Source organism: Bos taurus, chromosome 8 (assembly GCF_002263795.3).
Source record: "Bos taurus isolate L1 Dominette 01449 registration number 42190680 breed Hereford chromosome 8, ARS-UCD2.0, whole genome shotgun sequence".
Lineage (NCBI taxonomy): Eukaryota > Metazoa > Chordata > Mammalia > Artiodactyla > Bovidae > Bos > Bos taurus.
In genome coordinates, this window is record NC_037335.1 from 101,407,519 (window position 1) to 101,626,341 (window position 218,823).

The window sequence follows — 218,823 nt, forward strand, 5'->3', positions numbered from 1 at the left end:
GGTGTCATACCTCATGGCTTGTAGGATCTTAATTCCCCGACCAGGGATTGAACCTGGGGTGGGCAGTGAAGCCTGGAGTCCTAACCACTGGACCACCAGGGAATTCCCTAGTGTTTCTTATATGTAGCTCTGAACAAACCTCTAAAGGGAAGCATAGAGTGGCTGGTGAGGATGATTTATGCATTTTTGCAATTTCAGATGTAGATCATATTGGCAATTATCATTAACCCTCCATCTTGATTTTTAACATCCACCATTTAGAAACTAGAAAAGACTTCTGCACTCCCCAATATCAGCTTACTATTGCAAGCTATTTATAAAATAGAACTTGTTTAATAAATGGGATGCTTCCATTTAATAATGCTTTTATTACCAAATGAAGAATAATGACAACGGGTTAACATTTAAGGACAGGGATTTAAATAAAATCCACTTCAAAGACATCAAGAAGATCAAAATAATAAAGATGAAGGTGGAAACTAATTAGTCAGGAAACGGAACTGGACAGAACAGATAAGCAAATCCAAGAGTTGTTTCTTTGGGAAAAGAAGAAAGAGATGAATCTCTGGTAAATCCAGCTATTAAAAAACACAAGTAAGCAACACAAATAATTACATTTACCAGAGTCCACAAAGGATTTAATTGCTGATATGAAGATTTAGAAATCTTTAATGAACACCGTAAAGTGTTGTGTCCTAGTGAGCATGAAGACCCCATTGAAATATACAGTTCTCTCGTCTACAAAACTGCCTATCAACCACTGCACCCCCTGACCCCAGAACTTTACTCCTCAGTTCAGCAGTCCTGAGGCAGGAGAATTCCCTTAGACCAGGGCCTCTGGTTGACAATTCAGGCTGGGAAAGCTGACCCTTTGTCTATCTAAAAATGCAAGAAGTTTAGTTTCCACTGCAAACCCCGGGGCAGAATGCCAGTTCCTTTCAAGTAGCCTTGACCTTGTCTCTTTTTAAGCTAAACTGCAGCCCCACTTTTAGCCCCATCAGAAAGCCTAACTGAAAAATAAGCTTGGCTTGGAAAACATGGAGACCGGGGGGCATAGTGTTCAGAGTTTGACCTGGGAAATGCTGAACTAAATAAAGACTTTGTTACAGGAGAAAGCAAATTGACCGGGAGGGGCGGTGGGGAGGGGCGCGTAGAATGAGTGGGCAAGGATAATACACATTCCATGGGGGAAAGTTAAACAATCTTGTACCAGGCTAATCAGTTAAGTTTCTGATCTAGTTCCACCTTTTCTACATTTTAGTTGTATCACTTCTGAGGTTATCATTTCTATAAACTGGAGACAATCACCAGTTATCTCACAGAAGAATTGTTAGGAGTAAATAAGGCCACAGATGAGGAAGTATTTACAAAGAGCAAAACTTGATACAATGGTGGTGCAGGAAGAGGGCATTTCTCTGCTCCTTTGGCGATGAGCTAAGACAGCCTGGAATCTGTTCTACAGCAGTCATGACATTCACCTTTCAAATGCAATAGTCTTTCATCTGCAACAGTCTTTCTTGGTCTCTCCAGACTGGCCTGGAGCTGCCAGTGGACTGCTGTGAGGCTGAGTGAATGTTAGTCACTCAGTTGTGTCCAACTCTGTGACCCCCTGGACTCTGCCTACCTGGTTCCTCTGTCCCTGGAATTCTCCAGGCAAGAATACTGGAGTGGGTTGCCATTTCCTCCTCCAGGGGATCTTCACTATGCAGGGATCAAACCCAGGTGTCCTGCATTGCGGGCAGATTTTTTACCATCTGAGCCACCAGGGAAGACCTGTCATTGTTAAAATGTCCAGTTGTCCCAACCAAGGAAGGGAGCATACCTCTAGAGCCCAGTAATCCCACAAGGATGTAAATAAGGGCAACACAATGCCCTGATTCCTCCCCTCGAGCACCCAGATTCCTTGATCACCAAGGCCTTTGGGTAAGAGGGCTTGCAACGCTGGAGAACTGACCTTACCTACGAAACAAGTATTTGAAAACCCCATCAGGACTCAGACTCATGTGGGGAAGCATAGAGCAGCTCAGCAGGGGCTCATTGATTAGTTTGTGTGTTGGTACTTAATGGAAACCCATTTCTCTGTCTCTCCCAGTAAATATTTAATCAAATCCAATCCACTGATCATTAATGGGCTGGATTTTTAAGGACACGTGCAAAGAAGACTTGAGACTGGTGTCATGAGAGCAAAATCAGAGGGTGCACTCAGAGATGGAAATTCCTGAAACAGATCATAGTACGACGTGGCTCACGTTCATGATAAAGGTGTATTTTATATCACTGAAAGGATTCCAGAAGTAATATGGTTAACCACTTGGGGAAAATGATAAACTAGCCGACTATTTGGGGGGAAATAATTGAACCTTACTTTATGTTAAAATGCATTCAGATAAAATACAGAATTAAGTGTAAAAATAATTGGACTTCCCCGGAAGCCCAGTGGTTAAGACTCCATGCTTCCACTGCGGGGGGAACGGGTTCAAACCCTAACTGGGGAATTAAAATCCCACATGCTGCTCAGTGCAGCCAAAAAATAAGAAAAGATAAAAATAAATATAAAAAATCGTAGTAGCTTATATAGGTGAACATTCATATAATCTTGGCATATGCAAAGCCTTTAGAAGCTTAACACAAGAATTAGAAACCAGAAAGGAAAAGCATAATAAAGCTAACAGTTGCATAACAGTAAACAACGCTATAAGCAGCTAAAATTAAAAAAAAATAACAAAGCATAAACAAAAGACAAACTGGGAAAATATTTGCAACATAAATATGTTTTTAAACACCAAATGTAGTTCGGTGTGTTGTATATGTGTGTGTGTTATATTACATATAAAGATTTCTTACAAATTAAACCAAAAAATGAAAATTCCAACAGAAAAATGGAAAAAGGGTTCCACCTCCTGGGTTTTTAAGTACAAGCAAGGGAAGACATTCTCTACCTGGAGGGATATATAAGTCTGAAAGCAGAAACTTTTCTTTAAATCTTTTTAAAAACACATTTACTTATTTATTTGGCAGCATTGGGTCTTAGTTGTGGCACACAAGCTTCTCTATAGCTGATTCTCAGCAGCCCCAGGACATGCAGGATCCTATTTCCCTTGCCAGGGATCGAACCTGTGTCCCTTACATTCGAAGACAGATTCTTAATCACTGGACTACCAGGGAAGTCCCTAAAAGCAGAAACTTTTTATGTAGCCTTTTAGATATCTCTGTATATAGAGACTATGGCTTTGGGGCCACCTCCATCCACTAGATAGGGAATGCTTTGAACGTGTAAGTGAAACCCAGAGAAAGAAGGAAATTAGGTTGCTGCATTTTACTTTATAGTAGAACAAGCTGTAATATATTATATAAAGGTCCTGATTTTTACAACATTCTCAAAGTTGTAGGGGCAAATTTTCCAAAGATGGCTGCACCAATGTATATGTCAACCCACATGCTCTGATTATAATAGAAATATGCAAATAACAAGGTTCAGTCAAAAGATACTGATTGCATCCCAGTAAGTACTGACCTTTAAGTCATGACCCAAAATTCAGACCTTAACATTTAAAGCCATGTTACACCTTATTCTGCAATAGCATGATGGTAAAAGCCCAGGATGTAAGAGTTAAATTTCCAGGGTTTAACACTTGGTTTACCATTAATTGTATGACCTTGGAAGAGTGACTTAACCTTTCTGTGCTTTCCATTTCTTTATTGGTATAAGGGGAATAATAATGGTTCTGATTCAGAGTTGTTGCTAGTGCATGCATGCATATATACTGAGTCCCTTTCAGTTCAGTTCAGTTCAGTTCAGTCACTCAGTCGTGTCCGACTCTCTGCGACCCCATGAATCACAGCACTCCAGGCCTCCCTGTCCATCACCAACTCCCAGAGTCCACTCAAACTCACGTCCATCGAGTCAGTGATGCCATCCAGCCATCTCATCCTCTGTCTTCCCCTTTTCCTCCTGCCCCCAATCCCTCCCAGCATCAGAGTCTTTTCCAATGAGTCAACTCTTTGCATGAGGTGGCCAGAGTACTGTAGTTTCAGCTTTAGCATCATTCCTTCCAAAGAACACCCAGGGCTGATCTCCTTCAGAATGGACTGGTTGGATCTCCTTGCAGTCCAAGGGACTCTCAAGAGTCTTCTCCAACACCCTTTAGTTGTGTCCAGTTCTTTGCAACCCTGTGGACTGCAGCCCTTCAGGCTCCTCTGTTCATGGGATTCTCCAGGCAAGAATACTAGAGTGGGTTGCCATGGCCTCCTCTAGGGGATCTTCCCAACCCAAGAATCAAACCTGCATCTCTTACATCTCCTGCACTGATAGGTTGGTTCTTGACCACTATTGCCACCAGGGAAGCCCTGCTGGTGCATAAATACACATAAATAAAGAACTTAGACTTGTTCTGAAAACATATCATATGCTTAATATATGGTACCTGATATTATTCTGGGTGTTCTTATTTACCTGACTGATACATTAATAGAAAGAAGGAAAGAAATAAATAGAGAAACATTGTGGGCATCCTTGGTGGCTCATACTGTAAAGACCCTGCCTGCAGTGTGGGAGACCTGTGTTCGATCCTTGGGTCAGAAAGATTCCCTGGAGGAGGGAATGGTTACCTACTCCAGTATTCTTGCCTGGAGAATTCTGTGGATAGAGGAACATGGAGGGCTACAATCCATGGGGTCACAAAGAGTCAGACACGGCCGAGAGACTAACACACAGACACACACACACAGAGAAATATTGTACCAAGCTGACGTTCTTTATTTAGATTCATAAGTGGAGGCAAGGAATTGCCTATTAATTCACTCTGCTGCCTAGTCTGATGGGCATTTCTTGGGCAACCATGTCCTAATATGTCATGGCAGGACCAAGGCTGCCCTGGAGGGGTGTGGCCTGATCCACATGCATTCTTTATATATATATATATTTATTAATTCAGCTGCATCAGGTCTTAGTTGCAGCATGCAGGATTTTTCATTCCAGCTTGAGGACTCCCTAGTAATGGCACACGGCCTCCGCGGTTCGTGAGCTTCAGTGGTTGCAGCATGTGGGCTTAGCAGCTCCTTGGTGCATGGGATCTTGTTTCCCCAACCAGGGACTGAACCTGCATCCCCTGCATTGCAAGGCAGATTCTTAACCACTGGACCACCAGGGAAGTCCTCCACATACCTTCTGGAAGTTGACATGTGGGCATAGATACTTGTGGGTGGAGGGGAAGATGGAAAGGAGAGATCAGGACACTGCACGGAAAGCTAACTCTAAGGAAAGAAAGGACTGAATTCAGAATGTTAGTGCACAGAGACAGATCACATATTTTGTCATTTCTCCCAAGCTTGGGCACCACCACTTTCCATCATGGTCTCAGAGAAGCCAAGCCTGTAGAGTAACTTGTGCCAGTGGGGACCCAGGCTGAGGGTACTGGGCTGGGAGGGAGCTTTGGAAGAGAAGAGGGAAAAGGCAGAATGTCCTCCAGAATCCTGCAGCCTTTCGGGCTTCACTCACGGAGAGTGCAGCAAGGGCGGCCTCCTCACTATTTCCAAGGGCTTATCCCATCCCCACTCACTCCAAGCACCATGACATATAGAGTCTGTGTCACGGTCAAATGCTTAGTCTAGTTGGTGTTCAGTTGCTAAGGACTGCAGCAAGCCAGGCTTCCCTGTCCTTCACCATCTCCCAGAGTTTGCTCAAACTCATGTCCATTGAGTTGGTGATGCCATCCAATCATCTTATCCTCTGTCGTCCCCTTCTCCTGCCTTCAATCTTTCCCAGTATCAGGGTCTTAGTCTGGATTTCGTGCTAAAACTGAAACATTTGAGAGGGGGCTTAGGGAAGGATGAGAAATAGAATTTCTTGAGTGCCTACTGAAAGTCTAGAAAAGAGCTAGATCCTTTCCCATCATTTCATGCAGGCTTCAGAAAGATTCTGAAAAGATACACATACCCCCATGCAGTAGCCAAGACATGGAAATGTCCATTGACAGATGAATGGATAAAGATGTGGTATATATATATACACACACACATATATAATGGAATACTATTCAGCCATAAATAAGAATGAAATAATGTCATTTCCAGCAACATGGATGCAGCTAGAGATTATCATACTAAGTGAAGTAAGCCAGAAAGAGAAAGACAAATACCATATGATATCACTTCCATATGGAATCTAAAATATGACACAAACTTATCTACAAAACAGAAACAGTCTCACAGACACAGAGAACAGACTTGCGGTTGCCAAGAGGCAGAGGGAGTGGAGGAGGGGAAGACTGGGAATTTGGGATTAGCAGAGGTAACTATAATATACAGAATAAATAAGGTATAACACTGGGAACTAGATTCAACATCCCATGATAAACCACACACACACACACGTATCTGAATCACTTTGCTGTACAGAAGAAATTAATTCAACATTGTAAATCAACTATATGTCAATAAAAGAAATTTTAAAATAAAAAGAATTTTGAGCTCAATATTTTTATTTATTTCCAGGTAAAATGGGAAACTGAGGTTTAGTATTAGAACTAGGGTTTGAATCCAACACCAGTCCCAAGGCTCACAGTCTTCCGAGTACACCAGTGAAAAATATAAATGTGGATATAAAAATATCCGTACATCCACTCACTCCCCTAACCGCAGGCTAGAAAAAGGAGGGAAAATAGGGCTGGTAGACGCCAAAGCAGGACTTGAGGTTCACAATAACAGGATGTGCTGAGCACAGCAGAGTTTTCTGGTAGCACAGCCGGCAGTCACCTGCCCTCCTCCTGCTTGTTTACAAGTCAGGAAATGAAGAGGGGATGGCAGACACAAGGGGGAAATTGACAAGCAAGCGAACTCTAGAAGTTTCACTGAGCAGCGATGGTTCGCTCACATTTTGTTATCAGCAGGGTAGAGAGAATGTCAAGATCACAGACAAGATGACTGCGTAGGCAACGTCTCCCAGTCTACACAGCCTGCAGGCACAGTAAGAGAGATGTCATGAAGGATGCTGGCTCAGCAATCTTAGGCAGAGCCCAGGGTATCAGCAGTTCCCTCCCCCAGCCAATCCTTCTTTTTCTGACTCAAGGACTCACAGGCTCAGAAGGATTTCATAGATTCTGGAGGTATATTTGGTTCAAATCTTGGGTCTTCTGTGTTTCTTGGTCATTGTGAAAAATGCAATAGAACACTATCAGTAAAGGACCAGCGCAAGGCTGCGTTCACTCACGTCACTCGTCAAGGGTGTAATTCTAGACTTCTCCAAACGGTTAGAGTCCTACCAGCTCTTAAGGCCTTAAATAGTTCTAACCAGTTTCCTTCCCCAGCCTCAGATCAGGCTACCAAAATGCTCCACTGAACCATCAGATTTCACTTCGTCATAGTCACAGAAATATAGACTTGAAAAAAAAAATTTGTCATTCAACTTTAGTCTATATTCTACTGTCACACCACACACCTGCAGTTCACTGTGATTTAGTATAGTTAGAAATCCCCTAGTAGTCTTATAAAATAGCACACTCTGTATCTTAGGGTAAGGTGTAGCTTTCAAGAGTCATTTCCAGGGTGCGGTTCCTTATTTACTGGTCACAGCCGCCCTTGCGTGGGTGTCTGCTCTAGGGGGTTTGGTTCAGCTGCAGTGGCTCTCTTGCTGAGGTCAATCTGAGGAGATATGTGTTTTCTATCACTGGTCACATTTAGTACATTCACTCTGTTGTGCAACCATCACCATTATCTAGTGCAAAACATATTTATCTCCCTAAAAGGAAACCTTGTACCCATTATGCAGTCAATCCCTGTCTCCTCTCCCCCTAGTCCCTGGCAGCCACTAATTTGCCTTCTGTCTCCATGGATTTGCCTATTCTGGATATTTCATAGGAATGGAGTCACACAGGTAAGAGCTAAGGTTAACCGCATCTGACTGAGAGGCCCCCAACCAATCAAGGGTCCCCAGGCTCACTGGCCCCATCACAGTCTGACTGCCTCCAATGACTGATTTCTTCAGATGAGGAAAGATATCTCCCCGGGTTGCTTATTCAGTGATTCTATGGGTTGAAACCCCAGTTTCTCTCTTCTCTGGGCTTCTCCCGACCCAACCTGACCTTCCATATTGAAGCCAGCAGCTCCAATATTGCAGTGGGGTCATTCTGCTATAAGACCTGAGCTCTCTCGTGGTATTTAAGGTCAAAGAAGTAGATGTAATTTTTTGAGAAATGAGTATAGGATAAGAAGAATGTCTAGGACAGAACTCTGAGTAGTTCCAACCAAAGAAATTAGATAGAGGAGTTGTTGATAAAAGAAACCAGGACAAAAATGATCAGAGAAGTAAGAGAAAAATCCATAACTGTGACATGTCACAGAAGCCAAAGGAAAGCATGTTTTCAGAAGAGAAGTGTCAATGGAAATCAAATCAGCTGAGGACTAAATGACCAACTTCACAAGGGCGGTTCTGATAGATGCCTCAGCTGGAAACCAGGTCAACTGTGGGCTGCAGGTGGAACAGGGGTTGTGGGGGTGGAGACAGTGAGGGGATTCAATACTCTCGAGAAGTCTGGCTGTAAAGAAGAAAAGAAACAGTGAGTTGCAGCTTGAGAGGAGCATGGGGTCTAAGGAGGGTTGTTTCAGGGGCTTTCTTTTTGTCTGAGGCATGAAACAAAAGAACATGGTTTCAGGTTGATGAGAGTCTCCCAGAGAAGAGAGATTTAAGATGCAAGACCTCACATTGTGGCCCTCAGAAGTTAGAGGATGGAGCCAGGACCCAGAGCCACTGAGAGTGGATCTGCTCCAGCCACGAGAGCCTGAGGACAAGACCCAGACCCAGGGCGAGCCCTGGCAGTGACGATGGGAAGTAGCAAATGGCAGGTGGAATGCCACGACTGGCCAGTCCTGGCATCAGAAGGACTTCTGATTGTGGTCTCAGACAAGTAATTGGTACAGAGCCAGTCAGGCTGTGTCAACGGCACCCTCAGGGACTCTCTCACAGCTGTCCCAGCAGACAGACAAAGCCCCTCTGTGAGAGGCTCGAATCATGTAAGAGACAGTAATGAGTGGAAAAGATGGATTAGAGAAAGAGACAGAAAACAGGATTCCTGTTTCCCAAGCTTGGATTCCCACCCCATCTGACAGAGGGGACATCTCTCAGATGGAGTAGGCTCACAGAGGTGGACCAGACAAAGAGGGTGATCAAAGTAAGTGTGTGGTCACATTCGAGTTCATGTGCCTGACATACAGTGAGGCCAAACAAACCTAACTTCAGAATTCGGACCAGAGAAGGATTTATTGCAGGTGCTGAGCAAGGAGAACCAGTGGTTTATGCTTTAAAAAGGCCTGAATTCTCCAGTGGTTTTCGGGGAAACATTTTTAAAGGCAAAATTTGGGAGGACTTCCCTGTCAGTCCAGTGGTTAAGATTCAGTGCTTCCGATACAAGAGGCACAGGTTCAGTCTCTGGTCAGGGAATGAAGATCCCACATGCCGCGTGGTGTGGTCAAGAAAATTTTTAAAAATAAAAAAAAAGGCAAAATTTGGGGGGCAGGCTCCTGGGTGTGTGACCTTCCTCTGATTAGTTTGTGGGGAGGGAACAGCGTAGTGTTCCAAGAATCTCAATCATCAGTCTTCTGGTTCCAACCAGTCTCGGGTCGACATGCTTGTGCTCAGCCTGAAGTTACCATCCTCCACCTGAGTAGAAGCCCTAATGCATAAAGAAGAATTCAGAGGTTTGCATCAGATTGAAAGGGAAAGGGAAGTCGCTCAGTCGTGTCCGACTCTTTGCGACCCCATGGACTGCAGCCTACCAGGCTCCTCCGTCCATGGGATTTTCCAGGCAAGAGTACTGGAGTGGGGTGCCATCGCCTTCTCCGATGAATGAGTCTACCTATTTGTAAAAATGTGACTGATGAAAACATTGCAATCACTAGGTTATCACACTGTGCGATTTCAGTTGTCAAGAGGGAGCAACTCAAAGGACATCACACAATCTATAAACCAGCTGGAAGGAGCCATGCAGACTTTGCCCTGCCAAACCCTTTCAGGGTGATGATTAGACAAGTCCTCATAGATGATATACAGTGTGCAGAAGCGCTGATCAGAATCAGGTTTGCCATTTGCATCAGATTGTTAGGCATATATATCCCTTGAGGATGAACCCCAGGACCCTCTCCCATGCTCAGCTATTGTTTTCTGACTATCCTTTTTGTTTCTGCATTCTCTCACTCCTCTAGTTATTAGTAACTATTTGAATCTACCCTTTGGAACTCAGGGATGGTCAAGAAGACTGAAAGCCTTTTTTCTACAAACAAGATATGGGGGACACAGAAAGCCTTTTGGATTCAGGAGAGCCCCATGGGGTTCCGCTAAATTTCAATCACCCTCTTTTTTGACACTCCTCAATTTTGAGAGGAATGGGTATTGGACAAGAAAGGGAATGTGGTTTGGATAGAGAGATCTCATAAATTTGACAGAGAAACTCGATTTTTGGTTGGGGGGCTTGGTTTCAAATGCACAGAGCATGATTCACAGGAGGAAGTACAAACAATATCTCAGTTATTTAATGTAAATAAATATGGAGGATTTTGAATCATGAATTATCCTGTCTCTGCAGGATGTACATCCTGAGATTTGTTTGGCCTCTTCAGGAGAGTTGGCTCCATTCCTAATGAGATTACATGAAAGCCAGGGACAAGCCAGAGCAGAGAGGGAATTGTCACATCACCTCTGATAAAGTCACCTTATCCATTGTGGCTCTGGTGACTGGGCACCCAACCCTGAAGCATTCAGAAAATGTTGAGGGGTAGCTGCACATCCCTGATGGCCAGTAGTGGAGACAGAATTTGAAGCTGGTTGAGTTGATTCTTGAGCGATAGTTTGAGCATTCTTTGGTATTGCCTTTCTTTGGGATTGGAATGAAAACTGACCTTTTCCAGTCCTGTGGCCAGTGCTGAGTTTTCCAAATTTGCTGACATATTGAATGCAGCACTTTCACAATATCATCTTTTAGGATTTTAAATAGCTCAACTGGTATTCCATCACCTCCACTAACTTTGTTTATAGTGAAGCTTCCTAAGGCCCACTTGACTTCACATTCCAGAATGTCTGGAAACAGTGACTGACTTTATTTTTGGGGGCCCCAAAATCACTGCAGATGGTGATTGCAGCCATGAAATTAAAAGACGCTTACTCCTTGGAAGGAAAGTTATGACCAACCTAGACAGCATATTAAAAAGCAGAGACATTACTTTGTCAACAAAGGTCCATCTAGTCAAGGCTATAGTTTTTCCAGTAGTCATGTATGGATGTGAGAGTTGGACTGTGAAGAAAGCTGAGTGCCGAAGAATTGATGCTTTTGAATTGTGGTGTCAGAGAAGACTCTTGAGAGTCCCTTGGACTGCAAGGAGATCCAACCAGTCCATCCTAAAAGAGATCAGTCCTGGGTGTTCATTGGAAAGACTGATGTTGAAGCTGAAACTCCAATACTTTAGCCACCTGATGCAAAGAGCTGACTCATTGGAAAAGACCCTGATGCTGGGAAAGATTGAGGGCAGGAGGAGAAGGGGATGACAGAGGATAAGATGGTTGGATGGCATCACCAACTTAATGGACATGAATTTGGGTAAACTCCAGAAGTTGATGATGGACAGGGAGGCCTGGCATGCTGCGGTTCATGGGGTCACAAAGAGTAGGACACGACTGAACTGAACTGAATTGAGTTGATTCTTATTCAGGATGGCTTATTGACCTTAGACTCAGCTCCTGTACTCAGGAAATTTATAAGAAATGCACGCAAATTACCATAATGGAATCAGTCCCGAATATTCATTGGAAGGACTGATGCTCAAGCTGAAACTCCAATACTTTGGCCACCTGATGTGAAGAACTTACTCCTTGGAAAAGACCCTGATGCTGGGAGGGATTGAGGGCAGGAGGAGAAGGAGATGACAGAGGATGAGATGGTTAGATGGCATCACCGACTCGATGGACATGAGTTTGAGTAAGCTCTGGGAGTTGGTGATGGACAGGGAGGCCTGGCGTGCTGCAGTCCATGGGGTCACAAAGAGTCAGACACGACTAAGCAACTGAGCTGAACTGACCATGTGTCTTAGAGTCCAGTGGGGATTTACAGAATGGAGAAATCACATCAAAACTTTAATTTGGGAGAAATGGTCCTGCTGCCCAAAGAAAAACAATCAGGATATTTGAAAGCATGTTTCTTCTGAAAAAAAAAAAAAAAAAATCTCATTAGGTGGACCTGCAAGCAGAAAAAACAAAGTTAGACTTCTAGGGATAGAGAGGAAGGTAAATGTTTGAGTTGAGATCTAATGGTAGGATTTGGATATTCAGAGATGGAAGAGACCTATGGGCATTATTTCCAAAGCAGGATCTGTGAAACAAAAGCCAGGAAGGCCTCTGAGATAAGAATGAATTTGTAACACAAACCTGAACGTGCTACAAAGAACGTACTGTCTATCTACTTTTCATAAAATTACGGTAGGTATGACATCAATGTCATCATCCCACTATATTCAGCTTTGAGGAAATTAAAGGTCAGTGATTAAGAGGGTTCTTTTCCCTCCCCACCTTCCAGTCCCATCCCCACCCCCAGAGCTAATGATCTGGACTCATGATGTAAAGCAAAACATTGAGGAGCATCTCTGGTCATTGATGTGTCTCAGGGACCAGCGAATGGTTTCTGCAAGGGACCAGAGAATAAATTTTTCAGGCTTTGCAGGCCAGATGAGACTGTGTCACAACCACTCAACTCTGCCATTGCTGACTGAAAAGAGCCATAGACAATAGGTAAATGAATGAACTTGGTTGTGTTCCAAAAAGACTATTTATAAACACTGAAATTTGAGTTTCATACTATTTTTATATGATAAAATATTCTTCTTCTTCTGATAGTTTTCAAATATTTAAAAATAAAAAAATGTTCTTAATTCATAGGTCATACAAAAGCATATGGCATGACAGGTTTGACCTCTGATGTAATCCCTTCTCTAAATGGTTTCCACCAAGATGCTTACACAGATTCTTAAAGTTGGGTGGCCCAGTTGCTCCATGAAAATCTTCCAGGGCTGCGAGCCTCGATACCCAGAGTCCAGGAAGACCTTCCTATACTTAATATGGAATTGTCATCTTCCTGAGGTTCTGTGGAGGATATGCCACAGAGTGCCATTGCTTACAAAAATTACAGATATCTCCTCCTTCCCTTGGAGAAAAATCTTTGCTGTTCCATTGCTAATGTTGTAGCCACGCGTTCCGGGAAACAAACTCACTCAGAAGGACAATGCAGATAGTGGAGTGCAGTTTATTACACCGTGGGCCCAAGGCAGAGTCTCCTCTTAACCAAGGACCCCGACCAGTTTTTGTGAAAACTTTATACACCCTAAGTGTACTTGCTCAAACCCACCTCCCCAGATTCCTTGAAACTAGTCTGGACAAGGTAAAAGAGAGATATGATCAAAGTTAACCCATGATTCATGTATCACAAGACTAGATAAACAGTGGGTATTTATCAATAGGTCTGTGGTCATATCCTGATAAACATAGTGGAATTTACCACTTTGTTCTGTTACAGAGATAATTAGCATATTCTTTTAGGCAACGGACAGTGCAAGTACAAGTCCTGAGGCTCTTTTATCTGGGGGTCTGGTTTCCCATTGGTGTGCCATTTCTATAGACACCAGGCACAAAGTTCAGAGTCCATTGGGAGGGTGACCACGCGTGTAGCCTAATGTTCACAGCCTGGCCTAAGATGGAGCCCAGCTCTGTCTGTTTCCTCCTTCATCCCCCACTCTTGATGCTCTTAACTCATATTATGAGCATCACTCATAGGGATATATTGCACCCTGGCTCTCCAACCGCCAATTTGGGAGAATGACATCAACCTTCAGGTTACAAAGTTCATAATACATTGTAAAATTCAGGGTCCACAAAGCAGAACTATCAAGGCAACTATAACAATGGTAAATACAGTTTTCCACCAATCGCCCTTCACCCAAGATAGGAGCGAAGTCCAGAAAGGAATGTTTTCATTTGACGTTGCTTTTACCTGGTTTTTCATGCCATCTAAAGCAGTGGATACGTTGCCAGAAAAGTCAGGAATGCAAACACAACATTCAACCTTAATTACAGCACAGGTCCCTCCTTGAGCAGCTGTGAGTATGTCCAAAGCCTTTCTATTTTGAATTACTGCTTTGCTCATTTGGATTTGCTCTTCATTTAAGGCTTGGATGGCTTTTGTTCTATCTAGGAGGGCCTGTTTTGTGAAATTAGTCAAGGCCTCTACTTTAATCATAATATCTGTTGTCCCTATAGAGGGTACGAATAAGGCAGCAATATACTCATACCGTTGAAACACAGATCTTGTCCACCTAGCATGTAAATAAGGTAGATTTACCAGGGCTTGTTGTAGGTTAGGCTTTTGTTACTCTGGCATTTATATCAAATGTAACCCTATGACTCGAGTCTATTGACTATAGGTCTGGCTTACGCCCAGAGAGCAGGAAGAGGTTATGATTGTGTCCCAGAAAAGAGCAGAGTGGTTTAAAATCTCCTTGGCAGAGCAGTGACAGCCACCAGGGAAGTCCATCCATCACAGACAGAGGCATAGCCCCACATACCCAAAAGTTGGAGGTATTGTGAAGTCTGCGTAGGAATGTGCACGTTGATGATACCAAGCATCAGGAGTTGATTATGCGGCTTCATCCTCAAGAAGCTCGGCCAGGATCTTCTTTTCCTTCTTCTTAAGGATGGTCTTAGTCTCTCGAGGGTTGGCGGGGTCCCTCTGTGCAGTCCACTCAGTGTTTTCTGGGTCTGTGTGGTATGCTTTCTTCACCGTCACATGATGGATCCAAGGGGCAACACCTGCAACTTTAACTGCAGTAGGGGTAGTTAGAATAACAGTGTAAGGGCCCTTCCACTGAGGGGCTAGTAAATCAAGTTTCTAATCTTTGACCCATACTTGGTCACCAAGCATAAACTCATGAATCTGTTCCCCAAGGGGGAACGGCACCCTTTCTTGTACAAACTTAGTTACCTGATTTATTACCTTACACAGTTCCATCTGCTGCGAAATCCTATTCCCCCCTTACCTGAGGCAAATTTGTTGACACCTATTTTATTATGGAAGGGGGCCTCCCATTCACAATTTCGTATGGAGAATAGCCTTGGGACTGTGGGGTCATCCTGAGTCTGAGCAGAGCCGTCAGAAGCAAGTCCACCCAGGAGCAGTCAGTCTCTATGATCCACTTGGAGAGTCTCTTGAAGTGTCCTGTTGGTTCATTCCACCATCTCAGAACTCTGGGCCTATATGCAGTGTGCAGTTTCCATTTGATGTTTAAAGTTTTGCTTACTTGTTGTACTAAATCAGCTACGAGAGCCGGGCCATTGTCTGAACCAACACTGGTAGGAAGTCCAAATCTGGGAACTATTTCCCTAAGCAGGCACCGGGCTACTTCTGATGCTCTTTCAGTCCAAGTAGGAAAACTTCTACCCATCCCGAGAACGTACATACCATGACCAGCAGGTAACGGTAGTGTCAGTGAGATTTCATTTCAGTGAAGTCCACTCCCAGGTGTTCAAAGGGCAGCGTGCCTTTCAGCTGAATACCTGAAGGTTTTTGTCTGAACACCGAGAGGCAGCATTGACCTGTGAGCAGGCAGCATGCCTAGGTGGGTCGCTTGGTGTGTTTGGCTTACCAGACTGTGTGCCAGCTCCTCCAGTACCGATAATTTACCACTTGGCAATTCCCACCATCCCTTTTCAGTCTTGATGGCCCCTTCCGCTTTGGCTAACCTGACAGCCGTTGTCCTTGTTTTATCAGGCTAGTGCCATCAGTATATAGGACCCAACTAGGGTGTGGAACCTTGTGTCCTTCTTTAAAACAAACCCCAGATACCTTACCTCCTCCTTGCAGATCTGTGCCTTCTCCTTCGACACCCAGTAACCTGCTTCCATCAGCAGCTGGGGCAGTGCTTTTGTCCCTTCCCAGCATTTTTCTTTGGTCTTGGCAGCCAGCAGCAGGTCATCCACATATTGTAGGAGCCAACATCCATACTCCTCCGGATGGAATGAGTTCAGGTCAGAAGCCAAGGCTTCCCCAAAGATGGCTGGGGAATTCTTAAACCCTTGTCGGGGAGTCCAGGTGAGCTATTGTTTGGTGCCCCTGACTGGATCTTCCCATTCAAAGCCAAAGATGGGCTGTGACACTGGGGGGAGGTGTATGCAGAAGAAGGCATCCTTGAGATCTAGGCAAGTATAAACTTTAGTCCTCAGTGGGAGGAGGCTAAGTAAGGTATAGGGGTTTGGAATAATGGGGTGTAAAGTCACAGTAGCCTGGTTGACTAGCCTGAGATCTTGTACAGGCCTGTAGTCCTGTCCTTCTTCCTTTTTGATGGGCAGGATTGGCGTATTCCAGGCCGACTGGCACTCTACTAGAATGCCCGCTTGTTTCAATCTATCGATGTGGGGCAGTATGCCGGCCCAGGCCTCTATCGGTAGCGAGTACTGGTGCTTTCTAACCAGGATGGTGCCTGGTTTGAGTTCTATTATCACTGGGGCTTGATGTTTAGCCAGCCTGGGGCGAGGGGCGGGGGGGCGGGGGGTGTTGTCTTCTGCCCAGACCTCAGGGAATAATTGAGTTAGCTCTCTCTCATGCTCTTCCAGCCCACCAGGTTCTTCCTTCGGAGGCTCATGCAACCTCCACTCATCTTGTAGCGGGGGGTGGGGTGGGGGGGGTGGCGTTATTGAGAGAGAGAGCAAATAAGTCATTGTGCCCATCCAGAAGGTGGGCCTCTCCTCAGGGGAGAAAGTCACTTGTGCTCCTAGTTTGGAGAGCAAATCTCTTCCCAATAGGGGTACTGGGCACTCAGGAATGTAGAGGAATTCATGAATCACTTGGTGCTCCCTCATCTCACATTTTCTGGGCGGGCAAAGACGATTTAATCATCTCTTCTCCTGATACCCCAGTTACAGCAGTAGTCTTTTTGGACAGTGGTGCCACAGGTTTTGTTACTACCGACAGTTCTGCTCCTGTATCCACCATGAAGTCAAGTCTTGGTCCCCTACTTTCAAGGTTATCATGGGCTCTCGGGGACCTGATATCTCTGAGCCCCGGCAGCCCTATTTAATTTCCAAGTCAGCAAGCCCCACCACTGCGGGAGCGTCCTCTTCCTTCCTTGCCTTGGGGCATTCATTCTTCCAGTGACCAAAACCTCAGTAGTGGGCACACTGGTTTGGCTGTAATGGGGCCCGGGGCCTCCGTTGGGACCGGTTGAAGGACTGTCCTGTCCCTGGGGGCAGATGAGATTTTCCGGAGGGCCCGAGATAGATTTTCCCAGAGCAGCAGCTAGCATTGCAAATCTCCTGTCTGTTCTCTTTCGTTCCCTCCGGCTCTCTGACAGAGCGCAGTCTCTGCTTAATTCCAACATCTCCCTCCCCTTCCTGTCAGTACTCACCAGGAGAGGTGGGTATAGCTTGGGCGGTTCAGCTGGAGCCAGATCCTGGAAGTGTTGGCCAGAGGCTTCTGCCACCGGGATCGGAGCCCGCCGAGCTGGGAGCTCTATGACCTCCAGGAGAGCTGGCGGAGGAGCAGCGGCTGCTGCAGGAACTTCACCTGGCCTTGGATCGGGCATTAAGGCGGCCTCCGGCCCTGGTGGAGCACTGGGCCGGCAGGCACGTCGTCATCTTGTATGGGGGAGGGGCAGGTCATCCTCGTCCAAATCCTCTCAGATCCCAGAGGGAGAAGGAGGATCCGCGTGTCTTCACCTGCCAGTCAGCAAGTCCAAACTAGAACACCACGTGGTCCAAGACTGTTTCTCCCTTAAAGTCTGTTCTGCCTTGGTGGGCTTGATCAGGTGCGGATGAAAACATAGATAGATTAAATATCCCATGTCCCAGGCCGTCTCCGGGAAAAGCCAATTCATACTCACTTATGTCATAAGGGATTTGATTTAGCTCATACCTGAATGGTCTAGTGGTTTTCCCTACTTTCTTCAATTTAAGAATGAATTTGGCAATAAGGAGTTCATGATCTGAGCCACAGTCAGCTTCTGGTCTTGTTTTTGCTGACTGTATAGAGCTTCTCCATCTTTGGCTGCAAAGAATGTAATCGATCTGATTTCGGTGTTGACCATCTGGTGATGTCCATATGTAGAGTCTTCTCTTGTGTTGTTGGAAGAGGGTGTTTGCTATGACCAATGTGTTCTCTTGGCAAAACTCTATTAGCCTTTACCTTACTTCATTCCGTACTTCAAGGCCAAATTTGCCTGTTACTCTAGGTGTTTCTTGACTTCCTACTTTTGCATTCCAGTCCCCTATAATGAAAAGGACATCTTTTTTGTGTGTTAGTTTTAAAAGGTCTTGTAGGTCTTCATAGAACCGTTCAACTTCAGCTTCTTCAGCATTACTGGTTGGGGCATAGGCTTGGATTACCATGATATTGAATGATTTGCCTTGGAAATGAACAGGGATCATTCTGTCATTTTTGAGATTGCATCCAAATACTGTATTTCAGACTCTTTTGTTGACCATGATGGCTACTCCATTTCTTCTAAGGGATTCTTGCCCACAGTAGTAGATATAATGGTCATCCGAGTTAAATTCACCCATTCCAGTCGATTTTAGTTCACTGATTCCTAGAATGTCGACGTTCACTCTTGCCATCTCCTGTTTGACCACTTCCAATTTGCCTTGATTCATGGACCTGACATTCCAGGTTCCTATGCAATATTGCTCTTTACAGCATTGAACCTTGCTTCTATCACCAGTCACATCCACAGCTGGGTATTGTTTTTGCTTTGGCTCCATCCCTTCATTCTTTCTGGAGTTATTTCTCCACTGATCTCCAGTAGCATATTGGGCACCTACTGACCTGGGGAGTTCCTCTTTCGGTATCCTATCATTTTGCCTTTTCATACTGTTCATGGGGTTCTCAAGACAAGAATACTGAAGTGGTTTGCCATTCCCTTTTCCAGTGGACCACATTCTGTCAGAAATAGATTTAAGTGAGAAATTTAAGATTTAAGTGGAAGTGAGAAATAGATTTAAGGGCCTAGATCTGATAGATAGAGTGCCTGATGAACTATGGACGGAGGTTCATGACATTGTACAGGAGACAGGGATCAAGATCATCCCCATGGAAAAGAAATACAAAAAAGCAAAATGGCTGTCTGGGGAGGCCTTACAAATAGCTGTGAAAAGAAGAGAAGTGAAAAGCAAAGGAGAAAAGGAAAGATATAAGCATCTGAATGCAGAGTTCCAAAGAATAGCAAGGAGAGATAAGAAAGCCTTCCTCGGTGATCAATGCAAAGAAAAAGAGGAAAACAACAGAATGGGAAAGACTAGAGATCTCTTCAAGAAAATTAGAGATACCAAGGGAACATTTCATGCAAAGATGGACACAATAAAGGACAGAAATGGTATGGACCTAACAGAAGCAGAAGATATTAAGGAGAGGTGGCAAGAATACACAGAAGAACTGTACAAAAAAGAGCTTCACAACCCAGATAATCACTAGGGTGTGATCACTCACCTAGAGTCAGACATCCTGAAATGTGAAGTCAAGTGGGCCTTAGGAAGCATCACTACTAACAAAGCTAGTGGAGGTGATGGAATTCCCATGGAGCTATTTCAAATCCTGAAAGACGATGCTGTGAAAGTGCTGCACTCAATATAACAGCAAATTTGGAAAACTCAGCAGTGGCCATAGGACTGGAAAAGGTCAGTTTTCTTTCCAATCCCAAAGAAAGGCAATGCCGAAGAATGCTCAATCTACCACACAATTGCACTCTTCTCACACACTAGTAAAATAATGCTCAAAATTCTCTAAGCCAGGCTTCAGCAATACGTGAACCGTGAACTTCCAGATGTTCAAGCTGGTTTTAGAAAAGGCAGAGGAACCAGAGATCAAATTGCCAACATCCTCTGGATCATCGAGAAAGCAGGAGAGTTCCAGAAAAACATCTATTTCTGCTTTATTGACTACGCCAAAGCCTTTGACTGTGTGGATCACAATAAACTGTGGAAAATTCTGAAAGAGATGGGAATACCAGACCACCTGACCCGCCTCTTGAGAAACCTATATGCAGGTCAGGAAGCAACAGTTAGAACTGGACATGGAACAACAGACTGGTTCCAAATAGGAAAAGGAGTATGTCAAGGCTGTATATTGTCACCCTGATTATTTAACTTATATGCAGAGTACATCATGAGAAACGCTGGGCTGGAAGAAGCAGAAGCTGGAATCAAGATTGCCGGGAGAAATACCAATAACCTCAGATATGCAGATGACACCACCCTTATGGCAGAAAGTGAAGAGGAACTAAAAAGCCTCTTGATGAAAGTGAAAGTGGAGAGTGAAAAAGTTGGCTTAAAGCTCAACATTCAGAAAATGAAGATCATGGCATCTGGTCCCATCACTTCATGGGAAATAGATGGGGAAACAGTGGAAACAGTGTCAGACTTTATTCCTTTGGGCTCCAAAATCACTGCAGATGGTGACTGCAGCCACGAAATTAAAAGATGCTTACTCCTTGGAAGGAAAGTTATGACCAACCTAGATAGCATATTCAAAAGCAGAGACATTACTTTGCCAACAAAGGTCCGTCTAGTCAAGGCTATGGTTTTTCCTGTGGTCACGTATGGATGTGAGAGTTGGACTGTGAAGAAAGCTGAGCGCCAAAGAATTGATGCTTTTGAACTGTGGTGTTGGAGAAGACTCTTGAGAGTCTCTTGGACTGCAAGGAGATCCAACCAGTCCATTCTAAAGGAGATCAGCCCTGGGATTTCTTTGGAAGGAATGATGCTAAAGCTGAAACTCCAGTACTTTGGCCACCTCGTGCGAAGAGTTGAGTCACTGGAAAAGACCCTGATGCTGGGAGGGATTGGGGGCAGGAGGAGAAGGGGAAGACAGAGGATGAGATGGCTGGATGGCATCACTGACTCGATGGACGTGAGTTTGAGTGGACTCGGAGTTGGTGATGGACTGGGAGGCCTGGCGTACTGCAATTCATGGGGTCGAAAAGAGTTGGACACGACTGAGTGACTGAACTGAACTGAACTGGACTCACTTATGTATCCCCCTCCTTCTAGCCTGAAATTCAGAGGGGATCAAGAATTTCACAGCAGATGGGACACCTCCTGCAGGAGGGCAGAATATGAGCATACAAGGACCAGTTTCCTATCCTAAAAATCCCCTGGCGATCGCTGGTAATAATTTTCCCTGAGACGGTGTGGACACACCTAAATGACCTTCGCAAATTCCCTCCCTAAGCCCTAGCATGCTCTTCGACCTGTGTACCAAACAATCGCCGCCTGCCTATTCCAGGGTCCTGTAGGTCCCGGCTCTTTCTAGCCCCTCCCAAGGGGGTGATCAGGCCCCCTCTTCCACCCTGCCAGGAGGGTTCCTCCTCACTTGAGCGCTCAGTTTCCCTGCTGCTGTCCACTACCTGCTAACATGAAAGGTCCGGGCGTTGAGAAGCAGAATCCTTCCAGAAGGGCGAGGCACCTTCCCCCCTCTAGAAGATCCAAGTCACAAGGCTCAGAGTAGTCCCAAATGGGACTTGTCCCCTCAAAGTGAGGCGTTTCCTGGCCAATGCACCAAATGTTGTAGCCACGCGTTCCAGGAAACAGACTCACTCAGAAGGACAATGCAGACAATGGAGTGCAGTTTATTACACTGGTGGGCCCAAGGCAGAATCTCCTCTTAGCCAAGGACCCCAACCAGTTTTTGTGAACACCTTATATACCGTAAGTGTACTTGCTCAAACCCGCCTCCCCAGATTCCTTGAAACTAGTCTGGACAAGGTAAAAGAGAGATACTATCAAAGTTAACCTATGATTCATGCGTCACAAGACTAGATAAACAGTGGATATTTATCAATAGGCCTGTGGCCATATCCCTATAAACATAATGGAATTTACCACTTTGTTCTGAGATAATTAACATATTCTTTTAGGCAAGGGAGAGTCCAAGTACAAGTCCTGAGGCTCTTTTATCTGGGGGTCTGTTTCCCATTGGTGTGCCATTTCTATAGACACCAGGCACAAAGTTCAGAGTCCATTGGGAGGGTGACCAAACGTGTAGCCTAATGTTCACAGCCTGGTCTAAGATGGAGTCCAGCTCTGTCTGTTCCCTCCTTCACTAAGAACTCTATTCCTCAAGCCACTCTACAGATCCTTTCCGTAGCATAATGTGCTCAGTTCTTCAGGGTAAATGGAGAAAGCCAGGAAGGGAGGTGACCTGTAGACTACTTTTTCTTTAGGCCCTACAGCAAGGGAGCACAAAGCTACCTGTTGGAATGCCAAGTAATGTACCAAGAAAATAAAGATGGATATCTTAATAAATTATCCTGCCTAGGACCAGAGTTTACTAGCCCAGGAGCAAGTTCAGGCCTCTACATTACAAACTTAAAAGACCAGACTGTGCCTTCACAGCTCCGTGGTTACTGGTCTTGGATACCTTCAGAAAACTTCTGAAAGGAGGTCAGGTGACAAACAGGAGAGGTATGTGGTTTCGCCTTCCCTGGGTCACAAAGCTCCACTGAAGATGATTCAAGGTCTAGCTTGGCAGTAGTTTACAATCACTTTGACTAACCACTGATCCTATCAGCCGCCCACCTCAGGAAGTCCTAGCATATCTGTGGTACAAAGAACAAACACCAGCTAATTTTTACTTTCCCCACAAAAGTTTTTGTTTCCACTTTGGGTGAATTGTTTAAGGTCTGTAAGACTTTAGCCATAATTCCAAAATCGAGAGGTCAATTTTTTGGTTCTGAAATCGTCTCCAATCCCCCAGTCTAAAATGGCCTCTTCTCTTCTGATCTCCAAGTGTTGCAGGGAGAAGCCAGTTCTGACTACATGTTGGAACTGTTTCTTTGACTTGCTTCTCATTGCTTTTATAATTATAGTCATACATAATGGCTTGCCTCAGAGGACCCTGCCCCTCTGCCTGACTGTTAAACTAAAGTGTCTTTGGTTAGCTCACAGGGAGATCATCTGACTCTGCCCTGTGAAAAGAAGAGAATAACATGTCCTTTCCTTGCGGCTGATCATTCCTGGAGATCTTTTGCAAGCTTGAAGTTCCTCTCACTTCCCCACTGCCTCTCCCTCTCTATTCTGTCTTTTGACTTTAGTTCCTCAATGCTTCTCCCTGGCTCTATGAAAGAATCTGACATCCAGACCCTGGCAAAGGTGGTTATTTTGAGACATTAGTCTGCCATCCTCTGGGCCAGCCAGCTTTCCGAATAAAGTTGTATTCCTTGCCTCAACACCTCATCTCTCAGATTCACTGGCCTATTGTATGGCAAGCAGAGGGAGCTTGGACTCTGTAACAAAAGCACACGTGATGTCCACATCATCATCATCCCCTTGGTGAATCTCAGGCCCCTATAGTAGCAGAACTGGCTTCAAGAATGGTTCCTACAGCCACTTGCTCCTTAGTAAAATGACTGGGCTTACTCAAAAAGAATGTTCTCCACACAAGGCAATTTGAGATAAGAAAAATCATCCTTGGAGGGTAGGGAGTGGGTGGACATCAAAACCAGAAAATGCAAGAAGTTTGCTGGGAAATCACTCTTGTAAAGAGTCCACAGAAGATAGGAGTCTACTGCCCAGACCTTAACAATCATTCTCTCAAGTGTAAACCATCAACTGGGTTGATTTCTCGTTCCTTATCCATACACCCATCAACCTTTGGGGATGAGCTCATTTTTTTATGTACACACACATCAAACAGGAAAGACTCAACCAAGACTTATTAAATGGGTGAATTAATGGAAATCACTTTCAGTAACTGAGCCAATATTTGCCTAATTTCTCCCCATAGATCTAGAGAAAGGACATTTTATAATATATCCCTATCATTCCACAGAGTTGTATAAATTCCCCTGGCTTTATTATTTTTTTGAACTTGAGAAAGTGATTCTTAAGTTCAAGATGACTGATACATATATGCTTTCAAAACAGGAAGAAAGAGAAAGGAGAGGTGACAGCCTTCACTGAACCCTTTATCAGTAAAATAAAAGGCTTCCCAGAAACTCCCCTCTTAGACCCTGCTCCAGCTTAATTGGCTAGAACTGTGTCCTCTGTCCACCCAGCGTAACAAAGGAGGTTGGGGCCTTGCATCTTCACTTCTCCTGCCTCTAATGAAAAGGAGATGGAGGAGTAGGAGGAGTCAACCTGAAATTCTGCCACAAATAACTGAACAATTTTGAAAATTTAAAGCACTGAAAGGGAAATTAGCTCTGTTCTCTACTAAAATACGTTATAAAGCCACAGGAAGGCAATCAGACTGGTACATATAAGATTTAACAGAAATGCATAGGGAAGAAGGAATTAGCCCAGATCCTAGTATATGTAACAACTCAGTATATGATTTATTAAAAATTTTGCCCTTCCGTCAGCTGGATGATGAAGTATGCTGGCTGCTGAGCAAATTTGCAAGACTAAATTGGTCACAACTATTGTTGGAGGGAAAAATAACCCAGAAGAGGAGAACTCACCATTTACTACATGGAGAGACCAGATCCCCTCCTCCCTTTTAATTGACAAAGTATGAGCAGAGGCTGCTCATGCTAGCTTCCAAGTGATGGTTGAAGACCCCAGAGTCTTCAGCTTCTACCTCCCATGCAACACGGTTGAGTTTTTCAAGAAAATTGAAGTGGGACCTAGAACAGTGGGGACCTCAGAGAGGACTGCAAGAGGAAGTGAGAAGAATAAGCTCCAGAGAATTTAAGGAAAAGAGGACTCTGTGTGAAACAGTTTCTGGAGGTGGTAAGGACTTGCCTCTTAAGTTATGTTAGAGAAACAAGTCAACTGAAGAAAGTCTCAGTTACTGCTTTGTGATAGTAAATTTACTATTCACTGATAGATGTGTAAGTATCCCATGACACGCCAGCATGTGTTTGGTCCATGGGAACTGTGAGCAGAAAATTCTAGGACAGGGAAAAGCAATCGTTATTATGCCACTTTATTGAACTCTGGTAGAAATGGTCTCTAACGGTCATCAACCCCATTTTGGGGATGATGATGGTAAAAATAATAACCCACAGCTAACATTTCATCAGCATTTAGTATGTGCCAGCATTGTGGATTATGTAATTTAATCCTCAAAACCACTCTATGGAATTCAGAATTCTGCTGTTGCCCAAGCTTTATTTATTTATTTTTCCAGATACTGAAGCTGAATATGTTAAGTTAATCACTCAAGACCACCCAACAAGTAAGTGGTGAACTCAGGGTGCAAACATTGGTGGAGACGACTTCCCCGGTGGCCCAGTGTTTAAGATTGTGTACTGTCAATGCAGGGAGTACAGATTCAATCCCTGATCAGGGAACTAGGATCCCATGTGCCATGCAGTGAGGCCAAAAAAAAAAAACAAACCTTGGGCTTACCAAGTGGCTCAATGGTAAATAATCTGCCTGCCAATGCAGGAGATGTGGGTTCAATCCCCACATCATGAATATTCCCTAGTGAAGGAAATGACAACCCACTCCAGTATGCTTGCCTGGAAAATCCCATGGACAGAGGAGACTGGCAGACTGCAGTCCATGGGGTCACAAAGAGTCAGACACGACTTAGTGATTAAACAACAGCATACAAAAAAGAGTCTCTAAAATTACTGATTCAGTATTAATTAAAAAAAAAAAAAAAAAACCTTGCTGGAGAGACTTCATGCTCCTAACCCTTGTCCTGCTTCATTCAGCAGAATCACAGCTGGCAGTGAGATGTGAAACTGATAGCAGCAGAAACAGTTCTCCCTGGAACAAAAGATTATGAGGCTAAATATCCTAATTTCATTCTTCCTTCCCCTTCACAGGTTAATAAGAAACGCCTGCTTGTGTTAAAACAAGGACCACTGCTACATTCAGAATCCACCCAGAATTACACTGTTTGAAGCACTCTGCCAAGTTCAGGGTGGGGCAAATGTTTTCTAAGTTCCTCATATTCAGTATGGAAAGCAAACTTCCCTATCGTTGACAGAGAATTATAGCTTAAAGAATGCTTCCAGAAATCTCAGAGAATTTAAAATGTGATTTATGACACCCTAAACCTTGAAAACCACGAAAGTAGCACAGAATAGTAAAATGATGGACAAATTAATCTGAAGCAAATGCAAACTAAATACAAGTGGAGAATATAGTCATTATTTTAGATAAAGTAGGATTCAAAAAATGGGAAAAGGCATATAATTTATCATTGATATTTAGTAGTAGTGTTAATCACTCAATCGTGTCTGACTCTGTGATCCCTGGACTATAGCCTGCCAGGCTCTTCTGTCCATGGAATTCTCCAGGCAAGAATACTGGAGTGAGTAGCCATTCCCTTCTCCAGGGGACCTTTCCAACCTACAGATCAAACCCTGGTCTCCCGCATTACGGGTAGATTCTTTACCATCTGAGCTACCAGGAAATTTGTCATTATATTTAGTAGCTATTATCTTTTATATGGGGCCTTCCAGCTGCTGCTAGTGGTACAGAATCCACCTGCCAATGCAGGAGACGCAAGAGATGCTGGTTCCATCCCTGGGTTAGGAAGATTCCCTGGAGGAAGAAATAGTGAAAGTCTCTCAGTGGTGTCTGACTCGATGGACACGAGTTTGAGCAAGCCCCGGGAGTTGGTGATGGACAGGGAAGTCTGGCGTGCTGCAATCCATGGGGTACAAAGAGTGAGTCATAACATCTGAGCGACTGAACTGAACTGAAATGACTGGCCTATACAGTCCATGGAATTCTCCAGGCCAGAATACTGAGGTGGGTAGCCATTCCCTTCTCCAGGGGATCTTCCCAAACCAGGGTCTCCTGTTAACCCATTCTAGTATTCTTGCCTGGGAAATCCCATAGGTATAGGAGGCTGGCGGGCTACAGCCCATGCTGTTGCAAAGAGTCAGACACAACCGAGCTTCTGAGCACTCATCTTTTGTATATCAAATAATATGACATCAACACATGTAAAGTAAAAATCGCTGGAAACTAAGAAAAGCATGACAAAATAGAATAAAAATGAGAAAATTTTAAGCATTTCTACCATGTGACAAATCAAACCTGCCACAATAGAAAAAGAAGCAAGGAAAAGAGGAACTGAATAATAAACAATAAGATAAAGATCAGTTCAGAAGGGTATGTTGTCTGCGAGATTTGTTTCAGGACTCAGCCCTGCAAGTCTAACTTCAGACCCCATACGTCTCTCGTTGACACTGAACACAAGCAAAGCTACACCAGAAGCACTTTCACATGTATGTCTACATACCAGTGTCTATTTCTCAGAGATAGATGATCATATGCGAGATTTGAAGCTTCCCTCGTGGCTCAGACGGTAAAGCGTCTGCCTGCAATGCGGGAGACCCGGGTTCGATTCCTGGGTCGGGAAGATCCCCTGGAGAAGGAAATGGCAATCCACTCCAGCACTCTTGCCTGGAAAATCCCATGGATGGAGGAGCCTGATAGGCTACAGTCCATGGGGTCGCAAAGAAGCGGACACGACTGAGTGACTTCACTTCAAATATGTTTTTAGTTGTAATGGATAGAGCTGGATTGCATTCCTAAAAATTGCAGCAACTCATATGCCTGCCATATCACTGGTGTTTTTATGTTTTGCCAATCAAAGTGAAAAATGGTTCTCATAATAGCTTTAATTTGTATTACTCTGCCTTCCACATTTACTGGTCATTTGCATTCGTTTCTCTATAAATTGCCTATTCAAATCCTTTACCCACTTAAAATCTAGTTTCTTGAGGGTTTTTGCTATCAATTTGTAGGAGCTGCTTGTATATTAGGATATTAAATCTTTATTATATGTTTTATAATATAAAAATATTATAATATTTATAATATTTTTTTCCAACTTGTCATTTGCAACTTTGATTATGACTTTGGTTTTGGTGTTTTTCTGTGTACAAAAGATTTTATTTCTTTATTTTATTTTATTTATTTTCTAATTGGAGGATGACTGCTTTACCACATTGTGCTAGTTTCTACTGTACAACAATGTGAAAAAAACAAAATCTTTAATGTAGCCATCCACATCTGTGTTTTCTTTTATAAATTCTGGGCTTTCTGATTTACTTAAGAATTCTCTTTTCAAAGTTCATGAATAAAGTCTTCTAAATTTCTTCTTTTTTTCACATTGAAAGGTTATATCCATCAGAGATATATTAACTGTATGTATTGTGTGAGGAAGAGGTCCAACCTCATTTTCGTCATTATGCACAGCCAGCAACAGGTGAATGCTTTCCCCACTTAATTTAAAAGCCACCTTTGTCCTGTGTTAATTACTCACATGCTCTCAAGTTTATTTCTGGACTCAGCTACCTTTCTCCCATCTATGTATAGATTCTTATGTCAAGTACACATTGGGGTTTTGGTTTTTTTTTTTTTTTTTTTTAATATCTCTGAGTGTTCCATTCTTCTCTCTTTCTGTTTTTTAAATTGGCTGCAAAGGGTCCTTCCTAGTTGTAGCACTCGGGATCTTTGCTGTATCATAGGGGATCTTTTGTTGCAGTGCTCAGGATAAGTAGTCGCGTCACACCAGGCTTAGTTGTTCCGATGACTGTGGGATTTTAGTTCCCCAACCAGGGATCAAATCCCAGTCCCTGGTATTGCAAAGCAGATTCTTAACCATTGGACCACCAGGGAAGTTCGAGTTTATCATCACTGCTTCAGAGAATTTTAAATGGTATTAACAGATTAGGCAACATGAAGAGAATCTATTGAATTTGGATTTTGACCCCCAAAACCATTGATCGCTCTTGTGAGTGCAGTTGCCATGGAGATACGGAGATGGAAATTAGGTATGATAACATTTAGGAAAGAGTGGAAAGTACAGATTGCGCTCTTGAAGAATGCAGCAGTGACAGGATGGGAGAAGGTGGTATGATGGGTTGAGTGGGAAGTGGGGAAGAAGAAAATGTTTTAAAGCCCAGGGGAGATTTGAGTGTTTGTGGCCGAGAATAAAGGAATCAGTTAGAAAGAGACTAACTGATGACTACGGATATATATCTACCAAAGAGTTATAAACATCCTTAAACTTCTTCCCCAGAGAAGGCAATGGCACCCAACTCCAGTACTCTTGCCTGGAAAATCCCATGGACAGAGGAGCCTGGTAGGCTGCAGTCCATGGGGTTGCAAAGAGTTGGACACGACTAATCAACTTCATTCACTTTTCACTTTCATGCATTGGAGACGGAAATGGCAACCCACTCCAGTGTTCTTGCCTGGAGAATCCCAGGGACGGGGGAGCCTGGTGGGCTGCCGTCTATGGGGTCGCACAGTTGGACACGACTGAAGCGACTTAGCAGCAGCAGCAGCAGCAAACTTCTAAAATATTGTGATTATCAGAAAATAGTGTTAGTTAGTTTCATGCTCTGTATAATGTATACTGCCATTAAGGTTTGCTACAGTCTTAATTCAACGTTAAGCCCTAAAGTAAAAGAATGAATGAATGAATGTATACATAAAATAAATCAGCTGTATCCTCCCTACTGGTGAAAACAATAATGAAGTTAATTTTTTTCTCTATCAAGTATGATTCTGAGGACCAACCCTGGGAGAGGAATTTGATGGAAGGAGGTATCACAGGAAGTCTGTTTCCTGATAACCAAGGTTCCAACAATGGTTTTACCTAACATTTGCCTGTTTCTTTTTATTCTATTCTAAGCAGTGCGTGCTTGCTCAGTTGTGTCCAACTCTTTGTGACCCCATGGACTGTAGCCTGCCAGGCTCTTCTGTCCATGGGATTTCCCAGACAAGAATACTGGAGTGGGTTGCCATTTCCTTCTCCAGGGGATCTTCCCAACCCAGGGACCAAACCCACATCTCTTGCATCTCCTGCATCAGCAGGCAGGTTCTTTACCACTGAGCCACCTGGGAAGCCTGTTACAAGCAGGATGGGGGCTAAACCTGCACCCTGGGCTCTAGGCAGCAGTTTCCAAACTTGTCTGCACATGAGAATTACCTATGGAAATTAAAAAAAAAAAAAAAAAACTCATCCAGGTGGCACTCCAGGCCACTTAAATCAGAGTCTCTTGAGACTTCCCTGTATTTTTTTTTTTTTTTTTAAGCTTCTCAGATGATTCTAATATGCAATGAAGCTTGTGAACCACTGATCTGGGGCTTGGAATCAGCTGACCATGTAATGCTGTTTTCCAAAACTGGGACATGTGAGTTTTGGCAAGGTCTAATGTGAACAAATATCAGAGACATATGACCAAGATTGTGTCATGGGGCAGGATATATTCTCTGTAAGCCAGTTCACTTAGAGTGTCCTTCAAAGAAAATGCTATTGATACCTTGAATGGGGGTGCTTTCCAAATGGGTTTTAACATGAGCAGGAATCAGAGTGTTTGCATAAAGAGGTGTTTTCATCACTGTGCAGAAAAAAAAAAAAGGCTTAAATATCACAGGAAATGAAAAAGAAGCTACTTCTGATAAGGAGTTGAATGTGAGAATTTAATTCTCAAGAGCAAGAAAAGAGTCATTTGTTTTATAGTTTCTCAGGAAGCAAACATTTATTTTTCAACTCCCCCTGCAGTTGAAATGATTTTAAAACAGTTGCCAAGAGGCATTTAAAAATTAACTATACTACAAATTGTTTTGACATACAAGCACCTAGAACAAACATATATTCACAGCCACCTTAAAAATCAAAGCTTCCAAAACTAAAATTACATTTAATGGGAAACAAAATGAGTTTTACAGAAATTTGAAGAAATAGAAAGCTAAGGTGTCATGCTGACAGCTGAGAAGCAAAAAGAAATATTTGCTAGTGTTTTTTATTTCCTGGGGTCAGTCTTTTTGCAGTCTCTTAACTAGAGAACAGGAAATTGAGTGCTGAGTTTATCACCCAGAGAATCCTCTGAAAATGAGAGAGATTTCCACTTTTATGTAATTGAGTGTACACAAATAATTTCCGAGCTTAAGATTTTTTTTTTCTTCTTCTTTTGCCACACTGAGTTTCAACCCCTGGACCACCAAGGAAGTCCCCAAGCCTAAGATTTAGAGTACAAAGACCTAGGTTAGAACTCCAGCTCTGCTAGGTACTTGTAGGTGACCTTGGATAATGATTAAACTGATTCTAAACATCAGTTTTATCATGTTTAAAATGGGCTTCCCCAATAACTCCACAGATAAAGATTCTGCCTGTGATTCAGGAGACACAGGAAACTCGAGTTTGATCCCTGGGTTGGGAAGGTGCCCTGGAGAAGGAAATGGCAACCCACTCCAGTATTGTTGCCTGAAATAGTCCTTGGTCAGCGGAGCCTGGTGGGCTACAGTCCATGGGGTTGCAGAGTCAGACACAGCTGAGTACGAGCAAGAGAAGTAATAATTATCGTGATAACGATCCTTAGATGCCTGCAATGGGCCTTGTTACAAAGTGCGTAATTCCACGCCTAGTACAAGGTAAGTGTTCAATAGCTGGTGCTCATCCGCTGCTGCTGCTGCTGCTGCTAAGTCACTTCAGCCGTGTCCAATTCTGTGTGACCCCATAAACAGCAGCCCACCAGGCTCCCCTGTCCCTGGGATTCTCCAGGCAAGAACACTGGAGTGGGTTGCCATTTCCTTTTCCAACGCATGAAAGTGAAAAATGAGAGTGAAGTCGTTCAGTTGTGTCCAACTCTTAGTGACCCCATGGACTGCAGCCTACCAGGCTTCTCCGTGCATGGGATTTTCCAGGTAAGAGTACTGGAGTGGGGTGCCAGTGCCTTCTCTGCTCATCCCACTAGCCATATCTTATTTATAGACTAAGAGAACCAGAGAAATGCCCCTCTCTGTCACTATCTGATACATAAAGTTCATATGGAAACAGCTAAAATGTTTTGACTTTAATAAAAAGAAATGGAGTGGGGCCCACTGTGGAAGACTGGGGTTGCCAGCTGCCTGTCTTTTTAATGGAAATTTTAAGAGATATTTATAAGAAGTGTTTACTAAACTAATCCCAAAACTCCAATCCCTTGGGCATTCTGGGATTTTTTTGGGGGGGGAAAGTGCAGTCAGGTTGAGATCACGTGAGCAGACAGAGCTGGGAACTGGGCTCTGCCCTGGGGCTCATGGTCTGGCATGAGGAATGACTCATGTAAATTAATAAATTGAGTGATATTTTGATATTAATTTCTCATTTAAATACTTTCTTCTTTGCCATCAACCTCTATTTTTTCAATCTTGTAACTTGATTGAGGCTTCCAATGGCTAAGTCAGAGATCTCTCTTGGTAAATGTTAATATATTTTGATATTGATTTCTAATGTAATTCCACAATGATAAGAGAACAGATTCTGTATGATTTCAATGCCATTAGACCATGAAATTTTTAAACCTTATGTCCCTGGATATGTTTCAGTATCATCTAGGTAATAGTCTATGGGAACTTGAATAGAATTTGTATCCTACTGCGGTGTGAAAAACTGTATAAATCTTAATTATGCTGAATTGGTTCATAGTGCTTTTCAGGCCTACTATATCCTTCTGCTTTTCTGTATATGTGCTGTATGCTCAGTCTCTCAGTTGTGTCTGACTCTTTGCGACCCCCACGGACTGTAGCCCACCAGGCTCTTCTGTCCATGGGATTCTCCAATCAAGAGTATTGGAGTTGGTTGCCATTTCCTCCTCCAGGGGATCTTCCCAACCCAGGGATCGAATCTGCCTCTCTTATGTCCCCTGCATATGCAGGCAAATCCTTTACCACTACTGCCATCTATTCATTCTAATAATTTTTGAGAGTTTGATATTGAAACTCCAACTAAAAATCTTACTTTATCTACTTTGAAAAAAATTTTTAGTATACAGTGAAACTATATGTAACTTGGTTCTGCATTTTCCAGGTCTCCTGTAAATGTTATTATGCTTTCATAATTTAGAAAATAAAAGAAAAAAAAGAAATCGAGTGATTTCAGGGGGGGAAAAAAGACACATGGTTTCATTTAGAGAGGTACTATTCTGCACCTTCACTCTGACCGCTCAGCTGGGACTACTCTCCTCCTGAAGTACTGTCCCCGTCTCTCTTGGTTACCCTAGTGCACTATCTCCACTAAAAACTAAAAATACACTGAGTATAAGCTATTAGTTTACTGTTACATTTTCCAGATTCCCTTGAAGACATAAGCATCTCCCATCAGCATATCAGCTCATGCTGGCTTTCTCCTTGATCTCTGCTGCCACCACCACTTCCATAATGCAAACTCCTTTATGTCTCATATGCCCCATCTTCAGGGCCACTGGGTACTGCCCTCCGGGACATGCATTATTTCAATACCATTTTCCCAGTCTTTCCTTCTGCCCTAGACTCCTCCATCAGTCCATGGCCTTTCTAATAATTTTTCACACTCCAAATATGGGAGGAATATCATCATTACTTCATTTTCTTATGTTTTAATTTAATTTTCATTTTATATTGGAGTGTAGTTGATTGACAATGTTGTGTTAGTTTCGGGTGTACAGCAAAGTGACTCACTTATACCTGGGATTTTATAAGCACCTAAATCTCAAACTTTTCAAATATTGCTTCTTCTCCATTCTCCTTATTCTTCCGGTAACTGAAAGTGAGGTTCAGCTGCTCACCACCCAAAGCCCATAAAGATTGCTGGAAAGGAAAGTTTGCTTTATTTTGGATGCTGGCAACCAAGCAGTGGGGGGAGTGTGGGTGGATGCGTGTCCAAAGACCAGCTCCTCCCCTGCAGCAGTCAAGGGGCAAGAGACTTTATAGAATGAGGGAAGGGGCTTATGTGTTGAAACAGCAGAGTCAGTTCTGATGGTCATCTTGAAATTGGTGGTCTGACCAGCGTCATCTTGATTGTTTTAAGAACAGTTAATCTTCAGTTCCGTGTTCAGTTTGTTCCCGTTTCTTTAAGGCCAATTTTTGGGATTGTCGCAGCATATGGTTTTCCTTGGTGGCTCTGTGGTAAAGAATCCACCTGCAATGCAGGAGACACAGATTTGATCTCTGGGTGGGGAAGATCCCATGGAGAAGAAAATAGCAACTCACTGCAGTATCATTGCCTAGGAAATCCCATGGACAGAGGAGCCTGGCAGGCTACAGTTCATGGGACTATAAGAGTTGGACACAACTTCAGCTACAAAACCACCATCACCATGTCACGGCTCTAGTGTGGTCATCATGTAGTCAACTTCTTCCACCTGCTGGGGATTTCACTATCTATAAAGACAACTCACAGGATATGGCTCAGAACATTATCTTTAGCCCTTGAGAAGGAACTAAAGTCCTTGACTAGGCTTAATAACTACATAATTATTATTGATCTCCTTTGACTGTTTTCCTTTGTTTCTGCATTTTCTCACTTCTTTGATTAAATTTATTCTTTGGCTAAACTTTTTCACAGACAGAAGGCAGGCTGAGGATATGGGGGACAAGGACTATAGAATCCTGCTCCATTTCATTTCTTCTGAAATCCTGATTATATGTACTTCAGACCCTCACATTCCATCCCCTGTATCTCAAGCTCTCTTTACATTTTACACATCCTTTTCTGTCTGCTTTATTCTGACTACTTTTTTTGTATTTGTCTTCCTGTTTTGCTAATTTTCTCTTTGTGCTCGCTCAGTCATGCCTGACTCACGCAACCCCATGGACTGTAGCCTGCTAGGCTCCTCTGTCCATGGGATTTTCCAGGCAAGAATACTGGAATGGGTTGCCATTTCCTTCACTATCTATAATTTTCTCTTTAGCTGTATTTGATATTCTGTTTAACCCACCTACTAAGAAAGGTTTTTCTAAAATATTTATGTGTTTCATTGATAAGATTTCTATTTGATTAAAATATTTTTGAGCAGATAAGAAAAGCCATATGATTAAAAAATATAAATGATATTGAAATGTATGAATTAAATATATTTCTATTCTATCCCAGTCTGCCCCTAAGGGTAATCATTTCTGTTAGGTTTTTGTGTATGTTTCCCATGTTTCTTTATGCAGATAAAGCATATATGCATTCTTATCATTCTCTTTTTTACATTAAATTTAGCAAGACCAAATATGCAATTAAGAATTTAATTTTTTCACTTAAAAGTATACCTGAGAGATGTTGCAATTTGATTATTTTTAAATCTTCCCAGTCCTAATAAATAATCTCCAATTATTTATTTCCAAAATTCCTTCTTTATTTCTATAAATATTCCATACACAATTATTTTACATTTTGTGTCTAATAATTCCAGTCTCTGCTGTCTTCACATAGAAGGTACAGATTGAGCTAACTTTCAGTCATAGTGACTCGTTTCCTTGAATGTTCAGTGATCTTTGAACTATAGTTCATAGTAATTAACGGGGATCCTGAGGATCTAAATTGAAGATGAGTTCTTTCAGGATGAATTTGCATTGGTTTCTGCCAGGAACTGAGCAAAGAGTGTTATGACCTGCAGAAACTTCAGTACCATTCCAGAATTTTCCATGTAATCCACGCTTTTCATTTAGTCTCCCCTACCTCACATGTCGGGGCCAAAATTTAGGTCTCCATAGAAACACTGACAGACTTCCCTGGCAGCTCAGCAGTAAAGAATCTACCTGCAATGCAGGAGACACAGGAGATTTGGGTTTGATCCCTGGGCCGGGAAGATCTCATAGAGGAGGGCATGGCAACCCACTCCAATATTCTTGCCTGGAGAATCTCTTGGACAGAGGAGCCTGGTGGGTTACAGTCCATATGGTCACAGAGAGTTGGACACGACTGAAATGACTGAGCACACTCACAGAAACACTGACAACAGGTTTTGCCCTGGATATGTTTCTGGGCTTTCATTTGATTGATCTCTCTCTTTAATTGCCAGTACAACTTTACTTAGCACAGTTTTACGGTACAGTTACTATCTGGAGGCCCTCCCTGGTGGCTCTGTGGTAAAGAATCTGCCTCCCAGTGCCAGAGACGCAAGAGACATGAGTTCCATCCTTGGGTCAGGAAGATTCCCTGGAGTGGGAAATGGCAACCCATTCCAGTATTCTTGCCTGGAAAATTCCACGCACAGAGGCGCCTGGTGGGCTGTCGTCCATGGGGTTTTAAAAAGTCAGAAACGACTGAGCAACTGAGCACGATGAGCACATACTATCTGGTAGAGAAAACCTTTTCAAAATTGTCTAGGCTTTCTATAATCATTTATTTTCCCAAATGATCTTTCCTTTATTTATTTTTTTAAGTATGATTTCTCTGGGGTTTTTTTGTCATTGTTGTTTGGGGGACAGGGCTTTGGTTTTGGTTTTTTGCTTGTTTTCTGGCTGCTTTTTGCAGCCCCTTAGTTCCCTGACCAGGGTTGGAACTCAAACCCACTGTAGCAGAAGTTGGAATTCTTAACCACTGGATGACCAGAAAAATTCTCCAAATAATCTTTCTTTCTTCTTCTTTTTTTTTCAACCAATTTTATTAGTAGTATTTTTTTTAATATTTATGTGACTACACCAGGTCTTAGCTGTGGCATGCAGGCTCTTAGTTGCAGCACGCAGGATCTAGTTCCCTGGCCAGGGCTTGAACCTGAGACACCGGCATTGGGAGTGTGGAGTCTTAACCCCTGGACCCCCAGGGACGTCACCCACAAATGATCTTTTAAACTGTTCACCCATGGACTTTTGTGAAGTGAAACAAGCTATGAGGACTCATCAAGAAAATGATGGCAGAAGTATGTTAACTGCAAACCCTACACCAACACAAGTAGGAACGAAAACGAAGCAAAAGCAAGAATAAGTACTTGCAGCAGGCCATAGCTGGGAAAGGCCTCAACACTATATGCTACACTCTGAAGATTGCAGCCTTTATAACGCCCTTTGGAACAAACTGAGAGTCCCATGACCTGACACCAGTTTCCAGCTCGTGACCACAATGCAGTGTCATAGATTGTAAGTGGAGGCAATTCTGAAGGTTCCCACAGTCTAAGTCCTGGGGGCATGGGAAAGCTGCTGGAAGAATAAGAAACACTCCCGTTGGGGCCCACTGGCTCATGATTGATTGCCAAGGGACCTGGTGTTGCAAGAGATTCTGGTCTACCAAGCACATGATCTTCTTTCTCTGTTATCATTTCCTATCAGATTGGGACAGTATCTAGAGACAAGACTACTTCACAATTCCAGAGAACATGGAATAATCCTATGCTGACACATTTGAAAAGGCAGATGGAAAGAGGTGGATAATTACTATCTACCAGAGTCTCTTGTGTCTCCAGCATTTCAGGCAAATTCTTCATCTGCTGAGCCATCAGGGAAGCTCCAAAAATAACTAAATAACATACTTTAAATGTACTACGTGAGAGAAAGAAGGAGTTCTTTCCAATTTACAAATACCAATGTACTGATGCTTTGAATAGATAACGCACAAGAGAAAATTAGAGATATCAAAGTTGATTTATAAAAAGTTCTAGAATGAAGTATTAAGTAGAACCTGGGAGCAGACTTAATTAGCAATATACTGTGACTATGACTGTGTATTACAAGAATGCAAAGGTGGCTAAATGTTAGAAAATTTATATTAATGTTGACCAAAGTGGGAAAAGCATATAGTCCCATGGTAGATTTCGATAAAATATTCATAAAATTTAACATCCATTCTTAATAAAAGATCTTTGTAAAATGAGATTAGGTGAATAATTTATTTACTGTCAAAACATATCTCATACCAAAAACCAATATCATGCTTAGCAATCAAACATTTATAATCTCTATAATATGACATTGCTTTTATGTGATAGACATTGTAATTAGACAAAAGAGCAAAATAAGAAGTTTAAATATTGGAATGAAAAAGACAAAAATTATCATTATTTGCAGATAATAGGAAGTCTAAAATTCAGCAGAAAGTTTTTGAAAAGTAAAAAGTTGATAAGGTTTTCATGATATAATATTAATATTCAGTACTCAAAGTCTTACAATGTATTATAAATATAACCCAAATTTAGTCCATCTTAAAAGTACATTACTTTATATAAATAAATTTTAATTACATGAAAAAAAAAACAGAAAATTACGAAGAAATAGAACATAATATATGAGTAAATGAAAAGGCATCCCTTATGGAATACAGAATGTTCTAGAATACAGAAATATTCTAGTATAAATTCTTACAAAATATTTAATCTACAAAACCATCCTATTTCTGGTCAAAATCCCAACATGATATTTACAGAAAGAAGCATTTTTTAAAAGTATTCCAACTGTATGGAATATATGGTATCTCAAATCAGTGGTGACTGGCAAAAGCTCATCACATAAATAATTAGGCTATTGTAACTATGATGAATACTGTGAAAGAAAATACAGGTTGGTGTGGAATGTTTTAAATAAAATGCAGGCTCTTGTTTCATTCATTACACAAAATAAACTCCAAGTACAACAAAATGTTTTAAAGTAAAAACCAAAATTAAAACATAAACACTAGGACAGAAACTGGACAATTATTTTTATAATAGTGTGTGGAAAGTCTGAGCATGTCATGACAGCCAGTGATCACAAAACAAAAGATTAAGAACCTCAACTATGTAACAGTGAAAACTTTCCAGTGCCAAAACAAATAAGAGCCCTATAAAGAAAAAAAAGTTAAGGACAAAGGACAAATGGGAAATACGAGCAACGAAAATGGAGGACAACCTGCTGCTACTCGGATTCATTGAGTAGTCATTGAGGAAACATCATTCTTCCTCCCAAGGGAAACAGTGTTGGTGCTTCAGCTCACAGAATTTGTCTCCTGTCTGTACGGACCCGTTCCCATAGGCTTTGAAGGTGGAGGGAGAGGGATGACCACTGGCAGATCCTATCACTCACTCCTGCCAGAATTGTCAAGCACCCTTCACACACACACACACACAGAGCATGTGAACATACCATACACACATATACCACACACGTGTGTGCACACATGACAACATATATGTGCACCCATGTACCACACACACCCCCCACACGAACAGACCACATGCACACAATGACACATGTGTACAGACACAGCAGGCAACATAAGTATGCACACATGCATTAATACACACTATACACACTCACTCCATGTGAGCATACCATATACACGTGCACCACACAGTACACACACGTGTGTGTACACACAACCAACAGCACGCGCATGCACACATGTGCCATATACACAGTACACACACACACACACGTTCACGCCCTTTGGGCACTTTATTGAGGAATCAGAACTGCTAGTCTGTGGTGTGCATCTTCCAGGAGTACTGTTCAGCTGTTTCCAAGCTCTGCATTCTTTCTGGATCCAGAACCTTGCCCTGGAATGTGGTCCTGGAGAGGGTATGACCCGTCTGCCCCCAGAATGGAATCAGAGGAACTCCGCAGCCTGCTTCCTGATTCCGGGCACAGGACAGGCCTTTCCTCCCTCTGCTAAAGGGCTCTGCTTTCATGAAACAAAGCCAGAGCGTGCAGTGAGCTGAAGTCCCAGGCCTCCTCAGATTCTGCTGTTAGGTTGTCTGTCTTAGTCCCTAATGCTTTTAGGAAACCCCCTTCCCTCCCCAGTTTTGGCAGCATCTTCTGGGGGGACTCAGGGCAAGGGGAGCCTCTAATCATGAGTGACTGCATAGGAGGCCACTGTGAACCATAAGCTGTCATATGACAACTTGTCCAGCCACGGTCATAGAAATTCCCCAGAATGTGCATAATCGAGGGACAGAGTCCCTGTGGCAAAGTCACCTGTGGAGGCCACCTGTGGAGGTCACATGACTCCAATGTTTGGTGGCTCAAACTACTGCTGAGTCCCTCTTTGAAGATGGCCATCACAGCCCGCAGCACATTTTGGGGGCAGTATTCTGAGTCCATAAGTGAAATCTTTTCCAGACTGTATTCAATTTCTGGCAATAGGTAAAACCATTTGCCATATGTTCTAGCGCTTTTGTTTTTGTGTTTTGGGCCGAACCTCGTGGCCTATGGGATCTTAGTTCCCTGACCAGGGATCAAACCCGCACCCCTTGCAGGGGAAGCATGAAATCTTAATCACTGGGCCACCTGGGAAGTTCTCAGCATGTTCTAGTTTATAAAAGAAATGTCCATAGAGAATAGAATTGTGGTTGCCAAGGGGGTGGAGGGGGAATGGAGTGGGTGGTGGGGTTAGCAGATGCAAGCTATTATATGTCGAATGGATAAACAATGAGGTCCTACTTAGCACAGGGAACTCTATTCAGGATCCTGTAATGACCCTTAGTAGAAAAGAATATGAAAAAAGAATGTATATATAACTGAATCACTTCACTGTACAGTAGAAATGAACACAGCATTATAGATCAACAATACCTCAATAAAAAATTAAATTAAAAATGCCTAACAGGCTAAGTTTTAGTGATACATATTTGTATGCGTGTATAACGTTTTCACCATATGTAGAGAAACAGAGACAGAAACCCATGAGGTAATAAACCTTCGCAGTATTCTTTGGTAACTCATAAACACATTTTGAAGGCAATTCCCAAAGGGGATTTCTCAAGACTTTTTAAAAAACAGTAATAGCATCAGTAGAATAAGTATTTAGTTTTTCAAAGTATCTACTTGGAAGAAGTACAATTTAGATGAAAATCTAGTATGTTTTGGGGGAAAAAGTCTCATTAGAATCACAAACTGTCTAGCAGATGTCCTCTTCTTTCGAAATGTTCTTTTCAAACGCTTAATCAGCATATTTTCCCTTCCTATATGAAGCTCACTACCTCCCTCCAGCAACCAGCCAATCTGATGAACCATCAGCTCTTCCATTTTCACTCTGGAAATGTCTCCCTCTATTGTGATTTTTAATGTCTCTTCATGAAATGTCCTGCCTTTGTTCATATTCTTATACCCCTCCCCACTTTTATTACTGGAATTTCCCTCTTAGATTTCTCCATCTGACAAAACCCTCCTAATCCTTCAAGGTCCAGTTCAAACTCCACCTGAGTAGCCGTTGCTGCCCCCTTCCTTCTTTTTCGCACCCCTTCTCTCTTGTCATTCAAGCTTTCCTAGTGGCTCAGATGATATAGAATCTGCCTGCAATGCAGGAGACTGGGGCTCAATTCCTGGGTCAGGAAGATCCCCTGAGGAAGGGAATGGCTAACCACTCTAGTATTCTTGCCTGGAGCATTCCGTGGACAGAGGAGCCTGGCCAGCTATAGTTCATGGGGTCACAGAATGGACACGACTCAACAACTCACACTTGCCTCTTGTCATTCTGCTTGTAGGGTAGAAACTCCATCACTGAAGGCACTCAGCAACGTTTGCTGGGTGTTGTGAAATGAAACCTGGACTTATGTCTCAATCACAGGGGACATTCAGGGTCAAATGAAAGCAGATGACATCAGTTTGTTTCAGTCAGGCAAGAGTCCAGTCTGCTCACGATGAATGCTAAACCAACAGATGGGACTGTATTTCACACTTCCCTTCTCATTCCTTTGAAAGTATACTGGGAAGTTGCCTGGCTACACTCCAGACAGAGGACACACGACAAGTCTTCCTTAGAGTTTAAGAAACATGCCTCAGACAGATATAATCCACTGGAAGCCATCGGTTAGAGAAGAGTAGTGTTAGGCAAAAAAAAAGAAAACAGTATTGTCTGGGAATAGAAAGGTCGAAGACACAGGCTGTGCAAGTGAGGTTGGAAATCACACCTAGCCTTTGGACAGGGAACATTTTGGTCAGTTGTCTGATGTTCACCTGGCTTCCTACTTCCAAGTTCATTTCTTGCTTCATTTTTGCTGGTGCCAGAGAAAGTATGTTTGGGTGTAACTTCTGGAAAAAAAATGTATCAGCAGAACTAGCTTTGAATTATCTAATCATTTTTTGACCTTGCAGAAGGATTTTATGGTTTTTGTTATTGGTGTTAAGATTTTATGTAGGGAATGATAGATTATTAGGGAAGTGTGGGAATCAACAATGCCCAACCATTTGGGGAACACTTTATTTGCGGCAAATATGTTTAACAAAGGGTTAAGTCTTACTATTAACCACTAATTTGACATGGCTGCTGCTGCTGCTGCTGCTAAGTCGCTTCAGTTGTGTCCAACTCTGTGTGACCCCAGAGACGGCAGACCACCAAGCTCCCCCATCCCTGGGATTCTCCGGGCAAGAACACTGGAGTGGGTTGCCATTTCCTTCTCCAATGCATGAAAGTGAAAAGTGAAAGTGAAGTCGCTCAGTCGTGTCCAACTCTTAGCGACCCCATGGACTAGCAAGGCTCTATACTTAGCAGGAAGGACCACCAGTAATGCATTTCTCCAAATGACAGACAGGCTCAAAGAGTGGGCTCAAAGGTGGACTCAGAGCAACTCCAAGCCAACTAGACAATGATATTCAGCAAACCAGTAATTAAAAACAAACCCGTGGTGATTCAGCAAGCTTATTCCTGAGGCAGGGAGGGACGGGGAGGGATAGCTCTACATACTTTGGTCTTAGCATAAGTGTTGAGTTCAGAACATTTCCAAATCACAGTATAACTCGGACTATGTTAAGCTTTGATTTCTTTCACAGGGAGTCAAATTCCATCCCTGTGTACTATGAATGTTGGTTTTTGTTTTTCTTTTTCTGTTTGTTTTTTAAGAAAAGCTTTCCTTTCACTGCGAGTATTCTTTATAAATCTTACCAATATATATGACTTTAATGGCTTATTACCACCCTCAGAGTGGGGCTCTGAATTAGAATTAGATTAGATAGGCATTCACTCAGATCAGAGAATTTAGAAGCTTCTCAATGGAAATGCTGACGAGTTCAGTACAGCTGAGCATCCTCTCCAACAGGATCAAGTCTCAGACTCTCATTCCACTCAGAAAGCATCTACTCAGAATAGGTTGTTTTTCTTGCTGCTCAGTTACAACACTTTCTTTCAGTTTACCGGAGCACAGCATGGTGGTTGACCAAGCAAATAATTATGCAAAGCAGAAATCATAAGGCATTAAAAGATAAGTCAGTTTGGAAACTCGCATTTCCAAAAGTGCAGGCTAATGCACTAGAATTATCCAAAAACTAGAAGCAGTCCAAAACATTTGTTCTCAGGAAACTGGTGAAGTTCCAGGGATTTAGGGCAATGACCTGGGTGACAAAGCTGACGAAAGTGGGTGGGTGATAAAGGGCCAGTTGGCAACTCACTTGCAGGCAGAGGTTGAGGACGGTGACATGTCTCGTCACCCTTAGAAAGCTAAGTGTGTAATACGATCAATACAGACCACAGTCCCAGGCCACATAGGCAGCTGTCCAAGGCACACCGGCAACTCCCCAAGTCTGTTCAGCACCGTGTGTCCCTCCTGATGTAGGTCTCTGCCTCTGCTGTCTTATCCAGTGACAAGCCTTGGCCTTTCCATGCCTGGCTCTCAGTCAGATTCACGTGCTCCCCCAGCTGTATCTCCAGTGGGGATTCCAGCTCTGTTCTAGATCCACCCCCATCTGAGTGGTCTCTTTACAGAGGTCTACAGGGGTCTGGGCCAGTCTACAAGGTCTATCAGGGTTTCCCTTATAGGTCAGTTGATAAAGAATCTGCCTGCAAGCAGGAGACCCCAGTTCTAATCCTGGGTCAGAAAGATCTGCTGGAGAAGGGATAGGCTACCCACTCCAGTATTCTTGGGCTTCCCTTGTGGCTCAGCTGGTAAAGAATCCACCTGCAATGCAAAAGACCTGGATTCGATCCCTGGGTTGGGAAGATCCCCTGAAGAAGGGAAAGGCTACCCACTCCAGTATTCTGGCCTGGAGAATTCCATGGACTGTATAGTCCATGGAGTCACAAAGAGTCAGATACGACTGAGCAACTTTCACTCCTTACAGGGGTCTACGGGCTTCCCTGGTGATTCAGCACTAAAGAATCCACCTGCCAATGCAGGAGACATGAGTTCAATCCCTGGATTGGAAAAATCCCCCTGGAGAAGGAAATGGCAACCCACTCCAGTATTCTTGCCTGGGAAATCCCATGGACCAAAGACCCTGGTGTGCTGCAGTCCATGGAGTCACAAAGAGCTGGACACTACTTAGCAACAAAACAACAATAACAGGGCTCTGCAGCAGCAGCCTGCGCTTGTTGAGGGAGATGGGAAGAATGACTGCAGAGATGAAGGGAAGTGGAGGAAAGGGCTGACACCAGAGGTGTGTTACAGATGGAGACTGAGAGATGCAGTCTCACGAGGTCAGTCACCTTGGTGGAGTTTCTTCAGCCTCCATCTAATCCTGCAAGCTCTTCCAGATTCACCAAACTCAGACTGGTATTCAAACCAGATAGTTATGTGTTAATTTTCTCCAAGAAACCTGGTAAGAACGCTCATGAATGCTGGTCGTAGGCAACCAAGTCAGAGGCAGCTGTTTCATGCCTTTGGCAGCAAGCTGCAGACTGGCTGGAGTCTTCAAGTCTGGCAGCCTTGTGCAACATCTCCTTGACAGGGACTCATGCAATGTGAACACTTAGACTCTCTGACTCAGACCAAGACACTGTCTTCCTTGTTTGGTGCAAGAGATGCTCTGCCCAGCTGCTGCCCCTTTAAAGGCCCTGCGACAGCAATTCCCCTTTCCTGGGCTCTGCCCCATTTTGACCAGAAGGCAGCTTTGATGGAGAGCCTCACGGCTGTCCCTGACCATCCCAGCATAGCACGAGTGTCCACATCATCTGGTGTTCATCTCTGTGAGATCGCAATGAACAGAAACCATCCCAAGACAAAAATAGGTCCCTCTGGTTCTTGGAGTTGAGCACTCTTTCAGGTTCTAAGGTTCACTCTTCACTGGAAGGCATCTTGGACAGAAGGAATCACGGCTTGTGGTAAGAGCTATTCATGCTTTGCCCTGTCTCATCCATTCTTGGCTGTACTCAGTTCAGCTCATTTCAGTTCAGTCGCTCAGTCATGTCCGACTCTTTGCAACCCCATGGACCACAGTACTCCAGGCTTCCCTGTCCGTCACCAACACTTGGAGCTTGCTCAAACTCATGTCCATTGAGTCAGTGATGCCATCCAGCCATCTCATTCTCTGTTGCCCCCTTCTCTTCCTGCCCTCAATCTTTCCCAGCACCAAGGTCTTTTTCAATGAGTTGGCTCTTCGTATCAGGTGGCCAAAGCATTGGAGCTTCAGCTTAACCCTCAGTCCTTTCAATGAATATTCAGGACTGAATTCCTTTAGGATTGACTGGTTGGAGCTCCTTGCAGTCCAAGGGATTCTCAAGAGTCTTCTCCAGCATTACAATTCAAGCATCAATTCTTCAGCACTCAGCCATCTTTATAGCCCAACTCTCACATCCATACATGCCTACTGAAAAACCATAGCCCTGACTGTATGGACCTTTGTCAGCAAAGTGATGTCTGTGCTTTTTAATATATATGCCTATGGACCCTGATAAATTATGTCCTTTCCCTTCCCCAAAATCTCTGTGCATCACTCAAAGGAATGTGTCTTTTTCAAGGGGAGAAGGCAGACTTCCAGACCCAGTTACTTTCCTAAAACCTCTGGCCATTGGTCACTTCCACCACTGGCAGCCTTGGCGTGTTTCTAAGAGAAAATAGAAGTAGTCCTCGGCTTTTGCTATAGCCCCTTATAAGAACCTAGGAAATACTGTGGTAGAATTTAAATCTATAATTGATTATTTTTAGTAACTTATGGTAGGTAAAATTCTAAGATAGCCCTCATAATCTCTGCCACTTGGTGTCCACAGCCTGAATAATCTTTTCCCCTTGATTGTGACTTATTTTTAACCAACAGAATATGGGGGGGAAAGTGATGGGCTTTTGCAGGTATAAATAAGGCTTCAAATTAGTTGATTTTTAGTTAGTTAAAAGTAGATTATCCTAGTGGGCATGACTTAGATGAAAGCCCTTTAAAAGAGGAACTGGGCTCTCCCTGTATTCAGAGATTATCCTTGCTGACTTGATGAATTGGGCAGTCTGTTTAGGAATCCCAGATGGCAAACAACTCAAAATGGCCCTCTAGGAACTATGATTGACATCTAAAACTTGAGGACAGCTTCCAGCTGACAACCAGCAAAAAGTTTGGACCTTCAACCATACCACCACAAGGAAATGAATTCTGCCAACAACATGAATAAGTATAGAAGAGGGATCTTCCCCAGTTGAGCCTCTTGATGAAGATGCAACCCAATCAACACTTTGAGTGCAAACTTGTGATACCCTGAGCAGAGAAACCAAATAAACCAAACCTGGATTCCTGATCCATAAAAGATTGGAGATAATAAATATGTACTGTTTTAAGCCATTCAGTTCAGTTTAGTTCAGTCGCTCAGTCGTGTCCAACTCTGCGACCCCATGAATTGCAGCACGCCAGGCCTCCCTGTCCATCACCAACTCCTGGAGTTCACTCAAATTCACATCCATTGAGTCAGTGATACCATCCAGCCATCTCATCCTCTACTGCCCCCTTTTCATCCTGCCTCGGAGCAGTATGAAATCCCTCCCAGCATCAGAGTCTTCTCCAATGAGTCAACTCTTTGCATGACGTGGCCAAAGTACTGGAGTTTCAGCTTTAGCATCATTCCTTCGAAAAAAATCCCAGGGCTGATCTCCTTCAGAATGGACTGGCTGGATCTCCTTGCAGTCCAAGGGACTCTCAAGAGTCTTCTCCAACACCACAGTTCAAAAGCATCAATTCTTTGGTGCTCAGCCTTCTTCACAGTCCAACTCTCACATCCATACATGACCACTGGAAAAAACCATAGCCTTGACTAGATGGACCTTTGTTGGCAAAGGAATGTCTCTGCTTTTGAAAATGCTATCTAGGTTGGTCATAACTTTCCTTCCAAGGAGTAAGCGTCTTTTAATTTCATGGCTGCAGTCACCATCTGCAGTGATTTTGGAGCCCAGAAAAATAAAGTCTGACACTGTTTCCACTGTTTCCCCATCTATTTCCCATGAAGTGGTGGGACTGGATGCCATGATCTTAGTTTTCTGAATGTTGAGCTTTAAGCCCACTTTTTCACTCTCCACTTTCACTTTCATCAAGAGGCTTTTGAGTTCCTCTTCACTTTCTGCCATAAGGGTGGTGTCATCTGCATATTTGAGCCATTACATCTGTAGTAATTTGCTACACCACAGTAAAAAACTAAAAGGCATACACAGTCTTTGCTATAATTCCCTCTCAAATATTTCATCTTCTTGTTTTTAGTTGTCCTCTCAAAATCACATTTACCAAAGATTCAGAAAAAAAATGTTTAAGAAATCTGAATCAGCACTGTGCAGCAAAGAAGGATACATTCAACAATCAGAAACTCTGGGAAATTTTCAGAAGGTCAAAAATGTAAAGTTTAAGTTAACACCTAGAAACAGAGTTCTTAAGGAGGAAGCTATTATTGTTTTCAAATTTATTTTGGTAAATTATTTGGATTAAGGTTGATGCTTAGGTCATAGATTGGTGGTAGTGGTTTAGTTGCTAAATCATGTCCAACTCTTGTGATCCCATGGACTGTAGCCTGCCAGGCTCCTCTGTCCATGGGATTCTCCAGGTGAGAATACTGGAATGGGCTGCCATTTCCTTCTCCAGAGGATCTTCCTGATCCAGGAATCAAACTAGGGTCTCCTGCATTGCAGGCAGATTCTATACTGACTGAGCTATGAGGGAAACCCTTAGGTCATAGATTAGTGGGGGAAAAAAGAAGGAAAGGAAGACAGCTAAATGGTTCTGCATTTCAGGAATTTAGGGGATTTGATAAAGAATGAAGATGAGAAGGATTGGGAAGGGAAGAGAACATTGAAGAACAGAGATGACTAATATCTGCTTTTAATTATTTGCATATATAAAATATAATATACTCTTGTTATAGGGAGAATAATGGCCACCAAAGATGCCTGCATATTAATGCCAGAGTCAGTGGGTAAGTTATCTTCCATGGCAAAAGGAACTTTGTAGATGTGATTAAATTAAGAATATTGAGATTACTCTGAATCATCCAGGGAGACCCCTTGAAATCACAGGGATCTTTATAAGTGAAGTGGGACTGGGAAAGCGAACAGGAGGGTCAGAAACAAAGATTTGAAAATGTTGGCTTTGAAGATGGAGAAAAGGACACAGTCAAGGAACATAGGCAACCTCTAAAATCTAGAAAAAGCAGACAAATGGAATCCCCCTCGAGCTTCCAGAAGGAACACAGCTCAGCCAATACTTTGACCTTGGCCCAGTGAGGCTCAAGGCAGACTTCTGACTTTCAGAACTGTAAAATAATAAGTCTGTGTGATTGAAAGTGTGGCAATCTGTTTACTGCATCAGTAGGAAACTAACACACTCTCCATTCACATTACCTAAAATGCCCTAAGTCCTTAGTGAGACTTTGGGTGGAAATCATGAAAAGGAGCTGAGTTCTACAGGTGGGTCAGTGCCAGGGGAACCGGGGCCCCACACAGAAGGGTGAGATAACCTATTAACTAACCTAATTCATAGGAAGCAGAAACTTGGCTGTAGAGTTGACATAACACATCCACATTTACTACCTCATGGAATTTTCAGAAATCTTAAAAGACAGTACTGGATGCCCCACCAATTTTGTGATGGGGAATTAAACCAATCTGATCTAAATCTAAGTGCCTTGGGTTTACATTGAGAAGGAAACCAAGCAGTACCCATCAGATTTTTATTTGATGTGTGTAATAGGATATTCAATGGAACACTTTCTCTTATACAATTTTATTTTTATGTTTTTGAATAGTAATATTACTATTAGTAATAATAGTAATACATGTTTAAGCTCCTTGGAAGAAAAGCTATGACAAACCAAGACAGCATATTAAAAAGCAGAGACAGTACTTTGCCGACAAAGGTCCGTCTAGTCTAGGCTATGGTTTTTCCAGTGGTCATGTATGGATGTGAGAGTTGGACTATAAAGAATGCTGAGCACCAAAGAATTGATGTTTTTGAACTGTGGTGTTGGAGAAGACTCTTGAGAGTCCCTTGGACTGCAAGGAGATCCAACTAGTCAATCCTAAAGGAAAACAGTCCTGAATATTCAGTGGAAGGATTGATGCTGAAACTCCAATATTTTGGCCACCTGATGGGAAGAACTGACTCATTGGAAAAGACCCTGATGCTGGGAAAGATTGAGAGCATGAGGAGAAGGAGATGACAGAGGATGAGATGGTTGTATGGCATCACCAACTCGATGGACATGAGTTTGAGTGAGCTCCAGGAGTTGGTGATGGACAGGGGAGCCTCACGTGCTGCAGTCCATGGGGTCGCAAAGAGTCGGACACGACTGAGTGATTGAACTGACTACATGTTTAAAGTCAAAACAAAATAAGAAAATAAACACTTAAAAGACTCACTGTTGTCCTGTGGAGGGGTCCACCCCATTCTCCCCTGCACCATTTGTATCCATTTACAAAAATTCATTGCTATCATTCCAGTGTTTCTTTATGTAAAATTGAACAGATGGTCTCATCCCTCCTTTCTTACATAAAAGGTAGCATATGATATACATTATTCTCCATCATTTTTCCTCATTAAAAGAGTGCAGCTAAAGATCTCTTCATACAAGTGCATAGAGTCCTTCCTCATTCCTTTGTTGTAACTCAGCGTATTTTATTGTGTACCAAGAAGTATCGTAATTCATGCAACTAGTTTCCTCTTGGGAGGCACTTGGGTAGTTTCTAAGTGTTTATTATTATAAGCCACGTCATGATAAATAATCCTGTTCATGCATCATTTGGAACATGTGCAAGTGAAACCATAGGATAGGTCCCAGAGGTGGGACTGCTGAGTTAAGGACAACAGAAGCTGGACAAAAGTAAATATTGCCAGATTCTCTTCCATAAAGGTTGAACTGTGCTGTACATCCATTACAATGTTTGAGTACCTATTTCTCCACTGCCTCAGAAGACAGTGTGCTGTTAAATCTCTGAATTTTCCCCAAACTGACAGGTGAGAAATGATACCTCACTAACTTGCACTTTTCTTTTTCTTTAAGGTTTTTTTTTAATGTGGACCATTTATTTCCCCAGTCTATTCATTTATAACCATTTTAATCATTTTCATCAATTCATTGCTATCATTCCAGTGTTTATATAAAATTGAATACATATTCTCACTCCCCCTCTTTCTTACCTAAAAGATAGCATATGATATAAATTACCTAACACAACAAAAATCTATTTGCATTCTAGTCCTGCCACAAACCTTATTTCCCAAACACCAAATCAATCATCCACTCAGTCCTCAACAATTCTAACCAGAACTGCACCACAGTGGTACCTTGAGGAATTTTGCTTCCCTTCCTTCACTTTGTCTTCTCATTATGTAGGAAAACATCACATTAGCCATTAAGTGATGTGGACCACTTTTAAAGTCCCTACTGAATCTGTTACAATATTGCTTCTGTTTTATGTTTTGGTTTTTTGCCCATGAAACATTCGGGGTCCTAGCTTCCCAACCAGGGATCGAACTCTCATGCCCTGAATTAGAAGATGAAGTCTTAACCACAGGACTTCCAGGAAAGTCTCCATTTCTCTTAAAAGTAAGATTGAGCATTTTTTTCTTGTGTTTAGGAGCTATTTTGATTTTTTTGTGAACAGTATTTTTCTACCATTTGGCCTCAACTTGGACTCTTTTCACTGTGATCAAATTTCAGAAAAATTGAAAAGAATAGGTTGCATGCACTCCCATATTCTAAAATAAGGATTTTCAAGTGGTCTTGTGACCGTTAGCCCAATACCCAGGTTGTAAAGTTGTTTAAAGTTGAAAAGGCCAAAAGAAAGTTCTTTGGGGAAAGCTGTTGGCATGCTGTGCATTGTCTATCTCCCACCATGATGGCAGGAGGTAAGCGGACTTTCCTTAAGGCAAGTCGGGAAAGAGGAGCTTCAAGGGGACCTCCACTCAGAGACTTTGTGTCAGAGGACACAGTGCCTGGTGTCTGATTCCAGGGATAAGAAACCCGAGGGTCGAGAAGCTGAGCCTGTCAGGCCAAGAGCAGGACAGAAAAGTGGAAACTACGCTGGGAAGGCAGTTGAAGCTGCATCCACTAATAGAGGCCAAAGGCTCAAATAGGTAAAAAACTGAAGTCTGTGGTTGAAGTGATCTGTGATGGTGGGGCAATCCCTTGTTTGGCCTGACAAGGGTCTGTGAGTTTTTGTGGGTCAAGTAGATAGCCGAGCTGGGGTGCCATCTTGATGTGACTTCTTCAGAAAACAGCAGAATTCCAGGGGAAGAGAATTCCAACAATGCCTGCAGTAAGAGGCTGTGGGATGCTGCACTTTCAAGGGCAGGATCAGAGGTAGTGACTCAAGAGTTCAGGATAATAAGATATAAAATATCTAGATACACACAACCAAAAATAAGCATTAGCTAGCTTGTAAGTTCGGAGAAGGTGATGGCACCCCATTCCAGTACTCTTGCTTGGAAAATCCCATGGACAGAGGAGCCTGGTAAGCTGCAGTCCATGGGGTCCCTAAGAGTCGGACATGACTGAGCAACTTCACTTTCACTTTTCACTTTCATGCATTGGAGAAGGAAATGACAACCCACTCCAGGGTTCTTGTCTGGAGAATCCCAGGGACGGAGGAGCCTGGTGGGCTGCCATCTATGGGGTCACACAGAGTTGGACACGACTGAAGCAACTTAGCAGCAGCAGCTTGTAAGTTGAAAACTGTGCTGTGCTGTGCTCAATTGCTCAGTCGTGTCCAACTCTTTGTGACCCCAAGGGCTGCAGCCTGTCAGGTTCCTCTGTCCATGGGATTTCCCAGGCAGAATATGAGTGGGTTTCCATTTCCTTCTCCAACAGATCTTCTAGACTCAGGGATCGAACCCATGTCTCCTGCATTGGCAGATGGACTCTTTACCAGTGAACCACCCAGGAAGCCCAAGTCAAAAATTAGAATATGCTAGACAGGAACACACACAAACACCAAATGGAGACACATATCATGTTCTGGGATAGAAGTACTCTTTATTTAATACATCCCCAAGAAAAATATGAAGATTTGAGGGGGGGAGGAATTTAACCAAATAATTCTTTAGTTTACATATAATAAATATGTATACATGAATAAATATATAATAAAACCTGAGGATACTTTGAGAATTAACAGAAAAAGGGTGGTAACTCATTTTTACTTGATATTAAAAAAAAAACCTGTTTTAAACTCAAAGCAGGTGGTATTGGCATAGAGATAAATTAGTACAACAAAAGATAAAGTTCAGAAATAGACTCTAGTATTTGATTCAGTATATGAGTCAAATCGCCAGAGAAAAAAATAGCAGTCAAGGAATACACATAGAACAACTGGCTAAACCATTTAGCAACAATAAAAATTAAAAAAAGACCCCTCCCAACCTCACTCCTTATACTAAAATAAGTTTCAGAACATGTAAAGACTTAAATTTTTTTAAAACTGCTGAATTACAGTTATTATCTTGAGATTGGAAGGTCCAAGGGCAAAATACATAAGAAAAAAGACTGATACACTTGACTACACAGATTTAAAGTTTTTGTGTGGCAATGTATGACACAAACAAGTCAAAAGGGAAATGATCAAGTAGAAAATGTGTTTACAACATAGGTGACAGTTAACAGTGAAAATTACCATAATATAAAGAGCTTTTTCAAATCAATATAAGATTCAGGCCAACTACTGAGGGAAAAAAAAGGCACCCCAGCAGAATTACAAAGGACCATCAACATGCAAACCAGAGAAATGTGAACAAAGCATTGGACGGTCATTTTCCACCTACCAGATTAATCAAGATTAAGGATATCAATGATGCCACTGTGTTGAGGCTTCCTGCCGGTGAGAGCATAAACTGGCATAAACTTTCTTTGAGATTCCTCTGATAATACAAAGTAAATCTAAAATGTATATAGTTTTCATTCCAACAACTTCACATCTGGGAATTTAGCCTAACTGATAATTGCATACAACTATATAGAGGCATATAAAGATAGTAAACATCTGAAAACACTCTAAACGCACAACACACAGCAGAGTATTGGTTAAATAAATTATGGTACCAACTTTTAATGCTGTTACTATTGACATGAAAAAAATGTGTCCAGGATATGTTGATGGAAAAGAAGCATGTTAGAAACCACATGCCTCGCTTGATGCCGTTTTGGTAACCCCTAGCTGTGCCCACAAAGTATGGATATGGAAACATATCCATATCCACACACACACATATATCACCAAAATGACTCATTTATTCTCTCTCTGAGACAATGGGCATACACTCTTCTTAAAACTGATTCGCCTCACTGAATCACTTGGCCACAGACACACAAAAAGTCACACCCTCTTCCCTCTCCCAAACTGAGCACTTGAGTTTAACCAACAAAGGCTGTAGGAGGCAAACAGTCCTTAAAAATACCATTGGATTGACTTCTACTACTACTGGCTTTCTCTTTGGTGAATCAAATGAAAAAATTAAAGGTTTAGGAAATCAAAATATGAGTTAGCAATATGAAGGGAGCCTTGAGAATTCTTTTTTTACTTCCTTTAAAATCAATTTAAACATTAACTTTTTTCCAAGCTACTGCAGAATGTCAAAGATAATCAGTTCTGCTCTGGTCTTCATCTTAAAGGGCCCAGCTGCAATTATAGGTCTGGAGTTATGGATGGACCTATTTCCCCTAATTAACCTCCATCTATTTTGTTTTTTTTATGGCTCCTTCTAGAAGTGGTGAGGGAAGGTATCTATTTTGGTTTTTTATGGCTCCTTCTAGAAGTGGTGAGGAAAGGTGAAAAGATAAGTATAAAAAGGCACAGGTGCTACAATAAAGGCAGTAACAGTGTGTATATATATATATATATATATATATACACATATATATATATATATACATATATATATATATACATACATGGTTTGGAAATATAAAAACTTGACTCTCCCAAGAATCAAATGGTCCTGTCAAATCCCAAATGAGCATTGGACTTCCTGCCAGAATATTTGGCCCCACAACTGAAGTTATGTATTTGTAAGAACCTCTCTCTCCATTTTGAAATGGGGAAATGATAACCCCTAAGCTTCCCACCACACAAAACTGCTGTGAGGACTGAATGAAAGAATATGTATAAACAAAAACTATGGTGGAGATAAACAAAAACCATGGGCACCAAAAACAAAAACAAAAAGTCAGCCAGGAAACAAACTGTCCAATATCTGGGTAACCCTCCAATTTTTATTTTTAATTTAGCAGGGCACTCAAGACTAAATCTTAGCACTCACCTCTATACACTGTCACCAAGACAGTTAATTAAGAAAAGAGCCTTTCTCCATCTCTACTCGAGGACCAAGCTTTATTTAGTGGCCCTCAACTCTGACTGCTACCTAATCAGTCCTTCAACAGAAGGATGCTGAATGCTTACAGGAAGACTCACCATTGGTCTCCGGTGATGCTCTCCTGCCTTAGCCAGGAATCCACTTGGGGAAAAAAAGGATGGTGCTGTGATAAAGCTAACCAGGTAAATTCAGAGAACTTAAAGCTGCCTTCATGTGTATGAGAAAGTGATCAGGAAAGAACTGCAGGAAAATGGTGCATCTTTTTTGCAAATGTTCAGCACCTGCTTCTGTTAAGTATTAACACCAAGCAACTCTGTGTTATAATCTGGAACATTCAGAAGGAGGAGCGAAGTCTATGTTTTTGCTATTTCAGTACTCTTTCATGAACTGCTTTTACGTTTCTGCACGTACCCAGAAGTACATTTTACTTCGTATTTCATTAGTTGTTTTAGGCAGACACTTTTGACACCAAGCAAATGGGATTTCTTCCTTTCAACGACAGTTATGCTAAGTTCCCATATGGACAACTGTAGCTTCCTTGGCAGTTAATTTGAGAACTGGAAATTAGGGGGAACTACAGAAACATACGGTATTCACAGAACTGGCAATAGAGAATAATGAGGGGAGGAGGCTCAGATTCTTTGAACAGAGGGGGCTTTTGAGGGAAATCCTTACTCATCAGAGACCTTACTCAATACTAACTGCAAGAATTTGTAATGATTCCCAAAATTAACCCAAGAGCTGTGAAAACAGTCTAAATGTGAATTGCTGCACATAAAAATTAAAAGTAGCATGCTGTTTGTATTTGTCTGTTGAGAGTTCTGCTCTACAGTTCACCTGAGATGAGGACGGGCGTGGTTCTCATGTTGATCCTAAGTCGAAGTCTGAGCTGGTACCTCAGGACAAAGGACAACTATTTCTAATACTGTCCAGTACTGGTCAGGGGCAGGGCCGACAGCTGACCTTGAAAGCCCAAGCATCTCGGTACCACTTCACTCTCTGACTCTTCGCAGTTGAGAAGAGATGCCTTGGGCTGGGAACAGCTTCATAGACAGCTTTCACCTGTTCTATCCCTGCCCTTGTCTCCTCATCAGCCCACAAGCCCAGGCTGCTCACATGTGTCCCTCACTGATGCCCAGGGAGCCAGTGGGGCATACGCCAGCCCACCATGTCGGAAAGGCTGTCCCTTTTCTTTAGGACCCAGTGTTGCCCAATTCTAGGACCACGTTCATCTATGTTGCACCCCGAGTTGGGCAATAAGCTGCCCCCCACCTCCTTCCCAAGTTCTCTATTTTCCTGCCTTGCTGAGCCTTGGAGTTACCCTGTAGTTTAGGAAGGAAAGTTCAGGAACACTGAATCGGGCTTCAAAAGTCAAATCGAATCCACTCCATCTGTCAAATCAGCATATTGACAGCGGGCCCAAGATTGCTTAACGCCTAATGTGTCATGGTTAGTGATAAAGTAACACTCGTAGTCACTGATGTTGTAGATAAAACGCAGGATCATGTCAACCACATTGTTCCCCTCCCCTGTAAACACACAGGCTCTGGCCACGGGCTTCATCTTATTGCGACCTATTGTTATCACACGAACCCTCAATCTAAAGCACATTTTTAGGAAGCAGTGATAAAAAAATTTAATCAAGGCTGCTATAAACGTTCATGTGGAAGAGAACTAAGTTAACAGAATATTTTTTTACTGGAAGAAGACTCATGGCTTTTGAATACATATAAGACAAAGGGAACTGTAGCAAAGTAATGGCTGCCTACCAGACACTGCAAGGAACTTACTGGAGTGGCCAGGATAGTATACTTTCTTTTTCTTTCTTCCCTTTTTTCAGTATTTTAAAACACTTTATTTATTCATTTTGGCCACACCACACAACATCTTAGTTCCCCCACCAGGAATGAACCCATGCCCCTTGCAGTGGAAGCATGGAGTCTTAACCAGTGGACCACCAGGGAAGTCCCAGGCTGGCATGCTTTCTAATTAGTGTGTCACTAACTGCAGGAAAAGGGGTGCTTCTAAAGTGTCTGACACGTTTGCCTCAGTCAATGATCTCTATCCTTTGCAATGACGTCCCTCCTACAGTCAGACTCTAGCCCACATCTCAATGTATCTCATTGGTGGTGGTGTAGTTGCTAAGTCATGTCCTATTCTTGTGACCCCATGGACTGTAGCCTGCCAGGCTTCTCTGACCATGGGATTCTCCAGGCAAGAATACTGGAGTAGGTTGCCATTTCCTTCTCCAGGGGGTCTTCCCAACCTAGGAATCAAACTTGGGTCTCTTGCGTTGTAGGCAGATTCTTTACCAATTGAGCTATAAAGGAAGCCTGCGTACATCATTACTTATTGTAAAAGAACAGATTCTGAATTCATAACAGAGATGCTCTGAAGGAAGAGGCAGAGACTCTCAGGCATCACTTGGAGGAGAACACAGGCCCAGCCCACATGACCTGCAGCCTGTGGTCAACATCACACAGTACATCAAGGTTCTCAGGTTCAGAGATACAGGGGAGACAGCAGCAATTCCTGAGTGTCCTCCTTGGGGGGATGCCAAAGAGATAGTGACCGTCTTGAATCTAGGAATGGGACTGCAGGCCTCTGCGCAGGCCCCTGAGAAGCTGTCACAGCATCTGCTCCAGCAGCAGTGCGTCCTCTTCACATAGTGCCCACCGGCGATCTAGACACAGAGGAGCAAAAGAGAGTTCACTGACACACGCTGGTTTTCCCATGGCGATCCCCATGTGCACAGGAAGCAGCCCGGGAGATGTGCCACTGGTGTGGGCGGCCAAGGAGCCATCACTGATCTTGCTCTTTTCCAGGGCCTGGAGGGCATTCCCCGCCCACCCCTGCCCCCACCCACGGTGCAGAGTCACCCATGCCTTTCACCTGCTGAGTATCTGTGGAGCGCAGGACATCTTCCCCCCACACCCCCTTTGACCCGCCTCGATCCCAGCTGTTCCTCATGGTTCCAACCCCCTCCTCCCTCCATTCCACTCATTTCTCAAAAATGACGGTCGCACATACCAAACTGCTGAGAAGGAGAGGAATGCGAGGACGATCACGACAGCCATGGAGCCCAGCCCAACGCCCACCATCTGCGGCAGCAAGAATGTGAGTGATGAACCTGTGAGACGAAAACCACACGCTGAGCCCACAGCGTCCGGAATCACGGCCCTCCCAGGAGCTGCACGCCCACCTGTGCTCTCTCTGCATTAACCAGAGCTTGACCCTGTTTAATAAACCATCCCATGAAGGCCCAGAGTGCCTCTGGGCCCCTTGAGCTAGCCCTGAGGACAGGGCATCTGGGAAACACGGTCCCACGGCACTTTTGAAAAGGGAGCATAAAAACTAGATCACGTTCTAACTTGAATGTAACTTCAAGGGATAAAAGCTGATCTTTTGGGGGCATACAAATGCATACTTCGTGTGTCCATCCTCCTTCAAGCCAATTACACTTGATCAGTTTTTATGGGCAGATTTCCTTTGCCTTGAGGAGGACGTCATTCTGACATCATTTGGAGTTTTGATCCAAAAATGATAGTTTAGCTCAGTGGTCAAATACAGCAAACAAATCGTCTCTGTTGAGTAGAGTCATCTGTCGCTTTCCCCACACATCAATAAGGGTGCTACCTCCCTGCTCTTTTCAGCAGGTTGCCATGAGGATAAAATAAGAAAATTGACATAAAAGCTCTTTGAAAGGTATTCATATGTTCTATTTGGAGGTGCCAACTCCAGGGAGATCCCTGGTTGTTAATGGGAAAACACCCACATTTGAGTCACACATTTGGGTCAAATGACTAAATCAGAGGATCATGTTCCAAACTGAAGGCCTCATTTTAATTTGCAAGCACTTACTTACCACTTATTATGTGCCAAACACTGATCTAAAAACCTCTCCTAACCACCCACTGGGTACCATAATAATAGCACCAAGTATTATTAGACTGGGCACTATTATTATTCCCATTTTATAGAAGAAGAACCTAGACGTGGAATGGTTAAGAAACTCCCCCAAGGTCACCCAGCTACTCAATGATAGAGCTAGGATTCAAACCCAAGCTGCCTGACCCCGGGGTCATTGCTTCTGACCACAGGACCACGCTCTCCCAGTGCAGATCTGAATCCAGCTTTATCTGCAGCTAAGCTAAGCTAAGTCACTCCAGTCATATCCGACTCTGTGCGACCCCGTAGACGGCAGCCCACCAGGCTCCCCCGTCCCTGGGATTCTCCAGGCAAGAACACTAGAGTGGGTTGCCATTTCCCTCTCCAATGCATGAAAGTGAAAAGTGAAAGTGAAGTTGCTCAGTTGTGTCCGACTCTTAGCGACGCCATGGACTGCAGCCTACCAGGTTCCTCTGCCCATGGGATTTTCCAGGCAAGAGTACTGGAGTGGGGTGCGAGTGGGCCATATTCTCTCCCCAAAGTCAGGCGGGTCAGACCAGATCTTTCCTGCACAGGCTGACGATGCTGGGACCTCGGGCTGTGGTAGTTCAAATTCCTCTTTGGAAGAACATAAATCTGTACAATGGAGCCATCAGACTTTAAGATCTCAGGCGGCTGACTCTGCATACATAGAATTAAAAAAATAATGCCAGCAAGCCATGGAATAAGTTTAAGGATGTGCATCCATTTCCAAAAATTTCCAGATGATTTGTTACAGCTGTCATTGTTGGAGTATGAAATTACAGTCATCCCTTAGTATCCATGGGGGATCTTCTGGGGCCCCACCTCAGATACCAAAATCTTTAGATATTCAAGTCCCGTATATAAAGTGGTACAGCATTTGCTTATAACCTACTGTACATTTTAATTCATCTCTAGATTATGGGCTTCCTTGGTAGCTCAAACTGTAAAGAATCTGCCTGCCATGCAGGAGACCCAGGTTTGATCCCTGGGTCAGGAAGATCCCTTGAAGAAGGGAATGGCTACCCACTCCAGTATTCTTGCCTGGAAAATTCCATGGACAGAGAAGCTTGGCAGCCTACAGTCCATGGAATCGTAAAGAACTGGACACGACTGAGTGACTAACTATAATACCTAACACAATATAAATGCCATGTAAATAGTTGTAAATACAGAGTAAATGCTAGGTAAACAGTTGCCAGTGTGCAGCATATTCAATTTTTGCTTTTTGGAACTTTCTGGAATTATTTTTCCTGACTATTTTCAATCCACAGCTCATTGAATCCATGGACGTGGAGCCTGCAGACATGGAGGGCCAACAGTATTTCATTTTTCTGTACCCTCCTTTTATGATGCCCCAGGCATATGCTTAGTCCACCCCCTATGTAACCCAGCACTGCCTTGGAAGAGCTGAAAACAGTAAAAGCAAATATCTGCTACTGTAAGGGGGAGAGAAGCTTAAGAGGAAAAATAGCCCTTGAGCTTGAGACCCTCAAAACATAGATGACTTAATTCCCTGGCAGTGAATGTGGTGTATTTGAGAACAGTTCAAGCCTCTTAACCATTTCAACATCAATTCTGTGCTGTCTAACACAGTAGCCACTAGCCCAATGTGGCTATCTAAATATAAATTAATTTAAATTAAATTAGATTTGAAATTCAGTTTCTATAATGAGGTACCACCTCACACCAGTCAGAATGGCCATCATTAAAAAATCTACAAATAGCCAGTTTTTTTCTAAATGTGCTATGGACATCTAATAACAGCATATGAGCTACAAAATATATTTAAAATTCTGTGGGATATAAGATTGGGTCTTCCCTGGTAGCTCAGCTGTTAAACCCCAGTTCACTTTCTGGGTTGAGGAGTTTCCCTGGAGAAGGGATAGGCTACCCACTCCAATATTCTCGGCCTTCTCTGGTGGCTCAGATGGTAAAGAAACTGCCTGCAATGTGGGAGACCTGGGTTCAATCCCTGGGTTGGGAAGAGCCCCTGGAGAAGGGTATGGCTACTCACTCCGGTATTCTTGCCTGGAGAATCCCCATGGACAGAGGAGCCTGGCGGGCTACAGTCCATGGGGTCGCAAAGAGTCAGACATGACTGGGCAACTAAGCACAGCAACTAAGCACAATTAGGCACAGGATATAAGATTAATAGAAATCTATTATATTTAAATTATTAATGACATCATTCAAGACGTTCCTATTCTTATTTTTTCTGCACTTGATAAAATATTCTCAGATCAATGTTAATATGTCTCACTATGATTATATATTTTTTTCTTTTCTCTTATATTTCTTCTGATTTTTGCTTTATGTATCTTTGTTTCTTTGTTGTCAGGGGTATAATGGTTTATGATGTTTATCTTCTTTGTGAATTGTACCTTTTATCATTAAAAATATTCATCTTTGTTTCATTTAAAAATAAATAAACCAATTTAAATTAAAAAATAAAGAGGAAATTCTACCAATGTATTGTACTGTAAAAAAAGAAAAAAAAGTCTACAAATAACAAATGTTGGAGAGGGTATGGAAAAAAGGTGCCCTTCTATACTGTTGGTGGGAACTGGTATAGTTCTATGGAGAAGCTCTATACAGTCAGCAAAAACAAGACCAGGAGCTGACTGTGGCTCAGATCATGAACTCCTTATTGCCAAATTCAGACTGAAATTGAAGAAAGTAGGGAAAACCACTAGACCATTCAGGTATGACCTAAATCAAATTCCTTATGACTATACAGTGGAAGTGAGAAATAGATTTAAGGGACTAGATCTGATAGACAGAGTGCCTGATGAACTATGGAATGAGGTTCGTGACATTGTACATGTGACAGGGATCAAGACCATCCTCATGGAAAAGAAATGCAAAAAAGCAAAATGGCTGTCTGGGGAGGCCTTACAAATAGCTGTGAAAAGAAGAGAAGTGAAAAGCAAAGGAGAAAAGGAAAGATATAAGCATCTGAATGCAGAGTTCCAAAGAGTAGCAAGGAGAGATAAGACTTCCTCAGTGATCAATGCAAAGAAATAGAGGAAAACAACAGAATGGGAAAGACTAGAGATCTCTTCAAGAAAATTAGAGATACCAAGGGAACATTTCATGCAAAGATGGACACAATAAAGGACAGAAATGGTATGGACCTAACAGAAGCAGAAGATATTAAGAAGAGGTGGCAAGAATACACAGAAGAACTGTACAAAAAAGATCTTCATGACCAAGACAATCACGATGGTGTGATCACTCACCTAGAGCCAGACATCCTGGAATGAGAAGTCAAGTGGGCCTTAGGAAGCATCACTACTAACAAAGCTAGTGGAGGTGATGGAATTCCAGTTGAGCTATTTCAAATTCTGAAAGATGATGCTGTGAAAGTGCTGCACTCAATATGCCAGCAAATTTGGAAAACTCAGCAGTGGCCACAGGACTGGAAAAGGTCAGTTTTCATTCCAATCCCAAAGAAAGGCAATGCCAAAGAATGCTCAGACTACCGCATAATTGCACTCTTCTCACACGCTAGTAAAGTAATGCTGAACATTCTCCAAGCCAGGCTTCAACAGTATGTGAACTGTGAACTTCCAGATGTTCAAGCTGGTTTTAGAAAAGGCAGAGGAACCAGAGATCAAATTGCCAACATCCGCTGGATCACGGAAAAAGCAAGAGAGTTCCAGAAAAACATCTATTTCTGCTCTATTGACTATGCTAAAGCCTTTGACTGTGTGGATCACAAGAAACTGTGGAAAATTCAGAAAAATATGGGAATACCAGACCACCTGACCTGCTTCTTGAGAAACCTATATGCAGGTCAGGAAGCAACAGTTAGAACTGGACATGGAATAACAGACTGGTTCCAAACAGGAAAAGGAGTACATCAAGGCTGTATATTGTCACCCTGCTTATTTAACTTCTATGCAGAGTACATCATGAGAAACACTGGGCTGGAAGAAGCACAGGCTGGAATCAAGATTGCAGGGAGAAATATCAATAACCTCAGATATGCAGATGACACCACTCTTATGGGAGAAAGTGAAAAAGAACGAAAAAGCCTCTTGATGAAAGTGAAAGTGGAGAGTGAAAAAGCTGGCTAAAAGCTCAACATTCAGAAAACGAAGATCATGGCATCCGGTCCCATCACTTCATGGGAAATAGATGGGGAAACAGTGGAAACAGTGTCAGACTTTACTTTGGGGGGCTCCAAAATAACTGCAGATGGTGATTGCAGCCATGAAATTAAAAGACACTTACTCCTTAGAAGGAAAGTTATGACCAACCTAGATAGCATATTGAAAAGCAGAGACATTATTTTGCCAACAAAGGTCCATTTAGTCAAGGCTATGGTTTTTCCAGTGGTCTTGTATGGATGTGAGAGTTGGACTGTGAAGAAAGCTGAGTGCCAAAGAATTGATGCTTTTGATCTGTGGTGTTAGAGAAGACTCTTGAGAGTCCCTTGAACTGCAAGGAGATCCAATCAGTCCATTCTAAAGGAGATCAGTCCTGAGTATTCTTTGGAAGGACTGATGCTAAAGCTGAAACTCCAGTACTTTGGCTACCTCATGCGAAGAGCTGACTCATTGGAAAAAACTCTGATGCTGGGAGGGATTGGGGGCAGGAGGAGAAGGGGATGACAGAAGATGAGATGGCTGGATGGCATCAGTGACTCCATGGACATGAGTTTGGGTGAACTCTGGGAGTTGGTGATGGACAGGGAGGCCTGGTGTGCTGCGATTCATGGGGTCTCAAAGAGTCGGACACAACTGAGCAACTGAACTGAACTGAACTGAATACTATAAGTTGGTATAGCCACTGTAGAAAACAATATGGAGGCTTCTCAGAAAACTAAAATTAGAATTACCACATGATCCAGCAATCCCACTCCTGGGAATATACCCACATAAAACTATAATTCAAAAAATACATGCACCCCTGTGTTCAGAGCAGCACCATTCACAATAGCCCAAACATGGAGACAACCGAAGTGTCCACGGAGAGATGAACAGATAAAGATGTGGTCCATACATACAATGGAATACTACTCAGCCATAAAATAGAGCGAAACAATGCCATGTGCAGCAACACAGATACAACTAGAGATTATCACACTAAGTGAAGTGAGTCAGAAAGAGAAAGACAAACATCACATGATATCCCTTACATGCAGAATCTAACATACAGCACAAATGAACTCATCTACAAAACAGAAACAGTTTCAGAGACATGGAGAATAGACCTATGGCTGCCAAGGGGAGGGACTGGGATGCACTGGGAGTCTGGGGTTGGGAGATGCAAACCACCCATTCAGAATGGACAAACAACAAGGTCCTATTGTACAGCACAGGGAACTTCACTCACTATCCTGTGATAAACCAGAATGGAGAAGAATATAAAAAAGAATGTCTATATGCGCATAACAAAGTCACTTTGTTGTACAGCAGACTGGCACAACACTGAAAATCAACTATACTTCAATTTTAAAAATTTGAAACAAAAATTCAGTTTCTCAGTCATACTCTTTTAAGTGCACATTTCAAGTGCCCAGCAGTCACAAGTGGTGCGTGGCGACCACGCTGGACAACACACTTTTAAAACCTTTCCGTCGCTGCAGAAATCTACAGACTGGCGTGGCTCAGATCTCCACAACCAGGCTGAGAGCAGTGTGATTCTACTGGAAACTATACAGAGGAGCCGGTACAGCAAAAGCAGAGTAGAACACACCTTTTTGCTAAAGAGCCAGGCACACGCTTCCCTCAGAAAGTGTTGTCAAGAGACTTTCTAGAAAAGCGTGATGCATATTGTTTGGCTACTTTTGGTATTCAGAAGAAAAAGACCTTCACATTTTTAAGAAGCCATGTTATAAAATGGGAGGAGGCTCTCTGATTAAATTAGAAATTAAGAAAGAAAAAAGCAGGAGTGACTTGAATGACTAGATATTAAAACAGTGCAGTATCAGTACAGGAAAGAATACATCGGAACAAAACAGAAAGCCCAGGGTCTTTCGTGGTGCTCCAGTGGTTTGGAGAAGGTGATGGCACCCCACTCCAGTGTTCTTGCCTGAAGAATCCCAAGGACAGGGGAGTGGTGGGCTGCCGTCTATGGGGTCGCACAGAGTTGGACACGACTGAAGCGACTTAGCAGTAGCAGCAGTGGTTAGGAATCCGCCTGCCAATGCAGAGGTCACAGGTTTGATCCTTGGTCTGGGAAGATTCCACATGCCTTGGGGCAACTAAGCCTGTTGGCCACAACTCCTGATCCTGAGCTCTAGAGCCCGTGCTCTGCGACAAGAGAAGCCACCACAATGACAAGCCCATGTACCACGGCAAAGACACAGTGCAGTCAAAAATAAATAAATTAAAAATAATTTTTTAAAGTAAAAACCCCAGAAACAGACCCAAATATATAAACAAAGCTTGAGTATTGGAGTCGGGCTGACCAAGTCTGTATAGGACACTACCACTTCCCAACTGTGTGACTTTGGGCAAGTTATTCAGCCATTCTGGGCCTCAGTTTCCCCACTGAAGGATGCTCCAATAACATGGGAATCATAGCCACAGTGCCCACCTTATGAGATTATTGTGAGAAATAAATGAGTTCAGACAGGTTAGAATTGTGCCCGGCATGCCATAAGCAATCGGCAAATGTTAGCTATTGCTAATATTGGCACGATTCTTGCTGGTAGAACAGCTCCTGGTTCTATGTCGTTTTTTCTACATTGTATATGTGCTCTGTGAACATGAGTCAATCCAATCATGGTATAGCCACATGCTTCTTTAGGGACTTCCCACATTAATTTCTTACTGAGAAAATTTACAACCAGCCAATGGGTATTTCATTTTTCAAAGCTCTGCCATCTGGCTAACCCTCCCTTCCATGATCTCATGCCATTTTTCTTCTCAATCACTTGTAGAATATTCTTTTAGAAACCCAAGTGAGTGAATCATGTGTATATCCTAGATTCTCAGTGACTCATTCTTTAACCAGTTAATCCATTAGGCTTAAACCAGTCTCTGTAGGGTGGCTCCCTGAAGAGGTACAGGGCTCAGGAGGAGAGACAGGCCTTCCCTGGCCTTATCTTTAACCTCTTCACTAATGGAAGTATCACAGGTGCTGAAGAATCACTTTAAAAGGCCCCATTCCTACTCTTAGATGTTGTGACAGCTTGAGGACTTCCTATGGTTGTGGACTTTTTTCATGAATTTACACCAGCAGGGTCATTTTCTGAAAGCAACAATTCTGTTCTCCAAAAGGTATAAATAATGGCACTGTGACTTCTGTCTAGTGTGTTAAATTTCTCTCTGCTATACTAGGGTCCCCTTGCTTGAATCCCCTGAGGAGTGCCTGTGTGCATGCTAAGTCACTTCAGTCGTGTCCGACTCTGTGCGACCCTATGGTCTGTAGCCCACCAGACTCCTCAGTCCGTGGGATTCTCCAGGCAAGAATACAGGAGTGGACTGCCATGCCCTGCTCCAGGGGATTTTCCTGACCCAGGGATTGAACCCGCATGTCCTGTCTCCTGCATTGGCAGGCAGGTTCTTTACCACTAGTGCTATCTGGGAAGTCACTCCTGAGAAGTAGAAGATGGCAAAGGAGATCAAAGTAGAAAACTAATTTAGAGATAAAACCTGATGAATCAGTAAAATTATTGAATTCGTCCTCTCTTGCAGCTCAACAAATTACCATAGACTTAGCAGTAGTACCCATTTATCAGCTCACAGCTCCGTGGGTCAGAAGTTCAGACACACACTGGGTTCTCAGCTCAGGATCTTACAGGGCTGAAATAAGGATGTCAGGAGGTCTTCATTTCCCTCTGAAGTCTCTGGAGAAGAATCTACTTCCAAGGTCATGCAGCTTGTGGGCTAAATTCAGTTCCCTACAGTTGTAGGACTGAGGTCCCCATATTATTACTGGTTGTCAGCCAAGGGTCGCTCAGCTCCTATAGGCTGCCAGCATCCTTGCCATGTGGTCCTCCCCATCTTCAAAGCCAGTAGGAGAAATCATTATATCAAATGCATCTTTCCCTTGGAACCTCCAAATTCCCCTGTCTCTGACTTCTAGACACAGATTTAAAGGGCTCACATGATAACATCAGGTCCACCTGGATAATCTCCCTGTGTGGGACTTCAGTTACATCTTTAAATACTTTCACAGCAACAACTAGAATAGTCTACGAATAAGTAAGAGCAGGTGGGTGTACCCAGGGACCAGGAATTTGTGAGGCTGTATTATTAAGAGAATACTACCTACTACAATTATGAAGGTTCAAAATGAGTGTGTGTGTATGTATATATACACATGCACAGCATATTCATACATATACATACCCACTAGGCTTCTATCTGGATGTCAATCTTCTCTGGCTTATTTGATAGTATTGCACCTGCTATGCTTCATTTTTCATCAGACTATATTACTAGTTCCCCAGTAATCTTTCAACCCAATCCAATCAAGTTTGGTTAAATACCTACTGCTTACCAGGCACGGCTCTAGCTCTTCAAATGCTGTCCCTCAAGGGTATGAAATCTAGCAAGAAAAGACAAGTGCACCAGTGGCTTGCAAGTACTATAGACGGGCTAAAGAGAGGGAGGGAGAGAGATCCTGTCCTGTTGAGGAAATCCTTAAAGTGTCAAGGAGAAAATGGCATTTGATTTTAATCTCGAAGAACAGGAGGGACTGTAATAAACAGAAATTGCAGGGAGATTATAGGGTGATCCAGGTGAAAGTAAGCACAGAATCATATGAGCAAAGACATTAAGGAGAGAAAAGAAGGGACATAGGCAGAGAAGTATGGGCACATTGTTTAAATGGAGAAGAATGCAGATGCAATCAGAACGGTACATTGCTGTCCAACTGAGGCCTTGGAAACCAGACTAAGAAGTACTGGCAGGACTTCCCTGGAGGACCCGTGGTTAAGAATTTGCCTGCCAATGCAGGAGACTCGGGTTCGATCCCTGGTCCAGGAAGATCCCCCATACCGTGGAGCAGCTAAACTATGCACCACAGCTACTGAGCTGGCACTCCACAAGACAAATCACTGCAATGAGAAGCCTGTGCACTGTAAGAAAGGGTAGCCCCTACTCACTGCAACTATAGAAAGGCTGTGTGCAGCAACAAAGACTCAGCACAGCCAAAAGACACATAAATAAATCCCCCCAAAATAATTTTTTAAAAAATAAGTGGTGGAGAACTCTGGAGAGACCATCAGGGGAAATCAGAAAATCAGAACTGCGCATTATTAACATGTCAGGCGGTAGGGTAGGCTGGAGGGAAGAGGGAACCCCTGAACACTCTGATGGGAGATAAGAAATAGGCTTGGCCAGTCGTCCAAAGGCCTCTGCTCAGGGAGTGAACACAGAAATGACAGAGAGGCCTGCCCAAGTGCAAAATGTGGGCTAAAAGAGAAAGAGGAGGAGCCATAAATGACTCAGAGGTTTCATGCCTGTGACTAAAGAATATTCCCTGATGAGAAAGTACACTTTCTCATCATCTCACGTATCAGATGATCTTGTGCTACGATTCAAGAAAACACAGGCTGAAGTCCTTTGTGGCTGGAAAGGATCGCAGAGATCTTGGAGGAAGGCAATGTAGAACCAGCCAAGTTAAATACAATTTACAAGACACTCGACTGATTATGAGCAGGACTCAGGCAAGGGAGCTCAGGCCTCAGCTCCCTTGATGGGTTTCCCATCAAACCCACTGCTGGCTCCCTGGTCGTCATCACAAAGCCCTCTTAGGGGAATGTATGAAAGGTGAAATAGTATAATTCACCGGAGGGCAAAAGCAAGAATGGGGCTGTGGGTTGGCACGAGCGAACCGAAACAATCTCAGGACTAATTTGGATCCTAGTTCTCTCCAGATTACTTTCTGAAAAGGCAGTCTCCAAAACTTCTGCAAAAGGAGATTGCCAGGTGAGTGACCACTCAAGTAAACCCTGTACATAGATGTATCTGTGTGAGGGTTCCCTTCAGAATTTCAACACCACAGTGGGTTTTCTATTATCTCAGAGCTTTCTAGTAGCTTGTATTTAAAGGTTCAAACTCTCTTTCAATATGAGGGGGAAAGGGTACTGCCAAAAACCACTTAGATATTTCCAAAGCAAAATCTTTCCTGTTAATCTCGGTAAAATGACCGTGGCCAGCTCTTTGGATCTCTTTGGCCATATCTTCTATCTAGTTTGAGTTTGTTACTTACACCAAACAGCTGTGGAAAGTAGTAGATTCTGGAAGCTATTGTTTCTGAAGGGCCTATCCACAATGCTTGTATGCCTCCATTTTTCAGATAGAAGCACCTCTTTTCTTTGTACAAACTCCTTTCCACCCTTGAAGCTTTTGGGAATGGATTGGTAGAAAAATTTCCAAATGTTGGAATATGCAATTGTTTCTTGTGGCCATCATTCAACTCCAAGAAAAGGGGCTTAGCTAACTGGAAAACAGAAATGTACTGGCGCACATCTTTGTTAAGAGAGGCCCTCACTTGTGATGCTAAGTGAAGTCAAATCAGACAGAAAGACAAATGCGGTATGATCTCAATTACACATGGAATCTTAGAAAGCTGAAGTCACAGAAGCAGAGTAGCAAGGTGGTTGTCAGGGGCTGGGGGGTAGGGGAAATGAAATATTGATCAAAGGGTATAAACTTCCAGATGTAACATAGGTTAAGGTCTGGGGATCTAGTGTATAGCATGGTGACTATAGTTAACAGTACTGTATTGTACACTTGGAAGCTGCTAGCAGAGTAGATCTTAAATATTCATATATACACAGATTTTATATATATATATATAAATTACATATTATAAGGTGATTATGCGAGGTGATGGAGATATTAACTAACCTCATGGCGGTAATCATTTTGCAGTATATACATCAATCAAATCACACTAAACACCTTAAATTCACACAACATTATATGTAAATTATTTTCACAAGAAAATTGAAGAAAGAGAGAGAGGCCCTCACTACCTGGCAATATACAATCCAAGACAGATGACAGTCAGGTAACGCTCAATGCCCAGATGAAAAGCCATGTGCGCTACCCTTGTTGAAGTTGGTGTGATGAGAGATTAAAAAATGGGAAATGAGTTTAGGGGATAAGCAGATTTCCCTGATAGCTCAGTCAGTGAAGAATCCACCTGCAATGAGGGAGAACTGGGTTTGATCCCTGGGTTGGGAAGATCCCCTGGAGAAGGTAAAGGCTACCCACTCCAGTAGTCTGGCCTGGAGAATTCCATGGACTATATAGGCCATGGGGTTGCAAAGAGTCGGACACAACTGAGCAACTTTCACTTTCAGACAAATGAAGGAAGCTTAGTTCTCCAGGTTCCTCCCAATCATTTCCTGCTAGGTACCCTTCACCTTGGAGAAGGCGATGGCACCCCACTCCAGTACTCTTGCCTGGAAAATCCCATGGACGGAGGAGCCTGGTAGGCTGCAGTCCATGGGGTCGCTGAGGGTTGGACACGACTGAGCGACTTCACTTTGACTTTTCACTTTCAAACATTGGAGAAGGAAATGGCAACCCACTCCAGTGTTCTTGCCTGGAGAATCCCAGGGACATGGGAGCCTGGTGGGCTGCCGTCTATGCGGTCGCACAGAGTCGGACACAACTGAAGCGACTTAGGTGTAGCAGCAGCAGCACCCTCCACCGACAGGGTAACACATCCCCCAGCTGTAAAGCACCATCTAGTGGATCCCTCCTGGAAGCAGGGTGATATAGGCTTTTCCTAACCAACCCAGCCTATTGTTTTATGCTGCTCTGAGGTGAGCGACAGATGTAAAGAGTTAAACTGATACTCCAGGCTACAGCAGAATTCCTCAGGCAGTTGCTAGGATGCATGAACCACAAGGAAAAGGTCCAGACTCAAAAAGGTCATAAACTTGACAAGATTTCTGGTATTAGCTACAAATTAATGGAATTCCTATGAGTCAAATCCAGTGGCTGGCTGCCCTCTGGTTTATAGAAATGTCCTGCCAGGGAAATCCCAGCCTGGCGAACAAGACCTGTGGTAGCTCAATCCCTAAGGCAACTCCTCCACCCGGATCACTGCCCCCCAGAAACAGAAGGTTTGAGCTGTAGGGTCCTTGGCAGGCTCCTCCCCGCTGCATCTCTAGGGAGAGCTCTGGAGCAAAGGGACAAGGTGCTCCCCCATCAATCAGGCAGAGCCTGAGGCAGCCAGACTGACTGAGCAGGTGACCCACTCTGCTGCCAGCCCAGGAGAGGCTTGCTTTTCCTGTCCAGCAGGATGGGGTCATTGGTACTGGTCCCCTGGCAACCGCATGGTTCTTCTGCATGAGAAGGCCAGGGCAGGGGGCGGGGGCGGGGAGCAGGCTGTGCTGGGTCTGAGTTGCAGTGTGCAGGCTTCTTTAGTTGTTGCATTTTTGGCTTCTCTAGTTGCAATGCATGAGCTCTAGAGTGTGGCCGGCTCAGTAGCTGCAGAGCACGGGCATGCCCTGCAGCATGTGGGATCTTAGTTTCCCAACCAGAGATCGAACCTGTGTCCCCTGCACCAGAAGGCAGATCCTTGACCACTGGACCACCAAGGAAGTCTTGCACAGCACGGTTCTTTATTTTTTCTTCCCATTTTTTAATGATTTTGTTTATTTAGTTAGTTATTTTTGGCTGTGCTGAGTCTTCACTGCATCACGAGGGCTTTCTCTAGTTGCAGCAAGTAGGGGCTACTCTCCAGTCACAGTGTACAGGCTTCTCGTTGCAGTGGTCTCTCTTGTTGCTGAGCACGGGCTCCAGTGAGCACGGGCTTCAGTAGTTGTGGCTCACAGGCTTAGCTGCCCCACAGCATGTGGGATCCTCCAGGACCAGGTATTGAACCAGTGTCCCCTGTATTGCAAGGCAGACTCCTAACCACTAGACCACCAGGGAAGCCCTTTTCCTCCTCTCTAAATAAATGTATTTATTGTGATTATCCACCTTTCCCTTGCGTATTATATATTGTGATTTGAGAACAGTTTAATCTGCCATTTAATCACAGATTGCTAAGCAGATCATGAGAAGCACATCTAGATTAAGTAAGTCAATAGGAATGGATCATCCCTTGGTCTTGGACCTGGATTTAGTGCAGATCCACCTTTGGACTGTCTTCCTCCTAGGTTCCATTTTTGGTTATATGGAGGATAATTCCACTTTCTTAATGGAGGATGTTTTTCCAAATAGTGTGTGTGTCTGTGTGTGTGTGCGTGTGCATGTGTGTGTGTGCGCATGTGTGTGTGCGTGTGCATGTGTGTGTATGTGTGCATGCGTGTGTGCATGTGTGTGTGCATGTGCATGTGTGTGTGCATGCGTGTGTGCGTGCATGTGTGTGTGCATGCGTGTGTGCGTGCATGTGTGTGTGCATGCATGTGTGTGTGCATGTGTGTGTGTGCGTGTGTGTGTGTGTGCGTGTGTGTGTGTGTGTGTGTGTGTGCGTGTGCATGAGAAGTAGCCAAATGGTGGAAAGCAGTGGACTGTTTGTAGCTCTTTGCTTTGGTCTGTCAACATGGTTTGCTGTTCCTCTTTTCCTGATGGGGATCCTATGCCCCTCTCAATGCAGCTCTTCTGGGATTGCCCATCACACTGATCTGCACCCCCAGCAAGCCATGCCAGTAAGCCCCAAACCCCAGGTAGGCTGATCACACTACCCCAGCTCCTCTTAACAGTGATTCATCCAGTGGATAGTCACCTGCCTAGGAGAGGAGACTCCTGGAACTGAAAAACTGTCTGTCCCCACTGACGTGGCTAACATGGGGCAGCTGCTGCCCATCCCACCCCACCATGTAGTTCACAGTAGAAGAAAGTGAAGCCAGCTCACACTTAGAAACAGAGGAGGCAAGAGACAGAGAGAAAGGGAGAGTCCTACTCGTGGTGTTAAGTGCCCAGTCCCAGTTCCTGATGATGCCACTCGGGTTCTGATTCCATGCGCTCCCACCACCCCTGTCCTTTTCAGCTATGGCTAGTCTGAGATGTGCTTCCATCGCCTGTGACAGTTTAAAAAGAAATCTCATTAACAGACACTTGATGCTGCCGAGTGAACAGAGGAGAAATGAGGACAGAAAATGGTTTTACCTTTTACATGAGCCCAGACTGCACAGGCACTTCTTCTCACCTGTAAAGGAAAGTACAGCAACAGATATAACTGGGCGGTATGTGATGTCTGTTTAAATAACACACCTTTGCCCTCCAAGTTGCAGGGTTTTATCTCTTATTTTGGACAACATGATGTTTAATGTCTCATCCTGGGGACCTACCTGGTGGTTCAGTGGTTAAGATAGCATCACCAGCTCAATGGACATGAATTGGAGCAAACTCTGGGAGACAGTGGAGGACAGAGGAGCTTGGCATGCTGCAGTCTATGGGGTCATAAAGAGTCAGACATGACTTAGTGACTGAACAGCAAAAACAATCAGTGGTTAAGACTCTGTGCTTCTGCTGCAGGGGTTGCTGGTTCAAACCCTGGTCAGGGAGCTAAGATCCTGCATGCTGTGCAGTGTGGCCAAAAAAGAAAAGTCTCATTCAGCTGTAATGTCTTACAATTTAGCCTTATGATCACCAAGCATTCAAAGGGTCTGGCAGGGCAACAGAGACAGAAGTGACCCTAGGAATGATGACCCTAAAGCTTTCCAATGGATCTCAGGAAGTACACACTCCAGGGAAAGAGCAGGGATGGCAGTGAATTCCATTCCCCTTGCCAGCTCTCAGCAACTGGCACTGACTGCCTGGAGACTGACGTTGAAGAGGATTCCAAGGTCACATCCAGGTTCAGCAAGACAGTGATGCATCTTATGGGCAAGGCTATAAGAAGGCTTGGGACATACAAATGCTTCTCTAGATGACCACTATTGAGCTCAGTTGTTCAGTCGTGTCTGACTGACTCCTTGTGGCCCTGCAGACTGTAGCCCGCCAGGCTCCTCTATCAATGGAATTCTCCAGGCAAGAAACACTGGAATGGGTTGCCATTTCCTCTTCCAGGGGATCTTCCCGACCCAGGGATCAAACCCTCTTGTGTCTTCTGCGTTGGCAGACAGATTCTTTACCACAGCGCCACCTGGGAAGCCTTGCGTCAAGTGCATTTAATAAAAGATAATATGCAGGAATAAAGTGAAGGGTATCACTGACTCAATGGACGTGAGTCTGAGTGAACTCCAGGAGTTGGTGAGGGACAGGGAGGCCTGGCGTGCTGCGATTCATGGGGTCACAAAGAGTCGGACACGACTGAGCGACTGATCTGATCTGATCTGATCTGATATTTCAAGATACTGGGAAAGAAAAAGGACCTCAAACAGCAAGACTGTTACTAGGGAACTGAGTGTATTAAAGGAGAGACATAGACAGGGCCAGATAAAGAAGGGAGCTCATTAAAATATGGTGGCTTGATCAGATGTACATTTTATAAAACTCACTCTGGCAGTAGTATGGAGCAAGGGTACAGGTAGAAGAGGCCAGGCGATGAGTTAGAAAATTGCTGTTCAGACAGGGAGGTCAAAGGCTAAACAGTGCTAATGAAAGAGAGAAAAGGATGGTTTTAAATGGCGTTAAGGTGACATAACTGACAGAATTTGATAATGGACTGCACAAGAAGATAAGAAAAAGAAAGACAAGAATTATTCCTAGATTTCTGTACTGACTTCCCTGGTAGCTCAGATGGTAAGGCATCTGCCTACAATGCGGGAGACCTGGGCTCAATCCCTGGGTCAGGAAGATCTCCTGGAGAAGGAAATGGCAACCCACTCCAGTATTCTTGCCTGGAAAATCCCACGGACGGAAGAGTCTGGTGGGCTACAGTCCATGGGGTGGCAAAGAGTCGGACACGACTGAGCGACTTCACTTTCCCTTTCTGTATTGGCAACTAGGAACACGGTAATGTTACTTAGTGGGGCAGATACATAAAAGGAAACACAAAAACAGGGGACTGGAAAACTCATTCTTACCAATTTACAAAGCTCTAGTAAGGGCAATACTGGCAGGTTTGAAATGGCAGCCCAAGCTGACTAATACACCCTCCCAGACCAAAGTCCCAGCCTGAGACAGCAGCTCTGAGCAATCTCTAAATTGCACACATACTCTACCGCCAGCGTTGTCTATGGCTAGAGATACCAAGTCAGGATCTCCTGGTGATATTCTAGCAAGGAGGCCTTGTCTCAGTCATAACGACCTCTGCAATAAGTTAAGGGCAATATATTCTGGACTTTAGTCTTTCAATTCTTAATCCCTACATAATTGTCACAAAACACCACCAGACCTTTCTGCTACTTGGACATAGTCTTAGTTTTATATCAAGCATGATAATGGCACATTTGACTTGTGTCCTATACAAAATTTAATAGCATGTTTCAGTTTTAAATACGTGATGAACCTTACACGCAAGATGCCTCAAATTCATCAGCCAAGAGATGTTTCTATTAATAGAATTTTTCTAGTCTTCATTGCCAACCAATATGAATTGATATCAAACTTTGAGTTCTCCGAAGGCAATGGCACCCCACTCCAGTACTCCTGCCTGGAAAATCCCATGGACGGAGGAGCCTGGAAGGCTGCAGTCCATGGGGTTGATGAGGGTCGGACAGGACTGAGCGACTTCACTTTCACTTTTCACTTTCATGCATTGGAGAAGGAAATGGCAACCCACTCCAGTGTTCTTGTCTGGAGAATCCCAGGGATGGGGGAGCCTGGTGGGCTGCCGTCTATGGGGTTGCACAGAGCCAGACAGGACTGAAGTGACTTAGCAGTAGCAGCAGCAGGGCAACCATGACAATGTTCCTTCCAGAAGCTCTTCCACCTCTGACTGATCAATCCAGCTCTGGCTATTCTGCTTGTCTGCTGCTGCTAAGTCGCTTTAGTTGTGTCCGACTCTGTGCGACCCCACAGACAGCAACCCACCAGGCTCCCTCGTCCCTGGGATTCTCCAGGCAAGAGTACTGGAGTGGTTTGCCATTTCCTTCTCCAATGCATGAAAGTGAAAAGTGAAAGTGAAGTTGCTCAGTCCTGTCCGACTCACAGCGACCCTATGGACTGCAGCCCACCAGGCTCCTCCATCCATGGGATTTTCCAGGCAAGAGTACTGGAGTGGGGTGCCATTAGCTCATTATAGTTATTCATTCTGTAAAGAGTATACATGTCCATATTTTTCATGTTTTTCATGAGTTTCCATGTCTTAAGAAAGAACCCTGCTAGAAACACAGATTCTCTAAGGATTGAGAGATGAGAGTGGGGTTTATGCAATAGCCAAGGAAGTAACGGAAGCAGAAAATAGAGCCAGAAAATAGTGCTGAGCATAATCTGCCCCTCCCTCTTGCTTCCCAGAGAATGAGGGAAGGCAGCAGCCTGGCAGGAGTACAGGGAAGTGCCAGAAAGATCTAGATGTTCCACTCCAGCTCAGGCTTCCGCAATGCAATGGGATGAGGGCATTCCATAAAGCTTAGGAAAAAACAAAACAAATTCAGTCCAAACACAGATTCAAACAGGTTCCCCCAGCAAGTTCAGACTATCCACCTCCAGAGAGGTTTCACCTGCCCTCCTTTATAAAGTGAAAGGGTTCAACACATGTTTATGGTTCTTCTATGCAGTGTTCATCTCAGATATGGGGAAAACAAATGTTCAAATATTTAAAATTCACATGAAGAGGAAAATATCAAATTCAAAAGAGTTTTTAAAGAAATATACCTCATTCCATTCACTTGTGATTCGTAATATAATGCAGTAATCATGCCCTGTTTTCAAGGGTGCATTATAATATTTCCCATAGTACAGCCTGTCTCCAATAGGTATCTCCATGGCATCATCGGGAATATCCTTGGCCAGCAATTCTGCAGTCACGTATCCACTGGCCTCAGAAGCTTCGCTAAAGAATGAAGCAACCTCTTCAGAATCACAAGCAAATGTGCTTTGGAGGGCCGAGGGAAGCACTAACACCTGATATGAACTGTAAGAGAAAAGAAAACGTCTATCAGACCCTTGCTTGGGTTGCGGCCGGGGGTGGAGGGGTCATTCATTCATTTATTCACACTTACTGAGCACCGGCTATGAGGTCAACACTTTGCTAGATGCTGGAGATACAACACTGGATAAAAGTCCCTGCCCATGTGGGCTTCACGATCTGACAGCTCCAACAGTCCTGGAACTCCAGTTGAAACCAACCGTATTCATGTTTCATGACACTGGGGGAGTGATCTCTCTAAGCTCTGGCTGCAGATGGCTACCTGGGAAACTGCCTGGAGCATACGTGTCATAAAGTTGATCTAATCAGTGATTTTTCTCGTGGGCAAACAAAGTCCGGCTGGGGAAAGGCTTTAGCAGTCACATGGAGCCCTATTGCCTACAAGAGTTAGGGCACTAAGTCTGCCAAAAGGCTCCACATAATCACATGAGGAGCCTAAAACAGAACTCATGTGACGGACACTCCCTCCAGTTCATGGACTGATACCGAAGTTCCTATGAAATGAATGAGAAGCACGGAGTGCAAAGTCACGGTGAACTCATCTAGTCTGACAATATCCTTCAACAGCTGGAAAGGGAAAATCTTGTATGTTCCCTACATGTGGACAAAGAAACACACTAGCAATCTGATGCCATTTTATCATGTTTCAGTATTATTTATCCCACCATATAGAAAATCTGTCAGCAAAAGAAAGTGTAAGAACAAAAACACTCTGAGAATAAATCACATCTTCCTTTCTATTTCCATCTGCTTGGGCTCATCTCCTAGTAAGTTTTGGGATGTCTGCTTTCTCTATCAGGCTTGATAGTAAGGACTTGAATGATTTGCATTTTGCAAATCTTTGCACAGTTCTTTGGCTATGACTGACTCCCCACTGATGTTTCTTGAGTTGAAATTTCAGTAAAGAAGAAAAACATGCATCAGCACCAAATATGATTCGGATAATTTCCCAAACTCTAATAATTTCCCAAACTCATATGTAATTCTATTTTGCCAATAAGTATACACTTCTTGCTCCACATTCCTAATGCCCCATCTCCTGCTTGCTAAGAGTCCATGAGTTACTAGGTTAATAGCGGGTGTTGGACTTAGAAAGTATCCATCCACCAGGCTCCCCAAATTCCTAGGTGTCCTCAGGGCCCTGATTTCCACAAAGTTTCTGGATTCACTTTCAGCAATGAGCTCTGTACAAAAATAACAAAGTAAAGCCCGCAGGGCAATGCTTTGTCACTGCCACCACCAGTAAACATTTACTAAGTCTCACAGCCTACAAAGGAACACCTATAACAACAAACTTTCCTGGGGACTTGAAGATGAAGACACCCCTATGAATCACAGACACAGGTTAAAAAGTAAATGGGCAGCAGGCTCCATGCTGTCTGTAAGTACATCTTCAAGTCCCTCTCATCTTACCATGTAGGTAGTGATGTTCAAGTGCAAGTTCAAGGCTCACTTGAACTCATCTGGTTCTGAACATTTCCCAGTAGAGGTACCATTCAAGAGGCATAAAGCAGTCTCCCCAGTTAGTATGATCATAACCACCCGAGTCGCTTGATAATTGTACAAATTTCCAGCCCCCATCCCAGACCTACTCAATCAAAATCTCCAGTAGAGTCTGAGAATTCATGTTGCTGATAAAACATCCTAGGTGATTCCTGGAATCTGGCAAGTGTGGGAGACATGAGCATAAGGAGAGCCTGGCTACAGGTGCATCATCCCTCAAGATCACCCGGGCCTGGAGGGGAGGCGTGGGGCCGGAGCCCCCACTCCACCAAGTGCCCAAGCCACTGCCCCACACCCCGATCCTGGACAATGCACATAGCAGACTCTGGGCTGCCACCCACTGGCAGTGCTGCTTCCCCCAGCTCAAACCAGGTATTCGAGCCAAGGAAACCACCTCAACATCCTGCTGGTAATCAGTGCCGATGACACTGGGGAAGCAGTCATGGCTGTTGAGAGCATGACTGTTCAGAAGGACTCTTCCCCCTCTCTCCCAACACTACCCTCCCTGATGACTCACAAATCTCCACTTCCTGTTTTGGAGGCACTGGCCGGCACAGAGCCACAAGGGTAGACTGTCACTTGGCTTTTCTTTCTGCCTTACATAACTACCTGGCCTAAACATCACGTACGTATTGCACATTCTCTCAGGCCCTGAGGTCACGACTTCCATTCTCCTTCCAGCAACAGAATTACAGTGCCTTCCAGTAACTTGTCAGGAACTAAGACACAGAACAACTTAGGCCATACACATGCCTGGAAAGACTTTTGAGCATTTACTGGGCTCAAACGAACAGACACGAAGAGCCCAAGTTTCATTATAAATGGACACACAGATAATTTTGCTGGACTTTCTTTTGACAGTTTTGTGATATCTCATGAATTTTACCCTGATTGTACTGTAGGGTCATTAGACTGAAGGGTCAGGAGAGCCACAGGCAGTGTGGGTTAGGTCAAGGAAGCAGGATATTGCCATCTCCTCTTTTTTAAAGTTAATTTTTATTGGAGTATAATGACAGTGTTGGAAGAGTTTCTATGGTACAGCAAAGAGAATCATCTACACGTATATATACATACCCCCTCGTTTTTGGGTTTCCTTCCCATTTAGCTCACCACAGAGCACTGAGTAGAGTTACCTATGCTATGCAGTAGGTTCTCGTAAGTTACCAATGTTATATACAGTAGTGTATATGAACCAGCTGCAATCTCCCAGTTCATCCCACCCTTCTCTTTCCCTCCTTGGTGTCCACACACGTTTTTCTCTCTGTCTGTGTCTCTATTTCTGTATTGCAGATAAGATCATCTATCCCATTTTTCTAGACTCCTGTCAGTAAGTTGCTCATCTCCCCAGGTGAACATCAATCTTCCTCTCTAAAAATGGAATATGTCTGCTTTCCTAATCCTGCCATGACCTGTGTAAATAAAAAGCTTAATTGAACACAACACAGTCCACCACCTGATGTAAATTACTTCCACCCTAATACTATCTGGAGTCCAAGAAGCAGTTATTAGCAATGCAATGCCTTACCCACATCTCAGTACTTGAATGAATTAAAGGAATTATCCAAATGACTGTCCCAGAAACCACTACACACACCCCAAGGTCACCCTTAAATAAAGGAAAATACATTCTGTCTTTGGCAAGTGAAATGATGCTCCTGATCCACCATCACTAATGGATATACCTGGAGGCATGAGTGCAAAAGATACTGCCTGACATGTCACAGGCACCCAAACAATGCTTATTCAATAACCAAAGGAGCAGATTCAGTTTCTCGAGCTTAGCTGCCCAAATGCTCATCTCTGGTCCCTTAAAAGTCTCTATATTCACTAAGGAGGCTGCTAGTTGGAATTAAAGGCTCAGTTTGTGCCCAGTCAGTGAAAGTCACTTAGTCATGTCCAACTCTTGGCGACCCCATGGACTATGTAGTCCATGGAATGCTCCAGGCCAGAATACTGGAGTGGGTAGCCTTTCCCTTCTCCAGCAGATCTTCCCTACCCAGGGATTGAATCCAGGTCTCCCTCATTGCAGGCAGATTCTTTACCAGCTGAGCCACAAGGGAAGCCCAAGAATACTGGAGTGGGTAGCCTATCCCTTCTCTGGCAGATCTTCCTGACCCAGGGATCGAACCAAGGTCTCCTGAATTGCAGGCGGATTCTTTACCAACTGAGCTATCAGGGAAGCCCAGTCTGTGCCCAAGGAAACAAAAAAAGAGGCCCATTGCCTTAACTACCACAGTGTAGCCACCTAGAGAGAAGTCTCATTCTCACTCGAATCAGTGTTTCCAAAACACTCCATGGGACCACTGGGCAGCCATGGGAAAGAGGCCTCTACTCACCTGATGGGTCCATTTTTCTCTGTGGCTTTCCTCAGTCGCAAGCGTGGCAGAGGCCCTCCATGCACAGTGAAAAAGTCTACTTCCGGAAGGGGAGGCTCTGAAAACATGTTGCAAAGAAGAAAACGGGTGTGATCAGAACAAGCAGAAACATGAAGAAAGTGGTCCTCATGGGACATCAAGAGGAAAGTTTTCATGAAAGAAGTGACGAGCAAATTCGGACACACGCCCCAACACGGGCGAATCCTGAACACATGAGGCTAAGAGAAATATGCCAGACACAGAAGGACAAACACCGCATGATTCCACTTGCGTGAAATCTCTGGAACAGGTAAATCCATAGAGACAGAAATACATGGGAGGTTGCCAAGGGCTGAGGGTGTGGGTAGGGAATGGGGAGTTACTGCTTAATGGTGAACAGGGTTTCTGTTTGAGGTGATGAAAACATTTTTGAAATAGATAATGGTAATGGTTTACACCACTGTGAACGTACTTAATGCCAATAACTTGTGCCCTGAAAAATGATTAAAATAGTACATTTTATGTTGTACATATTTTATTATAATTCTTTTAAAAAGCGATGCCCCAGCACTAAACAGAGGGTGGAGGCTGTGGTCATTTCAAATATCTTGGAAGATAGGTTCCTGTTTGGTGAGGAGACCAGCATATCCGACTTCTAGATCCTTTGGGAAAGTTTATTATTATTATTAATTATTATTATTTTGGCTGCTCTGTGGAGCCTGTGGGATCTTAGTTCCTTGACCAGGGGTGGTGTGTGTGTGTGTGTGTGTGTGTGCGCGCGCGCATGATTATCCTTTTATTTTTATTTTAATTAATCAATTTAATTGGAGGATAATTACTTTACAGTATTGTGATGGTTTTTGCCACACATCAACATGAATCAGCCACCTGACCAAGGAATGAACCTGCAACTCAGCAGTGAAAGCGTGGAGTCCTAACCTCTGGACTGTGAGGGAATTCCCTAGACTTCTAGAGCCTTTATAATCACACAGCTGTCTGCTCTTATCTTGCTTTCCCCAGCAACCAGATTTTCCAAACAGTTACTCATGGGGAGGAGAATGCACTGACTGGTTGACACTGGGGTTCCATCATCTAACTGGGAGTTACATTCACAGTATGAACATACCAGCCACCACTGTGCCGTGGGGGTCACACAGCTCACATGTGTTGGGCACACAACACATATATAGACGTGCCCTATATATGCCTCGCCTCATTTAATCTTCTCAACAGTGCTATCGAGTGGATGAGAGTTACAGAGAGAGATAGAAAGAGAAAAAATAAAATATGAAGCCCCCCTGAAATTCCCCAGAATGTTGCCACAGTGAAATTAAGAACTAGAAGGTCAAAACAGACACTCAAGATTCTTTTACCCAATTAGAAAATAGATTTAGAGTAGAAATTTTCAATTCAAATTATAATTAAAAAAAAGTTTAGACCTTCCAAGATAGGTCTTAAAGCTCTACTAAATATGCTATTTACACACTGCCTTTCAACAAATATTTACTAGCCACCTCTATGTGAGGCTGGGAGAAACAGCCATGGAAGACATGGTTTCTGCTTTCCAGGAGCTCAGAGTTTGATAGCAGAGTCTTGTAAACAGGTGGTGCTTGGAGTTATGATAATAAGAGTTGTAGGAATGCAGGGGAAGAATGCCTGACCCAGGGCAGTGGGGTGAGCCTATCAAATACAGAAACTGATATACTCAGAGGCGGGAGATGAGAGAGAGTGCGTGCAGAGAGAGAACAGCAGGAGTTCAGTGTTGGCCAAAAGGTTGAGTTCCAGCTCAGCAGAGGCAGAAAATAAAGTGAGAAATGTAGGACTTCCCTGGTGGCACAGTGGATAAGAATCTGCCTGCCAATGCAGGGGACACGGGTTCGATCCCTGGTCCGGGAAGATCCCCCATGCGGAGGAGCAGCTAAGCCCACAGGCCACAACTACTGAAGCACATGTGCCTAAAGCCTGTGCTCCGCAGTAAGAGAAGCCGCCGCACTGAGAAGCCCAAGCAACACAAAAAGGGCAGTCTCCACTCTGCAACTAAGGAAAGCCCGCACGCAGTAAGGAAGACCTACTGCAGCCAAAATTAAATAAATAAGTAAATAAAAATTAAGCGGTGTGTGTCTAGGTCAGATCTGAGGTCCTGTAAATAAGGAGAAGTCATCTAAAGATTCTTAGCAGATGTATATTTTAGAAAGACAATTTAGACCGCCAGCTGGAGGGTGAATTGGAAAAGAGCAAAAGCATAGATTGTCCAAAATCTGGGTAAGAAGTGTCTGAGGCCTGAAGCAAGTGATGATGCTCACAATGGAAAAGAGAGGGCAGATGGAGGAGATACGTGGGGCAGAGACGGAACGGAAAGTGGCGCAAGATAAGGAAGGGGAAGGAACCTGGGCTTTGGTTTTGGTCGCTGAGTCAGTGGTTACATACATCATTCATCAAGGTCTGGGGGAAGGTTCAGCCGCACCTCACTTCTAGACCTGTTAGGTTTGAATTCCTTGTGAAACCATCCAGCAGGCAGTTAGAAATGTGGTCCAGAGCTTACGAGCAAACTGTGAAGGTGACACGGAGTCAGTCATCAACAGAAGGGGCTTCCCAGGTGGCACCAGTGGTAAACAACCCACCTGCCAGTGCCGGAGACATGAGAGACATGGGTTCAATCCCTGGGTCTGGAAAATGCCCTGGAGGAGGACATGGCAACCCGCTCCAGGATTCCTGCCTGGGAAATCCCTTGGACAGAGAAGCCTGGTGGGCTACAGTCCATAGAGTTGCCAAGAGTCAAACACTACTGAACCAACTTCGCACACACGGCGGCCCAGAGAGATGGTATAAAGGCATCTGAGAAAAGATGAGGGCCCAGAGTGGATCACCGGGACACCCAGGAATCTAAGACCAGGTGGATGAGTGAGAATTTCCTATAGTGTTTATTAAACACTAAGTCTAGAATTCCTTCCAACACCACACAGATACAGTGGCCATACAAATCATGTTTTCTGTAAATCTGTGGCATTGTTAAAGGCCCTTGGGATGACTTGGAACAGTCTCTACTTACAGTTAAGACAGCATCCTACAGTATTGAAAAGTCCACCATCTTTCCAAGAGGCGGCCAGAAAGAAATTCTATAACACCCCTGAGGCAGACAGTGGCTAGCCTCCTGCAGCAATGGGGAGAAGGGAAATGCAGACTGAAAAGCCCCACCAGGTTCCCCACCAGGGAACAGGAACATTCCAAGCAGCTCTACACTGGGCCCTCAGGCTATCACTGAAAGGCGCTTTCCTTGGTGACATTTCGTCCTCACAAGGAAAGTAAGTGGTTTTCATCACACATTTCCTGTTTTCAGCCCAGAGGGAGATTAACTGTTTACTCTTTCCTGTGTGAGAACCCTCCTCGGGCTCTTTTAAGTTATTCCTCTGTTTGCTTTTCTCTGAGATGAATAATTCTAGGTCCTCTAATCTCTTGGCGAACCTTTTAAAACCACCCAGTTTCTCACCTACTCCAGGAACAGCAGAACAAAGCACTTGCCCAGTTTAGGGAAGGTGGGCCCGCAGCAGGGCAGGGAGGCCCCCCCAGTTTAGGGAAGGCGGGCCCGCAGCAGGGCAGGGAGGCCCCCCCAGTTTAGGGAAGGCGGCCCACAGCAGGGCAGGGAGGCCCCCCCAGTTTAGGGAAGGCGGCCCGCAGCAGGGCAGGGAGGCCCCCCCAGTTTAGGGAAGGCGGCCCGCAGCAGGGCAGGGAGGCCCCCCCAGTTTAGGGAAGGCGGCCCGCAGCAGGGCAGGGAGGCCCCCCCCCGCCGGTTGTTCTGGGCCACATTGCCCCTCTCAGCCCCACAACCATCCAGTGATTCAGTCAACACATGACTTCCAGACTGCTTTCTGTTCTGCCTGCTCACCACCTTCCCCACCTTATAAATAGTCTGTTTTTCTCTCGAATACAAAAGCCTGAACTTGAGTAGACTGTTTCTTTGCTGCATTTTTGAGGTTAAATACCTTAGTGAAAATTGCTCAGTCGTGTCCGACTCTTTGCTACCCCACGGACTATACAATCCATGGAATTCTCGAGGCCAGAATACTGGAGTGGGTAGCCTTTCCCTTCTCCAGGGGATCTTCCCAACCCAGGGATTGAACCCAGGTCTCCCGCATTGCAGGTGGATAACTTTACTTCTAGCCATATTTTCCAAGATGCTGTTTCCCCTCCCCAAACTGCTGTCTTTGGCTGGTCTGCTCTCCTTTCCATTGGCCTATTACTGATTTAAACCAAATCAGACCCAAGGCAAGAAATGGGTTGTGTCTGGGCTGGAGTTTTTCACCCTGAGTATGTGCTCTGGGGGCAGACCCAGAAGGAAGACATTCACTGCCGCTCCTAGACGCCAACAACGTCCATTCTCTCCTAGAAGTAAGTGACAAAGGGATTACGGAGGCTGAGAAAACTTTGACAATTCAGGAGAAAAGCAATGAGGCAGAACCTGTCCCCCAAAATATTAAATATACTATAAATTTACAATAACTAAAATATGAAGGTAAAAGCACAGGGTAGGCAAAGCAATGGAAGAAGCTAGATAATCAAGAAAGAGACCCAAATAAATAAATGAGAATATAGTGTGTGGCATGGACAGTCTTTCCAAAGGTGATGGGGAACCTGGCTGATCATTTAGGGGGAAAAAAGTTACCATGTAAATTTAGCCTTATACCACACATCTAAACAAATTCCAGATGGGTGCAAGCTAAAATGTGAAAAGCAAAATTGTTAAGAAGCATTAGAAAACAGTAGAGAATAAGAACTGATCTGATTGCAGAGTAGGAAAGGCTTTTCTTGGCATGACCCGAGGCAGAAACTATAAAAGAATCAATAGAATTGATTACATGAAAACTTAAAATGTCTGAATGTCAAAAAGAATACTGAAAAGAAAATTCAAGAGTAGATAACCCGGGGTGCAATAGGTATAACAAAAGATTAATATCATTAATGTAGGCAAACCATTAAAATCAAAGAGAGAAAGGAAGTAACAGAAGTGCAAATGTGTTATTCCTCTAAGACCCACTGAAATGAACAAAAAGTAAAGGAAAATTTTGTCTGCACCAAACTTAAGCAAAGGTCCCAACCTTATGCTATAAACGTCAAGTAAGTGCAAGGAACTAACACGTGAATATATAAAAGTAAAGATACCCCAGAGGTTCTTTTCTAATCTTCAGCATCTCCTAATTGGACCACGACCCTCAGGCAGTGTGAGTGTGTTAGTGGCACAGTCGTGTCTGACTCTCTGATCCCATGGACTGTAGCCCACCAGGCTGGCATGATAAATTGAAATTGACAGCAGTGGAGAAAATAGAGCTTATGCCGTAAGTCATCAGGTATCACAAGGTGAGCTGCAAGCCCCTTGTCAGTAAGATTATCAGACTTGGCTTCCCAAGGAGAAGGAATCATCTTCTTTTTATCGTTATCTCCTTCAGCACTTAGCACTGGTCTTTGTACATAACCAATCAATAGGTATTTGCTGCATTAATTGTTATGTTTCAGTATACCTTTCAACCACCCAACACACAGAAAGCCTGCCTTTTAGGCTTTTAATATAAAGAAGCTTTCCCATTCATATTTTATAAACAGCTAATATTAATATAGGATGGGCTTCCCAGGTGGCACTGGTAGTAAAGAATCCACACGCCAGTGCAGGAGATATAAGAGATGTGGGTTCGATCCCTGGGTTGGGAAGATTCCCTGGAGAAGGGAATGGCAACCCACTCCAGTATTCTTCCCTGGAGAATCCCATGAACGGGGGAGCCTGGCAGGCTCTGGTCCACAGGGTCACAAAGAGTCGGACACAACTGAAGTGACTTAACACTCACACAGCGTTAACATAACATTGTGAAAATAACACATCCAGCCCACTTTCCTCTGTGGTGTACCATCTTGTCTCTGTGGGGCCTCGGAGGGGGTGCAGATGCTTTCAGTGAGAAGAGTGGGGAGACATCCATCCCCAAACAGTCATTTCCTTAAGGGGCTGGGGGTTGATCTGAAGTTAGAAAGTAGCTGGGAGATTTCTGGGGATAGAGGAACAGTTGACCCTTGGAGGTATGGAAGGACATATGTGCCTTCATCCTGGGCTGACCTAACATGAGGACCTCAGACATCAACGAATCTGTGTCCATGAAAGACTCTGAGAGAGCCTGGACAAAGAGGGAAACAGCTGGGATGAAGGCCAGCAGGAGCCAGGGTGGTGCCCTGCATCCAGCCTGTGGAGGTGAAGCCCTCCCTGCGGACACAGGAGTTCACAGCCCTTAGATGGTCTGTGGAAGAGAAGCCCACGTCAGGAGAACTCAAGACACCTGGTCCCGCATGGTCCTTTCCTGAGGACACAACAGTGAGAGACGAGGGGTCAGAGGTGCGGGCAGTGGTCTCTAGTCCTGTAGCAGGAATCAGAGCTATCCTGGCTGGACCTTTCTGCGAAAGGGATAGTCCAATAAAACTCGGGACACACCTGTGTTTTCAGTGGCTCTCCTGAACATCTGAAAAGGTGCATTCTCTTTTCCTTATTACGAATACAGAGATGGGGAAGTTCTCATGTACGTTGCCAGTCTTGGCACTGAGGATAGACTCAAGAAGAAATGATTTCTTGTACATATTTGTTTCCTTTTTCTCTTCCAGCACTCTTGGTTCCATTATGACTATTCAACCACAGATGATCACCGCATTGTGTCGAATAAATGGTTTATCTACCTGCAGGTACCGGCTTTCTCTCTCTCTTTCCTCCTCTCTTCCCTCCTCCCTCCACCTCTCCCACTCTGGTTCTCTCCTCTCTCTAAGAAGAAAATTTTGCCTATAAGTTTTTTGACTTGGCAAACCTAGATGCATATTAAAAAGCAGAGATATCACTTTGCCAATAAAGGTCCATATAGTCAAAGCTATGGTCTTTCCAATAGTCATGTACAGATATGAGAGTTGGACCATAAAGAAAGCTGAGCACTGAAGAATGGATGCTTTTGAACTGTGGTGTTGGAGAAGACTCTTGAGAGTCCCTTGGATTGCAAGGAGATCAAACCAGTCAATACTAAAGGAAATCAACCCTGAATATTCATTGGAAGGACTGAAGCTGAAGCTCCAATACTTTGGCCACCTAATGTGAAGAGCCAACTCATTGGAAAAGACCCTGATGCTGGGAAAGATTGGAGGCAGAAGAAGCGGGTGGCAGAGGATGAAATGGTTAAATAGTATCACTGACTCAATGGACATGAATCTGAGCAAAGTTTGGGACATAGCAGAGGACACAGGAGCCTGGCATGTGACCTCTATGAGGTCTCAAAGAGTTGAACATGACTGAGTGAGCAACAACAGAAAACAGCATGTCCTGTGTATGACAGCTCTTCTGACCCTTTGGGTCTACATCAAGGATGAACGTTCATTCTTCCCCTTGACCTAAAGGGTGTATGAATGAATGGTGGGGCTATTCTGAGGAATTCCCATCAACAGGCTGCCTGCGGAAGCGTGTGGGCCATGAGTCAGAAGCACTGCGCTCTCCTCTCATCTCACCACCCTTCTCACCAGCACCCTCTTGTTTTCACTGCAACACTTGCCTCTGTCCTTCAACATTCCGAAAACTTTCATTCTCCTCTGAGGTCAGCAATATATTTAAAGCGCATGCTTTCATCTTGTTCCCATCAGCGAGATTTAACTTAACATAAGACACTCAGAATGGAAATTCCATGCACTTTTCTTCTGGGAAACCAGCTGCTGCGTATTCCAGGTCCAAACCCCTTGCCTCACATTTCTGGTAAAATTCAAATTTTACGATTTTACTAAAAGAGTCACATCTTAGGCAACGAAGCATATCTGTTCTTCATTAAAGAGAGGGCTTGGAGTCTGTTTTTCTCTTGTTTGTTTGCTTAGAACTTTCACACTTTTTAAAAATTGCAAATTCTTTAAAGTGGGATAGAGACGGAAAACAGGCAGGCAGGGTCTCAATGAATTCAAACAGCTCAACAGTGTCCCCTGGTGGCCATGAGCACAGATACAGGGTGCGTGAGCTACCAGGCTGTGTTTCAGGTACAAAACAAGGTATAAATGAGGCTCATCAAGATGAAACTCTCTCTCCCAAATCAAAACATATGAAATGCTAATGTGAATCAGCAATGCAAAAACATCCAAACAGGAGAAGGACCAACGAGTGGGAGACTGAATAGCTATTCATCTTGATAAATCACCATGGGAAGAAATGCCCAAATTGAACATTTCCTTCCAACTCACCAGCTGGTGAATTCTTTTTTGGTCTAAAGCTTTCATTAACTAACCAGGCATTTTCTCAATGCCAATACCACCCGCTGGCCATTTGGAGATTGGTCTTCATATGCGTTCATTACAAAAATATTTCTTTGCTGTGTTATCACTGTCCTTACGTGGGCTAGCACGATCCTTATGTGTTGGGGATTCAAGGCAGAACACACAGACAAAAATCCCTGCCATCAGAGTGCTCCTATTTTAGTAGGGGAAAAGAAAACAAACAAGTAAAATTCAAAATACAAGTTCTGAAATGAGTTCTGTGAAGAAATTCAAACAGAGGAAATGGATGGAGCGTGATGGGGTGGTGATGGGGAGGTGATTTTTGAAAGGATGAATCTGAGCAGAAATCTGAGTGATAGGGCTTCCCTGGTGGCTCAGATGTAAAGAATCTGCCTGCAATACAGGAGATGCAGCTTTGATCCCTGGGCCAGGAAGATCCCCTGGAGAAGGAAATGGCCACCAGCTCCGGTGTTCTAGCCTGGGACATCCCATGTCAGGAGCCTGGCAGGCTGCAGTCCACGGGGTCGAAAAAGAATCAGACACGACTTAGTGACTACACAACAATGACAACCTGTGGAGAGAGTGTCTCAGGATGAGTAAGCCCAGATGGAAAGACCTGGATGCAAAAACAAGTCTGACCCGTTTGAGAAATAGCAAGGAAGGTAGGGAGGCAGCTGATGCTTAGAGAGAAAGAGAGAGGGCAGAGGAAGATGAGGTCAGTGAGGCAGGCAAGGGCCAGACTACACGTTCCATGGTCAGGCACATGGATTCTATTCCAACACTAACGCAAACTCATCAGACAGTTTTAAGCTGGGGATGACATGTTCTTATGTGAATGTTTTTCTTATTAATTTTTTTACTGGAATATAGTCGATTTACAATGTTGTGTTAGTTTCAGGCGTACAGCAAAGTGAATAAGTTTTACATATACATATATCCACTCTTTTTTAAGACTCTTTTTCCATACAGGTCATTACAGAGTATTGAGTAGAGTTCTTTGTGCTATACATAGGTCCTTATTTGTTATCTATTTTATATATTGTTGTGAAAGTGAAAGTCTCTCACTGCTAAGTCACTTCAGTCGTGTTCGACTCTGTGGGACCCCATAGATGGAAGCCCACCAGGATCCCCCGTCCCTGGGATTCTCCAGGCAAGAACACTGGAGTAGGTTGCCATTTCCTTCTCCAATGCGTGAAAGTGAAAAGTGAAAGGGAAGTCGCTCAGTCATGTCCGACTGTTAGCGACCCCATGGACATCAGCCTACCAGGCTCCTCCGTCCATGGGATTTTCCAGGCAAGAGTACTGGAATGGGGTGCCATTGCCTTCTCCGGAAAGTCTCTCAGTCGTGTCTAACTCTTTGCCACCCCAAGGACTATACAGTCCATGGAATTCTCCAGGCCAGAATACTGGAGTGGGTAGCTTTTTCCTTCTCCAAGGGATCTTCCCAACCCAGAGATCAAGCTGAGGTCTCCTGCATTGCAGGCAGATTCTTTACCAACTGAGCTACCAGGGAAGCCCTATACATGGTTGTGTGTATATGTCAATCCCACCTTCCCAATTTATCCTGCCCGTCCTTCCCTCCAGTAACTATGTTTGTTTTTTATATCTGTGACTCCATTTCTGTTTTGTAAATAAGTTCATTTGTACCATTTTTTAGATTCTACATATAAGCAACATTACATAATTGTTTTTCTCTGTCTGATTTACTTCACTTAGTATGACACTTTGAGTGATCTTCTTAAATATTTTTTATTTCAATTTAAAAAAAAAATTTTTTTAAAATCTTTTGGCTGCTCTGTGCAACGCATGGGATTTTAGCTCCCAGGGATCAAACTCACATCCCCTACATTGGAAGCATAAAGTCTTAACCACTGGACTGCCCAGGAAATCCCTTGAGTGATCTTTTTAAAGCTCTGGTGAAGATGAAGACCGCAGCAGGTGACAGGCAACTGTGGAAGCAGGGAGAAGATTTAGAAGCTATTGCAGGAGTCCAAGCAAGAAGTTGCTAGCTTGGATTAAGCTGCTAGTTGTAAAGGCAAAGGGGGTAGAAGTGGTTGGATTCATGTTTATTTCAGGAACAAGCCAGCTTGTTAAGGGCTAGAAACTGGTGGGAGAAGCAGAATCAATTACAATTACTTTATGGCTTGAGCAATGCCAATAACTGAGATAGAGAAGCCTGGGTGGAAAATGGATTTGTGGGGTAAAGACAAAGATCAGAAATCAAAAGTTCTATTGGTCTTGCTTATTAAATGTTCAAATAGGATATTGGAGACAGGTAGATATATGGAGCTCAGAGGAGAGAATGTGACTAGGACAGATACTCGGGAATTGTCGAAATACAGGTATTGTTTGTAGCCATGAGACTGGTAGAGATCACCGAGGCAGAAAGGGTAGATAATGAGGTAAAGGGATGAGAAGGCAGAGGGCGGGGCAACATTAAAGTAGATGGAACTGGTGGAACAGACTGGGAAAGAGCAGCCAGCGAGGCAGCAGGATCCAAAAGCCAAGAGAAAAGGTGTTTCAAGGAGGGGATGCCAAATGCTGTAGAGAAAATCAGATAAGAATAAAATTGGCCGGCGGATTTTGCAAGATAGAGACACTCCCAGTAAAGCATTGAGAACAAATGCCTCTGGACTGCAAACAAAGACAGAAGAGGAGGTAAGGATGTGGCGCCTCCACAACATTCTTGCAGGGAGGTTCACTGTAAAGACGGGAAAGACAGAGCAGCTGCAGGGAATATGGCACCCAAGGAAGTACGTCTGTCCTTGTTTGCATTTAAAAAGGAGACATGACAGCCTGCCAAGGCAGTGGTGGGACCCATTCTTTACTGGGGGAACAGACGCGGCAAGAAGGGATGGCAGGATTAAGGGAAGATGGGGGCAAGAGAGTTGGGACCAAGAGAGAAGATAAAATATAGGTTCTGCCTGCAGGCAGCCCCGGGAGACTTCGGGAGTAGGAAGTCCTCACCTGATTACTTCTAATTTATCAGGGAAATAAGACACAAGAGGCTGGAGGACACCATCACAGAATTGAGGCGAGATGAGAAAATGAGTGGAAAGTGATTTTCTAGGGTACTAGAGCAGGACTGCCAGTCACTCTCCCCCGGAGAGTAACCCACTCTTAAGGTACTTGTAACAGAATCACAAATAGGTTATTGAGAAAGAAACAGAGGACAAATTCTTCTTAAGGATGAAATAGTTCAAATATCCAGAAGAAATGTAACCAACACTCATGGATACACTCCCCAGATTTATTCAGTGCTGCTATTTTGTTTTAGATATCTTTTAAGAAATAAAACATTACAGTTTCAGGGAAGTCCCTTGAGAACCTCTCTCCAATCTTCATATCCTTCTTCCTCTTTCTCTTAAAGTTCATCATATAATGATAAAAAGTAATAGTGTGCCTCTTTGTTGGAGCCTATACAGCTCTGCGGCGATTTCATTCGGCCAAATGCTGTTATTCAAGATTTACCTGTTATCTGGGTTGTCAGGGAGATGACCACAGGAAGTTCAGAAGACAAAGCCTGGATGCTGACACTGTAGTTGGTACCTGGACTCAGGTCCAAACACGTCTCAGGAGTCTGACTGCTGGCAGTGATATTAAAGATCATTTCCTGGGCAAATCCTTTTTGATACCATCTCTGGCCCCAAATGTGGACCTGAAACATAGAAAAGTTCACCAGGTAAATTACTAGCTTGAAAGGCTGAATGCCTGGACACTTACTTTTTCTCATGGGCACTCTTGCTCTCCATTCTAAAGTTCCTCTAAAACGTGAAATACATTATGTGGTATCCTGGATGGGAGGAGGGTTTGGGAGAGGCTGGATATATGTATATGAATGGCTGAGTCCCTTTGCTGTTCCCCTGAAACTACCAGAACATTGTCAATAGGCTATGCCCCAACACAAAATAAAAAGTTTAAAGTTTGAGAAAACAAATATGAAATACAAGTAGAGCTGTAATACTATAAATATTTGGGAAGTCCATAATTACAATATCATCAGTAAAATAAATATATTTTTAAATCAAAATGCACATCAGGCCCTGAAACTGACGAGTTTCTCCTTTTTTGTTCCCACACACATAATGGCACATGCCCAGTGAGAAAGCCTGTTGGCAAACCTGAAGAAGGAAGGCCAGAGAACAATTTCCTAGGGAAAAAAAAAGAATCTGAACTAAGGCTTTTCCAGAGCAGGGTGTGCGTTAGGATACTCCTAGCCGGTTTCTGGTAAGACCTGGGAGGGTTTTTCTCCTGTCTCACCACCTTCTGACATTCCCAGCATCCGGACCAACAGATCCACTTTTCTTCCCACTTACTTTCTTCTAGCAGCGGCTCATCCCATGGTCTGTACCTTTGCTACAAACATATTTAGCTTTAAAAGTTCCCCCTTGACTCTCTAGGCAACACATTCAGACCCTTATCAGAGGCACCGGTGCAGAGAGACACACACCCATGAAAAGTCGCTGGCTTCCTTCCATGGATTCCGCCTGAACCTCAGCTCTGTGTCAGACTATGTTACACAGAGAAACTCTCATGTCTTTCTCATCAATCCCCAAAGTCTCTGACTTCAAACATGTGGCAGAAATGCCCACTTTCTTGCTTCTTCTTCTTCTTTTTTAAGAATTGCATTCAGTTTTTATTTTACGTTTTTAATTTTTATTGGAGTATAGTTAATTTACCATGTTGTGTTAATTTCAGGTGCACAGCAAAGGGAATCAGGTACACGCACACATGTATCCACTTTTTTAAGAGTCTTTTTCATATGGCTCATTAGAGAGTATTGAGTAGAGTTCCCTGTGCTACACCTCAGGCTCTTACCAGTTATCTGTTTTATATATGGTGGTATGTAGATGCCAGTCCCTGGGCCTCCCTGGTGGCACTAAGACTAAGAGATGTGGGTTCAGTCCCTGGGTTGGGAAGACCCCCTGGAGGAGGGCATGGCAACCCAGTCCAGTATTCGTGCTTGGAGAATACTGGAATGAATGACTTGCTTCTCTGTTACAAGTACCTCCCATGGACAGATGAGCTATGTGGGTCCATAGGGTCCCACAGAGTCAGACATGATTGCAGTGATTTAGCACGCACGCACGCATGTCAGTCCCAATCTCCCAATTTATCCCTCCCTCTCTTATCCCCTACCTCTAGTTCATTTGTACCCTTTTTTCACACTGGAGGATAATTGCTTTACAATGTCGTGTTGGTTTCTGCCATACAACAACGTGAATCAGCCGTAAGTATACACATGTCTCCTCCTTCTTGATGCTCGCTCCCACCACTCCACGCCATCCTACCCATCTAGGTTGTCACAGAGTACTGGGTTGAGCCTTCTTTATTATACAGCAACTTCCCACTAGCTATCTGTTTTATATATGCTAATGTGTATATTTCAATGCTGCTCTCTCAGTTCAGTCCACCCTCCCCTTCCCCTGCTAAATCCACAAGTCTGTTCTCCATGTCTGACAGGCATTAGTACCTGCAAATAGGCATTAGTAACTTTTTTTTTTTAGATTCCACATATAAATTATATCATATGATATTTGTCTTTCTTTGTCTGACTTATTCACTCAGTATGACAATCTTTGGATCCATCCGTGTTGCTGTAAATAGCATTATTTTGCTTTTTTAATGGCTGAGTAACAGTCCTTTGTATATATGTTACACATCTTTATCCATTCCTCTGTTGATGGGCATTTAGGTTGCTTCCATGCCCTGGCTACTGTAAATAGTGCTACAATGAACATTGGGGTGCATGTATCTTTTTGAATGATGTTTTCTCAGGGTATTTGCTCAGCAGTGGGATTCCTGGCTTATATGGTTCTTGCTTCTTATTGCAATTGTAACTATAAATCTTTCATTGATTATGGAAGCTATATAAGTGGGGTTTTTTGGGGGGGGGGTTGTTGATATTTTTTGAACCTCTCACACAAGACAAACACCTAAAAAAAAATAAGTTTCAGTAACTTACTAAATACATCTCCTCTATATCAGCTGTCTTCATACTTCTCCATCTCAAGCAGGTTTCATTAAATACTGAAATGTTACTGATGGTTTGTTTTACTGCAAGAGGAAAAGAATGAGAAATCAACTTATACCTTATACCAAAATACTACTTTCTAATTGAACAATCTTCCAAAGATAAGCATTTACAAGAGGATGCCTTCTGCACTATTTCAGTTTAGAAACTAGTGGTAGCAGTCCAAGAAACCCCACTTTTATATGCCTGTAAACTCAGTCCTGATGAAAGATTCACGACCAAAAGATACCCAATCAGAGGATCCTTCTTAAAAATTATGTGTCTATTCACTGCAAATTCCCTTGGTTTCCTAAGCTAAAACTCATTGTCTTTGCCTTGGACAAACCTCATTTAGACAAAAAAGCACCAGTTTGAAATTCTGAGCTGAGAGCAACACTTCAGCAGAGAACTGAGAATTGCTCCCTGAGGAAATAAAGAAGGCCACCTCAAACAGTCAGGCTTTTCATGATGGAAAGCGGGGAATGGTCCCTCTTGGTTTGGGCTTCCTCATCTTTTATTACTAAAGAACCATTCATTGGTCTCTGCTCAATGTCATGGTAATCAATCCAAAAGATACTTCAGATCTGGTACTGTGTAATATAGAGGCACATTCGTCAAGCTTTTAAAATAAAGACTGTGAAAGTGTTAATCGATCAGTCGTGTCCAATTCTCTGTGATTCTGTGGACTGTAGCCCACCAGACTCCTCTGTTCATGGGATTCTCCAGGAAGGAATACTGGAGTGGGTAGCCATTCCCTTCTCCAGGGGATCTTCCAGACCCATGGATCAGACCTGGGTCTCCTGCATTGCAGGCAGACTCTACTGCCTGCACCACCAGGGAAGCCCCAAATAAAGACTAGTTATTCAAAACTCTGGTATCAGAGGTTACTTCCTTCAAAGATGATCCCTGTCCCTAAACTGAAAATAATATATCAAACTTGCTAAGAAGTTTCATAGGAACACTATGATGATTAATATGTGATAAAGACAACTCCCAAAGCACCTGAAAAAAAGAAAATCTCATGAGAGCCAACCCTATTGTGTAACCCCCTCAATTAACAGGTTCCTTTGAAAGAAGCCAAGCCGAATGGACGTGACCCCTTTTTATGGATTGGGCAGCTTTGCCCGAAGAAAACCTGTTCCACAGGTCACAAGCTTTACTTCAAATGTTGTAAGACAAAGTAGGGAAGAAAGTATAGGTGATTCAGGTTAAGGCAATCTTGCTACTAGGTATAGAAGATGGTTTTAGAGATAAATAGCAGTGGTTAAAGGAAACTCACACTTCTTAAATTTTCAAAACATATATAATTTTAATAGTATTTAAACAGTTCCAGATCATACAAAAAGGTAGCAAGTTTCCAATTCATTCAGTATGACCGGATAATCGACAATGCCCAAGCTATACAAAATGGCACAACCAATAACTAAACACACTATGCCAAACTCAGTTATAAATATAAATACAAAAATACAAAATCAAATAATAGCAAATAGAAGTCAGCAATACATTCCAAGAGCAGTATACTAGAAACAAGGGAGATTTACTCCAGGAATACAGAGATGATCATTACTGCTGCTGCTGCTAAGTCACTTCAGTCGTGTCCGACTCTGTGCGACCCCATAGACGGCAGCCCACCAGGCTCCCCCGTCCCTGGGATTCTCCAGGCAAGAACACTGGAGTGGGTTGCCATTTCCTGCTCCAATGCATGAAAGGGAAAAGTGAAAGTGAAGTCGCTCAGTCGTGTCCGATTCTGTGTGACCCCATGGACTGCAGCCCACCAGGCTCCTCCATCCATGGGATTTTCCAGGCAAGAGTACTGGAGTGGGGTGCCATTGCCTTCTCCGTGATCATTATTAGGAAAGACATTAATAGATCAAAAGAGAAAAACCATACGGTCACTTTTATATTCATAATGGTTAACACATTTAATGGACATTCCTTTCTAGAAATCTTCATAAACTAGGATTTAATTTGATAGAAACTCACTGATTTAAAAGAGTGTTTATTAGAAAACACCATACTTAGTGGTAAAACAATGAAGCGATTTCTAGAAAAGTTAAGAACAATCCAAGGATGCATGGCGTGACAGCTGCTATTTAGCCCTTTTGTTGTTGTTTAGCCCCTGAGTCATGTCCGACTCTTGCAACCTTGTCAGGCTCCTCTATACTCAGGAGATTCTAGACAATGCAGACCTAGGCAATGAAAAGATGAGCTATAAATGCCAGAAAGAAAGGGATCAAATTATGCAACTGCTAGTGAATCGAAAAGAATCAACCAAAAAACAAATATACAATAGAAAAACAAATAATAGGAATTTGGCAAAGTGTACCCAAAGGTAAGAACATAGAAAAACTAACAGTTTTCTATATATCTGCAAGAACAAGTATGGTGGGCCGAATTACGGTCCTTCCAAAGACATCCACATCCTAGTTCCTAGAATCTGTATCATGTTACCTTAATGGCATACAGACTTTGCAAATGTAATTACAGTGTGGAAGATTATCCTGGATTATTCAGATGGGCTCAATGCAGTGACAAGGGTTCTTAAAAGAAGGAGACAAGATCAGAGCCAGAGAGAAATTTAAGGTTAAACTGAGGAGCTTTAAAGACTGAGGATGGGGCCACAAGCCAAGGAATATAGGCAGGCTCTAGAAACCAGAAAGGGCAAGGAAAGGGATTCTCCCTTTGAGCCCCCAGGATGAACACAGGCCTGCTCACACAAGTAAATTGAAACTACAAATAAAACAGAAAATTTAAAAGACCTCTATTCACAAGAGAAGAAAACATGAACAAACTTCAAATACCTAGAAATAAATCAGAGTAGAAATGTCCAAGACTTACATTGTGGCAGGAAAATTGAAATAATACTTTTCTTAAACAGACATGAGACTTTTCTTTTCTGATAAACAAGGAAAATAAGGAAGCAATGAACAAGCTGGGGAAACAGCATAAATAACCCTAAAAGAGGTAAGCAATCTTGATTATTCTTTAGCTGTTACTACAAACACTTGTAGCTCGATTTGTCCTTCACAAAGCTAAACAAAACTAATTACTCTCTGATTCCATATAAACTATACTCTGCACCTGGCATTCTTCTCTTGTAGCATTCTACATTTCAAAAAGGTCACAGGTCAATAACTTCAGAGACACCAGACCCAGTTGCTGTAGCCATTTTGAAATTTTACCAAAAAAAAAGCAAAACATTCATTAGGATATAAAACTTTTTCCCTGTCTCCCAGAGAGCAGGGCACAGCTCCTGAAGCACTAGCCTGCTGTGTTTCCCCTTTGCCTGGCAAAGAATAATTCTACTTTTTTATTTTCTCCAAACTCTATCTCCATATTTCTATTTGGCATCAGTTGAACAGGTGGGTCAAGATTTTGGCAACAACATGAAGGTTTTTTTTTCTCTGAAGGACATGAAAGAAAACAATAAAGAGAAAAATGCCACATCCTTGAATGAAAAGATAGGAAAGTGCAGATACCAATTCTCCACCACGTAACCTACAAGCGGAATGTACTTCCAAAGGTGATTCCATGGTCCTTCTTGGAATAAGTTTACTCATTCATTCAGTGAATATTTAGAAAGCTCTCACCATGTGCCAGGCACGCTTTGGAGCAGGATAAAGTGGTGAGAAAACGAAGTCCCTGCACCTAATGGGATTCATTCTAGTGAAAAAGGCAGAAAATAAGTGAAAAAATAAATCTTAAAATATAATCTTGGGACTTCCATGGTGGTCCAGTGGCTAAGACTCCGTGTTCCCAAGGCAGGGGGCCTGGGTTCAGTCCCTGGGAAGGGAACTAGATCCTGCATGCCACAGATAACTGTAATGTTAAGTAATGGTAGGTCCACAATTCCTTCTGTTCACAGGAAACATCTCACTGGTTAAGTTTAGGTTCATGTTGGTCAGAGAGTGACTCTCTCTAGATTCCCTTCTTTCCATCCAAAGAGCTCACGGTTTGAACTAAAGGTAGGTTGAATCCCTGCTGAGCTCACTTGGAGTGGAAAAAGGATCCCCAGTAGAAGGCAGCTCATGATGAATCTTGCCCTGCCCCACTCTCTGATCCTTTGCTCTATTAAATACTATACATGCCCGGTCTCTCATTCAAATGGCCATTCTCTGCTGCACTTTCAGTGGTCACTCTGCCTTCTCTCTCTCCTTTCCCCACCCACAGGGCCAATCTAAGCTAGAAGCCTGAAGCTGAAAAACCAGACCTGCAAGAATGACTCAGAGAAGAAAAATTTTGGCTCTTAGTTCATCAGATTCTTAGAAATTATGTTTCAGCCTTGTTAATGCAAGCAAGCAACTCTGGGCAAAATCAGTCATTACTTTCTCAGGGCTCCCAGAGTCCCCTGCAACTTCAAACTACACTTTATGCATTATATTACTATGTATGTATAATTATGCATGTGTGTATTATGAAACACCATGTCTCACTCATCTTTGTACACCTAGTGCCCGGGACAGTGGCGACCATGGCATTCCCTACTGTTAAAATGTAAGCAGTCAGAAGTATGAGGAAATCTAAGTACCTGATATACTGGGAGTGTGCAAGTTGCTCAATCATGTCCAGCCCATGCACTATAGCCTGCCAGGCTCCTCTATCCATGGGCTTCTCCTGACAAATACTGGAGTGGGTTGCCATGCCCTTCTCCAGGGAATCTTCCCAACCCAGAGATGGAACCCAGGTCTCCTGCACTGCAAGTGGATTCTTTACCAGCTGAGCTACGAGGGAAGCCCCTACCTGATATATTAACCAAATGGAATACAAGTACTCTGAATAAGACATGGTTCCTGCCCTTAATATGTATTTAATTGAGAAAAGTTACACACTATATCAATGTAACAAAAATATAAAAGGGTATATAATAAATGTCATAAGATAAATTTAAGTCACAGTTGACATTTGATAGATGCTTATTGCATTTCACATATTATGCTGGTTTTCCATGTGCATTAACACATTTAGTCTCACAACAAATCCATAACCTTATTCCCATTTTTAAAGTTAAGGCAGTTTAGCTACATGAGGTTAAATAACTTGCTTAAAGGCACAGAGATTGAAAACAGATCTGAGATTTGAATTTAGATAACCTGACTCCAGAGTAACTGTGCCAAACTCCTCCCAATATTTCCTCCTGGAAAAGATTCAGAAAGAAGAACATGTACTTTCAGTTGAGGGGATCATGAAAGAAGGGAATATAGGAACTGAAGAAGAGGGGTGAGGTTTCCAGGTAGAAGAAAGGGCAGGAGAGCAGAGATATGGAGGCGGAAAGTTAGCACTTAGAGAGTTTATTACAGGGCTTCCCTGGTGGCTCAGTGGGGAAGAATCTACCAGCCAATGCAGGAGACACTGGTAGGATCCCTGATCCGGGAAGATCCCACTTGCCACAGAGCAACTGAGCCCGTGCACCAGAACTACTGAGCCTGTGCTCTGAAGCCCACAAACTCTAGAGCCCACACTCCACAACAAGAGAAGCCTCTGCAATGAGAGGCCCGTGCCCTGCAAGGAAGAGTAGCCCCCGCTCGCCGCAACTAGAGAAAAGCCTGTGCAGCAGCAAATACCCAGCACAACCAGAAATAAATTTTCAAAAAAGAGTTCATTAAGATTAGCGTTCCAATTACTTCACTGATAGTGGTGGCCCCTTAAATGCAAATCTCTCCATACATTCTCCAAAATATACTTCCGATCAACTGGAAAAGCAAACAGAACAACATAAAACCAATACTGTCATCACCACTGGAAGAAAAGAGAAAACTGCAAACTTTAAATCACCTTTTATAAAAAAACGAATAGCAAATCCCAGCAAAGCTATCTCTCAATTGCCCACACAACATTCTAGAGAGTGAGGGGGTTCTAGAAGAGCCCTGTGAAAGAGAAGAAGGAAGCAAAGGGCCCAGTCATGAGTCAGAGTCACTCCCAGAAAGAGGAATTTCACCTTAAGGGTGAAAATACTGAAAAGGAGACCTGGCATATCAGAGTACTAACTACAAGCAAAAGAAGAAAAATCTATGAGACTTCAGGTCAAACCAGTCAATCCTAAGGGAAATCAACCCTGAGTATTCACTGGAAGGACTGATGCTGAAGCTAAAGCTCCAATAATTTGGCCACCTGATACAAAGAGCCAACTCACTGGAAAAGACCCTGATGATGGGAAAGATTGAGGGCAGGAGGAGAAGGGAGCAACAGAGGATGGGATGGTTGGATGGCATCAGTGACTCAGTGGAGATGAATTTGAGCAAACTCTGGGAGATGGTGAAGGACAGGGAAACTTAGTGTGCTGAGTTCATGGGGTTGCAAGGAGTCAGACACAACTTGGCAACTGAACGAGAAAGGTATTGCTTCTGGGAAAACAGAGGATAGAAAGGAAGGAATAGGTATCCTTTGGAAACTATGCGGTGACAGGAAAAAATAGTGCAGGGAGAAGGTACGATCCGATTAAGTCAAAGTGAAAGTCGCTCAGGCAGGCCCGACTCTTTGCAAGCCCATGGACCATACAGTCCATGGAATTCTCCAGGCCAGTACACTAGAGTGGTTAGCCGTTCCTTTCTCCAGGAGATCTTCCCAACCCAGGGATTAAACCCAGGTCTCCCACATTGCAGGCGGATTATTTACCAGCTGAGCCACAAGGGAAGCCCCATAAGTCAAAAGAGAACCCAAAATAGAAGAATACAGATAAACTACAACCACCTTTATAAAGCAAAAGGAAGCATAAGAAAGGATACAGGAAATATGAGAGCAGAAATGAATGATGTAGAGCAAGAGTCAGGAAATGTTTCTGTAGAGGGTCCAATAGTAAATATTTTGGGTTTTCTGGACCAGACGCTTCTGTTACAACTACTCAATCTTGGCTTTGTAGCACAAAAGCAACCAGACGATATGTAAATAAATGACTTGACTGTGTTCCAATAAAACTTTATTATGAAATCAGATGACAGGCCAGATTTGGCCCACAGTCCGTACTTTGCTAATCCCTGATGTGGAGTAGATCTAATTGTAGAAACAAATAGTAGATCTAATTAATAAAAAAAAAAAAACTTGACTTTTTTAAAATACTTATCAAAATAGACAAACTGCTAACTAATCAGCTAGAAAATAAAAAGGAAAAAATCAAGTAAAAGGAGAAATAATCTTTGAAATAAAAGAAAATTCAAAAAGTTACTTTTGCAGACCACCAGGCAAATAAATTTTGAAAACAGATAAAATGGGTAATTCCTAACACAGTTTACCAAAATGGCCTCCATTAGACATTAAAAGCTGAAACATACAATGTCCATAAAAAAAAAAAAAATTGAGATCATCAAGGAACTAACACAGAAAATCCCTAGGCCTAGACTGTTACCCAAAGGAATTCTACCTAACCGTCCAAGAACAGGTAGTCCAAATGCTTCATAAATTGTGATGATGAAGGAAATTTTCCAAATTCTTTTTATGAAACAAGGAAAATACTAATGTCTAAACCTGATAAGGATAGTCCAGAAGAAGAAAGAAAACTATAAATTCACATCACATGAATATTGGTGCAAAAATACTCAAAGAAAAGTAAGAAACAGAATCTAATGCCATATAAAAAAATAATGTACTAATGACCAAGTGGGATTTATTTCAGGAAAAGGGGCGAGAAAGAGAGAACAAGAGAGAGAAATGTGAAATTATATCTAATTAAAAAGTCACAAGGAAATGAAAAGAAAAAAGAACACCAAGTAGTGAGGTTTCCTTTGTACTGTATTAATGGATAGGGTAAACTAAGAAGTAAGTGGTCTTTTGTCTGATTTCAGCCAAGGAGAGAGCCTTGGAGCCTCTTTGTCTGTACACACGATTAGAATATGGTGGCCCTGAAACAGAAGAATGAGATGAACCCATTGCATTTAGAGCCATTTAAAGTCCATTTAATGATAAGCTCCAATTCCAAAGAACTTATTCATCTTTATTTATCCTCTGAGTATGGTTCTACCTAGCTGGATCTACAATGTCATTATCTTATAAAGAACAACCATTTTCTCTCTCCATTTTTGGCATATTACAGATGACTGGCTATTCCATGCAAAATATATGCTGATTTTTGGCTTGGCCAATGGCAAGTATGAGTTCCTCAAGCTGATGGCTTATAAGGAAGCAGGCTGACTTCAGACATACCTTTTCCACCCAGAAATGTTATTACAATATTTATCATTTTGTGGAAAAATATCAGAAACCAGGTTAAATTATTTGAGGTCTTTACTATCTTTTGTTTGGACTTCAATTCTGTGAACAGCAATCAGTTACAGGGGAAGTTTTATAAGGTCCCAAGAGATCCCAAATTATGCATGCTGTTAGAAAACCTGCTATCGTAAGCCACTTCATCAGTCAGACATTCTACCAGGGAATAGAGGAATAGTGGCCTGTTCCTCTTTTTTAGATACTTTTTAAAATTTACCAGCACTATTTTAGAAGTAACTAAATGCAAGCAACCCTCTTCTAAAGAGAACAGAAAAACCAGCATTCTCTTAGTCATAAATGATTCTGTTTTAAACCTCTAATTAGAAGCAGCCTAAATAGACAGTTGGTTTTTCAAGGTAAATATTGTCAAGAAAAAAAAATGGCTACAAATCAACTATCTGGAAAGCACAGTTACTATTTTTATTGCCCTTCTGTAACTCTATAAATAGGGTATCATTTTAGTTGTCCTTGATGTACATTTCAGTTTGTCCTAGAAGGATATAACCATTGTTCAAAGTTGAGAGTTCATTATTTTGCTGAAATTTTTCTTAAGACAAATTTGGTATCTAGTTACAACTACCATGATATTTTCAGGCTAAAAGTATGTGATCACATTGTAAGGACAGGAATTGAGATTCAACCATGGAGGGCAGATCTGTACATTTCCCTTAGCTTAGCTCCCTGGACTCGGCTTAGCCCTATAATGGAGGCAGGTGGCCTTCTTTTCGGGCACAGATCCTTGTAATTCAACTGGCAACACAGATCAACTGTTTCCTAGGGATGGATGAGACAGAATCATCTGAACACATGGGCCCCATCATTTATCGAGCAGCAATATTTAGGAAATATTTCCTGAAAAACATGGACTCCAGTTCATTCCTCCAAATAATCTGAACTAACCTGATCATACCCCTGAATCAAGTCAGATCAGCAGAGCACAGGCATTTCTAAGGCACCTTTCCTTGCCCACTGCACAATGAATCGTGCTTTTCTAAAATACAATGCAAAGAGTTGACTCATTGGAAAGGACCCTGATGCTGGGAGGGATTGGGGGCAGGAGGAGAAGGGGACGACAGAGGATGAGATGGCTGATGGCATCACTGACTCGATGGACGTGAATCTGGGTGAACTCCGAGAGTTGGTGATGGACAGGGAGGCCTGGTGTGCAGCGATTCATGGGGTCGCAAAGAGTCGGACACGACTGAGCAACTGAACTGAACTGAACTGAACTGAAAATACAATGAGCCATGTTGAGGGGCAATATAAGAAACAGCATCATAAAATCATAAAATGCTGCTCAAACACTGAATTACTTATGAACCACCCCCCTGAATCAGAAATTTCTATATGTTGAAAATAACTTTACTTCTTTCCAAAAACACCATTTGTTGTAATCTTATAAGTCATGTAATGCCTTCCTTCCTGACTGGATGGGTTGAAAACTTAAACCTAAATGTGCGAGCCACTGATGAAAAAGTAAATAGATTATAAGGATATGAATTATTCTTAGCCTTATTCTGACATCTTTTTTAGGTCCTGAGTTTGTTTTACATTCTTCTTTAGGTTACCTACTTATTTTACACACCCATGTAGGTCACTTAGCTTTCCTGGTGGCTCAGATGGTAAAGAATCTGTGTGCAATGTGGGAGACCCAGGTGCGATCCCTGGGTTGGGAAGATCTGCTGGAGGAGGAAATGGCAACCCACTCCAGTATTCTTGCCAGGTTAATCCCACCATCAGAGGAGCCTGGCGGGCTACAATCCATAGGGTCGCAAAGAGTCGGACACAACTGAGCAACTAACACTTTCCCTATGGTACAGGTTACTTAAAGTCCTAGAAAGAAAAGATGGACTATAAATAAAAACTTTTGTTTGAAAAAAAATCTATATTTAACATTAATACAATAAATCACAAAGGAAAGATCAATTGATTGGACTGCATAGAAACCTAAAACCTTTATACATCAGACATCATAAACAAATTTAAAAAAATAAAACAGGATAAGTATTTGACACAAATAATTTGGCACCAATAATAAACTCTTACTCGATGAATAAGTTGTACATATCAATGAAAACACAGAATTGAACAGATAAATGTAATAACAATGGTAAAGAAATCAGTCAAGAAATTTGGATGTTGAAATACATGAATTTGGAGGAACTTAGAGTTACTTTCCTAACTTACACTCCTAGAACTAGAATGGATCTTTCCCAATCAACTCTCTAACGTTATAGAGGTCATGTGTGTTAAAGCTTGCTAGTTACCTGTCTCCTGATTTTTACAAAAGAAAGAACAATTATGGCCTCTCTCCACTCCCTACTCACTAATCCTCAAGGAATGAACAGTAATATGTAATCTGACAGGTAAGAAGAGGGCTACTATTCCTTCGGTCACATTTCCTAGTGGGTGGAGTTCATATGTCATAGGTCACTGCCCAAAGAAGCAGATCCTTGCTGTCTGGGACCTGCCTATACTCAGGTGCAAGGGACATGTGTAACTCGTTTCCGAGAAGTGAGTAACTGGTCTCTGCCCACTCCTTCTCCTCGGATCATCAGCCTGAGACTGGATGGGTAAGGCAGGCGGGTCCCTGTGCAGACCCAACTACCCAAACTTCCAGGGGGAAAGACAATAGGAAACCCCATTTTGCCACACACATCTAAGCCTCATTCTCCAGTATTACTAGAACTATGTTGGGGTAATTCCTGGGAACTTGCTCAGGCAAATAAAGTCGATACTTTACTTTTCATGTGTCAGGCTGCAGAAGTGGGGTAGGTAAGATTCACGCTCTTCTACCTGCAACATGTGAATACACTGAGGTTATATCAAGACAAGAGCCACGACCGGGGAGCAAAGCACCACCGGGAGAGATGGAGGCTCTTGGTCTCTATACTAGAATTGCAAGAATAGATCAAGCACTGAGACCTGCCTGGTGGTCCAGGGGATAAGACTCCGTGCTCCCAGTGCAGCAGGCCTGGGCTCCATCCCTGACCAGGGAGCTACAGCCCATGCACCACAACGAAGACTTGGTGTAGCCACGTTAAAAAATAATTAGATGGGGTATTGATAGATATTCAATTACCAGGAAAACTTCACATATCAGGCAAAATGTGTGAGTTTCTTAAGCATAAGCACTTTGAATTATTTTGTCCACCACTTTTTTGGGGGGAGGTCTTTCTCTTTATCGTGTCTTTTCTTCTAAGTAAAGGTTTTAATTTGCCCAGAAGTAGCTAAGTAGCTTGTGTGGTTAGAGCAGTGCTGTTCAAAACATGGACTGGCAGCATCAACAAGGCCTGGAAACTTACTAGAAATGAAATTTTGAGGTCTGTGCTCCAGGCCTGCTGAGTCAGAACCTCTAGGTTGGAGTTCAGGAACCTATGCTTTAATAAGCTCTCCAGGTAATTCTTGTGTTAGCTAAAGTTCGTGAAACACAAAAAGATCATTAGTGGCAGATTTTGATAGATTTTAGAGAGCATCTGGGAGAGCCAGACATTAGCGGACAACAGGAGATTAGCTGCCCCAAATTCTGTCTCTCTTTATCTTGTTCAGAATGAAGAGATCTGAGAAAAGACTGAACCCATGGTTTGTCTACAGGCTCAGGAGTCACCCCAACATCACAGGCTCTCAAATTGCTCTGGATTGTTTTACAGAGCCCCAGACTGAGAAGCTCAAACCAGTTAATCCTAAAGCATCAGTCCTTCCAATCCTACTTGTTGGAAGGACTGATGCTGAAGCTGAAGCTCCAATGTTTTGGCCACATGATGCAAAGAGCCAACTCACTGGAAAAGACCCTGAGCTGGGAAAGACTGAAGGCAGAAGAGTAGGGCAACAGAGGATGAGATGGTTGGATGGCATCACCAATTCAATGGACATGAACTTGGGCAAACTCTGGGAGGCAGTAAGGGACAGGGAGGCCTCCAGACATGCAGCCTGGAGGACTGCATTGGACCCCTGCAGTCCAGGGGTCACAAGGAGTCAGACATGACTTAGCAACTGAACAACAACAACAGCCTGGGGATTCTAGAGCAGGGATTCTTCCTGGTTGAAAAGGGGATAAAATCCAGTGGGATTATTACAAACTCAAGTGCTGAGGAAAAGTCATAAATGGTATTGGCTAGAATCCTTTCTTTCTAAAGATGAGATTTGCTCAAGCTCTGAAAAAGGAATGAAATCAGTTTACAGAAGAGGTTTACATCTTGCAAATGGGACAATATTGGGAGAAAATGGAATAAAGTGAAGGAGGAGAAGAAAATTTGAAATCATATTCGGTTCAGTTCAGTCGCTCAGTTGCGTCCAGCTGTGACTGTGACCCCATGGACTGCATGCAGCACGCCCAGCTTCCCTGTCCATCACCAACTCCCGGAGCTTGCTCAAACTCATGTCACTGAGTCAGTGATGCCATCCAACCATCTCATCCTCTGTCGTCCCCTTCTCCTCCCGCCTTTAATCTTTCCCAGCATCAGGGTCTTTCCCAATGAATCAGTTCTTCCCATCAGGTGGCCAAAGTATTGGAGTTTCAGCTTCAGTATCAGTTCGTACAATGAATATTCAAGAGATTTCCTTTAGGATGGACTGGTTGGATCTCCTTGCAGTCCAAGGGTCTTCTCCAACACCACAGTTCAAAAGCATCAATTCTTCGGCGCTCAGCTTTCTTTATCGTCCAACTCTTACATGACTACTGGAAAAACCATAGCTTTGACTAAACGGACCTTTGTCGGCAAAGTAATGTCTCTGCTTTTCAATATGCTGTCTAGGTTGGTCATAGCTTTTCTTCCAAGGAGCAAGTGTCTTTTAATTTCATGGCTGCAGTCACCATCTGCAGTGATTTTGGAGCCCCCCAAAATAAAATCTGTCACTGTTTCCATTGTTCTCCCATCTATTTGCCTTGAAGTGATGGGACCAGATGCCATGATCTTCATTTTCTGAATGTTGAGTTTCGAGCCAACTTTTTCACTCTCCTCTTTCACTTTCATCAAGAGGCTCTTTAGCCTTTAGCCTCTTAGTTTAGTTCTTCTTCACTTTCTGTCATAAGAGTGGTGTCATCTGCATATCTGAGGTGACTGATATTTCTCCCAGTAATCTTGATTCCAGCTTGTGCTTCATCCAACCCAGCATTTCATATGATGTACTCTGCATATAAGTTAAATAAGCAGGGTGACAATATACAGCCTTGATGTACTCCTTTCCTGATTTGGAACCAGTCTGTTGATCCATGTCCAGTTCTAACTGTTGCCTCTTGACCTGAATACAGATTTCTCAGCAGACAGGTAAGATGGTCTGGTATTCCCATCTCTTTCAGAATTGTCCACAGTTTCTTGTGATCCACACAGTCAAAGGCTTTGGCATAGTCAATACAGCAGAAGTAGGTGTTTTTCTGGAACTCTCTTGCTTTTTCAATGATCCAGTGGGTGTTGGCAATTTGATACCTGGTTCCTCTCCCTTTTCTAAATCCAGCTTGAACATCTAGAAGTTCATGGTTCACGTACTGTTGAAGCCAGGCTTGGAGAATTTTGAGCATTACTTTACTAGCGTGTGAGATGAGTGCAATTGTGTGGTACTCTGAGCATTCTTTGGCATTGCCTTTCTTTGAGATGGAAATGAAAACTGACCTTTTCCAGTCCTGCGGCCACTGCTGAGTTTTCCAAATTTGCTGGCATATTGAGTGTAGCACTTTCACAGCATCATCTTTCAGGATTTGAAATAGCTCAACTGGAATTTCATCACCTCCACTAGCTTTGTTCATAGTGATGCTTCCTAAAGCCCACTTGACTTCACATTTCAGGATGTTTGGCTCTAGTCCAGTGATCACACCATCATGGTTATCTGGGTCATGAAGATCTTTTTTGTACAGTTCTTCTGTGTATTCTTGCCACCTCTTCTTAATATCTTCTGCTTCTGTTAGGTCCATACCATTTCTGTCCTTTATTGTGCCCATCTTTGCATGAAATGTTCCCTTGGTATCTCTAATTTTCTTGAAGAGATCTCTAGTCTTTCCCATTCTATTACTTTCCTCTATTTCTGTGCATTGATCACTGAGGAAGGCTTTCTTATCTCTCCTTGCTATTCTTTGGAACTCTGCACTCAGATGCCTATATCTTTCCTTTTCTCCTTTGCTTTTCACTTTTCTTCTTTTCTCAGCTATTTGTAATACCTCCTCAGACAACCATTTTGCCTTTTTGAATTTCTTCTTCTTGGGGATGGTTTTGATTACTATCTCCTGTACAATGTTGTTATCCCAGATAGAAAACCACAATAAGGAAAAGGAGATATATCCAAATGTAACTGCTCTAAAGAGACTAGAAAAGGTAGAAATACTCACTAGGTCAGGGTAATGGCTGAAAATCATCAAAGAGAAGAATAAAGGGACTATTCTGGAGAAAAAACAAAATGATCCCCCAAAAGGTGGGATCAGAGTTAAGTATTATTCTATCAAGAAGGGTCCTCTGACAGTTTTAAATAGGTAACCCAGTGTAAGCACTAATAGAGAACTTTTCAGTAACTGGAGTTGTGGTACTATGTAGCTACAGAAAATGTGACATATTTAATAAGAGAAAGACTAGAAAGATCAGTGTAGGATTCTTCAGGCATCATTAAGTGAGTTTCCAGGTGACATTGTTCTTACAGCTGAAACACCAGGTATGGCACAGACTACAAGAAGTCTGCCCGGGAAATACACGGATTTAAAACTTGAAAAGAAGGAGCAGAAAGCAGAGATGTAAGGAGGATTCAGGGTGCCTGACCCTTGATCAGGCTCAGGCTGAGGTCACAGACTGAACTGAACAGAAATAAATACCTCCTAACAAGAGGGAAGGTGGGAAGAATTTATTTGAATACTGACTGAGGCAAGGCATCACTCTTGCTCTATGAAGACCTCACAGGTAGAATCCAAAGTTATATGTTAGGAGAACAAACATCGAAGTACGAAAACAAAAAGCAAATATAGAGAAGGTAAGTACTAATCTATAGCAAAAGGTATTAGCCAGGCCTGGGGAAGAAGAAGGAATAGAAACAGCTGGCATGGAGGGTTGAACGCTTAACACTCAGCTAGCCTGACGGAGCAGAAGGGAACACTTAGGAGGCCCTGGAACATTGGAGGATTATCCCTCCCAACGCAGTAAAGGAAAGGGTGGTAGGAAGGAGTGCTTCGGTTCCCATCAAAGAAACACGGGCAGTTCAAGTCTTAGAAATTCAGTTCTAAGGAAAGGTGGGGTTTGGGTGAAAAACCACTAACCTAGGAGACTTCCTGACCACATCAGACCAATGAAAGCACAAGTTCCAGAAACTCAACAGCAGCCCAAGGATCAGAGGAGGGTAATTTTCCAGGAAAGACAAAGGAAACTTCTTAACCAGGAAGCAGGACTCAGAAGCAAGTCATTCAATAATAGGAAGTCATTTGGATTAGAACAATTATTGGGAGCTTTCTGGGTACAGAGAAATTCAGAGAAAAGAGCAGGAAGTTGGGACTGTGTTGCAAGACATTACATTTCTTTCTTTCTTTCTTTTTTAACGACTATGAGTTTATTGCAGTACTTTTCTCCCCATTTGGCATGTACCCTCCTTTCTGTATATAGAAGTATAGTTAATTTACAATTTTGTGTTAGTATCAAGTGTACAGCAAGGTGATTCAAATATACAATTTATATATATATATATATGTATATATATACATATCAGTTCAGTTCAGTCCCTCAGTCGTGTCCGACTCTGCGTACACACACACACATATATATACTTTTCAGATTCTTTTCCATTAAACGTTATTACAAGATATTGAATACAGTTCTCTGTGCTATACAGTAGGTCCTCGTTGTTTCCCTACCTTATATATGTTGTTGCTGCTGCTGTTGAGTGGCTAAGTTGGGTCTGACTTTAGCGACCCTATGGACTGTAGCCTGCCAGGTTCCTCTGTCCATGAGATACTGCAGGGCCATTTCCTTCTCCAGGGGATCTTCCCAACCCAGAGACTGAATCCCAGTCTCCTGCATCTCCTGATTGGCAGGAAGATTCTTTACCTAGAATCAGGTAAAGATTCTAGATTTATCTGAGCCAACAGGGAAGCCCTACCTTATATATAGCAGCGTGTATATGTTAATCCCAAGTTCTTCATTTATCTGTGCCCCTTGCCCCCACTGGAGCTTCCCAGATGGCTCAGTGGTAAAGAATCCACCTGCCAATGCAGGAGACATGGGTTCAATCCCTGGGTCAGGAAGATCCCCTGGGGAAGGAAATGGCAACCCTCTCCAGTATCCAATGGACAGAGAAGCCTGGCAGGCTACGGTCACTGAGGTTTCAAAAGACTCATTATGGTTGCAAAAGAGTCAGGCACGACTTAGCAACTAAACACCACCGCCTGCTGCCTGCCATCCCTCTCTGGCAACCATTAGTTTGTTTTCCACGTCAGAGAGTCCATTTCTGTTTAAGACAATGCGTTTCACTTGAAGAGTTTCCTACTATAGATATGGATGCCCTGCTTACAGAGAAAGGAGGCTCTTTCACTACACAGATCAAGGTCTTTAGCAACGGTAGAGGGTGGGAGAAACAGGGCCTGAAGGAGAAATGAAAATACAAGGTTCTAAATACATGGGATAGATAACAAGAAAGACCTGGAGCCCCCATGGGCAAAGTTCCAAAATGTTCAGAGAGAGCAGATTTCCTCCTCCTATATAACAGATGAGCAGCCTAAGGTCAGACGGAATCCAAGGAACTTTATGAAAAGAGATTTCCCAAATTAAGTTGAAACTCATGGGGGGTGGACTTCTGATTGCTTAGTGACCCATAGAGGCTGACACATCCCACGGTCGATTATACTCACTGTGGATAATCTGGGGTCCACCTTGCAAAGGAGGAGATAACAATAGCCTCACTTTCTCAACTTGGCAACAAGACCCCCTCATTAAACTCAAGCTAGAGACTGCATCTCCTGCCACTTTCTCCAACCCACTCTGCTCCAGCCATGCTGGCTTCCCTGATGTTCCCAGAACATGCCAAGGACATGCCTGTCACACGGTGTTCCCCTCACTTCCTTCAAACCTGTACTTAAACGTCTCTTTACAATAGAGGCCCTCCCTGACCATCAACTGCCACTCCCTTTGCCAAATTTTATTCATCTTACCACTTAGCCCCACCTAACATATGATATATTTCCTTACTTGTTTATCTGTCTCCTCTCCAACCTCCTGACTCCAACCCCATGACAGCTGAGACTGTTTTATTGCTGCTGCATTGTCAGCGACCAGAACCTGCCTGACACACAATAGATAAGAAATGAACATTTATTCAATGAATGCATTTACACACCCATGGCGCTTGAAGCCTCTGCTCACAGTCCAAGGCTGACAAAAGCAAGGTGGGTCTGGACGAACACGCGCTGGTTCTGGGAACTAAATTTTTCTTTTTTTCGAGCACTAATATTTAGTTAAAAGCAGTAGATGCACCGATTAAAAATGAGGGCCCTGGAGCCAGGCTGGGTTCAAATCCCACTTGTACCACTCACGAGTTTTGTGATCTTGGGCTTGCAGCTTAACTTTCTCTGTGCCTCATGGTCCTTATCTGTAAAAGGGGAATAATAGCAATGCCTTCCTCAGAAGGTTGGGTGGGCTCGGGTTGACTCAAGGAAAGCACTTTGAACAACGGCTGCGCATCTTCAGTGCTCAGAAAGCAAAGTTAGAGCTGATGCTGTGTATAAAATAGACAACTGATGAGAACCGACTGCGCAGCTCAGGGGACTCTGCTCAGCGCTCTGTGGTGACCCAAATGCGAAGGAAATCCAAGAAACAGGGGATCTCTGTATACGTATAGCTGATTCACCTCACTATACAGTAAAAACTAACACAGCATTGTAAAGCAACTACATTCAAATAAAAATTAATTTAAACAAATGAGTAAATAAAGCTAGCACTGTCATCATCACTACTACATCATTACATCATTATTATGTAATATAATAATGTATATAATATTATATTATGTAATATAATATGTAACATAATTACATTATGTAATATAATAATGTATATAATATTATATTACATTATGTAATATAATATGTAACATAATTACATTATGTAATATAATCATGTATATAATATTATATTACATTATGTAATATAATATGTAACATAATTACATTGTGTAATATAATAATGTATATATTATTATATTACATAAAATATTATGTATTATATTACATAATATTATATTACATAAATATTATGTAATATAATAACATATTACATCATCATGTAATATAATGTACATATTATGTACATTATTATGTACTAGGAACTCTGTTAAACATTTTGCTTGAATTATGTCACATAACGAATCACGCAGAAGGTAACTGAGGCCCAGGAGCAAGACAAACATATCTAATCCACGGGGTTTTTCTCACTGACATTCACACAACATAAAATTAACCACTTTAATGTATACAATTCAATGATACTTAGTACACTCACAGTGTTGTACAGCTGTCACCTAATTTTCCTTTTCAAAGTTCTGTAACTCTGGGCCTCACGTTGAGACATTGAAAGATGAAACTTGGGATAATTCAAGATTACTTCAACTTTGGAGGTACCTTAGTAATATAGGCTTTCCAGGTGGCTCAGTGATAAAGAATCCACCTGCCAAGGCAGGAGATCAACAGACGCAGTTTCAGTCCCTGGGTTGGGAAGATCCCTTGGAGGAGGAAATGGCAACCCGCTCCAGTATTCTTGCCTGGAGAATCCCATGGACAGAGAAGCCTGGTAGAGTACTACTGTTAATGGGGTCGAAAAGAGTTGGGCCCAACTGAGTGACTGAGCAGCACCTCCACCAAGAAGTCACGTCTATTACAAAAAACAAGATTTCTAGGATGTAACAGCTAGAACACACTCTCCATCACAAGCAGGCCACTCTGACAGAGACTTTGCAGAGAAAACACTGGGGAGGAAAGAACCTGGGACTCGAGTGCCTTTACATATTAATTTACAAGGAGAAGTAGGTGTTAATTTCAGACTTTCATTCCTCTGAGGATTGAACAGTTGGAGGAAATGTATATTCAAATTCTGGAAATGGATGTGGGGGCTAGGTTTATGCTGTGAGGAGGAATTCATCTTGCAATGTGTGTTGATACCAAGCATAATCTGAGATGGAAAATAAAATAGTGAATTTTCATTCTCCTGTACTGCATGGCCCTCACTTGTGTCTATTATATTTCAGAGCCTTCCAAGTACAAAGACCGAAGTGTTCACTCTCGACCCGCAAAGATAAGTGGGTGAACAGGATAAAGGCCTCAGGAAGGTAGGAGCAAGACCTATCTTACTCTACTGCTTTCCTTCAAAGGGGGCAGCATCTCTGCCCGGCTGTCCATAGATTTGTCCCTTAAACCCTACTGATAAAAGAACAAAAGAAATTAATTGTAGAAGGACTTCCCTGGCAGTCCAGTGGTTAAGACTCAGCACTTCCAATGCAGTGGGTGCGAGTTTGAATCCCAGGGACAGAGGAGCCTAGTGGGCTGCCGTCTATGGGGTCGCACAGAGTTGGACACGACTGAAGCGACTTAGCAGGAGCAGCAACAGCAGCAGGGAACTAAAGATGCTGAATGCCCTGCTGCTGCTGCTGCTGCTACAGCACGTCAAAAAAAAAAAAAAAATCAATTAATTGTAGCGACATCAGCATTTCTTGCCACTAGGGGGAGCTGTGGAGTTGACACAGCCGCTTCTACTGGGAAAGGAAATCAACCCTGAGTATTCATTGGAAGGACAGATGCTGAAACTGAAGCTCCAATACTTTGGCCACCTGATGTGAAGAGTCGACTCATTGGAAAAGATTCTGATTCTGGGAAAGACTGAAGGCAGGAAGAGAAGGGGGCAACAGAGGATGAGATGGTTGGATGGCATCACTGACTCAATGGACACAAGTTTGAGCAAGCTCCAGGAGAGAGTGAAGGACAGGGCAGCCTGCTGTGCTGCAGTCTATGGGGTCGCAAAGAGTGACACAACTGAGCGGCTAAACAGCAACAACACAAGCCACAGGGGAAGGAGCCTAATCTGCTTTAGGCCACTGTTCTCTGTGTTGCGTTAATGTGCTTGTATGAGACCCAGTCACCTGGCCTCCTTGTCCCTCCAATGCCCGACACAGTGGAGCTCACACTTCCGAACTCCTGGAAGCTGGTTCTAGTTGCCCAAATGTCTACCTTTAGGTTTCAGCTGTCTTAAATTTGAGGCGAAAGATAGAAAACCTTACACAATGCTCGATCCATTACTCCTAGAGATTCCTGAGTAAATCATTCAGTTCCTGGTCTGTATCCTCTCTGAGCCTGCACCCCTGTGGGGGAGGGAAGATTCAGAGACCTTGTACCCCAGACAAAACTGGCAGTTTGTTAGACCGAGAACCCAGGTCTCTTGCCTCCAAGACTAGCATTCTTTATGCTCCCCCATGTTGTGTAGTTCAATACACATTTAACTTGTTGTCTTAAGACCCCAAACAGAAAGACACCCCACCTACCTGCTGGTGCGGTGGTTACTGTTGTTTGCACTGATGGCCGCTCCGGAGATCCCAGGAGGGTGACATTCACCGAGTAGTCAGTTGCTGGATACAGATCTAAACACACCACTGCCGTCTGTTCCCTCGTAGTAAAGTTAAACGATGTTGCGTGATAAAAAGTATTCAGATACCACCTTCTACCTAGAACTTTAAACTGTCATGAGATTAAAAGAAAGGGATCCATTAAATTTGTTTGGCTTGCAGATACCTATACTACAAGCAAAATGGAAAGAAAGCAAGGAGCTTCCTTCTACTTATCCTCACCCCCAGAGAATTATTTTTAATACAATAGCAAGCTAAACTGGGTGACAGCTTTACAAAGTTACCCTACCTAGCCTATGCAACCTCCCCCTCAACCAGCTATAAGACTAAGCTTAAAATGCATAACTACATCTCAGATGAACCAAATGTCAAGCTGCTGCTACTGCTGCTGCTAAGTCGCTTCAGTCGTGTCTGACTCTGTGCGACCCCATAGACGGCAGCCTACCAGGCTTCCCGTCCCTGGGATTCTCCAGGCAAGAACACTGGAGTGGGTTGCCATTTCCTTCTCCAATGCATGAAAGTGCAAAGTGAAAGTGAAATCGCTCAGTCGTGTCCGACTCTAGCGACCCCATGAACTGCAGCCTACCAGGCTCCTCCGTCCATGGGATTTTCCAGGCAAAAGTACTGGAGTGGGGCCACCACCAACTCAAGATGTACATATAATATAGGGGCTTATAAAGGAAAAAAAAATGTAAAAGTCCCAGATCATATGATCATCTGGTGCTTTAGCTGGACGTACATATTTTTAGAGTTTCCTTTGATGCTGGTGTCACTGACTCTTCCATCCTCTACCCTTCTTCATCACAGCCATTCTTCACCTGGCTCATTGAGAGATTCCTCTCTCCCCGACAGAGGCAAGCATTCCTAGCATTCTCTTGGGTAACATGAAAGTCCTTATATAGATAAGCCATCAAAACTTGGTCTCAGAGTGCCTTGAGTTCACTGCTGTGAAGTTCCTCCACTCCACCTGAGCTACCCATATCCACAGCCTAGACTGTGTCCTCCTCTGAGCTGCTCCACCAGGATCTCCTAATCCCCTATTCTTCTGAACCACTTGCTCCCACTCTGATTGCTCTCACGAAATCCCCTAAGACTTCCTCACTCAAAACTGTCTACTAATATTCTAACACCCCCACTCTCAGCTTCCCTACCTATCTCAAAAAAAACCAAACCATTGTTATATCACTTCTACTGCTCTCCTTGCCTGATACCCTCAATGCCCTTACCCTTTTCTTCTCAATATCACCCACTCTTGACAATTGAAAGCACTCAGAACAGCCAGACGTTTGACCTCACCCACGTCTACATTTAGACTGCTGCCATCTGCTGGAGAAAAACCTCACAACTATGGAGGCTGCATTTAGTCTGTCTCATTCTAAACTACCTGTATTTCAGTCTATAAACAAAAATTACTTCCTAGTTAACAAACTTGAAATCACACGGTTTGAATAATTTTATAGTCCTTTTACTTAACAACATATTATAAAATTTTCTCTATCATTAAATAATCCTACAAATGGATAGAGTGCCTGTTACTTGCCAGCCAGAGTATACAGTGTTGGGTATACAGCAGTAAATAAGATACAGGTCCCAACCTCAAGGAACTCACAGGTAAGTATCCAGGCAAATAAAATACACAGGAATAAGTGTTACAACACATGAGGCTGGAGGAGTACCCAGGAGGGCCACCTGACCTTCCTCCTTAGGGATCAGGGAAGGCTTCCTCATCTTAATTGTGGACTGAAGGGGAAATTGGCATTACCCATGTGAGTTGCAGATGTGAAAAGTCAGGATAGGAAAAACAATTCAAAGAAGGGATGGCATTTTGGGGAAGAAGTCAGAGAAGGCCTCCCACCAGGGATATGACCAAGCTGATCACTGCAGGACAAGCAGGAGTTAGCCAGGTACAATGAGGGAAAGAAGGGTTTTGCAGGTAGAGAGTCACATATGTGAAGACACAGTGCTAAAGGGAGCACAGGAAGCTGGTAGGGGGTGGGGTACGGGACCCAGAGCTTAGAGAATAGATTAGCCCTAACTAAGTCGACTCAGGAGTCTTGGGAGACGGAGACGGTCACGGAAGTCAAGACAATGGGTAAGACACCCAAAGACAGGTACGTTAGGACAAGAGAACAGGGAAGGCACAGCCTTGGGGTAATCAAATTTAAGGCACAGACAGAAGAGAGATCTTGTAAAGGAGACTGAGAGGGCTCAGACCAGAAGAGATAAAGAGACTATTTCAGTGCGAATATTGGTCCACAGCAGCAAATGCTGTCCAGCGGGAAGCAGAAGCTATTTCGAGTCTGATAGTGTTTGATCCGATGAATGTACGATTATTTATTGGAACAAATCCCTATTAATGGACATTTAAGTTGTTTTCAATTTCCCCTAATATAAATAAAGCTTCAGAGGATAGTTTAACCTTTCTGTGTATGTCTGCATAATAAATTATAGTATATGTCTGAAAATTTACTGATAGACCCTAACAAGTAACCATTCTGGAAAGTCATGCCAATTTAAGTGCCCACAGCTGTGTGTAACAGGATTCACTCCAAGTTTATAGAAAGACTATGGTAACTCATGGTTTATATTTTTTTTGAGGCATAACACATGCTCATGTGTGTTTTGGCAGTAAGCATATTCTCTTTTGCAAACTCCCTTTGAATGTTCACTTCTTTCCAATGGATTCGTTAAGAGTGTTACACATGTTACTTAATCTTTGTCTGACATATTAAAAAAATAGCGATTTTTAAATTGAACTCTTTAATCATTTTAGTGTAGGCCATGAAGTAAGAATCATTTATCCTCTTAACCAAGGTGTTAACCAATTGTCTCCAAACCATTTATTTCTGTATTCATTTGAAAAACCATCTTTATTTTATATTAAATTACTTAGGTACCTGAATATATTTCTAGATCCAGTGTTCTTTCCAGTATAAAAATTTGAATATTTCACTCACCTGTTTATCCTTCAGTGCTTCCACACAGACATCAAAATAAGATTCAAGTTCAAAAGTACAGGAATCAAGGATGACCAGGCCACTACTCAGATTTTTGTCTCATTTCTTCCCATCTCCCGTGTTTTCTCTGTTCCTCCAAAAAGCCACATTCTCGATCATCCAATAAGCTACTCTACGTGCCCACGGTGCCCTTCTTCCACCTCACGCAACATCTTTCATCTGGTGAATTCCACTTACTGTCTATGACTCGGCATCATTTCTGATTCTTGTTAAAAGAAAACTGTACCTGAACATCATCTCCTATTCCATTTATTTACTTTTTATCAAAACTCTTATGATACCAAATTATAGTTGTCTGTTTACATGTATGCTTATATTAATTCAGACCGAATTTCCAGGTCCTAACACATGATATTCTTCTGGCAAACGGTTGATGAATTAATTCTAATTTAATACTTAGTCTACACTCTGCCAGATGATTTGCTAGGCACTAAACTGTATGAATGTGAGAGCTGGACTTTAAAGAAAGCTGAGTGCCAAAGAATTGATGCTTTTGAACTGTGGTGTTGGAGAAGACCCTTGGACTGCAAAGAGATCCAACCAGTCCATCCTAAAGGAAATCAGTCTTGAATATTCATTGGAAGGACTGATGCTGAGGCTGAAACTCCAATACTTTGGCCACCTGATGTGAAGAACTGAATCATTGGAAAAGACCCTGATGCTGGGAAGGATTGAGGGCGGGAGAAGGGGACGACAGAGGATGAGATGGCTGGATGGCATCACCGACTCAATGGACATAAGCTTACTCAAGTAAGCTCCGAGAGTTGGTGATAGACAAGGAGGCCTGGTGTGCTGCAGTCCATGGGGTCTCAAAGAGTCGGACACGACTGAGCAACTGAACTGAACTGAACTGAACAAAATTAGAAAGTTCCAAGCAGCTACCTGGAGAATTTCTCTGAATATAAAGCCATCTAAGTGTAGATACTCTTTCTCCCCAGTAAATAGAAAAGGTAAATGAGATATGAATGTCACTTTTTTAAAAAATATTAATTTTTCAAGTACTAGGAACTCTGTTATGCTGTATGAGAATTTGGATTGGGTGACTGCAACCGGACAGAATGAATGCAGTGGGGTAGAATGAAGATCAGTCTGAGGCAAATTTGCAAAATTTGCCTGAACTGAACTGAAACTGACACAAAAATAACAAATCTCAGTTCCTACCTGATTACACTCACAATTTTACTTGAGATTTGTGATATTTATAAATTCAAGTTAAATGAGAACCAACAGCCCTGCAAGAAGTTTCTTAAAAACCCACCTCCATGTATGAATTTGATGACAAAATCAGCTGCAACTAATATACCAAAATATTAATAACATACAATATATATGAAATATCAGAGAAAATGATAGCAAATCATTAAAATTAAATATATATATATATATATAGTATCTTCCTTCAATTTAGTTCCTCACTTGCAGCTGTCTTGCATCCATCTCTAGAAATAAGAATTAAACAATCTAGAAGTTCATTCCATTCGTGTGTTTAAATACTCTGGATCCCCACTTGGAGAGCACCCAAATATTTAAGTGACACAATTTATTAAGAATAGCATAAGAGATCTTCTTACTTGATACACTCGTTCTGATCCAACTTTCCTAGAATGCCTGTTCAATTTCAAGCAAACTTCATTAAATATTGAAATATTGAAAATCCCATCATCTTCTAAGAGATCATCACCTAAATGATAAGAAAGAACACAGGGAAATGTTGCTAGTAAAACATACCATGATAAAGGACAACTGCAACTCCGAGAGCCAACAGAATGTTTAACAGCAGAAGCATCAAACCTGGCTCCAAGTTCTGGCTCCACAGCTTCTTAACTGCATGACCTTAGCTAAGTCACTTAACCCCTCTGGCCCTCAATTTCCTATTTGTGCAATCAAGCAATCCATGTTACTTTTTTTATATCACAAGCATAAATAATGTATATATATTTTTAAACGGTTGTAGGACTTTCCTTGGGGCTCAGTGGTCAAGAATACACCTGCCAATGTAGGGGATGTGGGTTCGATCCCTGGTCCGGGAAGATTCTGCATGCTGGAGCGACTAAGCCTAGGTGCCACAACTGCTGAGCCAGGGTACCTAGAGTCTGTGCTCTGCAACAAGAGAACTCAAGGCAACGAGAAGCCTGAACACTGAAACTAGAAAGGAGTCCTCACTCATCGCAACTAGAGAGAGCCCCGTGTGCAGCAACAAAGACCCAGAGCAGTCAAAAATCAATAAATAATAATAAAATAAATGAAACTATTGTTAACCAATAAAGGTGTGAGATTTTAGAAAGTTAATCCTATCATTTGGATTGTCCCATAAGTAAAATGTCATGAAGGTAAGTATCTCAATAGGCAGAAAGTCTGAGAATAAGGAGAAAGCTGAATAAAAGTAAAGGTCAGGGATTAGAACTCTTAGAGCAAATGTTTCCAACCTAGAAGATGACCAGAAAGTAGATGACCAAGCAAGATGTTTGTTCTCAGCAGACAGTATTTCCAGGGCTCCTTAGATGAGGGCTAAGGCAGTAAAATAATCAAGAAGCAGATGTATTTCCATCCCTGTATAGAAGAAAAGTAATTTCATTCCTCCTGCAGTCTAATTCATTCCTTCGATGTTCTATTTTCTTAAGGCAGTTAAAACAACAAAAAAAAGAAGTTTGTTAAGACCCCACAGAGAGTCTAGTAATACCAAGGCTAATTTTCAAGAAAAAAGCAGATTTCCTAACAAACAAGTCTGGACATTTTCTACAAATGTGAAAAAGCTTCAATGTTTAGCAGAGAGAAGCTTTTTATAACAACCTTTCATGTGTATTTCTCCCACTGGAGTCTTTGCTACCTAAGAAGAAATAATGATAGCAATAAACTTTTGTCTTCAAAATCAGAATTGTCCATTTCAAATTTTAAATATCACTGACAGAGGCAGCACCAGGCAATCAGCTTGGAGAAAATAGTCTTGGCTGGATGGAGGAGCTTGGTGGGCTGCAGTCCATGGGGTTGCGAAGAGTCAGACACGACTGAGCGACTTCACTTTGACTTTTCACTATCATGCATTGGAGAAGGAAATGGCAACCCACTCCAGTGTTCTTGCCTGGAGAATCCCAGGGACGGGGGAGCCTGGTGGGCTGCCGTCTATGGGGTCGCACAGAGTCAGACATGACTGAAATGACTTGGCAGCAGCAGCAGCTCTTATTGGAAGATGTAAAAATATGGTTATGAGAAAGAATTTGAAGACCTATCACAAGTGCTCTCTGATACCTTCACAACTTTCATTTTTAAGACTGCATAAGGATACCAGAAACAAAAATTGCCCCATGTATGCATGTGGTTTTGAGGCATACCAAGTAAACCTGTGTGAGCAATACCACATACAGTATATGTCTGTACACAAACAGAACATAAAGCAGAAGTATTGTCTGCAGAGTTCCTGTCTCAATATGATTTTCCCACTTATATCCCTTATGGTCTGAGAACAAAGGCATCTGGTTCCCACTTCCCACCCCCAACCCTGAGAATTGACGGAGAGTAGTAAAAATGGGTCAATTTGCATCTGGGTTGGAAAGAAGGGTTGACTGCCATCTATAAGGCAGAAACATGAAGATATTTCTACATAGCTCAGCGTGGAAGAATCTGGGCAAAGAAAAAGGCTGAGAGCTCTGTGCAATATGCTTTCCAAGCAAAGGAACAGGGTCCCAAAATCTCAACGGAAGGAACAGGGTGGACTGGTGCCCATAGAGTTGGGGCTGGAAGCAAGGACTTCTCCAGCTGGAGCCCCTTAACCTGGTGGCTCCCAATCCTAAATGCCCATCAGCAGATCTACAGGAAAGCTTGGACACTGGTGGGTTTTTTTTTCTTCTTTTCTTTTTCTAACTCAGCAGGCAATTCTGATAAGCACCCAGGCTACATACACTGTTTGTTCTCACTACTTTTACTTCTAATAATAATAGTCTCTCGTTAGCACAATGGAGATCATTAACAGAGAAGGACTTCTAAGTGGAGGCCTGGGGCTCTGGAGGTTCCATTTGACAGAGAGCTGTGGTCGGCAAAAGGGGAGACTTGTTCCTTCCAGCCTTTGTAGGCGAAGGTCCATATGAAGCCAGGTGATGCTGAGCTGACGCAAGAGCTACAGTTTTATTGATCCAAGATAGCCAAGTGTTCAATCAGGGCAGGAGGCTTTCTTGCAGCTGCTCCTCAAAGGACACTGGATCATCCAACCATCAGTAAATCCTTCAAGATGAGATCTGAGATAAGCATATCAATATTATCCAATAAGAAGGAAGACCAAAGGGAATGCCATCCATTTTATTATGAAGGGAATATCGATCCTAAATAAAACTTTAAAAAACATATTTATTTACTTATTTATTTATTTGACTGCCTCGGATCTAAGTTGCAGCATGCAAGATCTTTGTTCTCAGGGGAGATCTTTTCATTGGGATGCACGAACTGTCCAGTTGTGGCTCATGGGTTTCAGCATTTGTGGCTCACGGGCTTAGTTACCCCATGGCTTGTGGGATCTTAGTTCCCCTGTCAGGGATCGAACTTGTATCCTCCGTGTGGCAAGGTGAACTCTTTACCACTGGACCACCAGGGAAGTCCCTAAATAAAACTTTTACTTCCAAGGGTAAGTAATCATAATCAAGAAAGGGGGGAGCCTAAGAAATGATTCTACAAAGAAGAAGAGGGAGATCAAGCCTTGAAAGCAAAGAATGAAGACTGTTGAAAAAATATTGAGCAAAATAATGGCAAAACTCAGCAACATCTGTTTTGTACACTCAGTAAAAAATTTTAAAGATGTATTCAAACAGATAAAGGATGAGATGGTAGAAGAATGTGATAGCAGAGAGGAAACTGGTTGAGAGAGGCAGAAATAAAAGAGGAACTGGAAGAGACAAAAACCAAAAGGAAATGAAAGTGCAGCAGCAGAATTTAAAGTGCATCAGAAATGTCAACTCATAGACGCACAAATGCATCCAGAGAACAAACTTACTACATACTCACAGAGGGCAGAGGGAGAAGGCATGGATGTAAAAAAGAGAGAGAAAATGGAAGACCAATGCAGATAGACAAGGAATTCCACATAGGAGTATTTGAAGTGCAAAAACAAATGTCAACCACAAATCGGCACTTGCCACGGTTGCTCGTCACCTACCTCTACAAAGATTAAAGTATGTGCTGCTGCAGCAGCTGAACTGCAGCACCCGCTGAAGGAGTTCAGAGTGGAGAGCAGAAATGAGGCACTCTGTGCTCCCGGGAGACTGGCAGGGCAGGTCTTCAGATAGCTAGATATCCTCAGGAGCTGATTTTATGAGCCCAATTCTTATATCTCTTCATATCGAGAAAAGACCTAAAGTCCTTCTTGGTGAAGATTGTTTCTTGTGACTAGCAGAAGCTTCACGAGACAAGCAGAAACTTTCTACCAAAAAATCTGTACTTGATTCCATGTACTCCCCCTTTATCAAAATCACATATATAGTGTCTTTGGAACAGTTTGGAAGTTTCTCAGAGCTATCTGAGGTGCTGCCTCCCAAGCAGCAGTCCTCATACTGCCCCAAATAAAACTTAACTCTCAATTCTCACACTGTGCATATTTTTTTAAGTTGACACAAACAAACAAAAACAATACTCAGAGATTTAATGAAAGAAAATATTCTTAATGTGTAGATAGACTGAAATGTGAGGATCCAAAAACTTACAGGGCTGTAGGAAAACTCTGTGAAAAACATTAACATGTATATAACCCATGACTGAAACTTCATGAAAGAAAAGATTTCTGTCTCACTCACTATTGAATTCCCAATGCCCAAAACTGTCAAACACATAGTAAGTGGTCAATAAGCATTTACCACATGCACGAGTAAATGATTAAAGTCTGGAACTTCACATATAAAGAAAACTATGATATCCAGGCTGAAAAAGATCAGATTGTCTACATGGGATTGAAAAAAAAAAAAAATCACACCTTCAAATTCCTCTTTCAAAATTTTAAATTCCCAAAGCCAATGTGAAACCTCCAGGATTCTGACAACAAAGGTTTTGTCCAATAATTTTATCTTCAATCAAGCTCCCATTCACTTGTGAAGACAACAAAATGAGGTTCTCAGATAATCCTGGGCTCAGAAAGTATCCCATTCCTCAGTAAGAAAATAGAAATCATGATGCAGAAAGAGAAATAAAAATAGAGGAAAACAGGAAAACTTTGGTATGAAAGAACCGCTAGTAAACACTAAAACCATGAAAACATACAGCTGTTTATATAATTGTTATAAATATTGCTATAAGTTTATATAAAAATGAATTCTTAAAAGATGTAGTGCATGTTAAAAATTATTAAAAATAAGAGGCTGGCAATAAAAAGCTGTATTAAGCCAGTAGCAAAAGGAAAGCAAAAGGGGAAGGAATAAAAGGAAGTAAAAAATGCTAACTTCCTTGTCTTTTGGGGGGAGAAGTCAACATAATTCCAGTCTCGACACTGGTAATAAGAGAAATACACATTCAAATAGGATTTTTTTGTTTTTGTTTTTCAATGTGTAGTACCGAATAAAAGCAAGATCTCTACCGTCTGAATCACTGAGAAAAGAACATTTGTGCAGCAAAGAGAGAATGCAATAGACATAGCAACAAAGCATTAAAAAGAGAAAAAATTAAGATGACAGAAGAAAGGAAAACCATATCACAAACACTACTGTGTAAATGGATTAACTCTATTTTTCTTACAAACGTTTGCAACATATGCTATCTCCTCAAGTACATCCATAGCAGTATTATCCAGACAGATTTTAAGAAGAAAAGTGGGCAAAGGCATATCATGCAAGCAGAGCACAAAGAAGTCAAGAAAATCAGGGCAAAAAAATTATTAAATAGGCTAAAGTGAGCCACTTGTTAATAGTGCAAGTTAGAATCTACAATTAGGACATCAATCATGAACATAAATATCATAACATCAAAATGTGTGAGACAAACTATCAGAATGTACAAGACAAACTGAGAAGAATGGCAATCTAAATAAGCAAAAAATAATAACAACAACAAAAACAGAAGTTCTGAAAAGCCTTACCACTAAAGTTGATTGAAGACTAAGTCTTACCTCATTTAAAAGCAAACACTACACCCAGTATTGCAAAACTTTGCCAAATAGTAAACCCCAAGAAAATGTCAGCAAATCCCCCCCAAAGAATACTAAAATTGAAAAAAAAACAAACCTAAAAATCAACAGCAAAGTGTAAATGTTGAGAATATTTTAAACCTACCACTTGATACATACATAATTAATCTTTCAATCAATGGGGAAACCAAAATACCAAGTATATAATGCTTTGAAAGTAAAAATAAAGGGAACATATATTAACACCCTCATAAATAATTCTTCCATCAAGGGAAAATCAGAATAGCAATTACACCGTGTCTTGAAAGTAAAAATAAAGAGAATATGTATAAATGCCTAAGGAATTCCACCAAAGTTCAAATCCAGAAGGGAGAAAGAAGAACTGAAGACTTTTATCATCAAACAGAAAATAATGGAAATAAGTTGAACTATGCAATTAACTCAAGAATTTAGTAATAGAACAATATAATCAACTTAAGAGAATCCGGGAGAAGGAAATTTAAAAATGAGAGAAATTAATGAGATAAAAAATAATTTTAAAAACCCAGAAGATTATTCTTCAGGGAAAAGAATAGTAATGAAACAGACAACCCAAGCTAAGCAAAGCAAGTGTTAAAAAGAAAGAAACACAAAACTAGGAATCAAAATAACCTGGGAATATATAATCTATAACTCCAGAGGAGCTGTCAACAAACATTCCATTTGACATTCTGCCAATATATCATGTGAACGTACGGCAAAAACCACCACAATATTGTAAAGTAATTAGCCGCCAATTAAAATTTTTTTTTAATTTTAAAAAATTAAAAATAAATAGATAAAAAATAAAATCACAACTCAATGGGCATTTTCTAAGAAAGTATAAATTATAAAAATTGACTCAAGAATATGTAAGAAACACAAATCCCCAAAACCACAGAAGAAATTGACAGTCATCAAAGAATTATCTCCCAAAGGGATGAAACTTAAATGACATTATGAGCAAGTGTGTCCAGCTTTAAAGAAAGGGGATAATCCCGAAGTGATATAAACTCTTCCAGGGTATAAAAATATGGAAAACTTCCCAATTTATTTAACGAGAACTGGCATAACGCTAATCATGAAATCAGATGGCTAAATGTGCAGGATCTAAATGAACAGAATGACAAATCTTCGCATGAAGGCATAAATAAACAGGAAAGACAAAACTCGAGTAGATATGGAGAAAATGTAGAAATGTACCTTGTACCCAGTTGGGATAATTCAATATAAAGCCCAATCCTCACTAGATTAACTTGCAAATTTAATCTAGTTCCACTTAAAATTTCAGACAGAAGGAGGTCTGGAGACATTAACAGACTCAGCCAGGGTCACTCAACTCTTAAGCAGCAGAGTTAAGATGTAAATCCAGGTCTGTCTGAACCCAAAGACCATGCTTGCCCCAACTGAAATTAACTTGGAAAGGCTGAAGAGGATGTTAGTAAAAACAGCGGACAATGAACAGCAATCTGTCATTGACTGAACAGGGACAGATGAGTTTAGAGTCCTAGGATGATCTTTTTATTCCTAATAAATCTACAGTAGTTTATTGTTAACTTTGAATAATTTTCTCTAATTAGTTACCATATTAAATTGACAATATCTTTCCCTAACATAGTCTTTACTTAGAAATAAATCATTTTATTTCTATACAAGTACCCTGAGACCTATTTTGTATAATTTCATAGTCTGAATGATATTGTAAAGACTAACACACTTTTCATTTATTTCTGCCACATCCATGTTACTTCCCAGTTCCTAGCAGCAGCAATACCTAAAGGTTGAGTTTTCTTAAATTCAATTCAGTCACTCAGTCATGTCCGACTCTGAGCCCGGCTTCCCTGTCCATCACCAACTCCCGGAGCTTGCTCAGACTCATGTCCATTGAGTCGGTGATGCCATCCAACCATCTCATCCTCTGTCATCCCCTTCTCCTCCTGCCTTCAATCTTTCCCAACATCAGGGTCTTTTCTAATGAGTCAGTTCTTCACATCAGGTGGCCAAAGTATTGGAGCTTCAGCTTCAGCATCAGTCATTCTAATGAATATTCAGGACTGATTTCCTTTATGATTGACTGGTTGGATCTCCTTGCAGTCCAAGGGACTCTCAAGAGTCTTCTACAACACCACAGTTCAAAAGCATCAATTCTTCAGCACTCAGCTTCCTTTATGGTCCAACTTAAGTAGGTTTTCTTAAATAGGATATCAAATACCTAGCTGAAAACTACCTCAACTCATACAAGACAATAAATGACACCAATGGCTTCTCAAGGTTTGCTTTTAAAGAATTTAATTAATTTTGACATCCCACAACCAGAGTGCTGAAAAAAACTTATTGTAATTGTCATGATGATATAAAAATCCAGATGATATCTATGTGCCTTAGTGTTTATTACAACTTCCTGAGGCTCCTTCCCTCCAATCTGCTTTCCAACCAACTTCTACCCTCCTGCATCCTAAGGCTGCCTCCTCCTCTCCACCTGCTCACCCTCACTTTGAATCCCCACCCCTAATCAGTCCTGGGGTCACTTCTTATCCTAGATGTACAGCTCCTGGGTCAGCCTCCCTGGCTCCTCCTTTGTCATAGGCAAGAGTAAGAAATGACTTTTGAGTTTCCCACCAAAGATAAGCCAGATGGCTACCCTCTATTGCCGTGGACAACTGAAACAGAGGGCATCACTGCCTACTGCTGTCTTTTAAATGCCTTCTTGTTAACTTCCACGTCAACTAGAGGACCCAGCTGAGAATCCATACATCAGTGCCCATTCAGTCTGGCATCCTTAGGACAGGAATCTCTCCTACTAGCTCTGCTCTGGTTCTGACCCCTGGAGTAATTAACCCCTTGGCTGCAAACCTTAGAAAGTAACTGTGAACTCTCCTGACCTGTGGATTCTGAAGCACATTTCCCCACATCCTGCGCTTAGCATTCTCTAGGAGGAAATGAGACTTCACCTCCACCTACCAGCTGTCTGGAACTCAGTGACGGCTGGCACGGAGCGTCGGGGAGGGGCTGTAGAAATGTTCACGGTGTAGTTGGTGCCCGGGTACAGGTCTAGGCACACTTCTGGGGTCCTGCTCTCTGTGGTCAAATTAACTGTCTCCTCATGACCTGATTCCAGGGGGTCCAACCGCTGTCCTTTTATGTATATCTTTGTGAGGGGAAAAGACAAGAGAACCCACTGTGACTCCACTGCAAACAACCAAGAGAGATTTTGTAGTGGGGGAGACTACTCTCCTACTACTCCCTTTTATATTGCACTGCTCACCCCGGGGCAGGCAAACAGGGCGAACCTCTGCTATCTGGTCTCTGATGATGAAATCTGATCAGCCTGATAGTCCAGAAACCCTGAGAAGTGACATAAAATGGGGAGTTTCTCTAAGGAGTGCTATCCTGCACTCAAATGACCAGCGATCAATGGAGGCAGTCACAACCCGAGACTCGCTCACTGCATTCTGTCACCCAGGCAGCAGATGCTTCCAGGCTCTGGGGGAGTGACACACGAGAGCTTGGAAACAAGCAATCGTGATGATGCCAAATATAAATACACCCCCCACGCGTACACCCTGGAGGATGACAAGCACGTTAAACACCACATGTAAAATAAAATAATCCAGATATCTGAAAAACTCTACTCACTTTAAAAAGGACTATGGGATTGGAGAGCTATTTGATTGAGAAGCACTTCCGGAAGCAAGTTCCTCTGACTCTCATTCCCATGGTAACCATCTCTGCCCTGGCAGAAAAAAAAGGAGTTCACTTCACTTACCACATATTCGATCTTGGAGTTTATTCTTCCTGGGTTTATTTGCCACCTCACACAGGTGTTATTAAACACTGACACCTCATTAATTTCTATAATTATTTCTAAAAGAAAAAAAGAAAGAATCCACTCAACAAAATGCATCAAAAGACTTTGGAAAAATCCTAATGGCCAGCCCTTTAGAGGGCATGACTTTGTTTACCTGCCCAGCTGGTCTCTCTGCTGGTCACCATTCACACTAGGATTCAGAAACCAAATCAGCAGTTCAAGCTATCCCAGGCCAATCACCCAATTTAACTTTATCATGAGTGAGCTCGGCCCATGACTTGATGTGGAAGAAAAGGCTGAGAATTCCCTTAAGTACGGTGAGAATTCCAGCCTGTGATTGGTCTGACAGGCCACTGGATGCCACTGGCATTCCATTCCTGGGGGAAGGAAAGGGACCCAGAGCCGAGCCCTGAACCTTCCCTGCAGCTGCGCAGGTTAGACCAGCTTCCGGTTCCCTCATCCCACCGACTGATGGAGCGTTTTGATCGCCAGGTCACTGCTGTTCCCAGGAGGGAAATGACACAGATCACCACCCATGACCATTCCTCAGGAGCAGCCCGTTGCGGGTAAGCTAAATAAATTCTCCACGAGGTCCCTGGAACCATTTAAACCTGATTTATCAGGAAGCCACTAATTTCTTTAAGTTGTTCTGTTTCTTTTAAATATTCTGCATGTGGCGGCGGTGGGGGGGGTGACCCATTGAAAGGGTAGCATTGAAACATACACATTACATATGTAAAATAGATTGCTAATGGGAAGTTGCTGTATGTCACAGGGAGCTCAGCGCAGTACTCTGACAACCTAGAGGGGTGGGATGGGGTGGGAGGGAGGCTCAAGAGGGAGGGTACGTATGTATACTTATGGCTGATTCACATTGTTATACGGCAGAAGCCAACACAATATTGTAAAGCAATTATTCTCCAATTAAAATTTTTCAAATAAATAAATATTCTGTACATATTTCATGTAATGAATTTAGCAATGTGGGAAACTATATTATGGCCTTGGGTCCTGAGATAACAGTTTCCAATGAACCTATTAAATGACTTAGGAAGTTGTTCAGATGCGAATGGGGAAAGGACTTAGCTTTTTCTCTATTTAACAAATTTCCTGCAGATAAGTAAAACTATTTTTACTTGCAGCTGACATGCTCTTGTCAAAAAAAAGTCTTAAGGAATTCACACACACACACACACACACACACACACACACACAATTAAAGCTAAGAAACAACTTCAACCAGGTAGCAGGATACAAGGTCAAAGTACAAAAAGCAATTGCATTCCTGTCCACTATTAAGGAACAAGCCAAAGATGAAATTAAAAAAAAACTCACTTACAACAGCATCAAAAGGAATAAAATTCCCTGCAGGTGAAACTGAAAGTCGCTCGGTCATGTCTGACCCCATGGACTGTACAGTCCGTGAGATTTTCCAGGCCAGAACACTGGAGTGGGTAGCCTTTCCCTTCTCCAGGGGATCTTCCCAACCCAGGGACCGAATCCAGGTCTCCCACATTATAGGCAGATTCTTTATTAGCTGAGGCACCAGGGAAACCCAAGAATACTGGAGTGGGTACCTATCCCTTCTCCAGCAGATTTTCCCAACCCAGAAGTTGAACCAGGGTCTCCTACATTGCAGGCGGATTCTTTACCAACTGAGCTATCAGGGAAGCCCTATTTCCTGCAGGTAGAAGTTACCAAACTATCACCTCTAGAGGAGAGAATCAACATCTCACCAAAGGGGAATATTCCCCAGCCTACATTCAAGCTTCCCCACTGAAGCAGATGCCCCTTATGTATGTTTTAGACCCTCTCAGCTCACATGCCCCTTGCTCCTGCCCTGTCTGAGCTTTGACAACATGACCATGTCTTGTCTCCCAGGCTGGGGTTTCCCTGCTGCATGTGCAACCTGGAAGTGGGGGGGAATGGACACTTTCTGAAAGACAGGAAGTACTGGAAAAATCTGCCCCTTACTTTTCTTCCCCTTGTGGCGAAGCTCCCCCAGGGCACTGCTACACTGATGGAGTGATCACGTGTACTCAGTAAGGACCAGGGCAACAAGGAATCCTCATGCTGGCTTGGCTTCCTTCCCTGCTCTGCCCATCTCAGCCTTCACTCCTGCTTCCTGGGGTGTGTGTGTGTGTGTGTGTGTGTGTGTGTGTGTTAGTTGCTCAGTCATGTCAGATTCTTTGAGACCTCATGGACTGTAGCCTGTCCAGGCTCCTCTGTCCATGGGATTTCCTAGGCAAGAATACTGGAGTGGGATGCCACTGCCTTCTCCAGGGGATCTTTCCAGCCCAGGGATCAAACCCATGTCTCCTGCATTAGCAGGCAGATTCTTTACCCCTGAGCCACCTGGGAAGCCCCATTTCTTCATACTCAGAACCAATGCTACCTTTAGATAGACCCTAATCTACTGACCCCCTTGCCCATGGAAGATTTTATATCTTTACTAAATCACCCAATCAGCAGCACTGCCGAGATTTGATGTCACACTTGACCTGGTCATGGGTAAGCCCAGTCAGCTGACAGTAAGTGGGAATAAATGCAAGCAGGAAGAGGAAAAGAGGCAAATTTCTGGAGAGACCCCAGAGGATCAAGTGTGCCCATCTACTGCACTCCTGGGTCACTACATCAGTGCGTCTTCCTGGAGCACAAATAATTTGAAATCAAAGAAATATTCCAGGTGTGGATATGGGTACTCTGATGGATGCAAAGATCCAATCCATTCACTTCCTTGGGTATCATGATGATGACACTGGCAACAGTCTTTTGTCAGCTTGAAAAAGTCCCAAATATTCCCAGCCCCTTCCCTCTCCAGCCCGTCAAAGCACAGAGTTCTAGACTCTTCTGTTCACTCCCACAGCCCCCGACACTCACCCCCTGGTCCAGAAGGAAAAGGAAACACCCCACTCCTCACCTTGTCGCTGAGTTGCCATTAAAGCATACTTCCTTCCCACTCGGGACCCTTTGCCACCCAAGCAGAGATTAGAAAGGGAACATGAGGCAAAACCAATACAATATTGTAAAGTAATTAGCCTCCAATTAAAATAAATAAGTCTAAATTTTTTAAAAAGTTCTAACCCTGTTATCCTAAATGTAAAAAAAAAAAAAAAAGAAAGGAGACATGAAAGTTTCCTTTCTTGTTCTTCCTTTTTGCTCATTCACTATGACAACCACAAATGACATCTCAGAAATGCCATCTGCCTCCAGCCTGTGCCCTGCGCTCTGCACAGATGGGACCCAGATCTTTTTGTAGGGAGGTCAGCTATTTCATCCCAAGGAGTAGTTGAACAAAATTCAGTTGCTCTTCCCTCCAGGTGTCTACATACCAGCTGGAAAGACTTCTTTGTAAATGTTACAAAGATATTAAACATCTACATTCATGCTGCCCTTTTAAAAGAGATGACTTGGGAGGCTACACCTTCATTCTAATAGTACTGAAAACTTAAAACACTTTTGGAAGTTCTCTTTGGATCTGAGTCCAGGGCACTTTATTCACCATTGACCCTTAACTGAACCATCATTGAACACCAAACATCCTCCCCTGCCAGGCACTGGGCTCATGATCAGAAGGTAAATCTTCCCTGAGGAACACTGTATCTAATGGAGGAAGCTAACACACAGCAGATAAATCATGATTCCATCAATATCAGAACAAAGTTACATACAAGTACCACAGGGTATCGAGAAAGAAGCCACCACTCTCACTGGAAGAACCGGGGAAGCCAGCTTCATGGAGGCCATGCAACCCTTCCCGGCTTCAGGGCTTAAGAGTGGGGAAGACATCTAAGCAGGTCCGAAGTCCTAGGTGTAACCTGTATGGACAGTTTCAGAGTGGTAATATGTAACATGCTGGAGAGGAGGAGGAGGGGCAGCAAGGTTTCATAAAGAGAACAGGGTCAGACTTGGGAAGACCTGTGCACCAGACTAAACACACTTACTCCTACCAGCCATGGAGAGCTAAAAGCAGGAAGATGGTGGGGACTTTTTTTTTTTTTAAGAAAGATACCTCTGGAGGAGGAATTCCCTGGTGGTCCAGTGGCTAAGACTCTGAGCTTCCGATGCAGGGACACAAGCTCAATCCTTGGTTGGGAAACTGAGATCCCATGCTGCATGGTGTGGCCAAAATAAAAATTTTTTTAATTAAAAGAAAAAAAAATAATTCCGGTGTGTTTTGAAGGAAAAACTGGAGGTCACAAGGAAAGAATTTGACCCCCTTTAATCAGTGATTCCAATACATCAAACACTGACATATGGGTCTTTATAGACTTGATCACATCTTCACAGTAGTCATGGGAAGCAATCATAAAGTCAATTATAGGTGAACATTTACTGAGTTGTTACTATGGACCAGATGTTATCCCTGGTGGCTCAGACAGTAAAGCGTCTGCCTACAATGCGGGAGACCTGGGTTCAATCCCTGGGTCAGGAAGATCTCCTGGAGAAGGAAATGGTAACCCACTCCAGTATTCTTGCCTAGAAAATCCCATGGTCGGAGAAGCCTGGTAGGCTACAGTCCATGGGTCGCAAAGAGTCGGAGATGACTGAGCGAGTTAAAAGGTAAAAGGTACTATGGACCAGATAGTGTGGACAGAAGCAGTAAGCAGTCAAGTCCGAATTCAGAACTAGACCCACCAGACTCCAAAACCCAGAGCCTCTGCACTGAAGAAGTTACTCAGCAAAAAGGTGAAAATATGGAATCAGGCATTGCCTTGAAAACCATAAGCAATAGTTTCTCCTGAAGGAGAAGCAATAGGAGATGAGTGATAAGGCGTCTAGGCTGACTGCCAGTCTCAAAGCCTGAGAGTCTGAATGGATTGCCTTCTACTGCTCTCATGAGAAACATGGGAGGAAGAAGAAGGCATTTGTGAGCAAGGAACTAATGAATTATGCCCAGAACATGCTAAGTCTGAGTTAATCTATCTAGGTGAAAAACTTTCTTGAAGGTCATCAATGTGTGGCTGGCAACTGAAGCTCTGGGTGCAGGTGACCTACCCCCGTCCAACGTGGAGAGTGGGCAGCACAACAGCAGGGGACTAAGACACATGGAAACCCAAGGGGAAATCAGAAGACAGAGCGACACGGAAGGAGGTCAGTGGTTGGCGAGGACAGTCCGATGCCTTGGGAGTCAAGGACACAGAAGATCTGCAGTCATGTCTGTTTCCTCAAAAGTTATCTCGCTTCCTTCCCACCGAACACCCCAACCTTCTCAACCCCACCCAAGAAGAGTGCGGAGCAAAACATGAGGCACCAAGGGCTTGATCTCTCACCCTTCTCGCATGTGGCTCTTTCTCTCCCAAAGGAGGGCACACGGTTCCATGATCAGACTTGAGGTCTGACTGGAGAGAGGCAGGCAGAGCAGATCTCTGGCTTGTCCAGTTGTAGGACACTTAGGCCTCCCCAGCTTTAAACAAAGGAGGCCCCCACACCATCCAAATGAACTCTACATTGAACCTTGAGAACAAAAGCCTTCACTGGTGATAAAGTACCTTTGCTTTGCTTTAGATTCTGCATGTGGCCCATGGTTGCTTGTGCGTATAAATGTACATATATATAAAGACATGTATTTTAGCATTCTATTAGCATTTAGTATTTCTCTGTGGTACTCGTCACATTTGTAACGACTAATTTTGTAATTAGTTGTTTAACATCTAAGTCTATCTCTCCTGAGGGCTTGGACCATGAACAGAATTGATGCTTTGGAACTGTGGTGTTGGAGAAGACTCTTGAGAGTCCTTTGGACTGCAAGGAGATCAAGATTCAGGAAATCAACCCTGAATATTGGAAGGACTGATGCTGAAGCTGAAGCTCTAAAACTTTGGTCACCTGATGCAAAGAACTGACTCATTGGGAAAGACCCTGACGCTGGGAAAAATTGAAAGCAGGAGAAGGGGACGACAGAGAATGAGATGGTTGGATGGCATCACCGACTTAATGGGCATGAATTTGAGTAAGCTCCAGGAGATGATAAAGGACAGGGAAGCCTGGCATGCTGCAGTCTATGGGGTCACAAAGAGATGGACACAACTGAGCGACTGAACAACAACAAATCTCTCCTGAATGTGAGCTCTATAACAGCAAAGACAAACAAGGTCTATCTCTCTATCCCCAGAAACTAACACAGTTGGTTGGACGCAGATATTTTTAAACTATTTATCATTTGGTTGATTGATTAAATAGATGGATGAATATATGGATAAATGGTGGGCAATGCTAAGTGTTATAAAAAGGTTAAAAGGAACAAGGATTGATGCTACAAGATGAATTTGACGGTTAGGTGATCATTAAGAAACCCTGGTGAGAGAACCACAGTGTACTGGGGTGTTGGACACCTGATTCTCCTGCAGGAGAGACTGAGACAAGAATGGGGTGGGAGGGACAGAGTCAGTGAGCACACCCCGCTCTCTCAGAAGCCCCATTGTGGGCAGGGCCTGGTCTAACGTACTCAATTTTGGTTTCCAATTTTATATCCATGTTCTTTATTTTTGAAAACAGTAAAAGATCCTACCAAATAAATTCAGGAGACCCTAGCAGATGGTCAAGCTGGAGGTCATTTCTAGATGAAAACAGTACCTGATTTCAAAACTAACATGACCAATCTTCCAGTGTGCTGCATTAAACTACCTTCAAAGGCCATCCCAGTTGGATTACAAAACAGAAACATTTTGATAATAGCATCATTGAAATGAGAGTACGGCTCCCTCCCCAAGGTGGCAATGTTAAACAAAGCGTGTTTGCTTATAAGAGTTCTGCTGTGCTTCCTGTTTGATTTTAGTCTTTGCGTGCTAAGCTACTTCAGTCGTGTACGACTCTTTGCAACCCTATGGCCGGTGGCACTCCAGGCTGCTCTATCCGTGGGATTCTCCAGGCAAGAATACTGGAATGGGTTGCCATTTCCTCCTCACGGGAATCTTCCTGACCCAGGGATAGAACCCACGTCTCTACATCTCCTGCACTGGCAGGCCAGTTCTTTGCCACCAGTGCCAGCTGGGAGGCGCTTTCAGTCTTTAGGGTCGCATAAAAGAGGCAGAGCAGCATGACTTAGAGTATGCTTTTCTAAAATGCTTCATACACTTTAGGATGCGTTTTGCTGACACCTGAATACATTCCTATAGGCTCGCCTGGTATTGACTTTTGAAAAAAACGAGGTGTTAACATCAAATTCATGCTATCACATATATTACAAAGTGTCCTTGGTCAATAAATTTAAACTACAAATTTAAGTTTTAAATCTAAGTCGTTTAAAGAAACATTAAATAACCAATACTTTTCCTCTGACAAACTCTGTCAGGGTGATCTACAAATAGTTCAACCTCGGGAAACTGGTAGGAGACAGATCTCGGGCCTCAAGACCTAAGTTCAAATCCTGTCTCTGCCATTTACTAGTCACTGAATGACCCTGTGAAAGTTGTTTCACTTTTACGAGTCTCAGATTACTCATCTATGAAATGAAAATATCAATACTTATTTCACCAGGTTTTTCTGAGGCCACAATGAAACCAAGCATCAAGGCTCCTGGCAGAGCCGTGGGTGTCTAAGCTGGTGTGTGATCGATGGCAGCTGTAATGCCTGATGGTCTAACATTATGTATGTAAACAAATTCCAGGCATGTGGCTATTTGCATGTGCGCCCATTTATTCCGGCTGACCTTTCTCTCCTATCTGAAATATGTCAAGCTGCAAGTGAGCACTCACTGGGCTGAAGAGCAGCATCAACAACAACAAAAGTAGGAGGAGCAGAAGCTAACAGGAGGCCTGGAAGCATTTGAACTCCAGTGCCTGAGTCGGGTGAGGGACTCAGAGAGGCTCCCAGCAGTCAAACGGTCTGCGTTTCAATAGAGACGCTGCTCTTCTAAGAGCCTGGAGTGAGTGAGCATCAACTTCATAATTATTAACTCAGATTCTAAACATAAAAAGCCAAATGACCTGTGCAGAATGAAAGGCAGGGACAGTCTTATCAAGAATGAATCAGTCTCTTTGATCTTGAGGTAAGCCGACTCACTGAACATCAAGCTTCCACCTGGGGTTTTTCCAGACACCAACATAATTGCCTAATTCTCGGCTGTCTGGAGTTTCCAGTCTAAACTGGCCTTAAAAAAAAAAGGTCCCACCACCTTGCCAGAGTTCATACTCCATTCAAAACGTATACAGTTCTAACTGAATCACTGTGCTAGACAGCAGAAATCAACGCAACATTGTAAATCAACTATACTTCAATACATTTTTTAAATATATGTGTTTCTAAGCTACTAGTCCAAATAAGCAGGGACTTCAAAACTATTTTTAACTAAGAACAACCCAAGTAAAATGAGAAATTATTCCACCCAATTTGGAATTAAATGTTCAAGTATAAAACAGAATGGAAACAGAGGACCAGGGCGGGTTAGGCAGAAAAGTAGAAAAAAATTGGATAAAAAGTGAACATTGAGGAGGGTAAATACAAAATACACAGAAAGAGGTAAGGCAGAAGCGGGTGGTAGGAAGAAACGGGTGAAAAATAGGAAAAAGAAGGAGGGAGGGGCAGCTGAGCAAGAGCCGTGGTAATCAGCCTCTCTCACTACAGTTCCAGAACCGTCTCCTACCTACCCACCCAGCGATCCTGCGCATTGTGCCATGAATTAATCAGCATGTAAATCGCCCCCTTTATCTGTGGAAATTGAATTTAGCTGCCAATCTTGATTGAGGGCATAGAGGCCTCCTCAGAGAAAGATCACAGCTCTCAGGGAGAATGCCTTTTCTCTTCTTAAATCAAAGCTTGCATAAGCCCATGGAAACAGCTGCAGCTGGAGCCACAGACATTGTGAAAGGTGGCAGGCTGAGGTCGGTAATTATAATTAGCAGTTACATAACATGTTTGTTCTTCAAAGTGCTCTACAAGCATCAGCTAATTAATAGCTTACTATGCCCCATGCAGATCCACTGGTTTTTCAGGGAGTGACTAATCCTAGTGCTCCCACTGAATTCTGAATGGTGGGGGCACAAGCAGCTTGAGCCTTGCAGAAAATGGCTAAGGGTCCTGAAGCTACGCCCAGCTCTCAGACCCAGTGACTCCACAGGTAGCCCTGGCCCAAGACCACCTCCCCGATGTTGAATTCAGCCATCCACGAGGCAGCTGCCTCATTTCCTCCAAATAACTTAGAGGTGCTGTTGGAGAGGCAGTCATTGTTTGGGAAGACTATCAGTCTGGTTTGAAACGGCATTAGCTCTTCTCAATGTTTCCAATGATGAAGACGGGAACTCTGGAGTCCTTGATGTTAGTTACAGGTTTGCCCTCGCTTCTCTGTGAAGTTGGACAAGTCAGTGGGACCTAAGAGAAGGCTGATCGACATCTCTGGGTTCCCATCCAAGTCTACCCCTCCTTGTTGCTATGGCTGCAATCTCTAACCTACATCCTGCTGCAGTAGTGGTATAGATAACTAAATGTGGAAAATGCATGGCGCAGACATGGTTTCAGCAACAGGACTGAGTTCTTCATCTTCTCCAGGGTTCTTTACCCAAGGGTTTCAATATTAAATGTATATTTGTATGTGCATTTCTTTGGAGAAAAATCTGTTTACTCCATTGCCCCATAAATTCCAAAAAGATAGTGTCCAGCAAAGTACCCCTCACACAATGTATGCTAAATAAATATCTATTGAATGAATTGATAGATTTCTTCAAATCCCAGTCCCACAAATGGCCATAAACCCTTCCTCTATGGACAAATAATAACCTGCAGTCCATGTGTTATATTTGCTCATGCTAGACTTCCCTTTAGAAAACTTTCATTGACAAGACTCAAGCAGAGACATTACTTTGCCAACAAAGGTCCATCTAGTCAAGGCTATGGTTTTTCCAGGAGTCATGTATGGATGTAAGAGTTGGAGTATAAAGAAAGCTGAGCACCAAAGAACTGATCCTTTTGAACTGCGGTGTTGGAGAAGACTCTTGAGAGTCCCTTGGACTTCAAGGAGATCTAACCAGCCCATCCTAAAGGAGATCAGTCTTGAGTGTTCATTGGAAGGACTGATGTTGAAGCTGAAACTCCAATTCTTTGGCCACCTGATGCGAAGAGCTGACTCATTTGAAAAGACCCTGATGCTGGGAAAGATTGAAGGCAGAAGGAGAAGGGGATAACAGAGGATGAGATGGTTGGATGGCATCACCAACTCAATGGACATAAGTTTGGGTAAACTCTGGGAGTTGGTGATGGACAGGGAGGCCTGGCGTGCTGAGGTTTATGGGGTCACAAAGAGTCAGACACAACTGAGCGATTGAACTGAACTGAACTGAAGACACTCTGCCATAATTCAACTGCAAGTCAATCCAGAGACCCAAACCAAAGCTACCTTGGGATTTCACTCTTCAGAGATCTGTCTTCAGAGCCAAGCAAGTCAACATCTAGAAACAAATTACCAGAGTCATTCAAGACTTCTGCTGCTGCTGCTAAGTTGCTTCAGTCATGTCCGACTCTGTGTGACCCCATAGACGGCAGCCCACCAGGCTCCCCCATTCCTGGGATTCTCCAGGCAAGAACACTGGAGTGGGTTGCCATTTCCTTCTCCAATGCATGAAAGTGAAAAGTGAAAGTGAAGTCGCTCAGTCATGTCTGACTCTTCGAGACCCCATGGACTGCAGCCTACTAGGTTCCTCCGACCATGGGATTTTCTAGGCAAGAGTACTGGAGTGGGGTGCCATTGCCTTCTCCCATTCAAGACTAGGTGACAACAATTTGTCACACCCTGGGCCAACTATCACAAGCCTAAGAATCACTGCCTTTCCCCACCTTGTTTCTTGGAGGCCAAGGTGAAATAAAGCATGTGGAAGTCTATACTTCTGACTCATGAGAGGATCTGCTTCAAGACATGCTAATAATTTCAGTAAAAGACCTAACAGGTGCACAGTGGTTTAAACTTTGAAATGTTCCCTGTAGATTATCTCATTTGATTCCCTTTCAACAACTATTTGAAGTAGGAAAAACAGGCTATATTTCCCCCCTCTTACAGACTAGGAAACTGAGGCTCTAAGAGAATAATGCCTTATGTGATGACACACAGCTGGCACAGGGGACGGCTAGAATTTGAACTGAAGTCTCAAAACCCCTTTTCACAGGTAATCCCATTTGAGGGAATATATCAAAAGAATTGTGAACTTCCCAGATGGCGCTAATGGTAAAGAACCCGCCTCCCAAAGCAGGAGACGTAAGAGATGCAGGTTTGATTCCAGGGTTGGGAAGATCCCCTGGAGGAGGGCATGGCAACGCACTTCAATATTCTTACCTGGAGAATCCCATGGACAGAGTAGCTGGTGGGCTACAGTCCATGGGGTCGTAAAGAGTCAGACACAACGGAAGCAGCTTAGCACAGCAGGCACATCCAAAAGAATTCAAATCAAGGTTTCAAAGAGATATTTGTAAGCCCGTGCTCAGAGAGGCATTAGTCTCAATAACCAAAAGGTGGAAGCAACAGAACTGTCCATCAACAGATGAACGGATAAGCATAATGCGTATATAGACACAGCAGAATATTATCATTCAGCCAGAAAAAAGAAGGAAATACCACCATTGGCAATAGCATGGATAAACCTGGAGTACATTATGTTAAGGATCATAAGCCAGCCACGGAAGCATAAATACTAATGGTTTTGCTTACTTGAGGCCAATTAGCCAAACTCATACAAACAGAAAGCAGAATGGTGGTACCAGAAGCTGTGGGGAGTGGGAAAATAGGGAGTTACTCTTTAATGGATACAGACTTTCAGTTTTACAAGATGAAACAGTTCTGGAGACTGGTTGCACAATGTGAAAATAGTTAACACCGAAAAATAGTTAAGATGGTAGATTTTATGTTGTGCATATTTTACCACAATTAAAAATAAACATTAAAAACCTCGCTATACATGACACCACCTTTTCTCTGAAAAGCTGTCAACATGTGCTTAATTAGGACTTTCAAGTAAGCCCCCCTGTGAAAATAGTTCATAGAGAAAAGTCTCTCAGCCAACCAAGCAGAAGAGATAGGAGTCACTGTGATTTAAGGTGAGTTTCAAAAGACAAATGCATAATGTTTTCTATCCAAATTATTTTCCCAATCCACCCTTTAAATCTTCAGGGTTCGGCTGACAAATCTAAAGCCAAGTGCCCGCTGGGGTAAAGGCATGGCTAGGTGCAGTGCACAGAGCAAGCAAGCAAAGGCTGTAGGTTCCATACTCCTGCTAGCTAGTTACCTCCAGGAGACAGGAGCCCTACAGGATGGGGGTTATACCTGAGCATGTCGAAGCACTGGTTCTCCAGGTGCCCTTCTCTGTGCAAACGGAAGTGATCTTTCCTCCAGGGCTCTCAAAGCCCTCTAGACAGACATAGTGAGCCACGCTGCCCAGTCTGGAGCTGTGATTCCCCTCTAGGATCGCGTGCTGCACTTCTGGAGGGCGGCCACAGTCAATCTCTGCAATAAGAAGTAGGACGGCATTTGTTATGATCCATGACTTCCATCCCATAATTCACCTTTTAGAAATAAACATTCAGCAATGATAGAGTTCAGTCATATGGGATAAGGAAAGATATTAACCCCATCAAATAATTCAACAGCAGATACATAACATAAGATTGTTCAGAAGTAAAGAAAATGGAGTTCTCTGAGCTTAATGAAATTTACAAACATGTATATATAGAAAACATTCTAATTATGAGATTATTTATACTATAGAGAACTCCTTGGTCAATGAAAGAATCCATCTCAGGGTTCTTTTAAACACTAAGATTTTTCTGCTATCTTTATCTTCAGGTCATTAACTCCTGAGTAAATAATAATATAATTGTAGGTTTTTTTGGCCAACTGAAGAGTAAACAAAATACATACAAAATCTCTGAACTTTTTAAAGGAAATTAACGGGGAAAGTTAATTAACATTCAATGTAGATGCACCTTTCAAAGGGAAAAAATCAGCTACATAGAGGGAGACAAGCCTGGATTTATAAAATGAATATGAAATTTCTTCTCTGCAACTCTGACTACTGGAAGACACTGGAATACTTACAGAGAACAATCTGAAGGACAAGGATTACAAAAAAATCAGCTACATAGAGGGAGACAAGCCTGGATTTATAAAATGAATATGAATTTCTTCTCTGCAACTCTGACTACTGGAAGACACTGGAATACTTACAGAGAACAATCTGAAGGACAAGGATTACGACATTGCCATTTTAGACCCAGCCAAACTCTGCCTCATAGAAGAATAAAAGAGTCACTTTCGGGTATTTTACGATTCTTAAAAAATCTACGTGTGTACCTTCTCTGGGAAAAAATTCAAAAATAACTTCAACCCAATAACAAAAGTGAATCAGAATAAATACCCTAAGCAAAGAGAAGGATGGCCTTTAGAAGAAACACAAGAATGAAACAAGCAGGATGTACAGATAAGTCTCCACAATCATTTAAGTGTGATGTAGAGCTTGACAGACCCAGCAGTAAAGAGTTAGTCTCTGGTCAGTGCAGATACAAATCCTGAGCAGTTATGGAACCAGAATGAAGTGGTCATTAAATAAAGCCTCCAATCCTGTCCACCTCTCAATTCCCATGTCTGCCCACAGAGATTTGTTCCCTTCTCGTACATGTTGGCCCAACACAAAACCTCTCGGCCCTCAGCATATCTTCCCAAAGTCAGATCTTTCAGCCTGTATACTGGCCCCAAACATTCCAAGATGTGAGTATATTTGTGTGTACATGAGCAACCAGCTGAACAGGTGGTTAATGTTTCCTAAGACTGCCCAGCCACTGTAGACATCTAAAACAGCCAGTTCAAGACAGGGTTCAGTTACAGCAGGAAATTAGAGGGATCATCAGTGAATAAACTGAGGGTATAGATTTATGTAGGTCTATGGGCTTCCCTGGTGGCATAAACAGTCAAGAATCTGCTGCAATGCAGGAGACTCAGGTTCAATCCCTGGGTCAGGAAGATACCCTGGAGAAGGAATTGGCAACCCACTCCACTACTCTTGCCTGGAGAATTTCATAGACAGAGAAGCCTAGCAGGCTGCAGTTCATGGGACTGCAAAGAGTCGGACATGATTGAGCGACTAACTTTGACTTTCTTTCATCGAAATTGAAGCTGGAATTCTAAACTGTACATTGGAGAGGTTTGAAAGGGAATCTGATAACCAGACCTCTGGATTAGGGGTGAGGCATAGATACTAAGGACTTTCCAGGGGGCACAGTGATAAAAAAAAATCCGTTTGCCAGTGCAGGAGATACAGGCGATGTGGTTTGATCCCTGGGTCTGGAAGATCCCTGGAGGAGGCCATGGCAACCCACTCCAGTGTTCTTGACTGGAAAATCTCATGGACAGGACTTAGCAACTGAGCACAGCATATAGATACTAAAGGTATAAAGGTATAGAAAAAAATTAAATTGACTTTCATCTTGGACATGACCAAGAATAATGGAAGGCACAGTGGCTTTAGTTGGGACTACAAGATTCTTTTTTAACTGATATTAATAGATAAGAAATCAATAGCTTGGTCTCTAGGGACTCAGATAGATGCCCAGGGATAGGCAACTTGGACCCAACTCTGTGCCTTCCCATCTCAGAGCTATTCAAGTCGGACAGTCCCTTGGCAAGAGATATTTAGAGAGGATTAAACACATGGTTCTAAACAACAGCTATACAGTCTAAATCACCTAGGGAGCTTTTGAAAAAAATCACACAATGGAGTGTCTCTCTCTTTTGCACACACACACACACACATACACCACCATCACCCAGAGACAACTCTTCTGAATGAGTAGTAGTTTGTTGGGTTCTTGGTATCCACATTTCTACAAAGTTGCAAATCTGATCTGTATGCACACTCACAGGTGAGAACCTAAATTAAACAGTGGTATGAATGGCTACCCCTTGATATCACACGCATCCCAAATGGGCCTCAAGTATCTAACATTACTACTTCACAGTAACCCTCCATAGTAGAGACTATTTCCCCCATCTTACAGGTAAAGTGACTTAACATGGTTAAATAAAACATCCAAAGTCACACGGGTAATCGTATGACGGTTAGAAGCCAAATCCACATCCATCAGATTCCTACAACCACTGCCTCTCAGGAGCAGCTCCATCTTTGAAAATCTATAGCATATGCCCCTTTCTATCACCTTCCACCTTGCTCACTTTCTCTCTCCTCAGATTACATGCTTCCTCCCTCAAACCTAGCAAAATCCTTCCCAATGAAGAAACTGCTCTATGACTAATAGAGGGATCCCTTCTTCCTCTGAGCTTCCGTGGCCTGTGTTCATTCATTCACTTACTCATTTATTTATTGAGCACCTAGTATATGTGAGACAGTATGCTATACACTACAGCAGTGGACAAAACGGATAAGATCACTCCCCTCAGAGAACTTAGGGAGAGAATAATTGGACAAAAAAAAAAAACCAACAAGGTAATTGCAGATGGTGGAAAATGTTAAGTAGGAGGAGGGATAATGTGATAGGATGGGGAAGACTTTTTACACAGAGTGGTCAGGAATAGTTTGAGCTCTCGGAGGAGGTAGCATCTGAGTTAGGACCTGCAGGATGAGAATGAGCCTGTCATGTTCAGGATCAGAGGAAGAACATTTCAATCAAGTGAAAGAGCCAATGCAAAGACCCTGTGGTGAGAAGGTTCTTGATGTGTTCCAGAAGGGGAAATGCGGCCTGTTGGCTGGAGCACAGTCAGCAAGGAGAAGTGGCATGAGATGACGGTGCAGAGAAGAGCAGAGACGGTCACAGAGGGCCTTGTAAGCCTTAGGAAAGAGCTTGGAGCTTATGAAAAAGCAGCTGAGTGCCATGCGAGGGCTTTGAGCAAGGGAATGAGATAATCTGACTTAGACTTCTAAAAGACCATTTTGAATGTTGGGTAGAGAACAGGAATAAAAGGAGAGGTGAGTCAGGGTCTAGAGCAGAAGTCCAACAGAGAGAGATGAGGTCTTAGATGCACTTGAAAGGTCATGATGGAGATGGAGAGAATGGGACGGATTCTAGGTGTATACAGGAAGCAAAATAAGATTCCTGGTGACAGATTAGATGTGAGAATGAGAGAAGAAGTAGAAACAAGGATAATTATTTATCTGGGTCTTCCTTGGTGGCCCAGTGATTTTTTAAGAATTCTCCTGCCAATGCAGGGGACATGGGTTCAATCCCTGGTCCAGGAACTAAGATCCCACATGTCATGGGGCAACTAAGCCTGTGTGCCACAGTTCCTGAGCCTGTGCTCGAGAGCCTGTGTGTCGCAACTACTGAGTTCTGCAAGAGCAACTTCTGAAGGCCAAGGGCCCTAGAGCCCGTGCTCTACAACAAGAGAAGCCACAGCCGTGAGAAGCCAGGGCACCACAACAGGAGAGTAGCCGCTGCTTGCTGCAACTGCAGAAAGCCCACAGGCCCACAACAGAGACCCAGCGCAGCCAAAAATATACTAAATAAATAATTTGTTAAAAGAATGTTTATACGGTTCATTTGACCTTTATTTCCTGCTTGAGGATTTAGTGGGGTTCTTTTATGACTATGTCTTCCCAAATACATGAACAGTTCCTAAAGGAAAGAAGCTTTGTCTTATAATCTCTTGCATCCTCACAATGCCTACTTACATTTGCACGTTTTCAGATCAGATCAGTCGCTCAGTCCTGTCCGACTCTTTGCGACCCCATGAATCGCAGCACGCCAGGCCTCCCTATCCATCACCAACTCCCGGAGTTCACTCAGACTCATGTCCATCGAGTCAGTGATACCATCCAGCCATCTCATCCTCTGTCGTCCCCTTCTCCTCCTGCCCCCAATCCCTCCCAACATCAGAGTCTTTTCCAATGAGTCAACTCTTCACATGAGGTGGCCAAAGTACTGGAGTTTCAGTAAATAATAAACAGTTGCTCATTGGTAGCTTGCTACTACTTCATCATTGTTCAAGATGCAATAAATATTATTTTGGGGCTTACTTTGTAGTCAGTGGTTAAGAATCCACCTGTCAATGCAGGAGACATGGGTTGAATACCTGATCCAGGAACTAAGATTCCACATGCCTTGGGGCACCTACGTGCCAAGCTCATGTGCCACGACTCCCGAAACCCGCACACCCTAGAGTCCATGCTCCGCAGCAAGAGAAGGCCACGCACTGCAACTGAGAGAAGCCCCCGCTCTCCGCAGCTAGAGAAAGCCCGAGCACAGAACCAAGGTCCAGCGCAGCCAAAAATAAAAAAAAGAAATCTTTTTCTAAATGTTACTTTGATATGATCACAGCCCCAGAGGAAGGAAAAACACATTAGTAAATTGTAAGGACCGATAACAAGACAGGAGCACATCACCTCTATATTTTTTACCTAACAGAGGTAACTCACACCTACCAAACACCAAATAGATGAAAGCTGAGAGAAAGGCCCACAAAAACTATCATTCTTTTAACGAATTCTGGGAATGTTTTTTAAACCACAATAATTTTAATCAAAAATTTTAATAATTTTAAAATAGCATGCACCAATATCCAACTAAACATAAGGTAGTCTCTTCCATATATACAATCTTATTTATTTCTCATGGAAAACCCTACTGCAAGGTGAAGGTCTTATTCTCACGTAGGTTACAGATACAGAAATGGAGGTCCGAAGAGTTTAAGTCACATTCAAAAGTTACTTCACTATTAAAAGATAGAACACATGTATACCTGTGGCGGATTCATTTTGATATTTGGCAAAACTAATACAATTATGTAAAGTTTAAAAATAAAATAAAATTAGAAAAAAAAAATAAACAATGAAACCTAGTAACAATAAAAAAAAAAAAAAAAAGATAGAGCCAGTATTCAAAGCATGGTTTTTGTGATCCTGAAGTCCAGGTTCATTCAATCCAGGCAGCCTCACACTGAAGGGGTTCACTCTAGGCTCTGACTTTATAGGTTAACCAAAACCTCAGAAGAAAAGGTTGCATGAAAAAGCATTTCAATCAGTCCACAATGGTTCTATGACAATTCCCTCTACTTAACCATAGCAAGGGGCTTCCCCGGTGGCTCAGGCGGTAAAGCGTCTGCCTGCAATGCGGGAGACCTGGGTTCGATTCCTGGGTCAGGAAGATCCCCTGGAGAAGGAAATGACAATCCACTCCAGCACTCTTGCCTGGAAAATCTGATGGACGGCGGAGGCTGATAGGCTACAGTCCATGGGGTTGCAAAGAGTCGGACACGACTGAGCGACTTCACTTTCACTTTCAACCATAGCAAGAGAGTGGCTGGAAATGGATTTCCCCTGCCACTGTACTTGCCCTGAAGCTTTCTTGGTACTGATATTTAACCCTGGGTCTGGCCAGGTCTTACCTGGAACATAAGCCCATCATAGATGTTGGCATCATGCTGAGATGGTGGCCACTGCCACTTCTACTCAGGCAAATGGGACCCAAGAAAGCCAGTGGCCCTGATTAAGACATATTCAAACTCAACCCAACAGAGATTACAATTGATAATAAAACTAGCATTGTCACAAGGAAAGAAGCCATTTAAAAACAGTTAACATCCAAAGGAAAGAAAAAAACTAAGCGGCACAGATTTTGTGTCCCATATGCACAGGGGTGTTCATTAAAGCACGCATATCTCTGGGTAATTATATTGAATCTGCAGCAGGAATACAGTCATCTAATTATGAATGTGGCTGGGAATTTTTCCTTAGTATCTTATTATCTGTGATTTTATTCAAATAATCAACTTCAAAATAGGTCTCCCTGGGGGAAAACCTGTTATGCCAGTTTCAAAGATCACACTGATATTGTAACTCTGTTTCATATCTTAAAGGTAAAAATGCTTATCCACCCTTTAATATTCTACCCAAGAAAATGTTCCAGAAGGAAATTTGTTTGATGAAAGGTATAGGCAATTTATGGCATCTAATCAACAACTTACTGTATCAGCAATAACTGTTGTTTATTATACACATCAGCAAATAATGTGATTGATGATAGAAATAACAGTGTAATATAAGGCTTAATTTAAGACTGTTTTAGAGACCAATAAGTACCAAGCTGAGAAAGAAAAAAAATGACCAATAATGTCCACAAATTGAGGCAGACATCTTGCCAAATGCTGAGGGAATGAATGATTGACCTATTCTACTTATTAATATTGACTCCCCCCCCAAAAAAAAGAAAAACCTGTTTTACTTTTTTCTTCCCAGAAAAATAATTATTTCTTATTCCCAGAAAAATAAACTACTAAATGAAAAACTCTAGCAAAAGGGCAGCTACACGGATGAAAATGAAAGAAAATCACATTAAAGTCAATTTTCACGTTTACCCAACAATAAGTCCCTTACTGTGCCGAGTACCAAATCAGGGACTTTCCAGGTGGTGCTAGTGGTAAAGAATCTGCCTACTATTGCAGGAAACTAAGAGACAGGGATTCAGTCCCTGGGTTGGGAAGATCCCTTGGAGGAGAGCGTGGCAACCCACTCCAGTATTCTTGCCTAGAGAATCCATGGACGGAGAAGGTTTGTGGGCTACAGTCCATAGCAAAGAGTCAGACATGACTGAGCAACTAAGCACGAAGCATGCAGTATCAAATCAGAAGCTTTGTAACACGTGGAAATTAGTGTAACATGATAGGTTGTAAGGGCCCGAGCAGTCCAGGTAGGTGAATGCGAGTCTACACTACATTCATGCTCTAGATCTGATAATTCAGCACTTATACCTATACTCTTCATTTGTAAAACTGTTCTCTTCTCCTCTTAACAGTAAGCTCTTTGTGAGCTATATCTATATCCTATATATTTAGAATATCCCCTATAGTCATGTGAGCTATTAATATTATTATGAGCATTAATTTTGGTGAAGTTTAGTGGGTTCCAGCATCTTCCTGTTAACAGTTTTCAGCAGTTAGCTCTGATTTTACTGCTCTCTCAGAAGAAGATGAAGCACACTCCACCATCTTGAACCAGAATTCTGGTGAAGTTTATATGTAAGAAATATAAATGTAGCCTTATGACAAAGTTTCACCCACTTTATGACATGTTCTGAATCTGGCCAAATATAGTTAATTCACGATCACTTGGGCATTAAACTACATACATATTTGATGCTGGGGTTGAAATCTTAACATTGCAATATGAGAACTTGAATTCAGAAAATCATATCACAATCATCCAAGGGAAATGGGAGGGTTACATAATCCCATGAAGCACATTCTTATAAGCAGCTTATGAACTGCTGTCACTGAACTCATTAGTACCAAAAAGTCTACTTGCCGTTAAGATGGTAGAAAGAAAAAAATTACTTTTTAGTGGATTTTGTATTCTGAAGTCTCCCATGAACTTTAACCTCAATACTTATCCTTCAGATCGTATCCACAGATCATTTGGAGGGAAAAAAATTTTTTTCCATTTCACATAAAAACACTTACTGTCAACAAATAGTGTCTAATATGGAAACAGGTAGAATCTGAAAACTTCAGAAACATCAGAGGAGGTGATAGGGTAGGTAAAAGCGTGAGTGCTGGAAGGAAAATGAAAAAGTTTATCAGTATATTTCTTATAGAGATCTTCCACTTGAAGAGGTGAAATGGTTTTTGATGCTTTGAGCTAGCTGCATAACAATCTTTTTTCAAAAAATAACACTAAAACTGTTCTAGCTGTAAATAGAACACATGGATCAAAAACCAATAAATCAGGTAAAGTGAAAGCTAAAAAATTTTAGACCTTCCCATTTTATAGTAGGATGTTTCAGAAAGACCTAGAATTTTTGTTAGAAAAATTACCAGCCAAACCTGTCTAGATTATGACTCTCATATTCTGATGGCAAACACTTACCCAGCAGCTATTCTGCATCAAGCACAATGCCAAACACTTTTAATCATTATCTCCTTAAAACGTAATAATAACTCTAGGGTGACAATAATTTCTCCCCCTTCGACAGAAGGCAGCTGGAGTTTGGAGAAGTCTAGAGGTGGTGATGGAACCACTGAGCAGCTTAGCCAAAACTCACACAAGACTTTCTGATTCTAGAGTTCATGTTTCATCACCCTGAGTCTTACAATCAATGTCATTATTCATTTTGTATACTCACATGACTCCAAACATTTGTACGTGATATGTTTAATGGCATTTACTTGGCAAAAGGATCACACAAGAGATTTGTTGCACGCAGCCAGTATAAGTCAAGACAGTTTTTAAAGATCAATAGGGAGACTTCTTTGGTGCTCCAGTGGTTGAGAGTCTGCCTGCCAATGCAGGGGACATGGGTTCGATCTCTGGTCCAGAAAGATTCCACGTGCTGTGGGGCAGCCAAGCCTGTATGCCACAACTATTGAACCTGTGCTCTAGAGCCCTCAGGCTGCAACAACTGAGCCCATACGCCAAAGTGCTGAAGCCTGTGCACCCTAGAGCCTGTGCTCTGCAACAAGAGAAGCCACCTCAATGAGAAGCCTGTGCACCGCAATGAAGAGTAACTCCTGCTCACTGCAACTAGAGAAAGCCTGCAGGCAGCAACGAAGATCCAGTCATAAATAAATAAATACATTTTTTAAATTTAAATAATTTTTTTAAAAATTGGCTTCCCTGGTGGATCAGACAGTCAAGAATCTGCCTGCAATGTGGGAGACCTGGGTTCGATCCCGGGGTTGGGAAGATCCCTTGGAGGAGGGGATGGCTACCCACTCCATATTCTTGTCTGGAGAATTCCATGGAGAGAGGAGCCTGGCGGGCTATAGTCCATGAGGTCGCAAAGAGTCGAACACGACTGAGTGACTAACACTACTTTAAAAAAAAGTAAATTAAAAAAAAAGATCAGTATGCAGTGAGGACCCAGAAAATCAGTTTCAAAGGAGCAAAAAGTCCCATCACCCGGAACACAGATGCTAAACACAAAGTGTGTGACCACGCCCTCCTCTCTCACCCAGGTAGAGGCATCAGGAGCTGATCTCAGCGCTCTTCCCTGCTAAGTCTGGGTGTGGTCGGTCCCAGAATCCTCACACACTACTAAAAATTCAGAGACAGCAGTGCGGTGAAACTTGTCCGCCACTCCTCCCCTGAAGGCAGTCATTTGTATTCCAACTTATGCCAAAGCTTTTTCAAACACTCCCCAACTGTGTAGAGATGAGATTGGGCTCCACAAAGAAAATCTTAAAAGATGAAGCGTTGACTCAGCAACAACATACATCCCTCTGGGTGGGTTCAAGACCACACTGGGCAGGAAGGTAAGTTTGCCCCAGCGTCTCTCTCCTTCTAGAGCCCTCCAGCCTTTCACCATTGCCTCCCACCTCCAGGGCTCACTAAGGCTTGCTTGTATATGGAATTTGCCTTCTGGAAAGGTGCTTCGGGTTTTCAACTTGATGTCTAAGCTGGTGACATAAGGTAAGTCATTTCCTTGCTCTAACTCTTAATGGGAAATGATACCCATTATTAGTTGTAAATGGAATATTTATGAAATGGGAAATAAAGCCAAACTAGTTCCCTTATGGTTCAGGTGGTAAAGAATCTGCCTACAATGTGGGAAACCTGGGTTCAATCCCTGGGTTAGGAAGATCCCCTGGAGCAGAGAAACTCTACCCACTCCAGTATTCTGGCCTGGAGAATTCAACGGACCATGGGGTTACAGTCCATGGGGTTGCAAAGAGTTGGACATGACTGAGCGACTTTCACTAAAAAAAAAACAGTAACCACCTCAGAAGGCATTTCTAAAAAGCAAGCGAAACAGTGTTTAAGCAAAACCTTGTAAACCTTCAAGCTCTGGTTCAGCTGTGAGTAGACTTGCGAAACCATGTCCCACCTTTGTTAACCAACTCAAAGAAGAAACCCTGCCTCTGCAATCAGCCCACAGGATTGTGCCATCCATCCTGGAGGCCACATGTGTGGAGATGGGGAAACCAAGAGTCAGCCCCAGAGCCTTGTTTGTGGGTTAGCAAAGCACAGAAATGTCATGCCAGGTGAGAAGCAGGCATGAAGGTGCAGAAGACAGAGTAAGAAGATGTGGAATCAGGAAAAGAGGAGACCAGGGTTTCGGCAAGGCTCAGCCACAGGATAAGCCAGGATGTGGTTCAGAAGCCAATTCCACTATGTCTGCCATCATCTCTGCCACCTTTTGGGGGAGGTCTGGGGTGCTTCCACAGGCCTTAGGTATGCCAGTCACTGTGCCAGGAGGCAGAGAGATGATACTGAAGAAGATGCATGCTTGATGTCCTCCCAGACTGATTTTTTATCAGTCTGTCCCATAAAAATAATAATAAACAACACACTTACATCCTAAGCAACAGGATGTCAGAAATGACATCAAAGCTGAAACTTGAAAGATGAAAAGGAGCTTGCTGTGCAAAAAGTACCTAGCCTCCCTCAACAGATGAATGAAGAAATAAAATGTGGAGTGTACGTACAATAGAAAATTACTCAGCCTGAAAAAGGAATGACGTTCTTCAAAAGGTACAAACTCCCAGTTATAAAATAAATAAGTACCTGGGATGAAATGTACAAAGTGATAAATTGACACCGCTATACATTATATATGAAAATTGTTGAGAGTAAATCCTAAAAGTTCTCATCACAAGGAAAAAAAAAACTCATTTTTCTACTTCTTTTTTTTTAATGGAAACATCCAGTGTGTAGCTTCTATGTATTTATTTAGCTGACCTGTGAGATCTTAGTTTTCTGACGAGAGATCAAACCTGGGCTGCCTGTAGTGGAAGTGCAGAGTCCTAACCATTGGACCACCAGGGAATTCCCCTCATTTTCTATTTTTTTAATGTTGTATCTGTGTGTGACAATGAATCGGCACTAAATTCACAGTGACAACCATTTCATGATATGGTGTATGTAAGTCAAATCATTATGCTGCACACCTTAAATTTATACAGTGATGTGTGTTAATTACATCTCAATGAAACTAAAAGGGAAAAAAATGAATGAAGTTTTATACATGCTGTAACATGGATGAACCTTGAAAATATCATGTTAAGTCAAATAAGCCAGACATAAAAAGACAAGTATTGTATGAGTCCACACATATGAGGTAACTATAACACAAACTCACAGGGACAGAAAGTAGAAGCGAGAGAAGGAATGGGGGATTCTTTTTTAATGGGTACAGAGTTTCTGTTTTGGATGATGCAAATGGACAGCAGCGATGGTTACACACACTGTGAATGCACTTTATGCCACTGAACTGTACGTTTATAAATGGTTTATAAACGGCTAAAATGGTGAACTTTATATTATGTGTGGTCTACCACAATAACAATTTTTTAAAGCAGATTGGCAATTCTTTCAAGTAGAGAGAAAAGGCCTTGAAACTGGTAAGAGACATACTGGTTGGGAGAGAATATTGGGAGACGTAACCCGTACAGAAACACAAAAGGACCAGACCCATGTTGGCTTTAAAATCCATGGTTATGGAACTTCCTTGGTGGTCTAGCGGCTAAGACTCTGCGCTCCCAGTACAAGGAGCCTGGGTTTGATCCCCAGTCAGGGAACTGGATCCTGCATGCCACAACTAAGAACACATACAGCCAACTAGATAAATTAAACAAATATTTTTTTTAAAAACCCATCGTTAGGCGTAAGGATCTTACTCTAGGAGTAGTGGCCATTTCACTGTTTTTAGAAGAGTTTTAAGCAAGGAGAAGCAAGCATAGAAGTGGATTCTTAAGGGACTATTCAGTACCAGAAACACTCTGGTGAGAACTACCAGCCCGAAAGGAAGATAAGGCCCCAAAAAGGATGGGAACAAACCTAGATGGTCCCAGAACCCTCAACTGGTCTACCTACACTGCTAACCACTGTCTCTAGACACTTGCACAGGAAGCAGACTACCCAAACGGAAGAATGCAAATGCCACCTCATCCTTGACCCGCCCCGTCTCTCCATCTGAACTCTCTAAGTTTCTACCCATTTTTCTTACATGATACTTAAGAATTCACTCTTATAGAATAGTTCCTGGTGTACCTGGTTTTTTCTCCTTCCAGATTCCAGACTTGCCTAGGCACAGGATCTATCAAGTATAGCGTCAGATCTGGACTCTGGATTTGTTGCTAATGATAATGTGGTTAAAGTGACTCCCTCACCTTGCTCCTGGCTTGGCTGAATTTTTAAAAACTCAAATTCTTTAAGCTGTCCCTTACAACTGGCACCTTTTCTGAAAATTAAAAATAATAATAGCAAAATAAAAGCTATGACAAACCTAGACAGCCTATTAAAAAGCAGAGATATCACTTTGCCAACGAAGGTCTATCCAGTCAAAGCTATGGTTTTACCAGTAGTTGTATACAGGTGTCAGAGTTGGACCAGAAAGAAGGCTGAGCACCGAAGCACTGTGGTGCTGAGAAGACTCTTGAAAATCCCTAGGACAGCAAGGAGATCAAATCAGTCAATCCTAAGGAAATCAACCCCAAATATTTGTTGGAAGGACTGATGCTGAAGCTGAAGCTTCAATACCTTGGCCACCTGATGTGAAGAGCTGACTCACTGGAAAAGACCCTGATGCTGGGAAAGATGGAGGGCAGGAGAAGGGGGCAATAAAGGATGAAGTGGTTGGATGGCATCACCAACTCAATGGACACAAATTTAGCAAACTCTGGGAGACAGTGAAGGACAGGGAAGCCTGGCGTGCTGCAGTCCATGGGGTGAGAGTCAGACATGACTTAGAAATTGAACAACAAAGGAAATGCAAGCTAGAGATTGTCTTTTCCAGAGAGATGCTGGAAATGTGTGATGGACGTCTCCACAAATTCTTACCTATTTTGGAAGATGTCATCTTCCCTTCCATCATCCACTTCTGAGGACTGCTTGAACAGGGAACTTATGTCACAGCCCCCCTCCATCCCCCCTCACCAAAGCAGCAGCAGAGCCTCCAGTAATTGGGAGAAGGCAAACAGCAGGACCCACCAACTGTACCTTCTCTGGTGGGGAAGTCCATCATCAGACATACACGCTGCCATCTGGACCACACAGCTGCTCCTTTCATAAGTACCTGCTCTTCAGCATCCAAGTTCACAGTTTGCTAGTGTTTTCAGTGGAATTCCCAATTCCTGTGGCTTCATAACACTCAACTAAAAATACAGTGCCGGCTGGCACAGGGCCCAGATTCTGGAGCCCCATAGAAGACTGAAGAAGGATAAATATGAAGGCATGAGCTTAGAGAGAAAGCACAGCAGGGCGAAGCCAGTGGCCATGTGGTGCCGCGGGGGAGGGTGTCAGCAAGCACAGGGAACAGCTATTACCGGAGGGAAGGAAGAAATGAAGGCCCGCTAAGTGACAGTTCTTTGGGGAATGGAACAAGCACTCTTCTCTAAATTAACTTTCTACATTCTCAGTTCAATAATCTGGATGACGACTGATTTTCAAAGTAATACGAACTGTCTTATATGAAGTTTCTTACGTAAATCTCTAGGGAGTTCTTTGACATGCATTATGGCACATTTTAATCTCAGTTCTGTATTTTAATTGATCCACAGAAAGACAATGTGAGAACTAAAATGTACTTTTAGAATTTCTTAACCCTCAGGATGACAATTATCAGAGTTCGTTAGAGCCTGAATCGCAAATCAGAATATCAAAAGGATTAATTTAGCCAAGTCCATCACTGAGGTTTCTCAGCTACACAATAAATTCCATGAAAATTGCTTTATTTTCTTTTTTCCAAAATGGAAACAACTTTGTTACTTTGTCTAATACGTAAAAAAAAAATCCCTTCAATAACATTTTCGGGGTTTGTTTTGCTTTGTTTTGGCTGCACCATAAGGCATGCAGGGGGCGTCCCTGGTGACTCAGACAGTAAAAAATTCGCCTGCAGTGTGGGAGACCTGGGTTTGATCCCTGGGTTGGAAAGATCCCCTGGAGACGGCATGGCAACCCACTCCAGTATTCTTGCCTGGAGAATCCCCATTGACAGAGGAGACTGGAGGGCTACAGTCCATGGGGTCACAAAGAGTTGGACATGACTGAGCGACTAAGCACAGCAGCATGGAATACAGGAGCTTGGTTCGCCCACCAGGGATGGAACCCATGCCCCCTGCAGTGGAAGTGCAGAGTCCTAACCACTGGATCACCAGGGAATTCCTCTGCACAGTTAATGTTTTAATGTTTAGCTTTCTGAACTTTTTCATAAACATACGTATATATGAAAATTTTCAAAATTAAGGGCATATTATTCATATAGTTTGTAATTCAGTAATATACTATTAATATACCTATGTCAGTAAACATTCTTTTCAACAGATTAGCTATAGAATATTCCATCTCATGTATATGCTATGATTTATTTGACTAATTTCTTTCTTTATCAATAGACATTTGAAATTGTCTCCAATATTTCAGTATTATAACACATATAACTACAGGAAATAAAAAAGTAACTGAGTGTAAAGTAAGTGAGTGCTTTACCCTTCTCTCTGCAAATAAATTTGAAATTGATGATTTTTCTAAGAACATGTAAATTACCAAAATGAATATCAAAAAGAATAGGAAACTTAAACAGGACCAGTAAGTATTCTTTTTTTTTTTTTTTAATATCCCAAGGACTACCTCTCCCCAAGTGCCACATCCAGATGGTTTTCCAGATGAAGTCTTCAAAAATCCTGTTTATTGTATTCCAGAGAATATAGAAAGAAGGAAATGCTTTCACTTTCTTTTCTCAAAATCTAGAATAACATTAATAACTATACCACCAAAGATAGCATAGAAAAGAAAATAGACCAATCTTACTTATGAATATCAATGCAAGAATTTTAGATACAATTTAGCAAATATAATCCAGACTGAAAGAATAAAACACCAAAGACCCAGAAGAATCCATTCCAGCAAGTAGCATTGATCATTATTAGGAAACTTAATAATATAGACCAACATATAACTGGTTAAAAGGAGAAAAGTATACATGATCACCTTAATACATGCTTAAAAGACATGATAAAAATAATACAAACCCCAGTAAAATGGAAATAGATAAATACTTCCTTAATATCATGTATATATAGCCAAAAACTGGTAACATGATGAAAAGACAAAAGTAGAAAACAAACCAGAAACCAACACCATCACAAAAGCAGGAGGAGTATACCAGACTGATTAAGCATACAACCCCAGGAACTAGAATTTTGAGTTCAAACTTCAGCTCTATCACTAGTTCGATAACCTCAAAGTACTTAACTTTTCCATGCCTCAGTTTTTCCATCTGTACAGTGCGATAATAATAGTACACACTCATAGGGATATTGTAAGGACTGAATGAGTGCTTAGAACAGAATTTAGCACATAGCACTCTATCAGGGTACATAAAAGCATAACTAGATGTCGGTAACATCAGAAAGCCAAAATCATGAATGATAATGAAATACTCAAACCACTCCCATGAAAGTCAGGAATAAGGAAAGAAAATTCAAAGTCAATACTACTACTTAAACTTTTGCTCTGAAAACACTAGCTAAGTGGTCAGTTAAGAGAAAAACATGACTATTGTAAACCTGGGAAAATGAAAGATGGAATTATCATCATTAGCAGATGATATTATTCCTTTAAATACCAAGAGAACCAACTGAAACCTAGTAGAATCAATAGGAAATTATTGGATTTATTTAATTCATTCATTATCCCAAGAAGAGATTTAGACAGAAATAAGAAAACAGCCTCCAGATGCTATAAGCTGGGAAGCTGGACCTCTGCAAAAACTCACCTTGGCAATTTAATTTGGGGGACTCCCACGTGCCCATGGCTGTGCAGCTTGAAGCTGTATCTTCTGAGTCACTGAAGAATCCTTCTTTGCAAGCGTAATGAACCTGACTGCCAAGTCTAGAGGTATAATTTCCTATGATATAGCCACCTGGAATCTCAGGAGGGGTCCCACAGTCTATTTCTGAAAATAAATTAATGTCAAACTTGTTACTACATAAACATGTATTTTCAAAATACATAATCTTTTTCCATCTTCACTTTATCCTCTCTTCCCTCACACATACACACTCGAGTCATATTTTAAAATAGACTGACTCATTTCTACAAGACTTTGGGCACGTTTCCACTGAGTGTCTCTATTCAGTCATCTGGTCTTCCACAAGTAACAGCACAAAACTGAAAGGATCTGGCAATCAACTCTCGCTAATTTACACTAACTAAAGACAAGCCTATGGGCTTTCCTGGTGACTCAGGGGTAAAGAACCCACCGGCCAATGCAGGAGATGTGAGTTCGATCCCTGAGTCAGGAAGATCCCCTGAAGAAGGAAATGGTAACCCACTCCAGTATCCTTGTCCGGGAAATGCCACGGACAGGAGACTGGTGGGCTACAGTCAACAGGGCTGCAAAAAAGTCAGACATGACTTAGGGACTAAACAACAATGGAGAGACGCCTAGCCCAACAAAGTATAAATTTCGTTTTGCACAATATCCTAAAATATATAAGCCTTTCAACTTCCTTGGTAACTTTTGAGATGCTGGTCCTTACCAGATTAGCTGTGTTTACTATCTAATATAATGGTTAATATCTGAATATCTATTAACTACAAAAACCCCTAAAGTTTTTTTTAACTTTAATATAGCCCCCTCTATCATGACTATTACTTAATTTTATAGGTTATAAATATGCAAAACACAAATTCCCACCAACATCCTCCACATAGACTCCTAGACTTAGGCTCAGAGCAGGAGAGTCATCAACAGACTCTCACCTTCGGATGCTGCATTCTTTGGCAGGAACCCACCTGTGCATGACGTGGCATCTCTGGTCGGATGGAAAGGCTCAGGTCCACCTTTTGGCAAGTACCCATCCATACAGTAGCATTCGTAGCTCCCACGAGTGTTCACACACCGTCCTCCACGTCTGCACCGGCTGGAAACCTCACACTCATCTATGTCTTGAGACCCATACAAGAAGGGAGAGAAAAACAAAAAGGGAAAAGGGTTGGACATTGTGACAGCCATTTCTTCTTTGTGGTGGGGGATTTAACTTTTTATTTTGTATTGAGGTAAAGCCAAGTATCAATATTGCGATAGTTTCAAGTGAATAGAGAAGGGACTCGCCCATACATATACTTGTATCCATTCTCCCCCAACTCCCCTCCCATCCAGGCTGCCACATAACACTGAGCAGAGTTCCCTAAACTAGATAGTAGGTCCTTGTAGGTTATCCGTTTTAAAAATAGCAGTGTGTACATGTCCATCCCAAACTCCCAAACTATCCCTTTCCCTACCCCCCAGCAACCATAAGATTATTCTCAAAGTTTGTGAGTCTCTGTTTCGTAAGTTCATTTACATCATTTTTTTTAGATTCCACATATACAGGATGTTGTATGCTATTTCTCCTTTTCTGTCTGACTTACTTCACTCATTGTGACAATCTCTAGATCCACCCATGTTGCTGCAAATGGCATTATTTTGTTCTTTTTAACGGCTGAGTAATATTCCATTGTGTATATGTGGCACATCTTCTTTATCCATTCTTCCTGATAGCCACTTCTCACACTCTCAATCTACACTTTTAAGCAGATGCATTTGTTTGTAACTGTATCACAAATTTGTTGTACTCCTTAAGAGTTCTTCTGCTGTGTCCTTCATATCATAGGCACCAAGAGGTGCTCAATAAATATTTGTCAATGTGTTCTGAAAACACTATTACCAACTCTCTTGACAAACCAACAAAATGAACCCAAAGAAGTATGCTAAAAAATTAAATTACTATAAAATAAGGCTGGCATCAACTTCATGTTAAAATATCTGAAGAACTCCTAATACAAAACAGCTTAGACCAGAGTGAAAAATGTTTCATGAGCATAAAGCAAGAAGAAAAGAAGGCACTTAGAAGGGTCTCACTAATTTTACCAAGACCAGAAGTGCTTAAAACAGCCTTCAAGAAGGATAAGACATGCTTCTTAGCAGACTTTTCCCTTTGATTGAAGATTGCCAGTGGTAGCAGGTACAGGAGTAAAAACCACACAATCATTCAGAGGCTGAAAAAAAGAAATCTTTCTGCAAGTTAGCAGTTTTTACCCTCAGATTTGGCTTAGTGAACAAAATTTAAAGCTTTAGAAACTCCATCAGAGCCACAGACACACCAATTTCACTTAGAGAAAGAAAAGTACCTTAAGTAAAAGGGGACTTTTTCCAGGACATTTGCCAGAACTATCAGGGGGACAGAGGACAGGAGGGGCAGTGTGACTGAAGAAAATCTGGTTATTCCCAGACTCTGGGATTTCAAAGACGTGTAGTTTTGGAAGAACTGATATTGTTGATGATGTTGTTGTTGTTATTCAATTGCTAAGTCCTATCCAACTCTTCGGAGAAGGCAATGGCACCCCACTCCAGTACTTTTGCCTGGAAAATCCCATGGACGGAGGAGCCTGGTGGGCTGCAGTCCATGGGGTCGCTAGAGTCGGAAACGACTGAGCGACTTCAGTTTCACTTTTCACTTTCATGGATTGGAGAAGGAAATGGCAATCCACTCCAGTGTTCTTGCCTGGAGAATCCCAGGGACGGGGAAGCCTGATGGGCTGCCGTCTATGGGGTCGCACAGAGTCGGACACGACTGAAGCGACTTAGCAGCAGCAGCAGCAGTCCAACTCTTTGCAACCCCGTGGACTGCCAGGCTCCTCTGTCTTCCACTATCTCTCAGAGTTTGCTCAAGTTCATGTCCATTGAGGCAATGATGCTATCTAATCATCTCATCCTCTGTCGCCCCCTTCTCTTCTTCCCTTTAGTCTTTCCCATCATCAGGGTCTTTTCCAATGAGTCAGCTCTTTGCATCTGGTGGCCAAAGTACTAGAGCATCAGCTTCAGCATCAGTCCTTCCAATGAATATTCAGGACTGATTTCCTTTAGAATTGACAGGCTTGATCTCCTTGTAGTCCAAGGAACTCTCAAGAATCTTCTCCAGCACCACAATTCAAAAGCATCAATTCTTTAGCACTCAGCCTTTTTTATGGTCCAACTCCCACACCCATACATGAACTACTGGAAAAACCATAGCTTTGACTAGACGGACCTCTGTCGGCAAAGTGACATCTCTGCTTTTTAATATATTGTCTAGGTTTGTAATAGCTTTTCTTCCCAGGAGTAAAATTCTTTTAATTTCATGATTGCAGTCACTGTATCCAATAATTTGGGAGCCCAAGAAAATAAAATCTGTCACTGCTTCCACTTTTTCCCCTTCTATTTACCATGAAGTGATGGGACCAGCTACCAAGATCTTAGTTTTGGAATACTGAGTTTTAAGCCAGCTTTTTTACTTTCCTCTTTCACCTTCATCAAGTGGCTCTTTAATTCCTCTTCACTTTGTGCCATTAGAGTTGGTGTCATCTGCATATCTGATGTTGTTGATATTTCTCCCGGCAATCTTGATTCCAGCTTGTGCTTCATCCAGCCCGGCATTTTGAATGATGTGCTCTGCATAGTAGTTAAACAGCAGAGTGACAATACACAGCCTTATCATACTCCTTTCCCAATTTTGAAGCACTCAGTTGTTCCATGTAAGGTTCTAACTGTTGCTTCTTGACCCACATACAAGTTTCTCAGAAGACAGGTCAGGTGGTCTGGTATTCCCATCTCTTTAAGAATTTTCCACAGTTTGTTGTGTTCCACACAGTTAAAGGCTTTAGTGTAGTCAATGAAGAAGAAGTAGATATTCTTCTGGAATCCCCTTGCTTTCTTCATGATCCAACAAATGTTGGCAATCTGGTCTCTGGTTTCTCTGCCTTTTCTAAACTCAGCTTGTACATCTGGAAATTCTCAGTTCACTGCTGAAGCCTCACTTGAAGGATTTTGAGCATATCCTTGCTAACATATGAAATAAGTGCAACTGTAGTTTGAGCATTCTTTGGCATTGCCCTTCTTTGGGACTGGAATGAAAACTGACCTTTTGCAGTCCTGTGGACACTGCTGAATTTTCCAAATTTGCTGGCATATTGAATGCAGCACTTTCACAGCATCATCTTTTAGGATTTGAAATAGCTCATCTGGAGTTCTGTCACCTCCACTAGCTTTGTTCATAGTGATGCTTCCTAAGGCCCACTTGACTTGACACTCCAGGATGTCTGGCTCTAGGTGAGTGACCACACCATCATGGTTATCCAGGTCACTGAGACTTTTTTGTATAGTTCTTCTGTGTTCTTACCACCTCTTCTTAATCTTACCATTTTTGTCCTTTATCATGCCCATCCTTGCATGAAATGTTCTCTTGATATCTCCAATTTTCTTGAAGAGATCTCTAGTCTTTCCCATTCTATTGTTTTCCTCTATTTCTTTGCATGGTTCACTTAAGAAGGCCTTTTCATCTCTCTTTGCTGTTCTCTGGAACTCTGTATTCAGTTGGGTATTATGTTCCCCTTTCTCCTTTACCTTTTGCTTCTCTTCTTTCCTCAGCTATTTGTAAAATCTCCTCAGACAACCACTTTGCCTTCTTGCATTTCTTTTCTTTGACAAATATTCTAATTTTCCAGTAAAGTCTTTTTTTCCCCCAAAAAACTAACACTATCATTTCATTTAAAAAATAAAATATAACATTTTAACAATGCCCCCACCCAAAAGGAAGACTATAATCTCAGAATCCTTTCATATTTCTGTTTAGTGATTTTATTAAAATTCACTATAGTCTTTATTGGAGAAGGCAATGGCACCCAACTCCAGCACTCTTGCCTGGAAAATACCATGGACGGAGGAGCCTGGTAGGCTGCAGTCCATGGGGTCGCTAGGAGTCGGACAGGACTGAGCGGCTTCACTTTCACTTTTCACTTTCATGCATTGGAGAAGGAAATCGCAACCCACTCCAGTGTTCTTGCCTGGAGAATCTCAGGGACGGGGGAGCCTGGTGGGCTGTCGTCTATGGGGTCACACAGAGTCGGACACAACTGAAGCAACTTAGCAACAAATAGTCTATATACTAGTCTGTTTGGTTTTGGGTTTTGGACCAAGGAATACCTACCTCATTGCTAGCTGGTTGTTGTCTGGGAAACAGTAATTCATTCAGTTGCTGGAGGAGACCCAAGGGACCAATTCTGATCAACCTACATCTTTGGGAAACTGTGTGGGAAATGGGCTCCAGTGATGGCTGTCAACATCTCTTCCCTTCCTTTCTTGCCTCTCCACCCATCAAGAATGGAATCCATTTCCCCTCCTCTTGAGCTGGTCTTGAGACTGGCTTTGTCCAACGGAACTTGGCAGAAGCAACATGGCGCCTGCTCTGGACATCGCCTTAGACGATGCCTGGCAGCTTCCTCTCTCCCTCAGCTGGAATCCAGCGTCCACGCTACAGAAAACCCAGGCTGCGGTGCTTGAGAGACAGGCCAGTCAGAGAGGCCCTAAAGATGAGATACCGCATGAAGGAGAACTAAGGTGGCCTGCTTGACAGCTAGAATCAAGGTCCAGGTGACGCTAATGGTAAAGAATCCACCTGTCAACACAGGAGACGCAAGAGACATGGATAGAGCTCCTGGAGTAGGAAATGGCAACCCACTTCAGTATTGTCTGGAAAATTCCATGCCATGGTCAGAGGAGCCTGGAGAGCTACAGTCCATAGGGTCGCAAAGAGTCGGACACAGCTGAACACACACACACACACACACACCCCCCAACCGGGCCGTATGTGAGACAGGCCTTCTTTCATCAGCCACCTAATCCAGCCACCTCTTGAATACGTGCATACAAGTGACAAAACCGCCTAGCCACAGAATTGCAACAAATAATCAATTGTTGTTTTAAACCACTAAATCTGGGGGCAGCTGTGGGCTGGGAGGAGTAGAGTTACTGAGTAAGAAATAACCAAGACACTCCTGACATAGGAAGAGATGCTGAAATCCAAATTAGGTGAAGAAGATACTGTATTAATGAAAAAGGGAATTTCTGAGGGGAAAAAAAATGAAGTCTTGGAAATTAAAACAAAATACAAATGCCAAAAATAAAAGCTCAATAGAGGCACTGAAAATAAATTCACAAATTTCAACTCAAGGAATTCTCTAAAACACATAGAAAAATTAATTATTTAAGACAGAAACTATGGGACAAAAAAATTATATGAGGACAGACCCAAAACATTCAATATCTATTTAAAAGGAATTATGGAAGAAAATGGAGTATATATATAAAAATTTAATATCAAAAGAAAAACTGCACCAGTTTTGTATTCAAATAAAAATAGCCTTTTAAGGTGACAGGTATGAATGTTGAAAAATGAGTCATTCTGGGTTTCAGGGAAGAAGAGAAAAATCTATAAACCTCCTGAGAGAAGGGAATAGTAATTTATGAGGAAAAGAGAAGCAATCTGACCCAGGACTTCTTGTCTGAAACACTAAATGCCAGATAGTACAGGAGTAATATGTACAGAGTTCTAAGGAAAAGAGAGCAAAACATTGTGCTATATTTAAGGAAAGGAATGACATTTTAGAACATGAATGATCTCAAGAACCACACTACTGACAAAAAAAATCAGAATAAATATTGTCAAGAAAGGAGAAGACGTCATAAAACACAACAAAGGGTGGTGAGAAGTGAAACCAGTCAAACAAACATTGTTTTTTGCTCTTTTTTCTATAATTGTATTGACTTATCTACTTTCGGCTGTGCCGGGTCTTTGTTGCTCTGTGGGCTTTTCCTCTAGTTGCCCTGAACAGGGGCTACTCTCTAGTTGAGGTGTCCAGGTTTCTCATCACCGTGGCCTTTGCTGTTTCGGAGCAGGGAGCACAGGCTCTAGGGAGCACGGGCTCTAGGGAGCACAGACTTCAGCAGTTGCAGCTCCCGGGCTCTAGAGCACAGGCTCAATAGCTGTGGCACATGGGCTTATTTGCATGCGGGATCTTCCCAGACCAGGGATCAAACCCGTGTCTCCTGAACTGGCAGGCAGATTCAACTGAGCCACCAGGCAAACTCAACAGACATTGTTGATAACAAAATCATGGAAGTTTGGGTAACTGTTAAGAAAGGATTCTTAAAATCAATCTCAATCTAGTACGAAGTTTAGAAACGATTTCAGCACTGTGTTCCTAGACTGGATCCATCATCTTAGCTTAGTAAGATTTTTTTTTTCCCCACTGAGGAATTTGTAAAATGTGTTTATGTATACATTTTTAACACAGAAACCATTTTCCAGCCTGTCCACCTGCCCCAGATTCCTACAAAGGTAGTGAGTAGGAATAAATTAATTTTTCAGGAGCTACTAAAAATAAAAGGTCCAAGTATTATAAGGCAAAAATGCAGTGGTATGGAAAACACTTGGAGTTTCTAGCTACTGATTAGCTCTGTATGAGTCACTGCAGGCATTAATCCGTTTTCTTTGTGTACAGTCATTCAACAGCCTAATAACAATAATTGTTATAATGACTGTTAATAACGATAACTCCTGCATGGCATCTTGTGCATGTCAAGCACTGTTCTAAACACTTCGTCATTTATTCATGATTATTTTCCATCTTATTTATTCTTCACAAAACCCCTGAGAAGTTGATGCTATTATTATCCCCATTTTACAGATGAAGTAACTGAAGCATTGAATGGTTAACCTGAAGCCACACAGGTTAAACAGTGGAAAGGCTAGAATCAGAAGCCATGTGTCTGGCTTCTGAGACCATATCCGTAAACACTACGCCACACTGTTTCTTCCTTTACAATCTAATTTTAACATCATCCAATCAATAATTCTCTGTCTCATCCACAGAGATTGTCAGGAACATCAGTTGCCTTAAGGAAGTCTAGATGTATTTACCATATATCACTGAGATGAGTACGACATGATTTTCACATTTAATCCTCTGCTACTTCCTAATGCTCCCAAAGAATACCTTTACTAAACTGTTCTAGGTCTTGACTGGATAGACATGTTAAGCTCAACAGGACAAACTCTCCATGTAGTGGTAGATTCCATTGGGTCTCCAAGGTTATAACATGTTTGCTTGTCAAGAAAAAAATGTTCTGAGCAACCATATTAACATAGTTAACTAATCAAGGGAGAAATTCCCTATGCCTCATTCTATATATAATATTATTTAACTTTATCCACAGCCAGAACCATTCTTTGGTAGAAAATAAAGCAAAACCGAGCAAGACACTCTGACCTCATCCCAGAGCCCTGGATGTTCTATATTTAAAATTCTTTCATGGATTTGAAAGTCAAACAGACCCAGGTTGGAGAATTGATTCTGCTACCTACTAGTTCTACTAATGTCTGTTCTTTAAACTTTCTAAACCACTTCTATAAAATGAAGTTCATTATAGTAGGGTTTTTTGGCACAAATTAAATAAAACACGTGGAAAGCACTTAACACAGTGCCTGCTTGATCTTTGGTCCTCAATACTTGTTAGCCAATATGTGAATGGGCCTCACCTCTCTACTGACTCAGCTCTCCCTAGAGCACAAGCCACTCCTAACCCACACCTGACCCTGACCATGAACAATGAGCATGCTGGCAGGGGAGTGGCCACACGGCTTGTTGATTTAAATGCTAGATTTCAGTTCAGTTCAGTTCAGTGGCTCAGCCGTGTCTGACTTTTTGCGACCCCATGGACTGCAGCACGCCAGGCCTCCCTGTCCATCACCAACTCCCGGAGTCCACTCAAACCCATGTCCATCGAGTCGATGATGTCATCCAACCATCTCATCCTCTGTCTTCCCCCTTCTCCTCCTGCCCTCAATCTTTCCCAGCATCAGGGTCTTTTCCAATGAGTTAGCTCTTTGCATCAGGTAGCCAAAGTATTGGAGTTTCAACCTCAACATCAGTCCTTCCAATGAACACCCAGGACTGATCTCTTTTAGGATGGACTGGTTGGATTTCCTTGCAGTCCAAGGGACTCTCAAGAGTCTTCTCCAACACCACTGTTCAAAAGCATCAATTCTTTGGTGCTCAGCTTTTTTTATACTCCAACTCTCACATCCATACATGACTACTGGAAAAACCATAGCCTTGACTAGACAGACCCTTGTTGGCAAAGTAATGTCTCTGCTTTTTAATATGCTGTCTAGGTTAGTCATAGCTTTCCTTCCAAGGAGCAAGCGTCTTTTAATTTCATTGCTGCAATCGCCATCTGCAGTGATTTTGGAGCCCAAAAAAACAAAGTCAGCTGCTGTTTCCACTGTTTCCCCATCTATCTGCCATGAAGTGATGGGACCAGATGCCATAATCTTAGTTTTCTGAATGTTGAGCTTTAAGCCAACTTTTTCACTCTCCTCTTTCATTTAAATGCTCTAAAACAGAGGCCACAGTCCCTCCTCAAACACCAAATTCAGCTCAGAAACCTATATCTTAGGAAGCCACATTAGAGGAACACAAACACCCATTTAAGATGGGGACTGTTATTGATATTATCCAGTGTTGGCAAGGATGTGAAGAAATGAAGACCATCATGAGGGACAATAACGCCTTTCTTTGTCCAGGCCTCCGGCATTTTGGAATGCCCTCACGCTGCAAGTGCCATAGAGCTTCTTCCCCTGGGTTGTGGCTCATTGCAAAGTTTCCATGATCTCCAGGAGTCGTTCCAGGGGCAGCCTGGGGACCAGAACGTCTGTGGGTTCTCCAGCGCTAGAACCGCTGCAGCTCAGCCCTCATCTATACTCAGTGACATCCAAGGAGGCCTACCTGCAACAGCTCCTGAACTTGACTTGAACCCTGCAGAGTACAATGAACAGCAAGTCACAGGAATTTCTCAGAATTCAAGAACTGGGATTTATAATCTTCCGGTTCCAGGCAAGCACTAGATAACTGCTGATACCCCCAAACTTGCTAAAGCTTCTGCCCTACCTAAAGTCCACTAGTGTTTCTGTGAAACTGTGATTCTGGAAGAAACTCAGTGTCATCAAGAAAAGTCATCCATCAGGTTTTACAAAGTAATAAATAAAGGCCTCAAAAAAAAAAAAAAAAAGTAATTGGAATAACTGCCATTGGATATGGGGTTTCTTTTGAGGGTTAAAAGGAGGTTCTAAAATCGGATAGTGGAGATTGTTGCACAACTTTTTTGAATTATACTGAAAACCACTGAATTGTACCCTTGAAAAGAGGGCATTTTGTGGTTTAATGAATTATACCTCATTTTTTTTTAAAGGGGAAGGTCACCAAATAATTATAAGAAGTAGAATAAATAGAAGCAGAGCCTAGATAAGGATTTTGTTCCAGGAAGGTCTGTTCTTCCTAAGCTGACATCTATTTGGCCCTTGCATATAATATTTCTTTCTTTCTTTTTCTTCTTCGTATCCTTTAAAAAACATAATGCATCCTTGGAAACTATACTGAAATATACTGTTACAAAATTTTTCCTGTCAAACTCCCACAGACTTGAAAACACAATTTCAGGTGTTAAGTCCTCCGGAAAGCACCACATCTCTCACCCACTTCCAAGGTAAGTGCCTCCAAGGATTCCAGACTCTGGAAAGCGCCCTCTGCTTACTCATGACTAATACATTATACTGAAATTAGCTGTCTGCCATCACCTCCTACTAGCACAGCCTTGGCACGTAGGAAGCGCATGAAAAATGTATATTGAATGAACCATCATCTTCCAAGTTTTTTTTTTTTAAGGCACCTAATTTAATTCTGCAACACTGCACTTCTGCAATCATGTAGGAAGTAATCTGCTACCTAAAACAACAAGATATTATAAAATGTTTTCTCTGAGGGAACGTGCTCATTCATGCCAAGAATAAATCAAATGTACCCTTTGAGGGAATTTTACCTTGGTACAGGTCAAGAGGAAGAATGAATCAGAGCATCAGAACCTGAGGTTCCTGGGAAAAAGATAAAAAATGCTTTCCTCTCTCTTTGTGTCTCCCCCAAACCTTTAAATATCACAAAGCTTTTTAAGAAGAATCACTGTGCCTGCTAAGTTGCTCTTGTCCTGTCCAACTCTTTGTTATGCTATGGACTGTAGCCTGCCAGGCTCCTCTGTTCATGGGATTCTCCCAGCAAGAATACTGGAGTGGGTTGCCATGACCTCCTCAAGAAGAATCATTAAGTCTACACAAAACCATCTTAGAACCAGGAGTCTTTTCTTGCCTTTCCTCCTCATTACTGTTCAAAGATTTCCTTAGAAAATCCAAGAGCTATATTATCATGACATACAATCATGAAAATAATAACAGGAGCTACTGAAAATTAGAAGGCCTTTGCCCATCCCTTTTATTTGACCAACATATATCCAAAACCTGACCTTCAAAGCTACTGAGATCCTAAGAGTTGTGCTCCTCACTCAGCTTATTCCTCCAGGAGACAAGCCCACAACTCTAATAGGTGCATCATAGAGCTCATCCCTGGGGCTGTATGCACAGAGCTGGCGAGTACCACAGTCACTCCAAAGGCTACTGCAGATGGCACGCCATCTCAAAGAATCTCTCCTTGCTGTTTGTTATGAAACATTTCAGACACACAGAACAAGCGAAAAAATATTACAGTCTCCTCTAGTTCTACCTCCACCCCCAAGATTCAACAATCATTCACATTTTGCCATTTAAAGTATCTTATAGATAAACACTACATCAGATGCTTCATAATAACACTCCTAGATACTTTAGCACGCAGCTCCCAAAATAAGAATATTATCCTAAAATACTACAATACAGCTATTCTTTCTAACAAAATGAACAATAATTCCCTGATACTAATACTCAGTCCATGTCCAAATATCCCCCATCAATAAAGGAGAGTCCCTTCCTTAAATCACACCCCATCCTGGCCCTGCCCTCTCCCTCCTCCACATCCCAGGTACCAGGTACCCTCGGCCATCACCACGATGCCATCTGCAACCCCCTTCCTGAGTACCTGTGCAAAAGGTGCCGTCATTGGGGATGAACGTCTTGTTGTTGTTTGTGGCTCGATATCCTTCCAGGCAAATGCAATAAAAGCCTCCGGGTATGTTGTGGCAAGATGTGTGGTTCCCACAGACCACACTGGCTCCATACTGGCACTCATCTTTATCTGTGGGTACATTGAGACAAAGCACAGAAAGGGCTGTCACTCCATACCACGATCAACTACCCAGACTGTTCTCCTGTGCTATGGACTTGGGAATCAATATTCTATGACAACAGCAGAAAGATCTATTTCCCCAGCCTCTCCTCTGCTCACTGTACTTCTCAGACTCCGGGACATGGGCCACTCGTCATCGCATGCCAAGTATGTACGAAACCACAAGAGAAACTCAACATCTCTTTCTGATAGCCCATCCTACTTGAAGACTGGGAGATAGAGATGCTTTCTGAACTTCTCCACACTTAAAAAGATCTTGTCATAGGCCTGGGAGGGGAAAATCCAGCAGAATCCCACTTTTCCAGCTCAGCCATTCTCTTGCCTTTTTTTACAAAAATCAAAGTAGGATGATTTTGCATCCAATGATTAACTGGAAAATCTGTTACTTCTGAGTCACCAGGACACACAATGGAATTAGTGCTCAAGCCTCATCTGGGGGCAGGGCTAATACTGTGGCAGAAGCAGCTCCTGCTGATCCTTAGTGATCCATATAAACAATGTTAAGCACCCAGTGAGGAGGGGCTGGAACCTGGGATGAGACCACAGGACCTGCCCTGACTATTTCTAATTCAATCGTTTGACATCAATGTCAAATGAACATAAACCTCCCTCCTGTCCTCCAGCTCAGGGGTCAGCAAACTTTTTCTGTCACAGGCCAGTCATGGGTCTCCGGTTGCAACTGCTCATCCATACTTTGGATCATAAAAGCACAGAGAGTCAGTAAACAAATTAAGACCCTATTACAAAAACAGGCAGCAATGAAGTCTGGCCCCCAGGTTAGAATTCACTCACTCTGCCTTAGACTATACCATCAGAGGAAACTCCTGTGGCCAATTTCTCTTACATCCTTTGAGAGGTGATCTATCCAGCTAGTTTTTTGCGGGGAGGATATCATCTGCTGAGAAACTGGAGTTTTTTGTCACTTAGTGTTTTATTACACTACTGGTCCACTCACAACAGTTCAATTGCCTCTCACAATTGCACACAATTCCTGCTAACCCAAGAGCACCCCACACTCCGTTCAAAATCTGGTAGGTTTTTTCTTTCATTTCCCTTATATTATCTTTTTAAATTTTACTTAAATCTATTCATCATTAAAACTATCTGTGGTTAAAAGATCTGACTAAGAACACAGAGAGGCAAAATGGACCCTCAAGCCATAGCCGGGTCAAGTGTCCTGGCTTACTAAGCAGGGCACGGGGGTTTCAGACGCAAGTCCACCTGCCCATAAGATGGAACATCCCTTTGCTATTGTTCCTGCGGCATAGCTCCCCTGCAGACTTCATCAGAAGGGACATATGGGTTTGCAGGAGATTCTAGAGTTCTTAGGTCCCATGACTTAGCATTGGCACATCTGTGATCTAACCTGCAACGTATGGTGTGGTCTCAGCACACCAGTTATTGGAATATGTAGTATGTAGTGTTTTTATCCTAAACAGAGAGGGTCAGGAAGGCCCAACTCCAGCCTGCAGGAACAAGCAAAGTTGTGTGATTGTGAAAACATGTACCTGTGAAGTAGAATATGAGTTTTTGAACTCAGGATTTAATTGTTATTTTTCTTTAGGAAGCAAAAAAAAAAAAAAAAAAGATACCACAGTGAGGTTGTATACACTGTCAATTCACAGCTACAAGGCAAAACTATCCATATGTTCACTGCAGGTAACATGGATGCTGGGAGAAAACCATGATTATCCTAACATCCATTACCGTAAAGTTGCTATGGAACTCTCTCTCTCTGAATTGGGCTTGAAGCTGGATATTATCTGACTCTTATGGCATGGTGGATTCTCTGAGACAAAAAATAATTTCAGATACTTCTAGTCTAAAGGTATGTGTATTTCTGTAAGTCATCCAAGAGCTTAAAGGGTCACAACTATAAAAAATTTGAAGGATGGATTTTGGTAGACATAAGACTCAAAGAAACAGTATTTCACCTATCAGCCAGAAAAGTTCAATAGGCAATTGTGCTTTGTTTTTCCTCATGGTACTAATAAAAATAGTTTTCTGTCAAAACAACTAGAGAAATTTAAAAAGACAATACTCACTCAAATTGCTAAGTTAAACCCAAGACTTAAAAACAGATTTCATATCTGTGTTAGGTCAGAGAGTTCCCAGAGTTTCAAGTTCAGTGATCTCTAACACGAGGGATAATTCCTTGTAAATGCTAAAGAAATGATATATCCAAACACTAAAACAGAGACTTACTGTAATTGATAAAACTTCTTATAATAAAAGCACATGAACAATAACAATGTTTTCCCCCCAAGGACACCAACTCTTTAATACTGGAGAATCTTGTTTCTTGATGAAGTTTTCAACTTAGCCAAGAGTCAGAACTTACCAATACAATGAGTCCTCCCATTGCCCACAAATCCATATTTGCAGATACAGATGCTTGTTGTTTCTCTTTTCAAGCAAGTAGCATGTTCATGGCAAGTGGCACAGATATCCGAATGGAAATCTGAATCATAAATTGCATATATCAGGAAAAGAACATTTCAATAATGTACTCTAGATGAGTCACATTTTTGGTAGCAGACATTTACAATGGAGAACCAACATTTGAATACCAAAATTATAAAGGGTTGATTTTATTCCATACTGTTCATACTGTTCATGGGGGGTTCTCACAGCAAGAATACTGGAGTGGTATACCATTTCCTCCTCCAGGGGACCAGTTTTGTCATTGACTACGCTAAAGCCTTTGACTGTGTGGTTCACAACAAACTGTGGAAAATTCTTAAAGAGATAGGAATACCAGACCACCTTACCTGCCTCCTGAGAAACCTGTATGCAGGTGAAGAAACAACAGAACTTGATATGGAATAATGGACTGGTTCCAAATTGGGAAAGGAGTACGTCAAGGCTATATATTGTCACCCTGCTTGTTTAACTTCTATGCAGAATATATCACGCAAAATGCTGGGCTGGATGAAGCACAAGCCAGAATCAAGATGCAAGGAGAAAAATCAATAACATCAAAAATGCAGATGATACCACTCTAGTGGCAGAAAGTGAAAAGGAATTAAAGAGCCTCTTGATGAGGATAAAAGAGGAGAATGAAAAGGTTGGCTTAAAACTCAACATTCAAAAAACCAAGATCATGGCATCAGATCCCATCACTTCATGGTAAATAGGAGAAAAGTGGAAGCAGTGACAGATTTTATTTTCTTGGCTTCAAAAACCACTGCAGATGGTGACTGCAATCGTGAAATTAAAAGACACTTGCTCCTGAGAAGAAAAGTGATGACAAATCTAGACAGTATATTAAAAAGCAGAGACATCACTTCCTAACAAAGGTCTGTCTAGTCAAAGCTATGGTTTTTCCAGTAGTTATATATGAGTGTGAGAGTTGGACCATAAAAAAGGCTGAGCACCCAAGAATTAATGCTTTTGAATTGTGGTGCTGGAGAAGACTCCTGAGAATCCCCTGTACTGCAAGGAGATCAAACCAGTCAATTCTAAAGGAAATCAACCCTGAATATTCATTGGAAGGACTGATGCTGAAGTTGAAGCTCTAATACTTTGGCCACGTGACGCCAAGAACTGACTCAATGAAAAGACTCTGATGCTGGGAAAGACTGAAGGTAAAAGGAGAAAAGGACAGCAGAGGGTGAGATGGTTGGATAGCCTCGTGGACATGAATTTGAGCAAACTCTGGGAGACAGTGAAGGACAGGGAAGCCTGGTGTGCTGCAGTCCATGGAGGGGCAAAGAGTTGGACGTGACTTAGTGACTGAACAACAACAAAAGACCTTATTTCATCCTTAGAAATCTGCAGTGGTTGCCCACTCCCCACAAGTAGAGTGCAAATTCTTCTACCTGGTATTCAGTGCTTCCATAAGTGTAACCCCAGACTAACTTCTGTAAGCCTCAATGCTTCCAAACTCAAATATACAGTGTTCTCCAGGAAAGAGGCCAACTGCTCTTTCCCACACAAACATGCTACCCACTGTCTTAGTTCATGCCCTAGTCATGATGTTCCTTCAGCTAGAATGTCTATCCTTCCCTCTCTGGCCAACTAGCACCTATTCTCATTTCAAGACCCCACTCTCCCTAGGGTGGTCCACATTCCTTCATTCTTTAGGAAAATTAAATGTATCTTCCTCTGTGCTCTCCTAATGCTTATACATTCCCATATCAAACATGTTAATTTGTCAATATATTCTATTCCATCTCTGTCTTCTCAGCTTGTTATTATGAATGAGCTTCTCAAGGACAGGAATTATGTCATTTGCCCACATATCATTATGGCGGGGTAAAAACATTCAGTATATTTTTATTGGCCAACTGGATAAAGGCACCTACAGTCCTACTGCCTACAACTTAAAAAGCAAATGGGGAAATTCCCTGGGCATTAAGACTCCATGCTTCTACTGCAGGGGGCATAGGTTCAACCCCTGGTGGGGGAATTAAGATCCTGCAAGCTGTGCAGCATGACCAAAAAATAAAATAAACTACAATCAGATCGGATCAGATCAGTCGCTCAGTCGTGTCCAACTCTTTGCGACCCCATGAATCGCAGCACGTTATTTTTAAAAAGCAAATGGAGGGGAGAGGTACTCATCTACTGCCCTATCCATTTTGCTTTTAGGGAAAAAGTGGCAAATGTGTTTTAAATATCAGTGAGACAATAACCAGTCCCAGGAGGATCACCAGATCCCAATTATTTAGATAAGGAGCAAAAATGTTTGGGGCTTAAATTCCTGAAACATCCAGATCTACCAGATGGCGATACATGGCCCAAGATCAAACAAGAATTTCTAGCCGAGGCTTTGTGGGAATATTATATTGCACTCCCAGTGTCTGTAATATCAGGAGTTGACCTAGGAAGGAGAACATTTCAGCATGGAATTTCACCTTAGTCTTGGCTCCATTACTACCCAGGTAATAAAGAGCCCACAGACTGCTCTAGGCATGAAACCAACCAAGAAAGGGCGACATACAAATATTCTTAATCAGGCTTGCTTTTTATTTTTTTAAACAAAATACAACACAAAAATGAGACAAGCCATGCTTATCACTAAGAAGTACTAAATTAACCAAAGGATATTTACAAATTTTATTATATCCCAAACTTTAAAGAAAAATGCAACAAACTTTAAAAAGTTAGAAATTATATAGGTCATACTGACTACCATGTAATAATATAATAAAGTTACAAGATAAAACATAAGACTTGCATCCCCAAAAGTAAGCCTTCTTGTAAACTACAGAATAGTCTCCTAAATAATTATTGGAGCAAAAAGAGGATATCAACATTGAAATGTTTAATACCAGACATAAAAGCTTATCTACTTCAGAAAAGCTGAGTTTGACATGTTTTTATATACTTTAAAAGAAAAAAGAAAAGCAGGCAGCCAAGGAGGGGATGGGGGAAAATATAATTTTAATGCAAGAAGCTTGAAGAAAGAAAAAACAAATAGAGGCTGTGGGATAGGGGAGTTAGGACTTAGTAAAACGATGTTAAAAAATTAGAAAATATATTCAAATTCCTTGAAAAAACTTTTGCCAAAGTCAGCCCATCATAAAGACTAGTAGTCAAATTCAAGATTGGTAAAGAAAAAAAAAGAGTATATATACAAACATACAACTAAAATACATAAATAATTTCTTTTAAATTACAAATGAAAGACTTTCAATTAAACACAGCAGATTAAACACACTCACAACCCTCCACCCCCAAATTTAAAAATGACATTAAAGGACCAAGAAGGTATAAACCCTGGAAGAGAAGATGACAGCAGCCAAGGATGCTGACAATATTTCAGAAGATGAAAGAGATGGACATGTGGGAATTGACTGAGAGGAAGAATTAAAAGGAAAGAAAAAAGAAAGGAAGGAAGGGAGAAAGGAAGAAAGAGGGAAGGAGGGAAAAAAAGAATAATTAAAATAAAAATAAATAAAAGTCAACCAGAAAGGCTCAGGAATGAGGTCCCTAAGTGCCTCAGAATGCAAACATAAAGGGTAGGGCCTGAGAATTTAAGGAATAAGTGGAAAATATGGAGGAGTAGTTAAATGCCCAGATCCTCTAACTAACCCTGGCATAAGATGGAACTTTACAACCTGGAAAAATGCACCAGGAAGGTTCCAGTTATATGAGCAACAGACAGAGTTGAAGGGAAAGATGAGTCCCCACACTAAATGTCCACCAATATGGGGTAAATCTATTTAACCATTTTTAATACACAAGATGTGTGCCAGGCTACCAAAGGCTTCCCATACCACCTGCAGAAGAGCAAGTGGTTTCCAGAGAAAGTGGGACCTCAACGGAGGCCTCTTGTTCAGCCATAATTAGCCCACTCTGCAGGGCCTAGTAGGGAGAGCCTCTGAGTGCTAACTGCTTGTGGCAGGAGTGGGGAAGAAACCTATCCTAAAGAAAGGGGTAGGAAGCACAACCTCGGTACAAGGAAGGGCAGCGGCTGGGGTGGGTTTGGGGCTGCTTCTGACCACACAATAGCATCCACCGATCAACAGCTCCTAGCTCAGTTAAGAATCACTAGAGGGCTTCTCCTGTGGTCCAGTGGTTGAGACTCTGCCTACCAACGCAGGGGACACCGGTTCCAGCCCTGGTCCCGGAAGATTCCACATGCTGGAGAGCACTAAGCCTCTGTGCCACAACGACTGAGCCCGAGCTCTAGAGCCTGAAAGCCACGACTACCGAGATCACGGTCGGCAACTACGGAAGCCCAAGAGCCTGTGGGCTCCGCAACAAGAGAAGCCGCCACAGTAAGAAGCCAGAGCAGCGCCAACAGAATAGCGCCTGCTCACTGCAAGGAGAGAGAGCCTGCGCGCAGCAGCAGAGACACAGAACAACGGACAATTAATTCATCTTAAAAAAGAACCACTGGAGAAGAGCATAAATGTACACAATTAGTTTACAAAGTGATTTTAAAATTTAACAATGTTAAATTTTGCAGACATTAATCACATATTTATTCCTTCTTGAAAAAAAAGTGTTAGTTGTTCAGTCCGTTTTTTACTGTTACCTAATGAATTACTCCAAAACTTAGCAACTTAAAACAATAATAAACATTTGCAGTCACACAAACACCCAGAATCACCGGAGACAAAGTAACCAATTCAACCCAGTTTTAATACTAAAAGTCCCCTGTTCCAGGAAACCCCTCAGTTGGGTGCAAACCAAGATAATTGGTCACCCTATTTGGAGAACTTGTTAAAACAGAATCTGAAGTGTTGGGTTTGGGTGTGGGCAGAGCCTGAGAATCTGCATTTCTAAGAAGCTCCCAGAAGTGAAAGTGAAAGTTGCTCAGTTGTGTCTGACTCTGCAACCCCATAGGCTGCACAGTCCATGGACTTCTCCAGGCCAGAATACTGGAGTAGGTAGCCTTTCCCTTCTCCAGGGGATCTTCCCAACCCAGTAATCAAACCCAGGTCTCCCACACTGCAGGCGGATTCTTTACCAACTGAGCCACCAGAAGAAGTCTCAATCTATCAAGGACCCTGGGGAAAGAAAAGGCAATACCAAAGACATCTTTCACCAAGTCTGGACTGAGGCGCAGCTCAGCCGTGGGACCAACATGACAGAGAGAATAACCCAACAGAATCCTCCAGGCCAGGGCCCAGGTCACTGTGCCTTTGCTGTTACCTGGGGACAGGGGTGGCGAGAGGAACTGTGTCAAGGCGCAGCTCCACAGCCACATGAAGGATGACGTGACTTCTGTCTTCAGCAGATTCTGCTTAGGACAGCAGAGAGGTGGCTGCAACGCAGTAACCGAGGTGACTACTACAGAGGTGAGGGACACCCCCCCGCCACCTTCCCCTTGGCCTAGGGATGCCTAGAATTACTGGCAGAGCAACAGGAGAATGCAAACTCCAAAAGTCTAAGAGGATACACCTGACAGGTACTCTCTGTTACTATTACTGTATCTCTCAGCTGAGGGCTGCCACCCGAGACTCACTTCCCTTCTCTACTCGGCAGTGACTAAGTCAGCTAAAACTACATCCAACAATGAGAGCACCAGTGTCTCAATCTCAATTGGGGTTTTCTCTCTTGCTCCCTGATTATGGGATCGTAGGCAAGGAAACTGTCAGAGATCTGGTTTTAATCTTTCAGATGGAGATCACGTTTCGAGGACTAAATGAGAAATATCAGTGCTTCAGGAGCTTTCAAGCACTAGACAAAGAGCTAATTTCCATGAATATTTATATCTCTTTCCATAGATATTGTTATTGTTGTTAGAAACAAGTCATGCATGAGGCAGTGCCTGGTCTGAGACACCCTGGTTCAGAGCAGGGTTAAGACAGATCACTTGGGCTACAGTCCTAGCTTGGCCACTAGCTAGCTGAGGAATCCTTGACAATCCTGTGCCTCAGTTTCCTGTAAATCTGTAATCCGAGGATGAAAATAAACCTACAGGCTGTTTTGTGGGTTGAAGAGTAAATGAGTTCATTCGCATAAAGCAATTAGAATATGTCAGGCATTATTGTAACATCCACTCAACAGCTCTTCATTAATGAATAAATGAAGGTACTGACAGCTAGCCAGCTCCCAATTATACTAATAAAGAGTCATGGAGAGCTGCACTGATACAAAAACCCAAAGAAATATCGTGTAGACAGATGCCTGCCTATTCAGGGGGTTGATATTCTGGGAACCATAGTACCTCCTTGTTCACTCCCTGTCCACCTCCCACATCCTCTCAGCCTTCTGAGTAACATCTGACTCAGAAGTTGTAAGTTCAGCTTCCTCACCCTTTCAGCTCTGCTTACCCCTCCCTCCTCTCCATGTCACTGCACACGGACACCTAGACCTCGGGATGGAGTGGAGGCTGCCAGCTCGTATTTCAAAATTCAAGCAACAACTTACATGCACCCTTGAAACAACAGCAGATGGACTGTGACAAAGCAGATTTTGTCCACTGTCAAGAGAAGAAGGAAGTTTTAAAAGCACAAATGGAGTGCTTGGATTCAAATCGTGATCTACTCCCCAGCCGCTCACCAGACCAGCCCACTGCACCCCCTGCCTGAGATCCTGTCTCTCACACTCATGGAGACATGTGGAAACAGATCAGATGACCTGAGGAAGAAAGCAAAGGGGGGCCGACGCTCAGGAAGAGAAAGCATTCCCAAGTCTTCCACAGTACCACAGAAAATCGCACAGCTCCTAAGAGACTGCATCAAATTCCGGAGACAGAAGGAACGTGAGAGATCTTGTAGTCTCTCCTCTCCAACATGCCTGACAGGAAAACAAAAACAAACAAACAAAATAGCCTCTGCATTAAAAATCCACCAAGACAGAGCACACTCTACTCTTTCAAGCAGTATAGTCCTCGCAGGGCAGTGGGAACCATGGGCCACTCCCTCTCCCCTCAGTGCAAGGCTGCCATTCCCAGTCAAGAACCTACAACCTTTCCTTGCATTAAATGACTATCAGCCCACAGCTGCACTGGCCCTTTTGCCTTCTTCTGTCCACCTTCCTCTTTAACCGAGACCAACTTGCAGCAGGACCGCCACACCTGGCCTCCAGACCAGGAACCAACCCATGCCAAGTGTCCCAACATCAGTGCTTCGGAACTCTGAGCAAAGCAGCCACACCCTAAGGTTCATGTCCTGAGTGTCACCCACAAACAGGCTGCCTCACATTCTCCAGCAAGCTGCATACCTTTTTTTTTTTTTTTTTTTCTGTAATCCATATTCAACCCCACCCCCACCTCACCCCCCGCCCCGTCCCCTTTGCAGACCTAAGGCCAACAGGCCACTTGCTACCTTGGGCTGCAGAGACCTAAGAGCCCATTTTAGGATTTGACCAGAAGCTGAGAATAGGCCCTAAGAGCCAAGTTCCTGGAGAAGGAAGACAGGCCACGGTGGGAATCGGCCTTGTCAGCTCTAATCCTGCTCTGTTACTTTGAGTGACTGTAAGTCACTCCAAAACAAGGCACTCCTTCCATTTCCCCCTGTTTCCTCCTCTTCTCACTCTGAACAGAGTATGTGCGGCTGTGATTCACGATGACAGAGTGAAAACTAAGCCTATGGGATGCAGATTCGGGAAATCAGCGCCCTTCATACCATAACAACTTCCCCGACCCCCTCCACCATCACTCCCCAAGCCTCTCAAGGCCTCTGCCCAACCCCTGGCTTTCCCCAACCCCAAAGGGCCTGAGCCAACAGGTTCCTCAGCCACTCCCAGACTCGGAGCAATAGCAGGGAAAGGTTAAGAAACAGGACTGACTGGTTCCAGCCCTCCTCACCCATTACTAACCTCTCTGCTCCACTAGGGCTTGGCACCTCACCCACCCACCAACACCCTCCTGCTCTGTCTACTACCATCTCACACCTTCCTCCCACTCAGGCTGCCTGACTTCCGCTCCTCCACTCTCTCCTCCCTGAAGCATCTTTGTTGTTGTTTTTGTTGTTCAGTCGCTCAGTCATGTCCGACTCTTTGCAACCCCACGGACTGCAGCACGCCAGGCTTCTCTGTTTTTCACCGTCTCTTGGAGCTTGCTCAAACTCATGTCCATCGAATCGGCGATGCCATCCAACCATCTTGTCCTCTGTCATTCCTTTCTCCTCCTGTTTTCAATATTTCCCAGGATGAGCATCTTTTCTAATTAATTGGCTCTTTGCATCAGGTGGCCAAAGTACTGAAGCTTTAGCTTCAGCATCAGTCCTTCCAATGAATATTCAGGGTTGATCTCCTTTAGAATTGACTGGTTTGATCTCCTTGCAGTCCAAGGGACTCTCAAGAGTCTTCTCCAACACCACAGTTCAAAAGCATCAATTCTTCGGCACTCAGCCTTCTATATGGTCCAACTCTCACATCCATACATGACTACTGGAAAAATCATAGCTTTGACTAGATGGACCTTTGTTGGCAAAGTAATGTCTCTGATTTTTAATATGCTGTCTAGGCTGGTCATAGCTTTTCTTCCAAGGAGCAAGCATCCTTTAATTTCATGGGTGTGGTCACCATCTGCAGTGATGTTGGAGCCCGAGAAAATAAAGTCTCTCACTGTTTCCATTGTTTCCCCATCTATTTGCCATGAAGTGATGGGACCGGATGCCATGATCTTAGCTTTTTGAATTTGAATTTTCAGCCAGCTTTTTCACTCCCCTCTTTCACCTTCATCAAGAGGCTCTTTAGTTCCTCTTTGCTTTCTGCCATAAAGGTGGTATCATTTGCATATCTGAGGTTATTGATATTTCTCCCTGCAATCTTGATTCCAGCATGTGGTTTGTCCAGCCTGGCATTTCGCATGGTGTACTCTGCATAGAAGTTAAATAAGCAGGGTGACAATATACAGCCTTGACGTACTCCTTTCCCGATTTGGAACCAGTGTGTTGTTCCATGTCTTGTTCTAACTGTTGCTTCTTGACCTGCATACAGGTTTCTCATGAGGCAAGTGAGGTGGTTTGGTATTCCCATCTCTTTGAGAATTTTCCACAGTTTGTTGTGATCCACACAGTCAAAGGCTGTGTGGAGCATCTTGGATGACAGTTAAATATAATTTAGCAATGTTACCAGTGAGAGACTGAAAATACAAATGGACAATGGCTAGATCATACATAAAAACAGAACTCTGACCTACAACCTGCAACCACTGGTCTAGTAAGTCAAACCACCTCTGTAACAGCCAAGTCATCAGGATTTAATCAGTATTGGCCAGTTTCCCTAATATTTGCCCATGCCTCAAACTTAGGGCCAATCAGAGAAAGCCAAATACACTACCCTAACCAATGGGACGCCTGCTGTTAGAGGGAAGCCATCTCCAGCTTCCCCATGGCAACATCCTCCAGCCAACGGGGGCACACCTGAAGACTTCCCTTTTCCGCTGTCAAGTTGTGACACTCCCCAGCCTGTCTTTGAGTCTCTGACAAACATAAGAGATGATGGCTGACTCTCTTGCTAGAGGAAGCTCTATATAAACAGCCTTTGCCTATTCTCATGGAGTAGTCTTCATTTATTTCCATACCAGATTCCGAATACAAGCCACAGTCCCTACTCACAAGGACCTCTCACACTAGTAAACAATTACACTGCAATATGGTGTAAGCGTATAGGGCAAAGGTATTATATAGATATGTATGTGTACATATGTGTATGTACAGATACTTCCTTAAGTGTGTAGTGTCCCACACAATATAGCACAGAGGCGTGTGTGTGGTGTCTCTGGTCCTGCAAAAGGAACTGGAAAACTCCAAGGGGCCTCCAAGAAGGAGGACAGTTGGGCTGGTTTTGAAAACTGCACAGCACTCACTAAGCAGCCAGTTGTAGGGGAAGGCAAGAGCAGGTCTCCATTCTTCTCCTTCCTTCCCCTCTCCTGATGAAGCTTTCCACTTGTAGACCACCTTTGTTTTCGACCTTCTCCAGTAAGTCTCATTTTTTTTTTTACATTTTCAGTTTCTCACTCTACTGGGTAATTCATCTCATTCTAAAATGTGTTAGATGTACTGATGAACCTCTTTCCAGTGCAGGAATACTGACACAGATGTAGAGAACAGATACGTGGACACAGGAGGGAGGGGAAGATGGGATGAGTTGGGAAATTAGGATTGACGTATATACACTACCATGTGCAAAACAGATAGCTAGTGAGAAGCTGCTATAAAGCTTAAGACGCTCAGCTCACGCTCTGTGATGACCTAGAGGGACAGGAGTGGGGCGGAGGTCTATGGGGGAGGGGATATATGCATACATACAGCTGATTCACTTCATTGTACAGCAGAAACTAACAAAGCATCGTAAGGTAATTATAGTCCAATAAAAAGTAAAAATAAAATGTGCTGGAGACAGCTTTACCACTGTTCTCCTGGCCAAAAAAAAAGAATATCTTGCACTGACCTGGCCAGCCCAACTGAACACAATCTCCTATTTGCTTCAATCTTCTTTAAAGAGTATCTACTCTGCAGTCAAGGTCCTGCATTCATTTGAGCCCTATGGGATCGCACAGAGTCAGACACGACTGAAGCGACTTAGCAGCAGCAGCAGCAGCATCTGGCTCTCACTCTCACTGCTCAGCTAGCTCTGGCTCCCACTGACAGAGTCACCAAAACTAAAGACTTGTTCTCAGTCTCCATGCCCTTGGCTCCCATTCTCCTGGTTTCCTTGATGCTCTTCTAGTTCAGTCTTCCTTTGACTTATGTGGGCGCTGCTCCTTCTCCTCCACGTGTACCATCTGAACTTAGTGTTTCCAAGAATCTGTCCTCGAAGGCTACTAAACACATCAAAAGAAGCTCAACATCACTCACTATTAGAGAAGCGCACATCAAAACTACAATGACATATCACCTCATACTGGTCAGAAGGGTCATCATCAAAAAACTCTACCAACAATAAATGCTGGAGAGGGTGTGGAGAAAAGGGAACCCCCTTGCACTGTTGGTGGGAATGTTAATTGATACAGCCACTATGGAAGACGGTATGGAGACTTCTTTTAAAACTACGAATAAAACTACCATATGATCCAACAACCCCACTACTGGGCATATACCCTGAGAAAACCATAAATGAAAAAGACACATGTACTCCACTGTTCATTGCAACACTATTTACATAGCTAGGACATGGAAGCAACCTAGGTATCCATCAACAGATGGATGAAAAAGCTGTGGTACATATATACAATGGGATATTACTCAGCCATAAAAAGGAACGCATTTGAGTCAGTGCTAATTAGGTGGATGAACCTAGAGCCTATTATACAGAGTGAAGTAAGTCAGAAAGAGAAAAACAAATATCGTATATTAACACATATCGATGGAACCTAGAAAAATGGTACTGATGAATAGGTTCTTTGCATGGTAGCAGTAGAGATGCAAAAATAGAACAGACTTGTCAATACATTTATGGGTAGGAAGAAGAGGGTGGGACGAATGGAGAGAGTAGCGTGGAAACGTATACACTAACATATGTAAAGTAGATAGCCAGTGGGAATCTGCTGTATGACTCAGGGAATTCAAACTGGGGCTCTGTGACAACCTAGAGGGGTGGGATGTGGCAGGAGGTGGAAGGGAGGCTCGCGAGGAAGGGAACATCCATGTTGATGTATGGAAGAAATCAACAGAATATTGTGATTATCCTTCAATTAAAAATAAATAATTAAAAAATTGGAAAAAAACAAAAACCAAAAAGAATCTGTCCTCGGTCCTCTTAGTCTTATCAACCTCAAGGCTTCAAGTGACCACTGAGTCACCATCACTGCAGACACTTACTGTCCACAGCCTCAATTCCCTGTTGATTTCATCTCTCCAAATTCCTAACATCATCTCAAATTCAGGATCTCCAAAACAACGAAGCATCTTTCTTCCTAAATCTTTTTTTGTCCTCCTATAGAACCATATATAAAAGTGGCACCATAAAGAAGACTGAGGGCCGAAGAACTGATGCGTTCAAACTGTGGTATTGGAGAAGACTTTTGAGAGTCCCTTGGACTGCAAGGAGATCCAACCAGTCAATCCTAAAGGAAATCAACCCTGAATATTCATTGGAAGGACTGATGCTGAAGTTGAAACTCCAAAATTTTGGCCACCTGATATGAAGAGCTGACTCATTGAAAAAGACCCTGAGGCTGGGAAAAACTGAGGGCTGGAGGAGAAGGAGGGTACAGAGGATAAGATGGTTGGATAGCATCACGAACTCAGCGGACATTAGTTTGAGCAAACTCCGGGAAATAGTGAGGACATGGAAGCCTGGTGTGCTGCAGTCCATGGGGTCACAAACAGTCAAACATGACTTAACAACTGAACAACAATGGAACCATATGGGGCTTCCCAGGTAGCACTAGTGGTAAAGAGCCTGCCTGCCCAATGCAGGAGATGCAGAGAAGCAGGTTCAATCCTTGGGTCATGAAGATCCCTGGAGCAGGAAATGGCAACCCACTCCAGGGAAATCAGGCAAGAAACCTGGTGGGCTACAGTCCACGGGGTCGCAAAGAGTAGGACACGACAGAGCACTATAGCACTATAGAACCATATACCAAATCAACCCGTCCCAAACCTGTATTGTTCCATCTTCCCTCTTTGGTTCGCTTGAACCTTAACATCTGTCATTAAGTCCTTCCCTTTCCACCTTATCATCTACACACAGTCCTCATTTCCTGCTGTTATGACTGTGGGGCCAAGAGTCAGGACTTTTAGAACAGATGTAACAACTTCCTCAACAGCCCGTAAGCCTCCAGTCAGTTCCCACACCATCTACCGCAAGGAAACCTGCCCTTGATCACACCAGGTTCTCCACGGTTGTAAAGGATGGGAAAATGTTGACATAAGGAGAGGAGGCTCAACTTCAACCCTGACTTCCATTTCCCAAGATTCACACCACAGCAGTTAAGCAGTTGCAGATGGCTGGGCTTATGTAGTTACTTCGGTCAACATCTGAACCCAGCAAGTCAATGGGAACACAGCGGACAGTTTCCAAGGCTACTGTCTTCACATAGAGATTCTGAAGTATGCTCCAAGCATCTGCAAGCTTTTATCTACACTGCTGTGGGAGACCAAGTTAGAGAAGGAAGTTAGAAAGCCCATCAGAGCATCTGATGTTAAAAAAAAGCGGGGGGGGGGGGGGGGCACTTCAGAAGATTCACCAACCAAGAAAAATACCATCCGGGGATAGTGAAAGTCCCGAGGTGAAGAGAATTGGGGGGAACAAGAGTAGGAGCCACAGAGTCTCTGAGCATCTCCTTACATGGTATTTGCCATCCACTACAGGATGACTGTTTCATTTACTTCACTTCACTTCACAGGATGACTGTTTCTTTTTATTAGGGAAGCTAGACGCTTTCCTTATACCTCTTTTTTCGGTTGCACTGCCTGGCATGTGGGATCTTAGTTCCCCAGTCAGGGGTTGAATCCATGCCCTCTGTTGTGGAAGCGTGGAGTCTTACCCACTGGACCAACCGAAGAGTCTCCCTTGTACCATTTTTTATATCACTCACTCCCTGTACTAAACCTGCAGTGATTATCAATGGCTTCTCACTGCCCAGAAGCATCTAAGTCTAAATGCCTGAGTCTGCCAACTACAACGCACTGCCTTCTGGTGAACTCCAACCTGCTGTTCTGCCCCCATTTTCCACCCACCTTCTACACATCAGTCAAACGGAAATGCAGACCCTGTGCTTTTGTGTCTCCACGCGCTTTCTTACTTTGTCCCCTCCATCTGGGATTTCATTCATTCACTCATTCATTCTCAGTGGAGAGCTGACTGTGCCCTCTGTGATGAGCTGGGATGCCTTTTCCTCAGCTTCCCATATCGAATATTACCTACTTTTTTTGGCCCCATTTAAGGGTCACCTCATCCACGGTGCCACCGGATTCCCTTATTCAAATGTAGTCTCTCCCTCTTCTGACCATTCAACTTTTCAGAGCACTGATGGGATTCTAGGGCTTACCTGGTGGCTCAGGCAGTAAAGAATCTGCCTGTAATGCAGGAGACCAGGGCTCGATCCCTGAGTTGGGAGGATTCCCCTGGAGAAGGAACTGGCAACCCACTCCCTGGAGAATTTCATGACCAGAGGAGCCTGGCAAGCTACTACTCCAACTGCCTGGAAATGGATTATTTGCTTGAGTCTTCTCCAGAATGGGCTTCCTGGTGACTCAGACATAAAGAAAATGCCTGCAATGAGGGAGACCTGGATTCCATCCCTGGGTTGGGAAGATCCCCTGGAGGAGGGCATGGCAACCCATTCCAGTATTCTTGCCTGGAGAATCCCATGGACAGAGTAGCCAGGCCGGCTACAGTTCATGGGGTGGCAAAGAGTCGGACACGACTATGAGGTCAATGAGGGCCAGCACAGGGACCTCACATCCTTCTCAAGAAAACTATTCAAGGACCATTCATCTGTTAAATGAATCAACTGATTAATGAGTGCTTTATTCCCATAAACTTCCTTACACTTCTTTATCACCATATTAGCACCCGGTTCTTCATCAAATGTCAAAAATTAAAAGGCAGGAAGAAAACTGCTCCAGGGTCAAGAATTTGTCGCGCAAAAGCCACAGCGGGGCCGGAAGCGTGACAGTGCAGGCGGAACGCCCTTCCACGCCCTCTCGCGCGGGGCGCGGCTCTCCCAGGGGGCGCCCCCACCCCGCCCCCCACCCCCGCTCGCGCCTAGCCCCGGCTCGCGCCAGGTCCCCGGGGGCCGCGGACCCGGCCGCAGGGCACTCAGCTCCCCGCAGCCCCTGTGCGGGGGCGGGGAAGGCAGCCGGGAAAGCCCACCAGTATCGCGGAGCCCCGCCCTCCCGATCTCCGACCTGAGCCCCACTCCCGGACTCCGCGCCAGCCCGGCCCAGGGGCGGGGGAGCGCCGCGCCCGCTCCCCGCCCGCACTCACCGTCCTGGCTCCACGCTCGGGGCGCGCCTCGGGCTAGGTTGAGCGGCAGCAGCAGCGGCAGCAGCAGGCGGCCTAGCGGAATGCCGACGCCCCAGGGTCCCCTGGCCATGCCGCCGCCGCCTCCTTCCCGGCGCGCCTGGACTCCTCCTGCGGCCCCGAGGCGCCGAGATAAGGCGGCTGGCGCCCCGGGGAGGGGACCGGGCTGGGCGCTTCCGGCGCCGCACGGGGGAGCAGAGGGTGCCGCGGGGTCCCGGGCTTGGGGAGCGGCGCGCGGGCCCTTCCTCCCCAGCAGGCCCGCGCCCCGGAGAATGCTCCTTCAAGCAATCGCTCCTGCACCGGCCGTGCACCTGCTGCGCGCCGGGCGCTGCGGGCCCAGGGACACCCGGCGGGCCCGGCCTAGTGACACCCCCGAACGTAGAGTTCCCGACTGCCCGGGAGAAAACGTGTCCCGTGCCCTAAGCCTGTGGAACGATGGCGGGATCCTAGGGGCTCAGGGAGGCACTCCCGGGGTGGCAAAGGAAGAGGGGTGAGGGGCAGAAGGAACAGGAATCTTTCAGGAGCTGAAAGAGAGCTGGGTGAGGTGGCTGGAGCTCCAAGGGCGAGAAGCCCGTCGGTCCACGGCACCCTGGCGACAGGCTTGACCAGGCGACAAGACCGTCAGTGGCTTCAGAGCTGGTAGGACTTCCTGCTACTCCGCGGACAGTCAGCTTGGGGCGTCAGAGAGGCTTCAGGAAGATGTAAGCGAAGACCTGGGGGTGAGAAGGGCCAGAGAGGAATCTAAGCGGTGAGAGGCGTGGGGCTAGACTAGAGAGCGCGCATTCTAGAAATGGGGAGGGAGACCTCCTTAGAGGGAGAACGGACAGTTGGAGAGAGGCAGTGAGCTGCGGAGATAAAGAAGAACTCATAAACCCAGGAAAGGAGGTTGCTGAGAAGCCATCACCGGGATCTCATCAGGAAAGTCTCCCCGGTTGGCTCTAGGACTGGGAAAGTGGCCCGGGAGGCAGGGAGCCCGCCCAGAGCTGGTTGAGAGATCCAGGCAAGAGAGGACACGACCCGGAGCGGAGCAGTGGCTCTGAGTGTGGAGGGAAGTAACAAGTGAGAGTAGTATTGGGTGGAATCCACTGGATCTTATGACCAGTGGACTGTGGTGGACAAGCAAAGAGAAATTACAAATGTCACCGAAACTTTCGGTTTGGGCAGCTGGGTTGATGGCAGTGGGAATCACACAAAAGGAGTTGTGGCAAGCTGGGATAGGGAGAGGCTGGCTGCAGGGAAAGAAAAAATAAGTTCCAGGTTGAACGTTTTCAGCTTGAGGTGTCCGTTTTTAGGTGTCTGTGGAGCACCCCAAGAGCAGCGGCCCCCTCCACTTCTTCACCCATATCCTCACTGGCTTTGTCTCTGTGCCATGGGCTTGCTCTCACCCTAACCACCCAGGACCACACCCATATAAGGGTTCAACTTGCTGTGCAGCCTTAAAAAGAAGTGGTTAAAAATAAACTTCCTAGGCCCTTTGCATCAGGCTTCCTTGCTAATTATTCTTTGCTTAGCAAAGATAAGAGCCTGCTTTGGGGAGTACTATGAACAGGGCAGGTAGTGCAAGCTATCTCCTATTATTTAGACAGTGCCTTTAAGCTCCGCTTTCCATGAACTTTCAAATCATGTCATTGTTTCAACAAAAATACATTCAGGACATTTTCACCAACCTATACCTCTTCTTCTCTGCCATGCTCCCATGCCAAATAAATACATACATTTTAATACATTTGTGTACATGTGTTTATAAATACGTGTATGTGTAGAGGTTATTGTGGTTGTGCTTAGTCACTCAGTCGGGTCCAACTCTTTGCGACTCCATGGGCTGTAAACCCCACCCCCACTTCCCCAGGCTCCTCTGTCCATGGAGATTCTCCAGGCAAGAATACTGGAGTGGGTTGCCATGCCTTCCTCCAGGGATCTTCCCAGCCCAGGAATGAACCCCAGGTCTCCCACATTGCAAGCAAATTCTTTCCCATCTGAGCCACCAGGGAAGCCATATACATTTTTAATTGGTGATGTCAGGGAAAAAGTATCCAAAACTTGGAAATGGACAACAGATTACTGGGTGTCTTTTCAATGGGGTCTTAGGTGTTCTGTAGTAGCCCTTCTGAAGATTATTTTATTCTAGAGGATTGTGCACCATTTGGGGTTTTTTAAATTTTTTTTTTTTTTAATCTTTTGGCTGAGTCTCGTGGCATGTAAAATCTTAGCTCCCCAAACCTGTGTCTCCTGAATTAGAAGCTTGGAGTCTTTCTAAATTTTGAAAATTTCATGTTAGTAAAATACATGATGCACTTATATCCTACATTAGATTGTGTGACTTTCCTCAGTTCTTTTTATTGACTGATTTTTTGTTTTCAAACAAATATTTTTTGTAAAAACAAACTACATCCTACCCAATGGTAAGTTCATGGAGTCACACAATGAAAAATTATCTTATTAGTACTTGTCTCTAGAATTAAAAGAGAATATTGAACCAGTGTTAATTAATTTTGGCAGTGAGATTATTACCAAGAAAATATTTAGCTTAAGAAAAATGTGCTTCTTTTAAGAGAGCACGGTCAGTACACTACTGTCTTGTAAAAGAGAATTTACAGAGAACCTTTTTTTCCCATGATATCAAGATTTTAATGACTTCATCAAAGAAAAAAATGACTTTGGGTTTCAAGATGACATCATAAATTCTGAAAGAGCTCTCTCTTCTATCTCCTAAATCCCAGTAAAATATAAAATGTCCAGAGAGATACACACCCGAGTAAGTATGCAGTAGTGCTTTCAAACAGGAAAAAATGACATCAGTGAACGAGATAGCTTTGAAAACTGCGTTGGATTAGATTTGCCACACGGCCTCCACAAAAGTGTCCACTAAAAGAGATGGGAGATAAAGGGGAAAATTTTTTAAATACATGTGATTTTAAAAGTTTTTTAATTATATGCATAGCTTTTGTACATATTAATATAATGTACAGATATTATAATATTTTCAAATTTACTCCAGTACCAATGTGTAAGAATTGTTGAAAAAAATGAAAAGTACACTTCTTCCTAGTTCAAAGCATTTTATTTTCCTCATCTGTGTACATATTGTTCACTATAATCTGCCCCTTCTTCACGCTTCAGGCCACCAAATGCCAGTTTCCTGGCTCTCCAGAAAAACTATCATTTTCCACACTTAAATACTTTAAACTTCTCTTTAAAAAGTTTTTTACAGTAATTTACTCATCAGTGAGCCTTCATATAATTAATGAAATATTTAAATCCTACCTAAAATATTGAGGTTTACTGACCAATATTGTGGAAGTGATCTTAAGGGACATCAAGCAGTCTCCTGTACATAATCCAGACAGCTTCCTAACTTATTCCTGTTTCCCATCATCGAAGTCTAAGAAATACTGAAGTCTATTTTAATACATCTTGCTACACAATCAAAACATTCTGTGACAACAAAGAATGCCCATGTTCACAGCAGCATTATTCACATGAGCCAGAGGATGGAAGCAATCCAAATGTCCATGAAAGGATGGGTGGATAAACAAAATGTAGTAGAGACATACAATGGAATATTATTTGACCTTAAAATGGAAGTAGGGACTTCCCTAGCCATCCAGTGGTTAAGACTTTGCCTTCCAATGCAGGGAATAAGGCTTTGATCCCTGGTGGAGGAACTAAGATCCCAAATGGCTGAAGTTTTGGCAAAAAAAAAATAATAATAATAAGATTTTTAACAAATGAAGCAGAAGCAATATTGTAAAAAATTCAATAAAGACTTTAAAAACGGTCCACATTAAAAAAAAATCTTAAGAAAAAGGAAGTAAATTCTGACACATGCTACATTGTAGATGAAACTTGAGGACATTATGCTAAGTGAAATAAGCCAGTTAAAAAAGGGTAAGTACTATAAGTTCAACATTCAGAAAACGAAGATCATGGCATCCGGTCCCATCACTTCATGGGAAATAGATGGGGAAACAGTGGAAACAGTGTCAGACTTTATTTTGGGGGGCTCCAAAATCACTGCAGATGGTGACTGCAGCCATGAAATTAAAAGACACTTACTCCTTGGAAGGAAAGTTATGCCCAACCTAGATAGCATATTCAAAAGCAGAGACATTACTTTGCCAACAAAGGTCCGGCTAGTCAAGGCTATGGTTTTTCCTGTGGTCATGTATGGATGTGAGAGTTGGACTGTGAAGAAAGCTGAATGCTGAAGAATTGATGCTTTTGAACTGTGGTGTTGGAGAAGACTCTTGAGAGTCCCTTGGACTGCAAGGAGATCCAACCAGTCCATTCTGAAGGAGATCAGCCCTGGGATTTCTTTGGAGGGAATGATGCTAAAGCTGAAACTCCAGTACTTTGGCCACCTCATGTGAAGAGCTGACTCATTGGAAAAGACTCTGATGCTGGGAGGGATTGGAGGCAGGAGGAGAAGGGGATGACAGAGGATGAGATGGCTGCATGGCATCACTGACTCGATGGACGTGAGTCTGAGTGAACTCCCGGGAGTTGGTGATGGACAGGGAGGCCTGGTGTGTTGCGATTCATGGAGTTGCAAAGAGTCGGACACGACTGAGCGACTGAACTGAACTGAACTGAACTATTAGTTTCCACTTATATAAGGTGGAAAATTCATAGAGACAGAAGTAGAAGGAGTTTGGAGAAGAGGGAAATGGGAACTTGATGTTTAATTAGTAGAGGGTTTCACTTTTGCAAGATGAAAAATTCTGTGGGTGGATGGTGGTGATGGTTGCAAACAAGATGAATGTACTTAATGCCACCGAGCTGTACATTTAAACATGATGAAAATGATTTTTAAAAGTCAATGAGAAAAAAATGTGGGTACCTATTTTATTTTACCAGGCAGGCGCTAACATATAGGACTCCCCCCCATTAACTTTGGATCTTGACAAATCAGAATTATAGGAAAGATCCCTTGGAAAGCCCCATCCCCCAACCCCTGAGACATAAATGGATGGGATTCCCAGAGAGCCCTGAGCGGCCTGTGAGGCAGGCAGGAGTGTGGAGAAGAGAAGTATGGGCAAATGGAAAGTGAAGACTGGTTCTAGTGTCTCTCGCATTTCCCCCCAGGCTGCTCTTCAGTGTGTCTCCTTACAATATAAAGCTTGGTGTTTGCCTGGTGGGTTCTCATCCAGACATGACACAGAGCCAGAAGGAAAAGGGAGGCAGGGAGGTTGGATACCAAATATCTTGGAACTTTCCTGGAAAAATCCCTTGCTTGGTCATCACACTCCTAACCAGAAATGACTTACTGTTTTTTCCAGAGGCTGGCTTGGGAATACTAGCAGGCCTGCAATTTGTAAATAAATTGCTTATCTGTGGGTATTTCAGGAATGGTTTGAATATATAATTGTAATGAGTTTGATAAGCTTTGGTGTAGAACTTATTGCTTGAAGTTGGCATTAACTTGCAAATTAACTTGCAAATTTAAATATTTGAAGCCTCTGAATTACTTTGGTTGAAAAACTGTGAGTGCTTGAAAACGATAAAAGCTGTGAGTGCTTGAAAACGATAAAAGCGAGCCCCCTCTGTAACACCACACTCCACGTCACACACATTTCTCACACACATCTATCCCTAGCTGACGTGACCTCTGAGAACATCGCCAGGCTACCTGTAAGAGGCCACATTGACCCTCCCAGGATGGAGTCAACCTCTTAAGCAGATTTGTCCAGACCAATAACAGGAACCTGTCTCTATGGAGAAAAGCCCTGCTGCTGACCATCTCTAAGTCAAGTGCAGGTAAACTTGTCATTCTTAGAAGTTCAATGACTCTCAGACACTTCATTGCGATGGGAGAAATAACAAGCCGGATTATCCTGCCTTCCTCCACACGCCTCTCCCTCCCCCGAACACACACACAAACCAAACATCCTACCAGCAGTTAGTTTGTGGAGCTTGGGCAACAAATAGACTATTGGCTGTTACATTTGACTGTGCTAGAAGCCATCCGGACACCAGGGTTCTCAGAAAAGCAAAGCACACATGGGTGGGAAGGGATGACTCAGCAGAACAGTGGCCCCTCCCCACTTTACACTGTTAAGTGCACTCTGATAGAAGATTTGGAATTTTTTAAAAATGTGGACCATTTTTATTTTATTTTATTTTTAAACTTTACAAATTGTATTAGTTTTGCCAAAGTTCAAAATGAATCCGCCACAGGTATACATGTGTTCCCCATCCTGAACCCTCCTCCCTCCTCCCTCCCCATACCATCCCTCTGGGTCGTCCCAGAGCACTAGCCCCAAGCACCCAGTATTAAAAATGTGGACCATTTTTAAAGTCTTTATTGAGTTTGTTACAATATCGCTTACGTTTTATGTTTTGGTTTTTGGCCTCAAGGCATATGAGATATTAATTCCTCAACCAGGCATCCAACCTGCACCTCCTGTGTTGGAAGGCAAAGCCTTAACCACTGGATCGCCAGGGAAAGCCCTGGAAGATGTGGATTTGGAAGCAAACTTCAGACATTCCAGCTGAAGTTCAGAGAGCAGCTGGCATAGTATTGGCCCATCCTTGCCCCTTCCCCCTCCCCTTGGTAGCAGGGGTAACACCAAGCAAGACTAGGGCTCTGCCACCCAGTCTCTCTCTCTCTCTCTCTCTCTCTCACACACACACACACACACACACACACAGAGTCACCTGCCTCACAAGTGGATGCCTCAGCTGTTGGTATGTTTGTTCCACAAACCCCAAAAGGAAGCCTGCTGACAGCCCATTTCCGGACCAAGAATCGGCCTGAGGACCTTTGCAGGCACCCACAGCCCTGAGAAGTGGGGCACATCTAACCATGACTGACACAGTTGCTGAGGAAGCTCACAACAGCTCTGAAGGCTGATGGAGCTATGCCTTGCTTAATGAGAACCAGCCAACAGTGAAGACCAATCACTGACCTTAGCAAATAGTACAATCTTTAAAATAGAAATACTGTACTCAATTATTTCACAATGGGCTTAGCCACAGGTTTTACTGATTTCTTTGCTAACTGCTGAGTTTTGTGCCCTGTGGCTTCCTATTTCACCCTCCTGCTCCTCCTCTTCCTCCTTCTTCTTCAGCTTCTAGTACATCTGAGTATCTCTTTCAGAAAGTGGTTCCTGGATGGTAAACTTTCAGAACGTTTGCATGTCCAAATATATCTTGATTTTTGTTCCCATCATTTATTTACTTAAAGATTAAGTGAGTTGAGAATTCTGAATTCACAATAATTAAATGATAGGGTAACAGCATCTAGAAGCTGGGTTCAAAAGAATCTTTCCTTAGAATTTTGTCTTCTGTGTTAGCGTTGCTGATGAGAACCACAGACTGATTTGATTCCTTCCAGGTAATGTGTCTCTAGTGCTGCTCAACCCAAGCTTTGGGGGTTTTCTGTCTATCCTCGGAATTCAGAAATTTCATGAGGATGTAGTTTTTCATCATTCTGACCCAGCACTCATTGAACCCTTTCAATTTGTAGATTTGAGCCTTTTTTCAGCAGAGACATTTTTTCCCTTTTGATTCATTGATTCTTCTGTTCTCTTGACTCTATTTCTCTCTTCTGGAATGTATGGTAGACAGCTTCTAAAAGTTTGCCTATAGCTTCCAGGGCTCAGTATTTATTTTATTCTCATCATCTTCTTTGTGTTTATTCACTGAATATGGAAGACAGCTCTGACAGTCTTTCTGTTCACAATTTGGTCTTCATTCATCCCTTTTCTGCTCTTCAGTCCATCCGTTGAAATACTTTTTTATTTCCGCATTCATGTTTTTCCCAAGCATGAATTTCCAAGAACTCTTTCTTTTTATAGACTGCCTTTATTTCTGTAAATGGAATATCTTGACTTCCTCACGTATACCAACTATCATATTTTAACTTTCTTTTTTTGCCCATGCCCTCATGACATGCAGGATCTGGGTTCCCTGACCAGGGATCAAATCTGTGCCCCCTGCAGTGAAACCTCAGAGTTTTAACCACTGGACTGCCAGGGAAGTCCCCCAACTATGGTATTGCAAAGTTCTTTTCTTTCTTGATTAGCACGTTCATCAGCAGGTCGTTTGTTTATTGGTAGCATTGGATGATACTTCTGTTGGTTTTCCTCATTTGTTTCATGCTTTTTGAATGCCTGTTAGTTTTCACATGAGAGTTTCATCTATGTAGAATAAGAAGTTCGGATATATTTCCCAAGGCCAGGTGAGAATCTCTGCTTTCTTAACAGTAAATAGAGATTTGGTTTCAGTGGTCCTAGCTCTAATGGTTTTGAGGGTGGAAGGGAGAAAGTGTACACTGGCTACTTTCTCTGGCTCCAGTGCCTTCTCTGGGAGCCTCAGGTATTATAACTCTCATCTTATTTGGTAAAAAATAAGCTTTACTTAAAATTTTCACTTGGAGGAAAAAATCCAGGATCCACCACTTCTAAGGCAGAGAATGGGTGCAGATGTTTGCAGCTCATGAATTAATTACCAGCTCATCGTCCATGGGGTCGCAGAGTCGGACACGACTGAAGCAACTTAGCAGCAGCAGCAGCACCATCATATCAGTTCCTTCTCCCTGCCCCTGATATCTCTGAACTTGAGGTTATTCTAGTGTTCCAAGTAGAAAGTTTACTGTTTTGAAGAGCCTCTCTTTCTGCTTTCATGGGTTTTAGGTGCATCGGCTCTTTCATGCATTTATTAATCTGATCACAATCAGCTTTATATCTTACACAAATAACCTCTATTTTGGTGCTCTGATAATACCCTGCCTGGATTTCCAGTTCCACTTTTAGGTGATTCTGTTTTATTTTTTCCTGTCTGTTTTTGTTGTTGTTGTTGTTTAAACTCAAGTATACTTTACATGGGATTCCCAGGTAGCACAGTAGTAAAGAATCCATTTGCCAATGCAGGAGAGGCAGGAATCGCAGGTTAGATCCTTGGGTCAGGAAGATTCCCTGGAGTAGGAAATGGCAGCCCACACTAGTATTTTTGCCTGGAAAATCCCATGGACAGAGGAGCCTGGTGAGCAACAGTCCATGGAGTCACATAGAGTCAGATACGACTGAGTGACTGCATACACACAAAATTTACATACAGTGAAATCCACCAATATTAAGTATACATTTCTACTTCCAAAGTTTCCCTATAAGTGACTTTTCAGCATTTAATTGTCTGTCCTTCCCATTAGACTCAAGGCTGTGAATGCCATATTAACCAGCTATCCTTATATCTGGAACAACTCTTGGTACCTAGCAAGTATTCTACATGTTGGAAGAAGGAAGGAGGATTGGAGTCAGTCACTGTCTGTCCTCAGTTGCCGGTGGGGGTTAACATTCAGCTCAGCTACTCATCCTTGGAGGAAGCCAATGTAGACAATCCTCAGATTAGTCAGCTCCCTACATGTCTCATTTCCTGTTCATTCAAGGGCTCCATGCTCCTGGATGATCTATCCCCAGGTGACTCTCCCACAGTGACTGTCTCCTGGACTCTGATGTCACCCCACGTTGTACTGACTTGCTCCCACAGTGGTTTTCAAATGGATATGAGTGAGAAACTTTGAGTCTGTGCCAAAGTGGGTAATGGAAAAGGAAGCATGTATTAGCCAGTTCAAAAGATTTCTTATGCTTTGATTTTCTCTGGCAGGTTTGTGGAAGAAACCCTAAGTACTCACGGGTAATTTTTTTAAATCAAATTATTCTTTGTCATCATGGCAGTTACTTCTTATGTATATCAATAATTTGCCAATATTGCATAGTATTGGGCTGACAGGCCATAGACCTTAGACGCTCAGATAAAACTCAAGTTGTCAAACATCATCTAAATCAAGTCACCTGCACCTTCCCAAACAGACTAGCTCTCCATATTACCAACTCACCAGCTGCTGTCAGAATTGCTCTTTCCTGAGTCCCTCTGCTTCACTTCCCTGCTGCATACTACTTGGGAGACTTTTGGTTCACATGACTTTCTATGATCCAAAATGTTGAAAGCAAAACTGGAAGTTGTTGACTCCTATAATCTGAGAGGTGCACTGACAGATCTGACTTAAGGTGTGACTTGACCAAACACCAACAGTGCCCCTGGAATCCAGTTTCTCTCTCTTAGCTCTGCTTGCTCTGTTCTTCAGGTTTTCACTGCATTCCTACATGATAGCTGCTGCAGATCAGTTCTTACAGCATTTCAGCTTCAAATACAAAGGAGACTTCCCCAGAAGAGACACAAAAGCCTCGAAACTTTTTCTCCCTCGGGACAGAGGTACCCATAGCCACACCATGGTCCTGGATAATAGGATCAATAAAGAGCCTGGAGCTACCAGAGCTCAGCCTGAGTGTGGGGTCAGCCTCACCCAAACCCCAAGGACTGAGCCAGGAAGGAGGGATTCATGATATAGGGCAACATTTTTATCAGCAGGGTAAATGGTGCCAGGCAGCAAGAACAGTAGGTATGACTGTAACTTTGTTAGCACACTGGCTCTTCAGAACTCCTCCCTTCTCAGCTTACCAGATCTGCCTTTTCACAAATCAAAGCTTATCTGAGCTGGACTCCCTCGCCTTATGGCATTCTAGGATGTAGCTTTGAGTCTCACCATTCTGGGTAACTGCTGCTGCTGCTGCTAAGTCGCTTCAGTCGTGTCCAACTCTGTGCGACCCCAGAGACGACAGCCCACCAGGCTCCCCCGTCCCTGGGATTCTCCAGGCAAGAACACTGGAGTGGGTAACTACTTTGTGTTTTATTATTGTTGTTCTTGTAATCTATATCTACTTAAAGAGTTATTTATGCCCCAGACTGAACACAGTACTTGGGGAACAGTTTGACCAGTGTAGAATCAAGTGGATCTTTTCCCCACAGGTCCTAATAATAAAAATCCTTGTAATAGTCTTACATTTTGTATAACTCAGGTGTACAACCTTAAATGCATACCCCTTACACTGTTGGGTGCAGTTCATTACGCTTACCTCCGGTCTTTTAGAACACAATGACTCCAGAATACCCTAGAAATGGCTTTCTAGAGACGAACTTTCCAACTTTCCTGGGAAATGAGCCTGAAGTTACCTCAGGTTAGCTCCCAGGACCTGTCTAGGGTGGCCTAAGCGGGGAAGTTCCAGGCAAGGACACTCCATGACTTCCTTCAACCACCCACCGCATTTGTAGCCTCTGCCAAGATGCAGGAAGGACTGTGGCTTCTAGACCAGTCGAGTTTTTAAGAAGCATTTCTCTGCTTTAAACAAAATCCTATGGGCGGGGGGCGGGCAGTTCACATTAGGGGGCCTTTCAGCTGCCCAGAACAAGAAAGAAATCATTAAGGAGGAAGCCTTCAAACTAGACCCTAAAAGATGAGCAGATTTTCAAAAGATGAAAACAGGGACCCAAAGGAAAACACAAGACAGACAGAAAAGAGTTTTTCTCTGGAAAAAAAAAAATTGCAAAGAAATTTGCTAAGAGTTGGAGATACTCAGAGAAGAAAGTCAGAAACTGAAAGGAGGGTGCTCGCTTCGGCAGCACATATACTAAAATTGGAGCGATACAGAGAAGATTAGCATGGCTCCTGCGCAAGGATGACACGCAAATTCGTGAAGCGTTCCATATTTTTTATAGGCAAAACACTCTCTGACATACATCACAGCAGGATCCTCTATGACCCACCTCCCAGAATATTGGAAATAAAAGCAAAAATAAACAAATGGGACCTAATTAAACTTAAAAGCTTCTGCACATCAAAGGAAACTATTAGCAAGGTGAAAAGACAGCCTTCAGAATGGGAGAAAATAATAGCAAATGAAGCAACTGACAAACAACTAATCTCAAAAATATACAAGCAACTCCTGCAGCTCAATTCCAGAAAAATGAATGACCCAATCAAAAAATGGGCCAAAGAACTAAATAGACATTTCTCCAAAGAAGACATACAGATGGCTAACAAACACATGAAAAGATGCTCAACATCACTCATTATCAGAGAAATACAAATCAAAACCACTATGAGGTACCATTTCACGCCAGTCAGAATGGCTGCAATCCAAAAGTCTACAAGCAATAAATGCTGGAGAGGGTGTGGAGAAAAGGGAACCCTCTTACACTGTTGGTGGGAATGCAAACTAGTACAGCCACTATGGAGAACAGTGTGGAGATTCCTTAAAAAACTGGAAATAGAACTGCCTTATGATCCAGCAATCCCACTGCTGGGCATACACACTGAGGAAACCAGAAGGGAAAGAGACACGTGTACCCCAATGTTCATCGCAGCACTGTTTATAATAGCCAGGACATGGAAGCAACCTAGATGTCCATCAGCAGATGAATGGATAAGAAAGCTGTGGTACATATACCCAATGGAGTATTACTCAGCCATTAAAAAGAATACATTTGAATCAGTTCTAATGATGTGGATGAAACTGGAGCCTATTGTACAGAGTGAAGTAAGCCAGAAAGAAAAACACCAATACAGTATACTAACGCATATATATGGAATTTAGAAAGATGGTAACAATAACCCTATATACGAGATAGCAAAAGAGACACTGATGTATAGAACAGTCTTTTGGACTCTTTGGGAGAGGGAGAGGGTGGGATGATTTGGGAGAATGGCATTGAAACATGTATAATATCATATATGAAACGAGATGCCAGTCCAGGTTCGATGCACGATACTGGATGCTTGGGGCTGGTGCACTGGGACGACCCAGAGGGATGGTATGGGGAGGGAGGAGGGAGGAGGGTTCAGGATGGGGAACACATGTATACCTGTGGCAGATTCATTTTGATATATGGCAAAACCAATACAATATTGTAAAGTTAAATAAAATAAAATTTAAAAAAAAGAAAAAAGAAATGGAAAGGAGGATCCTTCCTGGTGGTTCAGTGGTTGAGAATTCACCTCCGGGTGCATGGGGTGCAAGTTCGATCCCTGGTTGAGGAGCCAGGATCCCACATGCCTCAGGGCCAAAAAACCAGAACATAAACAACAGAAGCAATATTGTGGCAAATTTAATAAAGACTTCGAAAGTGGTCCACATTAATAAAGAAAAAAGAAATTGAAAGGAAACTCCTGCTCATGCCCAGCCCTAAGCCTCCAGGCTCTCAAAGACTTTCCCCAGGAAGTATCTCCAACCCAGGATGCTCTTTAGTTATAGCAAGAAGAGCCCCCTACTCTGAACCCCACTTTTCAGAGGGTCCTGCCAATTACAAACATTTTCTCAAAAATTAAATTTATTAATGCACGTAATAATCCTTTCTGGTTCATCATCTGATTGTGAAAGTCATATGAGTGAATTAGGAACTTTTTTTTTTTTTAACCTTTGAGAAATACACAGTCTTCATTAGGCGCGGATCAGGACCCTGAAAGTCTTGAGGACCTCTGCGTATTCGTCAGTTTTCTTCTCAGGTTCTTTTCAGCCTGTTTCCGTAGCCTCGTGAGCTGTTCTTCCTTCCTGTAACCGATCTTGACCTACTCCTACTTCTCCTCCAGTGGGGCTGCCACTGCCAACCTGTGAGCCAGACACCCAGGGGGAAGCAAACTTTCACACAAGCTTCACACAAACGGCCTTGAGGGCAACAGGAACCACTCTTTGCTTTTCCTGGTCAGAGGGCAGCAGGGTCCCATCAAAAACCTTGAGGGCTCAGGATGGCCTGGCATCCCGTGGTTTTGGGGAAGGCCTGCCACACACCCTCCAAAAGATGCGGCTCAGAAGTGGCGGCGGCTGCGGATGGGTTTGTGTTCATCCGCTTGCAGAGGAAGATCAGGGATTTTACCTTGTTTCTGCACAACTGCCAGAAATGTTGGTGCGCTCACGGCACACGTCCATCACCTCCCAGCCCAGCGGTACCTGCTTGATCCTGAAGGGCATCCGGTTGCCCAGGGAGACGGACAGAGCCATCTAGGACCAACCCTAGGACCAACCCTTTGCCACCTTGGGCATCCGCCTGGGAAACGTAAAACATTTTAATACAAAGAAGTTACAAAGAAGAAAAGAAAAAAGAAAAAAAAAAGACTTGGCAAAACCCTGAAAATTATTTATCAAAAATCACTAAGGGGCTTCCCTGAGGGCGCAGTAGATAAGAATCTGCCTACCGATGCAGAGGACAGGGTTTGGAATCTTCCCTGGTGCTGGAAGGTTCCACATGCCCCAGAGCAACTAGGAACCGGGGCCACCACTGCTGAGCCTGTGCACCTAGAGCTTGAGCTCCACAAGAGAAACCACCGCAGAGAGACGCCTGAGCACCACAACGAAGAGTAGCCCCTGCTCACTACAAACTAGAGAAAGCCTGAGAAAAGCAAGGAAGACCCAGTGTGGCCGAAAAATAAAGTCGTTACGTTAAAAGTCACTCAGCCTTCATGTGGTTGTGGTTTAGTCGCCAAGTCACGTCCGACTTTTGCAACCCCATGGACTGTAGCCCGCCAGGCTCCTCTGTCCATGGGACTCTCCAGGCAAGAATACTGGAGTGGGTTGCCATTTCCTAACTCTAAACATCCACTCCCATGATCAACCCCACCCAAACTCAGGAAATGTTTCTCCACTTCTCTTGCCTCATGTTATTGAAACACAATGTAGAAAGAAAGAAAGAAAATGAAGTCGCTCAGTCGTGTCCAACTCTTTGCGACCCCATGGACTGTAGTCACCCACACTCCTCCTTCCATGGGATTTTCCAGGCAAGGGTTCTGGAGTGGGTTGCCATTTCCTTCAGCAGCTTCCAAATGCCCCAGGAGTTTCTCATTGTGTCACTGCTGACGTCAGAGGTAGATGCCTCCAAGGGTAGGGAGGTTTGAGAACTGAAAGAACATAAAAAAGAGACAGAAGACAGATTAACTTATTAAATCCCTTCTCTGTGATAGTTTGGATGTAACAGATTTTTTCATGATAAAATACCATTTTCCAGCAGTGCTGAGGGTCCACTGTCTGTTTTTCTTCAAGTTATAGCTAATCCATGCCTCACCAGTTTGTAGTTTTGCAACCATTACCCCTGACTGTTGAGGAACATTTTGCAACATTAGGAATTCATGTGACTTTTAATTTTGTAAACATATTGGTCTACATCTAATGTATATGAAGCATGATCCCAGTTCTTTACTGTTGGCAACCGAGTATTAAAGGCTGGAACTGTGAATAGTTTTATTTTTATAGATTTATTTTTTAGATTTCATAGGCTTAATCAAATCTTTACAAAACTAAAAGTCAGAGGGAGGGGGTGTTGTTCATGTTGTTGTTTGGCAGAAACCAACAGAACATTGTAAAGTCATTATCCTCCAATCAAAAATAAAATTTTTTTTAAATAAAACTACAAAAAATTGTCAGCTTTATTTAAATAACTTTGACATCAAGTGTTGATATTTTCCTATCATAATTTGTATTTTACTATTGATTTTAGTGAAACAGTTTGACTGTTTTAGAAGACAATTTCTTAAATTATATTAAAATAATTTAAAATTTTGATTTACTGTTTTTGATAAAATATATTCAAATTTCGTACCCTGTGAACACAGTAACATTTTGTTTTTAATGCTGCAGAATTAAATCAGACCCACCACCTGGTTTTGTTTTGAAAGCAAAGTTTTATTGGAACACAGCTACATCACTCATCACCTACAAGTTGTCTATGGCTGCTTTCTTATTCTGGGCTTCCCTTGTGGCTCAGCTGGTAAAGAATCCGCCTGCAACGTGGGAGACCTGGGTTCAGGCCCTGGGTTGGGAAGATCCCCTGGAGAAGGGAAGGACTACCCACTCCAGTATTCAGGCCTGAAGAGTTCCATGGACGGTATAGTCCATGGGGTCTCAAAGAGTCAGACACGACATTCTAGTGGCTGTGCTGTGCTTAGTTGCTCAGTCATGTCCAACTCTTTTCGACTCCATGGACTGTAGCCCGCCAGGCTCCTCTGTCCATGGGATTCTCCAGGCAAAAATACTGGAGTGGGTGGCCATGCCCTCCTCCAGGGCATCTTCCCAACCCAGGGATCAAACCCAGGTCTCCCACATTGCACGCAGATTCTTTACTGTCTGAGCCACCAGTGAAGCCCATTCTGGTGGCAGAGTTGAGTAATTTTCAAAGAAACCATATGGCCCACAAAACCTAAAATTTTTACTATGTGATCCTCCATAGAAAAAGTTTGTCAAACTCTGCTTTGGAGTTTACTGTCAAGACTGTACAAATTATGAGAAAACCTTTAGTATGTCAATATAATTTTGCTAAAATGAATAGAAAAACATGGGGTACATATATATATATCTTATAAACTGTGTATGTCTTTATTCAATGACTCATCCAAACATCACTGGCTACTCAACAGAACACCCAGACATGCGCAGTAATAATTAAATTCCATCATCTTAACAGTCTGCCAACTCTTAGCTGTATAAAAGTTAGTTGCTAATTCACTTCAGTCATGTCCAACTCTGTGTGACCCCATAGACGGCAGCCCACCAGGCTCCCCCATCCCTGGGATTCTCCAGGCAAGAACACTGGAGTGGGTTAGAGTGTTTGCCATATTTTTCAACTTTGTAGGGAGACATATTATTCAATATGGGGCACGTTTAGTCTTGTCCCAGGCTCTGCAAATGTAGGGGTGGTGGGGACTGCCAGCCTCTGATGTGAATGCTGCCTTGTTCTGAGGTACTGAGAGCTGGGCCTAGATGCAGGAGCTTGGGAGATGAACATGCTGCTTTTTTTTAAAATATCTTTGGCAGCCTGTGGGCTCTTAGTTCCCCAACTAAGGATCGAACCCATGCCCCCGCATTGGCAGTACAGAGCCTTAACCACTGGACCACTAGGGCAAGCCCTGAACCTGTGGCTTGGATGATAGTGTGTATGGAGGGAGCAGGGTTGCACGGCTGCTAGGATGTTTGGACATCCTAGTGTCTCCTCTCCACTTCTGCATCAGACCACGTGGGACCAGCTTTGACCCTAGAAGCCCATGTGAGCTTCCAGGCCAGGTGTGTGGGTGGCTTGGCCCCGGGAAGAACTCCTGAGGGATCGTCAGCACAGAGACAGCCCTCTCGCCCACACCAGCAGCTCTGAGTTTCCTCCAACAGCTGTGGTCTCCTGGAGGCTGTCCAGACTCCGCTCTGCCTGCCCCAGCAGAACCTCTGTGCCTGCAAGAGCCGCTGGGGCCTGTGGTGACCATGCCACTCAAAATGTCAGGCTGATGCTCAGGGCCCATCCATCCTGGGGGTAGCAACTGATCACAAAATGCCACAAAACTTTCCTTCACTGCCAGATTTAGCAACTGAAAGTATAGGATTGTTGTTCAGTCGCTCAGTCGTGTCCAACTCTTTGCGACCCCATGGACTGAAGCACGCCAGGCTTCCTTTCCCAGAGCTTGCTCAAACTCACGTCATTGAGTCTGTGATGCCATCCAACCATTTCATCCTCTGTTGTCCCCTTCTCCTCCTGCCTTCAATCTTTCTCAGCATCAGGGTTTTTCCTAATGAGTCAGTTCTTTGCATCAGGTGGCCAAAGTATTGGAGCTTCAGCTTCAGTATCAGTCCTTCCAATGAATATTCAGGACTGATTTCCTTTACGATTGACTGGTTGGATCTCCTTGCAGTCCAAGGGACTCTCAAGAGTCTTCTGAAACACCACAGTTCAAAAGCATCAATGCTTTGGTGCTCAGCTTTCTTTATGGTCCAACTCTCACATCCATACAAGTGAAAGTTGCTCAGTTGTGTCCGACTCTTTCTCTAGGCCAGAATACTGCAGTGGGTAGCCTTTCCCTTCCCTAGGGGATCTTCCCAACCCAGGGATCGAACCCAGGTCTCCCTCATTGCAGGCAGATTCTTTACCAGCTGAGCCACAAGGGAAGCTCATGACTACTGGAAAAACCATAGCTTTGACTCGATGGGACTTTGTCGGAAAAGTAATGTTTCTGTTTTTCAATATGTTGTTTAGGTTGGTCATAGCTTTTCTTCCAAGGAGCAAGTATCTTTTAATTTCATGGCTGCAGTCACCATCTGCAGTGATTTTGGAGCCCAAGAAAATAAAGTCTCTCACTGTTGTCATTGTTTCCTCTCTATTTGCCATGAAGTGATGGGACCGGACGCCATGATCTTAGCTTTTTGAATTTCGAATTTTGGGCCAGCTTTTTCACTCTCCTCTTTCACTTTCATCAAGAGGTTCTTTAGTTCCTCTTTGCTTTCTGCCATAAGGGTGGTGTCATCTGCATATTCGAGGTTATTGATATTTCTCCTGCTGCTGCTAAGTCGCTTCAGTCGTGTCCGACTCTGTGCGACCCCATGGACTGCAGCCTACCAGGCTTCTCCGTCCATGGGCTTCTCCAGGCAAGAACACTGGAGTGGGTTGCCATTTCCTTCTCCAGATATTTCTCCTAGCAATTTTGATTCCAGCTTATGCTTCATCCAGCCCGGCATTTTGCATGATGTACTCTACATAGAAGTTAAATAAGCAGGGTGACAATATACAGCCTTGATGTACTCCTTTCCCAATTTGGAACCAGTCCGTTGTTCCATGTTCGGTTCTAACTGTTGCTTCCTGGCCTGCATACGGGTTTCTCAGGAGGCAGGTGAGGTGATCTGGTATTCCCATCCCTTTAAGAATTTTCCACAGATTTAGCAAATGAAAATATAGGATACCCAGTTAAATTTGAATTTCATATCAACAACAAATAGTTTCAGTATAAGTATGACCCATGCACACTATGATATAAATCTCATGACATAATATTGTATAATATGATATCATATGTCCCATGTATCACTTCTTAGACGAGCAGTGGGGCAAGTAAGAACTGTGGCCTTTGAACATTGCTTTTTCTGTGCTAAGGAGACTTTGGAGGCCATGTGTTTTAGATGGTACAGCGACCACGTCTGGTCCATAGAACTGAATTTTATTTATTGTTGGAAGCTGTGAATGTTTAGGGTTTATCTGTTATCATAGCATCACCTAGAGTCTCTTGATTATTACATCATCCAAGACCCTGCCCAGACTTCACTCTGGCTCCTTCTCCTTCCATGGTGCTCCTCCAGTGTTCTGTAAACCCTCTTTTACAATGTTTAGCTATTTCTCTCCCTTTAACCAGGGCAAGGAGCCTTGTCTTATTTGACCTTGTGACCACAGGACCTCACAAAGTATTTACTCTAGTGTGTGATAAATGAATGGCCAATAATGTCCTGGGTTTGGAGCCAGGAGGTATCTTCATATGTCCCTTGGTCTCACTATGAACATCACCTCTCCAGGTTTTCTGTTTTTTCTTAAAGGATCACCTCTCTTTAAAGGTCTGCAGTCTTGGGAAATTGAATTGCGGGTAGCTGTGTTATTTATACAGTGACTGGTAATCTCTTCTGAGCAAGAGATGGTGGGTGATGACATTCATTCTTAGTCACAAATTAAAAGAGAAACATGACAATGACATTTCCACTGTGAGAGAAAAGGTCACCTGGCATTCTGAAGCCCTAATTGCAAGGCTGTGCTTCCGTTCTAATCGGCTATTCTTCCTGGAGACGGCATCGCCACTGGTGCAGAAAAGTTGCATCCATAGTCTACTAAGAAGAAAGAAGGAATGATTATTTCCCCAACTGTTGACTCTCTAGATCAGTAATTCTTAACCAGAGGGGTGGAAAGGGCATATGTCAGACTCTCAGAATGGAAGAAAACAGAAAATATTTCTATTTTACCTTTAAAAACTTACTTCCTAATACAAAATACAGAGATTTCAGGACTTCCCTGGTGGTCCAGCAGCTAAGATTCTGAGCTCCCAATGCAGGGGCCTGGGGTTCGACCCCCAGTCGTGGAACTAGATCCCACATGCTGCAACTAAGACCCAGCACAGCCAAATAAATAAATATAAATATTTTAAAAATTCAGAGATTCAAGTGTGACACTCTAGGATGCCAGGCACATGGAGAATATGGAATGAGTAAGCATTTAGAACAGCCCTTGGAACCAAGGTGGTGCTCAGCACACATTTGTAGTGTACTTTTGCTACCATCCCTGCAGACAGAAAGTAAGTGTTCTATTTGAAGGGGAGTGTAGGTTTTTAATTTTCAAGCAAGTTCTGATTTTGAGTTCATCCAATGCACAGAAGAGGGGGCTCTCGTGAGAGTAGAAAGTTGAAGAAGCAGAGACCATTCTATTTGGAAGTCTGAGAAGGGGAAGATGAGATGTAGAATGGAAGGCAAAGGAGCACTGGAGGTTTTATTTCCTTGAGTCCCAGCGCCGCCACTACTAAGCCCAAGTGCCACAGCTAAGACCTGTTGCAGCCAAAAATAAATAAGTAAATAAATAATAGATTGGAGAGACTTGAGCACAGTTAAAAGGCTGACAGGAAAACCCCATGAAGCAGATGAGATGGAAGAAGCAAGAGAGATGGGCCAGTGGACATAGATAATGGATCATGGATAGAGTGAGATCTCTGGGGAGGCAGGAGGGGATGAGGACCTGGACACAGGATGGAAAGAGGAAAAGGGACAAACAGCAGGCATGGCTGCAGTAAGCTGTAGAGTCTCTGGCAGGTTGCCATCAAGGCAGTTGGGGGCAGGTAGAAAACAATTGGATTATCAATTTTTTGTGAACATCTGAATGACGATGCCAAATTTGTACAAATTTCTTCAATTCCACACTGAAGTTTGTGGGTGGTCAAATAAATATTCACTTCATTCAATTTAGAAACTATTACCGTACTTTGGGGTGAGGCCGACTTTTGCAAACTTTTCAGAACAGCCTAACTCTGCAATGGAGCTTGGTTTGCTTGGAATGTAGAACTGAGGCTGTGAAAACACCGAACCTGAATAACAAAGGCTCAAATAGCAACCCTGTTTGTTCTTTTAAGCGTGGTCTAACAAAAACCCATTTCTAGGTTCCAGCTGACATTGAAACGTCTTTTCATTTTCTCATTTTGATGATGTTCTAAAGGACAAGGATTTTGAGATTGGCTTCCAAGAAAAACAAATTCCAACCCCCTCCAGTCCAGCTGCAAGATAAATTCAGGCAAACTTTTCCTTGTGTCAGGGGTAGACCCAAATTTCTTTGGGGAAACTCCTCCAGGGGAAAACTCTTCCTTCCTGATAGTCGGTCTTTGCCAGGAAAAGTCTCAAGAAGGGTTGAAAGGAAGATAAGTTTGAGTCAGTTACATAAGAAAACATTTAGAAAAGCACTTTGGAGAATTTAGGGATAAAGCGGTTCCCAGTTTATCACGGAGAAGAGAAGCAATTTATGTGCCATCATTATCATTTCCATCACTGTATGTTTGTAAGCTGATTTGTCCACAGCCCTGGCTATGTAAACCAAGCAGGAGCAGACTTGACTTGGAAAAGGCTGCGTCTTCCACACTGCATAACAGGCAAGGCTTTCATGGCAAGCTGTTCTCCCAGCGCTCACATCAGTAACCATGTTATTGGCTTGCTCGTTCGCTCAGTTGCTTCAGTCGTGTATGACTCTTTGAGACCCCAGGGACTGTAGCCCTCCAGGCTCCCCTGTCCATGGGATTTCCCAGGCAAGAATTCTGGAGTGGGTTTCCATTCCCTCCTCCAGGGGATCTTCCCAACCCAGTGATTGGACCCGCATTTCCTGTGTCTCCTTCATTGGTAGGTGGATTTTTTTTTACCACTGAACCACTGGGGAAGCCCTAACCACCTTACAAAAACGTGGCTAAAAAATACGAATTAAAAAAACAAAACAAAACAATATGCATTTGCTCTCAAAAATTGCTATTGTTTGTTTTTAGTTATGATGGTTATTTACATTATTATACATGTTCTAACAACCCTAAAGGGGAGCACAAGATTTACATATTTATCAAAGGAGAGTAAAGAAGAGTTGAGAAAAACTGCTATAACTGGAAAAAATAGTGCTGAAAAAAGACACTAGTAGAAGGATACGCAATAGTTGTCTGCAGAGGCTCCACCTTGCTGATAGCACTCTGTTTAATTAAAATTTTTGGCTTTGTTGGAAGATGTGGATCATTTCCTTATGGGGAGGAAGTTCTAAAGGGAGGGGATACATGTATACGTATGGTTCATTGAAGGCAAAAGGAGAAGTGGGCGGCAGAGGATGAGATGGTTAGATAACATCACCGACTCAATCGATACATGAATTTGAGCAAACTCTGGGAGATACCGGAGGACAGAGGAGCCTGGTGTGCTACAGTCCATGAAGTCACAAAGAGTCAGACACGACTTAGTGACTAAACAGCAACAACAACGGCTGCTTCCTTTTGCTGTGCGGTAGAAACAAACACAGTATGGTAAAGCAACTGTCAGATCAGATCAGGTCAGATCAGTCGCTCAGTCGTGTCCGACTCTTTGCGACCCCATGAATCGCAGCATGCCAGGCCTCCCTGTCCATCACCAACTCCCAGAGTTCACTTAGACGTACAGATGGTGACTGAAGCCATGATATTAAAAGACACTTACTCCTTGGAAGGAAAGTTAGATAGATAGCATATTCAAAAGCAGAGACATTACTTTGCCAACAAAGGTTCGTCTAGTCAAGGCTATGGTTTTTCCTGTGGTCATGTATGGATGTGAGAGTTGGACTGTGAAGAAGGCTGAGCGTGGAAGAATTGATGCTTTTGAACTGTGGTGTTGGAGAAGACTCTTGAGAGTCCCTTGGACTGCAAGGAGATCCAACCAGTCCATTCTGAAGGAGATCAGCCCTGGGAATTCTTTGGAAGGAATGATGCTAAAGCTGAAACTCCAGTACTTTGGCCACCTCATGTGAAGAGTTGACTCATTGGCAAAGACTCTGATGCTGGGAGAAATTGGGGGCAAGAGGAGAAGGGGATGACAGAGGATGAGATGGCTGGATACTCCAATAAAAATTATTTTAAAAATAATAGATTTTGGATAACATTTCATATGTGAAATCACTAAGTACTTTATGTATAGTGACTCATTTATTTCTCATGGCAATTTTGTGTGAAATGTACTACTAACATTATTATCACCATCATTTTACAGAGAAGCAACCAAAGTGCAGAGTGTAATGGATTGAATTGTGTCCCCCCAGATTCATTAGCTGAAGCCCTAACTCCCAATGTGACTATATTAGGAGAGAAGCCTTTAGGAAGTAATTAAGGTTAAAAGAGGTCAGAAGAATGGGGCCCTAATCCAACATGACTGGTGTCCTTAGAAGAGGAAGAAGTAAAGAAGCACCAGAGATGCGTGAGCACAGAGAACAGGCCGTGTGAGGATGCTGTGGAGAGATCTCAGAAGAAACCAAATCTGCTGACAACTTGATCTCGGATTTCCATCCCTCACAACTGTAAAGAAATAATTTCTGTTATTTAAAACACCTAGTCTCATATTTTGTTATGGCAGCCTTAGCAAATTAATACACCAAAAAACTAGTAAATTTAGCTCAGGATCTTTGCTCAGCTCTTTTGAACCCAGATTTCAGAAATCTCACACATCTGTCTTCATCCAGTGGGTTACAGCAGCACTGTACAATTGAAATAACTATAAAAACTACAAGCCACAAATTTGAACCTCAGGTAATTTATAATATTCTAGTAGTCAAATTTTAAAAGACAGAGGGAATTAATTTTAATAACATATTTTATTTAACACAATATGCCAAAGTATTGTTTTAGCATATAATAAATATGAGGAGTTATTAATAAAAGACTTAACATTCTTCTTTTTTTATCTTCAAAATCCAGGGTCTATTTTCTACTTACACCAGATCTCAGTTTGGACTAGCCACATTTCAAGTGCTCCATAAGCCACACTTGGTTAGTGGCTGCCATACTGACAATACAGGTTAAAGCACTTTCATGGCATGATAAAGTCAAGACTCCTTAAATGGACATGTAAAGTTTGTCCTGATGTATCCATGTTTCCAGCTTCATACTTTACACTCCTTAAATTGGCAATACTTAAATGTTAGGCTTCTGTGCAACCTACACAGCTTTTTATCTTGGCATCTTTGTTTATACTTTTCCCATTGTCTGGATGCCCCTCTTCTCGTTCATCTGGCCTGCCTCCTCCTACCCATTCTATGAAACCCAGCTCAGGTATCTTCCAGGAAGCCTTTCCTACAGCTCACACTGAGCTGAATACTTCTCCTGTGTGAGCCCATAGTATTTCATCCTAATCCATCCTGACATTTAGTACTTTTTGTTACAATGATTTGTGCGTGTTTTCCTCCCTGATTAGACTGTGAGCTCAAGAGCAGAGGATAAGCTTTGTCTCTGTGCCTAGCACATCGGACATGTAAACATCTAGAACTAAATTGCACTTAACACATGTGCTTTGATATACAAGATTCCTCATCCTAGTAAAGGGTATTCAAAGAATCTTAGGACACAAACTATTGATACTTCCCATTGAAAACTGCATCAGTCTTTCTGGAAGATCCTATATGAAAAATCAAACCATTTACCTACATTGGAGACTCCTGGAGGGTAGACCAGAGTGATTGGATATGAAGGATGGGGAGAGTCTCTCTAAACTGACTTGGCAAGCTTCCTGATAAAACTGGACTCTTGAGACCCGGCACAAGGAGGAGGCCTAGTCAAGAAAATGGCTTAGTGGAGACTGGCTCAAGTGCCATCAATGACATGGTCTTTGTTAATGGGGAGCAGCCCAGTGTCCTCCTGGCTTGGCCTTCCCAGCTTGGAGACCCCCTTTCACAGGCCACGGCAGAAGTGACAGGGCCCCAGTATTCTCAACACACTCCATCTGAGGACAGCCTCCACTCCATGATTAGGGGCTGGGTGGGAGAAAGAACCCCCTACTCCTTGACCACTCAGGTCTTAGCCTCAGCAATAGATGGCTGTGTGCAGGATGTGAAAAGCTATTGTTCTGCTGCTCCCAGGAAGAAAATACTTTGTGTGCTGGGAGATGTTCTTGACTGCAGCTGTCTGTCTGGGAGCTGGTACTGGGAAGAGAGGGAGCCATCTTGGTTTAAAAACCATAGATTCTGACCTTTCTTACAAGTTTTTGTCAATGTTCTTGAATACATGCTTCTTTGTGTGCTGTTTGTCTTCAAGGCCCTTTTCCAGAGTCCTTGATCTGTTTTATGTTTTAATTTTCATCAATCTTTCTAGACAGCAGGTCAATGAAGCCCCTCCTGCAATCATGGCAGAAGTCAATCTTTAGAACTGTTTCTTTTAAGGTCCATAGCTGGCAAAATTGTTGAAGGAGACTCAGGATAAATGAAAATATATATTAGACTCTAAGTGGTGATTTTATTCATGCAAGAGAAAAAAAACTTTGAGGTAATACAAAATGATGATTAGGTAACTAACAATTCTACAAAGTTAGATGTTAACTTATGGAAAACTGTTAAGGGTGTCATTTTTTTATTTTTTAAAAACTATCCAGGAGAGAAGAGAACCTCAAATGGCTATTTAACTTAATTGTCTGCAGAAGATTAACTAGTTTTATATTTAAGTAAGAAATCTCATTTCAGAATTCCTTTGTCCACTAATTATATGAAAACTAGTTCTAATTCTTTCCTATCCAGTTCTGTCATTCTGCCAACTCCTTCATTAATGAGTTAAATAAAATTTAAACTCATGCTCACTATCTTTGGTATGAGAATTATGTTTCTAAGAATTTTCCTTTTCAAACCACTGCAGTCCCAGTTCTCTTTTTCCTCCACAAACAGCACAGGCCCTGATCAATGAGATTAAAAAATAGATAGCTTTTCTCAGAGTCTGCTCCTAAGGTCCTGAAGATTCTAAGCAGGGTCCTGGGTTCCTAAGGGAAAAATGTGTAGTACGATCTGGACTATGCCTCTCCAAATATACATATTGAAGTTCTAACCCCCAGGACCTCAGACTGTAACTGTATTTAGCGATTGAGGCTTAAAAGAGGTAATTGTGGTAAAAACGAGCTCAGAAGTTGTTCAGTCGCTCAAAACTCTTTGCGATCCCATGGACTGCAGCATGCCAGGCTTCCCTGTGCTTCACTATCTCCCAGTGAGGTCAGATGGGTGGGCCCCAATCCAGTATGACTGGGGTCCTTACAACAGATTAGGACACAACACAGAGAAGAAATCAAACCTGCCAACAACCTTATCTCAGACATCTAACTCCCAGAACTTGGAGGAAACAAACTTCTGCTCTTTAAGTCACCCAGTCTGTGGTACTTTGTTACAGCAGCTCCAGCAAACTAATACATCGTGCAAGGGAATATTTTCGCTTGCTTCGGATTGATCCCGTCTGGGAAAGTCTGGATTGATGCTGAAGCTCCAATACTTTGGCTACCTGATGACAAGAGCTGGTTCATTGAAAAAGACCCTGATGCTGGGAAAGATTGAGGGCAAGAGGAGAAGAGGGCAGCAGAGGATGAGATGGTTGGATGGCATCACTGATTCAATGGGCATGAGTTTGAGCAAACTCTGGGAGGTGGTGAAGGATACAGAAGCCTGGCATGCTGCAGTTCATGGGGTCACAAAGAGTTGGGCATGACTTAGTAACTGAACAACAATGCTTTTAGGGATCATGGTGGAACAAGTTATGGCCACCCCAAAAATGTATAGTTCAGAAACAACAGTTGCAGCAAGAGTAGGGATCTGTGAATACATATGCTCTGTTGGAGTTTGTCACCCAATTCCCCAAGCCCTAAAGTGGAAGTGGAAAGTAGGTGTTGTTGTAGGTTGAGCCAGGGCCCCCATCTCCTTTTATGAGTATTCACTCAGCTCCCTGTGTAGTTCGATGAACAGCTGGTGCTTGTTTTAGACAAGATGTTGATCTATAATAAGCAGTTTGCTGTCTATAAAGTCACCTGAAGCACCAAGGTTCTATCTGTAAGGGTCTCAGTAGTTTTACTTTAGGGGTGAAGAATGGGAACTGCCAAGGGAAAAAATGGGGAGCTGCTCCCACCAGAAGCTCCTACCAGCTGTAAGGAAATGCAAATCTTTATTTATTTAGCTGATAATCTACTGTATGATGTTCTCTGCATGAATGTTTACTTAAGGGAAGAGTCTGCTTGTTTAGTGAATAGAGCTTATCATCACAACCTTGTAATCTCTTTAATCTTTATGTCTTTATTTGTGAGAATTCACAGATTAGTCTAGAAGTGAGCCAACTTGTCTATGCCAGACACATTAATTAACAGTTAATTCCGTGGTTCTAAGAACTGTATGTTAAAAAAAAAAAAACAAAAAACCAACCCAAACTGGAAACATTATCTGAAAATACAGAGATTCTATGCCTGTTCTGGAAAACCTTGGGTTGAGAGTCACTGTTTGGGGACTATATTAAGAGATATTTAGAAAATACTCGATGTTAGTGAGTAAGGTTCTTGAGACTTGGTTTGTAAGCTAGTAGTATGTTGCAAGAAAGGATATACATACCAGAGCTTAACCCACTTCCTTGATGGCGTGGTTAGATTAATTTACCACTTTGAACCCTCCTGCAAGCAAATTTGTCCATCAAAAAAGAGGTATGGGAGTGAGAGAGTCATTGGGACAATCCTAAACTTTTTTTTTTCCAAGTAAGTTTTTATTTCTACTTAGTTTTAATTCACTCCCAAGCCTTTTTTGTTTGTTTGTTTGTTTTTTCCATAAAAACAATAAGGGATAGATATGCAGTGGAAATCCTTAGGATAAATAAGGTGATCAAGCAGACAGTTCCCAGTTTAAAATAGATAGCCAATGGGAAGCTGCTGTATGGGCATAGCTCATTCTGGTCTTCTGTGACAACCTAGAGAAGTGGGATAGGGTGAGCAGTTGTGGGGAGGTTTAGGAGAGAGGGGACATGTGCATACTTCTGGCTAATTCATGATGTTATATGGCAGAAGCCAACACAATACTGTAAATCAATTACCCTTCAATTAAAAATAAATTTAAAAAATCAAAGCAGACAGTTATGATTAACACACCAAAAGTCTTTTGCAGAAGAACCACAATATAAATCCAAACACAGCACTTTTTTTCTAAATTAATGAACTAAAAGATAAACTTATTTGGGGGATCAAATCAGATGAAAAGCAGGTTCTTTGAAAATTCTTCTGGCAAGATGACTAAAGAAAAAAGAAGTACAACAGAAAAAAACAGCAATTAAAAATGGCTATAGTTACCTGCATACAACATTTTACAAGTTTGAAAACTACTGTGTAAAATGAATTAATATTTTTCCAGGTAGAATGGGAGAATGAGTATGGTTATAGAAGATAAAACACTGAATGTGTGTGTGCACGCTCAGTCATGTCCAGCTCTTTGTGACACTCTCGACTGTAGTCTGCCAGGCTCTTCTGTCCATGGGATTTTTCCAGGCAAGAATACTGGCGTGAGTTGCCATTTCCTCCTCTAGGGGATCTTCCTGATCCAGGGATCAAACCTGTGTCTCCTGAATTGGCAGGCAGTTTCCTTACCACTGAGCCACCTGGGAAGACCCAAATACTGAATATAAAGGCATAATTTAGGCGACAGGAATATGAGTTTCATTGTGCTAGTCTACTTTCACAAATGTTTGAAGTTTTCCATTAAAAATGGAGAAGGAAATGGCAACCCACTCCAGTGTTCTCACCTGGAAAATCCCATAGATGGAGGAACCTGGTAGGCTACAGTCCATGGGGTCACAAAGTCGGAAGAGACTGACTGACTTCACTTTCTTTCTTTTCCATTAAAAAAACAAGTTAAAAAAAAAAAAAAACAAGGTAAATACATTTTTAGAGCATGATAGGAAACAAAATAATTATTTCAAAAACAGACAAAGAGTCAAGCATTTATCTTTTCTTTCCTATAGAGACTATACCTCAGAGTAACCAAATAGTTGATATTGGGAAGTTCTCTTATTACATAAAAGTAATACAAATAAAACACCTGAAAGATATTTCCCTAGTGGTCCAGTGGTAAAAAATCCACCTGCCAATGCAGGGGACATGCCATGAAGCAACTAAGCCCGTGTGCAACTGCTGAGCCCACGTGCCGAGAGTCTATGCTCTGCACACAAGACAAGCGACTGCAGTGAGAACACCCAAACCACAGAGAACAGCAGCCCTTGTTCGCTGCAATTAGAGGAAGTCCATGCACAGCAACAAGGAATATTTAATAAATAAATAAATATTTCAAAACAAGAAAATACCCTAAAGGATAGAACCTTGCTGTTTTGCAATTTCTAAATATTAACTGACCTATGCAATATCAGCAATGGCTATTACCATGCCAAGAAAAGACACATTGTATGTGCCTGGTGCTATTTATGAAATATTCTTGCCTCCCACCACCCCTAAATAAGGGGGAGGCAGGCAAAACTTAAGGAAAGAAGCAACTGACAATTTACAAAAACTCTGAGGTGGGGAGATATGTTAAGAAATAACATCATGGAGGGCATGTGAAATCTAGACTGCTAGAATTTTCACAAAACAAATAGCTCAATTTCTTCAAGTAAGTTACATGAAAAAAAAAATGATGGGAAAGGAAGCTATATCTTAAAAGGCTATCAATAATTACAATGTATGGCTTAAAACTTAACATTCAAAAAACTAAGATCATGGCATCCAGTCCCATCACTTCATGGCAAATAGATGGGGAAACAATGGAAACAGTGAAAGACTTTATTTTCTTGGGCTCCAAAATCACTACAGATGGTGACTGCAGTCATGAAATTAAGACACTTGCTCCTTGGAACAAAAGCTATGACAAACCTAGACAGCATATTAAAAAGCAGACCTTAGCTGACAAATGTCCATCTAGTTAAAGCTATGGTTTTTCCAGTAGTCATATAGGGATGTGAGAGTTGGACCATAAAGAAAGCTGAGCATTGAAGGATTGATGCTTTTGAACTGTGGTGTTGCAGAAGACTCTTGAGAGTCCCTTGGACTGCAAAGAGATCAAATCAGTCAGTCCTAAAGGAGATCAGTCCTGAATATTCATTGGAAGGACTGATGCTGAAGCTGAAACTCCAATACTTTGGCCACCTGATGCAAAGAACCGACTCATTAGAAAACACCCAGATGCTGAAAAGATTGAAGGCAGGAGGAGAAGGGGACGACAGAGGATGAGATGGTTGGATGGCATTGCCGACTAGATGGACATGAGTTTGAGCAAGCTCTGGGAGTTGGTGATGGACAGGGAAGCCTGGCATTCTTCAGTCCATAGAGTCACTAAGAGTTGGACACGACTGAGCTACTGAACTAAACTGGTAGACTAAGTACTGAAGTATCTAGAGATGAAATTATATGAAGATTGGGATTTGTTTTAAAATAATTCAAGTGGAACAAGGAGTAGATGAAAAAGTTTGGCCACTAGTTGAAGTTGGGTATTGTGTAAATGGGCCTCCATTGTACTAATTAGTATATATTTAAGAATCTTAATAACAAGAAGTTCTGCCAAGACTTTTTTTTAAAATTTACAATATTGTATTGGTTTTGCCATATATCAAAATGAATCTGCCACAGGTATACATGTGTTCCCCATTCTGAACCCTCCTCCCTCCCCATACCATCCCTCTGCGTCGTCCCAGTGCACCAGCCCCAAGCATTCAGTATCGTGCATCGAACCTGGACTGGCATCTCGTTTCATACATGATATTATACATGTTTCAATGCCATTCTCCCAAATCATCCCACCCTCTCCCTCTCCCACAGAGTCCGAAAGACTGTTCTATACATCAGTGTCTCTTTTGCTATCTCGTATATAGGGTTATTGTTACCATCTTTCTAAATTCCATATATATGTGTTAGTATACTGTATTGGTGTTTTTCTTTCTGGCTTACTTCACTCTGTACAATAGGCTCCAGTTTCATCCACATCATTAGAACTGATTCAAATGTATTCTTTTTAATGGCTGAGTAATACTCCATTGTGTATATGTACCACTGCTTTCTTATCCATTCATCTGCTGATGGACATCTAGGTTGCTTCCATGTCCTGGCTATTATAAACAGTGCTGCGATGAACATTGGGGTACACGTGTCTCTTTCCCTTCTGGTTTCCTCAGTGTGTATGCCCAGCAGTGGGATTGCTGGATCATAAGGCAGTTCTATTTCCAGTTTTTTAAGGAATCTCCACACTGTTCTCCATAGTGGCTGTACTAGTTTGCATTCCCACCAACAGTGTAAGAGGGTTCCCTTTTCTCCACACCCTCTCCAGCATTTATTGCTTGTAGACTTTTGGATTGCAGTCATTCTGACTGGCGTGAAATGGTACCTCATAGTGGCTTTGATTTGTATTTCTCTGATAATGAGTGATGTTGAGCATCTTTTCATGTGTTTGTTAGCCATCTGTATGTCTTCTTTGGAGAAATGTCTATTTAGTTCTTTGGCCCATTTTTTTGATTGGGTCATTTATTTTTCTGGAATTGAGCTGCAGGAGTTGCTTGTATATTTTTGAGATTAGTTGTTTGTCAGTTGCTTCATTTGCTACTATTTTCTCCCATTCTGAAGGCTGTCTTTTCACCTTGTTTATAGTTTCCTTTGTTGTGCAGAAGCTTTTAAGTTTAATTAGGTCCCATTTATTTTTGCTTTGATTTCCAATATTCTGGGAGGTGGGTCATAGAGGATCATGCTGTGATGTATGTCGGAGAATGTTTTGCCTATGTTCTCCTCTAGGAGTTTTATAGTTTCTGGTCTTACATTTAGATCTTTAATCCATTTTGAGTTTATTTTTGTGTATGGTGTTAGAAAGTGCTCTAGTTTCATTCTTTTACAAGTGGTTGTCCAGTTTTCCCAGCACCACTTGTTAAAGAGATTGTCTTTAATCCATTGTATATTCTTGCCTCCTTTGTCAAAGATAAGGTGTTCATATGTGCATGGATTTATCTCTGGGCTTTCTATTTTGTTCCATTGATCTATATTTGTGCCAGTCCCATACTGTCTTGATGACTGTGGCTTTGTAGTAGAGCCTGAAGTCAGGCAGGTTGATTCCTCCAGTTCCATTCTTCTTTCTCAAGATAGCTTTGGCTATTCGAGGTTTTTTTGTATTTCCATACAAATTGTGAAATTATTTGTTCTAGCTCTGTGAAGAATACCGTTGGTAGCTTGATAGGGATTGCATTGAATCTATAAATT

The 218,823-nt window shown here is 42.8% G+C and overlaps 1 protein-coding gene and 1 non-coding gene across 8 annotated transcripts; one reads left to right on the forward strand and one right to left on the reverse strand.

Annotated features, from left to right (window-relative positions):
- Positions 1-51,745: 51,745 nt before the first annotated feature.
- SUSD1 (sushi domain containing 1) lies at positions 51,746-206,600 on the reverse strand. Of its 7 annotated transcripts, XM_059889560.1 has the most exons (19): positions 206,301-206,600; positions 200,213-201,686; positions 189,710-189,823; positions 186,923-187,671; positions 171,978-172,097; positions 169,430-169,585; positions 158,408-158,560; positions 157,386-157,565; positions 140,998-141,177; positions 128,712-128,809; positions 127,907-128,093; positions 119,406-119,515; positions 114,737-114,929; positions 94,004-94,095; positions 91,510-91,696; positions 79,759-79,855; positions 75,646-75,904; positions 72,052-72,091; positions 57,261-58,627 (listed from the first exon to the last, which is right to left on the reverse strand). In XM_059889560.1, exons 4-19 carry the CDS (start codon positions 187,029-187,031, stop codon positions 58,452-58,454), a joined length of 2,337 nt encoding a protein of 778 aa, XP_059745543.1. In that variant the 5' UTR covers positions 187,032-187,671; positions 189,710-189,823; positions 200,213-201,686; positions 206,301-206,600; the 3' UTR covers positions 57,261-58,451. The 7 variants fall into 7 exon arrangements, 6 of the variants coding, with proteins under 6 accessions (XP_002689991.2, XP_059745547.1, XP_059745543.1 ...); XM_059889561.1 differs by lacking the exon at positions 206,301-206,600 and having other exon boundaries at positions 200,213-201,936; XM_002689945.7 differs by lacking the exons at positions 57,261-58,627; positions 189,710-189,823; positions 200,213-201,686; positions 206,301-206,600 and adding exons at positions 51,746-56,786; positions 57,134-57,233 and having other exon boundaries at positions 186,923-188,675.
- On the forward strand, positions 198,403-198,509 carry LOC112447949 (U6 spliceosomal RNA). Its single transcript, XR_003036203.1, has one exon. It is a non-coding gene; the product is annotated as a U6 spliceosomal RNA (small nuclear RNA).
- Positions 206,601-218,823: the final 12,223 nt, after the last annotated feature.

Bases quoted from the DNA above. Each gene is read 5' to 3' on its own strand.
- SUSD1 (XM_059889564.1), bottom strand. From the start codon at position 187,031: ATGGCCAGGGGACCCTGGGGCGTCGGCATTCCGCTAGGCCGCCTGCTG. The intron at 91,697-94,003 runs GTAAGTTACTGA...TCTATGTTTCAG, and splicing joins ATATAGAGGAGATGTATTTA to GTCCACATTTGGGGCCAGAG. The intron at 79,856-91,509 runs GTAAATCTTGAA...ACATGTTTTCAG, and splicing joins CCTGACAACCCAGATAACAG to AGCCTCCCCTTCCGGAAGTA.